Raw genomic sequence first — 260,000 nt, 5'->3', positions numbered from 1 at the left:
CTCATTAGCAGATCACTGCTGAATGAATGACTAAAGCAGAGGTGTCTGTTTTGTTTTGGTATTTTCGTGAACTCCGATCAGTGCAGCGGGTCGCGCCGTCGCCCGCGCTGTGACGTCACCGCGCAGCCGCAGTGCGGCAGGGGCCCGGCAGGGGGCGCCAGAGAGCCGCGGCGCCGCAGCTGCTGGAGATGGAACAGGATGTGCTGCCAACGCGCAGAGCCTGGAAGCGCTTGTCCGACACATCTGTGTCTGTGTCTGCTGCAGGAGCGGCGGGGAGGTGTGCTATAAACAGGAAGGGCAGGTACAGGTCGTATTTTCACTGGTGCTGCTCGTCTCTCCCCTCTCCCTCTCTCCCTCTCTCTCTCGGTCGGGAGGTCAGAGGTCGCGGCGCAGGGCTGGGCCAGGTAATGGTCAGACTGCCTCCTCTTCCCAGGAACCTTCCCGTCTTGCTCTGCGGGTCAGCTCAGCTGGGTTTTCCTCCACACGTGCCCGCTGGACACCGAGCGCTCGCGGGGGGCAGGGCAGTAGTCGGACCAGCCTGCTGCTGTTCCGCGGAGGGAGGGCGCTGTGTGCTGTTCCGGGACTCGCACTCCCTCCCTCCGCTGCGCTGAGTACAGAGGTGACCTTGACTGAAGGTCACTGGGAGAGAGGCTGATCTCTGCTTTCTCTCCTCCTCCCCTCTCACTGCATCTCCGTTCTCACCCCCTCTTTCCACCCCTCTTCCCGTCTCTCACCCCCTCTCCCCCTCTCTCCCTCTCTGTCACCCCCTCTCCCCCTCTCTCTCTCTATCACCCAGTCTCCCCCCCTCTCTCTCTCTCTCACCCCCTCTCTCTCCCTCTCTATCACCCCCTCTCCCCCTCTCTCCCTCTCTATCACCCAGTCTCCCCTTCTCTCACTCTCTCCCTCTCTCTCACCCCCTCTCTCTCCCACTCTCTCACTCTCTCTCTCCTCTCTGTAGCAGCACCTACTGCAGCTCCTCTGACTGTCTCAGCTCAGGAGCTCATTGGACTCAGCATCCCAGTCGACAGTTTCTTGAAAGAAATCAGCTTCACCATCATGTCCTGGCAGCTCATTCTACTCAGTCAGTCAGTATATTTTATTTCCTCCAGACTAAAGAGACTCAGTTCCTCCAGCCTGTCAGTGTGGGACCCTCCCTCCAGACTAAAGAGACTCAGTTCCTCCAGCCTGTCAGTGTGGGACCCTCCCTCCAGACTAAAGAGACTCAGTTCCTCCAGCCTGTCAGTGTTAATTCCCTTCATCCCTGGAATGGGTCTGATTCCTGTTCTCTGGACTGACTCAGAAATGTTTTTTTCCATAACATGTTGATCACAGTTGTACACAATATTCTAAGCAAGACGTTAGTAGTGTGCTATATAATTCTAAGACAAGATCTCAGTTAAATTCTGCACTTTTCACTCTGTATCCTGAGCTTCTGTGTGCCTGTGAAACTGCTCTTCTAGCTCAGTTTGTATTTTGAGTTTTACTACCTGCATGTTATTCTTTCAAACATGCTGACTGTAACACATACACACTGACACACTCTCACAGACACAGACTCTGTGACACACACTCGCCCTCACGCACACGCAGAGCCAGCGGGCAGGGTGTCAGGCCCAGCGCACGTGCGGAGGGCTCAGATGGGTGCTGTCACATGACCGGCCGCAGCCACTCGCTCGGCTTCCTGTCCGTCCTCTTCCCAGATACACACAGCAGCAACTGGGATAGTCCAGCAGTAACAGCAGCAGTACTATTAACAGCAGCAGCAGTATTAGCGGTATAAGTACTGGGGTGAGGGGGGCTCCCTACACTCCTGTGACCTTTGAAACTGACCTCGCCGTGAGCAACACTGGTCACCCAGTCTCACCGCCTCACTCTGGCCCAGCCTCCAGCGAACAGTCTGCCCCTCATGCTCTCGACGCTGTCAACAGCGGTAACAGCACAGCAGCACTGGCAGTGTTCTTACTCTTTTATTGCTGATAATTATCAAGCAATCACAACTATGACAATTATGCTGTTAATTAATCAACCAGACCAGAATTTGATTATTACTGGGGGCAGGGGTGTGACAGAGACCGGAGACACCGGCCCCCCAGGAACTCCGGAGTCCAGAGTGTCAGAAACACGCGACGTCAGGGATATCCGGCTGGCAGCGCTGCCCACAGCCTCTCCTCTCCTCGCTGTGACCAGCTCTGACCTGCTGGTGAGGGACAGGCTCGAGTGGGTGTGGCTCCGTGCGGGACACGCCCACACTGGGGGGCGGTGCTGTATCGGACACGCCCACTAGACTCTTGTGCAGGTCCGGCGGGTTCCGGGTCGGGCAGCGGACCTGACTGAGGGCGGTTCTGGTACAGCGTGATACCGGTACCGACCCCGCTGGGCCTGTAGCAGCAGGAAGCTCTGCCCCCTCAGTGAGGTGCAGTCAGGCAGCCTGCGATCACGAACCCGCGGAGTCTGAGCACAGGCTGGAGGAGACCCAGTCCCTCCAGGACCAGGAGACACTGTTTTATAGCGCCTTTCTATAATGTTTCTTTATTAGCCCTATACAATTTCTTGCATTAGGAATTTGTCTTTTCGCATACCCCAGCTTTTCTCCATGAGACACAGACAGGGAGAGAAGCTGGGGGTCAGAGCGCAGGGTCAGCCATTGTACAGCACCCCCGGAGCAGCTGGGGTTAAGGGCCTTGCTCAGGGGCCCAACAGAGTAGGATTCCTCTGCCAGCTGTGGGATTTGAACCGGCAGCCTTCCAGGCACAGGCGCAGATCCTGAGCCCCAGAGCCGCCGCTCACGCCTCACCCCCAGGAGAGGGCAGCACGTCCGCTCCCCCCGTCAGGAACTGCCCCGGGCGAGTTGGACGGGGGCGTTATTAGTCCTAGAGAGTTCTTACAGGTGAGCTGGCCGGGTTTGTGAATGCGAAGGTCTGTGTCCGCCGGGAGCTGGCTCGGTCCGGCTGCGGTATCGATCACTTGACCGGCACGCCGCTGGCTGGAAACACGGCGTCAGACCTCACGCGCTCCGGCGGCGCCGCAGTGGTTAAAGCGGCTCGTGCGTCAGCGGGGGAGGGGGGCGCGCTGGCTCGAGCCGGCCCGGTGCTGGCGAGGGGAGGGGAGCCGCACGCGCAGTGCTCGCAGTAGTGAGCGGAGCGGAGCGGCGGGTTGTGTGCAGTCGGTGCAGAGCTCGGGTCCCGACCCCCCGGACCACGCATCCAGGCAGAACCCGCGCCGAACCGCGCCGCCGGCCAGTGTCCGTGGACTCGAGCAGAGGCTCCGGCTCGGGGCTGGAGCGATGCGCCGGTGAGGCGAGGCGCTGGGCTGCGGATTCGCCGGGGACGATGGCGACCTCGGGGCCGGTGAGTGCGCCCGTGCGGGGGGTCGCGGGTGGGGTGTCCGTGTCGCTCGTGTTGACCTCACGCTCGCCGCGAGAGCCGCCGCGGCGCCCTCGTGCCGGCTCGCGGCGCGTGCTGCCGGCGTGGGCCCCGAGCGGCTCGCGCCCGGGCGCAGGGGTCACCCCGCCGGCCGCCGCGGCGACTCGCGCAGTTTCCCCGGTCGTGACGTGTCGCCGCGTCCCCGTGTTTTGAAAGCACTGGACCGCTGGGATGACCCCGCTCGCACCCCCCACCCCCCTCCCGGGCGCCCCGGGCTGCCGAGAGCATCCCTGACCGGCGAGGTGCGATGTGAGCCGAGCTGGTCCGGTCCGGTCCGGTCCGGAGGTGGGGGTACCAGCGCAGCTCAGGCCGGTACTGGGGTTAATGAGTAACCGCTGGCCGGCGGACTCCGCGCTGTGGGGTTCAGAGCTCAGTGTACTGTGTCGGGTCAAATTCCTTGCGTGAGTTTCTTTTTTCCACGCCAGCGGAGCGCCGTGCCTATAAATACCGCAGCCCCGCTCCGCAAATAGCTGGCCGGAGTGCTGCAGAGCGGCGCTATTTTAGGACGTAGTGACACATCCCGTTCCCTCTGCAGCTCTGGAGGGGGACTGCGCCTGTCCTGTCCCCCCGTCTGACGTCTGACCTCTGACCTGCAGCCCAGTCTGACACGTGACCTGCTCCCCACCACCTGTGTGTCTGACCTTCTGACCTGCCCTCCACCTGTCTCTGTGACCTCTGACCTGCCCCCCTACCACTCTCTCTCCGACAGTGTCTCTGTACCTCTCTCTCTGACAGTGACTACGTTACTACGTTACTATGTGTGTAATGTGCGTGTACCATACGTGTGTACAGTATGTTAATGTGTACAGTGTGCATGTTACTGCGTGTGTGTACAGTATGTGTTAATATGCGTGTGTGTACAGTATATTACTGCGTGTGTGTACAGTATGTGTTAATATGCATGTGTGTACAGTATATTACTGTGTGTGTGTACAGTGTGTGTGTGTGTGTGTGAGCATCTCTCCAGGCTCCAGTGAAGACGCTGACCTTTGGAAAGTGCCTCTCTGAGAGCTCAAGCGTGTGTGTGTCGGACGACCCTCTCCCACTGACCTGCCCGCAGGGGCACCCCCATTCCATCTGCATTTTGGGGGACCCTGCAGTGGTCTAGGGGAGGAGACAGCAGGGAATGGAGAAGGGAGTTTATCACAGTCTGCATGCTGTCCCCTGGCCTGCGCTGTCCTGTCCCCTGGCCTGTGCCGTGTCCTGTCCCCTGGCCTGCGCCGTCTCCTGTCCCCTGGTCTGCGCTGTGCTGTCCCCTGGCCTGCGCCGTCTCCTGTCCCCTGGCCTGCGCCGTCTCCTGTCCCCTGGCCTGCGCCGTGCTGTCCCCTGGCCTGCGCCGTGTCGTGTCCCCTGGCCTGCGCCGTCTCCTGTCCCCTGGCCTGCGCTGTGCTGTCCCCTGGCCTGCGCCGTCTCCTGTCCCCTGGCCTGCGCCGTGTCGTGTCCCCTGGCCTGCGCCGTTTCCTGTCCCCTGGCCTGCGCTGTCCCCCCAGGACTCTCCCCGCGAGTCCTGCAGTGGGGGGGAGAAGGGTGAGATTTTGTCTGACTGTGTCTCAAGGGAGTGTGGGAACAAACGGTTCTAAACAACAAGAGCCCATCAGGCCTGTCGAGCTCGTTTGGTCATGTCTGCGCAGGTCTGTCTCTGTGACAAAATGAGAGAACTGAGCTGAACTGAAGCTCTGAGCAGGCTGTCAGATTCTACTGCAGGATGAGCCCAGCTTCGGTCTTAGGTCACACTGTACCCCTACAGTCCAGTCTGGGTCACACTGTACCCCTACAGTCCGGAGATCAATGTCCACTGTGTGGGTGTTGGGGGTGCCTGTGAGTGTGTCTGCCAGGCTCTGTGAGGCGCTGGGCTCTGCTGATGTTTCTCTCTCTCTCTCTCTCATCCCCCCCCCCCCCCCCCAGGTCTGCTGATGGACAGAGATCGCTGAGAGAGAGACGCACACACACCGCCACACACGCAGGTACCCCCGGCTCAGCTCTGTTCCCATGTACGGACCTGTTTTCCCAGGAAGGTGCTGGAATGCCCTGAACACAGTTTAGATTGTCTGGAGTGTGGAACGTGTCATTTAACTCCAATCCAGTAATGCGTTTTAAATATAACCTCTGCGTGCGCGCTGGAAGCTTTAAAACAATCTCTTTCCCCCCCCAACCACCCTCCCTCACGTTTTTTTCCACTCAACCGCAAAATAAACAGTAAACGATTTTCAGGCTTCACGTGACCGCCCGCTCTCCATTTCCCAATCACAAATCACCTCACTTCCGCCAACGCCCCTTTCCCCCTTCCCTATCTGCCCCCTTATGAATATTCATCACAGAGTGCCTTCTTGCCCAATCAGCGCCGGCCCCTTTATTAATATTGATTAGGCGCCTGCGCTCTTGTGACCGCTGGATGCCTTGCTGCCGCCGGGCAGCCAATCACGTCCCGGCTCTAAGCTGCGGTCCCTCATGAATATTCAAGAGCCGGCGAGCCGCCGTGCTGGTGAGGTTGCACGGACGTATGGCGGCCTGGCGGCCGGGATTCTGCGTTGGAGCCGAGTGAGAGGAGAAACGCCGGGTCGAGCCGAGGAAGGGGGCTTTGAGTTTACGAGGGAGGTGCGTGTCCGTGAGCTGTGGTGAAGGCGCCGGCGGGTGAGCGGTGCCGCGATGCAGACCTCGGGTCTCGCGTGTCTCGCGTGTCTGTGGAGGGGGTTCGCTCTCGGTGCGGGCGTGGCGTGGGCCGGGACAGGAAGTGCGACAGCGGCACGGTGAGGACTCTGTGCTCCCTCTGCCTCTCTCCTGTCTCTCTTAACCCCTCTCCCCTCTCCCCTGTCTCCCTCTGTCCTCTCTCCTGTCTGCCTCTGTCCTCTCCCCTCTCTCCTGTCTCTCTTAATTCTCCCTCCTCTCTCCTGTCTCTTCTCTCTCTCCCTCTCCTTGCTCCCTCCCTCCCCCTCTCTCCTGGCAGTGCTTGGTGAGCGGGCTGGTGGAAGTGATTGACCAGGTCGATCGGTCAGCCTTCTGCCCCCCTGTGCGCCCGTTGGTCTTGAGCCAAGGGGTTGATCCGCCTCTTCCGCGGTGTCCCCGGTGCCCCCTGTGTCCGCAGTGCCCCCTGTGTCTGTGCCCCCTGTGTCTGCGCTATCTGCAGTGCCCTCTGTGCCCCCTGTGCCCCCTGTGTCCGCGGTGCCCTCTGTGCCCCCTGTGTCCGCGGTGTCCCCGGTGCCCCCTGTGTCCGCAGTGCCCCCTGTGTCTGTGGTATCTGCAGTGCCCCCTGTGTCTGTGCCCCCTGTGCCCCCTGTGTCCGCGGTGCCCCCTGTGTCCGCGGTGCCCTCTGTGCCCCCTGTGTCCGCGGTGCCCCCTGTGTCCGCGGTGCCCTCTGTGCCCCCTGTGTCTGCGGTGCCCCCTGTGTCTGTGCTATCTGCAGTGCCCCCTGTGTCCGCGGTGCCCCCTGTGTCCGCGGTGCCCTCTGTGCCCCCTGTGTCCACGGTGCCCCCTGTGTCTGCGCTATCTGCAGTGCCCTCTGTGCCCCCTGTGTCCGCGGTGCCCCCTGTGCCCCCTGTGTCTGCGGTGCCCCCTGTGTCTGTGCTATCTGCAGTGCCCCCTGTGTCCGCGGTGCCCCCTGTGTCCGCGGTGCCCTCTGTGCCCCCTGTGTCCGCGGTGCCCCCTGTGTCCGCGGTGCCCTCTGTGCCCCCTGTGTCCACGGTGCCCCCTGTGTCTGCGCTATCTGCAGTGCCCTCTGTGCCCTCTGTGCCCCCTGTGTCCGCGGTGCCCTCTGTGCCCCCTGTGTCCGCAGTGCCCCCTGTGTCCTCGGTGCCCTCTGTGCCCCCTGTGTCTGCGGTGCCCCCTGTGTCTGCGCTATCTGCAGTGCCCCCTGTGTCCGCGGTGCCCCCTGTGCCCCCTGTGTCCGCGGTGCCCCCTGTGCCCCCTGTGTCTTCGGTGCTCCCTGTGTCTGTGGCATCTGCAGTGCCCCCTGTGTCCGCAGTGCCCCCTGTGCCCCCTGTGTCTGCGGTGCTCCCTGTGTCTGTGGCATCTGCAGTGCCCCCTGTGTCCGCGGTGTCCCCTGTGTCCGCAGTGCCCCCTGTGCCCCCTGTGTCCATGGTGCCCCCTGTGTCCGCGGTGCCCCCTGTGCCCTCTGACCCTGCCCCTCTCCCTGTCTCCGCAGTCATGGCGTCCCGGGACGGCCAGTCTGAGCTCTACATCAAGGCGGAGCCCTCCAGCCCGGAGGCGGGCGGCCGGCACAGCCCGGGGGGGTCCTCGGACTCCAGCCACAGCGGGGGGGGCGAGGGCGGCGCCGGGCGCTACTCCCCCCCGCCCTACACCCCGCCCCTGCGCTGCCACTTCAAGGACGAGGGCGGCGGCGCGGAGGAGGGCCCGGTCTCTGGGGGGCGCTGCAAGTACGGGCTGAGCACGCTGCCCAAGCGCCTGTGCCTGGTGTGCGGAGACGTGGCCTCGGGGTATCACTACGGCGTGGCCTCGTGCGAGGCGTGCAAGGCCTTCTTCAAGAGGACCATTCAGGGTGAGCGAGGGAGCGGGGCTCTCGGGCTGATCGATCAATACTCCGGTCCTGAGCTCTGAGACTGGTCAGATACTGATCAATACTCCAGTCCTGAGCTCTGAGTCTGATCGATCAGTTCTCCAGTCCTGAGCTCTGAGAATGGTCAGATACTGATCAATACTCTGGTCCAGAGCTCTGAGACTGATCAGATACTGATCAATACTCCAGTCCTGAGCTCTGAGTCTGATCGATCAGTTCTCCAGTCCTGAGCTCTGAGACTGGTCAGATACTGATCAATACTCTGGTCCAGAGCTCTGAGACTGATCAGATACTGATCAATACTCCAGTCCTGAGCTCTGAGTCTGATTGATCAATACTCCAGTCCAGTGCTCTGATACTGTTATGCTGATATACTGATACTCTACCTATGTGTCTCTCCTGTGGTACTGATCTGATACTGGTCTGGTACTGGTTCACTGATGCTCTGCCCATGTGTCTCTCCTGTGGTACTGGTCTGGTACTGGTGCACTGATGCTCTGCCCATGTGTCTCTCCTGTAGTACTGGTCTGGTACTGGTCTGGTACTGGTGCACTGATGCTCTGCCCATGTGTCTCTCCTGTGGTACTGGTCTGGTACTGGTGCACTGATGCTCTGCCCATGTGTCTCTCCTGTGGTACTGGTCTGGTACTGGTCTGGTACTGGTGCACTGATGCTCTGCTCTGCTCTCTCCCTCAGGCAATATCGAGTACAGCTGTCCGGCCTCTAACGAGTGTGAGATAACGAAGCGCCGGCGCAAAGCCTGTCAGGCCTGTCGCTTCACCAAGTGCCTGAGAGTGGGCATGCTGAAGGAGGGTGAGCACTCTCTCTCACTCTCTCACTCTCTCACTCCTTCACTCTGAGAGTGGGCATGCTGAAGGAGGGTGAGCACTCTCTCTCACTCTCTCACTCTGAAAGTGAGCACTCTCTCACCCTCTGTCTTCCTGGCTCTCAGGGGTGCGCCTGGACCGGGTTCGAGGTGGCAGACAGAAGTACAAGCGCCGACCGGAGGTGGAGAGTGCCTCCTACCAGAGTGCCCCCAGCCTGCCCCTGAGGAAGGAGGGTGAGTGGGTGAGGGCGGGGTGGGGCAGCGGTGGGGCGGCCTGGGGCAGACGGCTGACTCTCCCCTGTGCCCCCAGGCTCCTCCAACATCATCGTGTCCCACCTGCTGGCGGCCGAGCCGGAGAAGCTGTTCGCCATGCCTGACCCCCTGCAGGAGGACCCCTGCCTGCGCACGCTGTCCACACTGTGTGACCTGGCCGACCGCGAGCTCGTGGTCATCATCAGCTGGGCCAAGCACATCCCCGGTACTGACCCCTCCCTCTCTCAGTGTAGAGTCCAGTCAGTGTGTCTGTATGAACCCCTCTCTCTCTCAGTGCAGTGTTCATGTACTGGAGTGTCCAGTCAGTGTGTGTGTATTAACCCCTCTCTCTCTCAGTGCAGTGTTAATGTACTGGAGTGTCCAGTCAGTGTGTCTGTATTAACCCCTCTCTCTCTCAGTGCAGTGTTAATGTACTGGAGTGTCCAGTCAGTGTGTGTGTATTAACCCCTCTCTCTCTCAGTGCAGTGTTCATGTACTGGAGTGTCCAGTCAGTGTGTCTGCATGAACCCCTCTCTCTCTCAGTGCGGTGTTAATGTACTGGAGTGTCCAGTCAGTGTGTGTGTATGAACCCCTCTCTCTCTCAGTGCAGTGTTAATGTACTGGAGTGTCCAGTCAGTGTGTCTGTATGAACCCCTCTCTCTCTCAGGGCAGTGTTAATGTACTGGAGTGTCCAGTCAGTGTGTGTGTATTAACCCCTCTCTCTCTCAGTGCAGTGTTAATGTACTGGAGTGTCCAGTCAGTGTGCCTGTATTAACCCCTCTCTCTCTCAGTGCAGTGTTAATGTACTGGAGTGTCCAGTCAGTGTGTGTGTATTAACCCCTCTCTCTCTCAGTGCAGTGTTCATGTACTGGAGTGTCCAGTCAGTGTGTCTGTATGAACCCCTCTCTCTCTCAGTGCGGTGTTAATGTACTGGAGTGTCCAGTCAGTGTGTATGTATGAACCCCTCTCTCTCTCAGTGCAGTGTTCATGTACTGGAGTGTCCAGTCAGTGTGTGTATTAACCCCCCTCTCTCTCAGTGCAGTGTTAATGTACTGGAGTGTCCAGTCAGTGTGTCTGTATGAACCCCTCTCTCTCTCAGTGCAGTGTTCATGTACTGGAGTGTCCAGTCAGTGTGTCTGTATGAACCCCCCTCTCTCTCAGTGCAGTGTTAATGTACTGGAGTGTCCAGTCAGTGTGTCTGTATGAACCCCTCTCTCTCTCAGTGCAGTGTTCATGTACTGGAGTGTCCAGTCAGTGTGTCTGTATTAACCCCTCTCTCTCAGTGCAGTGTTAATGTACTGGAGTGTCCAGTCAGTGTGTCTGTATGAACCCCTCTCTCTCTCAGGGCAGTGTTAATGTACTGGAGTGTCCAGTCAGTGTGTCTGTATGAACCCCTCTCTCTCTCAGTGCAGTGTTCATGTACTGGAGTGTCCAGTCAGTGTGTCTGTATTAACCCCTCTCTCTCAGTGCAGTGTTAATGTACTGGAGTGTCCAGTCAGTGTGTCTGTATGAACCCCTCTCTCTCAGTGCAGTGTTCATGTACTGGAGTGTCCAGTCAGTGTGTCTGTATGAACCCCTCTCTCTCAGTGCAGTGTTCATGTACTGGAGTGTCCAGTCAGTGTGTCTGTATGAACCCCTCTCTCTCAGTGCAGTGTTAATGTACTGGAGTGTCCAGTCAGTGTGTCTGTATTAACCCCTCTCTCTCTCAGTGCAGTGTTCATGTACTGGAGTGTCCAGTCAGTGTGTCTGTATGAACCCCTCTCTCTCTCTCTCTCAGGGTTCCTGTCTCTCTCTCTGGCGGATCAGATGTCGGTTCTGCAGTCGGTGTGGCTGGAGGTCCTGGTCCTGGGTGTGGCGTACCGCTCGCTGGGCTGCGAGGATGAGGTGGTGTTCGCCGAGGACTTCGTGCTGGACGAGGAGCTGTCCCGCCAGGCCGGGCTGACCGAGCTCAGCGCCGCCGTCTCCCAGCTGGCCCGGCGGTACCGGGCCCTGCAGCTGGACCGCGAGGAGTTCGTCATGCTGAAGGCCCTCGCGCTCACCAACTCCGGTAAGCGAGCGCCGGGCCGGCGGGCGGGCGGGCGGCGGGCGAGCCAGCGCCCCCCCCTCCTCACGCCACCCCTCCCTCTCGCCCCAGACTCCGTCTACATCGAGGACGTGGACGCGGTCGAGAAGCTGCGGGACCTGCTGCACCAGGCGCTGGTGGACTACGAGTCGTCGCGGCGGCCCGAGGACCAGCGGCGGGCGGGGCGCCTGCTGCTCACGCTGCCCCTCGTGCGCCAGACCGCCGCCCGTGCCCTCAGCGCCTTCTACAGCATCAAGAGCCAGGGCAGCGTGACCATGCACAAACTCTTCCTGGAGATGCTGGAGGCCATGATGGACTCGCCCTGACCCTGCGGGGGGCGGGGCCAGAGGGGGAGGGGAAAGGCAAGGGGCGGGGCTAGGCGAGCGGATAAGGTGAGGGGCGGGGACGGGGTGGGGGGGGTGTAGATAAGGTGAGGGGCAAGGGGTGGGGCCAGACAAGTGGGGGTGGGGCTAGATGGCCAGGTGGGAGGGGCAAGGGGTGGGGCCACGTGAGAGGATAAGATGGAGGGTGGGACCAGAGGAAGGAAGATGAGGTGAGGGGCGGGGCCAGGTGAGTGGGTGAGGTTGGGGGTGGGGCCAGAGGGCCAGGGGGTGGGGCCAGGTGGGAGGATAAGGTGGAGGGTGGGACCAGAGGAAGGAAGATGAGGTGAGGGGTGGGGCCAGGTGAGACGCTAAGGAGAGGAGGATTGTAAGGAGAGAGGGTGGGGCGCAGGGGTTGGGGGAGGGGGGAGTTGGAGAGGAAGGAAGCAGTAGGAGATCGGGGCTTTTCCCCAGAGGCAGTCAGGGGACCGAAAGTGCAAACCTCCCGAAACCCCCCCACACCCGCCGGCTCTACCGCTGCCTCCTTCTCTCTCTGCACAACAGCCAGAAGGAAGAGGCGAGCCCCTCGAGGAGAGAGACCTGGGGGGAACCCCCCCCCCCCCAAAATGAGAGACAAAGCCATACTGGACCCTTAACCCCAGTGTCACCCTTCACTGAGGCAGCAGGATTCTTTGAGGAAGACTGACCTGTGACCCCGAATGTGTGGGAGAACAAGGCCATAGGATATTCTTCAGGGAAGAGGCTGTTCCAGAGGAACGTCCGCAGACAGACAGACACGTACTCACACTTAGAGACGGAGAGACAGGCACATCCTGACAGAGACAGAGAAATCCTGATGGAGACGGAGACAGACAGACTGGCACATGCTCACTCAGATTCAGAGAGACAGACAGGCACATCCTCACAGACCCAGACAGACAGACAGACAGACAGACGGACAGGCACATCCTCACACTCAGATTCAGAGGGACAGAGTGGGGTTCAGCGCCGACGCCCAGACTTTGCACGCTGTGGCTCAAGGAGCAGGACAGGACAGGGCAGTCCAGCGGCTCCTGCAGCTGTCCGAGCCATCGCACGGACGTGTGGGGAGTGGTACTGGCCTACTGAGCGCGAGAGGGGCTTCACTGCTCATCACAGCTCTCCGCCAGCAGGCCTGGGCACCAGGCAAGGAATTCCAGCTTTAACAAAGATTGTTTTTCCAGAAGCAAAATAATGTATCTTTTTATATATACTGGGATAGGGAGAGTAGAGTAATTTATCGTGTAGGAATACGGTGTATTTGTGTCTAAGTGTGTGTGTGTGTGTGTTTTCTTCAGGACGGTTGTGTCTCTGCAGCGGTGTATAATGTATAATAGTGTATAATGAGCCAGTGCTTCAGGAAGTTCCCATGGGCAGATTTAAGAATTATTTTTTTTTTTGCTGTTTATTTTTTTTAAAATTGTTTAGAATGCAAAACCTCTAGATTCCTTTTAAAACACACGAGGAAGAGTCCGGACAGCTGCCCGAGAGCGCCCCCTGCAGTTCAGGGTGGAGGCAGCGCTGGGCTCCAGATCGGGGGGGGGACAGCCCAGCCGGTGGGATTCCTGAAGCCATCGGGACAGCAGCCGGAAAGGTGCGCTGTGCTGCTGGTCGCACCCCCCCGCCGCCCTTTGTGTAAAGACGGCGGGTCCCTTGTCCCAGCCTGGCCCCCCGCAGGAGCCCGGGTTCGTGCTGGGGAGAGGCTTTTGTGTTTCTTTTCCCCCCCAGTGTTTTCCAGAGCAATAATTTCCTTTGTCCTGCCGGCCTCGTCGCTGTGGGTTCAGGGTCCGGGACGCTTGGCCGGGCCGGGACAGCCCGCAGCAGAGTGGGGCAGGGTGTACTGAACCGGGAAGATCACCCTGAATTCGTCACGGGTTTGCGGTCTCGTCTCTGTCTAGCGTGTGCGTGTGCGCGTGTGCGTGTTACAAGAGCAATAACTCCTCTATACGTCACTGGTTTTACCTGATATCAATCAATATGAGCAGTAGTAATAACGACGATTCTAATCCAGAGGGAAGCAGGGAAGAAGAAATTCAATAATTACTGTATGATGGGAGAGAAATGTATTTAAGAGATGAAATCTATTTTTATTCCCAACGACCTTTCCCCTGGGGTCAGGTGTGTTCCTGTGCTCCTCTGTATTTCTTTTTATAATAAAGCCACACGAGCTCACCGCTCCTCTGGTCTGGCGCGTTCTTGTGTGACGCGGCTCGCAACGGCAGGTGGAACTGACCCTGTGTCCACACACACCTGTCTACTGTACCTGTCTCTGTCCATACACACCCGTCTACTGTACCAGTCTCTGTCCACACACACCTGTCTACTGTACCAGTCTCTGTCCACATACCTGTCCCCTGTACCAGTCTGTCCACACACCTATCTCTATCCACACACACCTGTCTACTGGACCTGTCTCTGTCCACACATCTATCTCTGTCCACACACACCTATCTACTGTACCGGTCTCTGTCCACACACACACACCTGTCTACTGTACCGGTCTCTGTCCACACACACACACACCTGTCTACCGTACCGGTCTGTGTCCACACACCTGTTCCCTGCCCTTATCACACGTACCGCTGACGTACCTGTCCAGGTACGGGGGTCGAGCCCTGGTCAAGAAAGAGTGGAAAAAGACACAGAGAAGCTGGTAGTCGAGTTTAACTTTTATTTTTTCTGTTTCACAGACTCGACATGTTTGTAGAACAAGGAGTCTGTCTCAGTCCCACACTGGACAAAAAAACTGAAATTGAATTTAAATCACAGCAAGACAGAGGAAAATAAATACAGTTTACAGCACAGCGGCTGACATCGGCGCCCCTGTGTCTGGAGCGAGTTCATTCACTGGAGGGGTCAAGGGTCAGTCTGGACCAGTGTCAGGGGTTTGTTCAGCAACCCCAGCGGGCGGCTCCTGTCCTAAATCAGTTCATCAGTGAACTGACCAAGTCTGCCTTTGCAGATCATATAAGAGCTGCTGGACCGCGGCCACTGTGTGACCTTTACTCCTGCAGACTGGACAAGAACCACCAGCGAGATGTCAGTGCAGTGTGACCCCCAACCCTTACCCCACTGGACACCCCAGTGCAGTCTAACCCCCAACCCTTACCCCACTGGACACCCCAGTGCAGTCTAACCCCCAACCCTTACCCCACTGGACACCCCAGTGCAGTGTGACCCCCAGCACTGACCCCACTGGACACCCCAGGGCAGTGTGACCCCCCCAACCCTTACCCCACTGGACACCCCAGTGCAGTGTGACCCCAGCCCTGACCCCACTGGACACCCCAGTGCAGTGTGACCCCCAGCGCTGACCCCACTGGACACCCCAGGGCAGTGTGACCCCCAGCACTGACCCCACTGGACACCCCAGGGCAGTGTAACACAGTGAAGAACTGGTTCAGACACAGGGGCAGGGCTCATGTCGGTAGTTGTGAACAGACATATTCTCTCTAACTCTCATCCTCACTCAGTAGCATGTTGGGGACCCCCTTGGTAATGGGGAACTGGTGTCCCGACTCTGGACACTGCAGGCTGCCCTCCATCACCTCCACCTGAGAGAGAGAGAGAGGTGGGGGTTACCCCTGGAAAACCAAGTTCTTTACAGCTTCCAAGATACATCTTTGGAGAGTGAGAGGCAGGTGTGCAGGGGAGAGTGAGAGGGGAGAGTGAGAGGCAGGTGTGCAGGGGAGAGTGAGAGGAGAGAGTGAGAGGCAGGTGTGCAGGGGAGAGTGAGAGGGGAGAGTGAGAGACAGGTGTGCAGGGGAGAGTGAGAGGGGAGAGTGAGAGGCAGGTGTGCAGGGGAGAGTGAGAGGGGAGAGTGAGAGACAGGTGTGCAGGGGAGAGTGAGAGACAGGTGTGCAGGGGAGAGTGAGAGGGGAGAGTGAGAGGCAGGTGTGCAGGGGAGAGTGAGAGGGAGGTGTGCAGGGGAGAGTGAGAGGAGAGAGTGAGAAGCAGGTGTGCAGGGGAGAGTGAGAGGGGAGAGTGAGAGACAGGTGTGCAGGGGAGAGTGAGAGACAGGTGTGCAGGGGAGAGTGAGAGGGGAGAGTGAGAGACAGGTGTGCAGGGGAGAGTGAGAGACAGGTGTGCAGGGGAGAGTGAGAGGCAGGTGTGCAGGGGAGAGTGAGAGACAGGTGTGCAGGGGAGAGTGAGAGGAGAGAGTGAGAGACAGGTGTGCAGGGGAGAGTGAGAGGAGAGAGTGAGAGGCAGGTGTGCAGGGGAGAGTGAGAGGAGAGAGTGAGAGGCAGGTGTGCAGGGGAGAGTGAGAGGGGAGAGTGAGAGACAGGTGTGCAGGGGAGAGTGAGAGGCAGGTGTGCAGGGGAGAGTGAGAGGAGAGAGTGAGAGACAGGTGTGCAGGGGAGAGTGAGAGGAGAGAGTGAGAGGCAGGTGTGCAGGGGAGAGTGAGAGGGGAGAGTGAGAGACAGGTGTGCAGGGGAGAGTGAGAGGCAGGTGTGCGCGCAGTACACGCTCACCTCCAGCAGCACGCGGTGGACCCTGCGCAGGAACTCCTCGTCCTTCGCGTGCTCAGGGGACAGCTCGTTAGGAAGGTCATTCAGGTGTCCCAGCTGGAGAGAGAGAAAGGAGGAGGGTCACAGCCTGGCTGCGGCCCCAGCGGTCACTCCGAGAGAGGACAGCTGACTCACGCTGTCGGCCGCCTGCACCAGGACCCCCCACTCCAGCTTGGGAATCATCCGGGACAGGAACTCCGGGTTAAACTCCACCTCACTGACCTGCACCTCCGTGGCCTGAGCAGGGAGACAGAGAGACAGAGAGACTCGTTACTCAGACAGCACTGCTAGAGCACCACAACTCAGACTCAAGCACATCACAGCACAATACACACAACACACAACCAGCCTCAGGACAGCACTGCTAGAGCACCACAACTCAGACTCCACCACATCACAGCACAGATCAAACAGCAATATCTCAAATATCCCAAATCTACACAGCTAATCCCAGAGTTCCCACACCTGCCAGAATCACAACAGCTCCCAATCCTACTGGGAGAGGGAGGAGGGAACTCAGTGGAACTGGCAGCCCAGTGTGTGATCTCCTGTCCCAGCCTGAGGAACAGTGAGCCTGTCTCCCAGTAATGCTCCAGATGTTTATATGTGAATATTTTATGACTGTGTCTTTATTGTAAATGTCTGTAGATTGTTGTTTTATGTTAATTTTATTGTCATTTGCTCTGGCAACACCGGTTGTGCTCACCGGTCATGCCAATAAAGCACCTGGAACTGGACTGAATCGATACACAGAGAGGCCCGTTCGGACAGACAGAGAGACGCGCATGGAGGCAGATTTTGTCGTACACTTTACACTTTTAACAGCGCGGCGGTCGCTATATTGTCAGTCTTTGTTAAGGACTGTTAAAAGGTACAGTCGTTTAGTTTGGGCGCCAACGGTCGTAGTTATTTTCAACTTCTTTAACTGAAAAACACCCCCCCTGGTATCGGTCCGTAATGAACTGTCCTCGCATGAATACATGCGCCCTAATGAGCAGGGCGTAATTAACAGCCTTACTTTAATCAGCAGCGGGTAGCCCTTGGTGACCCCCTTCACGTGCGAGGTCAGCATGTTGTGCGTGATGAGCTTCATCCCGAGACGGGGGCCGACACGCAGCGAGACACGCTGGAGGAACCGTGGGAGGCACACGCGCGGGATCAGCGTCCTGGTGTCGCTGTGGAAAAACTCACGCCGAGTCGAGAGGCCCACCCGGTGGTGTTTGTGGTGGAAGCATGGACCGGAAGAAAAAAAAAAAGCATGGACCGGAAGAAGCGGGAGCTGGTACAGCAGTAAAATACGTCCCCCAGGACGCACACTGGCGGAACAACTGGTTCCGCCACAGAATGCGGAATCGAACGGACCCACGTTTCGCCCGTACCGTTCACACGGCGTTGTTTTTCTTGACGACAACACCAGCAGCTCGTCACTATGTTCAAGAATCATCCGGGGGATTTCTAAAGAGCCCTTACGGAGTGTGGTAAATACATTCCCGCTTCTCCATAGGGAACAAGTAAAGGTTTATTCCACGCTGGGAGCAAAGGAAAAGCGGCACAGCGTTTCGGCGCACCTGAGTATGAAAGCCCCTTTCTGTCGGGGAGTAAAAACAACGCGCTATGGCGTCTCGCAATTGTGACTTTGTGTCTCAGAACTGCGACTTTATATCTCGCAGTTGCGACTTTTTATCTCACATTGGCGACTTCGAAATAGCCCACATTTCATTGTCTGTCCTTCTGTTATTGTACCGGATTCGGGTTCTAGGGCTTGTGCCCCTCGCCGCTCCCGCCCTAGTTCGTGCCTCAGTTGAGTTGAGTTTTTAAGTGGCAATTCTGAGATAGACCTTCACCTGTTCCTTCTCATCCCGACCCAGCCTCTTACAGGAACTGCTCCTCCCTCCGCCCGTTCCTGGCTGCTGTTGAATAGATTCTCGAACAATGGTGCGCTTGGGTTTCAGTGACAGAGGAACTGGAAGGTTCCGTCAGGAGGCTGGGCTCTGACCCGACCTCTGGTTCAGTAACGGGGACAGGGGAGTGACCACCAGCATCAGAGACCGGGGCGGCAGCTTGCGTGTGGACAGCGCGTCTGTAAATACCGGCTGCGGGAGAGAATCTGCCAGTCGGGGTGACGTGTCCCCACTAGTCAAGAACAGAGAAACAGGAGAGGAGCCCCTCAGCCTGTCTGCTAACTGGTCCCCGGCCCTCATCCGGCTGACTCCTGAAAGACGTTGGGGGTGTCCCGTGGCACACACCTGTCCGTCTATGGACACGGCGGCTTGTTCCACACTCCCGCCACCCTCTGTGTACAGAAGGGCCTCCCGCTCCCAGGCTTGAAAGCACTGCCCTGCTCTGCTTGGTGGGCCGCAGTTGAGCTGCAGTTAACTGACAAGGACGAGTCGGCCCAGACGTGTGCAGGGGGACCGGTCAGCCCAGATTAACCCCAGACCCGCCAGGCGGTGTGTTAGAAAACACCGCCGGTGTAGCTGGACACCACCAGCCTGGCGGTGAAACGCGCGCCCGTGTGTTTGAGGTGGGGGGGGCCCACTGGCCCACAAAGAGAAGCTCTGGGGCACCGCGTCTCTCCCCGCTGGGCCGGCGGCTCCAGTTTCACTTCCTCCTTCCTCCTCGGTCACCACGGCAACGCCCATCCGGGGCCGGTTATTTTTCTCCTTCCAGGAAAGCGGGTCGTCACATCACCACGGGGAGGCGGGGCTTACGACACGGTCGCCGGGGCAACCGGCTCCGGGAGTCCCTCCGCACCTGGGGGGGGGGGGGACCTGGTTTGCGAGGCAGCGCAGGTGGGGAGCGGCGTCAGCAGGCGCAGGCTGCAAAGGGACAAGAAACAGGTTTATTCCAGGCGGAGAAGGGAAGAGGGAAAACGCAGCGTTCCCCTCACGCCTGAAGAAGGCGTCACAGCCGAAACGTTGTGTTTTGTCTCCTTTCCGCCTGGAATAGACCCGTTTCTTGTTCGTATGATTGTGAAGCTGTTTTTGGACGGACTTGCAGAGTTTTGTTTGCAGGCCGTTAATGGTGCTTTTTTTTAGATGTAAGGATTTTGATATTTAAAGGTAATGTTTAATAGAAAAATTGGAAAAAGAGCATTTATGTAATAGTTCATTTATTAGTCATTCGGGGTGAACTTCACCGTCATAACTCAAAGTGCTCTAATAATACTCCCCTTTCTAGTACTTTTGAGGTGGAGTTGAAACACTATTTAAATGCCATAGAAGATGTGAAGAACGCTAAAGCAAGGGACACATTTGATTTTACAGCTGCTCGGGTTTTTTTTCCCCCTTGTTCCTGTTTCTGATCCCCTGGTTGGATTTGTAAATTCTTTATACGTTTAATACAATTTTTTTAAAAACAATTCCAGGTGTGTGAGGAGACTGTGGGGGGGGGGGGACATAAAGGCCGAGAGCGGCGGACTGGGGCTGGCGTGGGCGTGACAGCGGCTGCCTGTCGCCTTGCACACCGGTCTGACCGAGAGGCCCGACGCCCCGGGTCCTGTTGTGGGTACAAACAGGCGCAGTGTGTACATCACACGGGCCTGCCGCTCCCCCCAGCGGCAGCTCCCGAGAGGCCTGATGCAACTCTCGCACACCTGGTGGGGGTGGGCTCCTGCTGCTGCTGCCGCTGCTGCCTGCCGGCACTGGGCTCCTCCTTCCGCCATGTTGGCTCCGGCGGTGGAGTACGGCCGGGCGCTGAAAGACGGGCGGAGCCGAAATGGCCGCCGGTTTCCAGTTCGCAGTTCCCTAGCGCCGCGTCCCCGAGGTGAAGGGTGGAGTTTGTCCCGTCGCCAGGGGTGGACGCAGTGTCTTCGCTAGCGAGTAGTTTCTCCTTCTTGTTGTCTTTCTGCTCCTCCCGCCTCCTCAGAGCCCAGATCCGCCGTCGCTATATATATAGACGCGCACCTGCGGTGGCCACATGATTCTCGCGTCGCTAGCCCGAGGAACGCTGCTCCTGCCCGCACGACGCTTCCACGCCTCTGCCGTCGCGAACATGCCCATCAAGGTAAGAGCCGGCCCGGGCGGGACACGCACGGCCCCCCGCTCGGCGCCTGCAGGAGTTTGAGACCGGGGCTGCCGGCGGTGCGGGTCTCGGTGGGCGGGGGGGGGACTGCGGCGGTATCGGGGGCGAGACTTCGCCAGATTTCTCCGGAGTCCCGACAGCTGACGGCTCCGGGACGAGAGGGGCGACGCCGAGCGCACGGCTCCGTCACGGTCCGCCCGAGCCTTCTTCATCACGGCCGTGCTAATTAATAAGTCATAACGACTTATTAATTAATAAGTCATAACGCGCTGGGTGCTCGTTCCTCGCGTGACGCAGCGCGCCGCTTACACAACCCCCCCCCGCCCACGGCGTCAGATTTCAACACGCAAAAAGAAGAAACTGATTTCTAAACGCAATTGTTCTCGCGCCCCCCGGCTACTGGCATCCGGCTCTGCGTTCCTGTTTCATCACGCGTGGAAATGTTTCCTCATCTCGGAAACCCTTCATTTACTGGACGCGGCCGTCTCCTTCCTCCTCTCTCCGGTTACTGGTCCCGCCGTGTGTCCCCTCCTCTTCCTTCCCCTCCTCTGCCCACAGGACGTCTAGCTCAGGGGCGCACCCCTCGCTCCGGGTGGGCGGCTTGTTCCCGACACCCACCGCCCTCAGTGTAAAGGTGGCGTCGGTGCGCCCCAGTCCTGCCGCTCTGTGTCCATCTCCTCACCCCCTCCTCTCTCCCAGGTAGGAGACAAGCTGCCCGCAGTGGAGGTGCACGAGGGAGACCCGGGGTCGAAGGTCGCGATGGACCAGCTGTTCAAGGGGAAGAAGGGCGTCCTGTTCGCTGTGCCAGGGGCGTTCACCCCCGGCTGCTCCAAGGTACGGGCCCAGGGCCCCCTCCTCTCTCTCTCTTCAATTCAATTCAAGGCGCTTTACTGGCATGACCAATGAGTACAATCCGTGTTGCCAAAGCAAAAGGAATACAATCTACAGACATTTACAATAAAGACACGGTCATAAAATATTTACAAATAGACATATGGAGCATTATTGAGAGACAGGCTCACTGTCTGTTCCTCAGGCTGGGACAGGAGATCACACACTGTATTATTATTATTGAGAGACAGGCTCACTGTCTGTTCCTCAGGCTGGGACAGGAGATCACACACTGTATTATTATTATTGAGAGACAGGCTCACTGTCTGTTCCTCAGGCTGGGACAGGAGATCACACACTGTAGTATTATTATTGAGAGACAGGCTCACTGTCTGTTCCTCGGGCTGGGACAGGAGATCACACACTGTATTATTATTATTGAGAGACAGGCCCACTGTCTGTTCCTCAGGCTGGGACAGGAGATCACACACTGTATTATTATTATTGAGAGACAGGCTCACTGCCTGTTCCTCGGGCTGGGACAGGAGCTCACACACTGTATTATTTTTATTGAGAGACAGGCTCACTGTCTGTTCCTCGGGCTGGGACAGGAGATCACACACTGTAGTATTATTATTGAGAGACAGGCTCACTGTCTGTTCCTCGGGCTGGGACAGGAGCTCACACACTGTATTATTATTATTGAGAGACAGGCTCACTGTCTGTTCCTCAGGCTGGGACAGGAGCTCACACACTGTATTATTATTATAGAGAGACAGGCTCACTGTCTGTTCCTCAGGCTGGGACAGGAGCTCACACACTGTATTATTATTATTGAGAGACAGGCTCACTGTCTGTTCCTCAGGCTGGGACAGGAGATCACACACTGTAGTATTATTATTGAGAGACAGGCTCACTGTCTGTTCCTCAGGCTGGGACAGGAGATCACACACTGTATTATTATTATTGAGAGACGGGCTCACTGTCTGTTCCTCAGGCTGGGACAGGAGATCACACACTGTAGTATTATTATTGAGAGACGGGCTCACTGTCTGTTCCTCAGGCTGGGACAGGAGATCACACACTGTATTATTATTATTGAGAGACAGGCTCACTGTCTGTTCCTCAGGCTGGGACAGGAGATCACACACTGTATTATTATTATTGAGAGACAGGCTCACTGTCTGTTCCTCAGGCTGGGACAGGAGATCACACACTGTATTATTATTATTGAGAGACAGGCTCACTGTCTGTTCCTCAGGCTGGGACAGGAGATCACACACTGTATTATTATTATTGAGAGACAGGCTCACTGTCTGTTCCTCAGGCTGGGACAGGAGCTCACACACTGTATTATTATTATTGAGAGACGGGCTCACTGTCTGTTCCTCAGGCTGGGACAGGAGCTCACACACTGTATTATTATTATTGAGAGACGGGCTCGCTGTCTGTTCCTCAGGCTGGGACAGGAGATCACACACTGTATTATTATTATTGAGAGACAGGCTCGCTGTCTGTTCCTCAGGCTAGGACAGGAGATCGCACACTGTATTATTATTATTGAGAGACAGGCTCGCTGTCTGTTCCTCAGGCTGGGACAGGAGATCACACACTGTATTATTATTATTGAGAGACAGGCTCGCTGTCTGTTTCTCAGGCTGGGACAGGAGCTCACACACTGTATTATTATTATTGAGAGACAGGCTCGCTGTCTGTTCCTCAGGCTGGGACAGGAGATCACACACTGTATTATTATTATTGAGAGACAGGCTCGCTGTCTGTTCCTCAGGCTGGGACAGGAGATCACACACTGTATTATTATTATTGAGAGACAGGCTCGCTGTCTGTTCCTCAGGCTGGGACAGGAGATCACACACTGTATTATTATTATTGAGAGACAGGCTCACTGTCTGTTCCTCAGGCTGGGACAGGAGATCACACACTGTATTATTATTATTGAGAGACAGGCTCACTGTCTGTTCCTCAGGCTGGGACAGGAGATCACACACTGTATTATTATTATTAAGAGACAGGCTCACTGTCTGTTCCTCAGGCTGGGACAGGAGATCTCACACTGTATTATTATTATTGAGAGACAGGCTCACTGTCTGTTCCTCAGGCTGGGACAGGAGGTCACACACTGTATTATTATTGAGAGACAGGCTCACTGTTCCTCAGGCTGGGACAGGAGATCACACACTGTATTATTATTATTGAGAGATGGGCTCACTGTCTGTTCCTCAGGCTGGGACAGGAGATCACACACTGTATTATTATTATTGAGAGACGGGCTCACCGTCTGTTCCTCAGGCTGGGACAGGAGGTCACACACTGTATTATTATTATTGAGAGACAGGCTCACTCTCTGTTCCTCAGGCTGGGACAGGAGATCACACACTGTATTATTATTATTGAGAGACAGGCTCACTGTCTGTTCCTCAGGCTGGGACAGGAGCTCACACACTGTATTATTAGTATTGAGAGACAGGCTCACTGTCTGTTCCTCAGGCTGGGACAGGAGATCACACACTGTATTATTATTATTGAGAGACGGGCTCACTGTCTGTGCCTCAGGCTGGGACAGGAGGTCACACACTGTATTATTATTATTGAGATAGGCTCACTGTCTGTTCCTCAGGCTGGGACAGGAGATCACACACTGTATTAATATTATTGAGAGACAGGCTCACTGTCTGTTCCTCAGGCTGGGACAGGAGATCACACACTGTATTATTAGTATTGAGAGACAGGCTCACTGTCTGTTCCTCAGGCTGGGACAGGAGCTCACACACTGTATTATTATTATTGAGAGACAGGCTCACTGTCTGTTCCTCAGGCTGGGACAGGAGATCACACACTGTATTATTATTATTGAGAGACAGGCTCACTGTCTGTTCCTCAGGCTGGGACAGGAGATCACACACTGTATTATTATTATTGAGAGACAGGCTCACTGTTTGCTGCTATTTATCTTGGTTAGATATTCGGCTAGTGTGTATTGTCTGTTTGGGGTTCTGTAGGTAGGTTTCTACAGATCTCCATGTGCAGAGTTTCTGTGGGGTGTTTGTCCCATTGAGTGTACTCCTGGTCTGTGAGGGGACCCCACACTTCACTGCTGTACAGGGCAGTGGGTTGGATTACACTCTGAAATATCTGGAGCCAGATCCTTGCTGGTGGGTTGGTGTTGAAGAGCCTCCTCCTTATTCCCCTCTCCCCCTCCCTGCAGACTCACCTGCCCGGCTTCGTACAGCAGGCGGACCAGCTGCGCGCCCGGGGCATCCAGGAGGTGGCGTGTGTGTCTGTGAACGACGCCTTCGTGATGGAGGCCTGGGGCCGGGAGCACAGCGCCCAGGGCAAGGTGGGGGGGGGTACTGTCGCTGGGGCGAGGGGCGGGGAGGGGGGTACTGTCGCTGGAGTTTCTCGCGCTGACCCGCGGCTGTCTGTCCCCGCAGGTGCGGATGCTGGCTGACCCCACAGGCGCCTTCACCAGGGTGAGCAGCAGGGGGCGACGGCGGGGGGGAGGGGCAGGAATGGGGGTATTTCGGCATCTGTGAAGTACTGATCTCTGCGCTGCTGGTTCTCTCTCTCAGGCGGTGGACCTGGTTCTGGACACTGAGCACTTCCTGGAGGTTCTGGGCAACCCGCGGTCCAAGAGGTGGGTCTGGGCTGGTCTGGGGGGCGCTCTGCGAGTCATTGACCAGTCCCCAGGGGCTCTCACTGCTCTGTCCCTCTGCTGACCACTCCACTGGGGTAGAGGGCAGCCTGTGGTGGCCTCTGCTGACCGGTTGGTGAGATGCCCTGGGTGAAGTGTGTGGGAGTGGGCACTGGACACAGCTGGACAGCAGGCGGGTCTGTGTCCACTCGGGGAGCAGGGTGTTGAAGTGGTCACTCTCTGCAGTGTGTGTGTTTGTCTGTGTGTGAGAGACGCTCTGTGTGTTTCCCCGCAGGTACGTCATGCTGGTGGAGGACGGTGTTGTGCGGAAACTCAGTGTTGAGCCAGACGGCACCGGACTCACCTGCAGTCTGGCCTCCAACGTCCTGTCGGAGCTGCTGTGAGCCGGCCGGGGCCGTGGGCGTGGGCCAGCCAGGACCGGACTGGACCTCAGGCTCCCCAGTGCCCGGGGGCTGCTGGACTGCCTGGCTGCAGCCTGCCGACACCATCGCTCTCTCCAGGGGGTCAGGGTCTCTGCCCCTGCCTGTGTGTATCCTCTGTAGTGTTTCCCAAGCTCAATAAAGCGCCTGAGTCTGGTGTTTGTGCCCGTGGGGGTCGTGATGTTCCCAGCGGCAGCTCGGGGGCCTGTCCTTCCCGTTTCCCATTAGAGCTCCCTAGCAACGCCACCCCTGGGGCAGTTGCTAGGAAACTAACCCATCCAAGAGCAGGCAGGGGAAACATCTCCCTCTCTCTCCTGCAAGAAGCATCTGCAATCAAGGTCGGGGGGGGGGGGGGGGTTGTTCCACACTCCCACAACTCTTTGGGTAAAACCCTTCCTTTTGTTAGCAGTCTTCACACAGCATGAGTGATGGTTGGGCGTCGGTATAAGTTTATGCTGATGCTCAGTGGGGTGACTGGGAGCCTGTGAGGCTTTTACCTCGAGCAAGTCCTGCTGAAAGGTCTGTCATTTTGCTGCAACAGAGACAAAGACGCAGCCCCATCTCAGTTAACATCTCAGGCTCTTTCCTCTTTTCAACATGTTTCCCCAGTCCTTCCTTTTCCAGTTCTTACCCACAGGCCCCGGGAGATGTAAGGGCTGTGGCAACGTACTGTTTTCGGTCTCTTTTATGAAGAAGGTAATGCTACTGCGCTCTTTTTAATAATGGAAGTTACCTCCTGTACCCCAGGGGGTAAGAACTTGGAGAGGGACAGAACAGACAGCTGCTCCTCGTCCAGAAAGCGTGAGGTTAGAGGAGTGTCCCAGCCGCAGCAGGAGAAGGAGGTGAACTGGTTGAGTCTTGTTCAGATAATCTGATGGGAGTATTCACAGAATAAATTCCAGAATAAACTGGAACACAACCCCCCCCCCCCCAGGGGGCTTCTGCTAAGGCTAGGGGCAATTGCACCTCACATGCAGGAAAGGAAACACACTACTTTACACGAAGGGTGGTGGGAGAGTGGAACAGGCTCACCAGACATGACATTGAAGCCGATGCCAGAAACCCCTGGATGAGATCCTGAACAGCCTGGAGGCCACAAGGCTGTTCCACACTCCCACCACTCTCTGTGTAAAGTGTAGACCCTCAAGTTTTATAGATGGGTTACAGCTTCTTCCTTGTGCTGAGTGAAACTGCGCCCCCCCCCCGCCCTGCACTCCGGGGGGGGGGGGGGGCGACGTCGTGCCCTTCTGCTTCAGTCCGTGTCCCGGTGCTGTCAACCCGAGCCCCTCCACCGCCTGAACCTGGGCTTGGACCAGAACTGGGCCCAACGCCAAGGAAAGGGGGGCAGGGCAGGGGGGATGGTGGAGACCCAGGAGTGTGAAACGGACCCCCCCCCAGAGAGACGCCAGCAGCCTGCCTCCCGAGGGCACGGTTACACTTTAAAATATTTTATTTATTTTTTTAATCTGGTCTGGGGGATCAATGTACAGGTCATTCGTCCATTCGAAGCTGTGGTCACATGAGAGCACACCGCCACTCGGCCCCCCCCCCACCCGAACGCGCTGGACACGGGCGCCTCTCCCTGCCCGGCCGGGGAGGGGGGGGGGGGGTCATGGCACATGGACTCGCGCGCAGAGGGAAGGGGCCGAGCAGCGCAGAGCAGCACATTCACACACGCACACACACGCACGCACGCACGCGCGCGGAGGGGACAGTGGGGGCTGGACACTGGCCACTCCCGGATCAGAGACGAGCACCCGCCAGCAGCTCCCACACCACGGCCGGCCAGCAGGGCGGCGCCTCTGCAGTCCCCCTGGGGGGCAGGAGACCCGCCCTGTGCAGCAGGGTTCTCCTTCCCCCTCACTCCTGGCTGTCCTCGGTGCGCCACTTTAAGAAGTCCTCCTTCCGCGCGTCCGGCTTGATCTGGTTCCGCATGCCGCCCAGCAGGTTGGAGGTCGCCTCCGTGGCGACGATGAGAGGGCGGACCACCGTGGGCGGGATCTGCCGCAGGACCCCGCCCACCGCCCCCGGCAGCCCCTTCTGCTCGTGACCCCGCGACGCCATGACGCAGATGGTCTGCGCGGTGTCTATCACCCCCTGCAGGGAGAGAGGAGTGAATACAGGCCTGCAGCAGCCGGAGACAGGGACAGACAGAGAGGCAGGGAGACAGGGACAGACAGAGAGACAGGCAGGAGAGAGAGAGACAGGCGGGAGAGAGAGAGAGAGACAGGCAGACAGGCGGGACAGACAGACAGACAGGCGGGAGAGAGACAGAAAAAGAGAGACAGGGGAGAGAGAAATGGACAGACAGGCGGGAGAGAGACAGAGAAAAAGACAGAGAGACGGGAGAGAGAAACGGACAGACAGGTGGGAGAGAGAGAGACAGGCGGGAGAGAGAGAGACAGGCAGACAGGCGGGAGAGAGAGAAACGGATAGGTGGGAGAGAGAGAGAGAAAAAGACAGACAGGGGAGAGAGAAACGGACAGACAGGTGGGAGAGGGAGAGAGACAGGCGGGAAAGAGAGAGAGACAGGCAGACAGGCAGAACAGACAGACAGGCGGGAGAGAGAGAAACGGATAGACAGGTGGGAGAGAGACAGAGAGAAAAAGACAGAGACGGGGAGAAACGGACAGACAGGTGGGAGAGAGACAGACCAGGGCCGGACTGCGGTGCTCGTAGCCCCGAGGCACTTTCACTCCGAAACGGGGTCAACGCAAACATGACGCACTTTAAACTGTTCTAAAGCTAAACCACGTGACTGATGGAGCGAGTCCAGCGGCTAGCACTTCTACACTCCCAGTTTCTAGAACAGCCGCTGGAAAGCGCATGGTTATCGATCTGGAGGCCCTGGAGTCCATCGCAAGAATGCTGTTTCAGCGTGTTTTTCGTGAGTCACTAGTGTTTCCCTCCTTCGTGGGCCCTAAGAAGTTCATAGGCCCTAGGCGCTGTGCCTGCAGTGCCTCCTGGGAAATCCGGCACTGACAGAGAGAGAAAGGGGGACATGGAGAGAGAGACAGAGAGAGAGGAACAGGGCAGAGAGAGGGACAGAGAGAGAGGGACAGGGCAGAGAGGGGGTCAGGGACAGGAAGCAGCCCTGCCGGCCAGCAGTCTTACCTCGCGGACAGTGTCGTAGGCCTTGGCAACGCCCTCACGCAGGTCAGCAGGCTGGGCCGGCCGGCGGTGGGCATGGCGCCGGTCCGACAGGGCCCGACACAGAGGCGGCGCGGGGGACAGGATGTCGTACACGGTCTCCGCTGTGGCCTGGGGAGAGAGACATGCCTGTCGTTTCTGCGCGGGCAGGCTGGGCGGGGCAGGGCAGGCTGGGGGTGGCACAGTGGGGGGCGGGGCTCTTGGTAAGTGGGTCAGGGTGGGTGTGGCACAATGGAGGGTGGCGCTCTGGGTGGGGGTGTGGCACAGTGGAGGGCAGGGTTATGGGCGGGGCAGGGTGGGGGTGACAGTGGAGGACAGAGCTCTGGGCAGAGAATGGCGGGGCTCTGGGCAGGGCGGAGCAGGGTGGGTGTGGCATAGTGGAGGGCAGGGCTCTGGATGGGCGGGGCGGGGCAGAGTGGGTGTGGCGCAGTGGAGGGCGGGGCTCTGGGCAGGGCGGAGCAGAGTGGGTGTGGCGCAGTGGAGGGCGGGGCTCTGGGCGGGACGGGGCAGAGTGGGTGTGGCGCAGTGGAGGGCAGGGCTCTGGGCGGGACGGGGCAGAGTGGGTGTGGCGCAGTGGAGGGCGGGGCTCTGGGCAGGGCGGAGCAGAGTGGGTGTGGCGCAGTGGAGGGCGGGGCTCTGGGTGGGCGTACCTGAATGGCCTGCACCAGCCTGTTGCTCAGCTCCAGCGCGGCGGAGGCCGTGGAGGTGCCGAAGGAGGCCGCCCCCCGCTGGAGGCCGCGGATAATGCGCCCGTCCCGGCGGTACTGCTCTATGGGCATCCAGAAGAGGTCCCGCACCCCGTGGACTGCAGGCACAGCGAGAGGAGGAGAGGGCGTCAGGCGGGCCGGGCCGCAGCGGGCCGGGCCGGAACGCGGCCACCGAGGTCACTTCCTGTACTCACACAGCTGCACCACCGAGTGCATGGGTCCCACTCCTCCCAGAATCCCCGGCAGCTGGTTCTTGCGGATGTCCGTCAGCCACTCATTAATGGCGTAATTAATCACCTTCTCCACCCCCAGCAGCCTGAGGGCCAGAGAGAGAGGGGGGGTTGTCAGAGGGGAGAGAGACACACAGGGGGGCAGGAGAGGAGAGAGACACACAGGGGGGCAGGGTGAGGCGTCTACACTGACCCGTGTCGGCAGCACAGTCTCTTCAGTTTCAGCTCAGAGCAGTTGAGCTGGGCTAAACCGATCAGGATCCCCGCAAACGTGCCCTGAGAGAGACAGACAGGCCCTGAGTCACACAGACAGGCAGACAGACAGGCCGACAGACAGGCCGACAGACAGGCCCTGAGACACACAGACAGGCAGACAGGCAGGCCGACAGACAGGCCCTGAGACACACAGACAGGCAGACAGACAGGCCCTGAGACACACAGACAGGCAGACAGACGCCCTGAGACACACAGACAGAGACACAGGCCCTGAGACACACAGACAGGCAGACAGACAGGCCCCGAGACACACGGACAGAGAGACTGGCAGACAGACAGGCCCTGAGTCACACAGACAGAGAGACATACCCTGTGACACACGGACAGAGAGACAGGCCCTGGTATACACGGACAGAGAGACAGGCCCTGAGTCACACAGACAGGCTGTCCTGTCTCTCTGCTCACCTGCTCTATGCTGACATGCTTCCCATGATAATCCAGCCAGATGGGGACCTCGGAGGTGAACCGGAACTCCCTGCAGAGAGACACAGGGGTCATGAGCACGGACACGACCGGCCCCCTGCCCCTGCCCCAGGACTGCCCCCCTGACCGGCCGCAGGCTCCGCCCACCTGAAGTAGATGGGCTGGTCGGCGGAGGATGACCCCGTGGAGGCGGAGCTGTGGTCACTTGAGGTCGTCTCCATGGACACGGTCAGGTCCGGCCCCAAGCACGGGCCCTGACTCTGGCCTGGGTCTGTCTCCAGGTCTGGCTCTGCCTTCGCTGGACACAGGGACAGTGAGAGAGGGAGAGAGTGTGAGAGGGAGAGGCACACCGTGAGGCAGAAAGACAGTAAGACAGACACAGAGACAGTGAGACAGGAGACAGAAAGTGAGTGAGAGATTGAGACAGTGAGACAGGAGACACAGAGAGATTCAGTGAGACAGGCAGGCAACACCGAAGCTGCTTTACCCAGGACACCCCTCAAACGAGCACACCAGCTTTCAGACGCACAATATCGTGGTACCCCAAATCACTCAGGTGTGTTGAAACACACAGGTGTGTGACGGCCACAGGTGCTCACCCTCGGTCGCCGTGTCGACGGGCAGGTAGGGGTTGATGCCGGCGGCCAGGCTGCTGAAGAAGTCCTTCAGGAAGAACAGGGCATCCTGGGAGACAGGAGGAGTGGGCTCAGTCCGGAGGGCAGCTGTGCGCTGCAGCTGCGGTTGCTGCGAGTTGTGTTGAGCTGTGCAGGGGTGCGTGTTGTTGTGCGGTGCTGTGTACTGTTGCGCAGTGTGTTACTGCGTGTTGCTACACACAGAGCTGTGCAGTGGTGTTGCACATTGTGTGCTCTTGTGCAGTGTTGTGTTGTGCAGTGCAGTGTGTTGTGCGGTGCTGTGTACTGTTGGCAGTGTGTTGTGCGGTGTGTCTGACCTGGTCGATGTTCAGTCGCAGGGGCATCAGGCTGACACGCAGACAGCACTCAGGACCGCCGACCCCTGACTCCGGACACAGCTGGACAGCCTTGACCATCAGCTGAGACAGAGACACCACTGCTGTCAAAGTACCTACACAACACACAGCACAACACACACCACACAACACACTGAGCACAGGCTCAGTGACCACAGCCTGGACACGTACCCTGGACACAGGCAGACCTGGCTGCCAAGAGAGGACAGGCTCAGTGACCACAGCCTGGACACAGACACTGGACACAGGCAGACCACTCCGTCCAGAGAGGACAGGCTCAGTGAGAACAGCCTGGACACACACACTGGACACAGGCAGACCTGGCTGTCCAGAGAGGACAGGCTCAGTGAGCACAGCCTGGACACACACACTGGACACAGGCAGACCTGGCTGTCCAGAGAGGACAGGCTCAGTGAGCACAGCCTGGACACACACACTGGACACAGGCAGACCTGGCTGTCCAGAGAGGAAAGGCTCAGTGAGAAGAAGGAGACAGCTCCTCCTCACCATGTTGGAGTGGGCTCTGCGGGGCATGCTCTCACTGCTGTACAGGTACAGGAACTTGTTGATCTGGGAGGAGGCCAGCCTGTCCCGAACCTCCAGCTCCTGGACCACAAACACCTGCCGGGACAGCGGCCGCTCGCCCCCTTCCCCCTCCCCAGCCCAGCCTGGGGGGGGCGCTGCCGCGCGCGAGTACGACTCGTGCTGGAAGCTGACCTGGGAGAGAGAAGGGTACAACACAGACAGACACTCAGGCAGGCAGGCAGGCCCTGGACAACAGGCACACAGACAGATACTCAGACACGCCCTGGACAACAGTCAGGCAGGCAGACAAGACTGACACAGGCCCTGTACAGCAGGCAGACAGACAGGTCCTATACACAGGCAGACAGACAGGCGGACAGGCCCTGTAAGCAGGCAGACAGACAGGCGGACAGGCCCTATACAAAAGGCGGACAGACAGGCAGGCAGGCAGACAGACAGACAGGAGGACAGGCCCTGTCCAGCAGGCAGACAGACAGGTCCTATACACAGGCAGACAGACAGGAGGACAGGCCCTGTACAGCAGGCAGACAGACAGGCGGACAGGCCCTATACAGCAGGCAGACAGCCAGGTCCTATACACAGGCAGACAGACAGGAGGACAGGCCCTGTACAGCAGGCAGACAGACAGGCAGACAGACAGACAGACAGGCAGACAGACAGGCCCTGTACAGCAGACAGACAGGCAGGCAGACAGGCGGATAGGCCCTGTACAGCAGGCAGACAGGCCGTATACAACAGGCAGACAGACAGGCAGGTGGACCTTGCTGAGCTGGATCAGCTGTACAGCAGGCAGACAGGCAGACAGGCCCTATAGAACAGGCGGATAGGCCCTGTACAGCAGGCAGACAGGCCGTATACAACAGGCAGACAGACAGGCAGGTGGACCTTGCTGAGCTGGATCAGCTGTACAGCAGGCAGACAGGCAGACAGGCCCTATAGAACAGGCAGACAGGCCCTGTACAGCAGGCAGACAGGCCGTATACAACAGGCAGACAGACAGGCAGGTGGACCTTGCTGAGCTGGATCAGCTGTACAGCAGGCAGACAGGCAGACAGGCCCTATAGAACAGGCAGACAGGCCCTGTACAACAGGCGGACAGGCCGTATACAATTGGCGGACAGGCGGACCTTGCTGAGCTGGATCTCCATCAGCAGGCTGTGGGATCGCCCGCTGCCCCCCTGCCAGCGCCACGAGTTCTGGGGCCGAGCCGGGCCCGAGCGAGAGGGGGAGGCCCGGGCACCTGGCGTGGCAGACCGGCCCCTGGCGGAGAGAGAGAGAGAGAGAGAGAGAGAGAGAGAGAGAGAGACAGGTATCAGACATCTGTAAATATCTGTAAATGTTGTCTTAATTGCGTCTTCTTTGGCAACACTGATTGAGTCATTGGTAATTCCAATAAAGCACCTTGAATTGAACTGACAGGAGGAGAGAAGGAGAGAGACGGGAGGAGAGAGGCAGGGTGAGAAGGAGACAGGAGGAGAGGAGAGAGAGACAGGAGGAGAGAGGAGAGGAGGGAGAGAGAGAGAAAAAGACAGAAAGGCCAGATTTGTGAACCGCCTGTCAGTTAAACCTGGGCCCTGGCAGGTTCTGTCCCGAGCCGGACCGGCGCAGACAGGTACCGGGAACGACCCGGCGCCGGTACCTGAGCGGGTGGCCGCTGTGGGCGGCGCCCGGCCGCCTCCCGAAGTCCCGCCCGCCGTACAGGTGCCAGACCACCGACACCTCGCGCAGCACCAGGCGCGTCTCGGGCACCGGGAACCGGGCCGGCGCCCGCAGCGCGTCGCTGCTGCTCCGCGGCCGGGAGAAGTGCCCGTCCCGCACGCGGATCTGCCCGGGGCACAACACCGTCACCACCGGCTCGCCGTCCCGGGGCTGCAGGGAGGGAGGGGGGCAGGTTGTTACTGATGCGCACACACTCACGCCCCCCCGGCCCCCGGCCCCCGGCCCCCGGCCCCCCCCCAGCACCCCCAAACTCACAGGGATGCCCATCCCCGGCGCCTCCAGGATGCAGAAGTCGTCGTTGTCCGTGGAGTTCTCCGAGCCCGCCTCCGACAGCGTCTCACTGGCTGCAGCCACCCGTCCGTCAGCCGCCGGCTCCTCCCCCTCCGCCCCCGGGGGGCGGGGCTTCGGCGCCTCCCCAGGGAACAGGTAGACGGACACAGGGGAGCTGCGGCGCGCTGCCACAGGCGAGCCTGCAGGGGGCGGCAGACACACCACAGGCTTGGCAGGGCAGTGACACACGTCTTCGTCAGGCCCTGCAGTGAACACACCAGCGCCTCCCTCCGCAGCACCTGGAGTGGTTTTCTTGATATAATGGGGTTCCATGTACCCCGACACCTGACAGCTCCGCTTCTCCTAGAGAACTCTGTGGCCTGTGAGGTTCCCGATGGGTCGGACAGGCAGTGGGGTCGTCACTGCCCGCCGTGCGGACACTGCTGTGGTGCTCCGAGCAAGAGCCCTCACCCCAGTGCGCGTACTGCACTCATAGCGCACGCACGCACGCACGCACGCACGCACGCACGCACGCACGCACGCACGCACAAACACACACGTACTGCACTTATAGCACACAGCACACACACACCGCGCACGCAAGCGCGCACACACAGCGCGCACGCAAGCACACGCACGTACGCGCACACACAAACACACACACACAGCGCGCACGCAAGCGCACACACACACACACACACACACACACACACACACACACACAGCGCGCACGCAAGCGCACACACACACACAAAAGCACAGCAGGCAGCTGTCAGGACACTCAGGCCTGAGCCCCTCCTTCCCCTCACCTGCTCCCGCCTCCTCGTCCTGTTCGCTCTTTTCGGTGTCAATCAGGGCGTCGGTCAGGTCACACTGGTTGATCTCCGCGGTCTCGGCAGGAAGGCAGGGAGGGAGGGAGGCGGGACTTTCCGACAGCTGCGGAAGACAGAGGGGGCAGCCAGTGACCCCCAGGGGTACAGAGTTACTGCCGGTCACTCCTGTCAGTGTGTCCCCCATCTGTCTCCCAGTCCCTGTCCTCGTACCGGCAGCTTCTGCCCAGCGATCTCGGTCGGGGGGTGGGGTTGTGGAGGTGGGTGCAGGTCGCCGTGGGAGACCAGGTACTGCAGCAGGTTGACCAGGGTGGCGCAGGAGTCAGCGCAGGTGTGGAGGTGGACGACATTGTTGGAGCAGCGCAGCTCAAACAGGGGCTGAGTCTGAGACAGAGACGCAGAGAGTCAGAGAGACAGAGACAGGCAAGACTGAGACAGAAACAGACAGAGATTTCTTACTCTGACCCACAACAGACTGACAGTCAGAGAGACGGAGCCTCTCACCAGCTTGCTGTCCTCGCTGGCTCTCCAGGTGGTGATGGCCAGCTCCAGGAGGTCAATGTCCAGAACACAGACATAGTCTAGAGGGACAGAGGACGAGGGGAGAGTACTGTTAATGTCCATATGGCCTGCAGCAGTCTGAGGCACACACCAAGCAGGAGACAGGAGCACCCACCCCTGCGCAGGTCCACCGTGTCGCTATCACACCTGTCGGACAGGTAGAGGGCAGAGTCGTCCAGTATGAACCTGAGAGAGAGAGACGGGCAGAGACAGGGTTAGAGTAATGACTCCCAGTCCAGGTTTTACAGTGCTGTCATGGAGCGGATCAGACTGCTGCACACTGGGAGTCTGACTGACAGCACTGTCACACCTGGAGCGGATCAGACTGCTGCGCACTGGGAGTCTGACTGACAGCACTGTCACACCTGGAGCGGATCAGACTGCTGCGCACTGGGAGTCTGACTGACAGCACTGTCACACCTGGAGCGGATCAGACTGCTGCGCACTGGGAGTCTGACAGCACTGTCACACCTGGAGCGGATCAGACTGCTGTGCACTGGGAGTCTGACTGACAGCACTGTCACATCTGGAGTGGATCAGACTGCTGCGCACTGGGAGTCTGACAGCACTGTCACACCTGGAGCGGATCAGACTGCTGCGCACTGGGAGTCTGACTGACAGCACTGTCACACCTGGAGCGGATCAGACTGCTGCGCACTGGGAGTCTGACTGACAGCACTGTCACACCTGGAGCGGATCAAACTGCTGCGCACTGGGAGTCTGACTGACAGCACTGTCACACCTGGAGCGGATCAGACTGCTGCGCACTGGGAGTCTGACTGACAGCACTGTCACACCTGGAGCGGATCAGACTGCTGCGCACTGGGAGTCTGACTGACAGCACTGTCACACCTGGAGCAGATCAGACTGCTGCGCACTGGGAGTCTGACAGCACTGTCACACCTGGAGCGGATCAGACTGCTGCGCACTGGGAGTCTGACAGCACTGTCACACCTGGAGCGGATCAGGCTGCTGCACACTGGGAGTCTGACAGCACTGTCACACCTGGAGCGGATCAGACTGCTGCGCACTGGGAGTCTGACTGACAGCACTGTCACACCTGGAGCGGATCAGACTGCTGTGCCTTACCGGAGGTGGAAGGTCGCCGTGTCCACGATGATGTTGCTGGACAGGGAGAAGGACTCGGCGGTGAACAGCATGCGGACCGGGAGGTAGAGGGGTCTGCAAGAGCAAGAGGAAACGCGTTTCTTCAAAGCGTTCGCGCGGAGCATGTGCCTGCAGACGTGTTCCACAATGTATTTATTGTTCTGTGGTTATTATTTATGATGTGTGCAATGTACCGTCTACACTGGGTGGTGCTGTCTGCGGTACTGTGTGTGTCCAGAGAGATCAGGGCAAATGGAGGAGGGGCTGAGAAACGTGCTGGGAATCCAGACAGGCTCACCTGTAGTCCACAGCGCAGCTCAGCAAGTGTGTGTGCAGCACGGTGATGACCGCAGGGGGCGTGTACCCCAGGATCGGCTCGTCGATCACGTCCAGGAAGTCGACCAGCTGCCGACCAGACAGAGGGGGGGGGGGGGGGGTCAGTCGTGCCCGCCGGCCAGCACCAAGGGTGGGCAGGCAGGGGGGGGGGGCGGTAACTCACCTGCTCGTGCCAGCTCTGATAGGACGGGGACATACGATGCCGCAACGTGGCCCCCTGCAGGCCGAGAGCAACCAGGAACTCCTGGGGGGAGAAACGAGAAACACAAAGCGAGTACTTCCTGGGTCAGAGGTCACACAGCAGGACAGACACAACTGCACGCAGACGGACTCCGCGCCGCACAGACCTTCACTCCCCTCGCCGGGTCCAGCGTGATCTTGATGGCGGTGGACAGCATCTGCCTCCTGCTCTCCCTGTCCGCCACGCTGGACACCCCCGCCTCCGAGGGGTAGATGGTAGGCTCCAGGTGATCCGGGGGGGTGAACCCGGGCATTTCCAGCCGCTCCGGGAGGGGGGAGTCCGGTACCATCGCTGCACAGGACAGGGGGAGATCGGCACAGCTGAAAGATCCACTCCTCTCCCCCCACACCCCCCCACTGAGCGGCTCCCCCTCTCTCCTACCGTGGTGGTACAGCTCCACCTTCTGGCTCTCCAGGCACAGGAAGTTGAGGAAGGGATCTCCCCGGTGCTGCGTCACGCTAAATATCTTCCCTCCTTCCACGTCCAGCACCAGCTCCCCGTGACACTGTTCCACCTTCTGGCCGGTCTCCCCCTGAAAGAGAGAGACACGTGGGCTGAGCCTGCAGTCTGACAGGCAGGCAGGTAGGCAGGAGAGGGTGTGACCTCACCTTGCTGTCGGCCATACAGGTGAGCCGCCCCCGGCCGATGTGAATGGTCAGGGAGAGCAGGCTGTGGGTGGGGCCCAGCAGAAGCCCCGCCCCCCGGTGCCTCAGGGTCTCCTCAGCGGAGATGAACTGAGGCTCCTCCTCGTCTGAGTCCGAGTCTGGGGACACACAGCAACAACACGTCGCTAATGCACAGCCGGATAGCTGAAGCACAGATCACTGAGACCAGCACAGATCACTGAGACCAGCACAGCCTGACAGCTGGAGCACAGATCACTGAGACCAGCACAGCCTGACAGCTGGAGCACAGATCACTGAGACCAGCACAGCCGGACTGCAGGAGCATAGATCACCGAGACCAGCGCAGCCGGACAGCAGGAGCAGAGATCACTGAGACCAGCACAGATATCTGTGACCAGCACAGATATCTGTGACCAGCACAGCCACAGCTGGACCACAGATCACTAAGACCAGCACAGCCGGACTGCAGGAGCATAGATCACCGAGACCAGCGCAGCCGGACAGCAGGAGCACAGATCACTGAGACCAGCACAGATCACTGAGACCAGCACAGCCACAGCTGGACCACATATCACTAAGACCAGCACAGATCACTGAGACAGCCGGACAGCAGGAGCACACACAGCCCTAGATAAGCACTAGATTAGCAGATAGGCAGGGCTCACCCAGCCTGAAGGCAGACTTGCACATGCGGAACTGGTCTCGGGGCCCCGGCTGCCTTCGAGGAGCAGCGCTGGGGGGGACCGGGGGCCCAGGGAGGTCCGGAGAGGGGGGCTCCCACATCAACAGGTCATTGTTGATCCTGGAGGGAAAAGGAGGCAGGATATCATCAGCAGCTGGACAAGCAGTGACAGTTCTGCTTGTACAGGCTCGGTAAGCGACAATACAGCTGTACTAGCAGTGACGGTACCAGCTGTACAGGCTCTGGCAGTGAAGATACAGCTATACTAGCAGCAACAGTACCGACAGTACAGACTCTGGCAATGAAGATACAGCTATACTATGACAGTACCGGTTATACAGACTCTGGTAGGCCTCCTTGCTGGGCAGGAGCACTGTGGCCAGAGGCAGGGTGACCTCCAGCACATACTGGGACTGGGAGACACACTGGGACTGGAAGGCCAACATCTCCTCTTGATCTGCTGGGATCACCATCTGAGAGAGAGAGAAGAGAGGCTTGTCTCAGTCAGACAGGGACAGAAGTGGGGGACCAGGCCTAGAGAGAGAGAGAATAACCGTTCCTGACCTCCTCGGTCTCAAACATGGTCCTGTTGGAGGAGAAAGGCGAGCTCTCTCTTTGCCTCAGCTCGCAGGGGCTCTCCACAGAGCCCAGATCCCCCTCCAGACTGTGCTCCACACCCGCCTCCCACGGCCCAGAGCTCGGCTCCGGCGAGCTCAGCCTCACGACGACGCTGCGGGAGAGGGGGAGAGAGAGTGGCTCAGCAACTGACAGGCAGCACAGTCCTGACCGGGTGAAGAACACGGAGACAGACACTGACCTGGGGACGCCATCTTGTCTGTTACCCTGGGGGTCAGAGGCCTTCTGGACTCTGATACAGGGGAACGATCCCCCCTCCCCGTCCTCATACACACCTGAGAGACGGGGGGCAGGGAGAGTGAGGTCAGAAGAGAGATGATCATTTCAAAATCACCATTTACTATTTTTTATTTTCAGTATAACTTGAATTATTAGAATTACATAAAACAAGTGATGAACGCACGTGACACGTGACTAAGCGGGGGTTGTATTTTGAAGAATCTTTGCAGCCCCCCCATGCCGGAGCAACTCTCCCCATGCCGGAGTGACTCTCCCCACGCCGGAGCGACTCTCCCCACGCCGGAGTGACTATCCCCATGCTGGAGCGACTCTCCCAGCTATCCCCACACCGGAGTGACTATCCCCACGCCGGAGCGACTATCCCCACACTGGAGTGACTATCCCCACGCCGGAGTGACTATCCCCACGCCGGAGTGACTCTCCCAGCTATCCCCACACCGGAGTGACTATCCCCACGCCAGAGCGACTATCCCCACGCCAGAGTGACTCTCCCAGCTATCCCCACACCGGAGTGACTATCCCCACACCGGAGTGACTATCCCCATGCCAGAGCGACTATCCCCATGCCAGAGCGACTCTCCCAGCTATCCCCACACCGGAGTGACTATCCCCATGCCGGAGCGACTATCCCCATGCTGGAGCGACTCTCCCAGCTATCCCCACACCGGAGTGACTATCCCCACGCCGGAGCGACTATCCCAGCTACCCCCACGCCGGAGCGACTATCCCCACGCCGGAGCGACTCTCCCAGCTATCCCCACGCCGGAGCGACTCTCCCAGCTATCCCCACGCCGGAGTGACTATCCCCACGCCGGAGCGACTCTCCCAGCTATCCCCACGCCGAAGCGACTCTCCCAGCTATCCCCACGCCAGAGCGACTCTCCCAGCTATTCCCACGCCGGAGTGACTCTCCCCACGCCGAAGCGACTCTCCCAGCTATCCCCACGCCGGAGTGACTATCCCCACGCCAGAGCGACTCTCCCAGCTATCCCCAAGCCGGAGCGACTCTCCAAGCTATCCCCACACCGGAGTGACTATCCCCATGCTGGAGCGACTCTCCCAGCTATCCCCACACCGGAGTGACTATCCCCACGCCAGAGCGACTATCCCCATGCCAGAGTGACTCTCCCAGCTATCCCCACACCGGAGTGACTATCCCCACACCGGAGTGACTATCCCCATGCCAGAGCGACTATCCCCATGCTGGAGCGACTCTCCCAGCTATCCCCACACCGGAGTGACTATCCCCACGCCGGAGCGACTATCCCCATGCTGGAGCGACTCTCCCAGCTATCCCCACACCGGAGTGACTATCCCCACGCCGGAGCGACTATCCCAGCTATCCCCACGCCGGAGCGACTATCCCCACACCGGAGCGACTCTCCCAGCTATCCCCACGCTGGAGCGACTCTCCCAGCTATCCCCACGCCGGAGTGACTATCCCCACGCCGGAGCGACTCTCCCAGCTATCCCCACGCCGGAGCGACTCTCCCAGCTATCCCCACGCCGAAGCGACTCTCCCAGCTATCCTCACACCGAAGCGACTCTCCCAGCTATCCCCACGCCGGAGCGACTCTCCCCACGCCGAAGCGACTCTCCCAGCTATCCCCACGCCGGAGTGACTATCCCCACGCCGGAGCGACTCTCCCAGCTATCCCCACGCCGGAGCGACTCTCCCAGCTATCCCCACTCCGGAGTGTATCGCGGTATGCCGTACCCTTAAACGTGCTACTCCACTCAAGCCCCTACCACTCCTCACCGTGCAGGTCAGAGAACTGGGCCTCCATGCTCCAGGGTGGGGTAGCTCTAGCCCGGTCTGGGCTGCTCTGGCTCCGGAGCTCCAGCTCCCTCAGCTCCAGGCGCAGGCTGTCCTTCCGGACCTCCTTCCGGGTCGGGGGGCGGCGCTCGGGTCCAGTGCGCAGGTCCGGCACTGGGAAGCGGAGCCTCAAAACCGCCAGCGGGGAGAGGAGGGTGACGGAGGAGTGGAGCTCACTGCACTGCGGCTGGTCAGGCTGACGCACAGAGGAGAGGCAGAGGGTGAGAGTCAGAGAGAGAGGCAGAGAGACCAGAGGCAGAAAGAGAGGCAGAGGGTGCAAGAGTCAGAGAGAGGCAGAAAGACCAGAGGCAGAGAGAGGCAGAGGGTGAGAGTCAGAGAGAGAGGCAGGAAGACCAGAGGCAGAGAGAGGCGCAGAAGGAAAAGAGAAATAGCTAGAGCCAGAGGCAGAGTACGATACAGGCAGGTACAGATCGGGGGCACAGAGGTAGAGAGAGGCAGAGAAGACCTAGGTAGAGCGAGAGGGAGAGACAGACGCAGGAAGTGGACGAGAAACAACACAAACAGGGTCAGAGAGAGGAGGGGCTAGGGAGACAGGCCGAGGACACTGCACAGGACGTCTACCTGTGCGTGCGACTGTGCCTCTGCACTCAGGGCTCGGAAGATGAGGTCCAGCCGGGTCAGCAGGTCCAGGTCCAGTTCTGCGGTGAACTCCCCGAGCTCCACACGCACTGTGCTCTCACTGCGCACGAGTTTCTGCCGGACCGCTCCCTGCACAGCACCAGAGAGCAACGTCACAGCTGAACACACAAACTGGACACCTCAGGGCAGTTTAACCCCCAGGACTGACCCCAGTGGACAGCTTTAACCTCAACATCACACCAGCACCCCCAGGACTGACTCCACTGGACACCTCAGTGCAGTGTGACCCCCAGCACTGACCCCACTGGACACCTCAGTGCAGTGTGACCCCCAGTGCTGACCCCGCTGGACACCTCAGGGCAGTGTGACCCCCAGCACTGACCCCACTGGACACCTCAGTGCAGTGTGACCCCCAGTGCTGATCGCTTCAGACACAGGAACAGTGCTGATGTCCAGCTCTCCTGGCGTTACAGTCTGTTTTCGGGATCCAGCAGGCTGTGGGGCTGGGGGCTCAGGACAGGTGCAGCAGGAAAGGGAGAGCTCATGGGAGCGCGACAGGTACCCTGCGGGACGTGCTCTCGCTCAGCCGGTAATGGATCTGGGCGCAGGGCTTGGCCGTCTGACCGAACGTGAAGGCACTGGAATTCTGGAACAGCAGGACCTGAGGACACGGACAGAGGGACAGTAAGTCCATCTGAGTCACCAGGAAGCAAACCAACATCTTCGGTCCATCTGGGGCAAATGATCCCAAACTGGGCTTGAAGGAGCCAGTAATGCCCAACACCCCGCGCACATGCACACCAGCAGCATGGCGACCTGCTCTCCGTTCTTCGCCCTTCTGCGTCGGGCTGGCTCCCGCTAGTGTAACGACGGCCTCAGGCCACGCCTGTACTCGTCTGTCAGTCAGCGCCAGCGGCCGTGGCTACACGATCAGGCGGGAAGCCCTGATCCACCTGTGTGCCACCTGTGCGCCACAGGTGGATCAGACTGCTTGAGGCCAGACCTGGTGGCGCTCTGGCTCTGGCTGTAAGAACTGTTTGCTCCCGGCCTTCGTGGGCTCTCAGGCGCCCTAGCGCCCTGTCTGGGGCTTCGCCGTGGATTCTCGACCCTTCCTCCGCTCCGATCCCGTCTCTTGGACTTGCCCTTTGCTCCCTGCTACACTGCGTTCTGCCCGGCCTGGGAACGCTGCCTGCTGCGGCGGCGGATCAGGACGATGTCTTGGCTTTTGCCACCCTTGCCTGCGCCACGCAGCCCTTGGGTTCACCTCGCGGCCCACAGACCGCTGCTGAACTCCTTCAGAGACGCTTTATACCCAACGGGAGCCTGAACCTCATCCTAACCCCCCCGCGGAAGCTCCATTGAAAAGATCGGCCGCTTGGGCCTCACGGAGCGCAGCGGGACTGGAGCCCGGGGCCCCTCCTCCATTCCCCATTCTCCCCTGGGCTGTTGGGGTGCTCAGGGTGCTCGGTACCTCAGTGTACTGGGGCTCCCCTGGGCTCTCGGGATCCCGCAGACACTCCAGCAGCTCCAGTCTGCTGAAGGAGAGGTCAGAGGTCATCTCGCGGGCGCGGCGCCCCGAGCTCTTCCATTCACAGGTGACCTGAACGGCCGAGCCAGTGAGCCTGCGAGGGACAGAGAACAGGTGACCAGTCCGGGAGAATTCCTCATCCTTGTACAGGGCCTCTCGACCCAAAGGATCTCCAAGCACCCAGTGTAGAGAAGGAGAACCACTTCACTAACCCTGTATGTGCAGGTGTGTACAGTCAGTGCAGGTGTGTGCAGGTGTGTAGAGTACAGTGTGTACAGGTGTGTGCAGGTGTGTACAGGCAGTACCTGAGGTGGGAGTGTGGGCAGGCCTTGGCGAAGCTCTCTCTCAGCGGGGTGAAGCACAGTGTGTACAGTACAGTGTGTGCAGGTGTGTACAGGTGTGTACAGGCAATACCTGAGGTGGGAGTGTGGGCAGGCCTTGGCGAAGCTCTCTCTCAGCGGGGTGAAGCACAGTGTGTACAGTACAGTGTGTACAGGTGTGTGCAGGTGTGTACAGGTGTGTACAGGCAATACCTGAGGTGGGAGTGTGGGTAGGCCTTGGGGACGCTCTCTCTCAGCGGGGTGAAGCACAGTGTGTACAGTACAGTGTGTACAGGCAATACCTGAGGTGGGAGTGTGAGTAGGCCTTGGGGACGCTCTCTCTCAGCGGGGTGAAGCACAGTGTGTACAGTACAGTGTGTACAGGTGTGTGCAGGTGTGTACAGGTGTGTACAGGCAATACCTGAGGTGGGAGTGTGGGTAGGCCTTGGGGACGCTCTCTCTCAGCGGGGTGAAGCACAGTGTGTACAGTACAGTGTGTACAGGCAATACCTGAGGTGGGAGTGTGGGTAGGCCTTGGGGACGCTCTCTCTCAGCAGGGTGAAGCACAGTGTGTACAGTACAGTGTGTACAGTACAGTGTGTACAGGCAATACCTGAGGTGGGAGTGTGAGTAGGCCTTGGGGACGCTCTCTCAGCAGGGTGAAGCACAGTGTGTACAGTACAGTGTGTACAGGTGTGTGCAGGTGTGTACAGGTGTGTACAGGCAGTACCTGAGGTGGGAGTGTGGGCAGGCCTTGGCGAAGCTCTCTCTCAGCGGGGTGAAGTCTCTGCCGCTGAACATGGCATCCTTGAAGAAGCCCAGCTCCTGGAAGAACACGCGCGACACCTCGGCCAGGGACGGCTCCCCCTGCTGGCCCGCGGGGGAGGGCTCCTGCTCCAGCAGGGTGAGGGTGAGCCCCCCCAGGGAGAGGCGGAGCAGGGCGTCCGTTTTCAGAGGCTCCGCTGGGGGGCGCTGCGAGAGCCGGCCTGCAGGCAGAGAGGGGGGCTCAGTCGCTGGGCAGACACCACAAGCTACACGGCTCCAGTGGCTTTTCATCGAGAGAGACACACCTGAGAGCCTGGGACCGGCCTGCAGGCTGGACAGTGCTCCGGGGACAGGGTAGCGCCGGGGACTGGTCACCATCAGCTGGGAATCGCACACGCAGGCGGACAGAGAGAAGCGGTCAGTCAGGACCAGCACAAGCCCCACACAGTGCTGCCCCCCAGAGGCCCAGAGTGACTCCCACAGACGCAGGCGGCGGCGGCACAGAGAGAGGTGCTCACCCCCACGGCCAGCGCGCTGAGCTGGCTGTGCACGGAGGAGTCCATCCCGCTGTCCGACAGCTCGCTGGCCGAGCGCAGGGACGCCACACTGCTGCTCATCCCCACGCCCATGGAGTAGAACATCTCTGAAACACACAGCATGGCCCAGATCAACACACTGCGGCGTCACACAGCAGCCCCAGATCAACACACTGCGGCTTCACACAGCAGCCCCAGATCAACACACTGCGGCGTCACACAGCATAGCCCAGATCAACACACTGCGGCGTCACACAGCATGGCCCAGATCAACACACTGCGGCGTCACACAGGCCCCAGATCAACACACTGCGGCGTCACACAGCATGGCCCAGATCAACACACTGCGGCGTCACACAGCATGGCCCAGATCAACACACTGCGGCGTCACACAGCAGCCCCAGATCAACACACTGCGGCGTCACACAGCATAGCCCAGATCAACACACTGCGGCGTCACACAGCATGGCCCAGATCAACACACTGCGGCGTCACACAGCATGGCCCAGATCAACACACTGCGGCGTCACACAGCATGGCCCCAGATCAACACACTGCGGATTCACACAGCAGCCCCAGATCAACACACTGCGGATTCACACAGCAGCCCCAGATCAACACACTGCGGATTCACACAGCAGCCCCAGATCAACACACTGCGGCGTCACACAGCATAGCCCAGATCAACACACTGCGGCGTCACACAGCATAGCCCAGATCAACACACTGCGGCGTCACACAGCATGGCCCAGATTAACACACTGCGGCGTCACACAGCAGCCCCAGATCAACACACTGCGGCGTCACACAGCATGGCCCAGATCAACACGCTGCGGCGTCACACAGCAGCCCCAGATCAACACACTGCGGCGTCACACAGCATAGCCCAGATCAACACACTGCGGCGTCACACAGCATGGCCCAGATCAACACACTGCGGCGTCACACAGGCCCCAGATCAACACACTGCGGCGTCACACAGCATGGCCCAGATCAACACACTGCGGCGTCACACAGCAGCCCCAGATCAACACACTGCGGCGTCACACAGCATAGCCCAGATCAACACACTGCGGCGTCACACAGCATGGCCCAGATCAACACACTGCGGCGTCACACAGCATGGCCCAGATTAACACACTGCGGCGTCACACAGCATGGCCCCAGATCAACACACTGCGGATTCACACAGCAGCCCCAGATCAACACACTGCGGCGTCACACAGCAGCCCCAGATCAACACACTGCGGCGTCACACAGGCCCCAGATCAACACACTGCGGCGTCACACAGCAGCCCCAGATCAACACACTGCGGCGTCACACAGGCCCCAGATCAACACACTGCGGCGTCACACAGCATGGCCCAGATCAACACACTGCGGCGTCACACAGCATGGCCCAGATCAACACACTGCGGCTTCACACAGCAGCCCAAGATCAACACACTGCGGCGTCACACAGCATAGCCCAGATTAACACACTGCGGCGTCACACAGCATGGCCCCAGATCAACACACTGCGGATTCACACAGCAGCCCCAGATCAACACACTGCGGCGTCACACAGCAGCCCCAGATCAACACACTGCGGCGTCACACAGCAGCCCCAGATCAACACACTGCAGCGTCACACAGCAGCCCCAGATCAACACACTGCAGCGTCACACAGCATGGCCCAGATTAACACACTGCGGATTCACACAGCAGCCCCAGATCAACACACTGCGGATTCACACAGGCCCCAGATCAACACACTGCAGATTCACACAGGCCCCAGATCAACACACTGCGGATTCACACAGCAGCCCCAGATCAACACACTGCGGCGTCACACAGCATAGCCCAGATTAACACACTGCGGCGTCACACAGGACCCAGATTAACACACTGCGGCATCACACAGCATAGCCCCAGATCAACACACTGCGGATTCACACAGGCCCCAGATCAACACACTGCGGATTCACACAGGCCCCAGATCAACACACTGCGGATTCACACAGGCCCCAGGCTAACACACTGCGGCGTCACACAGCATAGTCCCAGATTAACACACTGCGGATTCACACAGGCCCCAGATTCACACACTGTGGCGTCAGAGTGTCACGCCGAGTCTGACCTGTGTTGTCCAGGCTGCCGAGGAAGCCCTGCTGCTCCTCCTCCTCGCTGGCCTGGCCCCTGTCGGCAGTCTCGGCGCTCAGCTGCCTGCTCAGGTCCTCCTCGATCAGCCGCAGGTCCTCAGAGCCCAGGGGGCGACTGCACCCCCCATCGGCCGCCCTGCTGGGCTCTTCCACAGCACAGAGAGAGAGCCGATGTCAGCACACATCGCACAGGGGAGAGAGAGAGTGTGCGTGTGCGGTACAGGTGTCCCGAGGGGAGGGAGGGTGAGGAGGTTAGTAGAGACGTGCGCACCTGTACCTGTCTCAACGCAGAGCACAGACAGCAGGTCCGACAGGTGAGCGATCTGGCCTGGGGACAGCAGCAGGTGGACACAGCCCATCTTTCCATCCAGCTCCAGCTGACAGAGACAACAGAGAGAGGAGTCAGAGTGCCTCTCTCTCCCCGGGCCAGAGACGTCACTGATCCCATATTCTCCAGAGTCAGAGTCAGGGAGAGAGGATGGTGTACACTGGTTCAGACTGGCTTCGCAGTGAATGCCAGTTCACCTGGTGCTATCAGTACCTTGGGCCCAGGCAGGGCACTGTTCTGTTTGATCTTCACACTGGTCTCCATGACGCCAGAGCACATCCCAATCAGCTGGGGGCGCTGTGGGCCAGACTCGCGATCGCCTGTGGCCAGGGAATCCCCCTCACTGTCGCTGCCTGGGGGGACCTCAGCCTGCAGGAGAGACACGAATGGCATCGCCTGAGCACCTGTGCTACCTGTAAACCAGGTGTGTTACCTGTGCTCAGGTGAGTGAGGCGTGTGGTTTCCTCTGAGCCAGAGAGCGTGCTGGGCTGGGAGTGTTACCTGTGCTCAGGTGAGTGAGGTGGGAGTGTTAGCTGTGCTCAGGTGAGTGAGGCGTGTGGTTTCCTCTGAGCCAGAGAGCGTGCTGGGCTGGGAGTGTTAGCTGTGCTCAGGTGAGTGAAGCGTATGGTTTCCTCTGAGCCAGAGAGCGTGCTGGGCTGGGAGTGTTACCTGTGCTCAGGTGAGTGAGGCGTGTGGTTTCCTCTGAGCCAGAGAGAGTGCTGGGCTGGGAGTGTTAGCTGTGCTCAGGTGAGTAAGGCGTGTGGTTTCCTCTGAGCCAGAGAGAGTGCTGGGCTGGGAGTGATACCTGTGCTCAGGTGAGTGAGGTGGGAGTGTTAGCTGTGCTCAGGTGAGTGAGGCGTGTGGTTTCCTCTGAGCCAGAGAGCGTGCTGGGCTGGGAGTGTTAGCTGTGCTCAGGTGAGTGAGGCGTGTGGTTTCCTCTGAGCCAGAGAGCGTGCTGGGCTGGGAGTGTTAGCTGTGCTCAGGTGAGTGAGGTGGGAGTGTTAGCTGTGCTCAGGTGAGTGAGGCGTGTGGTTTCCTCTGAGCCAGAGAGCGTGCTGGGCTGGGAGTGTTACCTGTGCTCAGGTGAGTGAGGTGGGAGTGTTAGCTGCTGTGCTCAGGTGAGTGAGGCGTGTGGTTTCCTCTGAGCCAGAGAGCGTGCTGGGCTGGGAGTGTTAGCTGTGCTCAGGTGAGTGAGGCGTGTGGTTTCCTCTGAGCCAGAGTTCGTGCTGGGCTGGGAGTGTTAGCTGTGCTCAGGTGAGTGAGGCGTGTGGTTTCCTCTGAGCCAGAGAGCGTGCTGGGCTGGGAGTGTTAGCTGTGCTCAGGTGAGTGAAGCGTGTGGTTTCCTCTGAGCCAGAGAGCGTGCTGGGCTGGGAGTGTTACCTGTGCTCAGGTGAGTGAGGCGTGTGGTTTCCTCTGAGCCAGAGAGCGTGCTGGGCTGGGAGTGTTAGCTGTGCTCAGGTGAGTGAGGTGGGAGTGTTAGCTGTGCTCAGGTGAGTGAGGCGTGTGGTTTCCTCTGAGCCAGAGTTCGTGCTGGGCTGGGAGTGTTAGCTGTGCTCAGGTGAGTGAGGCGTGTGGTTTCCTCTGAGCCAGAGAGCGTGCTGGGCTGGGAGTGTTAGCTGTGCTCAGGTGAGTGAGGCGTGTGGTTTCCTCTGAGCCAGAGAGCGTGCTGGGCTGGGAGTGTTAGCTGTGCTCAGGTGAGTGAGGCGTGTGGTTTCGTGCTGGGCTGGGAGTGTTACCTGTGAGCCCCCAGTAGCCTCGTACAGCAGCTGCACGGCGCTGAGCTGCAGGATCTTGTGCAGGACAGCAGGGGGCTGGTGGATGTCAACAGGCAGCGCCTGGCTGGAGTCCCTCACCGCCTCGTCACAGTAGTCCAGCCTGGCACACAAGACGGGCGGGGCTTCAGTGTCTCGGGAAGCCTTCCGTGTCATGTGGGGGCAGTAACACCGGCGTCCAGGTGGCCGCAGCTCCTTACCGTTTGACGTGCACCTCCAAAGCCACTCCGGTGTCGGAGTCCAGGGGCTGGTGCTCCACTCGGACGATGGTGTCCAGGAAGGTGACTCGGATACGGCGCAGCACTGCAGCACAGCGAGGGTTAATCACGCGCGGTCCAGTCCGACGGCTCTGACCTGCTGCGCACACGGCTGCTCCCAGCCTGCCTGCGGCCCCGAGCAGCTGTCACTCACACACACTTACCCGTCTCGATCGTCTGCGCAAACATCTCCAGACCCTCCAGTGGAGCGGGCGGCTCCTCGGACGCCTCAGGCGGGTCCTTCAGGCACTCCTGAGCCAGCTGCATGCTGGAGGTCATACAGGAGGACCAGCCCTGCGAGTCCCAGGTGGTACCTGTAGAGGGCAGCACAGACAGCATTCCCAGTGCGAAACACTGGCTGGTACTTCCAACAGGGGACCGGACCCTGGGGTCCAGCACTGGACAAGACTACAGAGGTCTGGATTCACTGGACTGATGGACACTAACAGTACAGATGTTTACTGGACAGGACCAATGCACAAAAGACTGATCTAGACTGAGTGGTATTGACTAGATTGGGCATTAAAGCACACCGCTGTGCATGGGTTTGTCCAGAACAGGGTCAACTGCTCTACAGCAGTCAATGGTGTGTGATGGGCTGTAGAGGTCTACATGAAAGGGTTCTGGTTCTGGAGAGTGCGGATCGACAGCAGTGCAAGACGGTACTCACTGGTTCTGTACTTGGGTCGGCAGGTCAGCTGCAGCCCCTGGATCTCCACGGTGCAGTGGTCAGTGACCAGAGCGGCCCAGGGGATCGTCACGGCGATGCTGGACACAAAGCCGTCAACCAGCTCCAGAGGAGCACCCACCGACTCCAGCAGCTCATTGACGGACTGGAGAGAGGAGCAGAGAGGGGAGAGGAGAGGTGGGAGAAACAGGTGAGAGAGGAGGAGAGAGGGGAGAAACAGGGGAGGAGGGAGAGAGAGGAGGAGAGAGGGGAGGGGAGAGGTGGGAGAAACAGGGGAGAAACAGGGGAGAGAGGGGAGAGAGGGGAGAAACAGGGGAGAGGAGAGGAGAGAGAGGAGAAACAGGGGAGAGAGGGGAGAAACAGGGGAGGAGGGAGAGAGAGGAGAGAGGGGAGGGGAAAGAGGGGTAGAGAGGGGAGAAACAGGGGAGGAGGGAGAGAGAGGAGGAGAGAGGGGAGGGGAGAGGTGGGAGAAACAGGGGAGAGAGGAGGAGAGAGGGGAGAAACAGGGGAGAGAGGGGAGAAACAGGGGAGGAGGGAGAGAGAGGAGAGAGGGGAGGGGAAAGAGGGGTAGAGAGGGGAGAAACAGGGGAGGAGGGAGAGAGAGGAGGAGAGAGGGGAGGGGAGAGGTGGGAGAAACAGGGGAGAGAGGAGGAGAAAGGGGAGAAACAGGGGAGGAGGGAGAGAGAGGAGAGGGGAGGGGAAAGAGGGGTAGAGAGGGGAGAAACAGGGGAGGAGGGAGAGAGAGGAGGAGAGAGGGGAGGGGAGAGGTGGGAGAAACAGGGGAGAAACAGGGGAGAGAGGGGAGAGAGGGGAGAAACAGGGGAGAGGAGAGGAGAGAGGGGAGAAACGGGAGAGAGGGGAGAAACAGGGGAGGAGGGAGAGAGAGGAGAGAGGGGAGGGGAAAGAGGGGTAGAGAGGGGAGAAACAGGGGAGGAGGGAGAGAGAGGAGGAGAGAGGGGAGGGGAGAGGTGGGAGAAACAGGGGAGAGAGGAGGAGAGAGGGGAGAAACAGGGGAGAGAGGGGAGAAACAGGGGAGGAGGGAGAGAGGAGAGAGGGGAGGGGAAAGAGGGGTAGAGAGGGGAGAAACAGGGGAGGAGGGAGAGAGAGGAGGAGAGAGGGGAGGGGAGAGGTGGGAGAAACAGGGGAGAGAGGAGGAGAAAGGGGAGAAACAGGGGAGGAGGGAGAGAGAGGAGAGGGGAGGGGAAAGAGGGGTAGAGAGGGGAGAAACAGGGGAGGAGGGAGAGAGAGGAGGAGAGAGGGGAGAGGAGAGGTGGGAGAAACAGGGGAGAGAGGGGTAGAGAGGGGAGAAACAGGGGAGGGAGGGGAGAGAGGAGCAGAGGTGGGAGAAACAGGGGAGGAAGGGGGAGAGGGGGGAGAGAGGGGTAGAGAGGGGAGAAACAGGTGAGGGAGGGGAGAGAGGAGCAGAGGTGGGAGAAACAGGGGAGGAAGGGGGAGAGGGGGGAGAGAGGGGTAGAGAGGGGTAGAGAGGGGAGAGGAGACAGAATCAGTATGATATGACGATGGGGGGGGGGGTGAAGTGCTCAGTTTACTGCACAGATCCTCCAGGACAAAGATCTGGAGCAGTGAAGGTGACGAAATCTACTGACTCATCCCGACACCAGAGCTTGAACTGGGAGATTCTCCAAACTCTCCCAGCTTCCCACTGGCGCAAACCCCCCCCAGCTGACTCCTGGTGCTGGTGGCGACAGCGACACGGCTACTGACAATAACAACAATAATATTAATAACAACGACGATGACGGCCGCAGACAACACCAGTGCCGACAGGCCGGGCCGGTCCTGGCGCGGTTCGGGCGGGCTCACCCAGACGTCCAGGGTGATGTCTCGGATGACCCCGCTGCCGTTGTACAGGTCCAGGCTGAGCTGGTCCAGAGTCAGGCGCTCCTGCAGGAAGTGGCCGAGGTAGTGCTGCAGGAGGTACCGGCAGGCCCGCTTCTTGAGCGAGCCGGACCAGGGCAGCAGCCAGCGGGACATGGGGCTGGCGGAACGGGGGGCAGGGCGCGGAGCTCGGCTCGGTCCGGCTCCCCGGGACCCGCATAACAGGGAAGCGGGGCAGAGGTGACAGACCGACACCGACGGACGGGGCTGTTAACCGTGAGACGTGTCCGTCAGCCCCGGAGCTTCGACGGAATAGTCCGGGAAAATGAAGAGCAGGCCAAGTCCGGATTCAGTTCCGTTTCCCGTTTCTTTCCGGCGGTTCGGATTCTTGCGTCCGCTGCGTCGCTCGCAGATTGTTTATTGTTTTCAACTCCGCGAACGGGCGCTGCGTCATGACGTCAGAGGGGTGCAGGCGGCGAGGTCGCGGGGAGACGGGAAACGCGGGACGCCATGTTGAGAAGGTCGGTTTTGCGACCAGGGAAGAATAATGATAAAAAAAACTTTATGTATCGCCTTTAAAGGTGGCTTCTCAAGGCGCTTTACAGAATGACAACAACAATAAATAAGAATACACAAGATAAAACACAATTACAACACACAGAGGAGACCGTGGATGGTGGTACTAAGTAAAGCAGAGAGGTGAAGAATGGAGCCAGTTCAGTAAAGGCTCTTCTAAAGAAGGTGTTGAGTCTGGACTTGAAGGAGTTTAGAGAAAGTGACTCTCTGATGTCCTTGGGCAGAGAGTTCCAGAGCCTGGGGGCGCAGCAGGAGAAGGCCCTGTCACCCCTAGAGTGTAGAGAGGCTTGGGGGACAGTAAGGAGACCAGAATTAGAAGAGTGAAGGGTTGCGAGGTGGATTTTCATGAGCATGAGGATTTTAAAGTCCACACGGAATTTGACCGGAAGCCAGTGCAAGGACTCTAGGACAGGAGTAATGTGATCGCTTGCACTGGACCTGGTCAGGATTCTGGCTGCCGAATTGTGGACAGACTGCAGTGTGTTCAATGCGGATTTAGATACCCCAGCGAGTAGAGCCTTACAGTAGTCAATTCGAGAGAACACAAAATGTGTCGATCAGCTTTTCAGCCACAGTTAGTGATAAAGTTCGACTGGTATGGAAACCCCAAACAGCGGTTGAAGCAGAGGGCCAGACAGCACCAGTCTGTCTCGAGAGCCCTGTGAATATTGGCATCTTTCTACATGCCCTAAAATTCACTCACACGGCCCTTTTCCTTCAGTCTTCGGTCAAGACTGAAGGTGCTCAGTTCCTTTAAACCACAGCCAGTCAAGCCTGGCCCTTCAAGGCAAGCTCGACCAGACACTTCACACGGTTATCAAAGAGGTCCGCAGCACCTGCTTCACGAGTCTAATTACTGACAGGAGGTCTGTTGTCCTGCAGAGGTACGGACTGGAATGACCAAGCTGGCGGGCCCTGCTCTGAACCGCCTTCCCGAGATGTTTTCAGGGCAGAATCTGATCTCGTCGGTCTCTTCTTCCTCTGTGGTGTCATTCCCCCTTCACAGCACACAGAACCCCCATGACCCCCCTACAGCAGGACTCAGACACCACCTCTAAATCACCAGTTTCTAAAGATTAGGAGCAACGTTACCATGATGAAGTACGGAGAGACCTGGGCCACTTCTGTTAATTGAACAGATCACTTGCTCAATGAATCCGTATCACACCGGAATAACCACTGTTCACAAACAGGTGACCTAGAAGAGCACCAGGGGACGGGGCTGGAGACCCCCGATTCGGGGTGACTTGTAAAACTAACTGGACTGACTCCACACTACCGAGAGACTCACTCAAACACCATCAGATATCCAGCTCTGCTGTGTTTGCTTCTCATCTGTCCTCGCAGGATCCTCTGCTGCCCTCAGCTGGTGTTCCTGCCGCTCTACAGCGCAAGGATTCTGCACACTTGTGCGCACTGCACTTTTCACCTTTGTGCAAATGTACAACTGGACACTTCAGACGTTCACCTCAGATAAAATCACCAGCAAACAGCCTCTGCTTTCCATTTCTCAGTTTCTTTTATTTCTGTTCAAGATGTGCACTTATAAAATCACACTATTAAAGCCAAAACGCAGGAAACTCAGAGCGCCAGGTCAGCCGGGGGAGACTGGCTGTTTAATAGCGGTAACGGTGAGTATCTACAGACAGGCGGGGGCAGGCCTGTATTGAAGCTTCTGCTGAGGTCACAGGTTCACAGTCAACAGTTCTGTTTAGGGAAGGTTTTTTTAAAAAACGAAAAGGTAATATAAAAACAACAGGACGTAGTTCCATTTCTTCATGCTGTGGCGTCACGACCACAGTCATCATTTACAACACCCTTCTCCTCTTCATTTCATGAAAGCAGCTGGAGGGATCTTGTCTTGAGCCTGGAGAGAGAGAGAGCGTGAGTCAGAGAGAGAGGAGGCACGCAGGGGTCAGGCGGAGGGGGAGAGAGAGAGAGAGAGGAGGCATGAAGGGGTCTGGGAGAGAGAGAGAGAGAGGAGGCATGAAGGGGTCTGGGAGAGAGAGAGAGGAGGCATGAAGGGGTCTGGGAGAGAGAGAGAGGCACGCAGGGTTTAGAGAGAGAGGGTCGCAGGAGTCAGGGAGAGAGAGAGGAGGTAAAATGGAGACCCAGAAGCTGTGGACTCTTATTTCAGCACAGTGAGAGACAGACTCACTTTCAGCTGTGTGAAGATGTGTGCGGCTCTGTTGAAGTCCCACTCGTTGTCCTGTAGACACCTGGAACAGACACACAGTCAGAGCTTTATTCATCGGGAGGAGCACACCACGTCACACTGCGTGTCCTGCTGCAGATACGCACTTCTGAGACCACTCCAGGTTCATGCCAGACTGCAGGGAGAAGGCGTTCAGCATCTCCTGCTGGGCAGCAGACAGCGTGGGCACCGGGCTGCTGGAGGGCGTGGGCGCCGGTGTGGCAAACGCCTTGCGGATTTCTTCCGTCGTGGCGTTCCTTACGAAGAGCTGGTCGTTCACTATGCAGAGCCTGCAGAGAGAGAGAGAGAGAGAGAGAGAGAGAGAGAGTCACTCTGCACAGCCTGGACAAGAGGGGCAACCATGAACTCTCTCGATCAGCACAGAGAGGGAGGGAACTCACCCCGCGTTCCCTGCAGGTACTGCAATGAATGCTCTGGAGAAGGCTCTGACAGAGTCTCTGGACTTTCCATCCACTGAGAGAGGCCGAAGGAGAGAGAAACAGGGTCACTACAGCCTGCAGCGTCTTTGACTGCTCTGTCAGTGTCAGTGGAGTCTGATGAATAACTAATCCAACTCCCAGACCAGTCCAGCCTGCAGAGTCTCAGACTGCTCTGTCAGTCAGTGGAGTCTGATTATAATCCCAGTGAAGAACTAATCTAGCTCCCAGTCCAGTCCAGCCTGCAGTGTGTCAGACTGCTCTGTCAGTGTCAGTGGAGTCTGATGAATAACTAATCCAACTCCCAGACCAGTCCAGCCTGCAGAGTCTCAGACTGCTCTGTCAGTGTCAGTGAGTCTGATTATAATCCCAGTGAAGAACTAATCCAGCTCCCAGTCTAGCCAGTCCAGTCCAGCCTGCAGTGTGTCAGACTGCTCTGTCAGTGTCAGTGGAGTCTGATTATTATTTACATTAGTAACAAACGAAGCCTGCAGACTCCCGACTGCTCTACCCTCCCTCGTTCAGTGAAACAAGTGAATCGAACACACACCTTCTTTAAACACCCCGCTGACTGTGAAGGACAGCAATGTGTTCTGTAAAAGAAGAGAAGAGGTAAACAGTTTAATAGTTAACCTTCGGAGGCAGGATGCTGGCAGAAAGAGAGAAGTGGGTGATTCTCTGGGGGGGCGACAGGGGGTCTGCTCACCGTGTAGGTGTTGACGTCCACCACGAAGCAGTTGATGTCATGCTGTGTCTTGGGGAGCTCATTCAGGAAAGCCACCACGTTTAACCTTGTGTGCTTCAGCAGGCGGAACCGCATGGCTAGGGGGAGAGGGGCAGGGGGGACTGATTAAGCAGCGCACACTCAAATAAGGGCCTGGTGCCTCCTGGGTCAGAGCACATCAGCACTGTACTGCCCTGATGCACGGTAACACGCTGTTCCCCGCCCATAAACACTCACTCCGAACCCACAGTTTTTAGTTCTTACTGTCTGCTGTAAAACTGCAAAATGTTTTCAAGAAATCTCACTACCATTTACTGTGTTTTTTCTTATGTGGGGATTTACATTTCTAACAATACATGTTCCTTTTTTTAATTTAAACTTCCATGTGTGCATGTAGGAACACACTGTCTTTCACAATAATGACCTTCATGCTGATCACGCAAAAGACCAGTTTAAAAACCGGTCTCTGAGTACAGCAACTTATTCTAAAAGAACATCCAGGGGCAGTCCTGACGCAGCCCTGCTCTGGGGTGAGGGGTGAGGGGTGAAAGGTGAAAGGGTACTCACTGGGGTCCTTCAACCTCTTGATGTTGCGGCTGTCCTTCAGGTAGTCGCCCAGACTGCTCCTGCAACACGAGCACACACACACTCACACCACACACAACCCTTCTGGGAGGCAGACAGTCATTTTAAAGCAGTGGTTCCCCATGCAGGTCCACACACCTGCGGGCTTGTGCTCCAGCCGAGCCCTCAGTTACACAGTCAAACCCTTCACTGACTTAATAATAATAACAACAGGACTGGGAACCACTTGTAAAGCAAGCTGCCCCTCTCCTGGGGCAGAACAGTACTGAACTGGGAAGGCTCTGGAGTTCTCAGCTAGTTCCCTCTGCCTGCCTGCTGCTCCTTGCTTCCTTTAGCACATTCTGTCCGTTTTCTGACACCTCTGCCGCCAGCCCACTGTGCCTGCTGCAGGAGACACCCCGCAGTGGGCTCAAGAGGGCTCGCACGCAGGCGGGTGGGTGTCTGGAACAGGGTTAAACCCCGGGATCATCAGGTAACTGATCAGTTACTACAAGTTAGACAAGCTGGTTTTACATGTTTGTAACCTTGCTTAAGTTCTTATATCTGTGATTCTACGAGTCTTGCTTAAAAATGAAATGTTTTGCCTGCAAGACTTCAGCAAGGCCTTGTCCACAGCACACTAGCGCCTCCCTGTGACTAGCTGGGGAGCCCCTTATCCTCCCTGAGGCCTGAGCGCTGCTCTCCACAGGGTCTTTGCCCTCAGTGCACTAGCGCCCCCTGCAGGGCTGGCAGCGGGACATGCAGCTGTACCTGGAAGGGTTCTGGGAGGAGTTCGGGATGCTGATGGAGAACGAGGCCCCGTCGTGATAGGCATCCAGGAGGGGCTGTCTGTCGGCTGTGTCATACACACTGTAGTACCTGGGGGAGAGAGGACTCTTGTTATTACACACTATAGCAGGTGGGAGAGAGGAGGAACTCTCTGAAACACCCCAGAGGAAACACAGACTCTCCCTGCCCTGCCCAAGCTATCGGAACACAAGGTCCACTGCACACAGCATGGACACGGCATGCAAGCACACCACCACACACAGCGCCGCTGGTACACTTACTGCTGCAGGAAATGCAGGATCAGACACTTGACTTCATCCGAACCGAAGTAACTGCCCTGAGGGGGGAGAGAGCAAGGAGGACAGGTGAGAGAGGAGAGCCGCGTCCCCAGCACACGTCAGACAGGTGAGAGAGGAGAGCCGCGTCCCCAGCACACGTCAGACAGGTGAGAGAGGAGAGCCGCGTCCCCAGCACACGTCAGACCGGTGAGAGAGGAGAGCCGCGTCCCCAGCACACGTCAGACAGGTGAGAGAGGAGAGCCGCGTCCCCAGCACACGTCAGACCGGTGAGAGAGGAGAGCCGCGTCCCCAGCACACGTCAGACAGGTGAGAGAGGAGAGCCGCGTCCCCAGCACACGTCAGACAGGTGAGAGAGGAGAGCCGCGTCCCCAGCACACGTCAGACAGGTGAGAGAGGAGAGCCGCGTCCCCAGCACACGTCAGACAGGTGAGAGAGGAGAGCCGCGTCTCCAGCACACGTCAGACAGGTGAGAGAGGAGAGCCGCGTCCCCAGCACACGTCAGACAGGTGAGAGAGGAGAGCCGCGTCCCCAGCACACGTCAGACAGGTGAGAGAGGAGAGCCGCGTCCCCAGCACACGTCAGACAGGTGAGAGAGGAGAGCCGCGTCCCCAGCACACGTCAGACAGGTGAGAGAGGAGAGCCGCGTCCCCAGCACACGTCAGACAGGTGAGAGAGGAGAGCCGCGTCCCCAGCACACGTCAGACAGGTGAGAGAGGAGAGCTGTGTCCCCAGGTATGCCGATATCGAGACATGGTGTCCAATATTGGATTCCCGCAGGTTACCTTGCAGGGTGGTAGCGTGGTGGGGGCCTCCACATCGAAGGCGATGGGGCGGGGCAGGAGATGGCCATCCTGGGAAGACAGAGGGACAGAGAGACAGGGGAGAGGAAATAGGGACACGGGGTGGAAGAGAGGAAGGAAGAGGAACACTGTGAGTAAGAAATATCCACTCGCTCCCCCGACAGCCTAGCAGAGGGCTTCAAGAAAAGCCAGACGCAGATCTGGATGTGTGCTGTTGTGATCCGTCCCTGACGGCGGCGCTGAGGCCCGCTCCAGCTAGCGATCGGACAAGAGCCCTAGGGTGAAGCCTGGAGAGACTCCGGGCGCTCGCCAGTGTCCGAAGGGATTCCGCACACACAGCTATGGCTGGCCAGCCCTCTGCCGTCACTAACTACCGAACGCAAAGACAGACAAAGTGGGTCTTACCAGCTTCAGCAGCCTGGGGAACCTCTCCCTGACAGCGCTGTCAAACATTCAAGAGAAGAGAAGAGAACAGTGTAAAGCACTTGCTCTCGGCGCAACACCCACAGAAGCCCGATGCCTCCGTACGTCCACCCCCCCTCTCCCTCCCCCGCCCAGGCCCGCTGCCCCACGGCCACGCCCGGTCGTCGGCCCGGGGCTCGTCTCTGACCGCCTGCATGGGCGAGCAGTCACCAACTCCCCGCCTTCCTGGAGGGGGCGCCCCCGCGGCCCAGCTGGCAGGAGTGGTGTACAAAGCGGACGGGGGGCTAGGGGGGGAGAAGGGCTGGGGCCGTGGGAACTTACCTCGGGCTGCGCCCACTGCTGCCGGGGGCTGTGTTAGTTTGTGGTGGTGGAACAGGCACTCTCAGCACAAAGACCAGCTGCCTCGCTGCACACGCGGCCCCCCGTATGACCTGCCCCGGTTATCTCCATCTGCGCCTGCAGTACAGCCCCCAGCGCGTGTGGGACCTGCCCTGTCAGGATCGGCCCGGCCCCACGCGCCGGGGGACTGAATCACCCGCCGATCGGAACAGCACAGGTCTCACACTCCACCCAACCCCCCCCACCCGCGATCTACTTACCCAGCTCCTACTCACCTTCCCCACACGCAGAAACACACCACACAGAGAGGGGCAGGGGAGGGGCGGGGCTCACACAACGACAGGGCGCTACCGTTATCGGGGGTCACGGTTATCAGGGCCTCTAGACCCGTGATTCTCCAGACAACCAACTTCCCTTGGCTACAGCAGAGGGTGGCAGCCACTGGCTCTCCACTGCTGGACTGCACAATGCAAATTCAGGGCCAGATGGCCCAGTGGATCAGGTCCAGTCCTGTCAGACCAGGAGGACAGCTGGGCCGGTGGTTCAGGTCCAGTCCTGTCAGACCAGGAGGACAGCTGGTCCGGTGTTCAGGTCCGGTCTTGTTAGACCAGGAGGACAGCTGGTCCGGTGGTTCAGGTCCGGTCTTGTTAGACCAGGAGGTACCCAGCAGGGTCCCCCAGCTCTGCCCGAGTAAAGGACTGAACCCCCTTGTGCTATGTCCTTCTGATTAGACGTCCAGCTGAGACTCTACAGCAGCTGATCCCCCTCCAGGCTCTGTATTTGACTCGTACTGCTACTTAAGGCCTGACTGCTGGGAGAGCTGCAAGCCCTGGGGACTTCACAGTGGCCAGAGAGGAAAATCACTGGGCTAGACAAGAGCCGTAGGCTGAGCAAGGAACACTGGTCAGCTGGGTCTAATGGAGGGGTCAGAAGAAACAATGTCAGAGAACAGGAAGCCGGGTGGGTGACCTGTTCTGATCTCAGACACGTGCAGTCACACACACGCCACAGTGGCAGCAGGCCGAGCAGGCAGAGCCAGACAGCTGGGTCGTTAACAGGACAGCGTGATCTGCGGCGAGGCCCACAGAGCGAAGGTGTGTGATGAGAGACAGGGGCATAGCTGGTGGAATGAAGTCTTCTAGACACAGGACAAAACACAGGTAGAGTTTACAGACAGCATGCAAGAGAAGGCTGTGGAGTTTTGCAGGTAGGATAAGGGAGAGGGTGGAGCCTTACAGACAGCACACAGGAAAGGGCAGAGCTCTACAGACTGCAGTCAAGAAAGGGGCGGAGCTTCAAAGAAACCGCCTACATGAGAGGGGCGGGGCTTTACAGAGACACACTGGAGGGGCAGAGCTTTACAGGAAGGCCCAATGGAGAGGGGCGGGGCTTTTAAAAAAGATGACTTCTACAAAGACAGAGGCAGGAGGACAGAGAAAAGGCAACCACAGCTCACATCTCACACAGTGCAAGAAGTATGATACCCCTCTGTCCGGACAGAGAGGAGGGGAGCTCTTCTGCAGATGGAGAATAGGGGAAGAGGGCACAGGTGGCCGAAAGGGAGAGGCAAAAGAGGAGTAGGGTCCCACAGACTGGCGAGCGCTGCACCCTCTGAGCACCGGCAGGCCGTGCCCCATCTGTCACCCCGGCTGACTGCCCGACCGCACCTCCAGGACAAGGGCAGCGCACTCTTGTCGGGAGCTGACTCAGCGACAGTTTGGAAAGGAAGCTCCTGCAAAGTCAGGCTTGAGTTCGTTCGGCTGTCTTAATAGAAAGTAGGATGTGTGTATGCTCATCCTACCAACTGGAGGTTTTTCACCCAGAGGGAAAAACTGTGCCCCTTTACGGTTGGCACTGAGCTTCGCCGCCTGCTTCCTTCCTGCTTCAAGGCGAAACGTTTCCGACACGGGGGACCCAGCGGGACCCAGCCTGGCTCTGGGGGAGACGGCAGGCTACAGAAAAGCGCTGGCGCGCATGAGGGGCGCCCGCGATTGCGACGCCCGCCGGGATCGCCCGACAGCCGGGCGGGCTGGTCCGAGCCGCCGCAGGCGAGGCGAGCTGGAGACGGACGTGGGCGCTGCTCCCTGGGGCCTCCCGCCCTGCTCTCTGGACCCCGGGGGGGGTGGGGCGCACTGGCGGCCAGCTGCACGGCTGTGCCTGTCTTAGGTCGTCCCAGAGGCTCCGACTCGAGGAGGGATCTTACCCGTCACTGGCTAACCAGCCTTCGTCACTGGCCAATCGCACCGCAGGACTCCAGGGAGAGGGCAGGGAGGGGCCTTTCCCGCTCTGCTCCAGAAACACCGCTCGTTCCAAGAGGTCAAAGGAAAAAAAACAGTTTCCCGGAAGTGGAAACGGCACTCCGGGTGCAGGAGCCCAGCTGTTCCTCACTGCGCACGCAGTCTCCCGGCGCGGCGCGGGGGCGGGGGCGGGGCGGGGCTCGGCCTGGCGGCGCTGCGGAGGGCACGGCGCTCACACTGCGGCCCTGAACACCGACACTGCCGCTGAGCAAGGAGCCAGGACCAGCTGGGGGAGACGGACTCGGACAGGGACGCGGAACTGCCACAGGCAAGCACACTCTCACACACACGGGGGCCGCCGACAGCACGTGGTGCTTTAGGACTCTGAAGATTCGGGGTTCAGTCTTCATCGCGATGCTCCCTGCTGTGCGGGGTGTCAGCAGGAGGCCTGTTACTCTCTCCTTGGTGATGCAGACTTCGCCAGCCACAGGCCCCCTGTCTAAGGACCCAAGTCTTGGAGTTCACAGACCCCACAGGCCCCAGGTCCCCTGTATCATTCAGTTCAGGGACCCCACAGGCCCCAGTTCCCCACTGTGACTGGGGTTACAGGCCCCAGGTCCCCTCTGTGACTGGGGTTACAGGCCCAAGGTCCCCACTATGACTGGGGTTACAGGCCCCACAGGCTCCAGGTCCCCACTATGACTGGGGTTACAGGCCCCAGGTCCCCACTGTGACTGGGGTTACAGGCCCCACAGGCCCCAGGTCCCCACTGTGACTGGGGTTACAGGCCCCAGGTCCCCACTGTGACTGGGGTTACAGGCCCCACAGGCCCAAGGTCCCCACTATGACTGGGGTTACAGGCCCCACAGGCCCCAGTTCCCCACTGTGACTGGGGTTACAGGCCCCACAGGCCCCAGTTCCCCACTGTGACTGGGGTTACAGGCCCAAGGTCCCCACTATGACTGGGGTTACAGGCCCCACAGGCTCCAGGTCCCCTCTGTGACTGGGGCTACAGGCCCCAGGTCCCCTCTGTGACTGGGGCTACAGGCTCCCTAGCTCAGAGGCCAAGCAGGAGCCCCCCAGCAGCCCTGGACTGCCCGTCCACGCGCTCCCCTCGGCCAGGGCCCTGTCTCTGTGCGAGCCGCGCGCTGCATCAGGGTTGAGTCTCTCAGACCTGGAGCAACTCAGAGCCAAACAGTAAAAGAACAAGACAGCAGCCCCCTGCCGCCTGGTCTCCATGGGCACAGTCGCCAGGACGCCGCCACAGCTGTGCCTGCAGCACTGCGCAGGACCCTACGCGCTCCTGAGGGCGGGGTCAGAGCCCTGCCGATCAAGACGGACGGCCATGCAGCCTGTAGTCACAGCAGAGCCCCGTGGGAGCTCCCTGCGGGTCTGGGCCAGCCCGTCGCCTGGCCTCCTCTCCTCCCCCGTTCTCCCCAGGTCGGGGTGTCTGTGGGCCAGTGGGCACAGAACAGCACCGGTTCTGGCCAGCTGGTGTCCCCCCCGCACGAACCCCACCCCCCCCGCCCCGCCCCCGCCCCCGCCCCCGCCCCCGCCCCTGCCCCTGCCCCTGCCCTGCGGCGCACTGACCTGATGTAGGTGGACTGGTCCTTGAAGTGGTTGCACAGGGGGTTGCGGTCCAGCCACAGCTCCTCCAGCTTGAACCCCTTGATCTTGTCCAGCTCGCGCTCCGTCTTCAGCTGCGGGGCACACAGGCACACAGGCACGCACGCGCGCACACACACACGCGCGCGCACACACAAGGAGTTAGGGCAGAATCCAGCGGCTCAGGCGCGGCGCAGCCTCGCGGCTAGGCGCCGTGGCGAGGAGCGGAGCGGAGGGGGGGCTCACCTCGTTGTGCGACAGGTTGAGGATCTTCAGCGTGGGCACCCTGCCCACCAGCTCGGCCATGTCGTCCAGCTTGTACAGCCTGTTGTTACTCAGATTGAGGGAGACGAGCTGGGAGAGAGAGACGAGGACGCGGCGTCGTTAGCTGGTCTCGCCATCCGCACTCTTTCCCGAGCGGCGCGCCACTCCCCGATGGCAGCACGCACGGGGAAGAGCGCTCTGTCTCTCGGGACCGGCTGTGGGTGAACTGGGAGAGCTGTGGCCTGCGATCAGGCTGCTCGGTGACGGGGGGGGGGCTGTGCGTGCGAGCGGCCGGGCTCGGCGCCGGGACACGCTGGTTTTTAACGAGTCCGCAGCGCAGGAGCCCTCATGCGGACGACACGTCCTGCCTTGGGAATTCCAAGACGCCCAGTCCCTCAGGCTCTGCAGCTGTGCCGGTTACGAAGCAGCCCTCCCTCCCTCCCTCTCCCCCTCTCCCCCTCTCCCCCCGGGCTGGGCGCGGTCACGCGCCTGCTGCTATCGGTTACCTCTGGAATGTTCTCCTCGATGATCTTGTTGACAGCCTGCATGCAGTTCTTCCTGTTCAGGATGACCTCGATGTTGTGGGACAGCAGGTCTGAGAGAGAGGAAGTTGTGAGTATCTTGCAGAGACGCACGACGACCTGACCGGAACGCAGCTCTGACACAGCGCTGGGTGTGCAGTACGTACCTGGGTCTGTCCGGATGCTGTTCAAGTCAAGCGCTTGCTGGGGTGCATCGAAACGTTTGCTCATGCATTGCTGAAAAAGGACAGAAATACTCTCAGTCTACACTGAGCCCTCACTGTGTGTGTGCAGGTTAGCACATAGTCTGTCTGTCTCCCATCCCCCAGCCCATTCACCCACCCAACAGTCCCTGTCTCCTGGCCCTGTCCACCAGTCACACCAGCCCTGCCCACCAGCCTGACTCCCAGCTCGAGCCCCACCCACCAGTCACACCAGCCCTGCTCACCAGCCTGTCTCTCCCAGCCCAAGCTCCACCCACCCGTCCCCTGGCCCCGTCCACCAGCCTGTCTCTCCCAGCCCGAGCCCCGCCCACCCGTCCCCATCTCCTGGCCCCTGCCCACCGGTCACACCAGCCTGCCCCCCAGGCCTGGCTCTCAGGGTGCCAGCGCGCCTCACCTTCATGTGCTCCAGGTCCTCGGTCTTGAGCTCGCTCTGGATGCTGGGGGGGGCGGGGAGGGGTTCATGATGACGGAGACCTGTAAGCAGCAGTCAGACAGCGGCTGAGTCAGCGGGGGGCCCGGCAGTCTCTCCAAGAGCCGGGGCTGCGGACAGCACCTACCTTGTACCCGTCGGTGTCCGTGATCTTGCGCGACACCTTGGACAGGGCGTTGGCCGTGGTAGCGTCCTCTATATAGAACATGGCTTTGTTGCCCTCGCAGTGGTACTGAGGAGAGAGGGGGGGCAGTGAGTTGGGGGGGGTCTCAGGCAGCTGTGCCAGGAGTTAGGGCCCGATTCCTGGAACTAGGAGAAAACACTGGCGATTCCTGACAGTGTCTCCTTCTACACACCTCATCACCTAACCCTAACTCCACCCTACGGAAATACCAGGACACCGGCCAGTGCAGAACTCCTGACAGCTCCCTCCCACGTTCGGAAGTAGCCGGACTCGAGTCTGGCAGCAAAGGTCATTATCTAAGCTGACCAAGGGGGCGAGAGGGACTGTGGCCAGCTGGTCACCCTTCCTCTGCACAGTGACACAGAGGCTGCAGGTGAGGTGTGACAGGATGTTTGCAGCGAGCTGTGACGAGACACACGTGACTCTCACTCCTGGCACCCCCACACTGGGCAGGCACTCTCGGCACCGTCACCTACCTGCACTGGGGTGAAGGGCACCGTGCACAAGTTCTGCAGGGCTGTGATGAGCCAGGTCTTCTCGTACTTCTTTCCATACGGGATCTGGAGAAGAAGGCAGAGGGATCTGAAGCTCTGCCCTCTGTGCCCCCCCAGTGAGGGACTGAGCCCCGTGGGGGTGTGGGACAGGGGTACTCACAGTCAGGTCTCTGAGCCACAGGGCCTGTGGGGGTGTGGGACAGGGGTACTCACAGTCAGGTCTCTGAGCCACAGGGCCTGTGGGGGTGTGGGGGTGTGGGACAGGGGTACTCACAGTCAGGTCTCTGTGGGGGTCTGGGACAGGGGTACTCAGAGTCAGGTCTCTGTGGGGGTGTGGAGTACTCACTGTCAGGTCTCTGAGCTACAGGGCCTGTGGGGGTGTGGGAGTGTGGGAGTGTGGGGGTCTGGGACAGGGGTACGCACAGTCAGGTCTCTGTGGGGGTCTGGGACAGGGGTACGCACAGTCAGGTCTCTGTGGGGGTCTGGGACAGGGGTACGCACAGTCAGGTCTCTGTGGGGGTGTGGAGTACTCACTGTCAGGTCTCTGAGCTACAGGGCCTGTGGGGGTGTGGAGTACTCAGAGTCAGGTCTCTGTGGGGGTGTGAGGTACTCACAGTCAGGTCTCTGTGGGGGTGTGGGGTACTCACAGTCAGGTCTCTGTGGGGGTGTGGGGTACTCACAGTCAGGTCTCTGTGGGGGTGTGGGGTACTCACAGTCATTTTGAACCAGCTCTTGCGGGGAGGGCCCCCTCGACCGGGCCGGTACGCCCCTGCGTTCCCGCCGCCCCTGTCGCGATCGTAGCGTTCGTCTCCACGTCGGTTGGGCCGCCCGCCGTAGGGGTTGCTGGAGAGACACAGCGACAGCGTCAGACGCCGTTCCTGGTCCACACGCGAGGCCGAGACCGCCCGGGTCGAGCTGGGGCGGCTCTGCCCGCTGCCCCTCAGCGGACAGGAAGACACTCACTATCTCCTGGCCGCGGCGCCGGCGCTGTCCTGCGAGCTGTCGTTCATGGCCACGTCCCCGTCGTCGTCCTCCAGGCGCGCCCGGGGCCCCAGGCCGGAGGCCCCCCCGCGGTGCCGCGGCCGCGCGAGCTGGTCCATGTGCATGCGGCCGCGGAACGGCCCCCGGCCCTTCTTGGTGCGGAACGTGGGGCCCCCGACTCGGTCGTCGTGCTCTGGAGGGCGGGAAGGGGAGAGCGTCAGCGAGCCCAGACAACCACAGGCCTGTTCCCCACACGGCCTCACTGACACACCTCCTGGAGTCCCAGGGGACTTCCAGAGCCTGGAGGGCAGGGAAGGGGAGAGCGCCAGCGACAACAGACAACCACAGAGAACCAAAGGCCTGTTCCCCACACGGCCTCACTGACACACCTCCTGGAGTCCCAGGGGACTTCCAGAGCCTGGAGGGGACTGGCACCCTGGGCACTCCAGTCCAGTGCCGGTCTCTATCACACAGAACCAGTGCTCTGGGGGCACTCCAGTCCAGTCCACTCCAGTCCCAGTCTCTATCACACAGAACCAGTGCTCTGGGGGCAGTACAGTCCAGTCCAGTGCTGGTCTCTATCACACAGGACCAGTGCTCTGGGGGCAGTACAGTCCAGTCCAGGTCTCTATCACACAGGACCAGTGCTCTGGGGGCACTCCAGTCCAGTGCAGGTCTCTATCACACAGGACCAGTGCTCTGGGGGCACTCCAGTCCAGTCCCAGTCCCACTCCCTATCACACAGAACCAGTGCTCTGGGGGCAGTACAGTCCAGTCCAGTGCTGGTCTCTATCACACAGGACCAGTGCTCTGGGGGCAGTACAGTCCAGTCCAGTGCTGGTCTCTATCACACAGGACCAGTGCTCTGGGGGCAGTACAGTCCAGTCCAGTGCTGGTCTCTATCACACAGGACCAGTGCTCTGGGGGCACTCCAGTTCAGTGCAGGTCTCTATCACACAGGACCAGTGCTCTGGGGGCACTCCAGTCCAGTCCCAGTCCCACTCCCTATCACACAGGACCAGTGCTCTGGGGGCAGTACAGTCCAGTCCAGTGCAGGTCTCTATCACACAGGACCAGTGCTCTGGGGGCACTCCAGTCCAGTCCCAGTCCCACTCCCTATCACACAGGACCAGTGCTCTGGGGTGCACGATTCTAAGGCTGTGAATCCGAGTGGTTTTACTGTATGAAAATGTTCTAAAGCAGGGAGTGTGCTTCACACTCACACACAGACTTCACACAGACCTTCGGCTTGTTGACTTCACACTGCTGCAGCTTCTGTCTCTTTGAAATCGCGCTGTCCATGGACACTGTGATACACTGTCACTGGATTAGCCCCGAGCGTCTGCACATTCTGGGAGCAGGATAACTAACTGATGTGCTACAGTATCAGTGAATCAAAAGATCTCTTTATTGGCCAAGTAAGTGTTCACTTACAAGGAATTTGACTTGGTGAGTTGCTCATACACTGTATACATACAAACACACCACTTATACACAGACACATAAAACACGACATACATTTCAGAAATTAAAGAAAAAACATATATTGCACTTCAAGAAGGTGTCGGAACTCTCCCTACGTGATAATCCCACACATATATACCTGTAAATGATAAATAAACTGTCCATAATAAATATCCACATACAGATAACATTATTATTGCACATAATACTGTGGTTGTAAACTAAATAATCAATATTCAATTTTGATTACCCAGTTTAAGTAATGTCCAGTGGTCAATGGAGGTGATTAATGAGAGTCACTGCCCGAGGAAAAGGCTGTTTTTGTGTCTTGGGCTCCTGGTGCCACCTGACCTAATCTTTCCCTGATGGGAGACATGGAGAGACAGGACGGCCAGGGTGAGAGGAGTCGGCAGCGATCCCGAGCGCTGGAGCCTGTGATCCTCTCGGCAGCGCGCAGGACCGGAGGGGCGACCACAGGGCAGCTACAGGGTAACAACAGCTGGAGCGGGGTCCCCTCTGCCCCGGGCCAGCGGGGGAGAACGACCTGCTCTTCCCAGCCCGTCTCCTGGTCTCAGTGTCGGTGTCACGGCTGCGAGGCGAGGACGGGGATGAAGACAGACGCACGCACAGGCGACCTGCGACGCTGGCCCTCCCGCTGAAAGCGCGTTACGGCACCGGACCGGACCGGAGCCGCGATCCGCGAAAAGACGAGAACACACCCGCACCGCGCGTCACGAAGGGCGCCTTCCTGAGATCTCGGCGGCCTGCAATCCGCCCTCGCCTCCCCAGCTGGAGGACGCAGGTCTCCATTTTGGCTGAGCTGGACAGGGAGAAGCTCCATCACTTACCGCTGTAGTACCGGCCCTCGTCCGCCATCGCCATGCTCCCCACGCACTCCACGCAAGAAAGCTCCCACGATCGCTCCCGGGAAGACTCGCACGGCCCGATAAGACTACCCTGCTGTGCTCATGCAATAATCCAGCCGACGAGCTACTGTAAAAACGTCCTGATCGGCGTTTCTTTTCTCTACCCGCACAACTGCGATCGCCTGGCTTTGGCGACACAAGCTGAGAGATCAACACTGCGCTTGTGCAATACGTCTCCGCCGCCCCGAGCCCGCAGAACTACAAGGGATCAGCTTCCGGTGACGCACTTCCTGTGTGTACAGACGCCCGGCTCCCTATATGGTAGCGAGCGGGGGTCCAGGGAGCTGGCGTCGCATAGCTGAGGTATAAAACACTTTTCAGACCCGAGGGGGCTCTGCGCAGTGATAAAAAAACACACAAGAACCCAGGGCGTCCGTGCGCAATCAGATGCCATCTCTCATGACTGCGAAGCTCTCCAGCTTCGCCAGCTGACACTGGCTGGCCACCAGTAAACCTTGTGTTGGGAATAATTAGCTTCGGGGAATTTGATGTCACTCGGACAAGACACGAGTGACAGAGGCACAGGGGGAGGAATCATCCAAGTGAAACCGAAGCCCAGGATGGCGCATGATCTGGCCGAGAGGAAGCCCACAAGCCCGGGGGGTCCGGAGGACCGGGGCAGACACCGCGCTGCCTGAGGAACCAAGAACCGAGCCCGAGCACTCCGTCACTTCCGGGACCGCCAGCAGCACCAGGAGCAAGGAGCTCAACAATACTAGTGGAACTGTACTGGGACTGGAGCTCCCAGTGGAACTGTACTGGGACTGGAGCCCCCAGTGTAACAGGACTGTCCTACTGGACCAGAGCCCCTAGTGTACCAGACTGTCCTACTGGACTGGGACCGGAGCCCCTAGTGTACCAGACTGTCCTACTGGACTGGGACTGGCGCCCCAGTATAACTATACTCCCAGTGTAACAGGACTGTCCTGCTGGACTGGAGCCCCCAGTGTAACAGGACTGTCCTACTGGACCAGAGCCCCTAGTGTACCAGACTGTCCTACTGGACTGGGACCGGAACCCCTAGTGTACCAGACTGTCCTACTGGACTGGGACTGGAGCCCCAGTGTAACTATACTCCCAGTGTAACAGGACTGTCCTACTGGACTGGGACTGGAGCCCCAGTGTGATCTGACCTGTACCCCTTATCTAATTAGATGCACGTGTTTCACATGAGTAGCAAGGAGCTCAGTTTCACGTGGGCGCTCGGACACGAGCGAGACGGCCCACGCGTGTCCCCGCTTCAATCCAGCCAAAACCAAATCGCCACCGGGCGCCCGGGGGAGGACTTATCGTGGGGTTTGTTAGCGGAGCGCTTTTCCTCAGTGGGGGTGCAGAGGGTTTCACGCCAGCGCGAAGGAGTGAGCCCCGATTCTGGACCCGGCTCCAGTGGCCGTGGGCCTCTCTGACAAACGCGAGTGGGGCGATACAGGTCCGAAGCTAACCGAGCACGAGTCACTCCTCACGCGTGTACCTGTCTCCGCGTCCCTGCGCCTCACCACCGCGAAGTCTTCGTACCACTTGGGAAAGAACGCCATCGTCGTCGCCGTCGCCAATGACTTCTTAAAATTCTTTATGTACTTATTTATTATTATTATTATTATAATGGTCGTTAATTAACAAGGTGATTCCAGGCTCCAGAGAGCGACCGTTACACCCGGCGCGAGCCTCGCCCGCGCCAACTTCAGACAGCCGGGCGGGGGGGTCACGTGACAGGGGGGCGGGGCCCCCTGGAGGTGGAGTCCGGGATACTGCGCATGTCCGTTTGAGGCGACGCTGCTCCTCGCTGGATGCTTCGTAGAGGGGGAGGGGGAGGGGGGGGGGCAATGACGTCAGCTTCTCTCCCCTTCCTGGTGAGCCTGCCGCTCCCATCGCGGTTCGGAGGGGACTGGTCATGAAAGGCGCTATATAAAATACAGAGCCTTAATGCAGAAACAGCTGGTATAAATCAGGCCAGTTCATTCAATTGATTGAATTAAGTGGCCAGCAGCCATATCACTCTGCAACTCCCAGCTGGCTACCTCACTGGAGCTCAGCAGTGCGAGCCTGGTCATGTGGAAGACCGAGCCAAATGGTCAAGACAGTGACGATGTTCGCACCCAAGACCACTGTCGACCACTGTCTTAGGTGCAAACTAAAGCCTGTGATTCCTCACACCCATTCAACCAGAGAGAGATGAAACAGACTGCAGGATGCCAAATGGCTTCTTCCTGTCCTGTGTGTTTGACCTCTGACACTGCCCCTTTCCCTGTGTGCTCCTTTGATGTGTTAAAGTCTCGCCTACTTTTAATGTATAAAAGGAAAGTAGAACTTCAGTCCAGTGAGCATGTCTTGAGTGCTAGGGGAAACCCTTCCTCAGCTGATCGTATTGAAGATCTCCCAACCTGAGTGAAGACTGAGTTTTCTTCGACAGTCAGTACCTGGAGGGGAGACTCCTGGGAAAGACTGAGGCTGCTGCTGGAAGAGGTGTTAGTGGGGCCAGCAGGGGGCGCTCACCCTGCGGTCCATATGGGTCCTAATGCCCCACTATAGTGACGGGGGACACTATATTGTAAACAGGCGCCGTCCTTCGGATGAGACGTAAAACCGAGGTCCTGACTCTCTGTGGTCATTAAAAATCCCGGGGTGTTTCTCGAGAAGAGTAGGGGTGTCACCCCAGTGTCCTGGCCCAATTTCCCCCCTGGCCTTGACCCCTCATGGCCTCCTAATAACCCCCCTCTCTGAACTGGCTCCATCCCTCTGCTCTCCTCCCCACTGAGAGCTGGGGTGTGGGGAGCGGACTGGCGCCTCATCCAGGTGGGGCTGCACACTGGGTGTGGAGGGGATCCCCATTAACTGTAAAGCACTCGGAGTGGAGTGTCCAGAAAAGCGCTCTATAAGTGTAAGCAATTATTATTATAATTATTATTATTAAGTAGTTAAGGTTGCTGGCTCACCATTTCCAGCAGTGTGTTCCCTGGGGGTCTCAGGAGTTTGTCCCCCCGAGCGCTTCAGCCAGTCAGCCCCCTGACCTCGTCGTTGTCTCAGACGCAAACAAGGTGTTACTAAAGGTCACTCACAGTCCCTTCCCTCCAGGTCCAGCTCTGCAGACACCCCTGCAGCTGCGCAGAAGCGTGACAGTTGTGTTAATTAGTTAATTAGACCAGCTGTGGCTGGGAGCTCAGGGGCAGAGCCTGACACTCTGAACATGAAGCAAACAACACAGTTCAAGGAGCCTTTATTTCTGTGACAGACTGATGATAATCGCTACTGCCACAGACAACAGAGCTGTCCAGTCCAGACATGGAGGGTCAGTGTGTCCAGAACAGAGCTGTCCAGTCCTGGAGGGTCAGTGTGTCTAGAACAGAGCTGTCCAGTCCAGTCCTGGAGGGTCAGTGTGTCTAGAACAGGGCTGTCCAGTTCAGTCCTGGGGGTCAGTATGTCCAGGACAGTGAAAGCTGCACATTCCCTGATGAATGAGGCCGAATATGGAGGCTTTCCCCGAAGGGGAATTCCAGCTCCTGGAAGAGCAGGGAGCCCCCGTTCCTCCCTGAAATACTGCTGCCAAAACCCATCCCTCTCGACACAAAAACAGCTCCAATATTTCTACACAATCCAATCACGTCCGAACCCTCTGTCGTTCCGGAGATTCCCAGGGGGTCAGAATCCGAGGAATATCGTCTGCAGATTCCCATATGGAGAGCTTCCCAGTCCCACCACATCATCCCCATGGAGGCCGGATGTGAAGAGGGAACGTGCGGTGACCTCTGACCCTGTGCATGGTGGGCCAGCACGGTTGCTATGGGTTACAGTCTGGGGCTCTGTTGGTGTTACCGGGTCCAGTATTGGCAGGCTCTGTGTGGGCTGGCCGTGTGGTCAGGTGTGCCCTTGTCTGGGTCTGGGTCCAGTACCGTCGTCAGCGGTCCGGGGAGGAACAGGACTCGGCTCTGGGGCAGTCCTGAAATCCTGGTCCGATTCGGCGCTGTGGGCTGGCTCCGAGCTGCTGCCCGGGCCGGAGCCGGTTCGTGATCGCTCCAGGGCCCAGCCCACGATGGAGGTGAGGTGGGCCAGGCCGATGAGGTACCCGTCCTCGCGGCTGCCCTCCGTCCAGGGCACGTCGTGCTGCAGCGCCAGGCTGGGCGGCGCGGGCGTGGTCTTCCCAAAGTCAATCATCCACACGTTGGCCCGGCCGGAGAGGTCGTGGACAAACAGGAGGGAGCTGCCGATCAGCTGGGGGAGAGAGGGGTCAGAGGTTAGGGGTCAGGGACAGACAGGAGGGAGCTGCCGATCAGCTGGGGGAGAGAGGGGTCAGAGGTCAGGGGTCAGGGACACACAGGAGGGAGCTGCCGATCAGCTGGGGGAGAGAGGGGTCAGAGGTCAGGGGTCAGGGACACACAGGGGGGAGCTGCCAATCAGCTGGGGGAGAGAGGGGTCAGAGGTCAGGGGTCAGGGACAAACGGGGGAGCTGCCGATCAGCTGGGGGAGAGAGGGGTCAGAGGTCAGGGGTCAGGGACAGACAGGAGGGAGCTGCCGATCAGCTGGGGGAGAGAGGGGTCAGAGGTCAGGGGTCAGGGACAAACAGAGGGGAGCTGCCGATCAGCTGGGGGAGAGAGGGGTCAGAGGTCAGGGGTCAGGGACAGACAGGAGGGAGCTGCCGATCAGCTGGGGGAGAGAGGGCTCAGAGGTCAGGGGTCAGGGACAGACAGGAGGGAGCTGCCGATCAGCTGGGGGAGAGAGGGCTCAGAGGTCAGGGGTCAGGGACAGACAGGAGGGAGCTGCCGATCAGCTGGGGGAGAGAGGGCTCAGAGGTCAGGGGTCAGGGACAGACAGGAGGGAGTCCAATGCCTGTGTCCAGGCTCTCCAGGGCCTCCTGACGGACACACTGACTGACCTCGTGGGTGTGGAAGAAGACCGAGTCCGGGAGAGCAGAGCGGAGATCGTTCAGCCTGGAGAGGTAGGCTTCCTGCGGGCAGAGCAGAGAGAGAGAGTCGACACTGCGGACACAGCGAGACAGAGAGGGACAGAGGGACAGAGGGACAGAGGGCCGGAGACTGACCAGGACAGGCGTCTGGCCCCTGGTGAAGGCGAGAATAGCCTCTGTGATCTGCTCAGGGGTTCGAGTCTTCTGAAAATCCCTCAGGACCTTCCCGGCCTCCATCTGAGAGAGAGGGAGTGGGAGTCACGCAGGACAGTGGTGACCTCCAGACACCCCCGTCCAGCCTGGTGTGTGTGTGTGTGTGTGTGTGTGTGTGTGTGTGACCTGTGACCCGTGACCCGTGACCTGTGACCTGTGACCTGTGGTCAGCGTGTCGGGGTCAGTGACCTGTGGTCAGCGTGTCGGGGTCAGTGACCTGTGGTCAGCGCGCCAGGGTCGGTGGTCAGCGTGTCGGGGTCAGTGACCTGTGGTCAGCGCGTCGGGGTCGGTGACCTGTGGTCAGCGTGCCAGGGTCGGTGGTCAGCGTGTCGGGGTCAGTGACCTGTGGTCAGCGCGCCAGGGTCGGTGGTCAGCGTGTCGGGGTCAGTGACCTGTGGTCAGCGCGTCGGGGTCGGTGACCTGTGGTCAGCGTGCCAGGGTCGGTGGTCAGCGTGTCGGGGTCAGTGACCTGTGGTCAGTATGTTGGGGTCAGTGACCTGTGGTCAGCGCGTCGGGGTCGGTGGTCAGTATGTTGAAGTCAGTGACCTGTGGTCAGCGCGCCGGGGTCACTCACAGTGATGCCCTCTATGCGGAAGCCCAGCGTTGCCGTGGAGCTGATCGTCTCCCTCCACTGCATGTAGCGCGGCTTGGTCACGGCCTGCTGGGCGTGCTCATCCGCCGTGGGAGCTGCTGGGTCTACTTTCACCATCTTCTGGTACATATCCCTCCGCAGGCAGGGCTTCAGGCGCGCTTTGGTCAGCTCCTCCTCCAGATAGGTCCTGCGAGAGGGCATCATTGATCACTGTATCAATGATCACTGTCATTATTACTCATCACTGTATCACTAATCTCTCATCACCGCCACCGATCGCGGATCCCCGCCACCTATCACTGTATCATTGATCACTGTATCACTGATCACCGCCATCGATCAGTGTATCATTGATCACTGTATCACTGATCACCGCCATCGATCAGTGTATCATTGATCACTGTATCTCTGATCCCTCATCACCTCCATCGATCACTGTATTATTGATCACTGTATCATGGATCACTTATCACTGCCATCGATCATGGATCACTGTGTTATTGATCACTGATCCCCACCATCGATTACTGCACGTCGACCACTGTATCATTGATCACTGATCACTATCATCAATCACTCATGTGACATTGATCACAGTGTCACTGATCACATATAAGCATCATCAATCACTGATCACCATGTCATCGATCATTGATCCCTGTGTCATCAAATAATGATCATCATGTCGTTGATCACTCATCACCTTATCATCAATCGCTCATCACTGATCACTGTATCACTAACATTATTATTCATCACTGATCACTGTATTATTGATCATTATCACCAATCACTGATCACTGTATCATCTCTTACTTGTCCACAGATACTCCGGCTCCCAGAATGTGCAGACGCTCAGGGCTGATCCAGTGACAGTGTATCACAGTGTCCATGGACAGCGCTGTTTCAGAGAGACAGGAGCTGCAGCAGTGTGAAGTCAACAAGCCGAAGGCCCGTGTGCTGGACTGAAGGCCTGTGTGAAGCCTGTGCGTGACTGTTTTCTGTATTTTCATACAGTAAACACACTCGAATTCACAGCCTTAGAAACAGCTCTGTAACATGACGCGACTACATGGTGTTTTAGAAAACCCAGCCACTGTCACAGCCTCCTAGTTGGCTTCATGATGCCCCTACCTGACGCCCATCTTGCAGTCCATGATGACGGGGCTGTCCAGCCCGCTCAGCAGGTCCTCCAGGCGCAGGTAGGCCTGGCCCCCCCTGGTGGTGGGGCCGTGGTACTGCGGGACGAAGGGGCGCAGCACGTCGGACATCAGGCTCTGCAGGCAGGCGCCCTCCGTCACACTGAAGCGCTTCAACACCTCCCCCCCCCCGCTGGGACGGAAGTTACCTGCAGCAGAGGGGAGGGGGAGATAGAGAGTCCTGAGACAGAGTCCTGAGAGAGACCTGAGACAGAGTCCAGAGAGAGTCTCAAGACAGAGACCTGAGAGAGTCTCAAGACAGAGACCTGAGAGAGTCCAGAGAGAGTCCAGAGAGAGTCTCGAGACAGAGTCCTGAGACAGACCTGAGAGAGACCTGAGAGAGACCTGAGAGAGAGTCCAGAGAGAGTCTCAAGACAGAGAGCTGAGACAGAGTCCAGAGAGAGACCTGAGACAGTCCTGAGACAGAGTCCAGAGAGAGTCCAGAGAGAGAGACCTGAGACAGAGACCTGAGAGAGTCCTGAGACAGAGTCCTGAGAGAGTCTCCAGACAGTCCTGAGACAGAGACCTGAGACAGTCGCCTCAGAGAGAGTCCCGAGACAGAGGCCTGAGCCATGACAGACGGTGAAGGGTTCTGCGGAGAGGGATGGAGGGGGGTGGGAGAGAGAGTCCTGACCTTCGTGGCCGGCCAGCTGCACCCAGGAGTTCTGCCTGCGCAGAGACCACTGCATCATGGTGAAGAAGGTCTTCAGGGAGCGACACTGGGGGGGACAGAGACAGCGGGGGCTCAGCTCACACGACCTCAGCATCATCTTGTCAATGATGTAGCTCAGAGCTCAGCTGGGATGGAAGCCAGGGTGCGCTACACCAGGGCCCCAGGGACACAGCCAGGTAAGAGCGCAGGACTGCGCAGGACAGTGCAGCAGAACAGGATCGCAGCCACGCAGGCGGCCCGAGTGTGTGACCGCACAGAGAGACTGCAGGAGGAAGAGAGAGGAGCAGAGGGGGTGAAAGAGGAAAGAAGAGTGAAGGAGAGGAGGGAGAGAGAGTGAGAGGAGGGAGAGGAGGAGAGAGTGAGAGGTGGGAGAGAGAGTGAGAGGAGGGAGAGACAGAAGGAGAGGTGGAGAGGAGGAGAGGGTGAGAGGAGAGACAGAAGGGGAGGAGAGGGTGAGAGGAGGAAGAGACAGGAGAGGTGGAGAGGAGGAGAGAGAAGGAGAGGAGAGAGAGAGGAGGAGAGGGTGAGAGGAGAGACAGAAGGAGAGGAGAGAGAGGAGGAGAGGGTGGAAGAGGAAGAAGAGGAGGAGGGAGAAACAGAAGGAAGAGGAGGAGCATCTTCAGAGCACATGGGCCTGGTTAGCGCTGGCGCTGCCCGTCTGTAGCACAGACACCATGCAAATCAGAGCCGGCACTTATTCAAATCGAACCCACATCCACTGGTGACAGCATCAAGGATTCCTTTCACACCAATGCAAATCCTGCCCCTGTCCAGAGACACGAGCACACACAACACACACACGGAATACACACAGACACATGACACAGCACACACCGCCACCGGACACAGGAACGCGTTTCTGTTGCCAACGTGAAGCGCGAGAGAGCAGGAGAGAGATAAGGAAGAGCTGATGCACACACACCCCTCCAGCTCACTGCGCACACCCAGTGTGCACGGACCCGGCCAGTCTGGTCATACTTGGGGCTCCCAGCTGGAGCTCCACTCTGCTCTGTGTCCCCCAGAGTGGGAGAACGGACCCCTTGGTCTCTGTCCCCCTGCTGTGCGAGACCCTGATGTCGATGCATCGCTCTGTGAGATAAGGGCCAGCAGCTCTCACAGCTCAGCCCGGCCGACCGCAAGCTTCCTGTTTCACAGTTCTTCTCTCTCCTGCCAGAGTCACCCTGGCCGGGCCTCTCCGTGCTCTCCTTCCCTCCCTCCCACAGGACTGCGCCACACTCCGAGAATCCTGGTGATTCTCATGGGGGGAGAGAGGCACGAGCACACGGGATCACGCACGAGCACAGGGGACCATGCACGAGCACACGGGACCACGCACGAGCACAGGGGAACACGCACGAGCACAGGGGAACACGCACGAGCACAGGGGAACACGCACGAGCACAGGGGAACATGCACGAGCACAGGGGAAAACGCACGAGCACACGGGACCACGCACGAGCACAGGGGAACACGCACGAGCACAGGGGAACACGCACGAGCACACGGGACCACACACGAGCACAGGGGAACACGCACGAGCACAGGGGAACACGCACGAGCACACGGGAACACGCACGAGCACACGGGAACACGCACGAGCACACGGGAACACGCACGAGCACTGGGGAACACACACGAGCACACGGGAACACGCACGAGCACTGGGGAACACGCACGAGCACACGGGAACACGCACGAGCACACGGGACCACACACGAGCACAGGGGAACACGCACGAGCACACGGGAACACGCACGAGCACACGGGACCACGCACGAGCACAGGGGAACACGCACGAGCACACGGGACCACGCACGAGCACACGGGACCACGCACGAGCACACGGGACCACGCACGAGCACAGGGGAACACACACGAGCACAGGGGAACACGCACGAGCACACGGGACCACACACGAGCACACGGGAACACCAGTCATCTCTCACTCACCTTGCGCAGCACCTTCCTCTTGGCAGCCCCCTCCTCATCCTCACTGAAGACCTCGTCGCTCTCCGCGGAGGAGCAGTTGAAGGAGGAAGAGGAGGAGGCGGACGAGTGCTGCAGCGTCCGGGTCAGAGCTCCCAGCCTGTCCCCCTCGCTCCCCCGCTCTCTCCTGCCCCGGCCTCTCCGCTGGCTCCAGGCCCTCTCGGGCGCCCCAGCCTTCTCCCTCTCTCCCCCTCCTCCTAACCCCTTCCACCTCTTCTCCGTCCCCCTCTCCCCAGCCCCCTCTCTCTCACTCCTCTCCTCGCTCCCTCTCTCCTCCCTCTCTCCAACTCCCTCTTCCCCCTCTGGCCCTCTCTCCTCCCCCAAACTCCCTCTCTCCTCCCCCAATCCTGATCTCTCTGTCCCTTCTTCCTCTCTCCCCGCCCCCCCTGCCCCTCGCCCCGCCCCCTCTGCCCCTCGCCCCGCCCCATCTATGTCTACCCACGCCCCCCCTGCCCCTCGTCCCGCCCCCTCTCTCTCTCCCTCCTGCTGGCCCTCGTTCCCGCCGTTCCGCTCTCTTCCCAGCTCCCTGTTTGGCTCTGGACCCCACTGCTGCTCCGTGGTTCTAAATCCCGAGGACAAGGGGGGTCCAAGTTCTGAGTCTGACCCGGATTCCTGCTCCAAGGAAACAGCAGGAATTTTCTTCCGCAGGGAAGCCCGTCTGGACTGCAGGGTTGGCTCCGGGAGAGGTGTCCCCGCCCTCGGACCAGAACTGCCCTCGCTCCCCGTCTCCCATGACCCCTGGGGGACAGGGGTCAAAGGTGAAGTGTCCATGTGCCTCAGAAAAGGGTGGCAATCAGACAAACCAGACCTGGGGGGCAGAGGGGGAGGGGGTTACTGAGGGTCACCCTGCCAGTACATGATACTGCAATAAAGATCACATCTCCCCAACAGGTCTGAGGATGAGGATGGTGTGTTGATGTGAAGATACAGAGGAGCTGGACTGAGTGTCTCTACAGTTACTCTACAGATCTGAGGATGAGGATGATGTGTTGATGTGAAGATACAGAGGAGCTGGACTGAGTGTCTCTACAGTTACTCTACAGATCTGAGGATGAGGATGGTGTGTTGATGTGAAGATACAGAGGACCTGGACTGAGTGTCTCTACAGTTACTCTACAGATCTGAGGATGAGGATGGTGTGTTGATGTGAAGATACAGAGGAGCTGGACTGAGTGTCTCTACAGTTACTCTACAGATCTGAGGATGAGGATGGTGTGTTGATGTGAAGATACAGAGGAGCTGGCCTGAGTGTCTCTACAGTTACTCTACAGATCTGAGGATGAGGATGGTGTGTTGATGTGAAGATACAGAGGAGCTGGACTGAGTGTCTCTACAGTTACTCTACAGGTCTGAGGATGAGGATGATAAGCTCACAGTTGCTCTCGAGGAAAGCAGGATCAGATGACAGGAGAAAAGGAGAAAGAGGGATAGAGAGAGGGGAGAGAGGCAGAGGGGGAGAGAGAGACGCAGATATCGTCAGCAGGAAGGAGCGGGACAGCGCGTTACGAACTCCGGCCGACAGTGATGTCTGAGAAGAAACTCACCTGCGTGGTAGCGCGGTAAACAACACCAGCCCGGCAGCTCACTGGGCTCTGCGCGGCTCCGTGCGGCCCCAGCGTCCGGCAGCGATGAGCTCCCCGCCTGCCCCGCCAGCGGACTCGGACCTGCGGCCGGGGGAGGGAGTCCGGTCAGCGCGGCGAGCCCGTCCGCCGCCCTCTCAGCGCGGAAACAGCACCTGCCCGTTCCGGCCGGCCGGCGGTGTGTCCGCATCGACGCGCAACACCCCGCCTCCTGTTTTGCATTCGCGGCGCAAACGTTTCCTCCCGGCGGCGGGCGGCCGTGGGCTTGAGCCCCAGCCCTCCCGGCGTGGAGCTCCAGCGCCCCCTGGCGGAGGCGAAGAGGCGGTACCGGTGCGAGCTTCGCAGCAGCGCCCAGAGGCTCCGAGTCCCGGACCGCAGCGCAGACAGGGACGGGAGTCGGCGGATGATACACGGGCGGGGGAGCAGTGGGATTTCCACTCGCCGGCGCTGCGAGGAGCAGCGTCCTCCCCGGCGGTCGCTCTGCAGGCCGAGTGTCATCAGATGCGCGGAAACGGCTCCGCAGCGTCTCCATGAGCCCGGGCGCCCGGCCGTCGGACCCTTCATCGCCGCTGCAGAGCCGAGGGAGGGCCGGGGTCACGGGGTCACGGCCAAAACAGAGTTTAAACCAGCGCGGTGGAGACTCGGCCGGCGAGGCGTCGCCTACAGGCGGTCGGGGATCTATCAATCTGATTGGCAGGGCTCTCGAACCCTGGGCCCTGGGCCTCCAACACAGACCACAGAAACAGAACCCATCCGGCTTTAAATATTTATTAAAAGCTAAAACAGCGTCAGTTGAACAAGAGCAGACAACACAGAGATGTGAAAGGAATGTGCCGCGGGGTCAGGGGTCAGGGGTCAGGGGTCAGTGCAGACACTCAGGGCTGTTAGGAGTGACCAGACCCAGTTAACTGCAAACAGAACTGAGCACCCAGAGATGAACGTGATACAACCATCACAGTGGAACCAGTAATAAATTCTCCCCACAGCCCTGGGGACTGGGAATGTAATTAGTCATTCAGGTGGTGATTACCAAAACACAGGGTGGCCTCGTGCCAGCTGTAATCCCTGGGATGACATCACTTCCCCTCTGGCCGAGGTGATGACATCACTTCCCCTCCGGCCGCTCAGTCAGAGTAGCCAACATGCCCAGGTACACCGAGGGTTAATTTGCCAGGAATGCACACAGAAGCTGCTCACTGCAGACTCACACCCCCAGGATGGCCAACCCAGACACCTGCTGTTTCCTCTAGAACAGTATTCCATTCTAAACACACCTGATCTAACATGACTCTTCCTATATCTCCCTCTCCTACTGGACTGGAGCCCCCAGTGTAACAGGAGTGTCCTACTGGACTGGAGCCCCCAGTGTAACAGACTGTCCTACTGGACCGGAGCCCCCAGTGTAACAGACTGTCCTACTGGACTGGAGCCCCCAGTGTAACAGGACTGACCTACTGGACTGGAGCCCCCAGTGTAACAGACTGTCCTACTGGACCGGAGCCCCCAGTGTAACAGACTGTCCTACTGGACCGGAGCCCCCAGTGTAACAGGACTGTCCTACTGGACCGGAGCCCCCAGTGTAACAGACTGTCCTACTGGACCGGAGCTCCCAGTGTAACAGGACTGTCCTACTGGACCGGAGCCCCCAGTGTACCAGGACTGTCCTACTGGACCAGAGCCCCCAGTGTACCAGGACTGTCCTACTGGACCGGAGCCCCAGTGTACCAGGACTGTCCTACTGGACTGGAGTCCCAGTGTACCAGGACTGTCCTACTGGACTGGAGTCCCAGTGTAACAGACTGTCCTACTGGACTGGAGCCCCCAGTGTAACAGACTGTCCTACTGGACTGGATCCCCAGTGTAACAGACTGTCCTACTGGACTGGAGCCCCCAGTGTAACAGGACTGTCCTACTGGACTGGATCCCCAGTGTAACAGGACTGTCCTACTGGACTGGAGCCCCCAGTGTAACAGGACTGTCCTACTGGACTGGAGCCCCCAGTGTAACAGACTGTCCTACTGGACCGGAGCTCCCAGTGTAACAGGACTGTCCTACTGGACTGGAGCCCCCAGTGTAACAGACTGTCCTACTGGACTGGAGCCCCCAGTGTAACAGGACTGTCCTACTGGACCGGAGCCCCCAGTGTAACAGACTGTCCTACTGGACCGGAGCTCCCAGTGTAACAGACTGTCCTACTGGACTGGATCCCCAGTGTAACAGGACTGTCCTAGTGGACTGGAGCCCCCAGTGTAACAGGACTGTCCTACTGGACTGGAGCCCCAGTGTAACAGACTGTCCTACTGGACTGGAGCCCCAGTGTATCCTGAGGGGTATGTTGGCGTATATCGGGGTGTGTGTCCAGCTGGGACAGGGTACGCAGGGGTGTGCTCAGGAGCTATTGCAGGCCCCGTGTCGCTGGCGCAGTGTGATCTCGGGTGCTGGGGGTCCCTGCTCCTCGGGCTCCTCCTCCGACACACTGCTGTCCAGGGTCTCCGGCACCTCTAGCATCACTGCAGGATCCTCAGAGGATGACTCCAGCTCTGAGGAGAGAGAGACAGAGGGGGGAGAGAGAGACAGAGGAGAGAGAGACAGAGACAGAGGGGGGGGAGAGAGAGACAGAGGAGAGAGAGACAGAGACAGAGGAGAGAGAGAGAGAGAGAGACAGAGGAGAGAGAGAGAGAGAGAGACAGAGGAGAGAGAGACAGAGACAGAGGAGAGAGAGAGAGAGACAGAGGAGAGAGAGACAGAGACAGAGGGGGGGGAGAGACAGAGGAGAGAGAGACAGAGACAGAGGAGAGAGAGACAGAGACAGAGGAGAGAGAGAGAGAGACAGAGGAGAGAGAGACAGAGACAGAGGGGGGGGAGAGACAGAGGGGGGAGAGAGAGACAGAGGGGGGAGAGAGAGAGGAGAGAGAGACAGAGACAGAGGGGGGAGAGAGAGAGGAGAGAGAGACAGAGACAGAGGGGGGAGAGAGAGACAGAGGGGGGAGAGAGAGAGACAGAGAGAGGAGAGAGAGAGAGAGACAGAGACAGAGGAGAGAGAGAGAGACAGAGGGGGGAGAGAGAGAGAGACAGAGGGTGGAGAGAGAGAGAGACAGAGGGTGGAGAGAGAGACAGAGGGGGGAGAGAGAGAGAGACAGAGGAGAGAGAGAGAGAGAGCGAGAGACAGAGGGGGGAGAAAGAGGGAAGAGGAGGCATGTTTAGGCAATAAGAAGATTAAGAAGGTCTCTCCTCCCTCCTTCACTCGCAGCCCCCAGGCTGTCTGGACAGCTGAGGCCCTGCTGCCGAGAGCAGACCGAAGTGTCCCTGGAGCTGAGGGCAAGACACGCCTCACAGCTGGACCCACGCACGCTCGCGGTCCGACACACTTGCGGTCCGACACACTCGCGGTCTGACATAAGCACTTTATTAGTCTTCACTCTGCAGAAACCAGAGCTGGTCCTCAGCTGCCTGCCTGCCTGTCTGCTCCTACTCTGTCTCTCCTGTAAAACACACACCATGAGTGTCGTACCCTCAGGACACACAATGATCAGGGCTGTCCAGTCCAGTCCTGGAGGGTCAGGGTGTCTAGAACAGGGCTGTCCGGTCCAGTCCTGGAGGGTCAGTGTGTCTAGAACAGGGCTGTCCGGTCCAGTCCTGGAGGGTCAGTGTGTCTAGAACAGGGCTGTCCAGTCCTGGAGGGTCAGCGTGTCTAGAACAGGGCTGTCCAGTCCAGTCCTGGAGGGTCAGTGTGTCTAGAACAGGGCTGTCCAGTCCTGGAGGGTCAGTGAGTCTAGAACAGGGCTGTCCAGTCCTGGTTCAGGAGGTGTGTCCAGTGTCCCACCTGAGTAGTGCTGCTGCAGGTCAGGGTGTCCACTCAGGGAACCGATGGTCTCCAGAGCCTCTTCCCTCACAGCGTCCAGCTCATCTGCGCACCACAAAGACAGTGTGAGCCCCTGGTCAGCCCCTCGTTCTCCCCCCTACAGGCCACTCCCACACTGACCTTTCGTCCGCGCAGGCTCTGAGCCGGTCAGCCCCGAGGGTCCTTCCCCAGCGTCCGCGCTGGCGCTGGCGCCGCTTGCTGCGTGCGTGACCTGGGCTGAGAGACGGACACGATTCCATCACAACGATGTCACGCCCCACGGAGGGTGGCTGCGTGCGGGACCTGAATCACGCAGCGGGTGGTCCGGTCTGTTCCTGCTGCCGAGTGCGCTGCAGGCACACGCTGGCTCTAGTGTGCTGCGTGTAGAGTCTGCGGCGTGTCGGCCCCGTGTGGCGTGTCGGCTGCAGCGTGTCGGCTCTGTGTGGCGTGTCGGCTGCAGCGTGTCGGCTCTGTGTGGCGTGAGAGGATGTAGCATGTCAGCTCTGTGTGGCGTGTCGGATGTAGCGTGTTGGCTCTGTGTGGCGTGTCGGATGTAGCGTGTCGGCTCTGTGTGGCGTGTCGGATGTAGCGTGTCAGCTCTGTGTGGCGTGTCGGATGTAGCGTGTCAGCTCTGTGTGGCATGATGGATGTAGCGTGTCAGCTCTGTGTGGCATGTCAAATGTAGCGTGTCGGCCCTGTGTGGCGTGACGGATGTAGCGTGTTTACTCTGTGCGCTGGGGGCTTTCATACGTCGCCGGACCTCCTCTCTCCTCTGCTGGAGTCTCACTTGATCCCCCATCGAGACCTGGGCAGAGAGACAGCGAGCGCGGTCAGAGCAGACAGACAGGACAGCACTGTGTGCACGGGACAGGAACGTGTTGGAAAAGAGGGGACAGCAGAGGAACGTCCAGCACTGTGAGGGACAGGAGGCAGGTAGGGGTCAGAGCAGGACAGTGTAGGACACTAGGGGACAGGAGCGTAGCGTGCGGGAGACTGACCTGCACCCTGATCTGGTCTCGGGGCCACAGCCCGCCCCAGATGAACTGCAGGTAGCTGAAGAGCACGATGACGCTGAGGAAGGCAAAGTTACTGGCCACCCCGATCACCGCTGAGGTCACTGGGAAATTATACAGCAGGTACCTACCGGGAGAGAGAACACAGCGTCGCTCAGACACCCCCCGAGACACTCGAACATCACCCACACCCCTTTGCAGCCGGACACACCCCCAGGCCCGCAGGCCCCGCCCCCCGCGCGTACCGGATGCCGGTGAAGTGGGCGTGGATCCGCAGCTGTGCGGAGTAGATCTGGATACGGCGAGTCTGGATCTCGAGCAGCGCGCCCACGGTCGGGACGTACTGGAGTGGGGGAGGGGAGGGAGAGACACCGGTGCAATTTAATAACCTAGACTGACCGACCCAGTGACACACAGAGACACAGTGACACAGAGACACAGACCCAGTGACACACACAGACACAGACCCAGTGACACACAGAGACCCAGTGACACACAGAGACACAGACCCAGTGACACACAGAGACACAGAGACTCACAGAGACCCACAGAGACCCAGTGACACACAGAGACACACAGAGACCCAGTGACACACAGAGACACAGAGACTCACAGAGACACAGACCCAGTGACACACAGAGACACACAGACCCAGTGACACACAGAGACCCAGTGACACAGTGACCCAGAGACCCAGAGACCCAGAGACCATTACCGAGTTCTCCCTGTAGTCACTGTATAGCTCCACCTCCAATAATTGTTTCTGCTCCACCATGCCGGACAGCAGAAGGGGAGAGAAGAAGAGAGTGGCCAGGGTCTCCAGTAGACTTGACCGGTAGTGCAGCATGGCCTGCTGGGACACAGGAGGACTCAGCCTGCAGGAGGGCAAAACTGCAATCACACAGACACATGGAGCTCACACACTCACAGCACAGAGCGCTCGATATGCAGGGCACAGAGCTCACACACACACAGTACAGAGTGCACATGCACAGAGCACACAGCACAGAGCTCACACACTCACACACAGTAGAGTGCACGTGCACAGAGCTCACACACACACACAGTAGAGTGCACATGCACAGAGCTCACACACACACACAGTAGAGTGCACATGCACAGAGCTCACACACACACACAGCACAGCGTACATGCACAGGGCACACAGCACAGAGCTCACACACACACAGTACAGAGTGCACATGCACAGAGCACACAGCACAGCACTCACACACACAGCACAGCGTACATGCACAGAGCTCTCACACACACACACACACACACACACACACACACACACACACACACGTGCAGACGGGAAGACAGGGAGCAGTGGGTCACTCACGGAGCGGGACACGGAGGCGATGACCTGGCCGCCCCGCGTGTAGCAGGACAGCTGCACCAGGAACATGCCCAGCTGCTGGTTGCTCTGGGACTCGGGCAGCTCCAGCTCCAGGGAGATGCGGTAGGGCTGCCCGTAGATCATCACCTGCGGCCGGGAGAGGGGAGAGGGGTGAGGGGGCACGCTGCGGGGGGCGCGGGGCACGGCGCAGGAGAGGGGGGTACCTTGTCTCGGCCGTTCTTCAGCAGGGAGACGTTGGCGAAGGGGAAGGAGCAGAGGGTCGCGTCTAGAGAATCGCAGTCTGTCCTGAGAGCGAGAGACAGAGCGGTGAGCAGCTGCCAGGCAGGTGCGTTCAGTTCTGCGGGCAGGCCTGTCCACCCGGCGCGCAGGGACGTACCTGTCCACCCGGCGCGCAGGGACGTACCTGTCCACCCGGCATGCAGGGACGTACCTGTCCACCCGGCATACAGGGACGTACCTGTCCACCTAGCGCACCTGGAGGTACCTGTCCACCCGGCGCATCTGGACGTACCTGTCCACCCGGCGTTCAGGGACGTACCTGTCCACCCCGTGCACCTGGACGTACCTGTCCACCCGGCGCACCTGGACGTACCTGTCCACCCGGCGCGCAGGGACGTACCTGTCCACCCGGCGCGCAGGGACGTACCTGTCCACACGGCGAGGGCCGTACCTGTCCACCCGGCGCACCTGGACGTACCTGTCCACCCGGCGAGGGCCGTACCTGTACACGTAGTGGACGGGCGTGGCGAAGCTGACGGTGGGCATGTAGGAGTAGTAGAAGCTGCCGTACAGGAAGATGGCCACCCAGAGCAGCAGCACCAGCACGCACAGCAGGATGGCGGCCTGGAGCAGCGTGCGGCGCGCCCGCAGCAGGGACACCGCCGCCCACTCCTGCAGCCACAGCAGCGCCGGGGCCGTGCCCGCGCCCATCCTCACCACAGACTCGCGCTGCGGCCCAGAGAGACACAGGCGTCACCAACACCGCAGAGAAGAGCACAGAGCTACGCTGCTGGTCAGCCTACAGAAGACAGCAGTACAGCTGACCAACACAGGGAGAACATGCAGACTCCACACGAAAGGAGCTTGTACGCTGTGTAACACCCCGAGGCTGCCCCCTGAGAACCCCAGATCTGTCCCCATGGATGCCTATCAATAGTATCTGCCCCCAACTAGGGCAGCAGAGCCCAGAAAGGCCAGTCTGCCCAGCTACAGCCCCCCCGAGATCAGGGGCAGGACCAGCCAGCACTCACCAAGCACGGGGAGCAGGCCGAGGGCCCTCCTGGACACCGGCGAGCGGTCAGGCACCACGCAGCTGAGGCGAGCGGTCAGGGGTTGCTCCTTCCTGTCCGGGGCTGCCGGGGGAGGAAGAGGGACAGCCCAGGTCACCGACAGGCCGCAGGAACACCAGCTCGGCAGCCCCTCCAGCGGGGGACACCTCGCACACGTACGCCAACCGGAGCACGCGGGCCCAGAGCAGGAGGCCCGCCTCTACACCGAGAGTGGTGGGAGTGTGGACCCAGCCGATTCTCCGGCTTCTTGCGGGACGCTGAGACGGGTTCGCCCTGCGACACTGATCCGAAGGAGACAGCCGCCCCCCCCGCCCCACTCCGCCCCACCCCCTGCAGGCTGAAAGGCACCTCTGTAGCCCCCAGCCCTGACATCACACCCCAGATTCCACAGGCTGACCCGGGCCGTGGAAAATCCAGCGAATTCGACACAGCCGGGCCGGTCAGAACCCTCCCTCAGTCACGGACGGGTCAGCTGCTCCGGGCCCGGAGAGGCACACAGCGGAGTCTTTCAGCGCCGGGAAATCGCAATGAGATGCTGGGAGCTGGGAGACAGGGAGCTGGGAGCTGGGAGCTGGGAGACAGGGAGGAGGGGGGGGGGGCTCCTCACTGATCCAGCCCAGCGTCCAGTGGGAAAGACGCCACGCTCCCGGACACACAGCGCCCCAGCGAACCCCACTTTCAGAGTCACGGGACAAGGAGCCGCTGCTGTCTGTCGGCTCCTCACGCTGTGTCTGACCAGCTCTACCAGAGCGGGGATCCTTCTGTGTGGAGTTCACACGTTTCACGAAGTGCTCCCCGCGCCGCTGACCTGCTGTCCAGGTTACCCTGTGTCCCTACGGGTGTCCCGTCCTCCGGCCTGGAGGGGACAGACCTCGCCGACACAAACGCCATGTCACAACACGGTGCTCCAGCCCGGCTGACTGACGAGCAAGCGACTAGCGGTCCCTCACGACAGCAGAGCAGACGGGCGCCGGGCGCGGTGCTCAACACGCTACAGTGCGACACCGCCTGAGCAGGCTCGCCTCTCCGGACGGATACTTTCTGCTGCATCACTAAACTGAATGAGCCAACTCACTGCGAGGGAGAGCGCAGCTGCCTGACCCTCGGCGAAGACACCCGAAACAAGCTCCTACCTCTCGGCTCTCCCGCTGCTGCCAGTCCCTGCGCAGTTTCTCACACCGGAGAACTTCTCCACAACACCTCCCCTCGCCGCCTGCCTGCCTGCCTGTGTCTCCCTCTGCAGGGACACCCTCCCCTCCCCTCCCTCCTTCCGGGTGCGCGGCTACGGCGGCTGCGGCAGGACACACCGCCCCCAGCGCCCCGCGGAGCCGAGCCGAGCCCCGCCCGGCGTCACAATGACCCTCCGCTCACACGTTCACATTCACGTCACCGGCAGGAGACACACGGAGCGGCTACAGCGCAAAGGCGTGTGTCGGTCAGCTGGTGAAGGGATTGCTTGCGTTTCAAAGGACCTTAAAGTATTTCGCATGGAGTGAGTCATCTCACAGTGATCATTCTGCCCCAGCAGCCCCACCTGGGAGACGCACAGTGATCATTCTACCCCAGCAGCCCCACCTGGGAGATGCACAGTGATCATTCTGCCCCAGCAGCCCCACCTGGGAGACGCACAGTGATCATTCTGCCCCAGCAGCCCCACCTGGGAGACGCACAGTGATCATTCTGCCCCAGCAACCCCACCTGGGAGACACACAGTGATCATTCTGCACCTGTAACCCCACCCGGGAAGACGCGCAGTGATCATTCTGCCCCAGCAGCCCCACCTGGGAGACGCGCAGTGATCATTCTGCCCCAGCAGCCCCACCTGGGAAACGCACAGTGATCATTCTGCCCCAGCAGCCCCACCTGGGAGACACTCTCTGACCACTGCAGTTCTCTGCGGTTATACTACTCTCCAGCTGTGCTCCTGCAGATCTGTACTGAGGGCTGGACAGGAATGAGACAGACTCAGACTCCAGGCCCCAAGTCAGCACAGACCTTCAGAATACCTCCTGAATTATTCATACTCAGCCGCATCTGTTTGAGAATGAATGAGCGCTAATTCTCAGGAGAATGAGTGTTTCAGCCATACACGCTGCAAAGCTGATCTTCTGAAACTCTGAGGGTCAGTGGTGTTTGTCTGAGAGTCCACTCACACACACTGACACAGAGACACACCCACTCTCTCACACACACACACACACACACACACACTGACACTGACACTGACACAGACACTCACTCACTCTCACACACACACACTGACACACAGACACACTCACTCACTCTCACACACACACACTGACACAGACACTCACTCACTCACTCACTCTCACACACACACACTGACACACAGACACTCACTCACTCACTCTCACACACACACACTGACACACAGACACACTCACACTCACACTCACACACTCACACTCACACACACTGACACAGACACACGCAGGACCGCTGGTAGCTCGGGCTCTGTGTGCTCTGCAGGGCCTGACACAGACGTTCACACCATGGGCAAAAGAGCCACTGAGTTCTGCATTGGGTTTATTACACAGGGACAGGGCTCAAAAATAATAATAATAATCACCATGACTCTCTCCTCTCCACTCTTCCTCCATCCCTCCATCGCCCTGTCGTCTGCCTTCCTTCCTGAGCCTGTCCCTCTCCTCTTCCTCCCTCGGGGGCAGCCCTGCTCCAGGGACACGGAGACATCTGTCTGCTGTGAAAGACAAGGAGGCAGAGAGAGAGAGACTGCAGCAGTTTCCGTGGCAACGGTATCCGACCGGCGATTGGAGGCAGGGGTGGGAGTTGCCAGGCAACAGTGAGGCAGCAAGGCTCCGTTCTCCGTGACACACAAAGAGAAAGAGAACCCCCCCCACACACACACACAGTGAGACCCTCTCCCCCTTCCAGGTCAGTGTTCACCCCCCAACACTCTCTGTACCCCCTCTCTGAGTGCAGGAGGCGCATCTTTACTCAAAGAACGGCGGGAGAGTGGAACATGCTGCCCGGCCATGTGGTTGTACCCGACACCCCAGCTCCTCTCACCACACGGCTGCATGAGATCCTCAGATCAATTAGTTTCTAATTACCAAACGAGCTGAACGTTTGTGACCAGGAATTCTTCTCCTGTCCCCTCCACCCTCCTCTTTCCTGTTCCATTTCTTCCCTCCCAGCTCTCCTTTCCGAACCCATCCTGCTATCCTCCTGTTTCCCTGTGCTCCCCAGTAATCCGGTTATTCCAGTCAGAGCTGCAGTTCTCCCACCCCCCCCTCCCCCCCTCCAGCTGGCTGGCCAATGGTACGGCCCAGGCTGCAGATTGCTATGGCACACCCCCCCCCCAGTCCGGCAGATACCACTGACAGCAGCGGGGGGAGGGCAGTGCAGTGGGGAAGGTTTGCTCTGCGCTGTGCGGAGCTCCAGTGATCCAGACGGGAACATCCTGACCGGAGGCAGGGCGTGGTCCAGCTCTAGGGATCCGAACGCCCCCCCCTCCCGGAGCCGAGGACAGAGACAGGGAGCGAGAAGGAGCGTCCAGGAGAGAGGAGAGAGGAGAGAGGAGAGGAAGACAAGGGCAGGTCCCCCGGCGCAGAGGAAGACAGCCAGAGAGACAGGCGGAGAGGAGAAGGACAAAGCCAGGCCTGTACAAGCCATCGCACCCGAGCCCCTGGACACAGGTCTGGTCAGATCTGCCCGTCGCCTGTCTGTCATCTGCCTGTCCATCACCTGCCTGTCTGTCCTTTATCTGTCCGTCCATCACCTGCCTGTCTGTCTGTCATCTGTCTGTCATCACCTCCCTGTCTGTCTGTCATCTGTCTGTCATCACCTGCCTGTCGGTCTGTCATCTGTCTGTAATCACCTGCCTGTCTGTCCATTATCTGTCCGTCCATCACCTGCCTGCCTGTCTGTCCATTATCTGTCCGTCCATCACCTGCCTGTCTGTCAGGCTCTGTGCCCCCCTGTGTTTCTGTCTGGGGATCACCTTGCTCAGAGAGAGCCTAGACAGCGGAGCTGGCGCCCGTCTGCTCCGCTCTGCGGCAGTGTCAGTGTTCAGTGCCCATGCACAAGTGTGTGTGTGTTTGTGTGTTCAGTGTGTCTATAAACAGATGTATGTCTGTATACAGGTGTGTGTATGTGTAAAAAGGTGTTTGCACCATAGCTTCTGTAAACATTCATGTGCGTATATACAGGTGTGTATATATACAGATGTGTGTACAGTGTGTATGTGTCATTGTCTGTGATAAAGTTCCCTGCACTCCAGAGAGCAGTGTGTGTATACAGGTGTGTATATGTATACAAGTGTCTATGTGTATAGACTGGCGTGTGTATACAGATGTAGACAGGTGTGTGTGTATATATACAGGTGTATGTATATAGATGGGTGTGCGTGTGTATACAGGTGTATGTGTATAGACAGGTGTGTGTGTGTGTGTGTGTGTGTGTGTGTACAGGTGCGTGTATGCAGGTTTATGTACTTAGACAGGTGTGTGTATATATACAGGTGTGTATGTGTATAGACAGATGTGTGTACTGTATATAGACAGGTGTGCATGTGTAGAGACAGATTTATGTACTGTAGACAAGTGTGCGTGTGTATACAGGTGTATGTGTATAGGTGTGTGTATGCAGGTTTATGTATAGAGACAGGTGTGTGGACAGCAGTGTTTCTCTGCACTCTGCTCTGATGTTCCTCACTGTCAGTAAATGTCAGCAACATGAGAAAGAGCTCTATCCAGACTGTTCAGCAGTTCAGCTGCTAATTTTCTCAGGTCAAAAACATCTCATCCAGCCATGTCCTGAATGAGGTCAGGGTATTAGCTTAGGCAACATAGCTGGGCAGCTTGTTCCAGACTCCCACCACCCTTTGTGTAAACAAGGGCCTCCTGACCTGTGTCTCTCCCGGGAGCCAGACGGGAGGCACTCAACTCTCCCCCAGCCTCTCCGACTCTCCCTCTCAGACTCCTGCCTCTGCCTGCAGCTCTGCGGTGAGCTTTTCTGGGTCAGGAGGCATTTAGCAGCTGGGAACACAGAGCCATTATTGGAAGAGAGGTCCCTGGAGACAGGAGATTGCAGAAACAGGAGAGAGAAGGAGGGAGATTATCAGAGGCACATCTCCGTAACTCCCTCTCTCCTCCTCTCCGGCAAGGAGCTATGGGAGTGCTGGTCAGGCATGCACCGAGTCCAATTGAAATTCCGAGAGCCTTGCTGGCATGACAGATGAATTACACATGTAATCTGCGGACGAGCAGATGATTACCACGTGTACGGGCATCTGCAGTACAAACGTGTCTTCTCTCCCCCCTCCCACCTCAGGATGAAGGGAGACACCCCCCTCAACAGCACCATGAGTATCGGTCAGGCCCGCAAGCTGGTGGAGCAGCTGAAGATCGAGGCCAGCATGTGCCGGATCAAGGTCAGTGCAGAGCAGCACAGAGCCGTACCTGCCTGTATCTCAAACCACTGACCCCCTGGACACCCCAGGGCAGTGTGACCCCCAGCGCTGACCCCACTGGACACCCCAGTGCAGTGTGACCCCCAGCGCCGACCCAACTGGACACCCCAGTGCAGTGCGACCCCCAGCGCCGACCCAACTGGACACCCCAGTGCAGTGCGACCCCCAGGACTGACCCAACTGGACACCCCAGTGCAGTGTGACCCCCAGCGCTGACCCCACTGGCCACCCCAGTGCAGTGTGACCTCCAGGACTGACCCCCCTGGACACCCCAGTGCAGTGTGACCCCCAGCGCTGACTCCCCTGGACACCCCAGTGCAGTGTGACCCCCAGCGCTGACCCAACTGGACACCCCAGTGCAGTGCGACCCCCAGGACTGACCCAACTGGAAACCCCAATGCAGTGTGACCCCCAGCGCTGACCCCACTGGACACCCCAGTGCAGTGTAACCTCCAGGACTGACCTCCCTGGCCACCCCAGTGCAGTGTGACCCCCAGCACTGACCCCACTGGACATCCCAGTGCAGTGTGACCCCCAGCGCTGACCCCCCTGGACACCCCAGTGCAGTGAGACCCCCAGCGCTGACCCCACTGGACACCCCAGTGCAGTGTGACCCCCAGCACTGACCCCCCTGGACACCCCCGTGAGTGGGTATTGACAAAGCCAGTGTGAGAGGCTGGTCAGAGCTGCGCGGTCAAGCGTGGTCAAGCGTGCGGTCAGCAGGATGTGCCTCTCTCTCCGCTCCGCGCAGGTCTCGAAGGCGGCGGCTGACCTCATGGCCTACTGCGACGCCCACGCCTGTGAGGACCCCCTGATCACCCCCGTGCCCACCTCCGAGAACCCCTTCCGGGAGAAGAAGTTCTTCTGCGCCCTGCTGTGATCGGAGGCGGCGGGGGAGGGGGGGTGAGGTGGGGTTTGGGGGGGGGAGGACACACGTGCGCGCTCACGTTACGGCCAGGACACACACGCGCGGCCCAGGGAGGGAGGCAGGGGCGCTCCTGACTGACTTGGCCCCCGGGGAGGGGGCTGAGCCCTTCGGCCAGGGGCTCGATTCAGGCGGCCTCGGCACGTCGGGGACAAGCCCTCCAGCCGGCAGCCGGTGGGGGTAGGGGGGTAGGAATCAGGGCAACAGGCCTGCCACAGGGGCATCCGTGGGGAGCCCCCAATGCCCCCCCCCACAGAGGGATAGTCATGCCCTAAATCCAAATATCACTGACGAGTACAAATTCTGTAGAAATTCAAATTCCGAAAGTGGGACCTCCCCAGTTTGGGGCGCTGGGGTGTGGTGAACATGCAGTTCCCTGCAAAGACGCCCCCCCCACACAGAGAACTCGTCCCCTTTTCCTGTAACCAGGACGTTGAAGGGCCGGTTGGGAAGGGACAGTCCGACCCACTCCCCCCACGTTCCGTAGGCCGTACCGATCGGATCCCGCCTCCCGCTCCCGGCCGCCGCTGCACGTCTGTGTGCACCTGCAGCCCCGGCTGGATGGTGATTTCTGGACGTCTTTAATCTCTGCGGAACGTTGCCAAGAGCCTTGCTGTGCTCCTGTATGATCCTGCCAGAACGTGAAGCCAGGGCTCGAACTGAGGCAGCGAGTACAGCAGCGCGGGGCTGCAGGACAGCAGGTCTGCCCGGCCTGTCTGAGAGGGCACTCGCGTGGGGACAGGAGAGAGAGAGAGAGAGAGAAGGAGAGAGAAGGGAGGAGAGACCAAGGAGGGAGGAGAGAGGAGGGACACAGGAGAGGAGAGAGACAGGGGAGAGAGAAGGGAGGAGAGACCAAGGAGACAGGAGAGAGGAGGGACACAGGAGAGGAGAGAGACAGGGGAGAGAGAAGGGAGGAGAGACCAAGGAGGGAGGAGAGAGGAGGGACACGGGAGAGGAGAGAGAGGAGAGAGAAGGGAGGAGAGGAGAGTGGAAGGAGGAGAGAGGAGAACAGAGAGAGACGGGAGAGAGAAGAGACACAGGAGAGAGAGAAGGGAGGAGAGACAGGAGAGAGTCGGGAAGAGAGGAGAGAGAAGAGAGACAGGAGAGAGAGGGCCGGGGAGCAGGACAGAAGAAGCCGAGAGGAGGGCAGGAGGGGGGAAGCTCTCCCCAGGCCGGGTGGGGTCCGTGTGTGTACCCCAGAGAGGGGGCTGTTACCAGTCCACAATAAACACCCCTGTTGCCACTCGCCCAGCTCCCTGTCTGATTTCTGGCCCACAGCCTCACAGCTGCGGCCGCCCCTGGCTGACAGCACCGCCGACCTGCAGGGGGCGCTGCTCCGCACGGAGTCATCTTGGCCAGGAGGTGAAGAAAACACATCAACGCGCTTTGTGGTGGTTTTAAAAAAAAAAACTAAAAATCTTTTGGTCTTTATTGACACAGTGACAGGAGTGAAGGAAACAGAGCCGTGGAGCTCCAATGCCCATGAAACATGATCGGGACCACACCCAGGAACGTTACAGCCACGCCCACATCACATGACACTCCCCCCCACCGTGAGCAACATTCAGAAGACACGAGAGCCACACCCATCTGGCATGACCACGCCCCCTGTTAGCAGCACACCCAGACATAGCCACGCCCACACAACATGACCACACCCAGAAACGTGACGGCCACACCCACGTGACACGGCCACACCCGCTGCCAGTCACATGAACCGGCTACTGAGCGCCTGGCCCACACGTCAGCGCGACCTCCTGCTCCCCGCGCAGCTCGGCTGACGGCCACACCACGGTCCTATGAGAACTCACTCACTCCGACCTCGGTGACAAGCCAGTCTCGAGGGGCAGCTATGCTCGGAGTGAGGGGCTCCAGCCGGGACACACTTCCTGGGGGTGTGAGGGGATTGTTTGGGGTACCAGTGTAGGAGCGTTACTGCTCGGCCCTGGGAGAGCAGGAGGTCAGAGGAACGCGAGGACAGGGAATAAAACCATGTGACGTCACTATACGTCAACAGACCAGTGCGATTCAGTGAAGCTGATAGAGGAACAACAGTGAAGCAACAGACACTCACACTCATACGCACACTCACACGCACACTCACACACAGGTTTGGGATAGGGAATGGTCAATCCTTGATTGATCCCTGTACTACCAAGGCTTCCCAATTTCGATTTCCGGAAGCCTGGAATTCTTTTCCCTTGAAGTCCACTTTAGAACAGCTTGATCATGCTCTCCCGGGACTTTCCAACACCAATCCATTTCACTGTGGGACAGAGAGAGACACAGGGGGACAGTCAGAGATACAGAGAGACACACACAGAGGGACAGTCAGAGATACACACACACACAGGGACAGAGACACAGGGGGACAGTCACAGATACAGACACAGAGAGACAGAAAAAGAGACAGAGACGGGGGGTCAGACTTGCCTGGCACCTGCAGGTAGTTCTCCACAAAGCGGACGTACGCCTGCGCTTGGGGGGGTAGGTCCCCAAAACTGCGCACACCCTCTGTGCTGCACTCCCAGCCTGGCAGAGTCTCGTACTGCACTGACACCTGGCTCAGAGTGTCCAGGTTAGCTGGAGAGAGAGAGAGAGAGAGAGAGAGAGAGAGAGAGAGAGAAGGGTTCACATACACAGACTGGACACAGGAGAGAGGATAGAGAGCAGAGCTCCTACACACAGACTGGGCACAGGACACAGGAGAGAGAGCAGAGCTCCTACACACAGACTGGACACAGGAGAGAGGAGAGAGAGAGCAGAGCTCCTACACACAGACTGGACACAGGAGAGAGAGAGCAGAGCTCCTACACACAGACTGGACACAGGAGAGAGAGAGCAGAGCTCCTACACACAGACTGGGCACAGGACACAGGAGAGAGAGTAGAGCTCCTACACACAGACTGGGCACAGGAGAGAGAGAGAGAGAGCAGAGCTCCTACACTCAGACTGGGCACAGGAGAGAGAGAGAGAGAGAGAGAGAGCAGAGCTCCTACACTCAGACTGGACACAGGAGAGAGAGAGAGAGCAGAGCTCCTACACACAGACTGGGCACAGGACACAGGAGAGAGAGCAGAGCTCCTACACACAGACTGGACACAGGAGAGAGAGAGCAGAGCTCCTACACACAGATTGGACACAGTAGAGAGAGAGAGAGCAGAGCTCCTACACACAGACTGGACACAGGAGAGAGAGAGAGAGAGAGCAGAGCTCCTACACACAGACTGGACACAGGAGAGAGAGAGAGAGAGAGCAGAGCTCCTACACACAGACTGGACACAGGAGAGAGAGAGAGCAGAGCTCCTACAGCAGTAGAGCTGGTCACTCTGACAGGAAACGGCAGGGGGCACTCACCAGGGAAGCTGGGAATCCTCTGCCCGTTGACTGTGTAGGCCACGCCCACTTTGATCTCCTTCAGCGTGTCCAGGATGTCCAGCTTGGTCAGAGCGAGGCTGCAGGGAGGGAGAGGCAGAGACACAGGACTCAGAGGACAGGCTGGACTCGGGCCAGCAAGAGAGACACACAAGCACACGCCCAGAGACTGTCTCTCGCGCACACACACGCACAGATAGAGACTCTTACGCAGTGAAACCGTTGATCATGTGAGCGTACTGCACCAGAACCAGGTCCAGCCAGCCACAGCGGCGCGGCCGGCCCGTCGTCACGCCGAACTCCCGGCCCCGCGCCTGCAGGAGGGCGCCGATCTCCTGCAACAGCAGAACCACAGGCAGCCGGGTCAGAACCGGACCGCACAGCCATGAGCGCACACACACTCATCACAACAGTCACACAAGAGGATTCGAACCCGGGACCCCAGAGCTGTGAGGCAGCCAAATCGCACACACTGAGATAGATCCACAGAGACGCCCTCTCACTGGGCTTTACTGCGCTGGACTGTGCTTTTACCCTGATCTCACTGGGCTCTACTGTGCTGGACTGTGCTTTTACCCTGATCTCACTGGGCTCTACTGCGCTGTACTGTGCTTTTACCCTGATCTCACTGGGCTCTACTGCGCTGTACTGTGCTTTTACCCTGATCTCACTGGGCTCTACTGCGCTGGACTGTGCTTTTACCCTGATCTCACTGGGCTCTACTGTGCTGGACTGTGCTTTTACCCTGATCTCACTGGGCTCTACTGCGCTGTACTGTGCTTTTACCCTGATCTCACTGGGCTCTACTGCGCTGGACTGCGCTTTTACCCTGATCTCACTGGGCTCTACTGCGCTGGACTGTGCTTTTACCCTGATCTCACTGGGCTCTACTGCGCTGGACTGTGCTTTTACCCTGATCTCACTGGGCTCTACTGCGCTGGACTGTGCTTTTACCCTGATCTCACTGGGCTCTACTGCGCTGCCCTGTGCTTTTACCCTGATCTCACTGGGCTTTACTGCGCTGGACTGTGCTTTTACCCTGATCTTACTGGGCTCTACTGCGCTGGACGGTGCTTTTACCCTGATCTTACTGGGCTCTACTGTGCTGTACTGTGCTTTTACCCTGATCTCACTGGGCTCTACTGTGCTTTTACCCTGATCTCACTGGGCTCTACTGTGCTGTACTGTGCTTTTACCCTGATCTCACTGGGCTGTACTGCGCTGTACTGTGCTTTTACCCTGATCTCACTGGGCTCTACTGCGCTGGACTGTGCTTTTACCCTGATCTCACTGGGCTCTACTGCGCTGTCCTGTGCTTTTACCCTGATCTCACTGGGCTCTACTGCGCTTTTACCCTGATCTCACTGGGCTCTACTGCGCTGTACTGTGCTTTTACCCTGATCTCACTGGGCTCTACTGCGCTGGACTGTGCTTTTACCCTGATCTTACTGGGCTCTACTGCGCTGGACGGTGCTTTTACCCTGATCTCACTGGGCTCTACTGCGCTGGACTGTGCTTTTACCCTGATCTCACTGGGCTCTACTGCGCTGTACTGTGTTTTTACCCTGATCTCACTGGGCTCTACTGCGCTGGACTGTGCTTTTACCCTGATCTCACTGGGCTCTACTGCGCTGCCCTGTGCTTTTGCGTGCTTGCACACACGCGCACACGCACACGCACACAGACGTACGTTGTCCTGCTCGGTGGGGAAGGCGCCCACGCCCACGCGGGTGGTGTAGGCCTTCACCACGCCGTACACGCGGCCCATGTGACGCGGGGGCACGCCCAGCCCGGTGCACACGCCGCCCACCGTGCAGTTGGAGGACGTCACGAAGGGGTAGGTGCCTGCGAGGGGGGGGAGAGAGGGGGGTGAGTGAGACCGCCCAGACACGCGCGCCGCGCCCCCCGCGCCCCGGACCCCCTGCCCTCCTCACCGAAGTCGATGTCCAGCAGGGCCGCGTTGGCGCCCTCCACCAGGATCTTCTTGGGCGGCCCCTGCAGCGCCGTGTGCATGAAGTACACCCCGTCCGTCACCAGGGGGCGCAGCCTCTCCGCATAGCCCTGCCCGAGAGACAGCAGCAGAGACGGGTGACAACCAGCTCACAGGTCTGCTCTGCTCCGGGACAGATCCCACTGGCTCCCGGGCCTAGAGCACCGGTCGGACCAGAACTGACCTTCAGCTGCTCCAGCTCCGATTCCACGTCCAGACTGAGGGTTGGGTACATCTCCTGGAACTGTCCCGCCAGCGCTCGGAACCTGGCAACAGCAGCGCAGTTAACCAGACGTCCCAACACTGGGGGCGCCGGTCCCAGTCCAGTAGGACAGTCCTGTTACACTGGGGGCTCCAGTCCAGTAGGACAGTCTGTTACACTGGCGGCACCGGTCCAGTAGGACAGTCTGTTACACTGGGGGCTCCAGTCCAGTAGGACAGTCCTGTTACACTGGCGGCACCGGTCCAGTAGGACAGTCCTGTTACACTGGCGGCACCGGTCCAGTAGGACAGTCCTGTTACACCGGGGGCGCCAGTCCAGTAGGACAGTCCTGTTACACCGGGGGCGCCAGTCCAGTAGGACAGTCCCGTTACACTGGGGGCTCCAGTCCAGCAGGACAGTCCCGTTACACTGGGGGCTCCAGTCCAGCAGGACAGTCCCGTTACACTGGGGGCTCCAGTCCACTAGGACAGTCCCGTTACACTGGGGGCTCCAGTCCACTAGGACAGTCCCGTTACACTGGGGGCTCCAGTCCACTAGGACAGTCCCGTTACACTGGGGGCTCCAGTCCACTAGGACAGTCCCGTTACACTGGGGGCTCCAGTCCACTAGGACAGTCCCGTTACACTGGGGGCTCCAGTCCACTAGGACAGTCCTGTTACACCGTGGGCTCCAGTCCACTAGGACAGTCCTGTTACACCGGGGGCTCCAGTCCACTAGGACAGCAGGAGGAGATACTGACTTGCAGGAGAAGGCGCTGAAGTCAGAGATGAGGTCACACACTCGCAGGCCGCTGCGCGCCGCCTTGGACGAGTACGCTGGACCAATTCCCTTCTTCGTCGTCCCTAAACTGAGACAGCGAGGGGACAGCGGTCAGGCAGGGGGCCAGTGGGACAGGAGAGAGGGAGAGACAGGACAGCGGTCAGGCAGGGGGCCAGTGGGACAGGAGAGAGGGAGACAGGACAGCGGTCAGACGGGGAGTGTGGCACAGGCAGAACGATGTGCAGAGGCTGAGTGGACAGACAGGACAGTCAAACGATAAGACTCACTTTTTCCCGGCCTGCTGCTGCCTCTGCTGCTCCTGGATCCCGTCCGCAGCCTGGTGAAAATCAAACACTGAGACACGAGAGGGGGGTTAGAGACAGCGTGCCGTGCTGCCGGCCAGGAAACACAGACACAGACGGGGCCTCACCGATGTGCGCGCGGTCCGAGATCTTCAGTCTCTCCTCCCAGCCCTGCAGTCCTGCCCGGGACAGAGGAACAGACAGCGCTGTGATGAGGAACCCCCGAAACCACAGAAATCAGGCCCCTCCTCCTTCCCAGCATTCCCTCCGCCTCACCTTTCCCCTTCTTCAGGTTCTTCTCCGCCTCCTCAAACAGGCCTGGCAGGTGAATGACCACTCCGTTACCTGGAGAGAGAGGGGAGAGAACAGGTGAGTGTCCACTCCGTTACCTGGGGAGAGAGGGGAGAGAACAGGTGAGTGTCCACTCCGTTACCTGGGGAGAGAGGGGAGAGAACAGGTGAGTGTCCACTCCGTTACCTGGAGAGAGAGGGGAGAGAACAGGTGAGTGTCCACTCCGTTACCTGGGGAGAGAGGGGAGAGAACAGGTGAGTGTCCACTCTGTTACCTGGAGAGAGAGGGGAGGGGACAGGTGAGTGTCCACTCCGTTACCTGGGGAGAGGACAGATGAGTGTCCACTCCGTTACCTGGGGAGAGCGGGGAGAGAACAGGTGAGTGTCCACTCCGTTACCTGGGGAGAGGACAGGTGAGTGTCCACTCCGTTACCTGGGGAGAGAGGGGAGAGAACAGGTGAGTGTCCACTCTGTTACCTGGAGAGAGAGGGGAGAGGACAGGTGAGTGACCACACTGTTATCTGGAGAGAGAGGGGAAAGGACAGGTGAGTGACCACACTGTTATCTGGAGAGGGAGGGGAGAGGACAGGTGAGTGACCGCACTGTTATCTGGAGAGGACAGGTGAGTGACCACACTGTTATCTGGAGAGGACAGGTGAGTGACCACACTGTTATCTGGAGAGGACAGGTGAGTGACCACACTGTTCTCTGGAGACAGTCAGACACAGAGGAGAATCAGCAGTCTTAAGGGGTTTCAGGGAGAGAGAGAGAGACTGAGAGACGCAGTGTGCTTCAGGGAGAGAGAGGAAGACTGAGAGACGCAGTGTCCATCAGGGAGAGAGGAGAGGAAGACTGAGACACAGCGTGCTTCAGGGAGAGAGCTCGTGCCGAGACCCACCGATGAAGGAGATGGCGTTCCTGTTGAGCACCCCACTGGGCAGCAGGTGGAAGTCGTACTCCACGCCGTCCACGACCACAGTGTGCCCGGCGTTGTTGCCTCCCTGTGGCAGACACGCGCATGAGTGGGGCGCTCTCTCACCCCGGAGTCCCCCCTGACACACCGCTCTCTCACACGGGCCGAGCCCCCTAGCGGACAGGCCGGGACACTGCCGGACACTTACGACCCGCTCTGCAGAGCCAAGCGCGGTTACACAAGAGACTCCACTCCTGACTTCAGCAAAAACACTGACACATGGTCAGACATCTGGGCACCCGTGTGGCGTTTTCACTGGTTCAGCGGGAGGGATTATTTCACGTGCACACGTACAGGAAATACCTCCTTCCAAAACGAGTTCATTTCTAACAATGTGGCTCGTTCAGACGCCTTTGTGGGTTGACTCTGCACGTATGGACTTTTAAATCAAAGGGTTTAAAACTTTATTTTCAAACTCCCCCCAGCGGCGCCGTTGCCTGGGCGACCCGAGCCCCCTTTGGCTGTACCCCCAGGGGACTCGAACCCGCAGGCCTCCGGAGCCACTAACTGCTACCGACACCGGCTCCGGCTCTGCGGGACGCTGTCAGGCTGAAGCCCCCCATAAGATCCCTCCTGGGGGCGCCAGCTGGCTGGCAGCGCTACCCGTCCCCCCCGGCCCGCCGCACGACGCTACCTGACACCGGCACACGATGTCGGCGTCCATGGCCAGGAGATCGACCACCTTCCCCTTCCCCTCGTCGCCCCACTGCGCGCCGAGCACCACCGTCACTTGGTTCCGGGGCTCGGCGGGGACGCGGGCCCGCTTGGCGTCCGGCTCGCCGTTCAGGGAGGCCTGCTCCCGGCCATTGGTCACCACTCCGTCCGCCGCCATGCTGTCTGTGTTCTGCCGCCCCGCCCCCTGACCCGGAAGGAAAAGCGCAGAAATTCGCGGCAGGAACCGGAAACGGGTCGTCGGTGGGGTTTTTTTTTAATCGCAGCAACATACAACACATACAAGTGCGCATAGCATCAATAATATCGTCAGGGCTACATACAGTAATACTGTACAAAATAGATTCAAGAAGGTAAACAAAAATAAGCTTGCATGTTCTTACATTTAGAAATAGTGTGGAGATATCCCCTTGTGTCTCTTTTCAGGTGTTCAAACATGGATCTCTTCCCAGACCATTTCACTTCAGGTATATTGCATCAATAAACATATATACAATTCACACAATAATGCATATAACGTCGTCAGGGGTAAGTAAAGCTAATGGATTTTACAAAACAAAGATGAATGGAGGTCATTGAAGATCAGGTCCGCACAGCTGTCGTGTCCCTGCCCTCAGAAACAGCCTGGAGAGGCGCCCTGGTGTCTCAGGTGTCGAGCTCTTCTCTTCCCAGGCCACCTGTGACCCAGGCAGGAGCACCGCAAACCGCTGGCAGTTACACACCCCTGCCTCTGGGGGGCTCCCCCCCAGTTAACACCTGTGTCTGCAGGCTGTCACTCAGCTGCCTTCTCTGGTCCAGGCTAACGGTCTCCTCTTGGACTTCAGGTCCTGCTGCTGCTTTAGAGACCTGCTGACCACTGACCCCCAGGACTGGACAGCCCTGTTCTGGACACACTGACCCTCCAGGACTGGACAGCCCTGTTCTACACACACTGACCCTCCAGGACTGGACTGGACAGCCCTGTTCTAGACACACTGACCCTCCAGGACTGGACTGGACAGCTCTGTTCTAGACACACTGACCCTCCAGGACTGGACTGGACAGCTCTGTTCTAGACTCACTGACCCTCCAGGACTGGACAGACCTGTTCTAGACTCACAGAGTACAGGCAGATGTTGGCTGGGGCCACAGTAGAGCTGGTCACTCTGACAGGAAACAGGTTCGCAAAGACTCATGGGACAGCAGATAGGTTTATTTTATTAAAGAACGACAGACCTCCAATCCCGAACTCCGAGCCCTCACACACACCTTCAGAAAGAACCCCAAACCAATCTGATAAATCGAGAACCAGACAACACAGGGGGTCAGGTCAGGTCACAGCGAGAAGATCGTCCTGATCTCCCCCACCCCCCTCTGACAGAAGACCCTTCTTTACGCAGAGGGTGGTGGGAGTGTGGAACCAGCCGCACTGCCGAAGCTTGTCAGGAAACGCTCGGTAGAGATCCTGGGATCAATGAGCTACTGACTTCCATCCTGGGCCAGATGTGCCGGAAAACCTCTCTGGTCTGGGGACTGTCTGATGTCACTGGGTCAGGGGTCACCCCGTCCCGCAGAACCCCGAATGAGCAGGAGCGATTATGTCTAAAGTCTCTGCACGCTTTATCTGCAGTTTGTCTCCTGTGTCCTGGGAGACAGGAGAGCTGGTCAGGGCAGGTGTGCACCTGCTCGGCATCACCAGCAGAGGGCGTTCTGCTCCTGTGATTCCTCTGCGGTCTCCCCCACAAGCTGCTGGAGTCTCGCCGGGTGTCACCTTCCTCCCCCTCTTCCTTGGCCCCCCTCACTACCCCTCGGCCAGCCGCTTCTGCGGGGAGAGACAGGGAGGAGACTGGTGAATCTGGGCTCTGTCCACGATCCAAGACCAGTCTGATCCGCTCTGTGAGTGACGGTGAATTAGGGAGGACAGAAATACGGTTCTTGCAGGCTCAAGGCAATGTCAGGGATGCAGCATTGAGACAGAGTGACAGCTCTGAAGAGTGAGTCTCCGGTACCTGCCTGACTACAACACCACACCTGAGAGCTCTCTCTCTGCTTCCCTGCTGAACTCACCAGGATCTCCTCCAGCTCATCAACATCAGCCTTGTCCTGCAAAACCCTGAAAAACAAAAGAGAAGGACAGTGAACAACCCTTCCTGACTGCAGGTCACAGCCTGGTCAGACTTTACTGCACCAACCAGACTCCCAGTGCGCAGCAGTCTGATCCGCTCCAGGTGTGACAGTGCTGTCAGACTCCCAGTGCGCAGCAGTCTGATCCGCTCCAGGTGTGACAGTGCTGTCAGTCAGACTCCCAGTGCGCAGCAGTCTGATCCGCTCCAGGTGTGACAGTGCTGTCAGTCAGACTCCCAGTGCGCAGCAGTCTGATCCACTCCAGGTGTGACAGTGCTGTCAGACTCCCAGTGCGCAGCAGTCTGATCCGCTCCAGGTGTGACAGTGCTGTCAGTCAGACTCCCAGTGCGCAGCAGTCTGATCCGCTCCAGGTGTGACAGTGCTGTCAGACTCCCAGTGCGCAGCAGTCTGATCCACTCCAGGTGTGACAGTGCTGTCAGACTCCCAGTGCGCAGCAGTCTGATCCGCTCCAGGTGTGACAGTGCTGTCAGTCAGACTCCCAGTGCGCAGCAGTCTGATCCGCTCCAGGTGTGACAGTGCTGTCAGACTCCCAGTGCGCAGCAGTCTGATCCGTTCCAGGTGTGACAGTGCTGTCAGACTCCCAGTGCGCAGCAGTCTGATCCGCTCCAGGTGTGACAGTGCTGTCAGACTCCCAGTGCGCAGCAGTCTGATCCGCTCCAGGTGTGACAGTGCTGTCAGACTCCCAGTGCGCAGCAGTCTGATCCGCTCCAGGTGTGACAGTGCTGTCAGACTCCCAGTGCGCAGCAGTCTGATCCGCTCCAGGTGTGACAGTGCTGTCAGTCAGACTCCCAGTGCGCAGCAGTCTGATCCGCTCCAGGTGTGACAGTGCTGTCAGACTCCCAGTGCGCAGCAGTCTGATCCGTTCCAGGTGTGACAGTGCTGTCAGTCAGACTCCCAGTGCGCAGCAGTCTGATCCGCTCCAGGTTTTACCAATTAAGGTATCAATAACAAAACCACTGGTAAATGTAAACATTACTAAGGAATTAAATGCAATTGCTCTTATCTGTCACTGTGTAGGCCTGTGGGAAGTCTCTGGGTTTGATAGAAACAGCAGCGAGCTTGATTTGCTGTGGGAGGGGACAAGAGCAGAGTTCCGCCAATCATCGCTCGGGTAACGGTCAGGATCCGTTCCTGACAGCCAATCAGAGCAGAGTGGCGCCAGAGCCAGCCAATCAGAGCACAGTCACGGAAGTTTTTTTTTTCCTCCGTTCAAGCTCTAAGGCGCGCAGATACCGTGCTCGCTCACTCACCTGTCCAGACTCTCGTTAATGTTCCGGATGTTCGCCGTCACGGTCCGGGTCACTCCGCTCAGACGGGACAGGGTGTCGCAGAGGACCTGCACCTCGGGCAGGCCGACGGGGGCCTGGGTCAGGAGCCCCGAACCGCGCCGGCCTGCCGACCTCCGAGACAGCCCCGCATCAGAATCCGCCATCGCTCGCTACACCGCCTCGGACACCCTGATCATGTGATCATGATCTCACGTGACATGGGTGGGCGTTGGTGGGCGGCTCCATTCCACTCTACAACTAAAGAGGGGGGGGGGGGATTCTGATTCCGAGTCTGTTTCCCAAACGTCTGGACATCCAGTGGATATGATTAAATGATCTGTCGTGCTGCCATAGCCCTCTAGAATGTATCCGACTTGCTGTCGTTGTTTTGGTATATAGTTAGACCCCACATGCGGGTCCTCCAGCGAAACCCACTCCCCCCCGCAGTGTCCGAGATGAGTCTGGCCGGTGCTCAAACTTCGCCTGAGACGAGTCCCCGCTGCGCTCCTGGGCTGCTGGAGACGGGCTGGTCCTCCGGCTGGAGCCGTCAGCGCGGTCGGAGAGGTCCGGCGACGCGATGCCATAAGATTTCAGCCTGGTCCGTTTCTGCTGAGCATGTTGCACCTGGTTGTCCAGCTATCCGCGCGTGTGTGAAGGGGGGTTACCCCGTTATTCTGCTGCCCCGGCGGAAGAGAACGGGGTGACAAGCCCCTCGATGCGCTTGAGCTCTGAACCCCGAACCGGCCGTGTGCGTGTGAGACCAGAGTGGCTCCCGGACTCGTGACCGACACCGAACCCCGGCCCGCCCGCCCGCCGAGACGCTGTGAGCGTTGTGACCCCTCGGCCTCTCGAAACGACTCCGGCGCTTCCCGTGTCCCCGACCCCCGCAGCCTGGTCCCGGGCGGCCCGCCGGCCATGCCGAAGCGCAGCTGCCCCTGGTCCGAGAGCGCCCCCCCGCAGCGGAAGACGCGGGTGACGGAGCGGGTGGCGTGCGGGGAGGCGGGCAGGAGCGCTGTGTTCGGTGAGTGTGCGCCTGCGCTGAGCGAGCCCACCCCCCGGCACACCTGTCTGACTGTCCGGAGTGACCAGTACTCTCTCCTCTCTCCTCTCCGTCTCTGTCTCTCCTGTCTCTCTCTCGTCTCAGAGCGGACCAGGGCCCTGCTGTTTTCGGGGGCCCGCTCCCTGACCACACCCAGCCCAGCACCCCCCACCCCTCTCCCGCCCCCCTTCCAGGGGTCAGTCAGGGGTCAGCTGCGCCTGGGACCCCGAGGGGAGCTGCTGAGGACCCCCCCTCCGTCAGCAGGGCCCCCAGGTCAGAGCGAGAGAAAGCCGTGGTGTCACCTCGTCTTGGGCCGGAGGGGGGCGGATCATCTCCTACTGACGCCCTCTGTCCTGTGCCCCCCCAGACAGCACGGCCCCCCGGTGTGCCCTGTGTCTGCGGACCCAGCTCTCCGATGCCAGCTGTGCCCGCTGCGAGAGGCCAGTGTGTGGGCAGTGCCAGCGGCGCTGCTCCCTGTGCCAGTGGGTCTACTGCTTCACCTGCTGCGTGCCCAGGTCAGTGCTGGGGAGCCTGACCCCCTGTCTCCCTCGGGCATCAACACACACAGCAGGACAGGAGACACAGTGAGAGAGAGGAGCTCACAGAGAGTCCCTCAGGCATAAACACAACGGGACAGGAGACACAGTGAGAGAGAGGAGCTCACAGAGAGTCCCTCAGGCATAAACACAACGGGACAGGAGACACAGTGAGAGAGAGGAGCTCACAGAGAATCCCTCAGTAACAAACACACAGGACAGGAGACACAGTGAGAGAGAGGAGAACACAGAGAGACCCTCAGAAGTAAACCCACACAACCGGACAGGAGACACAGAGTCTCTCAGTCATAAATCCACAATGGGACAGGAGACACAGCGAGAAAGAGGAGCTCACAGAGAATCCCTCAGTCTTAAACACACAACAGGACAGGAGGCACAGTGAGGGAGAGGAGAACACAGAGGGACCCTCAGTGGTAAACCCACCCTTATTTTGTCTTGCTGCTGTCCCCCCCACAGTTACGAAGGCCATGAGGAGACGCTGGTCTGTGCTGACTGCGCCCCGCGGTGATTCTGCCCCCCTGTGGCGGCTTGAGGAACTGCGGGTCCACCGGAGCGCACTGTGGCGCCAGAACCCCTCCGGCCGAGCTCTCGCTAGATTGAACCCTGGCTTTAATGAACCGTCACTCTAACTGGGGTTTAAGAGCTGAAACCGGAATCTGTGTACTACTGGAATGGTCTGCTGAGGCTAGCGATGTAGAGCACGAAGTAAATTTGGCAGCTCCTCTCTCCCTGCACTGTACGTCTTTAAAAGTTATTTTTGTTGGTAAAACTGCAACCTGTGTGACGTTCTTGTGTAGCAAACCTGAATAAAGCTGATTTTTCACACACCCGTGTCGACCATACAGTGAGCCCTGCTCTGAGCTCGGTCTGACAGCACTGTCACACCTGGAGCGGATCAGACTGCTGCGCACTGGGAGTCTGACTGACAGCACTGTCACACCTGGAGCGGATCAGGCTGCTGCGCACTGGGAGTCTGACTGACAGCACTGTCACACCTGGAGCGGATCAGACTGCTGCGCACTGTCACACCTGGAGCGGATCAGGCTGCTGCGCACTGGGAGTCTGACAGCACTGTCACACCTGGAGCGGATCAGACTGCTGCGCACTGGGAGTCTGACTGACAGCACTGTCACACCTGGAGCGGATCAGACTGCTGCGCACTGGGAGTCTGACTGACAGCACTATCACACCTGGAGCGGATCAGACTGCTGCGCACTGGGAGTCTGACTGACAGCACTGTCACACCTGGAGCGGATCAGACTGCTGCGTACTGGGAGCCTGACTGCCTGTAGGAGTGGTACCAGTACTTGCTTGTTCTCTCGGGAGCTCCGGGGAAACACGGAAGAGATCGGACTGGTGGATACCAGCGACTCTGATGGACTGATACGGGTCAGGACAGGGGCAGACCCAGATGGTCCAAGAGAAGAATTTGCGCAGGAGATATGAAATTCGGGTTCGGGTTGAGACAGGGGCGTCTTCTGGCCTCTGTCATCAACCTCTGCAGCCAATTACCCAATCAAGCCCGTTATCGTCCGAGACCCCAGCAGGCTGTTTCTCTCCAGGAGCCGCTGGGTTAAGACGCCAGGCTGGCCCAGCTGTGGGGCTCGGGGCTCAGGAGAGGAGCCCCACCAGCAGCCCTGTGAAAATCAGGCGCGTGCAAATTCTCTCTCTCCATCTCGCTTTTTTTAATCTGTCGTTTCTGGGAACGAGAGGTGACATAGAAAACCAATATAAACAGCTATGATACAGAACTGTACAAGCACCCCCCTGAAGGAGCTCCACATTCCCTTTACCCCTCGAACCCGGGGCCCTGCAGAGCTGCAGCCTGAGAGTTAAACTCGCTCATGAAAAGTTGTGGCTGAAGCCGGCAGCTCTAGTCCCAGGTATAATTCACACAAACCCTGCAGAACCGGGCCGGCTCTCCAGGGACCGAGGTCCTCCGCAGCTCCACGGATTCCCAATGCAGCTTTCCCAGATTCCTTGCGAGATCGGGCCAGTTCTGCAGGGCCCGGAGTCCACAGCCCAACAGATTCAGATTCCTGTTTAACCTGTAAGAACAGATCTCCACTCTCCACTCCTGTTTCCCCTCAGGCTTTTCACTGCTTATTTCAAATATATTTCAACAGCTAAACAATTTAACAATTAAAAACAGACATGGCGGACACAGCTCTCTGCTAAAAACACCAGCTCCCTCAGTACTGCGGTGCTGCGATTCCTCCCCCCACCACCAGGTGGGAGCAGTTAGGTCTCTCCCCAACCTGGGTGACGCAGATAAGGATCAGGCTCCTCTGATCTGATTGTTCTGATACCGAGAAGCTTGATCAATTAATCAGCCGTCGAACCACTGCACAGAGCTCACTGATTTCACTGCACAGCTGCCTGCAGCGCTGCACAGAGCTCACTGATTTCACTGCACAGCTGCCTGCAGCGCTGCACAGAGCTCACTGATTTCACTGCAGAGCTGCCTGCAGCGCTGCACAGAGCTCACTGATTTCACTGCAGAGCTGCCTGCAGCGCTGCACAGAGCTCACTGATTTCACTGCAGAGCTGCCTGCAGCGCTGCACAGAGCTCACTGATTTCACTGCACAGCTGCCTGCAGCGCTGCACAGAGCTCACTGATTTCACTGCACAGCTGCCTGCAGCGCTGCACAGAGCTCACTGATTTCACTGCACAGCTGCCTGCAGCGCTGCACAGAGCTCACTGATTTCACTGCACAGCTGCCTGCAGCGCTGGACAGAGCTCACTGATTTCACTGCACAGCTGCCTGCAGCGCTGCACAGAGCTCACTGATTTCACTGCACAGCTGCCTGCAGCGCTGCACAGAGCTCACTGATTTCACTGCACAGCTGCCTGCAGCGCTGGACAGAGCTCACTGATTTCACTGCACAGCTGCCTGCAGCGCTGGACAGAGCTCACTGATTTCACTGCACAGCTGCCTGCAGCGCTGGACAGAGCTCACTGATTTCACTGCACAGCTGCCTGCAGCGCTGCACAGAGCTCACTGATTTCACTGCACAGCTGCCTGCAGCACTGCACAGAGCTCACTGATTTCACTGCACAGCTGCCTGCAGCGCTGCACAGAGCTCACTGATTTCACTGCAGAGCTGCCTGCAGCGCTGCACAGAGCTCACTGATTTCACTGCACAGCTGCCTGCAGCGCTGCACAGAGCTCACTGATTTCACTGCACAGTGGTCACATCTGACCTCGCAAACACACTGAGCAAACACCTGCTCACGCACGCGTGCGCTCCAGGGCGCCGGCGGCGAACGTCGAGCCCGGCGAGGCTCTGGACAGACGAGCCAGTGGCTTATTAAAAACATGACCCCCTGCTGCTGGGGCTCGGTCCAGTGAGCTCCACAGCTTCACGCTGGGCGACGGGCGGCGGTCTCCCTCTCTCCCCGCTGGGCTCTCAGGCACAGCCGCGCCGCGATCGAACACTTCTTTAAAAGAGCCGTCCGTCCCTCCTCTCCTCTTCCTGACGCGGAGCTAACTTCTACCCTCCTGCTACACAACAGCACCCCACGAGGTTCACGGTAACAAAACCGACCAATCAGAAAAAGACACCTAGGTAGAGTCCCAGGAGAGGGCGGAGCTCCAGGGGGGCGGCCCCGCCCCCTAGCCCAGCGAGGGGGGCTCGGAGTCCGTCCGGCTGCGCTTGAGTGGCAGGTCCTGGTTGTGCGCCTTGCGGATGTGGCGGTACAGGTCGCCGGACTGCGTGTAGCTGCGGTAGCAGTAGCGGCACTCGTAGGGCCGCTCGCGCGTGTGCACGATGGCGTGGCGCCGCAGCGTGTAGGCGCAGGAGAAGGTCTTGCCGCAGGTGGCGCAGGTGGGCACGTCCTCCACGTAGGGGCCCAGGGGGTCCTGGAAGTCGTGGAAGTAGATCTGGTCCGGCGGCGCGTGGAGGGGCGCCAGGTGGGAGGTGGAGGAGGAGGAGGAGGAGGAAGAGGGCGCCAGCAGGCCGGGGAAGGACGGGGGGCCGCCGGGGGCCCCGGGCCCCGAGGTCGGGGAGGGAGGGGAGACGAGCGCCGGGTGGAAGGCCAGGGCCTCGGCGTGGGCGTGGGCGTGGGCGTGGGGCAGGTGGGCATGCAGGAGGTGGTGGGAGGGCAGGAAGGGGGGGTTACCCATGTGCATGGCCAGGACCTCTTCCTCCTCCTCCCCCGCCCCCAGCCCCTCCACGTACTCCTCCTCCTCCGCCTCTGCGCGGCCCCTCCTCTGGAAGATCCCCTCCATCTCCTCCAGCTCCTCGTCCGAGATGACGATGGCCTCCACCTTCACCTTGGCGGGGTCGGCCTCCAGCCCGGCGGCCCCCCGCCCCTCCTCTTCCTCCTCCCCCCCTGCCCGCTCCCTGCCGTCGCCCCCTGCTGGCCGGAGGCCGGGACTGTGCCGCTGCGGGGAGGGCGAGAGCTCGGGCCCGGGCGGGGCCTGCTGGCTGTGGGCGTCGGCCGGGCCGGGGCAGCGCTGGGCATGCTGGGGCGGGGGCGCCGGGCCGCTGGGCTGGGCCAGGACGGGCTCCTCCGCGCCGGGGGAGGGGTACGGGGGCAGGCCGAAGTGGGGGGGCAGCTGGTGGGGTGCGGGGAAAAGCTCCGTGGAGCTGCAGGGGCTGCCCAGCGCCGACTCGCCCTGACTCCCCGGCCGGGCCTGGGTCCCGGAACCGGAACCGGACTCGGGGTCCATCCCGGGCTGCGTGGTGTCCGCCACGTCCGAGCTGGAGCCCCCGAGCTGGAGTGGCGGGGCGTCGGGGGCCGGGGGCAGGACCTGGGGGGCCGGAGGGGACCGGGGGGCTTCAGGCTTCGTCTCGGGGTCGGCGTCGGGGTACGGGAAGGACGTCGGGGGCGGGGGCGCCCCGTCCTCGGCCCGCGTGCTGTCGGCCTCGGCCAGGCCGCGGCCCTGCAGGCGGCGCTTGCAGACGCGCACGATGTCGTTCATGTGCAGGTACGAGGCGGCGGCCAGCACGTCCTCGGGCGGCGGGTGGGCGGCCAGCCGCAGGGTGCCCTCGTACATGAAGTCCAGCAGCAGCCCGAAGGCAGCGGGCGTGACGATCTCGCCATTGATGCCCACGCTGGCGGCCTCGCGCTTGCCCAGCGGCTGCTCGGCGTAGAACATGTGGAAGAAGGGGCTGCAGGCGGCCAGCACCGCGCGGTGCGCCAGGAAGCGGCAGGAGCCCACCTGCACCGTGCAGTCGCACAGGAAGCCCTGCTGCCGCTGCTCGCGCAGGCTGCGCAGGAGCTGCCGGCTGTGCTGCGGGAACTCCATGCCTGCGGCGCCCCCTGTCTGTGGCTGTGGCTCACTGCGGCGCACCTGTCTGTGGCCCTGAGCTGTGGCGCCCCCTGTCTGTGGCTGTGGCTCACTGCGGCGCCCCTGTCTGTGGCCCTGAGCTGCGGCGCCCCCTGTCTGTGGCCCTGAGCTGCGGCACCCCCTGTCTGTTGCCCTGAGAGCACTGTCACTCCACGTAGCTCAGAGGTTCGGCAGCGTCTCTCTTCTCTTCACTCAAACCAGGAGCCACAGGGACTCTGAATAAGTGCTGCAGCTTCAGAGTTCTCCCATAATCCTTCTGTGCAACTGGTGCAGTTTCAGTGTTCTCCCATAATCCTTCTGTGCAACTGGTGCAGTTTCAGTGTTCTCCCATAATCCCCCTGTGCAACTGGTGCAGTTTCAGTGTTGTCCCATGATGCCTTTCTCCAATTGGTGCAGTTTCAGTGTTGTCCCATGATGCCTCTCTCTCAGTGGAGCAGGCAGGGTGACGGTTCTCCCATGATGCCCCTTGCCTTCAGTGTGGCTGGCGGACGCCCTGGGACAGCACTGCAGAGGTCAGAGGTCAGAGGTCGCCGCCCTGCTCTCGCTGTCCAGCCGTCTCCAGAGGCTCACAGACCTGCAGGAGAGAAACATTCCCGTCCCGTTACTCCCCCTGCTGAGCACACCGCCGCCGGACCACCTCCACTGGACCGGGACTGACCAGAGGGTCCACCTCACACCTCCTGACCAGAGGGACCACCTCACACCTCCACTGGACCGGGACTGACCAGAGGGTCCACCTCACACCTCCTGACCAGAGGGACCACCTCACACCTCCACTGGACCGGGACTGACCAGAGGGACCACCTCACACCTCCTGACCAGAGGGACCACCTCACACCTCCACTGGACTGGGACTGACCAGAGGGACCACCTCACACCTCCTGACCAGAGGGACCACCTCACACCTCCACTGGACCGGGACTGACCAGAGGGTCCACCTCACACCTCCTGACCAGAGGGACCACCTCACACCTCCACTGGACCGGGACTGACCAGAGGGACCACCTCACACCTCCACTGGACCGGGACTGACCAGAGGGACCACTTCACACCTCCTGACCAGAGGGACCACCTCGCACCTCCACTGGACCGGGACTGACCAGAGGGACCACCTCACACCTCCTGACCAGAGGGACCACCTCACACCTCCACTGGACCGGGACTGACCAGAGGGACCACCTCCACTGGACCGGTACTGACCGGGTATGGGGGTTCAGGGTGACTGCAGGGAGAGGAGAGGGGTATGGGGGTGCAGAGAGGAGAGAACAGGGGTGCAGTGAGAGACAGTGAAGGGGTGATCTCTCCCGTCTGTTCTCCACGACCCTCGACCCCCCAAACGTACCGACGATTTCTGCCCACCCCCAGAACCTAGAAAGACCACCCTGCGGTACCCCGCGATCTCCCCGTCCTCAGCTGCAGACAGCGCTGGGCGGCGTGACTGATCAGTCCCGGGCGGCTGTGCTTCTGCAGCAGACGGGCAAACTCCTGCCCTTAGATCGCCGTCCAAACCGGCCCTGGTGCTCCCGGCCCCCCCCAGCCACTCTCCCGCACTCCGGCGGCGGCTCCAGCAACACAACACCCGCCCGGCTCCCGCACACGGCCTCCCTCTCCCGCAAGTCCCCACAGGCGCCCCTTCAGAGGAGACGCCTAAACCGCCCGGCCTCCGTCCCCCTGTCGGCTCTCACGCCGGCCGGCCGGCCGCACGGACCGATCGTCCTCCCCGACCATAACCCGCAAATGAAAAGGCTCACCGACGGCGAGAACCGCAGGACACCGCTGACCGCGTCAAGTGCTGCTCTCTGTTCCGGGCTCGGCGCGGTAAGCCCCGCCCCCGCCACTCTTCCCCCGAAGCACTCCGCGCGTTCCGATTGGCCCAGAGGCAGGCGGATGTAACGTCGTGGTTGGCTAGATCCGGCTGTCGCTCAAGTCCCCACCCACCCTGTCCCGTCGCCGGGGGAGGTGGGAATTGTAGTTTTTCGGGAGTGCTTCCTGCTCTCTTTCCCGACGCCGGCTAGCCAGCCAGCACACCCTGCTGTACGTTTACGTTTGGAGAATTTTTCCCTCTTTAAGAATCCTATCATGCGCACCAGGCGTTCGATCACGTTGGAGCACTAGTGGGTATTTCCACACTAAGAGGTGTCCAACCTAAAAGAGCTTTGTAGTTCACGAATGCGTTCTTGTGGGGGGGTTATAGTAGGTCGCGGAGCGCTGTCGATTCGTGTTTAGTCTCGAAGTAGACAAGGTCAAATAAACTCATTTTTTTATTAAAATCCCTCACGATTGTGAATGCCTTTATAAGCAGGGGTGTTTACAAGAAATTATTGGATTTTGTTTTGGTCTGTTTAGTCCCCGGTGAACATGTGACTCAGCAGCCGTCGCTATTAGCGCTGTGACTTGCATTTTAAGACAGGACACTGTCTCTTAAAGCCCAGTAGAATTAAGTACCTAACTGCCAGCCAAAGTAAAATCAGACGTGAGGTCCGACTTGTAACCCAGCGCTCTTGAGTTATTAACTGCACTCAGGGACGGCAGAGGCGACTGGTTCGGCTTTCACCTCCTCTGGTCTTGCAGGAGCGAAGCCCGACGACGCCCGAGCACACCCGAAGGCTGCCGACTCCCAGGCCCAGGCGTGAGTAATCGAGCCTCAGGAAACCGGCCCGGGTCCAGAAGTGTTATTAAGAGTTAAAACACGCGGACTGAGGGTCGGCGAGCACAGTGCTTGCAGACAAGATGAGCGTGTTCTGAGGGAGGTGCTGAAAGAGTACCATACATCTGCCCATCTTCGAACCTCTTCAGGATCGTGGGGGAGCTGGAGCCTATCCCAGCAAGCACTGGGTGCAAGGCGGGGTACATCCTGGATGGGACGCCAGTCCGTCCACAGGGCACACACACACACACACACACTCACTCACTCACTCACTCACTCACTCACTCCAGGGCCAGTGCTCCCAGAAGCCCATTAACCCACCAGCATGTCTTTGGACTGCGGGTTTAAACCCACGCAAACCGGGGGAGAACATGCAAACTCCACACAGACAGCCCTCCAGGCCCCTGACGGAGACGAGAATCTCCCCCTGGTGTCGCCCCTGCTTGTTCCAGGCCGCCCGCTCCCGGTGTGAAGCAGTGTGTCCTGTCTGGGGTGGCCCAGGTTCGAGGGAGGGGAAGACGGCAGAGGAGGATGGACGGAGGGCGGAGAGGAGGAGGAGGAGGAAGGGGAGGAAGGCACCGATGCCGCAGATCAGAGCAGGTGAGAGGAGCTCAGGTGCGTGGCTCTCCTGCAGTCTGGGGGCGCGATCAAGCCCCCTGCCCACTGCTCCCTGCCCACTGCTCCCTGCTCCCTGCTCCCTGCCCCCTGCCCCCTGCCCCCTGCCCCCGGCCCTCTGCCCTCTGCCCTCTGCCCCCTGCCCCCTGTCCTCTGCCCTCTGCCCTCTGCCCCCTGTCCCCATCTCCTAGCCCCTCTGGCCAGCTGGCTCCTGTGACTGGGCCTCAGTTCTCTGCCGGTCCTGGTCCTGGTCCAGCTCACTTGTCTAACCCCCCCCTCCACTGCAGGACCCAGACGTCCGCCTGTCCAAGGCGCTGTCCTTCGCTCTGCGCCACGGGGCGTCCCAGCTGGGCCTGGACATGAGCTCAGGTGAGAGGGTTTACAGAGGTTTAAAATCTTCAGTTAATAAATTAGAGTTCAAACGGGACGGATCAGTGTTTGGCTCAGCGCTGGAAACCCCCGGCGCCCTCACCCGACCTCTGACCTCTCGTTCCAGACGGGTTCGTGTCGGTGGCGGAGCTGCTGTCACGCCCCCAGTTCCGCGCGTACTCATTGGCCGACGTGAGGAGGGTGGTGGAGACCAATGACAAGCAGCGCTTCAGGCTCCGCCCACGCCCGGGGGACGGGCGGCTGGAGATCCGGGCCAATCAGGGGCACTCGGTGCAGGTGGGCGGGGCTCCAGCCGGCAGCTGCAGAGACTTAACCTCTTCCTGGCGGACGATCAGATCCCAGGAGGAGGGAGTAAAAACCGCCAGGAATCGTCGCTCATCCCTGTCTCTCTGCCCCTCTTGCCCAGGTGGACGACCTGGAGTTGATCCCGGTTGTCCCCGGCTCGGACAACGTGCCCTCCTGTGCTGTCCACGGGACGTACCTGCGCCACTGGGAGTCCATTCGAACCCGGGGCCTGAGCAGGATGTCCCGGACCCACATCCACCTGAGCCCGGGGCTGCCCGGGGAGGAGGGCGTCGTCAGCGGTCAGTTCTCGTGCTCGAGCCGACCCCCACGCCCTGCCCGCCGCAGGCTGACCGGCCTCGCTGTCCCCTCCTGCAGGTATGCGCGGGGACTGCAGCCTGGCCATCTTCATCGACGTTTCCAGGGCTCTGCAGGGTAAGGCTGAGGAGCCCGGCCCCCGAGTGCCGCGTCCAGCCTGTGAACTGACCCCTCCGCCTGTGACCCTTCCACAGACGGCATCCCTTTCTTCTGGTCGGACAACGGGGTGATCCTGACACCGGGAGACTCGGAGGGCAGACTGGCGCCCCGATACTTCGCCCGGGCCCTGAGGCTCACGGAGCCCCGTGAGTAACACGCAGAAACCCCGAAAGGTCAGACAGGGCCGCCCCAGGAGGAGAGCAGCCGGCGTCTGGCCCCCCCACTACAGTTGTAGGCATGTTCTGCGGCGTTCAGTCTGGGGAAAAGTGCAGATGTAACACCATGTCCCGTCTCAGAACGTCTCAAGAACTGTGGGGACAGGTGGCCCCCCCTAGGGTGACCAGCAGGGGGCGCTCTTATGCAGGCTTGCCTCTAACCACACCCTTCTCCCCTCCTCACTTCCTGTCTGGCAGGGAGGGAACTTCCTCTGGAACAGAGAGGGGGCGTGGCCGGGAGCAGCTGACCACGCCCACACCACAGTGAAGCACGGGGGGCGGGGGCTGGCAATGTTGCCGTGGAGATGGCCCGGCGTGGGAGGAGCCTGGTGGAGAGAGCCCACAGTAACTGTGATGAGCTTCACGCAGACGCACTGGGCCCACTGCGCTGTGTGTCGCTGTCTTAATTAATACCTCAATTAAAAGCACATCTGTGTATCACACTGCTAGACCTCATCAGACATTCCTGTGTCCATGAGACTATATGTCCAGTAAGAGTCTGTACCCCAGGGGTGTCTGTACAGTGTGTCCAGTAAGAGTCTATACCCAAGGGGTGTCTGTACGTAGTGTCCAATATGAGTCTGTACCCCAGGAGTGTCTGTACAGTGTGTCCAGTAAGAGTCTGTACCCCAGGGGTGTCTGTACAGCGTGTCCAGTAAGAGTCTGTACCCCAGGGGTGTCTGTACAGTGTGTCCAGTAAGAGTCTATACCCAAGGGGTGTCTGTACGTAGTGTCCAATATGAGTCTGTACCACAGGGGTGTCTGTACAGCGTGTCCAGTAAGAGTCTGTACCCCAGGGGTGTCTGTACAGTGTGTGTATTAAGAGTCTGGACCCCAGGGGTGTCTCTATAGTGTCCAGTAAGAGTCTGTACCCCAGGGGTGTCTCTATAGTGTCCAGTAAGAGTCTGGACCTCAGGGGTGTCTACAGTAATTCCAGTTTCTTTATGTTTGATAGTATGCAGTTTTGGATGTAAGAAAATCACAACACCAGTAAGTATCTTGTTATATTCTCAATTGTTAATAATTCATACAAGATCTTAGAAATGACAATATGAAATGTTAGGAGTAACAGTTATTAAACACTCGGGGTTAAATACAGGCGTCAGAATATCCCTCCCCGCCAATCCAGTGTCCACAGGGGGTTATAGACCACCGATCTCCAATCAGCACTGACACACATCGTACCCCTGGAAAAGGAGCCAATCACAGGCTGGCAGGTCAGAGGTCATAGGTCACATGAGAGCGTGACAGGGTCACTGGACAAGGGGACGGTGGGGCAGTGCCTGGCAACTCATGGGGGGAGACGGGTACAGAGAGTGAGACACAGGAGGGACACCCAGCAGGAGAGTGAGAGACACACGGGAGGGACAGACAGGGGGAGAGTGAGACAGGGAGTGTGAGATCAGACAGACAGCGGATGGCAGTATGGGGGTCCCCGGGGTGCTCAGAGGGCCTCGTGTCCCCCAGTCAGCTTGTGGAACAGCTCCTCGTTCAGGGAGTCGCTCTGCTCCTTGGTCCGTGTGGACATGAAGATGTAGCCGCCGATGTACTCGTGCACGATCTTGCAGTCCGCCGTCACACAGCTGAATGCCACGTTGATGTTGCCCTCGAACTCTATCGCCACCTGCAGGAGGGGGGGAGAGAGAATCAGAAGGTTTGAAATTCACAGTTTTAATACTCTTCTCCATTTCTCACTCCAGTGCCGTCTAGCTCTTGTCTAACCAGCGTCTGTGTGTCACCTTTTGGCCTCGTACCCCTCCTGCCCCTCTCTGGGCACACAGCCCCCCAGCTGCCCCCAGTGCCCCCTCTCTGGGCACACACCTGCCCCTCCTGCCCCCTGGGCCCCCTCTCTGGGCACACAGCCTCCCTCCTGCCCACCTGCGCCCCGTCTCTGGGCACACAGCCCCCCGCGCCCCACCTGCCGGATGTCCCAGTTGACATTCCACTGGCGCATGTTGTTGTAGCGCCAGGTCTTCACCACGTCGCCCACAGCCAGGTCGATGCGGATCAGCCGGTTGTTGGCGATGCCCAGCACCTCGTCTTTACGACACCCCTTAAACCTGAGGGCAGGAGGGGGATGAGAGGGAGAGGAGGACAGAAGACAGGGGGAGTTAGAGGAGAGACAGGAAGGGAGTACAGTGTAAGATTATATAGGTGTGGAGGGCTGTAGGACTGTGATTTTACATGGCAGCCAATGTCAGCATGTACCCACACTGTGCACTGTAGCGCCCTCTTACCTCACCACGAAGTACGACACGCCGAAGTCGGGCAGTGACTGCCAGATCTGGATGAACTTCATGGTGGCTTCCAGCAGAGACAGCTGGGCCACGTTCTGGTGAGCCTCCAGAATGCGAGGGGTTAACTGGAGTGAGAGAGGGAGAGGGAGAGTGTATCTGTGTATCTGTGTCAGTTTGCAGTGTCAGGGTCAATATCAGTATATCTGTGTATCAGTGATTAGGGTGTCAGCGTCTCAGTGTCAGTGATAATCATGTCAGTGTCTCAGTGTCTCAGTGTGTCAGTGATCAGCGTGTCAGTGATAATCGTGTCAGTGTCTCAGTGTCTTAGTGTGTCAATGATAATCGTGTCAGTGTGTCAGTGATCAGTGTGTCAGCGTGTCAGTGATCAGCGTGTCAGTGATCAGTGTGTCAGTGATCAGTGTGTCAGTGGTCAGTGTCTCAGTGTGTCAGTGATCAGTGTGTCAGTGATCAGTGTGTCAGTGTGTCAGTGTGTCAGTGTCTCAGTGTGTCAGTGATCAGTGTGTCAGTGTGTCAGTGATCAGTGTGTCATTGGTCAGTGTCTCAGTGTGTCAGTGATCAGTGTGTCAGGATCAGTGTGTCAGTGTCTCAGTGTCTCAGTGTGTCAGTGTGTCAGTGTGTCAGGATCAGTACCACTGTTCCACTCTCAGGACAGTACCTGCTTGGTCTTGTATTTCTTCTGGTACCGCGGGGAGACCAGACTCTGGGTGTTGATGGTCTCGTCAGTGGCGGAGGGCTGTGGCCCCGGGTTCGAGCGCTGCATGGCCAGGAAGGCCTGGATGTTGGCCACCTCGCTGGCATAGGTGCTGTCCGCCATAGTCTTGCCCTTGGAGGCCAGTCGACAGGCACCCATCCACTGGGAGTACTGCTTCTCCTGAGCACACCCAGAGACACCAGGGCCATTAGAGAGAGGAGACAGAGGGGAGAGAGAGGGGAGACAGGCACCCCTCCACTGGCAGTACTGCTTCTCCTGAGCACCAGTCCTCCTGAGGACAGGCTGTGCTCCCACTGCCAGCAGGGAGAAATAGAGACAGAGATGCACTTCCTACTGCACTGTGACAGATACTCTGGGATTAGAGAAGCATTCTTCCTTAAATTCGGAAATCTAGTCCCAGAGTTCCCACACCTGCTAGAATCACAACGGGTCCCAAGCCCAGTGTGTGACCTCCTGTCAGAGTCTGAGGAACAGTGAGCCTGTCTCCCGATAATGCTCCATCTGTCTACAGTATATGTCAATATTTTATAATATGTCTTTGTTGTAAATGTCTGTATTATGTCTGTAGATTTTATATTACTTTTATTTTTTGTTTTGTTTCATGTAAATTTCATTATTTTATTTGCTTTGGCAACACTGATTGTACCCATCGGTCATGCTAATAAAGCACCTTGAATTGAATTGAGAGAGGGAGAGGAGAGACAGAGGGGAGACGGGCACCCCTGCTGCTTCTCCTGAGCAAACCCAGAGACACCAGGGCCATTAGAGAGAGAGGGAGAGGAGAGACAGAGGGGAGAGAGGGGAGAGGAGCAGGAGAGAGAGGAAATAGAAAGAGGAGAGTGAAAGAGAGCAGGAGCAGAGCTCAGGGAGAGCGGTACAGTGTGGTCAGGCTGCTGTCTCACATTCTCACAGCGCAGGTAGACCTCGTTCATGCCCTCAGGTGCTGGGATCAGCAGCTTGATACAGAACTTCTGTCCAGCCACGTTGACATCAGGGGCCACCTCACACCCTGGACACACAGTATTAGGGCAAGGATTAGGGTTATCATCACACTGAGACACCATCAACATCGCACAACGAGGACACACCGTGACATCATCACACCGAGACACCATCAACATCGCACACTGAAGAAACACCGTGACATCATCACTCCGAGACACCATCAACCTCTCACCCCGAGGACACACCATGACATCATCACACCGAGACACCATCAACCTCTCACCCCGAGGGCACACCGTGACATCATCACACCGAGACACCATCAACCTCTCACCCTGAGGGCACACCGTGACATCATCATACCGAGACACCATCAACCTCTCACCCTGAGGGCACACCGTGACATCATCATACCGAGACACCATCAACCTCTTACCCTGAGGGCCCACCGTGACATCATCACACTGAGACAGACACCCCTGGACCCTGGGTGAATATATTGTTCGGATGGTCTGTCTGCCTGCTGCAGGAGGCTGTGTGCTCTTTACCTTTGAGGTTCATCTGCTGGATGGGCTCCCCGAATCCCTCTTCCTGGCTCTTGTAGTAGGAGATGTTGGTGTCCTTGAACACGAACCAGTACTGCTTGTAGCCCTTCAGGGTCAGACGCTTGGGCCTGGGGGGATCACAGGGTCAGCGTACCGCAGCGCTGCCAGGGCAGGGCAGGGTGGAGCAGGGCAGGGTGGGGCGGGGCGGGGGGGGCGCCTGCTTACCGGAAGATCTTCAGGTAGGCCTTCAGCTCCGGCACAGCCATCATGCTCTCCTGGTGGGAGAAAGAGGAGCATGAGCCTGCAGCCCCGAGAGCCACGATATCGGAACACCCCAACACCCCCATCAGTGCCCCAGTACTCCCCTCTCCAGGTGCAGGGGTGCAGACAGCGGGGTACAGTGATACCGGGGGTACAGTATTCCATTCCAGACAGAGGGGTACAGTGATATGGTGGGATACAGTGATACAGCGGGGTGCAGTGATATGGTGGGGTACAGTGATACAGAGGGGTGCAGTGATGTAGTGGGGTACAGTACCCCAGACAGAGGGGTGCAGTGATGCAGTGGGGTACAGTGATACAGAGGGGTGCAGTGATGCAGTGGGGTACAGTACTCCAGACAGAGGGGTGCAGTGATGCAGTGGGGTGCAGTACTCCAGACAGAGGGGTGCAGTGATGCAGTGGGGTGCAGTACTCCAGACAGAGGGGTGCAGTAATGCAGTGGGGTGCAGTACTCCAGACAGAGGGGTGCAGTGATGCAGTGGGGTACAGTGATACAGAGGGGTGCAGTGATGTAGTGGGGTACAGTACTCCAGACAGAGGGGTGCAGTGATGCAGTGGGGTACAGTACTCCAGACAGAGGGGTGCAGTACTCCAGACAGAGGGGTGCAGTGATGCAGTGGGGTACAGTACTCCAGACAGAGGGGTGCAGTACTCCAGACAGAGGGGTGCAGTGATGCAGTGGGGTACAGTACTCCAGACAGAGGGGTGCTCTCTCACCAGCATGTCGATGCTGGTGGTCTCTCCCTCCATCTTGACCTCCAGGGACTGCAGGGCCGAGTCCAGGTCATCCATGGCCGGCGAGGTGGCGCCGAGGCTGGGCTCCGTCTGGGACAGCTTGTTCACGTGGTACTGAGGGAGATCAGGGAGGGGCAGGAGGGTCACCGCACGCTGGACACTGGACACTGGACACCGGACTGCAGGGAGCGCGCGAGAGGCCCAGTCCTACCTGCAGGGCGGCGAACAGCATCATCTCCTCCTCGGTGCAGTCGATCTCCTCCAGCAGAATGGCCCAGCGGGCCTGTTCATACAGCTGCGTGATCCTCACTGCATCGTACTGAGAGCAGAGCAGCGTGCAGTTAACACCACACACACACACAGAGACAGAGACAGAGACAGAGCGTCTGGGCTCAAGGACACAGGAGCTGCAGAGTCTGAACAGGCAGACAGACAGAGGGACACGCAGACGCACAGAGAGACGGACCTTGGGCTCCAGGTCGAAGAAGCTGTAGTATTTGAAGCGCAGGAGCAGACGGTCATTCTCCTGGATCCCCTGCTGCATCAGAGAGCGTGACGAGTCCAGCCACCTGCAGGGGCGACAGGGAGACAGGCCCTCAATCCACAGACTCGGAAACAGACGCTTGCGCAGAGAGACAGCAGTCTTTGCAGAAAGACAGGCCCACGAATAAGGAGACACGCAGATAACAGACAGACAGAAATACACAGGGCACACAGGTAACCACGCTGCACCCCTCTGCACTGTGTGAATGGTATGTCCCACCTGCCATTGATCTGGGCTTTGTCTATGACGTTGGCGGGCCGGTACATCTTGGCCATGGCCTCGGGGGTGGGTGCAGGCCGACTGACCGACAACATCTTGTAAACAGCTTCCGTCTCGGGCGAGTCAGCAAAGTGAGCAGGCATCCCATTGTAGAACGAGGACACTGAGCCTGGCACAGACACAGCCCTGGTTATACAGACTGGTACTGGTACTGAGCCTGGCACAGACACAGCGCTGGTTATACAGACTGGTACTGAGCCTGGCACAGACACAGCCCTGGTTATACAGACTGGTACTGAGCCTGGCACAGACACAGTGCTGGTTATACAGACTGGTACTGAGCCTGGCACAGACACAGCCCTGGTTATACAGACTGGTACTGAGCCTGGCACAGACACAGCCCTGGTTATACAGACTGGTACTGAGCCTGGCACAGACACAGTGCTGGTTATACAGACTGGTACTGGTACTGAGCCTGGCACAGACACAGCCCTGGTTATACAGACTGGTACTGAGCCTGGCACAGACACAGTGCTGGTTATACAGACTGGTACTGGTATTGAGCCTGGCACAGACACAGCCCTGGTTATACAGACTGGTACTGGTACTGAGCCTGGCACAGACACAGCGCTGGTTATACAGACTGGTACTGGTACTGAGCCTGGCACAGACACAGTGCTGGTTATACAGACTGGTACTGGTACTGAGCCTGGCACAGACACAGCCCTGGTTATACAGACTGGTACTGGTACTGAGCCTGGCACAGACACAGTGCTGGTTATACAGACTGGTACTGGTACTGAGCCTGGCACAGACACAGCGCTGGTTATACAGACTGGTACAGTAGAAAAGAGAGTGGTGTTTAGCAAAGAGACAAGGAGGGAGACAGAGTGAGACGTGGGGTGCTGGTACCTGCGGGCATCTGCACCCCTGTCAGGTCGTACGGCTCCTCTGCCCCCTCACCCTTCTCCTTCTTCCTCTTCTTCTCCTCCGGGGGGCGCAGGAAAGACAGCTCCTCAGGATGGCGGAGGTCTGGGACAGACAGACAGGTTTGAGTGGTGTGTTTTCAACAGGCTTCTTACAGACAGAGAACAAGAGACAGAAACACAGAGTCAAAGATACAGAGAGTCAGAGAGAGTTAGAGACACAGAGAGTCAGAGACACAGTGAGTCAGAGACACAGTGAGTCAGAGACACAGAGAGTCAGAGAGAGTTAGAGACACAGAGAGTCAGAGACACAGTGAGTCAGAGACACAGGGACACAGAGACACAGAGAGTCAGAGACACAGAGATTCAGAGACAGAGAGAGTTAGAGACACAGAGACAGAGAGACAGAGAGAGTCAGCGATACAGAGACACAGAGTCAGAGATACAGAGAGAGTCAGAGACACAGAGAGTCAGATACACAGAGAGAGTCAGAGACACAGAGAGAGTCAGAGACACAGGGACACATGGACATAGAGAGAGTCAGAGAGACACAGGACACAGAGATACAGAGAGTCAGAGACACAGGGACACAGAGATACAGAGAGTCAGATACACAGAGAGAGTCAGAGACACAGAGAGAGTCGGAGAGAGTCAGAGACACAGGGACACATGGACACAGAGAGAGTCAGAGAGACACAGGACACAGAGATACAGAGAGTCAGAGACACAGGGACACAGAGATACAGAGAGTCAGATACACAGAGTCAGAGACACAGGGACACAGGGACACAGGGACACAGGGACACAGGGACACAGGGACAGAGACACAGAGAGAGTTAGAGATACAGAGACAGAGAGAGACAGTCAGAGACACAGGGACACAGAGAGTCAGATACACAGAGAGAGTCGGAGAGAGTCAGAGACACAGGGACACAGAGAGTCAGATACACAGAGAGAGTCGGAGAGAGTCAGAGACACAGGGACACAGAGAGTCAGATACACAGAGAGAGTCGGAGAGAGTCAGAGACACAGGGACACAGAGAGCCAGGAGCAGAGACAGGGAGAGGGCGGGAGACAGACGGGCCTCACTCAGGATCCGGCACACGCCCGCCACAGCCCTGAAGGTGGGCCCGGAGAAGCAGGCCTTGACCCGGACAGTGCAGGCGTTGGGCAGGAGCAGCCGGACCGGCTTGTGCTGGGGGCTGAAGGACAGCCGGGCGTCCGCCTGCACCCCGTACTTGTCCAGCGTCCAGTTCGTCTTCAGCAGCCACTGTTTCTTCTGCTCCCACCAAAGGGCGTAGTCTGACCAGTTCCTCTTCATCTCTGGACAGGGAGAGGAGAGAGGGGACAGGAGACGGGGAGAGGAGAGAGGGGACAGGAGACGGGAGACAGAGGAGAGGGGTTAATTGGCCACGTGTGTGTGTGTCTGGGAGCGTTGAGGAAGCAGTCATGGACAGGCTCTCACGTGTCTTATCGACGATCTTCAGGATGACCCCCCCGATGTGCAGGTCACTGGTCACACTGATGCTGAGTGGGGGGGCGTCGGGGCCCAGGTCCTCCACAGACACAGACAGGTCCCAGGCTGCCATGACGACCAGGGAGTCTGAGAGAGAGAGGATTCAAGACACTGGACACAGGCAGACCTGGCTGTCCAGAGAGGACAGGCTCAGTGACCACAGCCTGGACACAGACACTGGACACAGGCAGACCTGGCTGCCCAGAGAGGACAGGCTGTCCTCCCACTGCCAGCGGGGAGAAATAGAGACAGAGGTGCACTTCCTACTGCACTGTGACAGATACTCTGGGATAAGAGAAACATTCTTCCCCAAATCTACACAGCTAATCCCAGAGTTCCCACACCTGCCAGAATCACAACAGGTCCCAATCCTACTGGGAGAGGGAGGAGGGAACTCAGTGGAACTGGCAGCCCAGTGTGTGATCTCCTGTCCCAGCCTGAGGAACAGTGAGCCTGTCTCCCAGTAATGCTCCAGATGTTTATATGTGAATATTTTATGACTGTGTCTTTATTGTAAATGTCTGTAGATTGTTGTTTTATGTTAATTTTATTGTCATTTGCTCTGGCAACACCGGTTGTGCTCACCGGTCATGCCAATAAAGCACCTGGAACTGAGTTGAACAGAGAGGAGAGAGGTGGGAGAGGCAGGAAGAGAAACTGTTTCTGATTTGGCAGCACTAATCTGCTGGTCATGCTGCGTGAGCTGGAAGGGGAGAGGGGAGTGTGTGCAATATTTCCTGTGCTGCCAGCAGCCTCAGTGACAGGCTGACAGGCCGACCCTATCGCACTGACACACACACACTGACAGGCCGGCCCTATCGCACTGACACACACACACACTGACAGGCTGACAGGCCGGCCCTATCGCACTGACCAGCACTTCCTGCGTGACTCACTGACTGACAGCTGCCCTGGGACACACCCACACCCACTCCCACTCCCATCAGCCTTCACTCAGCGGTCAACTTCCTCATGGGCAGCCCCAGCGCGCACACACTCACTGACACACTGATGCACTGATACACACAGTCTCTCTCTGACTGTCCCAGACTCCAGCAGACCTGAGACAGCAGTCAGAGGCCACCTGCTGTCTGAACCATCATTTCTGCTGGGATAGACTCCCAGTGTCCCCACACTGACACTAACATACCGGGCATCTGCCACAGAAACCCACCCTGCTCACTCACTGCTGAGCATCTCTCTGACTAGCCAGCTCACTCATCACTGACCGAGAGCTAACTCATCCCTCACCATCTCCACTGACCGAGAGCTAACTCATCCCTGACCATCTCCACTGACCTGAGAGCTAACTCATCCCTCACCATCTCCACTGACCTGAGACCTAACTCATCCCTCACCATCTCCACTGACCTGAGACCTAACTCATCCCTCACCATCTCCACTGACCTGAGACCTAACTCATCCCTGACCATCTCCACTGACCGAGAGCTAACTCATCCCTGACCGAGAGCTAACTCATCCCTGACCAGCTCCACTGACCTGAGACCTAACTCATCCCTGACCATCTCCACTGACCGAGAGCTAACTCATCCCTGACCTGAGACCTAACTCATCCCTGACCATCTCCACTGACCTGAGACCTAACTCATCCCTGACCATCTCCACTGACCTGAGACCTAACTCATCCCTGACCATCTCCACTGACCTGAGAGCTAACTCATCCCTCACCATCTCCACTGACCTGAGACCTAACTCATCCCTGACCATCTCCACTGACCGAGAGCTAACTCATCCCTGACCGAGAGCTAACTCATCCCTGACCAGCTCCACTGACCTGAGACCTAACTCATCCCTGACCATCTCCACTGACCGAGAGCTAACTCATCCCTGACCTGAGACCTAACTCATCCCTGACCATCTCCACTGACCTGAGACCTAACTCATCCCTGACCATCTCCACTGACCGAGAGCTAACTCATCCCTGACCATCTCCACTGACCTGAGAGCTAACTCAAGCAGTTAGAGACACAGGGAGAAAGACAGAGACAGTCAGAGAGACAGACAGCAGACAGAGAGTGAGACAGAGCGACAGGGACAGGCAGAGAGACAGAGGCAGACACACAGAGAGACAGAGACAGACGGGAGACAGACAGACAGGTGGATGAACTGCGATGTGAACGCAGAAGCAAGCAGGATGACAGGGTGCTCTGTGACCGAGCCGCAGCTGACAGTACTCCAGCCCCGACCCCACTGCCCCAGCCCAGAGCTCGCTGTGTCACTGGAGCAGGAGCGATCCCACCCCACGCCAGCCACCCCAGGCACCCCAGCTACCCCAACTACCCCAGCCACCCCAGCTACCCCAGTTACAACAGCTACCCCAGCTACAAAAGCTACCCTAGCCACCTCAACTACCCCAGCCATATCAGCCACCCCAGCTACCCCAGCTACAACAGCTACCCTAGCCACCCCAGCTACCCCAGCTACCCTAGCCACCTCAACTACCCCAGCCATATCAGCCACCCCAGCTACCCCAGCTACAACAGCTACCCTAGCCACCTCAACTACCCCAGCTACCCTAGCCACCTCAACTACCCCAGCCATATCAGCCACCCCAGCTACCCCAGCTACAACAGCTACCCTAGCCACCCCAGCTACCCTAGCCACCTCAACTACCCCAGCCATATCAGCCACCCCAGCTACCCCAGCTACAACAGCTACCCTAGCCACCTCAACTACTCCAGCCATATCAGCCACCCCAGCTACCCCAGCTACAACAGCTACCCTAGCCACCTCAACTACCCCAGCCATATCAGCCACCCCAGCTACCCCAGCTACAACAGCTACCCTAGCCACCTCAACTACCCCAGCCGGCCCAGTGATCAGCGGGCACCGATCGGTGCAGGAGCTGGGCACGCCAGCGTGAACTGCAGAGTCACGCCGAGCGAGCTCTGCCCCCCCCGTCCCCCCACCCGCTGCGCAGAGCTCGCACCCTGCTGCTCTCTCGCTGGGCGAGCGGCAGAGCGCCAGGCCTCGCCCGCGGGCCCCAGATCGGCAGCAGAGCGCCCCAGGGGTCACCCAGCCCTCCCCCTCCCCCCGCTGCGCCGCGCCCAGGGCTGTGGGCCCTGTGGACCCCCGGTACAGCCGCGCCCTCAGCCCCCCCCCGGCTCACCGTGGCGGTCTCTGCGTTCCGGCGGGTCGAACCGTTGCTCGTTGCTCTCGGGGCGATCAGGACAGGAAGGCAACGTCGTTTCCTCGCTTGGTGGCTCTTCCTCTCACCCTCCCCTCTGCTCGCTCGCTCGCTCCGAGACTGCGCCTCGAGTTCCTGCGTGCTCAACCCCCCCCCCCTCTCTCTCTCGCTCCGAGACTGCGCCTCGAGTTCCTGCGTGCTCACCCCCTCTCTCTCTCTCTCGCTCTGAGACTGCGCCTCGAGTTCCTGCGTGCTCACCCCCTCTCTCTCTCTCTCTTGCTCCGAGACTGCGCCTCGTGCTCCTGCGTGCTCACCTCCTCTCTCTCTCGCTCACTCTGAGACTGCGCCTCGAGTTCCTGCGTGCGCACCCCCCCCTCTCTGTGGTCAGGCGGTTGTGCACAGCGAGTCACAGAGATGGTGGTAGAACATGAGCTGTTCCTCTTTTATCAGCTTCCCCCCCACGGCCCAGAGGGAGTGTGTCACTGCGTCATCCTGCGCTTCTTAAGGTGACCGTTAGACCAGGAGGACAGCGGGTCTGGTGGTTCAGGTCCAGTGCTGTTAGACCAGGAGGACAGCCGGTCTGGTGGTTCAGGTCCAGTGCTGTTAGACCAGGAGGACAGCAGGTCTGGTGGTTCAGGTCCAGTGCTGTTAGACCAGGAGGACAGCAGGTCTGGTGATTCAGGTCCAGTGCTGTTAGACCAGGAGGACAGCGGGTCTGGTGGTTCAGGTCCAGTGCTGTTAGACCAGGAGGACAGCGGGTCTGGTGATTCAGGTCCAGTGCTGTTAGACCAGGAGGACAGCGGGTCTGGTGGTTCAGGTCCAGTGCTGTTAGACCGGGAGGACAGCCGGTCTGGTGGTTCAGGTCCAGTGCTGTTAGACCGGGAGGACAGCGGGTCTGGTGGTTCAGGTCCAGTGCTGTTAGACCAGGAGGACAGCCGGTCTGGTGGTTCAGGTCTAGTCCTGTTAGACCAGGAGGACAGCGGGTCTGGTGGTTCAGGTCCAGTGCTGTTAGACCAGGAGGACAGCGGGTCTGGTGGTTCAGGTCCAGTCTTGTTAGACCGGGAGGACAGCCGGTCTGGTGGTTCAGGTCCAGTGCTGTTAGACCAGGAGGACAGCGGGTCTGGTGGTTCAGGTCCAGTGCTGTTAGACCAGGAGGACAGCCAGTCTGGTGGTTCAGGTCTAGTCCTGTTAGACCAGGAGGACAGCGGGTCTGGTGGTTCAGGTCCAGTCCTGTTAGACCAGGAGGACAGCAGGTCTGGTGGTTCAGGTCCAGTGCTGTTAGACCAGGAGGACAGCCAGTCTGGTGGTTCAGGTCCAGTGCTGTTAGACTAGGAGGACAGCTGGCCCAGTGGTTCAGGTCCAGTCTTGTTAGACCAGGAGGACAGCGGGTCTGGTGGTTCAGGTCCAGTGCTGTTAGACCAGGAGGACAGCCAGTCTGGTGGTTCAGGTCCTGTCCTGTTAGACCAGGAGGACAGCGGGTCTGGTGGTTCAGGTCCAGTGCTGTTAGACCAGGAGGACAGCGGGTCTGGTGGTTCAGGTCCGGTCCTGTTAGACCAGGAGGACAGCCGGTCTGGTGGTTCAGGTCCGGTCCTGTTAGACCAGGAGGACAGCGGGTCTGGTGGTTCAGGTCCAGTGCTGTTAGACCAGGAGGACAGCGGGTCTGGTGGTTCAGGTCCAGTGCTGTTAGACCAGGAGGACAGCCGGTCTGGTGGTTCAGGTCCAGTGCTGTTAGACCAGGAGGACAGCCGGTCTGGTGGTTCAGGTCCAGTGCTGTTAGACCAGGAGGACAGCTGGTCTGGTGGTTCAGGTCCAGTCCTGTTAGACCAGGAGGAGAGCTGGCCCAGTGGTTCAGGTCTAGTCTTGTTAGACCAGGAGGACAGCGGGTCTGGTGGTTCAGGTCCAGTGCTGTTAGACCAGGAGGACAGCGGGTCTGGTGGTTCAGGTCCAGTGCTGTTAGACCAGGAGGACAGCCGGTCTGGTGGTTCAGGTCCAGTCTTGTTAGACCAGGAGGACAGCCGGTCTGGTGGTTCAGGTCCAGTGCTGTTAGACCAGGAGGACAGCGGGTCTGGTGGTTCAGGTCCAGTGCTGTTAGACCAGGAGGACAGCCGGTCTGGTGGTTCATGTCCAGTCCTGTTAGACCAGGAGGACAGCCGGTCTGGTGGTTCAGGTCCAGTGCTGTTAGACCAGGAGGACAGCCGGTCTGGTGGTTCAGGTCCAGTGCTGTTAGACCAGGAGGACAGCGGGTCTGGTGGTTCAGGTCCAGTGCTGTTAGATCAGGAGGACAGCCGGTCTGGTGGTTCAGGTCCAGTCCTGTTAGACCAGGAGGACAGCCGGTCTGGTGGTTCAGGTCCAGTGCTGTTAGACTAGGAGGAGAGCTGGCCCGGTGGTTCAGGTCCAGTCCTGTTAGACCAGGAGGACAGCCGGTCTGGTGGTTCAGGTCCAGTGCTGTTAGACCAGGAGGACAGCGGGTCTGGTGGTTCAGGTCCAGTGCTGTTAGACTAGGAGGAGAGCTGGCCCGGTGGTTCAGGTCCAGTGCTGTTAGACCAGGAGGACAGCCGGTCTGGTGGTTCAGGTCCAGTCCTGTTAGACCAGGAGGACAGTGGGTCTGGTGGTTCAGGTCCAGTGCTGTTAGACCAGGAGGACAGCGGGTCTGGTGGTTCAGGTCCGGTGCTGTTAGACAGGGAGCATAGCTGGTCCGGTGGTTCAGGTCCAGTGCTGTTAGACCAGGAGGACAGCGGGTCTGGTGGTTCAGGTCCAGTGCTGTTAGACCAGGAGGACAGCGGGTCTGGTGGTTCAGGTCCGGTCCTGTTAGACCAGGAGGACAGCGGGTCTGGTGGTTCAGGTCCGGTGCTGTTAGACAGGGAGCATAGCTGGTCCGGTGGTTCAGGTCCGGTCCTTGGCTTTTCGGCCTCAGATCTCAGGAGCTCCTGGCCGTCTCGGGGATCAGGATCTCTCCCGGTCCTGGAGCGAACATCCCGTCCCACCTCGGTAGCGTCTTATTACAGAATCAGTACAGAAGACAACTATCCATTTCCTTACCGTGTCGTCTTCCCATTCCTGCTCCCGGGGCAGCCGGAGTCTATCCCAGCAAGCAACGGGTGCAAGGCAGGCTACGCCCTGGGCGGGACACCAGTCCATCATGGGACACACACACACACACTGACACACACGCTCACACCAGGGCCCGTTTTCCCAGTTAACCCACCAGCATGTCTTCGGACTGTAGGAAGAAACCCATGCAAACTCCACACAGACAGCACCCCCCAGGGACCCGAACCCTGGACCCCAGCGCTGGGAGGTAGCAACGCGGACTTCAGCACCACTGCACCGCCCAGCGCTGCCGGAGCAGGTCACAGGTCAGAGGTCGGAGAGCTGTGGTGGGGCTTCTACAGCAGCTGTGCAGTCAGAGGAGTGTGCTGGCTGTCTGACAAAGTGTATTTTTAGCCGTCCCCTCACACGAGTGTGACGGAACAGCAGCTGTCAGGCAGCCCGTGATGAAGCTCGAGTCCAGGGGCAGGCCGGAGGCAGGGAGATCATCTCACCCAGGCAGAGGGGCAGGAGCTCCGCCCGCTGGTCACAGGTCGCCTTTACAGCAAAGCAACGATTATTCTCCTGCAGGGGCCGGCCTTCTTGTCAATCAAGAGCGGGTTGACGAGTGAATCGCTGCAGCGCCCTCTGTTGGCGACACTAGTGCTGTTCACGTTTCTGCACAGGACAAGTGTACAGACGCTCTCTCCAGCAAGATTAGTGCCTTCACCTTGACTCTTCCGCTCCGATGATCTCAGATTCACCCCTCAGAGACTGACCCACCCACACGTACACCCACCACCCCTCCCAGACTGACCCACCCACACGTACACACACCCCTTAGAGACTGACCCACACACACACGTACACACACCCCTCACAGACTGACCCACCCACACGTACACCCACCACCCCTCCCAGACTGACCCACCCTCACGTACACACACCCCCTCACAGACTGACCCACACACACGTACACACACCCCTCCACACGTACACACCCCCCTCACAGACTGACCCACCCTCACGTACACACACCCCTCCACACGTACACACACCCCTCACAGACTGCCCCACACACACGTACACCCACCACCCCTCCCAGACTGACCCACCCACACATACACACACCCCTCAGAGACTGACCCACACACACACGTACACCCACCACCCCTCCCACACTGACCCACCCACACGTACACATACCCCTCACAGACTGACCCACACACACGTACACACACCCCTCCACACGTACACACCCCCCTCACAGACTGACCCACACACACACGTACACCCACCACCCCTCCCAGACTGACCCACCCACACACACCCCTCACAGACTGACCCACACACACACATACACACACCCCTCCACACGTACACACACCCCTCCCAGACTGACCCACCCACACGTACACACACCCCTCCACATGTACACACACCCCTCACAGACTGACCCACACACACGTACACACCCCCCTCACAGACTGACCCACACACAGATACACACACCCCACACACACACGTACACACACCCCTCCACACGTACACACACCCCTCACAGACTGACCCACACACACGTACACATACCCCTCAGAGACTGACCCACCCACACGTACACACACCCCTCACAGACTGACCCACACACACGTACACACACCCCTCTACACGTACACACACCCCTCACAGACTGACCCACACACACACGTACACACACCCCTCCACACGTACACACACCCCTCACAGACTGACCCACACACACGTACACATACCCCTCAGAGACTGACCCACCCACACGTACACACACCCCTCACAGACTGACCCACACACACGTACACACACCCCTCTACACGTACACACACCCCTCACAGACTGACCCACACACACACGTACACACACCCCTCCACACGTACACACACCCCTCACAGACTGACCCACACACACGTACACATACCCCTCAGAGACTGACCCACACACACACGTACACACACCCCTCACAGACTGACCCACACACACGTACACACACCCCTCTACACGTACACACACCCCTCACAGACTGACCCACACACACACGTACACCCACCACCCCTCCCAGACTGACCCACCCACACGTACACACACCCCTCAGAGACTGACCCACACACACACGTACACCCACCACCCCTCCCAGACTGACCCACCCACACATACACACACCCCTCACAGACTGACCCACACACACACATACACCCACCACCCCTCCCACACTGACCCACCCACACGTACACATACCCCTCACAGACTGACCCACCCACACATACACACACCACCCCTCCCAGACTGACCCACACACACGTACACACCCCCCTCACAGACTGACCCACACACACACGTACACCCACCACCCATCCCAGACTGACCCACCCACACATACACACACCCCTCACAGACTGACCCACACACACACGTACACACACCCCTCAGAGACTGACCCACACACACCAGTCAGGAAGAAAACACAGTAACAAAGAGAGTCTCTCATCAGCGTGATTCTTATTATTTCAGAATCGGACAGCAACAGAGCAGACAAGGAAACGAAGACCTCCCCCACCCCCGACAACAACAGCAACACTCCAGCCCAGGGCAGAGACCCATAAATACTAGTCTTATAAAAATGAACAGAACAAAACCGCTTATGAAACAGCTGACCGACCCCTCACCCCCACCTGCAGCACAGGGGCAGCAGGGTTCAGGGGTGACTGACTGCGTGAGGCGCTGGGGTGATGGTCTGTGGGAGGGTGCTGGAGCAGGGGGGGGCCTGTCCCCGGCCTGGGGAGCCCCAGTGAGGCAGGAGAGCTGGTCAGTGCTAGGATGCAGAGGTCAGTAGGGATGAACACGCCAGAACCCCGCCCCTCTCCAGGGACACAGCTGGACACTCCAGACTTGACCAGGACTCCAGCATCCCCAGTCTCAGCAGATGGAGGACTTCAGGGTGACCCTTCAGACCTGCAGGACAGTGCCCCCCCACCAAGACCAGGCCTTCCCCCCTCCCCCGGGTCTGTTATTGTGTGTGAATTCTCCCATCATGCCCCCCTTCCCCCCCCACCCCCCCTCCTTCCTTCTTCTGTCTCCAGTGGATCACCGGATCGCGATCAAGCCCACGTCAATCAGCTTCTGGATCTTCTGAGCAATCACCGGATTCTTCAGGTGGCTGTGCGGGGAGAGAGAGAGAGGTTGAGAGAAAGTGTGAGAGAGAGAGGGCGAGAGCCCCAGCCTGTCTCTCAGGGCGTGCGTGTAACTGCTCTACGCGTGCGTCTGTGTGTGTAGGTGCTCTATTTGTGCCAGCGTCAGTGCTTGTGCGTGCATGTGTGCACCAGTGTCAGTGTGTGTACGTGCGTGCACCAGTGTCAGTGCAAGTGTGTAGGTGCTCTATGTGTGCCAGTGTCAGTGTGTGCGTGTGCGCGTGTCTGCACCAGTGTCAGTGCGTACGTGTAGGTGCTGTACGTGTGCCGGTGCGAGACCATGTGAGCACCAGTGTCAGTGCGTGCGTGTAGGTGCTGTACGTGTGCCGGTGTGAGACCGCGTGTGCACCAGTGTCAGCGTGTGTGTGCGCATGTGCATGCGTGCGTGCCAAAGTCCGGGGCTCGTACTCGCTCAGCGCCTGCGGGTCCTTCTGCATCTGCTCCAGGATCAGCCTCATGGCCGGGTCGCTCATGATCTGCTGGACCTCGGGGTCGGCCATGGCCCTGCGCTTGACCTCCTCCGGGCTGTCATTCCGCACGGACTGGCTGATCAAACAGCGCTGGATCCCTTCCGCCGCCTCCTGCAGGGCGACAGGAGAGGGACAGGGTGAGATAACAGGACAGGCAGACGGGGGACAGGAGGACAGAGGGGACAGGAACGGCTGCTGTCACGTGTGGTCAGCACCAGGCGGTACCTTAGAGTTGGAGTCCAGCTCCAGGGCTTTCTGGTAGAAGTCCATGGCTTTGGTGAAATCCTTCATAGCCTCCAGGGCAGCAGCCTTCCGAGTGTAACCTTTAACTACACACAGAGGGAGAGTGTATCACCTTTAACTACACACAGAGGGAGAGAGTGTAGTAACATTTTATTTTACTTTTATTATTTTTTGTTTTGTTTCATGTGAATTTCATTATTTTATTTGCTTTGGCAACACTGATTGTACGCATCGGTCATGCTAATAAAGCACCTTGAGTTGAACTGAATTGAAAATTGAGAGAGGGAGTGTATTCACCCTTAACTACACACAGAGGGAGAGAGCGAGTATGATAATGGCTTGTACGGATCGAGAGGGGGGAAACGATACACGAATCATCGTAGGCAGATACTTCCTGTCTGAAGGGGGTGATTAACGTAGGCCCGTGCACAGAGCCAAACTGGTGATCATCCAAGACGGCTAAGGACCTGCACGCAGACCGACAGTCCGGACTGGGCATCCTGGGTCTGTACTTACTGAAGGAGGGGTCCAGTCTGATGCACTCCTCGCAGTCCTGAGAGAGAGGGGAGAGAGAGTGAGTGACCGGACACAGCGCCGGGGGGGGGGAGAGAGAAGGACAGGGGGTGTCTGTACCTTGAGGGCCAGCTGGAACTCCAGCAGCTTGGTGCAGCAGGCCGCTCGGTTGCTGTACAGTTTGGCGTCGCTGGGGTTGCGCCTGATGGCCTCGGTGTAGTGCTTCATGGCCAGGGGATAGTCGCCTGGACAGGGGGAGACTCTGTGACTGCTTACCCCACTGCAGCCCTGCCCCAGTCCAGCCCTCTCTACTCCTGCCCCAGTCCAGTCCTGCCCTGCCCCAGTCCAGCCCTCTCTACTCCTGCCCCAGTCCAGTCCTGCCCTGCCCCAGTCCAGCCCTCTCTACTCCTGCCCCAGTCCAGTCCTGCCCTGCCCCAGTCCAGCCCTCTCTACTCCTGCCCCAGTCCAGTCCTGCCATACCCCAGTCCAGCTCTCTACTCCTGCCCCAGTCCAGTCCAGCCCTCTACTCCTGCCCCAGTCCAGCCTGGACAGCCCGGGCTCTAACCCAGTCCAGCCTGGACAGCCCGGGCTCTAACCCAGTCCAGCCCTGCCCCAGTCCAGCCCTCTCTACTCCTGCCCAAGTCCAGTCCTGCCCTGCCCCAGTCCAGCCCTCTCTACTCCTGCCCCAGTCCAGTCCTGCCCTGCCCCAGTCCAGCTCTCTACTCCTGCCCCAGTCCAGTCCAGCCCTCTACTCCTGCCCCAGTCCAGCCCTCTCTACTCCTGCCCCAGTCCAGTCCTGCCCTGCCCCAGTCCAGCCCTCTCTACTCCTGCCCCAGTCCAGTCCTGCCCTACCCCAGTCCAGCTCTCTACTCCTGCCCCAGTCCAGTCCAGTCCAGCCCTCTACTCCTGCCCCAGTCCAGCCCTCTCTACTCCTGCCCCAGTCCAGTCCTGCCCTGCCCCAGTCCAGCCTGGACAGCCCGGGCTCTAACCCAGTCCAGCCCTGCCCCAGTCCAGGTCCAGTCCAGCCCTCTCTACTCCTGCCTAGTCCAGTCCTGCCCTGCCCCAGTCCAGCCCTCTCTACTCCTGCCCCAGTCCAGTCCTGCCCTGCCCCAGTCCAGCCTGGACAGCCCGGGCTCTAACCCAGTCCAGCCCTGCCCTAGTCCAGGTCCAGTCCAGCCCTCTCTACTCCTGCCTAGTCCAGTCCTGCCCTGCCCCAGTCCAGCCCTCTCTACTCCTGCCCCAGTCCAGCCTGGACAGCCCGGGCTCTAACCCAGTCCAGCCCTGCCCTGCCCTAGTCCAGGTCCAGTCCAGCCCCTCACCCTTCTGAAAGGCCTCGTTCCCCTTGTTCTTCTCCTCCAGAGCCAGGTCTGGGTTGATGTAGGCCAGCTTCTCCTGCTCCTTCAGGATCTTCTCCGCCTGCGGAGCGAGAGAGGAGTGAGGAGAGGAGAGGGGAAACGTCTGTAAACGTTGTGTTGATTGTGTCTGGTTTGGCAACACTGCAGTTCACTGGTGACACACAACACAGCTGTATGATTCTGAGGAAGAGGAGAGGGGCGAGAGAGGAGAGGGGCGAGAGGGGGTTTTACTGGCCGGAGCCAGAGAGCCGACTCACCTGCTGGCACTTCTTCAGCACCTCTGGAGTGCGGTGCTCCGTCAGGCTCTTGTTGTAGAACTGGATCGCCTCCTTGTACTTCTCCTCCTTGTAGAAGGAGTTCCCAATCCGCGCATAGGCCCTGCCGGGAGAGACCACCCCGTCACCCTGTCACCCCCACAGCCACAGCCACACGCCCACATCTCCCAGGGCACCTCTGCTGGGGCTCACACTGCACTGGGGTGTCCAGTGGGGTCGGGGCTGGGGGTCACACTGCACCGGGGTGTCCAGTGGGGTCGGGGCTGGGGGCTCACACTGCACCGGGGTGTCCAGTGGGGTCGGGGCTGGGGGTCACACTGCACCGGGGTGTCCAGTGGGGTCGGGGCTGGGGGTCACACTGCACCGGGGTGTCCAGTGGGGTCGGGGCTGGGGGCTCACACTGCACCGGGGTGTCCAGTGGGGTCGGGCCTGGGGGCTCACACTGCACCGGGGTGTCCAGTGGGGTCACGCTGCCCTGGGGTGTCCAGTGCTGGGGGTTCGAGAGAGCCTTACTTGGCGATGGTCCTGTAGTCCTCCCTGTGCTCCCTGCCCACCTCGATGGCCTTCTCACACAGCTCCCTACAGCGGCCGAAGTCTCCCTTCTCGAAGAACACGGCTGAGAGAGAGGACAGGGCGGCCATTACAGGAGCTCCCAGCCCGGCACCAGCATGACACAGAGACTGGGGTGAGGAGCACAACCAGTACAACCAGTTCACAGCACAGGCATGCGCTGAGAGCAATAACATGCCAGCTGTTCAGTACGACGGCGCAGGTACCTGCCTGGTTGGACAGGTGTTCAGTACGACAGCGCAGGTACCTGCCTGGTTGGACAGGTGTTCAGTACGACGGCGCAGGTACCTGCCTGGTTGGACAGGTGTTCAGTACGACGGCGCAGGTACCTGCCTGGTTGGACAGGTGTTCAGTACGACGGCGCAGGTACCTGCCTGGTTGGACAGGTGTTCAGTACGACAGTGCAGGTACCTGCTTGGTTGGACAGGTGTTCAGTACGACGGCGCAGGTACCTGCTTGGTTGGACAGGTAAGTCATGTTAGTGGGGTCAGCCTCCAGTGCTGCTTCATAGTGTTTCAGAGCCAAGTCAAAATCCTTCTTCTTATAGGCCTCATTCCCCAGCTCCTTCTCTCGCAGAGCCTGGAGAGACAGACAGGCCCTCAGCACACACAGACACACCCCCCCTGGAGAGACAGACAGGCCCTCAGCACACACAGACACACCCCCCCTGGAGAGACAGACAGGCCCTCAGCACACACAGACACACACCCCCTGGAGAGACAGACAGGCCCTCAGCACACACAGACACCCCCCCTGGAGAGACAGACAGGCCCTCAGCACACTGTCACTCTCACACACACATACACACCCTGGAGAGACACTCAGCACACTGTCACTCTCGCACACACACCCCCCCCCCGAGAGACAGACAGGCCCTCAGCACACAAGAGAGTACCTGTCTCTTGTTCTCAGGCAGGTCCTCTTCTTGGGGCTTGGCCGGCTCGGGCTCTTTCTTGGGGGGCGGCGGTGGGGCAGGGGTGTCCTCCTCGTCCTCCTCTGCGCCCGCCAGGTCGATGCCGAGCAGCACGCTGAGCGTGGTCATGACCCGCGGGTCCTGCAGCTTCCTGAGGGCACACACAGGGTACGCGCTCAGAGAGGAGCAGGGGAACAGCCTGTTCATGGGTTTTCTGCAGGAGCTTCACACTGTACCGGTGGACACTCACTGTCCAGCTCAGCGCTCCACACTGTACCAGCGGTCACTCACTGTCCAGCTCAGTGTCAGCGGTCACTCAGTGTCCAGCTCAGCGCTCCGCACTGCACCAGCGGTCACTCACTGTCCAGCTCAGCGCTCCACACTGCACCAGCGGTCACTCACTGTCCAGCTCAGTGTCAACGGTCACTCAGTGTCCAGCTCAGTGCTCCACACTGCACCAGCGGTCACTCACTGTCCAGCTCAGTGTCAGCGGTCACTCAGTGTCCAGCTCAGCACTCCACACTACACCGGCGGTCACTCACTTGCCCAGCTCGGCTGGCCGGCTCTTGAGCTGCTCCAGGAGCTCCCGGTAGCTGGGGTCAGCCAGCAGGGCGCGGGTGCGAGGATCGCTCTCCAGCTTCTGGTACAGGTTAGGCACAGCGAAAGGATTGGCCATCTTCTTCTCTGAGGGCGGGAGAGGGAGGGGGACCAGGGTCAGTACTGACAGAGGCCATGCCCCCCCCCCCCCCAGGCTCTCTCCCAGCGTACCTGCTACCCACGACCCCCCACGCCCCCCCCAGGCTCTCTCCCAGCGTACCTACTACCCACGCCCCCCCACGCCCCCCCCAGGCTCTCTCCCAGCGTACCTGCTACCCACGCCCCCCCACAGCTCTCTCCCAGCGTACCTGCTAGCCGGGCCTCCATGTTCTGTAGCCCCTCCTTCAGCTGCTGATTGGTCGGCTCATACTTCAGCCCCTCCTGATAGGTCAGTTTGGCCTCCTCGAACCGTCCCAGGAACTCCAGAGCAGCCGCCTTCCGCGAATAACCCTGCAGGGGCAGATGGGCGGTGGGGGGGGGGGCGGGGTTACCGTGCGTTACTACAGAAACCGCGGCACTGGCGGGAGCTGCCCTGCTCCAGCGCCGACCAGCGCCAGAGAAACCCAACAGCACACCCCCTGCGCTGGAGACCCCGCACTGGCGACCAGTCCCGGTCCAGGGGCAAGCCTAGCGGCCTAGCGGGTTCTGCAGGGCCCGTCGCCTATGTTCTGGAGTCGCTACCTCCACGCGGCCCAGTCTGCTCACCCCGCTGGGCCCCGCTGGCCCCAGGCTCCTGTGCACCGCGGTCTGGGGGCCCCCAGTCTCGGGGTTCACCCCCAGACCATGTTACACCTCGCCCTGAAGTCTTCATCTCTCTCTCTCCCCCTCTCCCCCCCCCCGGTGTCCCCGTCACGTCTCCCTGCGCACTGTCCTGCTGTCGCGTCTCCCTGCGCACTGTCCTGCTGTCTCGCGGGACCCCCAGGGGCGCCTAGAACAGTAATACTGGTCTGTCTGAATGAATGAAGTCGTGAACTGGCCCAGGAGCCCCACCGAGACACACACGCACACACCTTGCCCCAGTCCGGCTTGACCTCGATGGTCCTGCAGCCGTCCTGCAGGGCGCTCTGGTAGTCGCCCTTCTTGGCGTGAGCGGCCGAGCGGTTGCTGTACAGGACGTGGTTCCTGGGGTCGAGGGTCAGGGCCTCGCTGTAGCAGCGCACTGCCTCCTCCACGTCCCCGGCGCTCAGGGCCTTGTTGCCTCGATCCTTCAGCTCTGCCACCTGGGGGCAGGGAGAGGGGGGCAGGGAGGGAGATATTATTTTATTTGATCATTATTTTTATTTGCTTCGGCAACACTGATTGTACCCATCGGTCATGCTTATAAAGCACCTTGAGTTGAAACTGAATTGACAGGACAGACAGCAAGAGAGAGGAACAGGGAGAGGGGGAGAGCGAGAGGAACGAGAGGGACAGAGAGGGGGCGTTGGGGACCGGGAGAGGGACAGGACGGACAGGAACAGAAGGCTATGTCAATCCACGAGCAGGACTCTTCACACACAGACACCTACTCCACACTACAAAGTGTCACCGGCCACAGACCCGGATCAGGGAGAGCAACACATTGGCCAGCGAGGAGGGGGCAAGACAGGACTGGTCAGCAGAAGGGGGGGTTAGCGGGTCAGCAGGACAAGATCTCCCTGACCGGGACCGCTGCAGCCCCGCAGACTGCGACTAAACCTGCTGACAGGACCGATCACCGCCCGCGACCTCGGCCTGTTCCAGACCCCCACCACCCTCCGTGTACAGCGGCGCCTCCCGTCCAGCCCGGAGACCGGAGAGCCTCTCGCAGAGACGGTTCTGGAAAGAGGCCGGGAGCTGGGGGGCTCCCACCCGCGAGGGAAACGGTCACGGACTCCACGCAGCGCATCGCTCCCCCTCCATTCCCGAGACCCCCCACCCAGACGAACGAGGGAATTCGGGGTCACGCCCGACACGCTGCACCCCAAATCCAGCCCCCACCCGGGGACAGAGAAACCCACCAGAATCAACATCTAAATCAAACCCTGCCCCCGGAAACAGCTCCACACTGCGCTCAACAGCCTGTGGAGGGGCCCCTCCTCTCGCCAGCGGACTCGGGGCTCCCCGCCGCCGCAGTGACCCCGGTTTCGGCACCGCGGGGCGGGGGGGGGGGGGGGGGGTCCCCCGAGCCAGCACGCCCCCAGACTGCCTCAGGCAGCGGGGCTCACCGCTCCAGCGACCCGGCGCGCTGCCATCACACGGCTCTTTCAGACGGCGGCCTTTTCGGACATAGAAATAACAGAAAGGCGCCGGGCCGCTGGCGCACTCACCTTCTCCATCGCGCAACCATGAGGTTCCAGAAGCTACTGCGAACTGACAGCCTACCCGCCCCGCCCTCGCCCTCCTATCATTGGCGCAGGGGAGGCGGGGAGACCGCCCGTGCCGCCATCCCATGGGCTGCCCTGCCCGTCACTCCGCAGACACTGGCGCTGCGGATTGGCTGTCGCCCACGTCCTGTCCCGCCTTACTTTGCCGACGCCGGGCCGGTGCGCTCCCCGCTCCCGAGTGGAGGGCGAGGGCCGTCCGTCAACTCAGGAGGGGACGTGATTGGGTCCTGCTGGAGCGGAAAGGGTTGTGATTGGCCGGGCGGGGAGACCCCCCCCCCCCCTCCCACCTTCTGCTACGCACGGCTATTGGGAGGGGCCAGCTTGGAAGTTTCTCGACCTATCAGCTGCCAGGGTTCTAGAAAATTCGCACTTTAAAAGGGCGGCCTCGGAGAAACCTCGCTTCTGATTGGAGGAGGGGGGGAGCAAGGCACGGTGGAAGTAACCGTGCTTCTCATTGGCTGTCAAGCCTCGGCGACGGGAGGGCGTGTCTCAACGGAGGAAAGATCGGGAATTAACCGGGAAATGTCCGTCCTGCTGTTATAACCTTTAACAATGCGTGTTGTTTACTAAAACCCGCAGGTTTCAGGAGATTGGCTCTGTTGTGGCTCGTACTCCACGACCATCCTATCCGTTTCTCAGGGCAGTGGCGTGTGGTTTAGTGAACGCAGGACTAGAAATCGAGAGAGGGAATTATTTTGGATAGTGAAATGTGATAATAAAAACATCCGGGAAATGATGGCTGAGAGCATATACCCCTTAGATCTGGAAGAACGTGGGTTTTGATGATGCACATGACGAGTCTCTTGTAAGACCACGATCTGAATACCTTGCCAAAAACTAAACACACTCATTTTAAAATTCTTCACAGACACCTATCCTTCTCTGCGAAGGAAATTCCTCAGAAAAAGTTTGACTGTTTGACTATTTTCTGTGAGTGTGAAATTGGAACAACTGAAGTCCCATGTCCTCGTACACCAGCTTTCTGGCGTTCTGGTTGTTTCTGGTTAAAATGTAAAAACATTTGTATACATTTAACTTACGATGATATTGTGTTTAGTGTTCTAAGTAAAAATAAAGACGTTTGTGTGAATTTACATTGTGTAAGTGTAGAGCGCTTTAAACTTCTGTATCCTCTAAAGAATTTATACATTCAGGTAACGTGTATTTATAACAGGTATTCTGAAAATACCCTTGGGAATCTGGTTTGCACAAACCTGCCTGCATACAAGCTGGTTATTTTATGAGACATCTAAAGCAAGAACTCTAGCTGAGTTGTTATTCTCCGGATTTATTTGATGTTGTTGTTGTTGATTGCTTATGTGATGTTATGTTGTAGGAAGTGGGAGCACAGCCTGTCCTCTCTGGACAGCCAGGTCTGTCTGTGTCCAGGCTGTGGTCAATGAGCCTGTCCTCTCTGGGCAGCCAGGTCTGCCTGTGTCCAGTGTCTGTGTCCAGGCTGTGGTCACTGAGACTGTCCTCTCTGGGCAGCCAGGTCTGCCTGTGTCCAGTTTCTATGGCCAGGCTGTGGCCATTGAGCCTCACCCACATCTCTGACATCTACAGCGGGACTACAATTCCCAGGAAGCTTTGCGGCGCCACCAGCTCCGCGAGCTGACCTTGCGCGACTCTGCTCCTGTTTGAACTCGGTGCGCACGAGAGGCGGGCTGGTCTGAGCAAAGCGAAACCGAATCCCCGGACCCAGGAGCGCCTGTCTGTCAGAACCGAGCGCCGCTCCGAGAATGGCGTTTCAAATTTCATCCCTGGCCGCCCGGATCAAGCTCCCCGCACTTTCTCTGTCTGTCCCGTCCCGCAGCCGCATCTGGAGTTGGGGGCTCGGTTCCGAGCTGAAACGGGGCTCGGGTTTCGCCGGAATGCGCGCCGAGCCGAGCCGCCGTCTGACTGCAGGGAGGCTGCCAGCGCTGGGTAGACAGGACAGTCAGACCGGTCGAACCCGGACCGGCGGCGCGTGGCTGGTGTGCCGGGTCTCGGCTCGGTTCGGTGCGGCGCTCGGTGCCGCGGGTCTCGCCTCTCTGCACACAGGACGGGTCTGCGCCATGGCGGCGCGCGGCGGCGACACCATCGATCTGGACTCGCCGGACGGCGACTGGGAACGAGTCAAAGGTGAGAGTGCGGGTCCGTCCGGAACCAGGGTCCACTGTAGATCAGGGCTGTGTGAGCAGGGGGTCTATGGAGTTAATCACACTGCTGCGCACTGGGAGTCTGACAGCACTGTCACACCTGGAGCGGATCAGACTGCTGCGCACTGGGAGTCTGACTGACAGCACTGTCACACCTGGAGCGGATCAGACTGCTGCGCACTGGGAGTCTGACTGACAGCACTGTCACACCTGGAGCGGATCAGACTGCTGCGCACTGGGAGTCTCACTGACAGCACTGTCACACCTGGAGCGGATCAGACTGCTGCGCACTGGGAGTCTGACAGCACTGTCACACCTGGAGCGGATCAGACTGCTGCGCACTGGGAGTCTGACTGACAGCACTGTCACACCTGGAGCGGATCAGACTGCTGCGCACTGGGAGTCTGACTGACAGCACTGTCACACCTGGAGCGGATCAGACTGCTGCGCACTGGGAGTCTCACTGACAGCACTGTCACACCTGGAGCGGATCACACTGCTGCGCACTGGGAGTCTGACTGACAGCACTGTCACACCTGGAGCGGATCAGACTGCTGCGCACTGGGAGTCTGACAGCAATGTCACACCTGGAGCGGATCAGACTGCTGCGCACTGGGAGTCTGACAGCAATGTCACACCTGGAGCGGATCAGACTGCTGCGCACTGGGAGTCTGACAGCACTGTCACACCTGGAGCGGATCAGACTGCTGCGCACTGGGAGTCTGACTGACAGCACTGTCACACCTGGAGCGGATCAGACTGCTGCGCACTGGGAGTCTGACAGCACTGTCACACCTGGAGCGGATCACACTGCTGCGCACTGGGAGTCTGACTGACAGCACTGTCACACCTGGAGCGGATCAGACTGCTGCACACTGGGAGTCTGACTGACAGCACTGTCACACCTGGAGCGGATCAGACTGCTGCGCACTGGGAGTCTGACAGCACTGTCACACCTGGAGCGGATCAGACTGCTGCGCACTGGGAGTCTGACTGACAGCACTGTCACACCTGGAGCGGATCAGACTGCTGCGCACTGGGAGTCTGACAGCACTGTCACACCTGGAGCGGATCAGACTGCTGCGCACTGGGAGTCTGACTGACAGCACTGTCACACCTGGAGCGGATCAGACTGCTGCGCACTGGGAGTCTGACTGACAGCACTGTCACACCTGGAGCGGATCAGACTGCTGCACACTGGGAGTCTGACTGACAGCACTGTCACACCTGGAACGGATCAGACTGCTGCGCACTGGGAGTCTGACAGCACTGTCACACCTGGAGCGGATCAAACTGCTGCGCACTGGGAGTCTGACAGCACTGTCACACCTGGAGGGGATCAGACAGATCTCCTGTCCCTTCAGCTGTGACTGAGTGTCTCTCTCTCTGTCCAGAGCTCCTGGGCTCTCTCAGCCGGGAGCAGAGGCGCAAGCTCTATCGCACCCCTGACTTCCTGTCCCTGGAGGAGATCCGCACCTGGAAACCCACAGGTACGCCCAGCCTCACGAGCACCCCCTCCTCTGTACCCCAGGTCTGTCTGCTGTACCCCAGTACTGCCACTAATGTCATCTGTAACCTAATACAACCTCCTGCGCCCCAGTATTGTCTGCTATACACCAGTGTTCTGTACCCCTCAATGCCTCTTGTACCCCATTAATATCATCAGTCTCCCACAACATAATACTCTCTTGTGTACCCCAGTACTGTGCTCTGTACCCCAGTACTGCCTCTTGTACCCCACTAATGTCATCTGTAACCTAATACAACCTCCTGCACCCCAGTATTGTCTGCTGTACACCAGTGTTCTGTACCCCTTAATGCCTCTTGTACCCCATTAATATCATCAGTCTCCCACAACATAATACTCTCTTGTGTACCCCAGTACTGTGGTCTTACAGCTTCTTGTACCCCACTACTGTCTTCAGTGGCCCAATACAGCCTCCTGTACCCCTCGATTGTCTGCTATATCCCAGTACTGCCTCTGTGCTGTCCTGGCAATATGATCAGCTTTCGGGGTTCCCCATTGTTTGCAGGACAACCCGCGGGTGAGGTGCATTTCAAGAGCAACGAGAGCCTGAACCCCAAGATCTCCCTGTTTCGGGGAGACATCACCAAGCTGGAGGTGGACGCGGTGGTCAACGCGGGTAAGTGCCCTGTCCAGCTGGAGGGGGCGCCTGTCGGTGTGACCCCCCAGCTGGACCGGCAGGGTCTGTCTGTCGGCGACGCTCGCCGGTTCTGACTGGGTCTGCTGGATGTGTGCTAGTTCGTGCTCCAGGGTCCTGGGTTCGATTCCTGGACTGCTGCTCCTTCAGTGTAGAGACTGCAGGCTGTGTGTGTCCTGCGATGGGCCGCTGTCCTGTCCAGGCTGTGTGTGTGTCCTGCGATGGGCCGCTGTCCTGTCCAGGCTGTGTCTGTGTCCTGCGATGGACCGCTGTCCTGTCCAGGGTGTGTGTGTGTGTTCTGCGATGGACTGCTGTCCTGTCCAGTGTGTGTGTTTGTGTGTGTCCTGCGATAGACCGCTGTCCTGTCCAGGCTGTGTGTGTGTGTGTGTGTGTGTGTGTGTGTGTGTGTGTGTGTGTGTGTGTGTGTGTCCTGCGATGGACCGCTGTCCTGTCCAGGCTGTGTGTGTGTCCTGCGATAGACCGCTGTCCTGTCCAGGGTGTGTTTGTGTGTGTCCTGCGATGGACCGCTGTCCTGTTCAGGGTGTGTGTGTGTTCTGTGATGGACTGTTGTCCTGTCCAGGGTGTGTGTGTCCTGCCTTGTGCTCAGTGCCTTCCAGATGAACTCTGGGCTGCCTGATTCTGACCAGGGAAAAGAGAAACCATTCTTTCTGCTAAGAGATGGAGGGAGTAGTTCTCTGCTAAGAAGATCCAGCCGTGGTAGAGCTGCAGTTCCGACTTCCAGACACAAGAGGGCAGCAGAGACCACGCAGAGCAGGGGGTGGCTCGATGTTGGCTCCTAAACTGATTGCAATTGTTCAGTTCGCCAGAGCAATTTAACAGCCTTCCTCCAAGCTGATTACGTAGAGTGACATGTAACAGTAGCATGCAGTCAAAAATGTCATGTTTTAAATGTAAATATTTATGTATGCGAAGGTGATCGTAGTTTAACATGAGGTCTGCAGTCCGCCGGTACCGTTAAACTCGGTTCACTCTTCTGACGGCCGCTGGTAGTACTGGGTACAGCCACAGGGCGGCAGCAGTGCTGAACGCTTCCGTAACACAGGGGGACAGAGCTCCAGAAGACACAGTCCCCCCTGAATACTCACCTGGAGTCTGGACAGCACTGATACTGAACACGCTGACCCACACTGCCCGTGTCCAGTTTGGACAGCACTGATACTGAACACACACTGACCCACACTGCCCGTGTTCAGAGCCTGGACAGCACTGATACTGAACACACACTGACCAAACTGCCCGTGTCCAGAGTCTGGACAGCACTGATACTGAACACACTGTCCCACACTGCCTGTGTCCAGAGTCTGGACAGCACTGATACCGAACACACTGACAGGACAGTCTCTCTTTCGGTATTTCTATCCATTTTGTATTCATGAGCTGTCTGATCTGGGGCGAGTGCTGACCAGACACCGAGAAATTACTTTGGGAAAGATGTACACAGTCGTGCGCCTATAATTGATTAATTTATTTATCTATTGAGTTGTTTGATACCTGGGGGTCTCTCAGTGTGATCTCTCCTCACTGACACAGGAACCTCCATCCAAGGACTGAGAGGAGACAGCGTGGGCTAATGGTGAGAGCTGAGGCACTGGGAGAGAGAGAGGGAGGCAGTGTGGGCTAGTGGTGAGAGCTGAGGCACTGGGAGAGAGAGAGAGAGGGAGGCAGTGGGAGAGAGAGGGGGAGGCAGTGTGGGCTAGTGGTTAGAGCTGAGGCACTGGGAGAGAGAGAGGGAGGCAGTGTGGGCTAGTGGTTAGAGCTGAGCCACTGGGAGAGAGAGGGGGAGGCAGTGTGGGCTAGTGGTGAGAGCTGAGGCACTGGGAGAGAGAGAGGGAGGCAGTGGGAGAGAGAGGGGGAGGCAGTGTGGGCTAGTGGTTAGAGCTGAGGCACTGGGAGAGAGGGGGGGAGGCAGTGTGGGCTAGTGGTGAGAGCTGAGGCACTGGGAGAGAGAGAGGGAGGCAGTGGGAGAGAGAGGGGGAGGCAGTGTGGGCTAGTGGTGAGAGCTGAGGCACTGGGAGAGAGAGGGAGGCAGTGTGGGCTAGTGGTTAGAGCTGAGGCACTGGGAGAGAGAGAGAGAGGGAGGCAGTGTGGGCTAGTGGCTAGAGCTGAGGCACTGGGAGAGGGGGGGGAGGCAGTGTGGGCTAGTGGTGAGAGCTGAGGCACTGGGAGAGAGAGAGGGAGGCAGTGTGGGCTAGTGGCTAGAGCTGAGGCACTGGGAGAGAGAGAGAGGGGGAGGCAGTGTGGGCTAGTGGTGAGAGCTGAGGCACTGGGAGAGAGAGAGAGGGGGAGGCAGTGTGGGCTAGTGGTGAGAGCTGAGGCACTGGGAGAGAGAGAGGGAGGCAGTGTGGGCTAGTGGCTAGAGCTGAGGCACTGGGAGAGAGAGAGAGAGGGAGGCAGTGTGGGCTAGTGGTGAGAGCTGAGGCACTGGGAGAGAGAGAGAGAGAGGGAGGCAGTGTGGGCTAGTGGCTAGAGCTGAGGCACTGGGAGAGAGAGAGAGGGGGAGGCAGTGTGGGCTAGTGGTGAGAGCTGAGGCACTGGGAGGGGGGGGAGGCAGTGTGGGCTAGTGGTGAGAGCTGAGGCACTGGGAGAGAGAGAGGGAGGCAGTGTGGGCTAGTGGTGAGAGCTGAGGCACTGGGAGAGAGAGAGGGAGGCAGTGTGGGCTAGTGGCTAGAGCTGAGGCACTGGGAGAGAGAGAGAGAGGGAGGCAGTGTGGGCTAGTGGTGAGAGCTGAGGCACTGGGAGAGAGAGAGAGAGGGAGGCAGTGTGGGCTAGTGGCTAGAGCTGAGGCACTGGGAGAGAGAGAGAGGGGGAGGCAGTGTGGGCTAGTGGTGAGAGCTGAGGCACTGGGAGGGGGGGGAGGCAGTGTGGGCTAGTGGTGAGAGCTGAGGCACTGGGAGAGAGAGAGGGAGGCAGTGTGGGCTAGTGGCTAGAGCTGAGGCACTGGGAGAGAGAGAGAGAGGGAGGCAGTGTGGGCTAGTGGTGAGAGCTGAGGCACTGGGAGAGAGAGAGAGAGAGGGAGGCAGTGTGGGCTAGTGGCTAGAGCTGAGGCACTGGGAGAGAGAGAGAGGGGGAGGCAGTGTGGGCTAGTGGTGAGAGCTGAGGCACTGGGAGGGGGGGAGGCAGTGTGGGCTAGTGGTGAGAGCTGAGGCACTGGGAGAGAGAGAGGGAGGCAGTGTGGGCTAGTGGTGAGAGCTGAGGCACTGGGAGAGAGAGGGGGAGGCAGTGTTGATCTGCTCAGTGTCTCCTGTCCATTTCCTAGTGTGCTCTCTGCTAATCGGGTCCTCCCTCTGCCTGCTGCTTCGACTCAGCTTTATTCAATTAGCTGCACCAACCAATTAAATAGCACATTAATGAGGCACAGCGTGTGTGTGTGTGTGTGTGTGTGTGTGTGTGTTTATTAGAGTGTGAGGTGTGTGTGTGCTGGGGGTTCCAGCAGAGCGAGCAGGAGCGACAGAGAGAGAAGAGAACAGAGGCAGAGAGGCAGAGAGTGTTTCATACAAACAGGAGGAGAGAGAGGGAGAGAGCACTGGAGAACTGCACAGAGGCAGAGAGAGTTTGCCACAAACAGGAGGAGAGAGAGGGAGGCTGTGGGGTTGAGGGGCAGGGAGAGGGAGAGAGAGGGAGGCTGTGGGGCTGAGGGGCAGGGAGAGAGAGAGGGAGGCTGTGGGGCTGAGGGGCAGGGAGAGAGAGGGAGGTTGGGCTGTTGAGCTGTTGACACAGCCCACTGCACTGTCTGATTGCCTTCACACAGGGAGAGAGAGAGGGAGAGTGCAGGAACACAGGGAGAGAGAGAGAGAGGTAGAGAGAGGGCAGGGACACAGGGAGAGAGAGAGAGTGTGCAGGGACACAGGGAGAGAGAGTGCAGGGAGAGAGAGACAGGCACAGACCTGACTATCACACAGGGAGAGAGAGATAGACAGGCACAGACCTGACTATCACACAGGGAGAGAGAGTATGTCAATATTGTATAATATGTCTTTGTTGTAAATGTCTGTAATATGTCTGTAGATTTTATTTTACTTCTATTTTTGTTTTGTTTCATGTAAATATCATTACTTTCATTTGCTTTGGCAACACTGATTGTACCCATCGGTCATGCTAATAAAGCACCTTGAATTGAATTGAATTGAAATTGAGAGGGGGAGAGAGAGAGAGAGAGGGGGAGAGAGAGAGTGCAGGGACACAGGGGAACACATCTGAGACACCTGTCAGAACAAGAGGCACAGACCTGTCTATCACACAGGGAGACAGAGACAGGCACAGACCTGTCTATCACACAGGGAGAGAGAGACAGGCACAGACCTGTCTATCACACAGGGAGAGAGAGACCAGCACAGACCTATCACACAGGGAGAGAGAGACAGGCACAGACCTGACTACCACACAGGGAGAGAGAGACAGGCAAAGACCTGACTACCACACAGGGAGAGAGAGACAGGCAGTCAGAGACCTGACTGTCACACAGGGAGAGAGAGACAGGCACAGACCTGTCTATCACACAGGGAGAGAGAGACAGGCAGTCAGAGACCTGACTATCACACAGGGAGAGAGAGAGACAGGCAGTCAGAGACCTGACTGTCACACAGGGAGAGAGAGAGAGACAGGGACAGACCTGTCTATCACACAGGGAGAGACAGAAAAACACAGACCTGTCTATCAAACAGGGAGAGAGAGAGAGACAAGCAGTCAGAGACCTGTCTATCACACAGGGAGAGAGAGAGAGAGACCAGCACAGACCTATCACACAGTGAGGGAGAGAGACAGGCACAGACCTGACTACCACACAGGGAGAGAGAGAGAGATAGACAGGCAGTCAGAGACCTGACTATCACACAGGGAGAGAGAGTGACAGGCAGTCAGAGACCTGTCTATCACACAGGGAGAGAGAGACAGACAGAGACCTGACTATCACACAGGGAGAGAGAGACAGGCAGTCAGAGACCTGTCTATCACACAGGGAGAGAGAGACCAGCACAGACCTGACTACCACACAGGGAGAGAGAGACAGGCAGTCAGAGACCTGTCTATCTCACAGGGAGAGAGAAACCAGCACAGACCTGACTACCACAGGGAGAGAGAGACAGGCAGTCAGAGACCTGACTATCACACAGGGAGAGAGAGAGAGAGAGAGAGAGAGAGAGACAGGGACAGACCTGTCTATCACACAGGGAGAGACAGAAAAACACAGACCTGTCTATCACACAGGGAGAGAGAGACAAGCAGTCAGAGACCTGTCTATCACACAGGGAGAGAGAGACCAGCACAGACCTGTCTATCACACAGGGAGAGAGAGACAGACACAGACCTGTCTATCACACAGAGAGAGAGACAGACAGAGACCTGTTTATCACACAGGGAGAGAGAGACAGGCAGTCAGAGACCTGTCTATCACACAGAGAGAGAGAGAGACAGACACAGACCTCTCTATCACACAGGGAGAGAGAGACAGGCAGGTCTCAGGGCTCTTGGAGTTTCAGGCAGGAGCCAAGTGCACCTCTGTTGACCTGTGTTTGGATTATTCTTCATTCGAGAGTGATGCCAGGACACCAGTAATTCTGTCTCCCCTCCTCCTCCTCCTCCTCCCACTGTCCCTGACCTCTCCTCCCTTCCTGACCCCTCCCTCTGTCTCGCCACACCTCCTCCAGAAAGAATCACACAGCGGCCCGCGGGTCAGAACACCTCTTTTTAATTGTGTAGAAAAACAGAGCAGACCAAATGAGCAAAAGCAAACAAAACCTGCAGACAAAGAGTCTGTTGTCTTTCCTCGCTGCCGGAGAGGGGGAGGGGGAGGAGGAGGTCACACCCAGGCGCTCCAGGGTGTAGGTGCTGTGTATCCAGGACCCTCCTCCAGCTGGGCAGTGCCTGGTCTCGAACCCTGATCCCCTGGGGCTGCTGGTCACCCCTGCTGCGCCGAGGGCTTGCTGAGCGCAGGGGCGACGATGAGGAGGGACGAAGAGTGCTGAGGAGCGCGGTGGTGAGGGCAGGGATACCTCCCAGAGACTGGGCCCTGAACACAGCGCTGCACCCTGAACCCCGCACTGCGCCCTGCTCACTGAACAGCACACTGCACTCTGAACACTGCACCCTGCACTGCTGTGTCCACTGTACTCCCCCAGCCCTGCCCCCGTCTCTGTGACACCCCCACCCCCACCGCCTCCTGCGCCGAGTGTGCTGGGGGGTCAGAGGGCACGGTCCCGCCCGGGAAGCAGAGGACAGACCTACGAAACGAAAACCTGAAAACGATGTCGCCCGAAAAGACCCGGTAGAACGTTCCGTCTTCCGGCCGGACGGACGGGCGGGCGGCGCCCCCTAGCGGAGGGAGGTCCACAGTGCTGGCGGTTCGGAGGTTCCCTGACGGGGCTGCGGCCGGGGGCGAGGGGGGGGGGAGCAGTCCGGCGCCCGCGCGCATCACGTGTAGGAGTAGTCTATGTCGGGGATGCCGCCCTCGCGGTAGCCGCGCTTGGTGCCGTAGCCCACGGTGTGGTGCGTGCTCTTGTACAGGCTGGTGCCGTTGGAGGGGAAGATGGTGTGGATGACGAAGTCCTCCCCCAGGGGCTTGGGGCGCAGCGGCTGCCGGCTGCCCAGGGGGGTCATCTGGAAGCCGGGCCCGCGGATCTCCAGGATGGAGTTGTCCTTCTTGGTGCCCGCCTCGGCGTAGTCGTCGGCGGGCTTGCGCGGGCCACCGGCGGCGGCGGCGGCGGCGGCGCTGCTGCCGCGGCTGTAGCTCTGCTCGCGGGCGAACAGGTAGCCCGAGCGGTGCCCGTACCAGCAGAAGATGCCGAAGATGAGCGCCAGGGACACCAGCGCCGTGGCGCCCCCGATGATGCCCGCCAGGGGCAGCGCGGCCAGCTGGTCCCCCCCGCCGCCGCCGCCCGGCTCCCCGTCCGGGTCGGCGCCGGGCGGGCCAGGCTCGGCCGTCTCGGCCTTGGCGCAGACGGGGGTCTCGTCCGGCGCGGGCGGGCCGCCGCCGCCGCCGCCCCCCCTGGCCGCGCCGCCCCCGCCCAGCGGCACCATGCAGATGATGTAGCTGGAGCGGGGCTCGAGGGGCGTGAGGAAGTACTCGCGCCGGTCGCCCTGCACCAGCGTCTCGGTGATGGAGCCCACCGCCGGGCTCTGGCCCAGCCGCAGCCAGCTGAGCCGGAACGAGGCCACCGGCGCCGCCGCCCGCCAGCTCACGTGGATGGTGTCGGGGGTCAGCGGCTTGACCCGCAGCACCAGTGACTTGCCCCCGGCCGCCCCGGCGCTGGGGGGGCCGTCCAGCCCGGCGTCCGGGAGGCGCAGGCCGGGGCGCTTGGACCTGAGGGTGAACAGGGACCCCTGGGAAGGGGGCGGGGTGGTGGCGGCGGTGGCGGCGGAGCCTGCCTGCCCCCGGCCCCCGGCCTCGCCGCACTCGTCCATCTCCGCGGCGACGTCCTTGAGCGCCATGCCGCGCAGCCGCTCGGGCGCCTGGCAGGTGAGCCCGCGCACGCTGACGGCGGCACCGCGGGCCCGCACCCAGTCGCGCAGCCAGAGCAGGTGGCAGCCGCAGTGCCAGGGGTTGCCGCGCAGGAGCAGCTGCGCCAGCCCGTCCAGGTCGCGGAAGAGCCCGCGGGGCAGCGTGGTCAGGTTGTTGCTGGACAGGTCGAGCCGCTGCAGCCGGCGCATGCCGTCCAGGGCGCCGCGCGGCACGTGGCCGATGGCGTTGTCCTGCAGGTAGAGGCGCTGCAGGTGGGCGCTGGGCAGGTTGAGGGGCGGCGCCAGCAGCGAGTTGCGCACCAGCGAGAGCTCCGTCAGGTTGCCCAGCCGGCTGAAGGTGTCGTCGGCGATGCGCTGGTTGGCCAGCAGGTTGCCGTCCAGCACCAGGCGGCGCAGGCTGGGCAGGCCGCGGAAGGCGTGCGTGGGGATGGTGGAGATGCGGTTGTCGTCCAGCCGCAGCTCCTCCAGCGCGGCCGGCAGCCCCGAGGGGATGCTGCTCAGGTGGTTGCGCGAGAGGAAGAGCAGCCGCAGGCGCGGGCTGTCGGCGAAGGCGTCGTCCTCGATGCTCACCGTGGACACCGAGTTGTCGTCCAGGTGCAGCTTCTCCAGCAGGGGCAGCCGGGCCAGCGAGCTGCGCGGGAGGCTGCGGATGTTGTTGTCCTGCAGGTGCAGCTCGCGCAGGGAGGGCGGCAGGTGCAGGGGGAACTCGTCCAGCTCGTTCTCGTACAGGTAGATGACCCGCACGGCGGACAGCGCCTCCAGCGCGGGCGGGATGCCCTCGCTGCGGATGTGGTTGTTCTGCAGGTACAGCACCGTGGCGTCGCTGGGGATGCCCGCGGGGATGGCGCTCAGCCCGCGGTCGTTGCAGTAGATGAAACCGTCGTCGCAGCGGCAGGCCGAGGGGCAGGGCTCGGCGCCCTCGGCCTGGGCGGCGGCGGCGGCGGCGGCCGCGGCGAACTCCAGGGCCTCGGCCAGCAGCGTGAGGCAGAGCAGGAGCAGGAAGAGCCAGTCGCGCAGCTCCGCTATGCCCTCGGGGGCCATGGCGACGCAGAGGTAGCCCCGCCCCTGCGCCTCACCCCGCCCCCGATTGCCTTATAGGGTGAGGGGAGGGCCTAGGGAAGGACGCTCCCACTTCCTGGCAGCTGTGTTCTCCCGGGCCAATCAGAGGGCTCTGGTGCGAGGGCTGCTGTGACACGCCCCCTTTCCTCACACCCTCTGCAGAGGAAGAGAGAGAGAGAGAGAGAGAGGGGAGTTAAGACACACAGATGAGGCTGCGAGGTGGGAGGGAGGAAGAGATTACTGTAGCAGTAATTGAGAGGCCGCTACAGTAGATTAACAGTGCGCTGACCGAGAGGGTGTGTGGGGCTAATAAGCCCCACTCTGAGCCCCGAGACAGGCACTGGGCGAGAAGGAGCCAAGAGCCCTGGCTGAGACACAGACTATACCAGCTGCCCAGAGAAGACGTGCCGCGAGCTCAGAGTTTCTCCTCTCTAACGCTCACATTCTCACTCGCCCCACGTGCAGCCCGTGAACTGGTTTGTCTTCCTGGGGACCCAGGGTGCACAGAGGTACCTCTGGGGCTCACAGCCAGCGTTGAGGGTCGCCACTGTGGTCGCTCGCTCTGTGCAGGTTGTTGTCGCTCTTGTTTCGGATCCATCGGAGTGAATCGGAGAGGCGGTGCATTAGCCGGGTCTGTCAGACACTACTGAGCGATGTTCGCACGGCCGCCAGACGTCCCAGCGTGGGTTCTGAGCCGGGGGCGCAGACTGCACCCCCTCGCCTCTCCTCTGAGAGGTTTGAAAAGTTCCAGAGTGGAAGTTGCCTGTGAACTGTGATGGTGATCCGCCCTGTTTTACGAACCGCGTCTGTAAGCAGATAAGGGCTGAGGGTTTGGAAGAGGCAGAGTGTGTGTGAGTGTGTGTGATTGAAGGGCTCAGCGATGAGTCTGTCAGGCAGGAGGATTATTCGGGTCTCTCCTTCCAAGCGGAAAGGGAGGGAGGGAGAGAGAGGGAGGATTAGAGAGCATATGGAAATGTGATCGTCGGGATTAAGCAGGTGTTAGAGATAAGACCACACACTCGCACAACAATCTCTGACACACGGCAATGTCACACACAAACTGCAGTCTCTGAAACTCACACAATCTCTCACCCAGCAATCTCTCAAATACAACAATCTCTCAAGCACACACAACAGTCTCACACAGCATCTCTCAAACACACCCAACAGTCTCACACACAATCACATGAAGTAAGATCACACACAGAGAAATCTCAGTACTCAACCCCCACAGGGCAGTCACGCAGTAATCGCTGAAACGCACACACACACACACACACACACTCTTACAGTGGTAATCCGGCTTCCAGAAACACCTGCACACACACACACCTCAGTCCTTGTACTGGCCAGTCAGTCACAGCTCACTGCACAGCCCTCTGCCCCGTCTCTCCCCCTCCACACCGACACGCATAGAGCCCACAGCGGAGCATACCGCTCTCCCAGGGCCGGCCACAGGGGCGGCGCTCTTGTGCAGCCAGTCTGCCACACCCTGACCTTGCCTACTTCTCACTGGACACACATTACCCACAGCGGAGCACAGCGCTCTCCCTGAAGGACAGGCCAGGGTTAACGGCGCAGGTCCGGGCCCGAGCGGGGCCAGCCTGTTCTAGAGCAGAAAGACCGTGGACAGGCGAGGGTAAACGGCGCGGGGCCAGCCTGTTCCAGAGCAGAAAGACCGCGGACAGGCCAGGGTTAACGGCGCAGGTCCGGGCCCTGCACGCTCTCCTGCAGCTGTGTATGGAAAGCAGCTCCATTTGCAGACGCCTTCCATGCAAAACTAACTAACCCAGCTGGAAACGCCAATACTGGAGCTGCAGGCCAGCGGGTCATCATTTACATCCAGCGCCATGACACGAGCAGAGAGAGGGAGGGGGACAGAGGGGGAGAGAGAGGAGGAAAGAGGGAGAGGGGGAACAGGCAGAGGGCGAGAGAGCAGGAGTCGGGGAGAGGGGGAACAGTCGGAGGGCGAGAGAGCAGGAGTCTGGGAGAGCAGGAACAGTCGGAGGTCGAGAGAGCAGGAGTCTGGGAGAGGGAACAGTCGGAGGGGGAGAGAGCAGGAGTCAGGGAGAGGGGGAACAGTCGGAGGTCGAGAGAGCAGGAGTCTGGGAGAGGGGGAACAGTCGGAGGGGGAGAGAGCAGGAGTCAGGGAGAGGGGGAACAGTCGGAGGGCGAGAGAGCAGGAGTCTGGGAGAGCAGGAACAGTCGGAGGGTGAGAGAGCAGGAGTCTGGGAGAGGGGGAACAGTCGGAGGGGGAGAGAGCAGGAGTCAGGGAGAGGGGGAACAGTCGGAGGGCGAGAGAGCAGGAGTCTGGGAGAGCAGGAACAGTCGGAGGGTGAGAGAGCAGGAGTCTGGGAGAGGGGGAACAGTCGGAGGGGGAGAGAGCAGGAGTCAGGGAGAGGGGGAACAGTCGGAGGGCGAGAGAGCAGGAGTCTGGGAGAGGGGGAACAGTCGGAGGGGGAGAGAGCAGGAGTCAGGGAGAGGGGGAACAGTCGGAGGGCGAGAGAGCAGGAGTCAGGGAGAGGGGGAACAGTCGGAGGTCGAGAGAGCAGGAACAGTCGGAGGGGGAGAGAGCAGGAGTCTGGGAGAGGGAACAGTTGGAGGGCGAGAGAGCAGGAACAGTCAGAGGGCGAGAGAGCAGGAACAGTCGGAGGGTGAGAGAGCAGGAGTCGGAGAGGGGGAACAGTCGGAGGGGGAGAGAGCAGGAGTCGGAGAGGGGGAACAGTCGGAGGGGGAGAGAGCAGGAGTCAGGGATAACACAGAATTCATCAGTGACCCAGGGCGGCAGCACGCAGGTTAACGACGGTGTTAAATCTGCATGGAGATATTCCTGTCTATAACGAATTTAGAAACGTAATTAGCAAGCCCTCTTCTGAAGCCTATCCAGGTCTGTTCTTTTTCTTTACAAACTGAGATAAATCCCTGGTTATGTCACCTCATAGAGGCTTCCGAATCCCAATGGCTTTCGGCTCGCCTCCTGTCCGGTTTTAACGGTATCCGTCATCAATCCGGACGTGTCCGTAACGAGTCTAGGTGGTGACCCCCTCCGCCGGCCAGCGCTGAGGACCAGAGTCCCGCGGAGGACGCATTCATTAGGAAATGGATCGATCAATAACATCTGCCCGGCCGCTGCCGGTGCCCCACTCTCCGGTCTCCTGGCTCTTCCGGGAGCTGGGAGTGATGGACATGCTGGGTTTTGGAGTGGCGTTGAGGCTCAGCCCCTGTGTCCTCAGAAGCGGATCGGATGGCAGTTTAGCAGTTGTACATCTATTCGGGGGTCCTGTGAATCCAGAGGTTCTGAGACCGGTGTTGCCGAGTCGGGCACCAGTAATCCAGTCCAGTACGGTCCTGTCCTGGGGTCCACTGGTCTGCTAATGAGCCGGTCAATTAACGAGCAGCAGACAAGGAGTCTCAGCGGTGTACACCAGGCGGTGGAGCAAGTCCAGGGCTCTAGAAACAAGATGGCGTCCGGATCTCAGCGGGGTCGCCCGGCTGTCAACAAGACTCTTTGGGTTTTTGGGGGATCTGTGGAGCTGCCGGTCAGGGGCCATTATCCGATGCCAAGTAGATGGTCAGGAGTAATGAGCTCAAGTTGCAGCTGTTATTTTGTCTAGCAAAGCGTGCATGTGGTATAGAGTTTCCTCATGAACGTATCATGTACAATATTTTGTCAGTTTGACAGGACAGGGAGCAGTGCTGCCTGCTCCTCGTAGGAAAGGGACACTGTCCCTTCTCGCCTCACTCCAGAAACCTTCAGAAACCTTCCCGGTTCATCACCGATCTAACTGTGCAGTGCTGATGAGCATAATCTTATCATCCCGTGCGCTAAGGCCGTTAGTTTCTGATCTAACTGCGGGACAAGATGGCTCATCGCTGTCCGGTTAATCAAAGTGGCCAATCTTAAAACCCGACTTCCCAGTTCTACTGGGGTAAAGGGGAGAGAGGGGACGAGCAGGGCGCCATGGAGTGTGGAGAGAGGAGCCAACAGGCTCAAGTCTTGATTAAACGCCGAGATTAGTCAACTGGACCTGGTGGTGCGTGCGTGCGTGCGTGCGTGCGTGCGTGCGTGCGTGCGTGTAGTTACTGTACCAGGCTGGACTCTAAACTTGTAGGGCATGGGCGTTCATCAATTAAAATGTTAATTATATTAGAAATATTATCGATATATTTCTACAGTTGGGTGTTTCCTGCGGAAAACCTGCTCCTAACGCTTATAATAACCCTGGGGGGGGGGAGAGAGAGAGAGAGAGAGGAACTGTTTTAGGGAGGAACTTTAAGAGGAAGAAACTCTAAAAAGTAAACAAAAAAGAAACGTGAAGAAACCGAGTCCCTGAGAGGCTCGGGTCTCCTGGCAGAAAGGACGGACCTGCGAGGGCAGTGTGGCCGAAGCCTGCTGTTGTGTTGTTGTGTTGTTGTGTTCCGGTTTCTGACGGATTGATTTTTCCCTGCTGTACGGGGCTTTATCTCCGCCGGGGCAGATGGCTGTCACAATCTGTGACGGATTGACCCGAATTAAGCTTTAAGGCGCTAACGCGCCAGCTGTCGGCCGCCTGAATCCGCGACTCACGGCGTCGCACCAGGCGCCTCGGCCTTCAGACGACTTCAACACAACCTCAAACCTCACAGAGCGGGGTGAGGCGTGGGCAGGCGGGGCGCGTTTCGAGGAGAAATCAGTTAGACCCGGGTCTAGACCCAGTGAGGAGAAAGGTTTGAAGGTGGCAGGGTTACACGTCTCTGCCGGTGCCGGTGCTCCCAGTCTGTCCCAGTCCCGCCACTGGGCTGCGGCTGTGAACCGGCTGAGGAGCAGGCGGGGAGCCGGGTTTTTTCCACGCGTGGCTCCGGCTCGGGAAACCGCGCGGACGTGTCCCGGCCGGGGGGGGCCGCAGCTCATCGCCCCCGCCCCCCCCCGGCGCGAGCCGCTGAATCCCGGGCTCTGGAATGTCGCCCCCCGGATCAGGGGATTGAAATGGAGTGAAATCGGGCCGGATATCGTCCCTGTGAAGTGTTTTTGGGGGTGGAGTTGGAAGGAGGCCGATTATTCGCCGTTTCTCGCGTGTCTGACCCCGTTTCCTTCAGCTCGGTGTTCCGCCGCTGTGTTAACCCCCTGTCTGCTCTCGCACACGCCGCGGTGGTGTCTTCTGTCCCAGTCTTCCTCTTTGTCCCTCAGCACACTGCACCTGTCTCTCTCTCTCACACACACACACAGTCATCCTGTCTCTCTCTCTCACACACACACACAGTCATCCTGTCTCTCTCTCTCTCACACACTCATAGTCATCCTGTCTCTCTCTCTCTCACAAACACAGTCATCCTGTCTCTCTCTCTCACACACACACAGTCATCCTGTCTCTCTCTCACAAACACAGTCATCCTGTCTCTCTCTCTCACACACACACAGTCATCCTGTCTCTCTCTCACACACACACAGTCATCCTGTCTCTCTCTCTCACACACACACAGTCATCCTGTCTCTCTCTCACAAACACAGTCATCCTGTCTCTCTCTCTCACACACACACAGTCATCCTGTCTCTCTCTCTCTCACACTCACAGTCATCCTGTCTCTCTCTCACACACACACAGTCATCCTGTCTCTCTCTCACACACACACAGTGAACCTGTCTCTCTCTCTCACACACAGACAGCGATCCTGTCTCTCTCTCTCACACACAGTCATCCTGTCTCTCTCTCACACACACACAGTCATCCTGTCTCTCTCTCACAAACACAGTGATCCTGTCTCTCTCTCACACACACACACAGCGATCCTGTCTCTCTCTCTCTCACACACACACTCACAGTGATCCCGTCTCTCTCTCACACACACACAGTCATCCTGTCTCTCCCTCTCTCTCTCACACACACACACACAGCGATCCTGTCTCTCTCTCTCACACACACTCAGTCATCCTGTCTCTCTCTCTCACACACACAGTCATCCTGTCTCTCTCTCTCTCTCTCACACAGTAATCCTTTCTCTCTCTCTCTCTCTCACACACACAGTGGTCCTGTCTCTCTCTCTCGCCTGTGTCCAGTGTCTGTGTCCAGGCTGTGGTCACTGAGCCTGTCCTCTCTGGACAGACAGGTCTGCCTGTGTCCAGTGTCTGTGTCCAGGCTGTGGTCACTGAGCCTGTCCTCTCTTGGCAGCCAGGTCTGCCTGTGTCCAGGGTGTGTGTCCAGGCTGTGGTCACTGAGCCTGTCCTCTCTGGGCAGCCAGGTCTGCCTGTGTCCAGTGTCTGTGGCCAGGCTGTGGTCACTGAGCCTGTCCACTCTGGGCAGCCAGGTCTGCCTGTGTCCAGTGTGTGTGACCAGGCTGTGGTCACTGAGCCTGTCCTCTCTGGACAGCCAGGTCTGCCTGTGTCCAGTGTGTGTGGCCAGGCTGTGGTCAGTGAGCCTGTCCTGTCTTGAAGCTGGTTGTTGTTAACGTGAGTGATCACGAGGAGACGCAGGAAAAGCTCCTTCTCCCTCCCTCCGATCTCCTTGTCCCCCTCTGTCCCCCTCTGTGTTCCCACTCCCTCCCTCCCTCTCTCCTCCCACCCGGCTTGTGAGCTCATCAGCAGTCACGCCAGCGGCCACCTGCTGTCCTGCTGTCTGCAGAGGAGAGGCAGAGAGAAGTCGCTGCGTGACTCAGCTCTGAGGTGTCCGAGCCCAGCCCACACAACACCAGGTGTCGCCAATTAGGTAGCTCGTTAAGCGGTGTGGCTCGTTAGCAAGGCTGTTTTAATACCCTCCCCCACCAAGAGGGGCGCGAGGCAGAAAACGAAGACAGAGCCCAGGTGCCAACTCCTCCTCCGACCCACAAGTCAACGAACTGATGAGCAGCTGCTCGATCAGCAGGAAGTGACGCGGGGGAACGGTTTCAGCGTTGCGCCGCAGCACCTCAGCCAAAAGCGCCCCACGGGGAAACAGGCTCCGAGCTGGGGGGGCAGCCCAGTCGGGGTGGAGCTCAGAGGTCGCCCTGCAGCGCATGACCTTACCTTGGCGTCGATCCTGGCCGCGTTCCCGCCCGGCTGGCCTGACCACGAGCGCGCGATGAAGTCTGGGGTCCGCGCCGGTGAGTGTCAGGCCCGGCTCCGGTCCACTCCACCCCGAGCCTCTGGAACAGGCATGCTGGTTAGTGTGACCGGGCTGGGGAGCGTGGCGCCGCGGCTCCGACAGCTCTGCACGGCCAGGCACGTCCCGGGGGGCGTTTGGAGACACTCCGCGCCTTCATCGGCCTGCTGGGACCCTCGGGAGACTAGGGCCTGCTGGCCCAGGCGTCTGCAGCGGCGTGTCCGCCCGCCGGACGCTGTCCGGTCTCCTCCTCCCAAGCCCCCGTCCTAGAGCCTGTGTTTCTGCTCTGCAAATCCCGGTCCCACGCTGAAATATTCCCAGGCGCAGTTCGGAGCGCTTAATTCCCTCTTCCAGAAGCTGTTCCAGCTCCTATTCCGCGTCACTCCCAGTCCCAGCGTCCATTTTCCCCGTGGAAATCTGTTATCCTGGCTGTGCGAATCAGGCCGTCCCGGTGTCCAGGGAGGGAGGGATCTGCTTTCCCAAGGGAATTCTCTGAGAAAGAGGAGAGGGAGACAGGTACACAGACAGCATGAGTCGGGCCTGCAGGAGGAGAGAGAGACAGGTACACAGACAGCATGAGTCGGGCCTGCAGGAGGAGAGAGAGACAGGTACACAGACAGCATGAGTCGGGCCTGCAGGAGGAGAGGGAGACAGGTACACAGACAGCATGAGTCGGGCCTGCAGGAGGAGAGGGAGACAGGTACACAGACAGCATGAGTCGGGCCTGCAGGAGGAGAGAGAGACAGGTACACAGACAGCATGAGTCGGGCCTGCAGGAGGAGAGAGAGACAGGTACACAGACAGCATGAGTCGGGCCTGCAGGAGGAGAGAGAGACAGGTACACAGACAGCATGAGTCGGGCCTGCAGGAGGAGAGGGAGACAGGTACACAGACAGCATGAGTCGGGCCTGCAGGAGGAGAGGGAGACAGGTACACAGACAGCATGAGTCGGGCCTGCAGGAGAAGAGAGAGAGATTGTGTGAGGAAGTGTGTGAGAGGGCGAGGGGGCATGACAGACAGCAGCCCCGCCCTCGTACGGCACGCACACGCCACAGACAGCAGCCCCGCCCTCGTACGGCACGCACACGCCACAGACAGCAGCCCCGCCCTCGTACGGCACACGCACACGCCACAGACAGCAGCCCCGCCCTCGTACAGCACACGCACACGCCACAGACAGCAGCCCCGCCCTCGTGTGGCACACGCACACGCCACAGACAGCAGCCCCGCCCTCGTACGGCACACGCACACGCCACAGACAGCAGCCCCGCCCTCGTGCAGCACACGCACACGCCACAGACAGCAGCCCCGCCCTCGTACGACACACGCACACGCCACAGACAGCAGCCCCGCCCTCGTACGGCACACGCACACGCCACAGACAGCAGCCCCGCCCTCGTACGGCACACGCACGCCACAGACAGCAGCCCCGCCCTCGTACGGCACACGCACACGCCACAGACAGCAGCCCCGCCCTCGTGCGGCACATGCACACGCCACAGACAGCAGCCCCGCCCTCGTGCGGCACACGCACACGCCACAGACAGCAGCCCCGCCCTCGTGCGGCACACGCACACGCCACAGACAGCAGCCCCGCCCTCGTACAGCACGCACACGCCACAGACAGCAGCCCCGCCCTCGTGCGGCACGCACACGCCACAGACAGCAGCCCCGCCCTCGTACGGCACGCACACGCCACAGACAGCAGCCCCGCCCTCGTGCGGCACGCACACGCCACAGACAGCGGAAGAGCCGCTATGCACTTGCTCCTGAGATGCTCTGGGCCCTGAACGCCACCCAGTATTCCACACCCTGAACATTGTCCAGTACTCCAGACCAGTGGGGTGCACTGGGGGAGGCAGGGGCAGGAGAAACAGAGAGAGAGAGAGTTGGGGGGGTGAGACCAGCATGTGTGTGTGTCCCTATGTGTGTGTGGGAGTGTGCCTGTGTGTGTGTGTCCCCATGTGTGTGTGTGTGTGTCCCTGCGTGTGTGTGTCCCTGTGTGTGTATGTGTCCCTGCGTGTGTGCAAGCATGTCTGTGTGTGTCCCCCTGTGTGTGTGCAAGCGTGCCTGTGTGTGTGTGTGTGTGTGTGTGTGTATATACAAGCATGCCTGTGTGTGTGTCCCTGCGTGTGTGTGTAAGCGTGCCTGTCCCTGTGTGTGTGCAAGCTTGCCTGTGTGTGTGTGCGTGCAAGAGTGCCTGTGTGTGTGTACAAGCTTGCCTGTCCCTGTGTGTGTGTGCAAGCTTGCCTGTGTGTGTCCCTGTGTGTATGTGCAAGCTTGCCTGTGTGTGTGTCCCTGCGTTGTCAGCAGAGAGGGGAATGGTCTCAGCTCCTACAGATGGCAAGCCCTGTTTTCTGTCGTGTCAGTTCTGGTTCTAGTGAGACGCGTGAGTGCGCGTGCGCGTGTGCGTGTGCGTGTGAGGGCACGTGCACGCGCGGCAGTGCCGGTGATGAACTGCTTAGCCACACAGCACACGTCCGAGCACATTTCTGCCTTTTCAGTTTCTCATTTAGGAGGCGAGATAAGGGGGCAGATGGAGGAGAGGCAAGCGAGGGAAGAGGAGGAGGAAGAGGAGAAGGGCAGCACACGGGGGGGGGGGGGGTTCCTCGTATCCAAGGAGATTTATGAGACGATGGGAATCTAATTTGGAGGCTAAAGCTGCTGTCAGGCTAAGAGTCTGAAAATCACTGACGCCTGAGGGCACGCTGACTGACTGGCACACTGACTGCCTGACTGGCACGCTGACTGACTGACACACTGAGTGACTGGCACACTGTCTGACTGGCACACTGAATTACACACTGACTGCCTGACTGGCATACTGACTGGCACACTGAGTGACTGAAACACTGAATTACACACTGACTGCCTGACTGGCATACTGACTGGCACACTGTCTGACTGGCACACTGAATTACACACTGACTGCCTGACTGGCATACTGACTGGCACACTGTCTGACTGGCACACTGAATTACACACTGACTGCCTGACTGGCATACTGACTGGCACACTGAGTGACTGAAACACTGAATTACACACTGACTGCCTGACTGGCATACTGAGTGACTGAAACACTGAATTACACACTGACTGTCTGACTGGCACGCTGTCTGACTGGCACACTGAGTGACTGAAACACTGAATTACACACTGACTGTCTGACTGGCATACTGACTGGCACACTGACTGTCTGACTGGCACACTGACTGCCTGGCACACTGAGTGACACACTGACTGGTACACTGACTGTCTGGCACACTGACTGCCTGGCACACTGAGTGACACACTGACTGACTGACTGACTGGCATACTGACTGGCACACTGAGTGACTGACTGGTACATTGACTACCTGGCACACTGAGTGACACACTGACTGGCACACTGACTGTCTGGCACTCTGACTGACTGCCTGCCTGCTCGGCACACTGACTCTCTGCCTGGCACAGTCAGGGAGGGGGAGGAGGGGTGGGTGCGAGGCGGTGACTGGGGGGGTGTGATGAGAGGTTACAAGCGTTCTGGGACTCAAAATCAACAGCAGGCACTAAAGGCTGAGGATGTGCAGTTTTATAGCGCTGTGTTTATTAGCTCATTCTATTATTAAACGAACACTTTCCCAGCCTCTCCCTGCACCAACACCCCGTCTCCTTCCCCCTTCTCCTCTCTGATCTCCGATTCAGAATCAACAAGCTGTACTGGCACAGCGACTGACACTGCTGCCAAAGCAGATACAATCAACACAACACTTACAGTACAAACATATTATTGGATAATTACACACATAAGATCATGTGCTGTGCTGTCAGCTCCACCGAGGTCCCTCCTCCCTCTCCCGGTAGGATGGGGCAGGTGTGGGAACTCTGGGATTAGCTGTGTAAATTTGGGGAAGAATGCTTCTCTGATCCCAGAGTATCTGTCACAGTGCAGTGGGAAGTGCACCTCTGTCTCTGTTTCTCCCCGCTGGCAGTGGGAGCACAGCCTGTCCTCTCTGGACAGCCAGGTCTGCCTGTGTCCAGGCTGTGGTCACTGAGCCTGTCCTCTCTGGACAGACAGGTCTGCCTGTGTCCAGTGTGTGTGTCCAGGCTGTGGTCACTGAGTCTTTCCTCTCTGGACAGACAGGTCTGCCTGTGTCCAGTGTGTGTGACCAGGCTGTGGTCACTGAGCCTGTCCTCTCTGGGCAGCCAGGTCTGCCTGTGTCCAGTGTGTGTGTCCAGGCTGTGGTCGCTGAGCCTGTCCTCTCTGGCCAGCCAGGTCTGCCTGTGTCCAGTGTCTGTGTCCAGGCTGTGGTCACTGAGCCTGTCCTCTCTGGACAGACAGGTCTGCCTGTGTCCAGTGTGTGTGACCAGGCTGTGGTCACTGAGCCTGTCCTCTCTGGGCAGACAGGTCTGCCTGTGTCCAGTGTGTGTGTCCAGGCTGTGGTCGCTGAGCCTGTCCTCTCTGGCCAGCCAGGTCTGCCTGTGTCCAGTGTCTGTGTCCAGGCTGTGGTCACTGAGCCTGAAGTTTGTCAGGGTCTGTTGCTGTTTGCTGTTTCTTATCCTGTTCAGATAATCAGCTTGCTGTGTTTGTGTGTGTCCCAGTGGGTGAGCAGTGCTGTTCAGTGTGTTTATATGTGTGTGTGTCCCAGTGGGTGAGGCAGTGTTGTTTAGTGTGTGTTGTGTGTGTGTCCCAGTGGGTGAGGCAGTGCTGTTCAGTGTGTTTATATGTGTGTCCCAGTGGGTGAAGCAGTGTTTTTCAGTGTGTGTTGTGTGTGTGTCCCAGTGGGTGAGCAGTGTTGTTCAGTGTGTTTATATGCGTGTGTCCCAGTGGGTGAAGCAGTGTTGTTTAGTGTGTGTTGTGTGTGTGTCCCAGTGGGTGAGGCAGTGCTGTTCAGTGTGTTTATATGTGTGTGTGTCCCAGTGGGTGAGCAGTGCTGTTCAGTGTGTGTTGTGTGTGTGTCCCAGTGGGTGAGCAGTGTTGTTCAGTGTGTGTTGTGTGTGTGTCCCAGTGGGTGAGCAGTGCTGTTCAGTGTGTGTTGTGTGTGTGTCCCAGTGGGTGAGGCAGTGCTGTTCAGTGTGTGTTGTGTGTGTGTCCCAGTGGGTGAGCAGTGCTGTTCAGTGTGTTTATATGTGTGTGTCCCAGTGGGTGAGGCAGTGTTGTTCAGTGTGTGTTGTGTGTGTGTCCCAGTGGGTGAGGCAGTGTTGTTCAGTGTGTTTATGTGTGTGTCCCAGTGGGTGAGGCAGTGTTGTTCAGTGTGTTTATGTGTGTGTCCCAGTGGGTGAGCAGTGCTGTTCAGTGTGTTTATGCGTGTCCCAGTGGGTGAGGCAGTGCTGTTCAGTGTGTGTTGTGTGTGTGTCCCAGTGGGTGAGCAGTGTTGTTCAGTGTGTGTTTATGTGTGTCCCAGTGGGTGAGGCAGTGTTGTTCAGTGTGTTTATGTGTGTCCCAGTGGGTAAGGCAGTGTTGTTCAGTGTGTATTGTGTGTGTTGTCCCAGTGTCTGAGGCAGTGTTGTTCAGTGTTTATGTGTGTCTGTCCCACTGGGTGAGGCAGTGTTGTTCAGTGTGTGCTGTGTGTGTTGTCCCAGTGTCTGAGGCAGTGTTGTTCAGTGTGTTTATACGTGTCTGTCCCAGTGGGTGAAGCAGTGTTGTTCAGTGTGTGTTGTGTGTGTGTCCCAGTGGGTGAAGCAGTGCTGTTCAGTGTGTGTTGTGTGTGTGTCCCAGTGGGTGAAGCAGTGCTGTTCAGTGTGTGTTGTGTGTGTGTCCCAGTGGGTGAAGCAGTGCTGTTCAGTGTGTGTTGTGTGTGTGTCCCAGTGGGTGAAGCAGTGCTGTTCAGTGTGTGTTGTGTGTGTGTCCCAGTGGGTGAAGCAGTGCTGTTCAGTGTGTGTTGTGTGTGTGTCCCAGTGGGTGAGCAGTGCTGTTCAGTGTGTGTTGTGTGTGTGTCCCAGTGGGTGAAGCAGTGCTGTTCAGTGTGTGTTGTGTGTGTGTCCCAGTGGGTGAGGCAGTGTTGTTCAGTGTGTTTATATGTGTGTGTGTCCCAGTGGGTGAGGCAGTGTTGTTCAGTGTGTTTATATGTGTGTGTCCCAGTGGGTGAGGCAGTGTTGTTCAGTGTGTTTATATGTGTGTGTGTCCCAGTGGGTGAGGCAGTGTTGTTCAGTGTGTTTATATGTGTGTGTCCCAGTGGGTGAGGCAGTGTTGTTTAGTGTGTGTTGTGTGTGTGTCCCAGTGGGTGAGCAGTGCTGTTCAGTGTGTTTATATGTCTGTGTGTCCCAGTGGGTGAGGCAGTGTTGTTCAGTGTGTGTTGTGTGTGTGTCCCAGTGGGTGAGCAGTGTTGTTCAGTGTGTGTTGTGTGTGTGTCCCAGTGGGTGAAGCAGTGCTGTTCAGTGTGTGTTGTGTGTGTGTCCCAGTGGGTGAAGCAGTGCTGTTCAGTGTGTGTTGTGTGTGTGTCCCAGTGGGTGAAGCAGTGCTGTTCAGTGTGTGTTGTGTGTGTGTCCCAGTGGGTGAGCAGTGCTGTTCAGTGTGTGTTGTGTGTGTGTCCCAGTGGGTGAAGCAGTGCTGTTCAGTGTGTGTTGTGTGTGTGTCCCAGTGGGTGAGGCAGTGTTGTTCAGTGTGTTTATATGTGTGTGTGTCCCAGTGGGTGAGGCAGTGTTGTTCAGTGTGTTTATATGTGTGTGTCCCAGTGGGTGAGGCAGTGTTGTTCAGTGTGTTTATATGTGTGTGTGTCCCAGTGGGTGAGGCAGTGTTGTTCAGTGTGTTTATATGTGTGTGTCCCAGTGGGTGAGGCAGTGTTGTTTAGTGTGTGTTGTGTGTGTGTCCCAGTGGGTGAGCAGTGCTGTTCAGTGTGTTTATATGTCTGTGTGTCCCAGTGGGTGAGGCAGTGTTGTTCAGTGTGTGTTGTGTGTGTGTCCCAGTGGGTGAGCAGTGTTGTTCAGTGTGTGTTGTGTGTGTGTCCCAGTGGGTGAGCAGTGTTATTCAGTGTGTTTATATGCGTGTGTCCCAGTGGGTGAGGCAGTGTTGTTCAGTGTGTGTTGTGTGTGTGTCCCAGTGGGTGAGGCAGTGCTGTTCAGTGTGTGTTGTGTGTGTGTCCCAGTGTCTGAGGCAGTGTTGTTCAGTGTGTTTATATGTGTGTGTCCCAGTGGGTGAGCAGTGTTGTTCAGTGTGTGTTGTGTGTGTGTCCCAGTGGGTGAGGCAGTGTTGTTCAGTGTGTTTATGTGTGTGTCCCAGTGGGTGAGCAGTGCTGTTCAGTGTGTTTATGTGTGTCCCAGTGGGTGAGGCAGTGTTGTTCAGTGTGTGTTGTGTGTGTGTCCCAGTGGGTGAGCAGTGCTGTTCAGTGTGTTTATGTGTGTCCCAGTGGGTGAGGCAGTGCTGTTCAGTGTGTGTTGTGTGTGTTGTCCCAGTGTCTGAGGCAGTGTTGTGTGTCCTGTGCTGTGGCTGTGCTGTCCTGGTTGTCCAGGCCGGCTGGTGTCAGTGAGCCTCAGGACCAGCTGGCTCAGGGGGCTCTTCTCTGGGCTCAGCAGGGCCTTGAGGTGGTACGAATTCTGGTCTCTGTTTCTCAGGTGTAACCAGTATTTGATTGCTCTCTTCTGTATAGTGATCAGAAATGGGCACTGATATCTCACCGTCTCTCCCTCTCTCTCTCCTCTCCATGCTGCACCAGTGTGCACTAGATGCCCAGTGGCAGCCCAAGATAGCAATTTAATTTACCTCTCCTGCCTCTCTCTGTCACTGTGAGCACTGGGGTGTGCAGACGGGAAAGAGAGGAGCAGGAGAAATGCACAGCTTGGGAGAGACAGGGAGAGGCAGAGAGAGACAGGGACAGTGAGAGTATGAGTCTATAACAGACTGTGTACAGGAGAGTCTATAACAGACTGTGAAAAGTGTCTATAATGTATGTGATGCAATGTAGAATGTGCAGTATATTGCATCTATAAAGTAGTGTGTATGTACAGACCTGGCCTATACAGGCCACTACAGTGGTGTCTGCGTGTTCACACTTGTGTCCGTCTGTCAGTCTGCAGCCCACGGCAATCCGATATCAATTAGGAGCGGTAATTAGCGAGAAAACAGTAACTGTCAACAGTGACTCTCTCCAGGAGGTTAAACACACCAAACTCAGCACAGATACTCTGAGCGATGTGACCAGACTGACAACTCTGACAACACAGCTGCTATTCACAGGGACAGAGGGAGAGGCAGAGAGAGAGGAGAGAGAGAGGATGAGGAGGGAGAGAGAGAGAGAGAGAGACAAGAAAGGTAGAAAGAGGAGAGAGGGAGACAAGAGGGGGAGAGAGAGGGGGACAGGAGAGGATGAGGAGTGAGAGGGAGAGAGTGGAGGAAGAGGAGGGTGGGACGAATGAGAAAGATGAAGCCGGGGGAGAGAGATGGAGAGAGAGACCCTTTTAAATATTCATTTCTTTGACGGAGCACTAATTAACAGCACAGGGTACATTATTAGTTGATTAAATTTTTTACTGGCAGTTTAATCGCTGTGTCCGCAGCTCACTGGAGAGCCCAGCGCCATCCCTGCGTTTATTAAACCTGTCACTGCTGAGTTATAGTGTCCTCAGAGAGCCAGTGTACATGCTGTTACTGTACACAGACTGTACACTCATTACACACACCCTGCTACTGTACACACACACTGTACACACTCATTACACACACACACTGCTACTGTACACACACACTGTACACTCATTACACACACCCTGCTACTGTACAAACACACTGTACACACTCATTACACACACCCTGCTACTGTACACACACATCACACACACTGGTACTGTAAACATATTGAACACACTCATTACACACACCCTGCTACTGTACACACACACTGTACACTCATTACACACACCCTGCTACTGTACAAACACACTGTACACACTTATTACACACACACACACTGCTACTGTACACACACTGTACACTCATTACACACACCCTGCTACTGTACACACACACTGTACACACTCATCACACACACTGGTACTGTAAACATATTGAACACACTCATTACACACACCCTGCTACTGTACACACACACTGTACACTCATTACACACACACACTGCTACTGTACACACACACTGTACACTCATCACACACTGTACACACTCATTACACACACCCTGCTACTGTACACACACACTGTACACTCATCACACACTGTACACACTCATTACACACACACTGGTACTGTAAACATATTGAACACACATTACACACACCCTGCTACTGTACACACACCCTGCTACTGTACAAACACACTGTACACACTCATTACACACACACTGCTACTGTACACACACTGTACACTCATTACACACACCCTGCTACTGTACACACACTGTACACACTGATCACACTAATTACACACACTGTACACACTCATTACACACACACACTGGTACTGTACACACACTATGGCACTGTATATTATATCACTGTAACCCACAGGATAAGAACAGTCACTCACTGGATTACAACAGTTACTGTATTATATCACTGTAAATCACTGGATTAGAGCAGTAACTGTATTATAATACTGTAAACCACTGGATTAGAACAATTACTCACTGTATTACAGCACTGTAACCCACTGAGTAAGAAGTTACTCAGTGTATCATAACACTGTAATTGTAACTGTAACACCTTGTAATTCACTGGCTTTTAATTTTCACATGGACACAGGCTGACAGGTAATAATATCTCAGTTGGAGAACGGTGTGCAGCCTGACTCTGTCAAAGCGCAGTCAATCAGTGCAAACATGATCATTTACGATTTAATTAACATTAACGACTAAAATAGCTGCATTCATGATGTGCCTGTGTGTCTATGACAACGTCTGCCGTTTCCTGGTGGAGTTCTTTCTCTGTGTCTCTCTCCCTTCCCTGTCCCTCTCTCCTCCTGCTCCCTATACCTCTCCTCCCTCACATCCCTCCCTCCCTCGCTCGCTCTCCATCCCTCGTTCACTAAGTGAACAGTGACCTCCGCACTCGCCTCCCTCTGGGACAATGTGGTACTGACCTGAAGCAGGCCAGATGACAGATTCAAGAGGAAATGGATCATACCATTGTCAGGGGTGGGGTGGGTGCACTTTAGTTTACTGTGGCATAGAGTAGTATAGTGCAGTGTAGTGTAGAGTAGTGTGGTGCAGTGTAGTACAGTGTACAGTAGTGTGGTGCAGTGTAGTGTGGTGTGGTACAGTGTACAGTAATGTAGAGTAGTGTAGTGCAGTGTACGGTAGTGTAGTACAGTGTACAGTAGTGTGGTGCAGTGTAGTGCAGTGTAGTACAGTGTATAGTAGTGTGGTGCACTGTACAGTAGTGTGGTGCAGTGTAGTACAATGTAGTGTAGTGCAGTGTACAGTGGTGTAGTGCAGTGTACAGTAGTGTGGTGCAGTTTACGGTAGTGTAGTGCAGTGTAGTACAATGTAGTGTAGTGCAGTGTACAGTGGTGTAGTGTAGTACAGTGTACAGTAGTGTAGTGTAGTGCAGTGTACAGTAGTGTGGTGCAGTGTAGTGCAGTGTACAGTAGTGTAGTGTAGTGCAGCGTACAGTAGTGTGATGCAGTGTAGTACAGTGTACAGTAGTGTAGTGTACAGTAGTGTAGTGTAGTGCAGTGTACAGTAGTGTGGTGCAGTGTAGTGCAGTGTACAGTAGTGTAGTGTAGTGCAGTGTACAGTAGTGTGATGCAGTGTAGTACAGTGTAGTGCAGTGTACAGTAGTGTAGTGTAGTGTACAGTAGTGTAGTGTAGTGCAGTGCAGTGCAGTGTGTTGGCACAGCCCCTCGGCCCTGCTGTGCGCCAGCTGCCAGAGACAGGGAAGGGCCAGTGGGTGTCGGTGTGAGGCTCCTCTCTCTGTGACCTGTTTGTCCTCCTCTCTTCTCTGTTCTTCTCTCTCTTCCTCCTCTCTCCCTTGTTCCCTCCTCTTCCATCCTCCTTTCTCCTTTCAATCTTCAGTCTGTCTCTCCCCCTGCTGCTGGCTGAGACCTCGCTCTCCTGCTGCTGCTGTAGTCACCCCTCTCCTCTCTGCCTGTCTCTCCTCTCTCTCTCTCTCTCTGGCTCGGGCGGGTTGGCTGTCCAGTTACAGGGTGAAGTGACACATGGAATCAGAATGAGAGAGGGAGAGAGGGAGAGGAGGAGGAGAGAGGACAGGCTGTGCTGTTCCCTCCCTCCTGCTCTGTCCCAGCAAGATGGTGGGGGGGCAGAAATGTAGAAATGATTTTCTCTCAGTGTCTCTCTCCTGTCACTGGCCTCTCCCTCCTCGCTCTGTCTCTGCTCTCGGCCCCTGGCAGCTCAGGCAGTTTCTCTCTGCAGCTGTGAACACGGAACATGTCACCGAGGAACTCACTCGCACACGCGCGCACGCACACAGTCGGCACAGACTGGGACAGTAACAGCCACAGTCCACACAGCAACACTGACCTCCCAGTATTCACGAATGCTTTCAACAATCAGTGTGTTAGTGTGTCAGTGTGTCTCTCAGTCAGTGTGTCTCTCAGTGTGTCAGTCAGTCTGGATCTCAGCCAGACGTCAGTGTGCCTGTCTGTGTGTCAGTGTGTATCTCAGTCAGTGTGTATCTCAGTGTGTCTCTCAGTCAGTGTGTCTCTCAGTCAGTGTGTCAGTCTGGATCTCAGTCAGACTCAGCCGGGTGTCAGTGTGTCTCTCAGTCAGTGTGTATCTCAGTGTGTCTCTCAGTCAGTGTGTCAGTGTGTCTCTCAGTGTGTCTCTCAGTCAGTGTGTCAGTGTTTCTCTCAGTCAGTGTGTCAGTCAGTCTGGATCTCAGTCAGACTCAGCCGGGTGTCAGTGTGCCTGTCTGTGTGTCAGTCAGTGTGTCTCTCAGTCAGTGTGTCAGTGTTTCTCTCAGTCAGTGTGTCTCTCAGTCTGGATCTCAGCCAGACTCAGCCGGGTGTCAGTGTGCCTGTCTGTGTGTCAGTGTGTATCTCAGTCAGTGTGTATCTCAGTGTGTCTCTCAGTCAGTGTGTCTCTCAGTCAGTGTGTCAGTCTGGATCTCAGTCAGACTCAGCCGGGTGTCAGTGTGTCTCTCAGTCAGTGTGTATCTCAGTGTGTCTCTCAGTCAGTGTGTCTCTCAGTCAGTGTGTCAGTGTGTCTCTCAGTGTGTCTCTCAGTCAGTGTGTCAGTGTTTCTCTCAGTCAGTGTGTCAGTCAGTCTGGATCTCAGCCAGACTCAGCCTGGTGTCAGTGTGCCTGTCTGTGTGTCAGTCAGTGTGTCTGTCTGTCTCTCAGTCAGTGTGTCAGTCAGTCTGGATCTCAGTCAGACTCAGCCGGGTGTCAGTGTGCCTGTCTGTGTGTCAGTCAGTGTGTCTCTCAGTCAGTGTGTCAGTCAGTCTGGATCTCAGTCAGACTCAGCCGGGTGTCAGTGTGCCTGTCTGTGTGTCAGTCAGTGTGTCTCTCAGTCAGTGTGTCTCTCAGTCAGTGTGTCAGTGTGTCTCTCAGTGTGTCTCTCAGTCAGTGTGTCAGTGTGTCTCTCAGTCAGTGTGTCAGTCTGGATCTCAGTCAGACTCAGCCGGGTGTCAGTGTGCCTGTCTGTGTGTCAGTCAGTGTGTCTCTCAGTCAGTGTGTCTCTCAGTCAGTGTGTCAGTGTGTCTCTCAGTCAGTCTGGATCTCAGTCAGACTCAGCCGGGTGTCAGTGTGCCTGTCTGTGTGTCAGTCAGTGTGTCTCTCAGTCAGTGTGTCAGTGTGTCTCTCAGTCAGTGTGTCTCTCAGTCAGTGTGTATCTCAGTGTGTCTCTCAGTCAGTGTGTCAGTGTGTCTCTCAGTCAGTGTGTCAGTCTGGATCTCAGTCAGACTCAGCCGGGTGTCAGTGTGCCTGTCTGTGTGTCAGTGTGTATCTCAGTCAGTGTGTATCTCAGTGTGTCTCTCAGTCAGTGTGTCAGTGTGTCTCTCAGTCAGTGTGTCAGTCTGGATCTCAGTCAGACTCAGCCGGGTGTCAGTGTGTCTCTCAGTCAGTGTGTATCTCAGTGTGTCTCTCAGTCAGTGTGTCTCTCAGTCAGTGTGTCAGTGTGTCTCTCAGTGTGTCTCTCAGTCAGTGTGTCAGTGTTTCTCTCAGTCAGTGTGTCAGTCAGTCTGGATCTCAGCCAGACTCAGCCGGGTGTCAGTGTGCCTGTCTGTGTGTCAGTCAGTGTGTCTCTCAGTCAGTGTGTCAGTGTGTCTCTCAGTCAGTGTGTCAGTCAGTCTGGATCTCAGTCAGTCTGGATCTCAGTCAGACTCAGCCGGGTGTCAGTGTGCCTGTCTGTGTGTCAGTCAGTGTGTCTCTCAGTCAGTGTGTCAGTGTGTCTCTCAGTCAGTGTGTCAGTCAGTCTGGATCTCAGTCAGACTCAGCCGGGTGTCAGTGTGCCTGTCTGTGTGTCAGTCAGTGTGTCTCTCAGTCAGTGTGTCAGTGTGTCTCTCAGTCAGTGTGTCAGTCAGTCTGGATCTCAGTCAGTGTGTCAGTCAGTCTGGATCTCAGTCAGACTCAGCCGGGTATCAGTGTGCCTGTCTGTGTGTCAGTCAGTGTGTCTCTCAGTCAGTGTGTCTCTCAGTCAGTGTGTCAGTCAGTCAGTGTGTCAGTCAGTCTGGATCTCAGTCAGACTCAGCCGGGTGTCAGTGTGCCTGTCTGTGTGTCAGTGTGTATCTCAGTCAGTGTGTATCTCAGTGTGTCTCTCAGTCAGTGTGTCTCTCAGTCAGTGTGTCAGTCTGGATCTCAGTCAGACTCAGCCGGGTGTCAGTGTGTCTCTCAGTCAGTGTGTATCTCAGTGTGTCTCTCAGTCAGTGTGTCTCTCAGTCAGTGTGTCAGTGTGTCTCTCAGTGTGTCTCTCAGTCAGTGTGTCAGTGTTTCTCTCAGTCAGTGTGTCAGTCAGTCTGGATCTCAGTCAGACTCAGCCGGGTGTCAGTGTGCCTGTCTGTGTGTCAGTCAGTGTGTCTCTCAGTCAGTGTGTCAGTGTGTCTCTCAGTCAGTGTGTCTCTCAGTCTGGATCTCAGTCAGACTCAGCCGGGTGTCAGTGTGCCTGTCTGTGTGTCAGTCAGGTATCACTTGTGCAGTCTGGGCTGTGAAACAGAGAGACTGTGTGCGCGATGTGCATGCGCGATGCCTCTGGTCGGACAGAGGAGCCGGCAGGACGCCCTCTTACTCCGGGATCACTTCCCTATCGATCTGTGGTCACGCTGCTCTTATTAATATTCTCCTGCAACTCTGCATCAACATTCGTTACAATTTCTCCCACTAATCGCTTTATTCCCGTCGGTGGAAATCAGCAGCTGAGCCTCTCTTCATTGCAAACAAGAGGCTAACAAACTCATGAAGGAGTTAATTAAACTGCCTCACCGAGAGAGCGGACAGGCAGAGCCAGGAGAAAGTGCTGCTCGGTGACATGCAACATGTTTACAGCTGAGAGACACTTCCCCAGAGAGAGGAGAGAGATGGAGGGAGGACAGAGAGGGGAGACAGAGGAGAGAGGAGAAATGGAGAACAGGGGAGAGGAGAGACAGGCAGAGAGGGATGACTACAGCAACAGCAGGAGAGAGCCAGGAGCCAGGAGCAGGGGGAGAGACAGAGTGAAGTTTGAAAGGAGAAAGGAGGATGGAAGAGGAGGAGGAGGGAGGAGAGAGGCGCTAGGCCTCGCAGGGCGTCGACACCTCGGACTTGGGCCTTCCCCTGGCACGGACGGGGCGCCCACCACCCTGTTCTCCCAGCTAACAAGGCGTGCTAACGAGCTGTCGCCCCATCCCGCGCGCACACACCTGCACCCTCAGCGAGAGCGCGGCAGAGCCGTGGGCGTGTGCGCATCGACACGCGTGCCGGCAAACATACGTGTGCACAGGCTGACACCAAGTCACCCACTGGCACCAGGACAGGATTGGCACAGAGAGGGCGAGAGCAACACACACACACACACACACACCAGGACAGGACTGGCACAGAGAGGGCGACACACTGCTGAATTCACAGTGATACACACACATTAACACACACTGTTGAATTCACAGCGATACACACACATTAACACACACTGCTGAATTCACAGCGATACACACACATTAACACACACTGCTGAATGCCCACCAATATACACTAACATGTCCAGACATGCAGACACTGATACACCCACTAACCCAGACAAAAAACACAGATGTGCACTAACACACACTAACACTAACAGACACTGGTGCACACAGACGCAGTAGCATTAACACTGGTGCACACCAACACAACAAAATAAACACAATGTTCACAAACACTGGTGCACACTTACATAAACACAATAACAAACGCTGGCACAGAGAGACACACCAACACTCACTAACATTAACACAAGCACAATAACAAAAACTGAGGTGCTCACTGACACACTAAAAGACAATAATACTCACAAACAATGCTGCACACACTAATACAAAAATGTTCACAATCACTGGTGCACACAGACACGCTAACACGCACACAATAATGCCCACAAATATTGGCGCACACAGACACACGAACACAATGATGCTCACAAATATTGGTGCATACAGACACCCTAACACAAACACAATAATGCCCACAAATATTGGCGCACACAGACACACTATAACAATAATGCCCACAAATATTGGCGCACACAGACACACGAACACAATGATGCTCACAAATATTGGCGCACACAGACACACTAACACAAACACAGTAATGTTCACAAATATTGATGCATACAGACACACTAACACAAACACAATAATGCTCACAAATATTGGCGCACACAGACACACTAACACAAACACAGTAATGCTCACAAATACTGATGCACACAGACACACTAACACAAACACAGTAATGCTCACAAATATTGGCGCACACAAACACAGTAATGCTCACAAATACTGATGCACACAGACACACTAACACAAACACAGTAATGCTCACAAATATTGGCGCACACAGACACACTAACACAATGATGCTCACAAATACTGATGCACACAGACACACTAGCAATGCCCATGAACAGTCAACACAACAGCACAGACACACACACCTGTTCACTCGCTCATTAGCATGTGCCTGTGTCCCCGGCACGCGGCGGGACAGGTGGGTCCAGCGGGCTGCGGCCGCGCGCGAGGGAGAGGGAGAGGGAGGGACCGAGCGCGAGCCGCCGCAGCTGGGGCTCCGCTGCCGGAACACGGGGGGGACAAGACCAACCAGGCGACACACACACACACAGACACACGCGTGATACAACCACAGCGGCCGCCGTGCGGCTCCCGAGCCCGTATTCCCGTGTTCTGTACACGCGTGGACATTTACCTGCCGCTAGCGCTCCGCTCCACCGTCCTCACTGCCACGGCCGCTCGTGGGCTTCAGCCTCTGCTCTGGACACACGCGGGACCGGACACGAGCGGCTCTTCCAGTGATATATCGGGGGGGGGGAAATCGCCCGCGAGGACTCGGGCTGCCTCTTCCCGGTTTCCCGGTTTCTGTAAATCCCAGCGCTGGCGCGAGCGGCGTTTCTCCGTGACCGAGCCCCGGTTTCCGGAGACTGTCCCCCAGAAAAAAAATCAAAACAAATATTTCGTGCACAGCCTCTGTCTACAAGACAGCCTCTCTTCGCCGGTCCTGTCGGCTTCGCTTCGCCCCGTATCCTCCTCCTCCTCCTCCTCCCCCGGAATCGGACCGGAGACGGGTCTCCCCCTCTCTCCCCCAGATGTGGGGGTCCTGGGTGCCGCTCGGGGCGCGCGGGCAGTGGGGGTGAAGGGAGAGACGCGGACTGCGCACCGCTTTTCCTCCGAGCGGGGAGATGGCAGACTGTCGAGAAGACTCGTCTTTTCAGTCAAGCCTGCGGAGGGAGGGAGGGAGAGAGAGAGGGGGAGAGGGAGGAGAGTGAGCATCGTTTTTATCGCCGCCAGCTGCCGGTGTCTCAGTGTGTGCGTGGACCGGCGCGCGTCCCTCGTGACGCGGCCCCACGCACCGCCCTGACCCGTGAGATTTCCGGGGCTCGTGTCTTAGGGGCGGAACCCTTCGAAGGGACCGAGTCTCTGTGGTCTTGACCCGTAGCCTGCACCCCAGTACGCGGTCAGGACTGGAAACGGAGGGGCTACTGCACACAGAGAGCAGCGGGTGTCTGGAACAGACAGCACAGCCCTGTTCTCAAGTCCCCAAATACCATGGATCGGTCAGATCTGTTTCCTTTCACCCTGATCTCACTGCGCTGTACTGTGCTTTTACCCCGATCTCACTGGGCTTTACTGCGCTGTACTGTGCTTTTACCCCGATCTCACTGGGCTCTACTGCGCTGTACTGTGCTTTTACCCTGATCTCACTGGGCTCTACTGCGCTGTACTGTGCTTTTACCCTGATCTCATGACTGCGGACACACATTGGCTCAGAGTGACCACTGTTGGTGTCCGTGATGTCCAGGCACTACAGACAGCCACTGCCTGTGTGTCAGCAGTCAGTATGCCCTGTGGTCAGGGTGTGTGTGGTAGCACACAGCAGCCGTGAAGCTGTCCCTCGGTCAGTGGTCAGTGTCCCTGTGCTGCACAGGGCTCAGTGCTGACCACACAGCTGCCCGAACAGGCCTGTGACTGTGCAGGCACACACACAGGCACACACGCGCACACGCGCACACGCGCACACACGCACACACGCACACGCACGCACACACACACACACACACACACACACCAGGGGCCTGAACTCCCTGGGGCTGCAGCCCTGTCTGCCTCAGCAACTCCACTGCACCTCTGGGAGCTCCAGGCGCCAAGAGAGGTAGGGGCAGTGAGCGGAGGGCTAGGCCCTACTGGGAGCAGAGGAGGGGTGGAGCGAGCGGTCACTGCAGTCTCCGGTGTCCAGTGACAGCACCTCTTCCCCTGCGGCCTGCGCCCCTCCGGTACTAATTAGTTAACGATGTACGATGACACTCATGGCCGTCAGTACGGGAACTGCCCCCTCTCACAGGCGCTGCGTCTCCTTCCCGGCTCTGATACTCCCTGAGCAAAGCTCCTCTCTCCCCTCCGATCGCTCCTGCTCCCTTCCCACTCCCCTCCGATCGCTCCTGCTCCCTTCCCACTCCCCTCTCTCCCCTCCGATCGCTCCTGCTCCCTTCCCACTCCCCTCCGATCGCTCCTGCTCCCTTCCCACTCCCCTCTCTCCCCTCCGATCGCTCCTGCTCCCTTCCTACTCCCCTCTCTCCCCTCCGATCGCTCCTGCTCCCTTCCCACTCCCCTCCGATCGCTCCTGCTCCCTTCCCACTCCCCTCCGATCGCTCCTGCTCCCTTCCTACTCGCCTCTCTCCCCTCCGATCGCTCCTGCTCCCTTCCCACTCCCCTCCGATCGCTCCTGCTCCCTTCCCACTCCCCTCCGATCGCTCCTGCTCCCTTCCTACTCGCCTCTCTCCCCTCCGATCGCTCCTGCTCCCTTCCCACTCTCCAGCCTGGGACACAGTCTCCTCTCTGTCATCCATCCCTGCCTGGCCCTCGAACCCGCGTGCTCTCCCCTCGCAGGCCTCTCCCAGCCCCCCTCCCCTCCTTGCCCCGTCTCTTGTGCTGTTTCCCAGACAGATTCCCAAGCCTACCTGCCTGGCTCACCCGGGAGACTAAGAGGACTCTCTTCTGCGTCCGTCGCTGGCTGCACTGTGATCAGCGCTCGTTATCCTTCTCTCTCTCCCTCTCTCCCTCCCTCTCTCTCTCCCTCCCTCTCTCCCTCCCTCTCTCTCTCCCTCCCTCCCTCTCTCCCTCCCTCTCCCTTCCTATCTCCCTCCCTTTCCCTCTCTCTCTCCCTCCCTCTCCCCCTCCATCTCTCTCTCCATCTTTCCCTTCCTCTCTCCTTCCCTTTTCCTCCCTCCCTCCCTCCCTCTCTCTCTGGCTGGGTTAAAGTCAGATGTCACTCACACTGCCCCCCCCCACCTCTCTCTCCCTCTGCCAGCTCCTCTTCCAGTTAGAAACTCCTGCCCACCTCCCCCTTTCACTCCATCCTCATTCTCCTCCTGCTGCACCCCCCTCTCTCCTCTCTCAGTGCTGGTTTTCAGGGCTGAGTGACTGATTGACTGTTTCTCAGTTTCCTGGCCTCTCACTGCTTCTCTCCAGTTCTGTGTGGGAGTGACTGTAATCCCCCATCCTGACCTCTCTCTCAGTGTAGAGTCCAGTCAGGGTGTCTGTGTTAACCCCTGTCTCTCTCAGTGCAGTGTTCATGTACTGGAGTGTCCAGTCAGTGTGTGTGTATTAACCCCTCTCTCTCTCACTGCAGTGTTAATGTACTGGAGTGTCCAGTCAGGGTGTCTGTGTTAACCCCTCTCTCTCTCAGTGCAGTGTTAATGTACTGGAGTGTCCAGTCAGTGTGTCTGTATTAACCCCTCTCTCTCTCTCAGTGCAGTGTTAATGTACTGGAGTGTCCAGTCAGTGTGTGTGTATTAACCCCTCTCTCTCTCAGTGCAGTGTTAATGTACTGGAGTGCCCAGTCAGGGTGTCTGTGTTAACCCCTCTCTCTCTCAGTGCAGTGTTAATGTACTGGAGTGTCCAGTCAGTGTGTCTGTATTAACCCCTCTCTCTCTCAGTGTGGTGTTAATGTACTGGAGTGTCCAGTCAGTGTGTGTGAGAGTCCTTTTCCTTTAATTCATATGTACACATGCACAAACACACATACCAGAGTGTAACACACACACGTCCCTGGTCACTCTCCCTCTCTCTGTCTCTGCTCTCTCTCTCTGCCCCTGCTTGCTCTCTCTGTCATCTCATCATCTCATTCAATTCTCAGCTCAACCAAGGGTTCAGTTGTGCAGCAGACAGGAAATGGCTGACACAGGGGTCACAGAGTGATTTAACTCTGTCTTCCCTTCTGTCTTTTCAGCCAACAAGACGCTGCTGGGAGGCGGTGGAGGTGAGTGTCTGTGTGTCTCCCCCTGCCTGGCCCTTCGCTGGACCCTCTCTGGCCATGAAGCACTAATCTGTCTCTACCTGTGTCAGCACTAATTCGGCTCCAGTAGGATTGTGGGTGTGTCTGTGTGCTCCAATAGGAGTTTGGGCATGTCTCTGTGCTCCAATGGGAGTTTGGGTGTGTCTGTGTGCACCAATGGGAGTGTGGGCGTGTCTGTGTGCTCCAATGGGAGTGTGGGTGTGTCCACGTGCACCAATAGGAGTGTGGGCGTCTCTGTGTACTGCAATAGGAGTGTGGGCGTGTCTGTGAGCTCCAATAGGAGTGTGGGCGTGTCTGTGTGCACCAATAGGAGTGTGGGCGTGTCTGTGTGCACCAATAGGAGTGTGGGCGTGTCTGTGTGCACCCATAGGAGTGTGGGTGTGTCTGTGTGCTCCAATAGTAATGGAAGAGCTCCTAGCTCCATTATATGTGTATTCCTATTTTGCTGCCAATGTTTGGTCGCAGTCAGAATGATGTTTGAGACGGCGGGTGGCCTCTTGTAGATCTGAAAGCGCCCGGACTGTGTTCTCAGGCCTGCTGCAGCTGGCGCAGACTGGGAGTCAGTGGGAGAGAGACCCCACAAAGGCAGAACACAAGCCTGTGTGTGCATGTGTGTGTGTGTTGGAGAGATTTACGGCATTCGGAGTGAGCTGAACAGTTAGGTAAATAACCAGCGCAGTCCCTCTCTCTGCTGACTCGGGGGGGTGTTAAGTGGCCGGCCGTCTCTTAATCAATACAGTGATAAATCTGTAAGACCGATTCAAACTCATCAGCACTGCCCCCTCCACACCCCTCCCCTCCCCACTGCGTGTCTCCCTCTCTCTCCCGGCTTTCTTTTCAAATCCAAAGAGCTTGATGATAACTGTTGAATATTACAGTGTTGCCAAAGCAATAACTTTTAACAAAAACATTTACAAACTCGTCCCCCCCTCTCTTTCTCTCTCTCTGTCCCTCTGTCCCTGTGTTCTCCTGCTCCATGTCCCTGTAATTAACAGCTCATGCTATTTCATTTAACTCTTCCACACTCCGAGTCTCTGTCTCTCTCCCTTGTCAATTCACCTGCTACTTCTAATTAGTCTCGGAGTTCGTTAGAAGAGTCGTCAACAACTGCTCCTGTAGGAGAACCAGGGCTGGCAATTATTGACGTGGAGGTGGGAGGGTTGTCATGGAGGGGCCACTGTTAGGAGAGAGGAGATGAGAGGACAGAGAGAGGAGATGAGAGAGGAGAGTGAGAGGGGGTGGTGCAGGGGCGAGGGAGGGTCTCCAAGAGCAGGTTCAGAGGTGGACACTGGAATGAAAGACACGGACAGATTCTCAGGGTGAAACAGTGCTTCGCTTGTGTCCTTGTTTTTGCAACGGCTGGTCTGTTTGCCTTTAACGCACTAATGCCTGCTAATTGGACTGAAATTAATTAGCTCTGCTCCTAACAAGGGACTCATTACCTAGGAAACAGATGCACTGTGTTGATATGATAGCACTGTCTCCTCAGCCTGAGTGATACCCACTGCGCCAGTGTGTCTGAGAGACTGGTGCCCGCTCATCCAACTGGCCAGGCCCACACCAGTGTCCACCATACTGCTGACCAGCTCCTCCTGTTACTGACTAGTTGCTGAGGGGTGTCCACTGTGTCAGTGACCAGGCCCACACCAGTGTCCACCATACTGCTGACCAGCTCCTCCTGTTACTGACTGGTCGCTGAGGGGTGTCCACTGTGTCAGTGACCAGGCCCACACCAGTGTCCACCCCATTAGTGACAAGTCACTGAGCACCTCCTCCTGTTACAAGCTCTTCCATGACTGACTGGTCACGGACTGATCTCCTTACTGATGACCACTGACCAGTCACCGGTTGAGCCCCGACGCCCTGACCAGTCACAGATTGACGCCCACTGTGTCTTGACCAATCACAGACGTCAGCCTCCTTCCTGCTGACCACAGACTGGCACCCCAAGATTTTCAAAGCTGGGACCCCAGCAGGTCCATGTGATGTGAGCTCTGCTGTACCTGTTTGTTTATGTGAACCTTCTCATCTCTACCCGATCACAACATCTCTGTGCCCTCGTTGAGACAAAGCCAATTAACACCTGCTAATAAGGTGCCGGTGTCTCTCTTGCTCTCCGTCTGTATTTATAAACGTGAGGTGAGTGTAATGAGACAGGAAGCACGTAGCCCACAAGGCTCTGGTCCCCAGGTCCCTGACGAGCTGGGGATGGAAATGAGATCTGTCTCTCTCCCACTTTCCTGCCTGCTGCCTGTAGGAGCTCGTCCATCCTCAGACCAGCTCCAGTTCTCGCCTACATCGGCTGAGACATGGGCAGGCCCAGTGACGCGGTCCACTCCAGGTCTGACAGCGTTGCCAGTCTGACTGCGGCTAGCGTTCCAGTCCACTCCAGATTTTAGAATGTCGCCATTTAGATTTCCAGTGCACAGCAGTCCAATCCAGCCCTGACTTTACAGCCTTGCGTACTAGACTCCCAGTCTGATCCGCTCCAGGTGTGACAGTGCTGTCAGTCAGACTCCCAGTGCGCAGCAGTCTGATCCACTCCAGGTGTGACAGTGCTGTCAGTCAGACTCCCAGTGCGCAGCAGTCTGATCCGCTCCAGGTGTGACAGTGCTGTCAGTCAGACTCCCAGTGCGCAGCAGCCTGATCCGCTCCAGGTGTGACAGTGCTGTCAGTCAGACTCCCAGTGCGCAGTAGTCTGATCCGCTCCAGGTGTGACAGTGCTGTCAGTCAGACTCCCAGTGCGCAGCAGTCTGATCCGCCCCAGGTGTGACAGTGCTGTCAGTCAGACTCCCAGTGCGCAGCAGTCTGATCCGCTCCAGGTGTGACAGTGCTGTCAGTCAGACTCCCAGTGCAATCAGAGGCAGACCCTACTGTACCTGACCATACAAAGGCGAACACCCACTGTACCTGACCAATCAGAGGCAGATGCCCATTGTACTGGACCAATCAGAGCCGGGCACACACTGTACCTGACCAATCAGAGGCAGATTCCCATTGTACTGGACCAATCAGAGCCGGGCACCCCCATTGTCTCTGGTCAAAGACCAGTGTAGCGTGCTATCGGTCAGCAGGCTGTAATCACCTCTTCATCTCAGACTCCCAAGTGCTCTACCGGCCCTCATGTGCACTGTGTGGTCAGACGCACTGTGATCATGAATCAGTCAGCCTTTTTTACTCTTAAATGACCACTGTGGTCACTTTCTGTCCCTCGGACAAGAGGCTACAGTGTTCTGGCCTGTGTGTGTCTCTAGCTGACCGCGGTGGTCACTCGCTGGCCTGTGTGTGTCTGTGGCTGGTCTGAAGCCTCACTGCCTCTCTCTCCCCCTCAGTGGACGGCACTATCCACCGCAGAGCAGGGCCTCTGCTGAAGAAGGAGTGTTCCACGCTGGGGGGGTGCGAGACTGGACAGGCAAAACTGACCGGTGCATACGGACTGCCCGCCAAGTGTGAGTACAGCCGTGTGCGTGTGTGTGTCTCTGTGGGGGGGGACTGGAGCAGGAAGCAGGCTTCAGACACAGCTGCATGGAGCCAGAGCTGGGGTCACACGCACTCCGACACCTTTCTACTGCTTTTACCCCTGTCTCCCCCCTCTCTCTCCTCCAGCCCCTGTCTCTCTCTCTCCTCCGGCCCCTGTCTCTCTCTCTCTCCAGCCCCTGTCTCTCTCTCTCTCCTCCAGCCCCTGTCTCTCTTTCTCTCTCTCTCCTCCAGCCCCTGTCTCTCTCTCTCTCTCCTCCAGCCCCTGTCTCTCTCTCTCTCTCCTCTGGCCCCTGTCTCTCTCTCTCTCTCCTCCAGCCCGTCTCTCTCCTCCAGCCCCTGTCTCTCTCTCTCTCTCCTCCAGCCCGTCTCTCTCCTCCAGCCCCTGTCTCTCTCTCTCTCTCTCCCTCCTCTGGCCCCTGTCTCTCTCTCTCTCCTACGGCCCCTGTCTCTCTCTCTCTCTCCTCCAGCCCCTGTCTCTCTCTCTCCCTCCTCCAGCCCCTGTCTCTCTCCTCCAGCCCCTGTCTCTCTCTCTCTCTCCTCCAGCCCCTGTGTGTCCCTCTGTCCCTGCTCCCTCTGGGATTAGATTTGTCAATTTAGGGAAGAAAGTTTGTCTGATCCCGGAATATGTGTCACAGTCTCTCTCCCCCTCCCTCCCCGGCTGCACAGTGGGCAGTAATTATGCAGTCAGATAGTGTTTACAGAAGGAAGCGCAGTTTAATTTATTCCCACACTTAGCAGTAATTCCCGACTCTAATTTATTGCCCGTCTCCGTGCGCGGAGCGATCCTGCGGGCTGATCCGGGGGTGGAGGGTCTGGCTCAGGTCCGCTGTTTATCCCGCAGCTCTGCCTGGCTCTCCGGGCTCCTGCTGCGCTGGCGCGGACTTTTCAAACACGCTTGCTGTTTCTCAGCTCTCTTCCCAGTACAAACATAATGAGTGTTTACTGCAACCCTGATCACTTATTAACTGGGACTATAATCAGACTCACTGACACTGACAGAGCAGTCTGAGACACTGCAGGCTGGACTGGGAGCTGGATTAGTTCTTCACTGGGATTATAATCAGACTCCACTGACACTGACAGAGCAGTCTGAGACTCTGCAGGCTGGACTGGACTGGCTGGACTGGGAGCTGGATTAGTTCTTCACTGGGATTATAATCAGACTCACTGACACTGACAGAGCAGTCTGAGACTCTGCAGGCTGGACTGGACTGGCTGGACTGGGAGCTGGATTAGTTCTTCACTGGGATTATAATCAGACTCCACTGACACTGACAGAGCAGTCTGAGACACTGCAGGCTGGACTGGACTGGCTGGACTGGGAGCTGGATTAGTTCTTCACTGGGATTATAATCAGACTCACTGACACTGACAGAGCAGTCTGAGACTCTGCAGGCTGGACTGGACTGGCTGGACTGGGAGCTGGATTAGTTCTTCACTGGGATTATAATCAGACTCCACTGACTGACAGAGCAGTCTGAGACACTGCAGGCTGGACTGGACTGGCTGGACTGGGAGCTGGATTAGTTCTTCACTGGGATTATAATCAGACTCCACTGACACTGACAGAGCAGTCTGAGACTCTGCAGGCTGGACTGGACTGGCTGGACTGGGAGCTGGATTAGTTCTTCACTGGGATTATAATCAGACTCACTGACACTGACAGAGCAGTCTGAGACTCTGCAGGCTGGACTGGACTGGCTGGACTGGGAGCTGGATTAGTTCTTCACTGGGATTATAATCAGACTCCACTGACACTGACAGAGCAGTCTGAGACACTGCAGGCTGGACTGGACTGGCTGGACTGGGAGCTGGATTAGTTCTTCACTGGGATTATAATCAGACTCACTGACACTGACAGAGCAGTCTGAGACTCTGCAGGCTGGACTGGACTGGCTGGACTGGGAGCTGGATTAGTTCTTCACTGGGATTATAATCAGACTCCACTGACACTGACAGAGCAGTCTGAGACACTGCAGGCTGGACTGGACTGGCTGGACTGGGAGCTGGATTAGTTCTTCACTGGGATTATAATCAGACTCACTGACACTGACAGAGCAGTCTGAGACTCTGCAGGCTGGACTGGACTGGCTGGACTGGGAGCTGGATTAGTTCTTCACTGGGATTATAATCAGACTCCACTGACTGACAGAGCAGTCTGAGACACTGCAGGCTGGACTGGACTGGCTGGACTGGGAGCTGGATTAGTTCTTCACTGGGATTATAATCAGACTCACTGACACTGACAGCAGTCTGAGGCACTGCAGGCTGGACTGGACTGGCTGGACTGGGAGCTGGATTAGTTCTTCACTGGAATTATAATCAGACTCCACTGACACTGACAGAGCAGTCTGAGACACTGCAGGCTGGACTGGACTAGCTGGACTGGGAGCTGGATTAGTTCTTCACTGGGATTATAATCAGACTCCACTGACTGACAGAGCAGTCTGAGACTCTCCAGGCTGGACTGGGAGCTGGATTAGTTATTAACTGGGATTGTAATCAGTTTGGGTGGCTGGAGAGGAGAATAACGCACTGCGCTGCATCGCCCTGGACGACGGCGTGTCCCAGCCGAGCACCACCAGGCCCGCGGGGCTGCGGAGGAGAGGAGAGGAGAGAGAGAGGAGAGGAGAGAGGAGAGGAGAGGAGAGAGGTAAACAGGCCGCACATGAGCCCTCTCCTCCGCGGCGCAAACACCCCGACTGCCCTCCCCTGGGGGCCAATTAGCGCAGGATCAAAACACCCCTGCCTCCCGCCGGCCCTGGAGAGGGGCTCCCCACTGCGCGACGGCTCGGGCAGGGGCTCGACGTGCTCCCAGCCACTACCGCCAGGCGGCCCCGCGGCCCCCCGCGACCCCCCGCGGCCCCCCGCGGCCGGGACCTCAGGGGCGGAGCGGCTGAAGGGGCTGATGGGAGTCTGGAGCCCTTTTCCCTGGGGTCCTTCAGGAATCGGGCCGGACCAGGTGCTCAGGTCCGAGTCGGGCAGGGCTGGGTATCGGTGGCTCAGAGCGCTGTGTCCCCCAGAGCAAGAGGCTGGACCCCCGTGTCCTCTGTCCCTCTGCTGAGAATTCAGGTTAATCCTGACAGCATCAGTACAGTCCCAGCCCTCCCTGTGTCCCCCAGAGCGAGAAGCTGGACCCCCCATGTCCTCTGTCCCTCTGCTGAGACGTCAGGTTAATCCTGACAGCATCAGTACAGTCCCAGCCCTCCCTGTGTCCCCCAGAGCGAGAAGCTGGACCCCCCATGTCCTCTGTCCCTCTGCTCTGTCCGTGGGGTGTGTGTCCAGTTGCTGTCCCTGCTAGTGAGTGTTTGGTGTCCGTGCGGACCAGGCAGGTCAGTTGTCTGACTCCCAGCACAGGATGCAGTCATACAGTCCCATCAGTCCAGACACGGCCACTCTGAGCTCTGACAGCACACGCACTGGGGGGAGGGGCTGTGTTACTGGGGGATGTCAGAGCGCCAGGAGTCTGGGGGGGTGAGCTGCAGAATGAGAGCAGAGGGGATTGGGGGCCTGGGGTGGTGGTCGGGGGCAGTTGCTGACGTGCAGTGGGGCGGCTGACCCACAATGCACTGCTGTCAGTTGGCATCACGTCTCGCGCTCGCGCACACGACACCCGGGACAGTGCGACACCCCCGGGCGGAGAGAGAGAGAGAGCAGGGGTCGAGACGAGAGAAATCCAACACCCTCCCCCCCGTCTCCTGCTCCCCTCTCGGAATATTCCCATCTCTCCCCCCTCCCCCAGTGTCCTGCTCCCCTCTCTTTCTCAAGAGGGCAGAATACAGGCCACAAACGAGAGGAGGCTCCCTCCTTTCTGCCCATCCAGGTCGTCAGGCTCCGATCTCACTGGAGATCTTCACCCTTCTGGTCGGGCAGCTTGTTCCACACACCCGCCACCCTTGGTGTACAGGTGCACTCGTTCTGCTGTATCCCCGGGTGCTGCCCCCCCCCCCTCCTGTCCCTGCCCCGGGTCTCTCCGCCACGGTCTGACCTCTGCCGAGCTCCTCTCCTCTCCCCCTCCCTCCTCTCTCCGGGCTGATTAATGCTCTCGGTGACGGAGAGCAGCAACTAAAACAAACAGCTCGCCGATCGATGCTCGTAAACAGCGCCGGAGCAGCTGTAAATAACCGCGACCGGCACCTTCCTCAGCCGCGCGCGGGCCCTGCCACGGGGGGGGGCGGCTGGCGAGGGCAAAAGGAGAGGACTGGGGGTAAGAGGAGGAGGAGGAGGGGGGGGGGGCAAAAGCTGTGGAACACAAAGAGGGCGTGGACAGGGGGCACAGGGAGGGGGAGGGAGGCAGCGTGGAGTCGAGGGAGAGAGAGGGAGGCAGTGTGGAGTCGAGAGAGAGAGAGAGGGAGGCAGTGTGGAGTCGAGAGAGTGGGAGGGAGAGGGAGGCAGTGTGGAGTCGAGAGAGAGAGAGGGAGGCAGCGTGGAGTCGAGGGAGAGAGAGGGAGGCAGTGTGGAGTCGAGGGAGAGGGAGGCAGTGTGGAGTCGAGAGAGAGAGAGGGAGGCAGTGTGGAGTCGAGAGAGAGAGAGGGAGGCAGTGTGGAGTCGAGAGAGTGGGAGGGAGAGGGAGGCAGTGTGGAGTCGAGAGAGAGAGAGGGAGGCAGCATGGAGTCGAGGGAGAGAGAGGGAGGCAGTGTGGAGTCGAGAGAGAGGGAGGCAGTGTGGAGTCGAGAGAGAGAGAGGGAGGCAGTGTGGAGTCGAGAGAGAGAGAGAGGGAGGCAGTGTGGAGTCGAGAGAGAGAGGGAGGGAGGCAGTGTGGAGTCGAGAGAGAGAGAGGCAGTGTGGAGTCGAGAGAGAGAGAGGGAGGCAGTGTGGAGTCGAGAGAGAGAGAGAGGGAGGCAGTGTGGAGTCGAGAGAGAGAGAGGCAGTGTGGAGTCGAGAGAGAGAGAGGGAGGCAGTGTGGAGTCGAGAGAGAGAGAGAGAGGGAGGCAGTGTGGAGTCGAGAGAGAGAGAGGGTGGCATTGTGGAGTCGAGAGAGAGAGAGAGGGAGGCAGTGTGGAGTCGAGAGAGAGAGAGGCAGTGTGGAGTCGAGAGAGAGAGAGGGAGGCAGTGTGGAGTCGAGAGAGAGAGAGAGGGAGGCAGTGTGGAGTCGAGAGAGAGAGGGAGGGAGGCAGTGTGGAGTCGAGAGAGAGAGAGGGAGAGGGAGGCAGTGTGGAGTCGAGAGAGAGAGAGAGGGAGGCAGTGTGGAGTCGAGAGAGAGAGAGGGAGGCAGCGTGGAGTCGAGAGAGAGAGAGAGGGAGGCAGTGTGGAGTCGAGAGAGAGAGGGAGGGAGGCAGTGTGGAGTCGAGAGAGTGGGAGGGAGAGGGAGGCAGTGTGGAGTCGAGAGAGAGAGAGGGAGGCAGCGTGGAGTCGAGGGAGAGAGAGGGAGGGAGGCAGTGTGGAGTCGAGAGAGTGGGAGGGAGAGGGAGGCAGTGTGGAGTCGAGAGAGAGAGGGAGGGAGGCAGTGTGGAGTCGAGAGAGTGGGAGGGAGAGGGAGGCAGTGTGGAGTCGAGAGAGAGAGAGGGAGGCAGCGTGGAGTCGAGGGAGAGAGAGGGAGGGAGGCAGTGTGGAGTCGAGAGAGTGGGAGGGAGAGGGAGGCAGTGTGGAGTCGAGGGAGAGAGAGAGGGAGGCAGTGTGGAGTCGAGAGAGAGGGAGGCAGTGTGGAGTCGGGAGGCTGGAGCTGAGAGGGAGGCAGTGTGGAGTCGAGAGGCTGGAGCTGAGAGAGAGGGAGGCAGCACAGGAGAGGGCAAGAGGTGGAAGAGTTACCATGTGTATCAAACGGAACTCATTGAGAGTGACCTGGGTTGCCGGGGGGAGATATTTATTGTGACGACGCTGCACTTGGTGGTGTTTCAAGCTCAGTGCTGATTAAGAGATCGATGACAATAAAATATCGGGCCCCTCAGACAAAGATAAGAGCAGCTCAGCAGCGATGGGCCCGCAGGTGAGGATACCCAGAGCAGACAGGAATAAAACCGGTCCATCTCGCTCTGACTGGTCTCTCTCGTGTCCTCCTTTTCAGATGTCATCCACACAGTGGGGCCCATCGTCCAGACGGGGTCTGTGGGGGACAGAGAGAGACAGGCTCTGCGCAACTGCTACTGGAGCTGCCTGGAGACAGCTCGCGCTCAGCAGCTGAGGACTGTGGTGAGGGAGGGAGAGGGGGACAGGGCAGGGGACAGAGAGGGGACAGGGAGAGGGAGTGGGACAGGGAGAGGGGGACAGGGCAGGGGACAGAGAGGGGACAGGGAGAGGGAGTGGGACAGGGAGAGGGGGACAGGGCAGGAGACAGAGGGGACAGGGAGTGGGACAGAGAGGAGGGGGACAGTGCAGGGGACAGAGAGGGGACAGGGAGAGGGAGTGGGACAGAGAGGAGGGGGACAGTGCAGGTGAGAGAGGGAGAGGAGACAGAGGGTCGGGAGAGTGGGGGGGGGACAGGGAGGAGAGGAGGGAGAAGGGGAGAGAGATGGGGGGAGCAGGAGGACAGCGGAGAGAGGAGAACAATGCTCTCTTGTTTTGTCTTTCAGGCGTTCCCCTGCATCTCTACTGGCGTGTACGGTGAGTGACAACAGCACTGTCCACTGTCCACTGTCCACTGCCCACTGTCCACTGTCCACTCTCACTGACTGCTGACCCAGGCACAGTCACTGGACACTGAACACAGAGGCAGCTCACACCCTCTCTCCTGTCCACACACATTGACAAATAACCACTGACCCAGGTCAGCTCGCCTGAACTCCCTTCTGTCCAGTTTGTAACCACTTCTTCCAGCACAGGGTCACCTGGGAGCCGGAGCTGGGGTACATCCAGTCCACCTCAGACACCTGCACCAGGGGCAGTGTTCCCAGAAGCCAATTTACCCAGCAGCATGTCTTCAGCCTGTGGCAGGAGACTGCAGCACCTGCAGGAACCCCACACCCACACAGGGACAGCATGCAGACTCCACACAGACAGAGCCCCAGGTCTGGGACTGACCCCAGAGCCCTGGGGCTGTGGGTGGAGCCACTGTGCCGCTGCCTCAGCACAATACAGACACTGATACAGTGGTGTCGACCCCCCCAGGGGCCCACGCTGGACAGGGGGTGTCCAGGAGGTCAGGACTGTTCAAGCCCAGAGCCTGGGGCCGGAGTCTATCCCAGCAAGCAGCAGGCACAAGGCAGGGAACATCCCGGACAGGACACCAGTGCGTCACAGCGCACAACAGACACACACACTCACACCCCAGCCGATTCTCCCACAAGCTTGTTAACCCAGCGCACCGGCGCGTCTCCGTACTGTGAGAGGACACCAGGAAACCAGAGCACCCGCAGGACACCCACGCAACAGGGGAGAACATGCAAACTCCACACAGATAGCACCCCAGCTCCAGAATCGAACCCAGGGCCCCGGCGCTGCGCAACTGCAGTGCCGACCACTGAGCCCCCCCGCCGCCCCCCCTGTTTAAACTTCAGTTCACGACGCAACTCAGAGCAATAATGAGGTGACTTATGGAACCCCTGCAGGGTACCCCCCCAGTGAGGCGGCGGATGTGGCCCTGAGGACAGTCAGGGAATACCTGGACACTCACGGATCACAGGTAGGAGCACACCTGTCTCCCTCGAGGCGGTGTGGATATATCAGTCATCCCAGGACAGAGCGGGCGCCCACAGGGTCCAATTAAAACCAAGCTCTGCGAAGCGTGCGCGCTGACTCAACGTCCCCACGGAAACACCCGCTCCCTACCCCTGGTGCGACACCTATTCCCTTCCCTTCTGCACAACAACAAGCCTTGTTGTCAAAAACACCACCAGCTGCAGCCGCAGGCAGGGCTGGGGTGACAACAGCACACCTGAGGGAGAGACAGAGGGAAAGAGACAGCAGGCAAGGAGAGTTAGAGTCAGGGAGAGTGCAGAGGCACACTTTAAAAAACCAGTCTAAAAGGCTTTTTAGACTCGGTGGACAGCGGGTCTGGTGGGTCAGGTCCGGTCCTGTTAGACCAGGAGGACAGCCAGTCCGGTGGTTCAGGTCCAGTCCTGTTAGACCAGGAGGACAGCTGGTCCGGTGGTTCAGGTCCGGTCCTGTCAGACTGGGAGGACAGCTGGTCTGGTGGTTCAGGTCCGGTCCTGTTAGAAGGAAGTAGATTTGTTTGGCTTATTGAAGGTGTGGAGGAAGAATCTGACTGTTGTTCTCTCTCTCTCCACCCCCTGCTCGCGCTCCATCGTACTCCTCTCACCTTCCTCCTCTCTACGTTTCCCTCTCCCCTCTCTCTGTCATCCCTCTCCCGGTGTGCAACACCCTCGTTACTCCACAGACGTGTGAAATGGCTAATTAAACAGTCTCAATTAAAGATTCCTCGTTAAAGATCTCATTTTCCACACGACGGGCAGCTCCCTCGACCTGCTCCCTCGCTCACGAGACAGAGCGGGAGAGGCAGGGAGAGACGAGTCTGCTGGTCTAACCTCCCTCCCTCCTGCCAGCTGGAGCGCATCGTCTTCTGTGTCTTCCTCAAGTCTGACGAGGACATCTACCTGGAGAAACTGCCCCTGTACTTTCCTGAAGGTCAGGACAGCCCAGCTCCTCTGTATCTTCACATCAACACACCATCCTCATCCTCAGATCTGTAGAGTAACTGTAGAGACACTCGGTCCAGCTCCTCTGTATCTTCACATCAACACACCATCCTCATCCTCAGATCTGTAGAGTAACTGTAGAGACACTCAGTCCAGCTCCTCTGTATCTTCACATCAACACTCCCTCCTCATCCTCAGATCTGTAGAGTAACTGTAGAGACACTCAGCCCAGCTCCTCTGTATCTTCACATCAACACACCATCCTCATCCTCAGATCTGTAGAGTAACTGTAGAGACACTCAGTCCAGCTCCTCTGTATCTTCACATCAACACACCATCCTCATCCTCAGACCTGTAGAGTTACTGTAGAGACACCCAGTCCAGCTCCTCTGTATCTTCACATCAACACTCCCTCCTCATCCTCAGATCTGTAGAGTAACTGTAGAGACACTCAGTCCAGCTCCTCTGTATCTTCACATCAACACACCCTCCTCATCCTCAGACCTGTAGAGTAACTGTAGAGACACTCAGTCCAGCTCCTCTGTATCTTCACATCAACACACCCTCCTCATCCTCAGACCTGTAGAGTAACTGTAGAGACACTCAGTCCAGCTCCTCTGTATCTTCACATCAACACACCATCCTCATCCTCAGACCTGTAGAGTAACTGTAGAGACACTCAGTCCAGCTCCTCTGTATCTTCACATCAACACTCCCTCCTCATCCTCAGACCTGTAGAGTAACTGTAGAGAGACTCAGTCCAGCTCCTCTGTATCTTCACATCAACACTCCCTCCTCATCCTCAGACCTGTAGAGTAACTGTAGAGACACTCAGTCCAGCTCCTTTGTATCTTCACATCAACACTCCCTCCTCATCCTCAGACCTGTAGAGTAACTGTAGAGACACTCAGTCCAGCTCCTCTGTATCTTCACATTAACACACCATCCTCATCCTCAGATCTGTAGAGTAACTGTAGAGACACTCAGTCCAGCTCCTCTGTATCTTCACATTAACACTCCATCCTCGTCGATAAGACGAGAGTCACTGTGCACCCTAAGGAAACAGCAGCGTGTTCAGCAGCAGCTGTTACCCACAATCCCTTTGTCTGTCTCCTCTGCCAGCAGGCTGACCCGTCAGAGACGTGCTGAGAGAGGTAACTGCATGGTGTGCAAGCCTACTGGTCCCGGACTGTCCCCTACACTGTCCCCTAGAGACACCCCCCACACCCACTGTCCCACTGTCCTCTAGAGACCCCCCACACCCACAGTCTCCTAGAGAGACCCCCCACACCCATTGTCCCCTAGAGACACCCCCCACACCCAATGTCCCACTGTCCTCTAGAGACCCCCCACACCCACAGTCCCCTAGAGGGACCCCACGCTCAGCAGAGACCCTCCGGCTGCAGCTCTCTGACGCGCTCGCAGTCCAGCTGACGAAGACGATGAAGACGATGATTACGGTGGGGGTGTGGTTGTTCTTTGCAGGTCCGAAGGTGCAGAGCAAACTGTGAGAGCGTCCCGGCGCAGACTCCGGACCCCCGCCCCGTCCCCCTCGGCCCCTCTGGCCTGTCTGCAGTGCTCGCTCGTGCAGCGCCCCCTGCTGGCCGCCGCCGCCGCCGTCACGCCCGGATCCCCGCGCTCAATAAAGGCTTCAACACCAGAGCTCTGCGTCCCGCCTCTTCATCCTGCTGGACAGGCGCCCCTCCGTGCCAGCCTGCTGCCGCCACCAGGACAGCCGGTCCGGCGGGTCAGGTCCGGTCCTGTCAGAGCAGGAGGACAGCGGGTCTGGTGGTTCAGGTCCGGTCCTGTTAGACCAGGAGGACAGCGGGTCTGGTGGTTCAGGTCTGGTCCTGTTAGACCAGGAGGACAGCTGGTCCGGTGGTTCAGGTCCAGTCCTGTTAGAGACATCAGAAGCAGGTCCTGCTGTCAGAGACCCTGGTGCTGTAGCTCACTGACCCCCAATACAATATCTAGGAGCAGATTTGAAGTAGTGAGATATGAAAGGCACTATACAGTATGGTACCTTGTCTTTCCGATGTTGGCTCTCAGCCAGCCTGCTGCTCTGAGGATCTGCTCCCTGTGCTCTGAGAGACTTCAGCCTGGGTCCATCCGGCTGACCAGACTGGACCACGCATTTATTTGAGCAGGAATAGACACCCTCACCCCCCATTAGAAACCCCACCAGCTCCTCTGCTTGGCTCTTCCCTGCTGCCGAAGGACAAGGAAAGAGAAAGAGAATTCTGGTCTCATTTAAACCAGCTTTCATTTGTTCTGTAATGGAATTGGGGGGGGAGTAAAACGCCCTTCTTAAATTAAACAGCCTTTTTACCAGAGTACAGGACGCCCCAGGCAACACCAGATCAATCTCCTGATTTACTGCCTGAGAGCCTGTCAGCGCGGGAGAGACAGTGAGGAAGAGAGTGGGAGAGAGTGCCTAGAACAACACAGGAGTCAGGGTTATTCCGGACTGGAGTCAGGGTTATTACAGGCTGGAGTCAGGATTATTCCGGACTGGAGTCAGGGTTATTACAGGCTGGAGTCAGGGTTATTCCAGACTGGAGTCAGGGTTATTACAGTATGGAGTCAGGGTTATTCCAGACTGGAGTCAGGGTTATTACAGTCTGGAGTCAGGGTTATTCCGGACTGGAGTCAGGGTTATTACAGGCTGGAGTCAGGGTTATTCCAAACTGGAGTCAGGGTTATTACAGTCTGGAGTCAGGGTTATTCCAGACTGGAGTCAGGGTTATTACAGTCTGGAGTCAGGGTTATTCCGGACTGGAGTCAGGGTTATTCCGGACTGGAGTCAGGGTTATTCTGGACAGGAGTCAGGGTAATTCCGGACAGGAGTCAGGGTTATTCCAGGAGGGAACTATCTGGGCAGGAGTACTGGAGCAGGTGCCTGTGAGCAACTGTCTGTGCCTGTGTGTGTCTGTGTGTGTACTGCAATAATGTCCCAATGTGGAACAAATCCCCCTGATTCATGTCCAGATGTTCTGTGCTGTATTATTAAAAGGCTCTGTGCAGCTGTGTGTGTGTTTGTGCTGGGAGGGGAGGTCTGCTTTTTTCTGAGTGAGTGAGCTGCCAAGAGCTGCCACCCAGCAATACACACACACACACACACACAGAAACGCACTCAGCAGACAGCTGGGCGATGCAGTATTTAGCACCCTGCCCACCCTGCCCACCCTGCCAGCGCTGGCACAGGGCCACACCAGTTGGGGCCCCCGTTCCGCGGCAAGGTGACCCCCCCCTTGTCACAGCGATCGTGGCACACGGGCAGTGTCACAGGGCAGCGGGCTGTCCACTGACCGGTCCAGCAGGTCCGGGTCCGGCAATGTGTTTCAGAACCACAGGACAGCGGACTGTCCACTGACCAGCCCCCTGCCCTCTCTCAGAGGGGTGAGAACTGCCCCAGGCCCTGCCCTCTCTCTCAGAGGGGTGAGAACTGCCCCAGGCCCTGCCCTCTCTCTCAGATTCTCCTCTTCCACTGATGCATTAAGAGGCTGTGGGTGCTGCCGGGGGGATAATGAATTATATTCTTAATGGAGGGCCGATCGATATCGGGAGGAAATAAATCAGGATTTTAGTGAGACCGGCGGAGTGTTTAATACACTGCACGCAGAGAGAGACTGTCCTGATGGAGAGAGAGGAGGGACTGCTGGCTTCTCCACCAAGACTGTACCCCAGCGGTGTCTGTACAGTGTGTCCTGTCCAGTAAGAGTCCGGACCCCAGGGGTGTCTGTACAGCGTGTCCAGTAAGAGTCTGGACCCCAACGGTGTCTCTAGTGTGTCCAGTAAGAGTCTATACCCCAGGGGTGTCTGTACAGCATGTCCAGTAAGAGTCCGTACCCCAGGGGTGTCTGTACAGCATGTCCAGTAAAAGTCCGTACCCCAGGGGTGTCTGTACAGCGTGTCCAGTAAGAGTCTGGACCCCAGGGGTGTCTGTACAGTGTGTGCAATATGAGTCTGGACCCCAGGGGTGTCTGTACTGTGTGTCCAGTAAGAGTCTGTACCCCAGGGGTGTCTGTACAGCATGTCCAGTGAGAGTCTGTACCCCAGGGGTGCCTGTACAGCGTGTGCAATATGAGTCTGTACCCCAGGGGTGTCGATATGAGATAAAGAATCTATTCTCCAGGGGAGTCAGTGTCTCTGTACAGTCCATGTATTAAATTTTCATGGAGCTGGGGGGGAGGCAGGTTTGAAAGGCTGACAGGCAGAGTGAATAATTAAACATCAGCGACAGGGACAGAGAGGCAGAAAGAGTGAGGTGGAGAGAGAAATAGAGAGATCAGGGAAGAAAGGGAGAGAAAAGAGTTAGAACAGCAGAAAGCGAATAAAGCTGCAGCCCAGTGTGTGAGCTCCTGTCCCAGCCTGAGGAACAGACAGTGAGCCTGTCTCTCAATAATAATAATACAGTGTGTGACCTCCTGTCCCAGCCTGAGGAACAGTGAGCCTGTCTCTCAATAATAATAATACAGTGTGTGAGCTCCTGTCCCAGCCTGAGGAACAGACAGTGAGCCTGTCTCTCAATAATAATAATACAGTGTGAGCTCCTGTCCCAGCCTGAGGAACAGACAGTGAGCCCGTCTCTCAATAATAATAATACAGTGTGTGATCTCCTGCCCCAGCCTGAGGAACAGACAGTGAGCCTGTCTCTCAATAATAATAATACAGTGTGTGATCTCCTGTCCCAGCCTGAGGAACAGACAGTGAGCCTGTCTCTCAATAATAATAATACAGTGTGTGATCTCCTGTCCCAGCCTGAGGAACAGACAGTGAGCCTGTCTCTCAATAATAATAATACAGTGTGTGAGCTCCTGTCCCAGCCTGAGGAACAGACAGTGAGCCTGTCTCTCAATAATAATAATACAGTGTGTGATCTCCTGTCCCAGCCTGAGGAACAGACAGTGAGCCTGTCTCTCAATAATAATAATACAGTGTGTGATCTCCTGTCCCAGCCTGAGGAACAGACAGCGAGCCTGTCTCTCAATAATAATAATACAGTGTGTGAGCTCCTGTCCCAGCCTGAGAAACAGACAGTGAGCCTGTCTCTCAATAATAATAATACAGTGTGCGATCTCCTGTCCCAGCCTGAGGAACAGACAGTGAGCCTGTCTCTCAATAATAATAATACAGTGTGCGATCTCCTGTCCTAGCCTGAGGAACAGACAGCGAGCCTGTCTCTCAATAATAATAATACAGTGTGTGATCTCCTGTCCCAGCCTGAGGAACAGACAGCGAGCCCGTCTCTCAATAATAATAATACAGTGTGTGATCTCCTGTCCCAGCCTGAGGAACAGACAGCGAGCCCGTCTCTCAATAATAATAATACAGTGTGTGATCTCCTGTCCCAGCCTGAGGAACAGACAGCGAGCCCGTCTTTCAATAATAATAATACAGTGTGTGAGCTCCTGTCCCAGCCTGAGGAACAGACAGTGAGCCCGTCTCTCAATAATAATAATACAGTGTGTGAGCTCCTGTCCCAGCCTGAGGAACAGACAGTGAGCCTGTCTCTCAATAATATTAATACAGTGTGTGAGCTCCTGTCCCAGCCTGAGGAACAGACAGTGAGCCTGTCTCTCAATAATAATAATACAGTGTGTGAGCTCCTGTCCCAGCCTGAGGAACAGACAGTGAGCCCGTCTCTCAATAATAATAATACAGTGTGTGAGCTCCTGTCCCAGCCTGAGGAACAGACAGTGAGCCCGTCTCTCAATAATAATAATACAGTGTGTGATCTCCTGTCCCAGCCTGAGGAACAGACAGTGAGCCTGTCTCTCAATAATAATAATACAGTGTGTGATCTCCTGTCCCAGCCTGAGGAACAGACAGCGAGCCTGTCTCTCAATAATAATAATACAGTGTGTGATCTCCTGTCCCAGCCTGAGGAACAGACAGTGAGCCTGTGTTTGTGTCTGTGCTCTGAGATGGCCTGGTATCCAATCTAGGGTGTACCCCGCCTTGTGCTTAGTGTGACAGTGTGTGTTGGTGTGTGGCTGTTGTCTCAGGTCTGCTGGAGTCTGGGACAGACAGGAGCTGAGAGACCCCCCACACAGAGGCTGAACACAAGCACACGTGTGTGTCTTCACCTTTGCCAGAGAGCCCGTCTGTGTGTGTGTGTGTGTGTGTGTTTACACCCACCTGCCACAGTATGTGTCTGATCCCCTCTGTCTCCTTCCCATCAGAGTGTTATTGCATCTGAGAGCCGCTTGAAAACAATCAGTCCGTTTCAATGACGCCGCGGTCCCCTGACGAGCGATCCTTCCGGCAGCCGCAGCGCCTTGCTGCCATCTCCTGGCCACAGCCAGTACTGCAGCTTCCGCCCGACGTTCGGTTTCAGCGAAACACCACACTGCCCTCCGGCGGTCACAAGTAGAAATGCTTCACATTTCCCCGACCGCTACAGTCCTGCCCATTAGTCCCGAGTTGCATATCAACAGGTGTTCATGATAGATAGATACTTTATTGATCCAGTGAGGGAAATTGCAGTGCAATTCATCGCCAGCTTTAACTTCTGTTTGAACTGGCTGAGGCCTGTGAACTCTTCCGCTTGTCGTCAGCGGGTTCGCGCCCTGGGGAGCTGCAGGAAACAACACACATGCAGAGCAGTCCAGGCCTTGTTCTTTTTCTCTAACAACGTGCATTTCTGTGGTGCCTGGAGAGAACTCCGGGTGAGCAGCTCGGCTGGGGCGCTTTCGGCTAGAGGCGTCAGCTGGGGCCCCCTCTGTGACCCCCAGTACTGAGCCTTTCCCCGGTGTCTGGGTCTACATACTGTTCCAGTTCCTCTGCCGGCCCGGGGCCAGATCAGATCTCGCGATCTCGCGAATCCCCAGTCCCGGCGCTCGGATTCCAGTACCCATCCAGACATCCCAGACTCCTGCCGGATCGGGATAAGGAAGCTGCTGGACTTGAAAGTCCAGACACCTCACCAGCACTGTAACTACCTGCCCCCCCCCGTCCCGCAACAGAGACTCCGGGACACCGAGCAGAGGCTGAGGTTAACTGAACAGTTTATTTGTGGTTTGTTTAAGCCGACAATAACAACAACAACAACAACAACAACAATAAAAATAAAATGTTTTCCACAACCCCCACGTCTCTATCAATCAAGTGTTACGGAAAGTGCAATAATTACAGGATACAAAAGCCGGGAGAAATCGCAGGACCGTCCCCGGATCGGCGCTGGGCGCTGGGAGGGGGTGGCGAGGAGAGGGGACAGGAGACGTGCGGCTCCTCTCTCCCGCGGATCGGTAACTTTCTGACAGAAACACGCACACACAAGGCAGGACAGGAGGCACAGCGAGAGAGAGAGGAGCCGTCTGCTCGTCGCCCCAGCTCCAGCTCCAGCTCCAGAACCAGCACCGGCGCGCCGCTCCGGGCCGGGCCGGACAGCGGTCACCTCTACATACTGTTTATTTTACAAAACCTCATCGGCCCTCTGCCTACTGGGGCCTCTTTCTCTCGTCAGCACATGCGAGACGTCCTGTCACACCAGGTCTGCGTGAAGCAGCCCCAGCAGCCCCACTCTCCTTGGGCACAAGCTCGTTAATGCGTACTCACAAGAATGAAATCTGGAAAAATATATATATATAAATGCATATATTGGCATTCTCGACCCACTCTTATCGCCCTTAGTACAGAAGTATTGAAAGGCTATATTTTATTCATTTCCAAACCAGTTACAAAAATAGCGCACCTCATATTAACAAAAAAAATAGGAAAAGTATAAACGATTTGAAAATCTTTAATTCTGTTCTTTTTTTAAAAAAAATTCTGTCAATTTCCAGGGAAGAACTGGAAGGCACTTTGTGTGTGTGTGTATAAGAGTCTGGGTGTGTGATTGTGTTAGAGAAACAGAGAAAGACAGGTTTATGATCAATAAAAGATTTCTATGTACAGAACTAAACAAAACAAAACAAACAAACCTCTTTGAAGACAATAATAATAAAATGACTCATACGCTATTTACAATTAGAGGATGATTTCCCGAACGTTTCCGTCTCAAAGCCTCTGACTCCAGTGTGGCAGAATCTCGTGAGGGAAGGAGGGGGACAGTGGGGGGACGGGACCTCCTCTCCACTGTCCGTCTTGGGGGACCGACTAGGACTGGAGCTGCAGTTCTGACATCCGGCCACAAGGGGGTGCCGGAGAAGGACAGGGGTGCTCTGGCAGGGCAGGGGAGAGTGGCGCTCGGGACGGGGGCGGGACGGGGGCAGGGGGTTATTTCTTGGAGACGGCGAGCTCCACTCTGGGGAAGCGGAACCCGCCCCTGGTCCCGCTGTCGCTGCTGGAGGAGGACGAGATCCGGGACTTCTTGGCGGGCAGGGACACCCCGCCGGCACCCTCCACCCGGGCCTCTCCCTCCTCGCCCAGCGTCACCTCGTAGGAGCCCTTGGACTTGGACCCGAAGCCGCCGAAGGTGCCGAACTTCAGCTTGCCCTTCTTGCCCTTGACCTTGGCGCCCCCGGCCTCGAAGGACAGATCCCCCCCGCCCTCGGCCTCCAGGTGCCCCGTGGGGGAGCTGGGCGAGGGCACGCCCGTGTCGTCGCTGAGCGAGGAGGAGCGGTGCCGCGGCTTCTTCAGCAGATCCAGGGAGGCCGACTTGCCCGCGGGGGACACGCGGATCCCCGCGCCCCCGCCGGCCGAGAGGTCGCCGCTGAGCAGCTCCCCGGAGCTCAGGCTCAGGCCCTTGGAGGCCTTGACCCCGGCGGCCCCGCTGGACACCTCCAGCTCGGGCCCCTGCAGGCTGAGGTCTGCCGCGCTGCCCCCTTTCACCTTGGACTTCCCGAAAAACTTGGGCATCTTGATCTTAGCCTTGCCCCCCGCGCCGCCTCCGCCGGCCTTCACCTCCGGCCCCGTGACCTCCAGACTCGGGGAGCCGAGGTGGCCCCCGATCGAGGGGCCCTGCAGGCTCGCCCCTGCGCCGGCCACCCCTCCGGTGCCCACGTCCACCCCCATCTCCGGTCCCTCGAGCTGGGGCAGAGCGATCCCGAACTTGGGCACTTTCAGCTTCGGGAAGGTGACCTTGGCGTCTCCGAAATCCAGCCCCCCGCCCGATGCCTCCAGGCCTGGGGCGTCGACGCCAACTCCTGCGCCGCCTTTCACGTGCAGTCCTCCACCCGCGCCGCCCGAGATCTTTGGCCCCTTGACGTTCACGTCTGGCGCCCCGAGGTCCAGGCTGGGGCCCTGGATGCCCCCCTGTAGCGGGGGCCCGGAGAGACTGACATCGGCGGAACCGTCAAAGTCCCCGCTGAGTTTGGGGCCCTTCAGCTTGACGTCTAAGTCAGGACCCTCCAGTTTTGGGCTCCCAAATCCAAACCTGGGGAGCTTGAATTTGGACTTCTTCCCCTTGATCTCCGGGGTCTCAAGCTCAAGGTCTCCGCTCTTGATGTCCACACTGGGGCCAGACACATCCACTTTCGGCCCCTTAATGTCACCTTGTATCTTTGGGCCAGAGAGGTTAAAGTCTCCTTCCGGACCCTCCAGTCTAGGGCCTTTGATACCAAATTTGGGCATTTTGATTTTGGGCATTTTGAGTCCTCCTTCGATATCAACATCTGGACCCTCAACATTCACGTCAGGACCCTTGATGCCACCTTCGACCCTCGGGCCCGAAATATCTCCTTTGACTTTGGGACCCTTGAGGCTGACATCCACATCGGGCACGGAGACATCGGGGCCTTCGAAGTTGACCTTTGGTCCAACGATGTCACCTGAGATATCAACGCCGGCTTTGAGAGGCCTCACATCAATTTCAGGACCTTCAATTTTTGGATCTTTGAACCCAAACTTGGGCATTTTGACCTTGGGCATTTTGAAGCCACCTTCTGGTCCTTCAACATCAATATCTCCGCCCTCTATGTTGACATCCGCTTTTGGCGTTTTGATCTTGGGTCCTTTGAGGTTGATGTCAATGTCAGGAGCTGAGATCTTTGGTGCTTTGATGTCCAGAGAGGGCATCTTAAATCCTGGACCCTTGATCTTTCCTTCAGGTCCTTCAATGTCCACATCAGGTCCCCCAAGATTCACTTTGGGACCCTTGATATCTCCAGACATGTCCAGGTCTCCTTTGATCTTGGGTCCTTTGAGGTTGATGTCAATGTCAGGAGCTGAGATCTTTGGTGCTTTGATGTCCAGAGAGGGCATCTTAAATCCTGGACCCTTGATCTTTCCTTCGGGTCCTTCAATGTCCACATCAGGTCCCCCAAGATCTAATTTGGGCCCCTTGATATCTCCAGACATGTCCAGGTCTCCTTTGATCTTGGGTCCTTTGAGGTTGATGTCAATGTCAGGAGCTGAGATCTTTGGTGCTTTGATGTCCAGAGAGGGCATCTTAAATCCTGGACCCTTGATCTTTCCTTCGGGTCCTTCAATGTCCACATCAGGTCCCCCAAGATCTAATTTGGGCCCCTTGATATCTCCAGACATGTCCAGGTCTCCTTTGATCTTGGGTCCTTTGAGGTTGATGTCAATGTCAGGAGCTGAGATCTTTGGTGCTTTGATGTCCAGAGAGGGCATCTTAAATCCTGGACCCTTGATCTTTCCTTCGGGTCCTTCAATGTCCACATCAGGTCCCCCAAGATCTAATTTGGGCCCCTTGATATCTCCAGACATGTCCAGGTCTCCTTTGATCTTGGGTCCTTTGAGGTTGATGTCAATGTCAGGAGCTGAAATCTTTGGTGCTTTGATGTCCAGAGAGGGCATCTTAAATCCTGGACCCTTGATCTTTCCTTCGGGTCCTTCAATGTCCACATCAGGTCCCCCAAGATCTAATTTGGGCCCCTTGATATCTCCAGACATGTCCAGGTCTCCTTTGATCTTGGGTCCTTTGAGGTTGATGTCAATGTCAGGAGCTGAGATCTTTGGTGCTTTGATGTCCAGAGAGGGCATCTTAAATCCTGGACCCTTGATCTTTCCTTCGGGTCCTTCAATGTCCACATCAGGTCCCCCAAGATTCACTTTGGGACCCTTGATATCTCCAGACATGTCCAGGTCTCCTTTGATCTTGGGTCCTTTGAGGTTGATGTCAATGTCAGGAGCTGAGATCTTTGGTGCTTTGATGTCCAGAGACGGCATCTTAAATCCTGGACCCTTGATCTTTCCTTCGGGTCCTACAATGTTCATATCAGATCCCTCAATGTCCAGTCTGGGCCCCTTGATGTCACCAGACACATCTACATCTCCCTTTATTTTTGGGCCCTTAAGATTCAGGTCAATATCTGGACCAGATACCTTGGGGGCTGACATTTTGAATCCTGGCATTTTGAACTTCCCTTTGCCCTTTACTTCAGGGCCTTCCAGATCTACATCAGGTGCATTCACACTCACATCTGGACCACTCAGTTCTGCATCAAGTTTTGGACCCTTGAGGTCCAGGTCGGGGGTTTTCAGTTTGGGCCCTGAGATGTTGAATTTGGGCATCTTGATCTTGGATTTTTTCACCTTGACATCCGGGCCCTCCATGCTGACATCCGGGAGCTCAGCGTCTGGCATCTGGATGTCAGCTTTCAAACTCGGGGAGGACAGGTCCATGTCTGGGGTCTTCAGCCCCCCAGAAACAGAAGCATCACCCTTGATCTTCGGTGACTTGATATCAAACTCAACATCAGGGAAATGCAGTTTTCCGAACAAGGGTTTCTTGACCTTGGGCCCTTTGAGGTTGACATCAGGAGAGCCAATGTCCATATCAAGCTCAGGAGACTTCACATCCACACTCAGGTCAGGTTTCTTTCCCTTTGCCTTCACCTTCGGCATTTTAAATTTGCCTTTCTTCCCCTTGAGGTTGACATCAGGGGCCTCCAGACTGACGTCTCCCTCTGGCAGCTTCACGTCTGCTTTGGGGCTCTTGATGCCCAAACCAAACTTTGGCTTCTTCACTTTGGGCATCTTAATGTTGGCATCAGGGCCCTCTACACTGAAGTCTGGGGACTTGAGGTCAATGTCTGCACCTGGAGCTTTCACATCCAGATCCATTCCTGGGACTCTGATATCCCCTTTAATCTTGGGTCCAGAAACGTCAAGCTCAGCAGAAGGAAGCTCGACCTCTGGCCCCTCCAATTTGGGAGATTTGATTCCGAACTTAGGCCCCTTAAACTTTGGCAACTTAAATTCTGGCCTTTTGATTTCAACATCTGGACCTTCAATATTGACCTCTGGCCCCTTGATGTCACCTGAAAGGTCAAAATCAGGACCCTCAACTTTAGGACCTTTGAAGCCAAATTTGGGCATCTTGAATTTGGGCATCTTGAATCCACCTTCTGGACCCTCAATGTCAACATCTGGACCCTCAAGGCTCACGTCAGGAGCATCAATGTCAACTTTAGGTCCTTTGAGATCTCCCTCGATCTTTGGCCCTTTGAGGTTGAAGTCGGGCATTTTGATGTTGGGGCCTGAAATATGTGGCATCTTGAATTTGGGGCCCTTGATCTTTCCTTCAGGTCCCTCAATGTCAACATCTGGACCTTCAATGTTGACTTCTGGCCCCTTGATGTCACCTGAAAGGTCAACATCAGGACCCTCAACTTTAGGACCTTTGAAGCCAAATTTGGGCATCTTGATTTTGGGCATCTTGAATCCACCTTCAGGTCCCTCAATGTCAACATCTGGACCCTCAAGGCTCACATCAGGAGCATCAATGTCAACTTTAGGTCCTTTGAAGTCTCCCTCGATCTTTGGCCCTCTGAGGTTGAAGTCGGGCATTTTGATGTTGGGGCCTGAAATATGTGGCATCTTGAATTTGGGGCCCTTGATCTTCCCTTCAGGTCCCTCAATGTCAATATCTGGACCCTCAAGGCTCACGTCAGGAGCATCAATGTCAACTTTAGGTCCTTTGAAGTCTCCCTCGATCTTTGGCCCTTTGAGGTTGAAGTCGGGCATTTTGATGTTGGGGCCTGAAATATGTGGCATCTTGAATTTGGGGCCCTTGATTTTGCCTTCAGGTCCCTCAATGTCAACGTCTGGACCCTCAAGGCTCACGTCAGGAGCATCAATGTCAACTTTAGGTCCTTTGAGGTCTCCCTCGATCTTTGGCCCTCTGAGGTTGAAGTCGGGCATTTTGATGTTGGGGCCTGAAATATGTGGCATCTTGAATTTGGGGCCCTTGATCTTCCCTTCAGGTCCCTCAATGTCAACATCTGGACCTTCAATGTTGACTTCTGGCCCCTTGATGTCACCTGAAAGGTCAACATCAGGACCCTCAACTTTAGGTCCTTTGAAGCCAAATTTGGGCATCTTGATTTTGGGCATCTTGAATCCACCTTCAGGTCCCTCAATATCAACATCTGGACCCTCAAGACTCACGTCAGGAGCATCAATGTCAACTTTAGGTCCTTTGAGATCTCCCTCGATCTTTGGCCCTTTGAGGTTGAAGTCAGGCATTTTGATGTTGGGGCCTGAAATATGTGGCATCTTGAATTTGGGGCCCTTGATCTTCCCTTCAGGTCCCTCAATGTCAACGTCTGGACCCTCAAGGCTCACGTCAGGAGCATCAATGTCAACTTTAGGTCCTTTGAGGTCTCCCTCGATCTTTGGCCCTTTGAGGTTGAAGTCGGGCATTTTGATGTTGGGGCCTGAAATATGTGGCATCTTGAATTTGGGGCCCTTGATCTTTCCTTCAGGTCCCTCAATGTCAATATCTGGACCCTCAAGGCTCACGTCAGGAGCATCAATGTCAACTTTAGGTCCTTTGAGATCTCCCTCGATCTTTGGTCCTTTGAGGTTGAAGTCGGGCATTTTGATGTTGGGGCCTGAAATATGTGGCATCTTGAATTTGGGGCCCTTGATCTTTCCTTCAGGTCCCTCAATGTCAACATCTGGACCTTCAATGTTGACTTCTGGCCCCTTGATGTCACCTGAAATGTCAACATCAGGACCCTCAACTTTAGGACCTTTGAAGCCAAATTTGGGCATCTTGATTTTGGGCATCTTGAATCCACCTTCAGGTCCCTCAATGTCAATCTCTGGACCCTCAAGGCTCACGTCAGGAGCATCAATGTCAACTTTAGGTCCTTTGAGGTCTCCCTCGATCTTTGGCCCTTTGAGGTTGAAGTCAGGCATTTTGATGTTGGGGCCTGAAATATGTGGCATCTTGAATTTGGGGCCCTTGATCTTCCCTTCAGGTCCCTCAATGTCAATATCTGGACCTTCAAGGCTCACATCAGGAGCATCCATGTCAACTTTAGGTCCTTTGAGATCTCCCTCGATCTTTGGTCCTTTGAGGTTGAAGTCGGGCATTTTGATGTTGGGGCCTGAAATATGTGGCATCTTGAATTTGGGGCCCTTGATCTTTCCTTCAGGTCCCTCAATGTCAACATCTGGACCTTCAATGTTGACTTCTGGCCCCTTGATGTCACCTGAAAGGTCAACATCAGGACCCTCAACTTTAGGACCTTTGAAGCCAAATTTGGGCATCTTGATTTTGGGCATCTTGAATCCACCTTCTGGACCCTCAATGTCAACATCTGGACCCTCAAGGCTCACGTCAGGAGCATCAATGTCAATTTTTGGTCCTTTGAGGTCTCCCTCGATCTTTGGCCCTTTGAGGTTGAAGTCAGGCATTTTGATGTTGGGGCCTGAAATATGTGGCATCTTGAATTTGGGGCCCTTGATCTTCCCTTCAGGTCCCTCAATGTCAATGTCTGGACCCTCAAGGCTCACGTCAGGAGCATCAATGTCAATTTTTGGTCCTTTGAGGTCTCCCTCGATCTTTGGCCCTTTGAGGTTGAAGTCAGGCATTTTGATGTTGGGGCCTGAAATATGTGGCATCTTGAATTTGGGGCCCTTGATCTTCCCTTCAGGTCCCTCAATGTCAACGTCTGGACCCTCAAGGCTCACGTCAGGAGCATCAATGTCAACTTTAGGTCCTTTGAGGTCTCCCTCGATCTTTGGCCCTCTGAGGTTGAAGTCGGGCATTTTGATGTTGGGGCCTGAAATATGTGGCATCTTGAATTTGGGGCCCTTGATCTTTCCTTCAGGTCCCTCAATGTCAATATCTGGACCCTCAAGGCTCACGTCAGGAGCATCAATGTCAACTTTAGGTCCTTTGAGATCTCCCTCGATCTTTGGCCCTTTGAGGTTGAAGTCGGGCATTTTGATGTTGGGGCCTGAAATATGTGGCATCTTGAATTTGGGGCCCTTGATCTTTCCTTCAGGTCCCTCAATGTCAACATCTGGACCTTCAATGTTGACTTCTGGCCCCTTGATGTCACCTGAAATGTCAACATCAGGACCCTCAACTTTAGGACCTTTGAAGCCAAATTTGGGCATCTTGATTTTGGGCATCTTGAATCCACCTTCAGGTCCCTCAATGTCAATCTCTGGACCCTCAAGGCTCACGTCAGGAGCATCAATGTCAACTTTAGGTCCTTTGAGGTCTCCCTCGATCTTTGGCCCTTTGAGGTTGAAGTCAGGCATTTTGATGTTGGGGCCTGAAATATGTGGCATCTTGAATTTGGGGCCCTTGATCTTCCCTTCAGGTCCCTCAATGTCAATATCTGGACCTTCAAGGCTCACATCAGGAGCATCCATGTCAACTTTAGGTCCTTTGAGATCTCCCTCGATCTTTGGTCCTTTGAGGTTGAAGTCGGGCATTTTGATGTTGGGGCCTGAAATATGTGGCATCTTGAATTTGGGGCCCTTGATCTTCCCTTCAGGTCCCTCAATGTCAATGTCTGGACCCTCAAGGCTCACGTCAGGAGCATCAATGTCAATTTTTGGTCCTTTGAGGTCTCCCTCGATCTTTGGCCCTTTGAGGTTGAAGTCAGGCATTTTGATGTTGGGGCCTGAAATATGTGGCATCTTGAATTTGGGGCCCTTGATCTTCCCTTCAGGTCCCTCAATGTCAATGTCTGGACCCTCAAGGCTCACGTCAGGAGCATCAATGTCAATTTTTGGTCCTTTGAGGTCTCCCTCGATCTTTGGCCCTTTGAGGTTGAAGTCAGGCATTTTGATGTTGGGGCCTGAAATATGTGGCATCTTGAATTTGGGGCCCTTGATCTTCCCTTCAGGTCCCTCAATGTCAATGTCTGGACCCTCAAGGCTCACGTCAGGAGCATCAATGTCAACTTTAGGTCCTTTGAGGTCTCCCTCGATCTTTGGCCCTTTGAGGTTGAAGTCGGGCATTTTGATGTTGGGGCCTGAAATATGTGGCATCTTGAATTTGGGGCCCTTGATCTTTCCTTCAGGTCCCTCAATGTCAACGTCTGGACCCTCAAGGCTCACGTCAGGAGCATCAATGTCAACTTTAGGTCCTTTGAGGTCTCCCTCGATCTTTGGCCCTTTGAGATTGAAGTCTGGCATTTTGATGTTGGGGCCTGAAATATGTGGCATCTTGAATTTGGGACCCTTGATCTTTCCTTCAGGTCCCTCAATGTCAACATCTGGACCTTCAATGTTGACCTCTGGCCCCTTGATATCACCTGAAATGTCAGGACCCTCAACCTTAGGACCTTTGAAGCCAAATTTGGGCATCTTGATTTTGGGCATCTTGAATCCACCTTCTGGGCCCTCAATGTCAACATCTGGACCTTCAAGGCTCACGTCAGGAGCATCAATATCGACTTTTGGTCCTTTGATGTCTCCCTCTATCTTTGGGCCTTTCAGGTTGAAGTCCACATCTGGCATCGATATCTTGGGCCCTGTGATTGATGGCATCTTGAATTTGGGGCCTTTGATCTTTCCTTCAGGTCCTTCAATGTCCACATCAGGACCTTCTACATCAATCTTCGGTCCTTTGATGCCTCCTTCTATCTTAGGTCCCTTGATGTCAATGTCAGCTTTGGGTAGGTTGATATCAACATCTGGACCTTCAACATGAGGACCTTTGAATCCAAACTTGGGCATTTTGAATTTTGGCATTTTGAATCCACCTTCTGGACCTTTGACGTCAATATCTGGTGCCTCTAACTTTATGTCAGGTCCTTCAATGTCAACATTTGGTGCTTTGATGTCACCCTTAATCTTTGGAACATCCACTTCACCTTTGACTTTAGGTCCTTTCAGGTTGAAGTCCACATCTGGCATTGAGATCTTGGGCCCTGAGACTGATGGCATCTTGAATTTGGGGCCTTTGATCTTTCCTTCAGGTCCTTCAATGTCCACATCAGGACCTTCTACATCAAACTTTGGTGCTTTGATGTTTCCTTCTATCTTAGGTCCCTTGATGTCAATGTCAGCTTTGGGTAGGTTGATATCAGCATCTGGACCCTCAACCTTTGGGCCCTTGAAGCCAAATTTGGGCATCTTGAATTTTGGCATCTTGAATCCACCTTCTGGGCTTTTCACTTCCAAATCAGGGCCCTCAATGTCAGGTTTTGTTACTTTGAAGTCTCCTTCTATCTTGGGAAGCTCAGCATCACCTTTTACTTTTGGCCCCTTGAGGCTAAAATCTACATCGGGCATTGAGATGTGTGGTGATGGTAACTTCATTGTAGGCATTTTGAATTTGGGACTCTTCAGCTTGCCATCTGGGCCCTCAATTTCCAGATCAGGACCTTCAATATCTACTTTGGGACCCTTAATATCACCTTCTATCTTTGGACTGGAAATGGCAAGTTCTCCTTTAGGTAGGTTTACATCTAGATCAGGACCCTCAACCTTAGGTCCTTTGAGTCCAAACCTTGGCATTTTGAATTTTGGCATTTTAAACCCTCCTTCAGGTGCTTCAATATCAACGTCTGGACCCTCAATGCTCACATCTGGGCCTTTTATGTCAACTTTTGGTGCTTTGATGTCACCCTCTATCTTTGGACTAGAAATATCACCTTTAATTTTAGGTCCTTTCAGGTTGAAGTCAACATCAGGCATTTTGATGTTGGGGCCTGAAATATGAGGCATCTTGAATTTGGGGCCCTTGATCTTTCCTTCTGGACCCTCAATGTCAACATCTGGACCCTCAAGGCTCACGTCAGGAGCATCAATGTCAACTTTAGGTCCTTTGAGGTCTCCCTCGATCTTTGGCCCTTTGAGGTTGAAGTCGGGCATTTTGATGTTGGGGCCTGAAATATGTGGCATCTTGAATTTGGGGCCCTTGATCTTTCCTTCAGGTCCCTCAATGTCAACATCTGGACCTTCAATGTTGACTTCTGGCCCCTTGATGTCACCTGAAAGGTCAACATCAGGACCCTCAACTTTAGGACCTTTGAAGCCAAATTTGGGCATCTTGATTTTGGGCATCTTGAATCCACCTTCAGGTCCCTCAATGTCAACATCTGGACCCTCAAGGCTCACGTCAGGAGCATCAATGTCAACTTTAGGTCCTTTGAGGTCTCCCTCGATCTTTGGCCCTTTGAGGTTGAAGTCGGGCATTTTGATGTTGGGGCCTGAAATATGTGGCATCTTGAATTTGGGGCCCTTGATCTTTCCTTCAGGTCCCTCAATGTCAACATCTGGACCCTCAAGGCTCACGTCAGGAGCATCAATGTCAACTTTAGGTCCTTTGAGATCTCCCTCGATCTTTGGTCCTTTGAGGTTGAAGTCGGGCATTTTGATGTTGGGGCCTGAAATATGTGGCATCTTGAATTTGGGGCCCTTGATCTTTCCTTCAGGTCCCTCAATGTCAACATCTGGACCTTCAATGTTGACTTCTGGCCCCTTGATGTCACCTGAAAGGTCAACATCAGGACCCTCAACTTTAGGACCTTTGAAGCCAAATTTGGGCATCTTGATTTTGGGCATCTTGAATCCACCTTCAGGTCCCTCAATGTCAACATCTGGACCCTCAAGGCTCACGTCAGGAGCATCAATGTCAACTTTAGGTCCTTTGAGGTCTCCCTCGATCTTTGGCCCTTTGAGGTTGAAGTCGGGCATTTTGATGTTGGGGCCTGAAATATGTGGCATCTTGAATTTGGGGCCCTTGATCTTCCCTTCAGGTCCCTCAATGTCAACATCTGGACCTTCAATGTTGACTTCTGGCCCCTTGATGTCACCTGAAAGGTCAACATCAGGACCCTCAACTTCAGGACCTTTGAAGCCAAATTTGGGCATCTTGATTTTGGGCATCTTGAATCCACCTTCAGGTCCCTCAATGTCAACATCTGGACCCTCAAGGCTCACGTCAGGAGCATCAATGTCAACTTTAGGTCCTTTGAGGTCTCCCTCGATCTTTGGCCCTTTGAGGTTGAAGTCGGGCATTTTGATGTTGGGGCCTGAAATATGTGGCATCTTGAATTTGGGGCCCTTGATCTTTCCTTCAGGTCCCTCAATGTCAACGTCTGGACCCTCAAGACTCACGTCAGGAGCATCAATGTCAACTTTAGGTCCTTTGAAGTCTCCCTCGATCTTTGGCCCTTTGAGGTTGAAGTCGGGCATTTTGATGTTGGGGCCTGAAATATGTGGCATCTTGAATTTGGGGCCCTTGATCTTTCCTTCAGGTCCCTCAATGTCAACATCTGGACCTTCAATGTTGACCTCTGGCCCCTTGATGTCACCTGAAAGGTCAACATCAGGACCCTCAACTTTAGGACCTTTGAAACCAAATTTGGGCATCTTAAATTTGGGCATCTTGAAGCCACCTTCTGGACCTTCAATGTCAACATCTGGACCCTCAATGTCCACTTTTGGAGCTTTTATGTCGCCTTCAATCTTTGGCCCTTTAATGTCCACTTTCGGAGCTTTAATGTCTCCCTCAATCTTTGGCCCTGATACATCCAAGTCTCCCTTCAGCTTTGGTCCTTTCAGGTTGAAGTCCACATCTGGCATTGAGAGCTTTGGTCCCGAGATTGATGGCATCTTGAATTTGGGGCCTTTGATCTTCCCTTCAGGTCCTTCAATGTCCAAATCAGGAACGTCTACATCAATCTTCGGTCCTTTAATATCTCCCTCAATCTTAGGTCCCTTGATGTCAATGTCAGCTTTGGGTAGGTTGACATCAATATCTGGACCTTCAACTTTGGGACCTTTGAACCCAAACGATGGCATTTTAATCTTGGGCATCTTGAAGCCACCTTCAGGTCCTTCAATGTCAACATCTGGAGCCTCAATGTCAACTTTTGGCCCTTTGATGTCCACTTTTGGTGCTTTGATGTCTCCCTCAATCTTTGGCCCTTTGATGTCCACTTTCGGAGCTTTAATGTCTCCCTCAATCTTTGGCCCTGATACATCCAAGTCTCCCTTCAGCTTTGGTCCTTTCAGGTTGAAGTCCACATCTGGCATTGAGATCTTTGGCCCTGAGATAGATGGCATCTTGAATTTGGAGCCTTTAATCTTTCCTTCAGGACCTTGAATGTCTACATTGGGACCTTCCACATCAATCTTGGGTCCTCTGATGTCTCCCTCAATCTTAGGACCTTTGATGTCAATGTCACCTTTGGGAAGATTGACATCAACATCGGGACCCTCAACCTTGGCACCTTTGAACCCGAATTTGGGCATCTTGAATTTTGGCATCTTAAATCCACCTTCTGTTCCTTCAATGTCAACATCTGGACCCTCAATGTCCACTTTCGGAGCTTTAATGTCTCCCTCAATCTTTGGCCCTTTGATGTCCACTTTCGGAGCTTTAATGTCTCCTTCAATCTTTGGCCCTGATACATCCAAGTCTCCCTTCACCTTTGGTCCTTTCAGGTTGAAGTCCACATCTGGCATTGAGATCTTTGGTCCTGAGATTGATGGCATCTTGAATTTGGGGCCTTTGATCTTCCCTTCAGGTCCTTCAATGTCCAAATCAGGAACGTCTACATCAATCTTCGGTCCTTTAATGTCTCCCTCAATCTTAGGTCCCTTGATGTCAATGTCAGCTTTGGGTAGGTTGACATCAATATCGGGAAGCTCAATGTTTGGACCTTTCAATCCAAATGATGGCATTTTAATCTTGGGCATCTTGAAGCCACCTTCTGGTCCTTCAATGTCAACATCTGGAGCTTCAATGTCAACTTTTGGTGCTTTGATGTCCACTTTCGGTGCTTTGATGTCTCCCTCAATCTTAGGTCCCTTGATGTCAATATCGGCTTTGGGTAGGTTGATGTCAACATCAGGACCTTCAACTTTGGGACCTTTGAACCCAAATTTGGGCATCTTGAATTTTGGCATCTTAAATCCACCTTCTGTTCCTTCAATGTCAACATCTGGACCCTCAATGTCCACTTTTGGAGCTTTAATGTCACCTTCAATCTTTGGTCCTTTGATGTCCAAAGCTGGTGCTTTGAGGTCTCCTTCTATCTTAGGTCCCTTGATGTCAATGTCGGCTTTGGGTAGGTTGACATCAACATCAGGACCTTCAACTTTGGGACCTTTGAACCCAAATTTGGGCATCTTGAATTTTGGCATCTTAAATCCACCTTCTGTTCCTTCAATGTCAACATCTGGACCCTCAATTTCCACTTTCGGAGCTTTAATATCACCTTCAATCTTTGGCCCTGATACATCCAAGTCTCCCTTCACCTTTGGTCCTTTCAGGTTGAAGTCCACATCTGGCATTGACATCTTTGGTCCTGAGATTGATGGCATCTTGAATTTGGGGCCTTTGATCTTCCCTTCAGGTCCTTCAATGTCCAAATCAGGAACGTCTACATCAATCTTCGGTCCTTTAATGTCTCCCTCAATCTTAGGTCCCTTGATGTCAATGTCGGCTTTGGGTAGGTTGATGTCCACATCAGGACCTTCAACTTTGGGACTCTTGAAACCAAACGATGGCATTTTAATCTTGGGCATCTTGAAGCCACCTTCAGGTCCTTCAATGTCAACATCTGGAGCTTCAATATCCACTTTTGGTGCTTTAATGTCCACTTTTGGTGCCTTAATGTCACCCTCAATCTTAGGTCCCTTGATGTCAATGTCAGCTTTGGGTAGGTTGATGTCAACATCAGGACCTTCAACTTTGGGACCTTTGAACCCAAATGATGGCATTTTAATCTTGGGCATCTTGAAGCCACCTTCTGGTCCTTCAATGTCAACATCTGGAGCTTTAATGTCCATGTCAGGGACTTTAATGTCCACTTTCGGAGCTTTAATGTCTCCTTCAATCTTTGGCTCTGATACATCCAAGTCTCCCTTCACCTTTGGTCCTTTCAGGTTGAAGTCCACATCTGGCATTGAGATCTTTGGTCCTGAGATTGATGGCATCTTGAATTTGGGGCCTTTGATCTTCCCTTCAGGTCCTTCAATCTCCAAATCAGGAACTTCTACATCAATGTTCGGTCCTTTAATGTCTCCCTCAATCTTAGGTCCCTTGATGTCGGCTTTGGGTAGGTTGATGTCCACATCAGGACCTTCAACTTTGGGACCTTTGAACCCAAATGATGGCATTTTAATCTTGGGCATCTTGAAGCCACCTTCAGGTCCTTCAATGTCAACATCTGGAGCTTCAATGTCAACTTTCGGTGCTTTAATGTCCACTTTCGGTGCTTTAATGTCTCCCTCAATCTTTGGCCCTTTTATGTCCACTTTTGGTGCCTTAATGTCACCCTCAATCTTAGGTCCCTTGATGTCAATGTCGGCTTTGGGTAGGTTGATGTCCACATCAGGACCTTCAACTTTGGGACCCTTGAAACCAAACGATGGCATTTTAATCTTGGGCATCTTGAAGCCACCTTCTGGTCCTTCAATGTCAACATCTGGAGCTTCAATGTCCACTTTCGGAGCTTTAATGTCTCCTTCAATCTTTGGCCCTGATACATCCAAGTCTCCCTTCACCTTTGGTCCTTTCAGGTTGAAGTCCACATCTGGCATTGAGATCTTTGGTCCTGAGAGTGATGGCATCTTGAATTTGGAGCCTTTAATCTTCCCTTCAGGCCCTTCAATGTCCAAATCAGGAACGTCTACATCAATCTTCGGTCCTTTAATATCTCCCTCAATCTTAGGTCCCTTGATGTCAATGTCGGCTTTGGGTAGGTTGATGTCCACATCAGGACCTTCAACTTTCGGACCTTTGAACCCAAATGATGGCATTTTAATCTTGGGCATCTTGAAGCCACCTTCAGGTCCTTCAATGTCAACATCTGGAGCTTCAATGTCAACTTTTGGTGCTTTAATGTCCACTTTCGGTGCTTTAATGTCTCCCTCAATCTTTGGCCCTTTGATGTCCACTTTTGGTGCCTTAATGTCACCCTCAATCTTAGGTCCCTTGATGTCAATGTCGGCTTTGGGTAGGTTGACGTCAACATCAGGACCCTCAACTTTGGGACCTTTGAAACCAAATGATGGCATTTTAATCTTGGGCATCTTGAAGCCACCTCCTGCTCCTTCAATGTCAACATCTGGAGATTTAATGTCAACTTTCGGTGCTTTAATGTCCCCTTTCGGTGCTTTGATGTCTCCCTCAATCTTAGGTCCCTTGATGTCCACTTTCGGTGCTTTGATGTCTCCCTCAATCTTAGGTCCCTTGATGTCAATGTCGGCTTTGGGTAGGTTGATGTCAACATCAGGACCTTCAACTTTGGGACCTTTGAACCCAAATGATGGCATTTTAATCTTGGGCATCTTGAAGCCACCTTCAGGTCCTTCAATGTCAACATCTGGAGCTTCAATGTCAACTTTTGGCCCTTTGATGTCCACTTTCGGTGCTTTCATGTCTCCCTCAATCTTGAGTCCCTTGATGTCCACTTTCGGTGCTTTCATGTCTCCCTCAATCTTGGGTCCCTTGATGTCCACTTTCGGTGCTTTGATGTCTCCCTCAATCTTAGGTCCCTTGATGTCAATGTCAGCTTTGGGTAGGTTGATGTCAACATCAGGACCTTCAACTTTGGGACCTTTGAACCCAAATGATGGCATTTTAATCTTGGGCATCTTGAAGCCACCTTCAGGTCCTTCAATGTCAACATCTGGAGCTTTAATGTCCATGTCAGGCACTTTAATGTCCACTTTTGGTGCTTTGATGTCTCCTTCAATCTTTGGCCCTTTGATGTCCACTTTCGGTGCTTTGATGTCTCCCTCAATCATGGGTCCCTTGATGTCCACTTTCGGTGCTTTGATGTCTCCCTCAATCTTAGGTCCCTTGATGTCAATGTCGGCTTTGGGTAGGTTGATGTCAACATCAGGACCTTCAACTTTGGGACCTTTGAACCCAAATGATGGCATTTTAATCTTGGGCATCTTGAAGCCACCTTCAGGTCCTTCAATGTCAACATCTGGAGCCTCAATGTCAACTTTTGGCCCTTTGATGTCCACTTTCGGTGCTTTCATGTCTCCCTCAATCTTTGGCCCTTTGATGTCCACTTTCGGTGCTTTGATGTCTCCCTCAATCTTTGGCCCTTTGATGTCCACTTTTGGTGCCTTAATGTCACCCTCAATCTTAGGTCCCTTGATGTCAATGTCGGCTTTGGGTAGGTTGATGTCAACATCAGGACCTTCAACTTTGGGACCTTTGAACCCAAATGATGGCATTTTAATCTTGGGCATCTTGAAGCCACCTTCAGGTCCTTCAATGTCAACATCTGGAGCTTCAATGTCAACTTTTGGCCCTTTGATGTCCACTTTCGGTGCTTTCATGTCTCCCTCAATCTTGGGTCCCTTGATGTCCACTTTCGGTGCTTTCATGTCTCCCTCAATCTTGGGTCCCTTGATGTCCACTTTCGGTGCTTTGATGTCTCCCTCAATCTTAGGTCCCTTGATGTCAATGTCGGCTTTGGGTAGGTTGATGTCAACATCATGACCTTCAACTTTGGGACCTTTGAACCCAAATGATGGCATTTTAATCTTGGGCATCTTGAAGCCACCTTCTGGTCCTTCAATGTCAACATCTGGAGCCTCAATGTCAACTTTTGGCCCTTTGATGTCCACTTTTGGTGCTTTGATGTCTCCCTCAATCTTTGGCCCTTTGATGTCCACTTTCGGTGCTTTGATGTCTCCCTCAATCTTGGGTCCCTTGATGTCCACTTTCGGTGCTTTGATGTCTCCCTCAATCTTAGGTCCCTTGATGTCGGCTTTGGGTAGGTTGATGTCAACATCAGGACCTTCAACTTTGGGACCTTTGAACCCAAATGATGGCATTTTAATCTTGGGCATCTTGAAGCCACCTTCAGGTCCTTCAATGTCAACATCTGGAGCTTTAATGTCCATGTCAGGCACTTTAATGTCCACTTTTGGTGCTTTGATGTCTCCTTCAATCTTTGGCCCTTTGATGTCCACTTTCGGTGCTTTGATGTCTCCCTCAATCTTGGGTCCCTTGATGTCCACTTTCGGTGCTTTGATGTCTCCCTCAATCTTAGGTCCCTTGATGTCGGCTTTGGGTAGGTTGATGTCAACATCAGGACCTTCAACTTTGGGGCCTTTGAACCCAAATGATGGCATTTTAATCTTGGGCATCTTGAAGCCACCTTCTGGTCCTTCAATGTCAACATCTGGAGCCTCAATGTCAACTTTTGGCCCTTTGATGTCCACTTTCGGTGCTTTCATGTCTCCCTCAATCTTGGGTCCCTTGATGTCCACTTTCGGTGCTTTGATGTCTCCCTCAATCTTAGGTCCCTTGATGTCAATGTCGGCTTTGGGTAGGTTGATGTCAACATCAGAACCTTCAACTTTGGGACCTTTGAACCCAAATGATGGCATTTTAATCTTGGGCATCTTGAAGCCACCTTCAGGTCCTTCAATGTCAACATCTGGAGCTTCAATGTCAACTTTTGGCCCTTTGATGTCCACTTTCGGTGCTTTCATGTCTCCCTCAATCTTGGGTCCCTTGATGTCCACTTTCGGTGCTTTCATGTCTCCCTCAATCTTGGGTCCCTTGATGTCCACTTTCGGTGCTTTGATGTCTCCCTCAATCTTAGGTCCCTTGATGTCAATGTCGGCTTTGGGTAGGTTGATGTCAACATCAGGACCTTCAACTTTGGGACCTTTGAACCCAAATGATGGCATTTTAATCTTGGGCATCTTGAAGCCACCTTCAGGTCCTTCAATGTCAACATCTGGAGCTTCAATGTCAACTTTTGGCCCTTTGATGTCCACTTTTGGTGCTTTCATGTCTCCCTCAATCTTGGGTCCCTTGATGTCCACTTTCGGTGCTTTCATGTCTCCCTCAATCTTGGGTCCCTTGATGTCCACTTTCGGTGCTTTGATGTCTCCCTCAATCTTAGGTCCCTTGATGTCAATGTCGGCTTTGGGTAGGTTGATGTCCACATCAGGACCTTCAACTTTGGGACCTTTGAACCCAAATGATGGCATTTTAATCTTGGGCATCTTGAAGCCACCTTCAGGTCCTTCAATGTCAACATCTGGAGCTTTAATGTCCATGTCAGGCACTTTAATGTCCACTTTTGGTGCTTTGATGTCTCCTTCAATCTTTGGCCCTTTGATGTCCACTTTCGGTGCTTTGATGTCTCCCTCAATCTTGGGTCCCTTGATGTCCACTTTCGGTGCTTTGATGTCTCCCTCAATCTTAGGTCCCTTGATGTCGGCTTTGGGTAGGTTGATGTCAACATCAGGACCTTCAACTTTGGGACCTTTGAACCCAAATGATGGCATTTTAATCTTGGGCATCTTGAAGCCACCTTCTGGTCCTTCAATGTCAACATCTGGAGCCTCAATGTCAACTTTTGGCCCTTTGATGTCTCCTTCAATCTTTGGCCCTTTGATGTCCACTTTCGGTGCTTTGATGTCTCCCTCAATCTTGGGTCCCTTGATATCCACTTTTGGTGCTTTGATGTCTCCCTCAATCTTAGGTCCCTTGATGTCAATGTCGGCTTTGGGTAGGTTGATGTCAACATCAGGACCTTCAACTTTGGGACCTTTGAACCCAAATGATGGCATTTTAATCTTGGGCATCTTGAAGCCACCTTCAGGTCCTTCAATGTCAACATCTGGAGCTTCAATGTCAACTTTTGGCCCTTTGATGTCCACTTTCGGTGCTTTGATGTCTCCCTCAATCTTGGGTCCCTTGATGTCCACTTTTGGTGCTTTGATGTCTCCCTCAATCTTGGGTCCCTTGATGTCCACTTTCGGTGCTTTGATGTCTCCCTCAATCTTAGGTCCCTTGATGTCGGCTTTGGGTAGGTTGATGTCCACATCAGGACCCTCAACTTTGGGACCTTTGAACCCAAATGATGGCATTTTAATCTTGGGCATCTTGAAGCCACCTTCAGGTCCTTCAATGTCAACATCTGGAGCTTTAACATCCAGGTCAGGCCCTTTGATGTCCACTTTTGGTGCTTTGATGTCTCCCTCAATCTTTGGCCCTTTGATGTCCACTTTCGGTGCTTTGATGTCTCCCTCAATCTTGGGTCCCTTGATGTCCACTTTTGGTGCTTTGATGTCTCCCTCAATCTTAGGTCCCTTGATGTCCACTTTTGGTGCTTTGATGTCTCCCTCAATCTTAGGTCCCTTGATGTCAATGTCGGTTTTGGGTAGGTTGATGTCAACATCAGGACCTTCAACTTTGGGACCTTTGAACCCAAATGATGGCATTTTAATCTTGGGCATCTTGAAGCCACCTTCAGGTCCTTCAATGTCAACATCTGGAGCTTTAATGTCCATGTCAGGCACTTTAATGTCCACTTTTGGTGCTTTCATGTCTCCCTCAATCTTAGGTCCCTTGATGTCTGCTTTCGGTGCTTTGATGTCTCCCTCAATCTTTGGCCCTTTGATGTCAATATCAGGCTTCGGTAGCCTCACCTCTGGGCCTTTAATAGTGGGACCTTTGATACCAAATGAGGGCAGCCTGATTCCTCCTTCAGGTCCTTTGATGTCAACATCTGGAGCTTCAATGTTCATTCCTTGAGTTTTGATGTCTAATTTTGGTGCCTTGATGTCACCCTCAGTCTTGGGAAGAGAGACCTCCATGTCTCCTCTCACCTTGGTCCCTCTCAGGTTGATATCTATACCAGGAACCGAGACCCTTGGAGCAGAGATAGTTGGCTTCTTGCCGTCAACATCTGCAACCGTGATGTCCCCTTGGATCTCCGGAGTGGAGATACCGGCTTTGGGAAGTCCTTCACCCACGTGGCGACCTTTGACTGTAGGCCCGGAGATGCTGAAGCCAGGCACCTCCACCTTCCCACCAAGGCTGAGCTCTGGGCCTTTGACGTCCACTCCAGGGATATTGGCATCACCTGATATCTTTGGACCAGACAAGCCACCTCTGATGCCCGGCCCTTTCAGTTTAACGTCCACGTCTGGCATGGAGACCTGGGGTGCCGAGACATCCAGAGAGGAGGTAGAGACGGCTCCTCCAGACACCTCACTCTTGATGCCAACTTTAGGGGCCTTGAGGTCTCCTTCCAGTCGGGGGCCGGAGATGCTGATTCCTGCGGTTTTTGACGTGGAGACATCCACAGAGGGCACGCCAGGGCCAGCGACGTCGACCTTCACTCCGGCAGCTTTCAGGCCGGCCTCGAGTCCCGTCCCGGACACCTCCGCGCCAGATCCCGAGACCCGCGCGCCACTGATGCCCACTCCCGAGACCCTGACATCCCCACTCTGAGCGGCGCCCGCGATCCTGGGGTCCCCCGAAGCTCCCGGGAGAGTGACGTCCACCCGGCCCCCACAGAATCTGGACGAGGGCACCTCAACTTCCCTGCCGCCGATCCGATAGGTCTCCGTTATGATCATCTTGCCCCCCGGTACGCGGACGCTGCCGTCTCCTGCCGCGACGCCGGAGACGCCAGAGACGCCTTCGGCTTTCACCCCGGACAGGCCGAACCCAGGAACCTTGAAGTGGATCGTCTTTTCGTTGGCGTCTCCGGCCGGGCCGCCACTCCCCGCTTCGGAAGTCACGGCCGTCGTCGTCGTCGTCGTCGTCGTGCGGAGACCCCCGGCCCAGCGCACCTCCGAGGCGCTGGCTGTCCCTCCCTCCCTGGAGCCTTCTGCGCCACGGCCCCCGAAGCTTATGTGCGGCACCCGGATCTGCGAGGAGTGGACGTCCTCCGGGCGGGGCGCCTTGACCTTGAACTCGGGGCTGGCGAGGTCGCCGGCGCGGGCGCCGCCGCCCGGCAGGTCCACGGTGTAGGTGGTGACGCGCCGGGTGAAGGTGGTGGTGATGGTGCTGCCGTCGCTGCCGGTGCTGCTGTGCTGCTCCGTGTGCACGTCCGCCCCCTCCGCCAGGTCCTCCGACCTCAGCCGCGGCTTGATCTTCTTCGCGTAGATGCGCCTGTACTCCTCATCGTCGCCGCTCTGAGTGGGGGGGGGGGGGAGGAGGAGGGGGAGAACAAAGGAGGGAAATGTGAGAGGGACAGAGGGGGGGAGAACAGAGGGGGGCAAGAGAAGACAGAGGGGGAAACATGGTTAGGACCTGCAGTTCAGACCAGAGCTGGGGTGACAAGCCCGGGTCTCTGCCACAGTGGGGGTGCAGGATCGACTGAGAGGCCCCCTCTCGTCTCTCTAGCCTCTCCGACGGTCCCGTCCAGCACCCACCCCTCGCCGGCCCTAGACGCGCTCGCCACCTCGGGGGGGGGCGAAGATCGGGAGGGGCTAACGGGCGGCGCCGACGGGAACCGGGTTTCTGGGGACCCCAGGGGAACGTCTTGGCCCCAGCTGCTGGGGAGCTGCTGGCACGCTCGGGGAGGAGGCCGGGACACAGAGGCCGGGAACAGGGAAGGGAGGGGCCGAGGCGCCGGTACGGAGGTCTAACTTCCTGCCTGGGGGTGGCCGCGGCTGCTCATCGAAGGCGGTGGCGGCGGGACGCCGGAGGGGTAACTCACCAGGACGATGTCAGGACTGGACCCCCCCCAGTGGCCTCCGCCCTCCCAGGAGAGGGTGCCCCCGGGGGAGCGGCAGGGGGACTTGTCTCCGCCGCGGTTCTGCAGCTTCAGCCCCACCTTGTGGCGGTTGAGGGTCTTGAGCAGCTCGGCCGTCTCCTCCGAGCTCATGTTGTCGAAGTAGATGGTGGCGCCCACGATTTGGTCACCTGCAGGGGGAACGGGGGCGCAGGTTAACACAAGTGACACAGGAGACCCCGACCTCTGTCATGCTTTTCTTTTTGGGGGGGGGGGGCAGAGAGGCCTACCTTGGTGCACCTTGCCCGTGCGGGCAGCCGGGGACTCCGTCTTGACCTCCTTGACGAAGATCTCGCCCTGGGTGGTCTGCTCGATGGTCAGGCCGTGCTTGTCGGGGCCCATCCACTGCGGGAACAGCACCTCCCTCGGCTCCTCGCTGTCTGACATCTGCAGCACACGGAGTGGACACGGTGACACGGAGTGGACACAGGGACACACGGAGTGGATAGTTACACACACAGTGGACACGGTGATAACACGGTGACACGGAGTGGACACAGGGACACACGGAGTGGACACGGTGACACGGAGTGGACACAGGGACATGGAGTGGACACGGTGACACACGGAGTGGACACAGGGACACACGGAGTGGATAGTTACACACACAGTGGACACGGTGATACAGAGTGGACAGTGGCACACAGAGTGGACACAGTGATACAGTGAATAAACACAATATCTCTATCACATACTTTTAATCTCCTTTTTCTTCTCTGGGCTCTTGCAAAAACTGCAGCTCAATGTCTCTGGTGCGGTCTCAGCCTCGGATCAGTTCCCAGCACTGTGGACACAGACAGACACAGCTGTCAGCAGAGTACCGGGCGGAGCAGCAATGCTGGGTGCACTACACTTCACTTCACTTCAGTTTACTGTCACGTGCACAAGTGCAATGAAATGCTTATTTGCATGTATGCCCCAATACAAAGACATTAAAGGCATCACTAAAAACATAAACAGAACAACAACAACAACAACAACAACAAGTTAAATAACAGACACCTTCATAAAAAAAAGTCAGTGTGAGCCGATGGTGGGGGTAGAGCTGTCATCAGACAGCCTGTGGGAAGAACTGTCTCTGAGTCTGGAAGCACAACACACCAGCAACGCTGTAGGCTCACCACAGCACAGCACAACACACCAGCAACACTGTAGGCTCACCACAGCACAGCACAACACACCAGCGATGCTGAAGGCTCACCACAGCACAGCACAACAGTGTGGAGCTGCTTTGTGTCACCCAGGTGGGGCAGCAGGTGCAGAATGGCCTCTGTGTCTTGCTCAGGCGGGCCTACACGTCTCCGAGGGGAGAAATCTGTCCCCTCCTCTACGAAGAGCACCTTGAGATCCTTTGTGACAAGAAGCACCGCGCAGAAGTCATTATTATCACTACACCACGAGCAGGCTTCTCCTTCAGATGTGACTCTACCGCCGCCATCGGGGAGACGCGGTTCTGCTTTCAACCACCAGGTGGCGCCACCACTGCGGCAGCACAGGCGTTAGCCCCCCCCCCCCCCCGCCCCTGCAGCCCTGAGGGACAGCAGGATCGCATTACCACTCTCCTTCCTGCTGCTCTTCTCTTTTCTTCTCTCTGTTTGTTGTTGTGTAAAACTAGCAACAGCGAGCGGCCGCGCCTGGCCCTGGGGCCCCAGCAGCAGGAGCGGCCCCGCCCTGCGCCCCGCGCCCCTCCCCGGGCTGTCAGCGCGGAGGGGGGGGAGCACCGGGCCGCGGCCCCCCACCCCCTGCCTGACCGGTTGTCCAGCGGCCAGCGGGCGGCGGGCGGGTCTCCCGGAGGAGACCTCCGCAGCTCCCGGCGCATTCCTGACCCACTCTCCTCCTCCTCCTCGGCAGCAGCGGTGGAGGAAGGGCAAACAGCACAGTGCTAACCTTGCGGGGTTTCTCTTGCTATGGCGCCGATTCCGGGAGACAGGCAGAAAGAGAGAGAGAGAGAGAGAGAGAGGCAAGGACAGTGAGACAGGCAGAGAGAGAGAGACAGGCAGAGAGAGAGAGAGACAGGCAAGGACAGTGAGACAGGCAGAGAGAGAGAGAGAGAGAGACAGGCAAGGACAGTGAGACAGGCAGAGAGAGAGAGAGGCAAGGACAGTGAGACAGGCAGAGAGAGAGAGAGAGAGAGAGAGAGAGAGAGAGAGACAGGCAAGGACAGTGAGACAGGCAGAGAGAGAGAGAGAGAGAGAGACAGGCAAGGACAGTGAGACAGGCAGAGAGAGACAGGCAGAGAGAGAGAGACAGGCAAGGACAGTGAGACAGGCAGAGAGAGAGAGAGACAGGCAGAGAGAGAGAGAGAGAGAGAGGCAAGGACAGTGAGACAGGCAGATAGAGAGAGAGAGAGACAGGCTGGATCGGTAGGTGTTTGACCCTCCCTGTGCTCTCCCTGGCCATCAACCCATGTTCCTCTGCTCAGAAGCCGGCTCCTCCGGGCGAGCTCTTGGCACAGAGTCGCCCAGCCGGGGGCGGGGAAGGGCCGAGAGAGAGAGACCGGCTGGGTGACCCTGAGACTGGACTCAAGGGCGGACAGTGAGAGGGGGATTCAGGGGGGGTATGGGACAGACAGTGAGGTAGGGGCTCAGAGAGACGCCGAGGGCTTTCTGCCACATGACAGTACCTGTACATCCGTGTGCACACCTGTGCATACTGCCTGCCTGTCCAACAGATGCATTATTGCTTCCCAATATCCCCGCTCTGCATGACCCCCCAGACTGCCACACAGGCGCCCACTGTGTCCACATGCGAGTGTGAGTGTGCGTGCGCGTGTGTTTGAGTGTGTGCAAGTGTGCATTGACGTGTGTTTGAGTGTGTGCGAGTGTGCGTGCGCGTGTTTCAGTGTGTGAGTGTGCGTGCACGTGTGTTTAAGTGTGCGCAAGTGTGCATTCACGTGTGTTTGAGTGTGTGCGAGTGTGCGTGCGTGTGTTTCAGTGTGAGTGTGCGTGCGCGTGTGTTTGAGTGTGTGAGTGTGCGTGCGCGTGTGTTTCAGTGTGCGTGCACAAGCGCGTGTGTTTGAGTGTCCGTGCGCATGATCTCGACAGTCAAGAGGCTAGCTGCTTGCCGCGCCCCGCTGCCCGATTGGCTGCCTCCCAGCCACGCCCGCTGGCTCCAGACCGCCCTGCCACACCCCACCGGACAGACGCCAACTCATCCCCTCTCCCAGCCCGGGCAGCGCAGGGCCTGACTCAGAGGCTCAGGTGGGAAGCTGCTGCTTTATCCCACCGCCCAGCGAGAACCCCGGGGGAACGGCGCAGTGGCGCAGTGGCGCGGTTTTACTGCCGCGCTGTTCCTGCCCCGCGTGCGTCCGTGCCCGCCCGATAACGCCGCCGGAACAGGATGCAACTCGGCTCCCCCCCCCCGAGCGCGCCACAGCTCATGCCAACGTGTGAGTGTACACGGGTATTTTTGGATGGGTCGCCGTGACAACCCATGCGTTCTGGACTGCTCGTAACCACAACAGGAAAGGCGGAAGTGATGCCGCTCAGCTCGTTGGCTTCGGAGAGTCCCGTCTGCTGGAGCCACACCCAGAGGGGAGACTAATCCAGCTCAGCCTGGGGCGGACATGTCGGCCCTTCACTCTCATGTAGATCAGTCAAACAGACTCCCAGTGCGCAGCAGTCTGATCCGCTCCAGGTGTGACAGTGCTGTCAGACTCCCAGTGCGCAGCAGTCTGATCCGCTCCAGGTGTGACAGTGCTGTCAGTCAGACTCCCAGTGCGCAGCAGTCTGATCCACTCCAGGTGTGACAGTGCTGTCAGTCAGACTCCCAGTGTGCAGCAGTCTGATCCGCTCCAGGTGTGACAGTGCTGTCAGTCAGACTCCCAGTGCGCAGCAGTCTGATCCGCTCCAGATGTGACAGTGCTGTCAGTCAGACTCCCAGTGCGCAGCAGTCTGATCCGCTCCAGGTGTGACAGTGCTGTCAGTCAGACTCCCAGTGCGCAGCAGTCTGATCCGCTCCAGGTGTGACAGTGCTGTCAGTCAGACTCCCAGTGCGCAGCAGTCTGATCCACTCCAGGTTTTACGTCATATTCAGACTAGCTCCCCATTGCACAGCAGTCAGATCCACTCCGGGATTTCACAACTGCAGGAGGCTCTTGTACAGAAGCAACACCAGGCAGGCGCAGGAGGTTTCAGTCTGATGTGACCGGAAGCCAGCCTCTCTGTGACGAGACAACGCCTCGGGGCCAGCCTGAACCTCGGCACAGCCGCCTCCTGTAAGAGCAGTGAATTCTCATTCCCGCGACCCCCCCTGCCTGAGGAGAGAGGGGTGTCTGTACAGCGCGTTTACTGGCTGGTTAAAGTCAAGTTAATAGAGTGAATTACAGAGATAGTGCACAGGTGGGCCAGAACACTGTAAAGATGCCCATTAAATCCGCCTCTCTGAACTGTTAATATTGCAGATGACTGATACACAGTCCCTGCAGTTACCAGATCTGATTACTAAGTGTTCCCAGACCAGGAGGAACCTAAGACCCTCATCCTCAGATCTGTAGAGTAACTGTAGAGACACTCAGTCCAGCTCCTCTGTATCTTCACATTAACACTCCCTCCTCATCCTCAGATCTGTAGAGTTACTGTAGAGACACTCAGTCCAGCTCCTCTGTATCTTCACATCAACACACCATCCTCATCCTCAGATCTGTAGAGTAACTGTAGAGACACTCAGTCCAGCTCCTCTGTATCTTCACATTAACACTCCCTCCTCATCCTCAGATCTGTAGAGTTACTGTAGAGACACTCAGTCCAGCTCCTCTGTATCTTCACATCAACACATCATCCTCATCCTCAGATCTGTAGAGTAACTGTAGAGACACTCAGTCCAGCTCCTCTGTATCTTCACATCAACACTCCCTCCTCATCCTCAGACCTGAAGAGTTACTGTAGAGACACTCCGTCCAGTCAGTGATTGTAAGAAGGATTATAAGATTAGACATCGTCTCGAATTCGTATAGGAGAGGAGGAGAGAATATGTCTGGTAACATGTAAGCAGAGATGAGAGAAGGAGACACACAGGAGGAAGGGAAGGGCTCCCTCTCTCTCCATCGCTCTCAGTGATTCCTGTGGTCCGTGGCTCAGCTCGTTAGAGCCTGTTCGTTAATTAGCCCGTCTGCATTTCACAGCAGGGGCAGGAGTTGAATGGATGAATTAATAAGGCTGACTAAGATTTTGTCTTTTTTTGGTTTTAGTGAGCCTGTTGAGTGTCTGTTTGCTGTCATGTGTCTTTAATGTAAACCCAAGTGAGATCAGGGTAAAAGCACAGTACAGCGCAGTAGAGCCCAGTGAGATCAGGGTAAAAGCACAGTACAGCGCAGTAGAGCCCAGTGAGATCAGGGTAAAAGCACAGTACAGCGCAGTAGAGCCCAGTGAGATCAGGGTAAAAGCACAGCACAGTACACAGTACAGTGAATCACAAAGGAGGGGCAGGATGAGGAAAGCTGAGCTGTGTGAACTCTGCACAATGCTTTCTTAATTTACTGAGCTTTCCCAGTCTGCTGTGTGTGTGTTGTAATCTCTGAGCAATCAAACATCTGAGGCATGAGCTGTTTGTGAGCAGGGCAGGTGACACTGTCAGTAAAACACATTCCAGCTTCTGCCTATTGCCCAGAGCACATCTGATATCACCCTCTTCAAGCAGGCTTGCACAACCTGCAGACGCTGGTCTCCCTTCTGTGTGCATTTAAAACTGAGGGACTCTCTGTGAGCTCCTTTCTCTGCCTGTGCCTCCTGTCCTGTTGTGTGTGTTTATTACTGAGGGACTCTCTGTGAGCTCCTTTCTCTGCCTGTGCCTCCTGTCCTGTTGTGTGTGTTTATTACTGAGGGACTCTCTGTGACCTCCTCTCTCTCCCTGTGCCTCCTGTCCTGTTGTGTGTGTTTATTACTGAGGGACTCTCTGTGACCTCCTCTCTCTCCCTGTGCCTCCTGTCCTGTTGTGTGTGTTTATTACTGAGGGACTCTCTGTGACCTCCTCTCTCTCCCTGTGCCTCCTGTCCTGTTGTGTGTGTTTATTACTGAGGGACTCTCTGTGACCTCCTCTCTCTCCCTGTGCCTCCTGTCCTGTTGTGTGTGTTTATTACTGAGGGACTCTCTGTGACCTCCTCTCTCTCCCTGTGCCTCCAGTCCTGTTGTGTGTTCATATCTATATTGTACACACTGAAGACCGAGATAACAAAGGCATTTCCTATATGGTTTTCCATATTAGCATCTGCAGCTCTAGAAAAACCCACTTGGATGAAAACACACCGACCTGTCAGTCGCAATTAAGTGTCCAGACACCGCAAATTAAGAGTCATCAGCATCAGGGCTCTGCTGGTCCTGCAGCAGCAGCACCCACACAGGATGGCTATTGAGCCGAGTTTCGCTCACAGAGAACATGAAAGTGAAAGAAAGATCAGTGGCTATTATATTACATTGATCACGATATTATCTCTATTAAAAGGGGCAACTCTTCAGCACAGGATTGGAAAATGATTTCATGAGAATCACACACAAATACCGCAGTAATCGTGAGGGGTGTTGCACAGAGCAAACTCTTGGAGGTCTGTGCTAATTAGACTTGATCATGGTAGTTACAGGACGGGACGCGGTGTTCCTCCACTGCAGTGCTGGACTATTGGCTGTGATTACCCATTAGTGCTTCATTAGTAATGAAACAGGAATTTGGCTGTGGGTTAGTAGAGTGTCCTACACCCTGAGCAAGATGGAGGCACCTTCTTCGACACGCCTACTGGGCCTGGGTTAAGCGATCAGAACACGGGGCCACAGCACTGGGCCACAGGACTGCAGGAGCCACAGTGCTGGGCCACAAGACTGCAGGGGCCACAGGACCGCAGGGGCCACAGCGCTGGGCCACAGGACCGCAGGGGCCACAGCGCTGGGCCACAGGACCGCAGGGGCCGGAGAGCTTGGCTGTCAATCTCCACACTCTCTCATATTCTCTCTCTCCAGTTCCCTCTGCAGTCCAGGGGAGAGAGAGCTGCTCTCTGCCTCAGTAACCGTTTCCTCCCCCTCCTCACGCTGGGAGCTCTGGGTGGGGCGGGGCGCTCCCAGGGCAGCCCTAGTTCTCACGGACGTGACAGATTCCTGGCAGCGAGCGCAGGAGTCAGTGTCGGGGGGGGGGGGGAGACCCCGCCCTGAGCTCTGTTTCCTGAGGAATGCAGCAGAGCTCAGGAACGCACAAGACGGAGGGAAGGAAAACAAGGAGGAATGAAAATAAAAGACGTCATGGTCCCAGAACTGGGATACAGGGCGAGAAAGACACTCCTGCACCAGGGCAGGCTGTGAAACTGGGATCTGTGTGGTTACCAGTACTGCTGGTCTCTGTCAGATCTGTAGAGTAACTGTAGAGACACTCAGTCCAGCTCCTCTGTATCTTCACATCAACACTCCCTCCTCATCCTCAGATCTGTAGAGTAACTGTAGAGACACTCAGCCCAGCTCCTCTGTATCTTCACATCAACACTCCCTCCTCATCCTCAGATCTGTAGAGTAACTGTAGAGACACTCAGGCCAGCTCCTCTGTATCTTCACATCAACACATCATCCTCATCCTCAGATCTGTAGAGTAACTGTAGAGACACTCAGTCCAGCTCCTCTGTATCTTCACATCAACACACCATCCTCATCCTCAGACCTGTAGAGTAACTGTAGAGACACTCAGCCCAGCTCCTCTGTATCTTCACATTAACACACCATCCTCATCCTCAGATCTGTAGAGTAACTGTAGAGACACTCAGCCCAGCTCCTCTGTATCTTCACATCAACACACCATCCTCATCCTCAGACCTGTAGAGTAACTGTAGAGACACTCAGTCCAGCTCCTCTGTATCTTCACATCAACACACCATCCTCATCCTCAGATCTGTAGAGTAACTGTAGAGACACTCAGCCCAGCTCCTCTGTATCTTCACATCAACACACCATCCTCATCCTCAGATCTGTAGAGTAACTGTAGAGACACTCAGTCCAGCTCCTCTGTATCTTCACATCAACACACCATCCTCATCCTCAGATCTGTAGAGTAACTGTAGAGACACTCGGTCCAGCTCCTCTGTATCTTCCTCAGATCCTCATCCTCAGATCTGTAGAGTTACTGTAGAGACACTCAGTCCAGCTCCTCTGTATCTTCACATCAACACACCCTCCTCATCCTCAGATCAGTAGAGTAACTGTAGAGACACTCAGTCCAGCTCCTCTGTATCTTCACATTAACACACCATCCTCATCCTCAGATCTGTAGAGTAACTGTAGAGACACTCAGTCCAGCTCCTCTGTGTCTGTGTCAGCCAGATTAATAATGATCTTCATCACTGAAAAACACTACTATGTGGAGATGAAAACAGATGACCAGCTGCTCTTGGTCTTCACAATCCTCCCCCTGTTGTTAAAACAATTGAATTTTCATCTGACTGACGCTTTCACCCCAAGAGTGTTACAGGGGTGACGGTTTCCTCCGTCTCGACCGTGGGGTTTGCACTCCGGTTTCACTGCGAGCTCACCGCGCAGGGCCATACTGCCATGCCGCCACCGCCCCAGGTCACGCGCCCAGCCGTGTGACAGCCCCCCCAGACACCGAAAACAGGTCGGCCCATAATGGAGAGCCTTGTGCTCATGGGACGCCCGATCACAAGACGGCCGGTCACACGCGCGCGCACACACACACACCTCAGCCATGGGTCAGGCAGTTTCACGATGCCTTTGGGTTCAGATGAGAACGATTCAGACGGTGGGGACTGGCCTCCCCAGAGAAGAACCGGGACAGAACCAGCAGATTTCTGATGCTGCAACAACTGCAATGGCAGCTGTGGTCATACTGACCGTACTGACAGTAGTACAAGCATACAAGCATAAGCAGCAGTAGTATCAACACTAGCAGCAGCAGTATTAATACCAGCAGGGTCAGTAACAATACTAGCAGCAGTAGTGTCAATACTGGCAGCAGCAGTATTAATACCAGAAGGGGCAGTAACAATACTTGCAGTGCGAGTAACAACACTAGCAGCAGTATTAATACCAGGAGGGCCAGTAACAATACTAGCAGCAGTAGTGTCAATACTGGCAGCAGCAGTATTAATACCAGGAGGGCCAGTAACAATACTAGCAGCAGTAGTGTCAATACTGGCAGCAGTATTAATACCAGAAGGGGCAGTAACAATACTAGCAGTGCGAGTAACAACACTAGCAGCAGTATTAATACCAGCAGGGCCAGTAATAATACTAGCAGCAGTAGTGTCAACACTGGCAGCAGCAGTATGGATTCGAGCAGCCCCGGTCCTGCAGGGCCCCTGTCCGTCACCAGCCTGGCAGGAGAGGGAGGGACGCTCTGGAGTCCAGCCAGCCACAGGGCTCGGGTCCACACCTGGGACACGCTGCACATGCGCACACTCACTCACACTCATGCACACACACAAGCACAACAACACACACTCACACTCACGCACATTCACGCACACTCACACGCGTGCACACACACTCACACGCGTGCACACACACTCACGCACAAGCACGCATGCATGCATACTCACAAGCACATACGCGCACGCATTCACGCACACGCACAACCACACACACTCACACTAGCACGCACGCACTCACGCACTCACGCACTCACGCACTCACGCGCGCCCATGCACAACCACAACCACACACACTCACACTCACACTCACAAGCACACACGTGCGCAGGCACACTCACGCACACTCACGCGCGTGCCGGGGCTGTCAGGCTGATTTGCATTGCTGTTTGCAAACCGGTGGCTCCAGGAGTCTGTGGGGCAACTTCATTTGCCTGATCAGTAGCACCGCCGCAGCTGTGCAGAACCGAGGGCAGATCTCTTCCCGAATGGCCATGCCCTCCCCCAGGTCCCCCAGGTCCAATCAGGGCCGGGCTCCCAGAACAACAGCCTGCTATCTCGCGCGCCCCAAAAGCACACAGGCCGTTATCAGGGTGCGCTGTTTGCTGTGGCTCAGGAGACAATAGAGCCTGGTGGCCAGATACAGAGAGACGGGGCGCCGCCTGGACTCAGGATTCAGACGCAAAACAGCTCCCTGGCAACACCTGAGTCCACACCTGCGGCCCTTCACAGCCACCCAGCGCCTCCAGGGAGAGTCTGCACCCAGGGGTGTCTGTACAGAGGGTCCAGTAAGAGTCTGCACCCAGGCGTGTCTATACAGAGCCTACCCCAGGGGTGTCTGTACACAGTGTCCAGTAAGAGTCTGTACCCCAGGGGTGTCAGTACAGGGAGTACTACACTGTATATGAAACACTGCTGGCTCTGTTCCCGGTCCCTGCCAGCTAGTTTCAGATCCTCCTGCTCCCTGCGGTTCTCAGTTCCTGTTTTTCCCGCAGACAGACACACGCCACACTGACCAAGCCCCGGATCCAGCCCAGACCCCCCCCCCCCAACTCTCTCCACCTCTCCTGTGCAGATGAGCTAGCCCCCCTCCCGGATCATGTTACTGGACCACCGCTGTTGAACAACGTGTTCGAAAGAGTCTTCAGAGCTCCTCTACGGACTCCTCCACACGAATCGGGAGAAATCACACTCGACCTGCAAGGAGGGAAGCATTCTGTTCTAGTTTGTTCTTGTGCGTCCGGACTGTGAGTAACTCTTGTATTGTATGTATTGTACCATTATTATATAATTCGTTACACTGTGGCTGTGTTGTGTGTGTTAAGCTGCTGTTGCACTGCAATTTCCCTCACGGGATCAATAAAGTATCTATCTATCTATTTCATCAGCACACCGCAGCATCGCAGTCAATTGGGTGGAAACAGACCACCGTGCAACGCCAACAGGCTTCCCCCCGGGGACACTTCCTGTCCCACCAATGGGGGCCTCCAATCCTGGTTCTGTCCTGGAGCGCCGGTCCAGTCATTTTGGGAAAAACTGGGAACACGTGTGACTAAAGTGCTTCACTCAGATTGCTCCAGTAACACTTCCAGCTTTTACCCTGATCTCACTGGGCTCAACTGCGCTGTACTGTGCTTTTACCCTGATCTCACTGGGCTTCACTGCGCTGTACTGTGCTTTTACCCTGATCTCACTGGGCTCTACTGCGCTGTACTGTGCTTTTACCCTGATCTTACTGAGCTCTACTGCGCTGTACTGTGCTTTTACCCTGATCTCACTGGGCTCTACTGCACTGTACTGTGCTTTTACCCTGTATTCACTGGGCGTTACTGCGCTGTATTGTGCTTTTACCCTGATCTCACTGAGCTCTACTGCGCTGTACTGTGCTTTTACCCTGATCTCACTGGGCTCTACTGCGCTGTACTGTGCTTTTACCCTGATCTCACTGGGCTCTGCTGCGCTGTACTGTGCTTTTACCCTGATCTCACTGAGCTCTACGGTGCTGTACTGTGCTTTTACCCTGATCTCACTGGGCTCTACCGTGCTGTACTGTGCTTTTACCCTGATCTCACTGAGCTCTACCGCGCTGTACTGTGCTTTTACTCTGATCTCACTGGGCTCTACTGCGCTGTACTGTGCTTTTACCCTGATCTCACTGAGCTCTACTGCGCTGTACTGTGCTTTAACCCTGATCTCACTGGGCTCTGCTGCGCTGTACTGTGCTTTTACCCTGATCTCACTGAGCTCTACTGCGCTGTACTGTGCTTTTACCCTGATCTCACTGAGCTCTACCGCGCTGTACTGTGCTTTTACCCTGATCTCACTGGGCTCTACAACCAGTGTTGAACGTTCAAGGACAGCAGTGTGAGCCCATTCACAAACCACTGAGCTCTTCCTCCTGCACAGGTCCAGACAGATGCCAGGAAGAATGGGGAGGTGTCTGCGCTGTTTGTAAAGAGCCATCCTCACCCATGACAGCATGGGTTCAAGTCAGAGCCTGCCCTGCCCCGAGCTCCTAAACTCTGTAAAGTAACGACTTGCTCTTAATTACCCCCCTGAGCTACGCTGCTGAGAGAGCCGGCACAGGCTAGACGAGAAGGTTTTAGGAGTAACGTCAGCGATCGAGCCACAGAGCACACTGAGGGGGGAGGAGGAGGAAGAGGAGGACAGGGAAAAGAAGCAACAGAGGAAGAGGAAGGAACAGAGGACGAGGAGGGGGAGGAAGATGAGGCAGAGGAGGAGAGGGAAGAGGAGCCATACAGCAAGAAGGAGAAGATGGAGGAGGGAGAGAAGGAGGCAGCCGAGGTGAATGCCGATGAGCACAGACGCAGGGCCTGACGCAGACACGCTCTGCTGCCACAAGGCCTCGCTGTGCCGAGAGCATGGACAGCGTGCTCTGCTGTCGTCTCCACCCCCTCCCCCTGCTGCAGGGCTCCATTTCCCAGTGTCATTTCAAACCCCCCCCCATCACAGCAGTGCTCAAAATAGACAGGGCCGCTACCAGGGCTGGGCGCGGAGAACGGAGAGGCAGGTGTGTACACAGCTCGCCCACAACACACACCTCACCTGTCTGCCCAGGAAACACCAGAACAACAGGACTAGGGTCCCAGACAAGAGAAGGTCACGCACTTGTTCCATACTCCTACTGCCCTTTGTGTAAAGAGGTGCTCCCTGTTCTGTTTCAGAGTGCTTGCACACAGGCCATACAATAATCACAGTCAGACCCAGCACATAGGCCATACAATAATCACAACTACCCCAGCACACAGGCCACACAATAATCACAACTACCCCAGCACACAGGCCACACAATCCCAGTCAGACCCAGCACACGGGTTACTTGCTCAGGGATGGCTTGTATGACAAGCTTGTGGACTACAACAACAACACTGCGAGCAGAGGAGTCAGTCAGACCAGTTACTGCACTGACAGACAGGGAGACAAACAGGGGAACGGACAGACGACAACAGTTCTGGGCTCCCAGAGCAGGCGGGGGGCGGGGAGAGAGTCCCTGCCGGGGGGCCCCAGGACCGGCTGGACAGGTCTCTGAGCAGAGCGCTGGCCACAGGCCGTGTGGCTGAGTGACCGGGGGCCTGGGCAGCACTGACCCCAGAGGGGAAACTCGAAGGCCGACAGAGCCAGGAGAGGAGCGATCCCAGGCGGACTCCACCCATCCCCGCTGTCTCTCTCTCTCTCTCGCAGGCTGGGGCGGCTCCGGCAATCTGACTGCAAGGTCTGTCTTTCACAACGTCTCATTCCTCCCTGCTGAGACACTTCTCCGCGTGGAACAAGAGCAGACAGGAGCAGGGAGACCGCAGGCGGCACGCTCTGAGACAGGGAGACAGACCACCGACTGGACACGGGCACTGGACACAGGCAGACCTGGCTGTCCAGAGAGGACAGGCTGTGCTCCCACTGCCAGTGGGGAGAAATAGAGACAGAGGTGCACTTCCCACTGCACTGCGACAGATACTCTGGGATTAGAGAAGCATTCTTCCCCAAATTTACACAGCTAATCCCAGAGTTCCCACACCTGCCAGAATCACAACGGGTCCCCATCCTACTGGGAGAGGGAGGAGGGAACTCCAATCCGAATGCTGTTGTCCTGAACATTTGTAAAGGTTTACTAATTCTTAATGCTTTTCTAACACTTAAAGCCCCTCTGAAGCTTCTGAACTTGAGCGAGAGGAGTACGAGTCGGTCTCCTTGAGCACAGGTGTGCAAGCCAGGAGACTGACCAAAGCTGAACACAGTGAGAGGAGGGGAGGGTTTCATCTCCTGCCCTATCGGAGGAAGAGCTGAAGGAACTCCAGCCCGCAGGCACAGCCAGGCTCCTCCCGAGACACCAGTGCTGGAGCAGAGCGCTGTCTATACACGGGCGTGAAAACGCAGATGACAATCTCAGAGGAGTTTGTGCGCTGGATTTTTCAAACTACGGGCTTGGCTGAGTGAGAGTTTAGCCCACAGAATCAACCCCACTGGACACCCTAGTGCAGTGTGACCCCCAGAACTGACCCCACTGGACACCCCAGTGCAGAGCCAGGTTTCAGATAAGTGGAAGGCGACAGTATTTCTCTCTGCTGCAATATCTGTTGCAGTTTGCAGAACCCTCTGGAATGTGTGGAATCTTACTTTCAGATTTGTATTTGTCTTGAAGTGAATCACGTCTTGTTACAGTACATTTCACACTGAGCACTAGTGTGACAAACTCAGCACAGGGGCTGGAAGACTCTCGCTCGCGGACCGTCATTTAGCGAATACTTCGCAAATCATTTCTGCAGCCTATGTATGCAAACGGAGGGAGACAGGGAGGGTGTCTGACAGACACATCACAGACGAGCTGGAACAGACGCTCCGTTCTCTCCTTTTCTTCTCAAGAGCACGGCTCGCTGATTGGACAGCGGAGGGCAGTGTGTGTGTGCGTGTTGGGGGGGGGGGGTGGCGTTAATGGGGTTGTAAATAGTCAGTTCTGCCAGGGATCCCTTATATAGCCCTGCTACAGAGAACAATTCCCTCTGACCTCTGACCTCTGACCGGCCCCTCCCTGTGTGCCCCCTGCCTACTGCAGAAACTCACACGCACGCAGACCGCTTCCCTCCCTCTCTCTCTCACACACAGATATAAACACCCTGGCCCCGTCACAGCTCTGCCATTCCTCACAAGTCTACTGCGTTCCAGGCATTCTGCTGCTGGCTGGCTGGCGGACCAGCACACGACGAGAGGGACAGAGCCGCAATCAGAGACTGGCTGGCGAACTACAGCACGATCAGCAGCTGCTGCAGTAAAGTCTCCTACAGCAGGAGCTGGGCCTCATCAGAAGGACGAGGAGAGTAAGGAGGGGGGGGAGAGAGGGGACGAGCGCTGCCAAGGACGGGTGTCTCTGCTGCTGCTGCTGCTGCTGCTGCAGGGTTTTGGACAGCAGGACCTGGGTCCGACGTCTCACCAGAGAGACAGAGGACAAGGGGGTCAGGTTTCTCACTCTGGGGGACGCAGGGAGTGAAAGGCAGAGCTGGGGCTCCAACTGGGAACGCAGAGTAAGAAAAGACTGGACCCGACCCACCGGACCGGCTGTCCTCCTGGTCTAACAGGATTGGACCCGACCCACCGGACCGGCTGTCCTCCTGGTCTTACATGACCGGACCCGACCCGCCAGCCCGGCTGTCCTCCTGGTCTAACAGGACCGGACCCGACCCGCCGGCCCGGCTGGGCTCCTGCTGCAGGGCGTTGCCCGTGAGCGTGACCACCCGGCCGCTGGCACAGACACGCCCTTGTTTCACGTTCCGGTTTTCCACGCGGAACCAGGCCTGATGACTCAGCCTGCGGGGGGGGGGGGCAGCGGGGTGTTTGGGCTTTGCCTGCGCTTCCTGACCCCCCCGAACACCCGGCCTGCTGTCGAGGAGCTCCCCTCTGTCCGCCAGCCCCCCGTCTCTCCGTTTGCCCGGGGGGAGGGCAGTCTCGGGGACCCCGCAGGAGGGAGGGGTGCAGAGCAGAGCAGAGCAGATCGGACTGGAGCCCCAGAACAGTGAACCGCAGCAGAAAACAACACCGACGAAAATAAATCAGTCAGCTACCCCAGCTACCAGCCCCAGCTACCCCAGATACCACAGCTACCAGCCCCAGCGCCTCAGCTAGCCCAGCTAGCCCAGCACGCGGGGGACCTGCCCAGCTTGCTGCACCCCCAGGCGTAGGAAACAGGAGAGGAAGTGTGCAGCCCCACGGCTTCCTGCTCACACTGCCGAGCGCCAGGCCTCGGTGCCCATGTGCACAAACACACACACAGACCCCCACACACACACACCCTCAGAGATTCACACACACACGCTGCTCAAGTGGATTGTGGGCCCAGGCACACACACATCACCACCAGACTGATGTCCTGGGGTGAGGGTGGGTGTCAGAATCTGGGGGGTTGTCAGGCGCCCCTCTGCACCAAAAGAAAAAAGCTTCTTTATGTAAAGAAGAGCCACCTGTCCTGACTGGAGGAGCTCATCCAGCTGTGCCCTGGCAGAAACCAGGGTATCGGCGTCAACAACAGGGCTGGGCAGCTCGATCCACACCCCCGCCACCCTCTGTGTAAAGGGCCACCTGTCCTGACTGGAGGAGCTCATCCAGCTGTGCCCTGGCAGAAACCAGGGTATCGGCGTCAACAACAGGGCTGGGCAGCTCGATCAACACCCCCGCCACCCTCTGTGTAAAGGGCCACCTGTCCTGACTGGAGGAGCTCATCCAGCTGTGCCCTGGCAGAAACCAGGGTATCGGCGTCAACAACAGGGCTGGGCAGCTCGATCAACACCCCCGCCACCCTCTGTGTAAAGGGCCACCTGTCCTGACTGGAGGAGCTCATCCAGCTGTGCCCTGACAGAAACCAGGGTATCGGCTTCAACAACAGGGCTGGGCAGCTCGATCAACACCCCCGCCACCCTCTGTGTAAAGGGCCACCTGTCCTGACTGGAGGAGCTCATCCAGCTGTGCCCTGACAGAAACCAGGGTATCGGCGTCAACAACAGGGCTGGGCAGCTCGATCAACACCCCCGCCACCCTCTGTGTAAAGGGTCACCTGTCCTGACTGGAGGAGCTCATCCAGCTGTGCCCTGGCAGAAACCAGGGTATCGGCTTCAACAACAGGGCTGGGCAGCTCGATCAACACCCCCGCCACCCTCTGTGTAAAGGGCCACCTGTCCTGACTGGAGGAGCTCATCCAGCTGTGCCCTGGCAGAAACCAGGGTATCGGCGTCAACAACAGGGCTGGGCAGCTCGATCCACACCCCCGCCACCCTCTGTGTAAAGGGCCACCTGTCCTGACTGGAGGAGCTCATCCAGCTGTGCCCTGGCAGAAACCAGGGTATCGGCGTCAACAACAGGGCTGGGCAGCTCGATCAACACCCCCGCCACCCTCTGTGTAAAGGGCCACCTGTCCTGACTGGAGGAGCTCATCCAGCTGTGTCCTGACAGAAACCAGGGTATCGGCGTCAACAACAGGGCTGGGCAGCTCGATCAACACCCCCGCCACCCTCTGTGTAAAGGGCCACCTGTCCTGACTGGAGGAGCTCATCCAGCTGTGTCCTGGCAGAAATCAGGGGATCGGCGTCAACAACTTGTTCCACACCCCCACAATCTGCTGCTGGGGGCCACGGCTGCCTTTTGACATCTGCGCAAGGGTACGAGTCAGGAGACCCCCCCCCCATTCAGGACATCACCCCGAGAAATTCAACCCGTGAGCTGGGCCCAGAACCCCCCAGGAAACCGGCAGCCAGCCTCTCAGAGACAAATCCCACAACGCACCGGGGGCCTGGTGAGGAAGAGGAGCAGGAGGAAGCTAGCAGGACGGTTTTCTGTCAGCCCGCGGGGGGGGAGTTGCGCCCGCAGACCGCCCGGAACACGAAACTCTTCCAGCTGGCAACAGCAGCCGGGTCCGCGGGGTCCCCACGCCGTCTCGCGGAAACGACACCCGGGACGCGACAGCGCCGTGAAACGGACGGGCCTCGCACCGGCTGCAGGTCCCGTCGCTCCCAGCCCGTTTTCGCGGTCGTTCCTCGCCTTTCCTCAGAACCTGGTTCCAATTAGTCAGTGTTTCCAAACCGCGACATTCCGTCCCTCCTCCTCCTCCTCCCCGCCCTGGCCGGATTCCCAGGCTGAGCGAGCGAGCGAGCTGGGCGGCTCCACCCAGGCGGAGACACCGCGCAGCTCCGAGAGGAGGAGAGAGGGGAGAGGGGGGGGAGAGGAGCAGGGGCGAGGCGCTTTCCCTGGCGGGTGTGCTCGGGCTCCCTTTCCTCGCAGGGAAACGAGAATTTGAATTAGAAAGCACCAGCAGCGGCGGCGGCGGCTGTGCCTGAGGCGCTGAGCGGGGCGGGGCGGGCAGCCCGTCCCGATTGGGACCCGGGCCGGACTCGAACCCGCGCGGGGTGGGGCCGAGGAATCGCGCCCCACAGGGACATCTCGGGGGTACACACACTCGCCCGTGAGTTTCCCCGCAGCAGCCGGAGGGTCGCCGCCCACGCCCACAACACGACTGCAGCCGGGAGGCGACTGCAGCCGAGAACAGAGCTCGCCAGTGTGGGAGAGCGCGGGCCCGTCTTTCCACGTTGCCACTCCGGAAGACTTGCGCGCTGGGAATACTCGGCCGTGTTCGCGGGGAAAACACGTTCCCGTTTCCCGAGTTCCCGAGCTCCGCTCCCCCGTGAGAGGGGCCTGGATACGGCTCTCGGCATCCAGGCTTTTAATATGTCTGTGTTCGAGAAGCCCAGGCTAGATCCCGCGGTCCCTGGCCTCTCCCACGCCAACTAGGAAAGGTTCCGAAATCCCAGTCACGCGTGCGAATAACGCATTTACACGCCACTCTCTCTGTGGAATGAAAGCCAGGAGATACACAGTGTGCACACACCCTGCCTAGTACCTAGAGAAGCGGTCCAGCGCCCAGACCCCCCAGATACACACTGCAGTGTCCAGACACCCCAAGTCCCCAGATATACAATCGAGCGTCCAGACCCCCCCAGATATACAGTACAGTGTCCAGACACCCCTGTATCCGGATGTGCAATCGAGTGTCCAGACCCCCCAGATGCACAGCACAGTGTGCAGTAACAATGGCACCCAGATACACAGTCATGTGAGCAGACACCCCAAGTCCCCAGATATACAATCGAGCGTCCAGACCCCCCAGATATACAGTCCAGCGTCCAGAACCCCAGTATCTAGATATACAGTCCAGTGTCCAGACACCCTAATCTTCAGATGTGCAGTTCCATGTCCAGGACCCCCAGTACCAGTACAACTCAGTGTCCAGGCACCCCAGTCCCTAGATAAACAGTCCAGTACCCAGACACCCCAGTGTCCAGATATACAGTCCAGTGTCCAGATGTACAGCCAGTGTCCAGTCACCCCAGATGTCCAGTCCAGTGTCCAGACGCCCTCGGGTAACCAGGCGTGGCTGGCCGGACAGGGCGCTGTTGGGCTTCACCAGTACAACAGTATCCATTTGCGCAACAAACTCGACACCCTCGCTAACACGCAAACACGCGCACGTCCCACAGCCCGGACCGTGCAGGGAGGGTCCCCCGCGCCCTGCACCTGGACACGTGGACGACCACTCCCCACGCCACGGCACCCCCGCGAGCTCCCGCGTCACCCCCACTTCACGAGAACTGCCACTCCCATCTGCAGCACGGCCAGCCGACGCATAATAATAATAATAATAATAATAATAATAATAATAATAAAAATAATAATAACGCCGTACCTGTCTCTCAGCACGCCAGTCCTCGCATCCTGCAATCCAGTCTCTCTCCTTCTCGGACGGAATAGTTTGTGGGTGTGGAAGGAGGGGGGAGGGGGGGGTGGACGACCCAAAAGTGTTTTTAAAAAAAGTTTCTGAAAAAAGTTAAATAATTAAAAAAAAAGTTTTCTCGCCTGCGCCGCGCTGGTTCTAACTCCCGAAGCCTGTCCCCCCAGTTTGTCGTTTCCCTCCGTCGGCGCCTGGCTGCGGCGGTCTCGCTGCCCCGTGTGTGATCAGAACTGGTCTCTCGCTCCTCCGGGCTGCGCGCAGGAGACTAGCCGAGCCCGTCGCCTGGGCTGGGCTCTTGTACTGCCCGGCGGAGAGGGGGGGGGGCACAGAGAGAGACAGGGAGAGAGGGAGGGGCCGGCGAGCGAGGAGGAGGAGGGGGGTGGAAGGGAGTGGCCGGTGGGGTTTTTTTTGGATGAGTACAGACAGCGCAGAGAGAGGCTCGGCCGAGCTCGCTCACAGCAGCGGCTTCGGCTGGCGTTGATACTGGGCCGAGGCTCCGGTACCGGTACCGGCGCTGGCTGGAGAACACCGCCACCTCCCGAGGCTCTTGTAAAAATACAAGTTCCCGTGAGCGCCTGAACTTTTCATGCCCGACAAAACAAAACAAAACAAAGTTGAGACGCGACAGGGGTTTTAAAAAAACCAGTCCCGTGCGACTGTTTTTAATTTGCATTTGAACTGGTCGGGTCTGCGCGCTGCTCCTCCTGGGTCCCCCCGGCCGTGGACACGTGTCACCAGCGACGGCGGAAGGAGAAAACGGGGCTCCGGGGGGCGTGCGGAGGCCTCGAGCGGCTCCAGCAGCCCCCGGGGCCGGCAGTCGGTTCGCAGGTCGCGCCGTCAGGCTTTCGGGGCGAGAGGGGGAGAGCACGGGAGACTGGGAGCGCACTGGATTGTGCTGGTAAAAGCTCCACCCAGTTGCCTTGTTGATACAGCATCCCCGCAGATAAAAAAAAACTTCTAACACAGCCCGAGACGCCGCGTGAACGCTAATAACAGGGTTAGAGACGTGACTGTCTCTCCGCATTCCGCGCGCTGTGAAAACACCCCCAGCAGCAAAATAATTACCTCACAGTTTAAATAGACGCCACAGAGCCCTTGTGTGTTTATCACCCAGGCTCAAATTAATTGCTTGTTATGCGTATTAAGTTTGGTGGAGAAAGTGGAGTGTCAACTGCTCTCACTGAGCACTGAGAGATCACAGCAGAGTCACACCGACTGGAGGAGAGACCCAGCTCTCACTGAGAGCTCACAGCAGAGTCACACTGACTGGAGGAGAGACCAGCTCTCACTGAGAGATCACAGCAGAGTCACACTGACTGGAGGAGAGACCAGCTCTCACTGAGCACTGAGAGATCACAGCAGAGTCACACTGACTGGAGGAGAGACCAGCTCTCACTGAGAGATCACAGCAGAGTCACACCGACTGGAGGAGAGACCCAGCTCTCACTGAGAGATCACAGCAGAGTCACACTGACTGGAGGAGAGACCAGCTCTCACTGAGCACTGAGAGCTCACAGCAGAGTCACACGGACTGGAGGAGAGACCCAGCTCTCACTGAGAGATCACAACAGAGTCACACCAACTGGAGGAGAGACCCCATCTCACTGAGAGATCACAACAGAGTCACACTGACTGGAGGAGAGACCCAGCTCTCACTGAGAGATCACAGCAGAGTCACACCGACTGGAGGAGAGACCAGCTCTCACTGAGCACTGAGAGATCACAGTAGAGTCACACTGACTGGAGGAGAGACCCAGCTCTCACTGAGAGATCACAACAGAGTCACACTGACTGGAGGAGAGACCCAGCTCTCACTGAGAGCTCACAGCAGAGTCACACTGACTGGAGGAGAGACCAGCTCTCACTGAGCACTGAGAGATCACAGCAGAGTCACACTGACTGGAGGAGAGACCAGCTCTCACTGAGCACTGAGAGATCACAGCAGAGTCACACTGACTGGAGGAGAGACCCAGCTCTCACTGAGAGATCACAGCAGAGTCACACCGACTGGAGGAGAGACCAGCTCTCACTGAGCACTGAGAGATCACAGCAGAGTCACACCGACTGGAGGAGAGATCCAGCTCTCACCGAGAGATCACAACAGAGTCACACCAACTGGAGGAGAGACCCCATCTCACTGAGAGATCACAGCAGAGTCACACTGACTGGAGGAGAGACCAGCTCTCACTGAGCGATATAGAGGAGGCAGCACAGAAGATGAGCTCCTAATTTCTTTGAGATTTTATTGTTTTCTGGAACTGAACAAATAGTCTAGGAATAAGGCGACATCTAACAAAACTAAAGAAAACTACAGAAGTAAAGAAATAATTTGCCATTGGAAAAAAAATCAACAAAGCAAACATCTAAAAAACTGAAGATCAACTATAAGACACAGCTACACCTGAGGATAAAGGACCTGAGGAAAAACTCCAAAAAGGAAAATCCCCAAGAGACGAAGAGAAACAAACAGAAAAGGAATAATTAAAACAAGGAAATAAGAATAAGAAGACAAGAAAGAAAGAAAGAAAAAGTACACCAAAGGAAACAAGAAGGAAAGGGAAAATAGAAGCAGCATCAGGAGAAGCCAAGAACTCAGCCATCAACACGAGAAACACCTGGTAAGCCCTGTTCTTTCTTCTCCTTTCTTGAAGAGGCCTCTAAAAAATTGAACTGCTTTGCTAGATAAAAGTTTAAAAAGTCTTTAGAAAAAGTTACCTTAAAGTTTAAATTAAACAAAATACCACTCGGGCCCACTACACTCAAAAGGCCAAAGTTGAAGAACCTGTTCCCAAGCAACAGGGGGCTGATTGTATTCAAAACGCCCGAGCCAGGCCGTCTGTTTGCTCTTCTCACCTGGGCCCATTGTATTTAAAAGAGGAAGATGAGTACAGAGCAGAATACAGCCCCACTGGAGCAGCCCTGCCCCCTCAGCACAGTACTCCAGTACCCTGAGGACGTGAAAACCGTTAAGACCAGGAAACAGTACAAAGACTCCTGGATGAAAGAAAACCCAGAGACCCTCATTGCTGACTACTGCCAGGCAGGAGAAAAACACATAAAAACCAACCTGCTCTTTTTTACTGAGCATCCGAATGCCTGGCACACAGCTGTGTGTAAGAATTATACAAACACCACCAGAAGGGGCATCAGCAAAGGCAGGCAAATCTCCATAGGGGGCGACAGCGAGGTAGAAGACACTGTCCTGACTCTCAACACCTACCACAATGGTACAGTGATGATACAGGGCAGTGAGGCCGCTCTGGAGCTTTTCGAGGAAAAGTTCACAGACCTTAAAACACAGGCCGACCTGGAGAAACCTCCCCCAGAAACAGGAGAAAAACCCAGCAGCCTGATGCCCACAGCACCGGAGAGTTCAGCTCCACCTGTTTTAGAGCCCACAAACACAACCTCAGCCACAGAACAGCCCAGCAAGAGTGTAGCCCTCGGCAACACAGAAACACACCACCCGGACACACACAGCCCACACCAACCCCCCTGTGACCACAGCACAGCGCGCCTCCTGAGAGAGAAACTCTCTGCTCTGGAGCTGGACTTCACTGAGTTCAAGGAGCTGATGCTGGGGAGACTCACAGAGGGGCAGACAGCACAACAGCTAAGAGACGAGGTTAACAAACACAAGAATGAATGTAAAACCTCCAACAAACAGCTCAGGGCACAGATGGAGGAGCTGCTGCAGGACAACAGTAAGCTGCAGTCGGAAGTAGCAGAGCTGAGAGAGGAGCTGCAGCTCGCGGAGAGGACAAGCAAGACTCTCAAAGACCAGCTGAGGAAACTCACTACTTCCCACTGCAGCCCGGACTGCAACAGAACAGCCCTGAGGCCCAGAACACACAACACACAACACCCACCCCCAACCCGCAAAGACACACCCACCTCCACACAACCTGACACCCCTACAACCCCCACCACCAACTCCCACTTACCCAGTACCCCCACCGTAGCAAACACCACACCCACTGCACCCGGCACCCCAAATCCCCTCACAACTCCACTGCCCAAAAGCACATCCACCTTGCCGAACACTCAGGGTGACCCACACACACACCCGGCCCCACCCAACTCCTCCACCTCACACACTGCACCCCCCCAAGCAGCCGCCCGCCCGGCAGCACAGCGCCCCTCCAGCAGACTGGACACCAGAGGCAGACGCATGGAAGTAGCCCTTCTCATCGACTCCAACGGGAGGTACATCGATGAGCACAGGCTCTTCCCGGGATTACAAACAGCAAAGCTCTGGTGTCCGACGACAGAGAAGGCCCTGCAGCTGCTGTCCAGGTCGGTACTGGGAGCCCCTCAGCACATCATCATCCACACCGGCACCAACGACCTGAGGACCCAGAGGGAGCAGGTGGCCCAGTCCATCAGGAGAGTGGCAGAGAGGGCCATACAGGAGTTCCCTCGCGCCCGAATTGTCATCTCCACCCTGCTGCCGAGACAGGACGAGCAGCACCACACCATCCAGAGAATCAATGCCGAGATCTCACGGTGCTGCGCCCTGCTCCCAAACGTCTACCTGGCCCATCACTCCACCCTTGGACCACAGCACCTACACGACCATAAACACCTCAAAAAACAGACCATTGGACTCTTCACAAAAACTCTGAAAGACACCACACTGGGCAGACACCCTAACAGCACCCCAGAGAGAAACAGGAGGACTACCAGAGGAACGCCCCAGCACCCATACCCCCAACCCAGACCAGCTCAACCCACAAAGAACAGAACCAGCACCACCCTACAGCCCTCCAACCCAGACCAACGACCTAATAGGATCAGAACCAGCGCCCCACCCCACGCCCCTCACCCAGACCAGCAGCTGAACCGGACCAGAACCACAACCCCTCCCCACCCAGCACAACTACAGAGCCGGACCGAGCCCCTCCTGCACAGCTACGCCGCAGCCCTGGCCAGACCAGCAGTCCCGAGCGGTTTGGAGTTGGGAGAAATCCGGCAGCTCCTGAACCTCATCTGCACCCGGCTTATGAGCTGAACTTCCACCACCCACAGCGACAGACAAAAACCCAGCACAATACTTGTTTCTGTCGATGATGTAAATGTCCAACACAAATTTGATACAGTTCCAGAAAACAATAACAACTTGCAAAGATAATTCAAGCGATAACAATGAGATCTCTAAAGATAAGTATGTGGAACATTCAGGGTCTGGGCTCGTCAGCATTTGGGCTGAAGAGCACTGATCCTGAATTTATCAAGGATGTAAAGGAGACAGACATCATGATCCTACAGGAGACATGGTGTCGGGGAGACTTGGCTACCCACTGTCCCCCAGGCTACAAGGAGATCATGGTGCCCTCGGTCAAAAAACCCCAAATCACCCGGGGCAGAGACTCTGGGGGGATCATTGTGTGGTACAGAGCGGAGCTCAGTCACTCCATACAATTAGTAAAGAAAGAAGAGTCACGAGTTTGGCTTAAAATCAAAAGAAATACCATCTGTACAGAAAACGAGGTTTTCCTGTGTGCTGTCTACATCCCGCCCTCAGAATCCCCCTACTACAGTGAGGGAATTCTCCCCAGTCTCCACACGGAGATCGGTCACTTCCAGGGCCAGGGAAACGTGCTGCTCTATGGTGACCTCAACGCACGAACAGGCACACTGGCAGACTTCACCAGCACACAGGGAAACACTCACATATTCGGACAATCCCCTCTGTACCACACACCGGTCACCTCACACAGGTGCAGCCATGACACTACGGTCAACAGCACCGGGCGCGAGCTGCTGCAGCTCTGTCAAGGGCTGGGCCTGTACATCGTCAACGGCAGGACTAGAGGGGACTCTCTAGGCAGGTTCACCTACAGCTCAGCTCTGGGTAGCAGTGTGGTGGACTACGCCATCACCGACCTGGACCCCTCCTGTATCAGTGCCTTCACTGTCAGGCCACAAACTCCCCTCTCCGACCACAGCCAGATCACACTCTACATGAAGAGAGCACACCAGTACAGAGACACACGGACACAGCCCAGCCAGCTGTACGACCTCAACCAGGCGTACAGATGGGACACAGACAGCCTGGACAGATACCAAACTGCACTGGGCGATGACGAAATTCAGACACTGATGGACACATTCCTAAACACTCCGTATCAAACCAACAAATTAGGCATCAACTTGGCCACACAAAAACTAAATCACCTATTCCACAAACTAGCATCAAAATCTAAGCTAAAAACAACTAAATCAAAAAACTACCAAAAAACAAAAGCAAAAGAAAAGTGGTTTGATACGGAGTGCAAAAACATCAGAAATGCACTACGAAAAGTCTCAAATGAAAAACACAGACAACCACACAACACAGATCTGCGACTCAGGTACTGTGACATGGTAAAACTTTACAAACACACGCTGAAAAAGAAAAGAAACACATACATAGACAAACAACTTGCAGAAATTGAGGAGTCACTAAATCAGAACTGTTTCTGGGAGAAGTGGAACAACTTAAACAAATCAAAACCAGAAGAATTGGCCATCCAAAATGGAACAATCTGGCAAACATACTTTGAAAGTCTGTATGAAAAGCTCCCAAATACAAATCAATCAGACCAAAACACCATTTATGAAAAACTCAAAATTTTGGAATTGGCCATCAAAGACAACCAAAACCCCTTAGACTCCCCAATCACTGAGCAGGAGCTACTGGACAAACTCCAGGCCCTCAGACCACGCAAAGCCTGTGGCCATGATGGTGTCATAAATGAGATGCTGAGACACAGCAGCCCAAAGTTGCAACAAGCCCTGCTCAAACTCCTCAATCTCATCATGACAGCTGGATGTTTCCCCGAGGCCTGGAACCAAGGACTGATCACGCCCATCTATAAGAGTGGAGATAAACTCGATCCCAGCAACTACCGGGGCATCTGTGTGAACAGTAACCTGGGGAAGGTATTCTGCAGTATCCTGAATACACGAATACTGGCCTTCCTTACCGAACAAAATGTCCTGAGTAAAAGTCAGACTGGCTTCTTGCCAGATCACCGCACATCTGATCACATTTACACCCTGCACACACTGATAGACAAACACGTCCACCAAAAACACAAAGGAAAAATTTTTGCCTGCTTTGTCGATTTCAAAAAAGCATTTGACTCGATTTGGCATGAGAGATTGTTTTATAAACTACTCCAAAGCGGCATAGGGGGCAAAGTGTATGACATAATTAAATCAATGTATTCAGAGAGCAAATGTGCAGTGAAAATTGGAAACAAAAGGACTAAATTCTTCACCCAAGGCCGCGGGGTGAGACAGGGCTGCAGCCTGAGCCCAACACTGTTCAATATCTATATCAACGAATTAGCAGGAATGTTGGAGCAGTCTGCAGCTCCTGGTCTCACACTACACGACACAGAAATCAAGTTCCTGCTCTACGCAGATGACCTGGTCCTGCTGTCGCCCACAGAACAGGGGCTGCAGCAGAACCTGGCACTGCTGGAGCAGTACTGTCAGACCTGGGCACTGACAGTCAATCTGGACAAGACCAGAGTTATGGTTTTCCAGAAGAAAGCCAGACCTCAGGGAAACAGGTACAAATTCACACTGAACAACAACACATTGGAGCACACATCCAGCTACACATATCTCGGTCTCACCATCAGCTCTTCCGGGAGTTTTGACCTGGCAGTGAAGGCACTGAGGGAGAAGGCACTCAGGGCTTTCTACGCAATAAGAAAGAGGCTCTTCAACATCAACCCACCAACAAGAATCTGGCTCCAAATACTTGAAAGTGTAATCCAACCCATTGCCCTATACGGCAGTGAAGTGTGGGGTCCCCTCACAGACCAGGATTACACCCAATGGGACAAACACCCCACAGAAACTCTGCACATGGAGATCTGTAGAAACATCCTCCGTGTGCAGAGAAGAACTCCTAACAACGGGTGCAGGGCCGAATTAGGCCAGTACCCACTATTGATAAACATACAGAAAAGAATATTCAAGTATTGGCTACACCTAAAAAACAGTGACCAAAATTCCTACCACCACAAAGCCCTGCTGAGCCAAGAGCTGAGCCCAAAACAGAGCCCCCTGAGCCAGCTGGTCCTGAGGCTCACCGACCTGAGCCACACCGACACTAACCAGCCTCAGGACAGCACTGCTAGAGCACCACAACCCAGACTCAACCACATCACAGCACAGATCAAACAGCAATATCTCACACACTGGGACACACACACACAGACACAACATAAACTGGAATGTTACAGAACCTTAAACAGACAATACACACTAGCTGAATATTTGACCAAAATAAAAAATAACAAACAGAAACAGACCCTGACGAAGTACAGGCTCAGTGACCACAACCTGGCCATAGAAACTGGGCGACACAGGCAGACCTGGCTGTCCAGAGAGGACAGGCTGTGCTCCCACTGCCAGCGGGGAGAAATAGAGACAGAGGTGCACTTCCTACTGCACTGTGACAGATACTCTGGGATTAGAGAAACATTCTTCCCGAAATTCAGAAATCTAATCCCAGAGTTCCCACACCTGCCAGAATCACAACGGGTCCCAATCCTACTGGGAGAGGGAGGAGGGAACTCAGTTGAACTGGCAGCCCAGTATGTGATCTCCTGTCACAGCCTGAGGAACAGTGAGTCTGTCTCCCAATAATGCTCCAGCCGCCTACAGAATATGTCAATATTGTATAATATGTCTTTGTTGTAAATGTCTGTAATATGTCTGTAGATTTTATTTTACTTCTATTTTTGTTTTGTTTCATGTAAATATCATTACTTTCATTTGCTTTGGCAACACTGATTGTACCCATCGGTCATGCTAATAAAGCACCTTGAATTGAATTGAATTGAAAATTGATCACAGCAGAGTCACACTGACTGGAGGAGAGACCAGCTCTCACTGAGCACTGAGAGATCACAGCAGAGTCACACTGACTGGAGGAGAGACCCAGCTCTCACTGAGAGATCACAGCAGAGTCACACCAACTGGAGGAGAGATCCAGCTCTCACTGAGAGATCACAGCAGAGTCACACCAACTGGAGGAGAGATCCAGCTCTCACTGAGAGATCACAGTAGAGTCACACTGACTGGAGGAGAGACCCAGCTCTCACTGAGAGCTCACAGCAGAGTCACACGGACTGGAGGAGAGACCCAGTTCTCACTGAGAGCTCACAGCAGAGTCACACGGACTGGAGGAGAGACCCAGTTCTCACTGAGAGATCACAGCAGGGTCACACTGACTGGAGGAGAGATCCAGCTCTCACCGAGAGATCACAACAGAGTCACACCAACTGGAGGAGAGACCCCATCTCACTGAGAGATCACAGCAGAGTCACACTGACTGGAGGAGAGACCCAGCTCTCACTGAGAGCTCACAGCAGAGTCACACTGACTGGAGGAGAGACCAGCTCTCACTGAGCACTGAGAGATCACAGCAGAGTCACACTGACTGGAGGAGAGACCAGCTCTCACTGAGCACTGAGAGATCACAGCAGAGTCACACTGACTGGAGGAGAGACCCAGCTCTCACTGAGAGATCACAGCAGAGTCACACCGACTGGAGGAGAGACCAGCTCTCACTGAGCACTGAGAGATCACAGCAGAGTCACACTGACTGGAGGAGAGATCCAGCTCTCACCGAGAGATCACAACAGAGTCACACCAACTGGAGGAGAGACCCCATCTCACTGAGAGATCACAGCAGAGTCACACTGACTGGAGGAGAGACCAGCTCTCACTGAGCACTGAGAGATCACAGCAGAGTCACACTGACTGGAGGAGAGACCAGCTCTCACTGAGCACTGAGAGATCACAGCAGAGTCACACTGACTGGAGGAGAGACCCAGCTCTCACTGAGAGATCACAGCAGAGTCACACCAACTGGAGGAGAGATCCAGCTCTCACTGAGAGATCACAGCAGAGTCACACCAACTGGAGGAGAGATCCAGCTCTCACTGAGAGATCACAGTAGAGTCACACTGACTGGAGGAGAGACCCAGCTCTCACTGAGAGCTCACAGCAGAGTCACACGGACTGGAGGAGAGACCCAGTTCTCACTGAGAGCTCACAGCAGAGTCACACGGACTGGAGGAGAGACCCAGTTCTCACTGAGAGATCACAGCAGGGTCACACTGACTGGAGGAGAGATCCAGCTCTCACCGAGAGATCACAACAGAGTCACACCAACTGGAGGAGAGACCCCATCTCACTGAGAGATCACAGCAGAGTCACACTGACTGGAGGAGAGACCCAGCTCTCACTGAGCACTGAGAGATCACAGCAGAGTCACACTGACTGGAGGAGAGACCCAGCTCTCACTGAGAGATCACAGCAGAGTCACACTGACTGGAGGAGAGACCCAGCTCTCACTGAGAGCTCACAGCAGAGTCACACTGACTGGAGGAGAGACCCAGCTCTCACTGAGAGCTCACAGCAGAGTCACACCGACTGGAGGAGAGACCAGCTCTCACTGAGCACTGAGAGATCACAGTAGAGTCACACTGACTGGAGGAGAGACCCAGCTCTCACTGAGCACTGAGAGATCACAGCAGAGTCACACTGACTGGAGGAGAGACCCAGCTCTCACTGAGAGATCACAGCAGAGTCACACCGACTGGAGGAGAGACCCAGCTCTCACTGAGAGATCACAGCAGAGTCACACTGACTGGAGGAGAGACATTGCTAACAGCAGTGCAAGATCACACACGCCCCAGCCCAGCGAGTTGCAGAAGAGAGCTGTACGTTAAGCCCGGGACAAAGAGCTGGTTGAATCATGGCGACAGTCATCGGTCTCCCGTTCCTATCAATTCACAGAATTGGGGCTGTGATGTCTAGAGGCCGACAGAAAACTCCCTCTCTGTGGAATTAAAGATTTGCCCCAAGGATTCCCTGACTGTGAACAGGCCAAGCCTTCCAGTGTGATAAAAATACCCTGACCCTATCCCACTGGGAGAGAGAGGCTCTCGCTGTGTCTCCTGTCCTGTTATGTGTGTTTGTCACTGGGGGATTCTCTATGATCTCCTCTCTCTCACTGTGTCTCCTGTCCTGTTGTGTGTCTTTATTACTGAATGATTCTCTGTGATCTCTCTCACTGTGTCTCCTGTCCTGTTGTGTGTGTTTATTACAGAGGGATTCTCTGCGATCTTCTCTCTCTCACTGCGTCTCCTGTCCTCTCTATTGTGTGACTTAGAGGATTTCTTGAAACTGCAGCCTGGCTGCACAGCCCTGTATGCAACACACACACACACACACAGAGAGTCTTACTCACAGGCAGGTCCCTCCCTGTTTGATCCAGCAAGCAAGGACAGAGCAGAACTAAGCTGAAACAAATGAGCTGAGTCACCGCAGCAGAGCCGGAGGTCTAACACGCCAGGCGGGGCGCCCTGCGGGGTCCCCTGGCGCGCAGCCCCAGGTGCGCAGGAGAGCGTCTTCACCTGCGTGTGAAGTCAATCAGGCTGGTCGTTTTACAGCTCGTTTGGCACCTCGGCAGCTAATCTGTCAGAGAGGCGCTGGGTCTCTTCCAGCTGTTTCCACGAAAGAAGCCAGGACAGCGGCTCCCACAACACGGCTGGGCAGCTTGTTCCACGCCCCCACCACTCTTTGTGTAGAGAAGCGCCGTCACTCCCCTTGTTTGCGTCTGCGGGAGCGCTGTGGAACCTGCGGAGTTGTGCCTGATCCGAGGAGCCAGCAGATCAACAGGAGCTGCTCTGCTGTGTCGCCCCTCTGCGCTCCTGTCTGAGGGGAAGGGCTCAGCAGAGGAAAGGATGCTGGGAGCTGTGGGAATGTGGGACTGGCCTGCTGCCACTGCAGCGGTACCTCTCTAACCCTGAACCGGTTTTCTCCCTCGACTGGTGGACCGCGTCGAACTTTCTCCGTTCAGAAGCCTCGGAGGCCCAGATGAGGCCGACAGCAGGGTGCAGCTTCAGCTGTCAGCAGCAGAAGCTGCAGGGAACTGCTATCAAAGGCAACAGCAGGAGTCGCCTCTTTGCACAAAGGGTGGCGGGTGTCTCTAACAAGCCAGTTCCCCAGCTTCTTTCAGACAAAGGGTCTAGAGGGTACCCCTGGATCAGTTAACTCCTGAGTGGCCAGACATACTTGGCTGGTTGAGCCCAAACAAAGGGGACCCCCCCCCCCACCCTGTTTATATTGTGACGTTCCCACTGTAGGCTTTAACCCGATAGTTTTCCCCCTCGCGCAGGTGAGTGCGGTCGGGCGTGTGGGGGGAGACCGAAATGAATGACTGTGCAGGCGCGGGAGCTGGGTGTGTGTGTCTCTGCAGCACTGCAGCGCTGTCAGCGCGGGAGCTGGGTGTGTTCAGTGTGGTGTGGGCGTGTGTTTACCTGTATGTAAATGGGAGTTCTTGAACAAAGAGTACTCGGCCGGGCGGTAGACTTAACCACGCCATGCCACGGCCCACACCCTCGAGTCTACAGCACACCGCAACAGCTCCAGTCCCACTGGCTGTTTACACACACACAAACACACAGACCTCGACTCGCCCAGCCAGTGCAGCAGACCGCTGGACACTCGTACAGAGCACCTGGTGAATTTACACAGGAGAGAGCAGCCTGGTGAATTCTCACAGGAGAGAGCAGCCTGGTGAATTTACACAAGAGAGAGCAGCCTGGTGAATTTACACAGGAGAGCACCTGGTGAATTTACACAAGAGAGAGCAGCCTGGTGAATTCTCACAGGAGAGAGCAGCCTGGTGAATTTACACAAGAGAGAGCAGCCTGGTGAATTCTCACAGGAGAGAGCAGCCTGGTGAATTTACACAGGAGATAGCAGCCTGGTGAATTCTCACAGGAGAGAGCAGTGCTATAGTCAAGCACAGAAAGATAGGCAGGTCTGCCAGCCAGCATGGAGGACAGGGTGTAGGATAACATGCATGCTAACAGTGTGTGCCTGATGGGTGTGTTCCTGGCTGAGCACAGCATGAGTCAGAGTGGAGAGGAGAGTGCTGTAATCCCAGCACATTACAGCATGGAGGGAGGGAGGGGAGGGAGAATGCGAGGAAGAAGGCAGGGCGTGGGGGTGTCTTGTGACAGCGCACGGGGGGTGGGGGGGAAATCAGAGCGTCCTGAACTAAATCGCAGCAGATGAGTCTGGTAAAGGAAATTCTGGCTCGAAGTCAGCTGAGCTGCTGTTGCAGGAGATCCTCGGCATTCAACCCCGCACACACACATGCATTTACACACACGTACTGGAAAGTGTGGGACTGGCTGGCTCCATTAGTCAGTTACTCACTGCTCCCTTAACTCAGCTTGAAACAGGTTTGATTGGATTAAGTCTCTTTGTTTTTATTTGATAACATCTGTCTTAATTGCAGTTGCTTAGGCCTAGTTAATAGCAGCATGAGCTACAGCTTTAGTTGCAGAAGTAGCACGAGCAGCACTGGTGACTGCACAGCTGGAGCTGCAGCAGCAATAGTGACTGCACAGCTGGAGCTGCAGCAGGAATAGTGACATCACTAGTGACTGCACAGCTGGAGCTGCAGCAGTAACAGCACTATTGACTCCACAGCTGGAGCTGCAGCAGGACTAGTGACTGCACAGCTGGAGCTGCAGCAGGAATAGTGACATCACTAGTGACTGCACAGCTGGAGCTGCAGCAGTAACAGCACTATTGACTCCACAGCTGGAGCTGCAGCAGGAATAGCAGTATTAGCTGCAGTAGTTGAAGCATTAGTCTGGTCGTAGAAAAGATCATATTAGCTGACGAAAACAGAAAAGTCCGATTTTAAACAAATAAGCAGTTCAATCAAGAGGCCAGCGAGGGTGACACCTAGCTGGCACTGGGGTCACCACCCCAGGGGGGCTCGCTGGTGCCCTCAATATATCGTCATAGGTGACTACAGAGCAGCACTTGAGTGCGTACTGGCAGGGAATCTGCTCCAGCTGAAACGCCCCTGCGCACATAGAGCTAGAGGTACCAGGAGCAGCTGCAGTCCCCTCTGTAGCCTGGGCGACAGGCGTAGCAGTATTACTGGTAGTACTGCGGCCAGCAGTAACAGCAGAACCACTGTCTTTGGAGGGAGTTAACCCCTCCGGAGGCCGCCCCCCTCTGACCCCCTCTTCACCCCAGCAGCGGAGAGCAGGACTGGGGTTACGGAAGAGTCTGGCCCCCAGTGCAGCTGCGCCGCGGAGCTCGCTGGCGTGACGTGCGAGTGCAGTTTTACACCGGGTACTTGCAGGAACGTGCGGAGCGCGGCCGGGGGCCTTCAGCACCGACCCATGACTCCTTCTTGCTCGGCCGTGTTCAACCCGGGCCCGCACACAGACAGACACGCACACACGCACACACACGCTCGCTCGCTCGCAAAATGTATATTTAGCTATACGACACCGTAAACACGGCCTGACAGGAAAGAAAGACGAAGGAGGTCTTTAAAGGGGGAAATAAATAGCTTGAAAACTGCAGCGTGGCCTTGCTGCCGGACAAATAATAGGTCCCGCAGTACAAGATCAGTGGAATTAACAAAAAAAAAAAAGCAACAACAGTTTCACCGGTTACTCCACAAACAAACAATCTTAAGCAGTGGGGGATGCTAGCCGGACTCAGGAGCTTGTGACTGGTTTTATTTAGTGTAATTTCTGCTCGGCGGCTGCACAGCACACACAGCACGTCAGCTGTTATTTGGTCTTATTTTGCTTGGTTGCCCGTAGCAACCGGCCTGACGGACGATTCCGGGCCGCGTCACGCACTGACGGGGGCTGTGCGTCGTTGCTCCTAGCAACGGGATCCGTGTATCTCCCCACCACACACCAGCACCAACACACGCACTTTCCTCGGGAAATTACTGTAAATTAGCCACGCTGCCCGTTACACACACCGCGTGGGTAGGGAAAGTCTTGCAGAATAAGCGTGGAGTAAATGACTGATTATACGCAGAAGCATCCCGTCTGCTTAATTTCAGAACGAAACCACGATCTGCCGCTCCTGGACGGTCGTGTTTAGTCGTTCGTCTTCACTCTAACAGTTTTAAAAGTGTTAATTCCTGTTTCCTGGGTTGCGAATCTCTCCGCAGACGATCTGGCCAATTAAACAGAACAATTTAAATCTGCAATTGTTATTATTCATACCTGGACATGTATTGGGAAGCAAAGGTTTTACACAACTACTGCTATCGGTAAGAAGTCCGAAAGCTGGAAAAGTCTATTTAAAAAAAAGACCTAAACCGTAAGAATAGAGAGGCTACCGGCGAGATGAGTGTCCAGCCCGCCCAGCACGTTTGGTCATTAGTAGCTGCCTGATCCAGCTGTGTCTTGAAATGATCCAGGTTATCGGCTTCAACGACATGACCTTGCAGCCTGTTCCACACTCCCACCCCGCTCTGTGTAAAAGTGTAAAAACTCGCCTCCTGTTCTTAGAAAGCAGTAGACAAACAGTGATTTACAGTGAATATTAAATTGCACTGGGGTGTCCAGTGGGGTCAGCGCTGGGGGTCGCACTGCACTGGGGTGTCCAGTGGGGTCAGTGCTGGGGCTCACACTGCACTGGGGTGTCCAGTGGGGTCAGTGCTGGGGGTCACACTGCACTGGGGTGTCCAGTGGGGTCAGCGCTGGGAGTCGCACTGCACTGGGGTGTCCAGTGGGGTCAGCGCTGGGGGTCGCACTGCACTGGGGTGTCCAGTTGGGTCAGCGCTGGGGGTGCTGGTGTGATGTTGGGGTTAAAGCTGTCCAGTGAGGTCAGTGCTGGGGGTGCTGGGGTGTGGGTCTCTCTTCACTCATGTCTGCAGTGGAGGCCCTGGTCTTGCTCAGCACTGGAGAGGCAGGCGAACAGTTAACAGCGCAGGTCTGGGAGATCTGGGACACAGAGCAGACTGAGGGGCTCGTGATGTCTGGGGGAGAGTGTTTGTGTGTGTGTGTGTGTGTGTGTGTGTGTGAGAGAGTGTTTGTGTGTGTGTGTGCCTGAGTGTTTGTGTGTGAGTGTGTGTGTGTGTGCCTGAGTGGTTGTGTATGAGTGTGAGAGTGAGTGTGTGTGTGCCTGAGTGGTTGTGTATGAGTGTGAGAGTGTGTGTGTGTGAGTGTGCCTGAGTGTTTGTGTGTTTGTGTGAGTGTGTGTGTGTGTGCCTGAGTGGTTGTGTGTGAGTGTGAGAGTGTGTGTGTGAGTGTGCCTGAGTGTTTGTGTGTGAGTGTGAGAGTGAGTGTGTGTGTGCCTGAGTGGTTGTGTATGAGTGTGAGAGTGTGTGTGTGCCTGAGTGGTTGTGTGTGTGTCTGAGGACAATGGTGATTCCTCACAGGACGGATAAACACCAGGAAACACAAACGCTCACAGGCCTGGACAGCTCCCCCAGCCCTTATCTCAGCCTCAGAGGCATTCCAGCACACCCCTGGCTGCACCCGGACATGAGGACATTTCTCCCAGGCCCCTCCTCCCGTCCTCTGCAGCCCCGACCCTCGGCCCTGAGGAATTCCTGAGATTAGGCTGGAATTCCAGGATTCCAGTGACGGTGTGGAAGTGACACAGGGATCCCGGGGAGGGGGGAGAGGGGGGTACAAGCGCCATCACACTCATTCACCTCGGCCTCCCCGCTGTACACCCTGCTGCTGCCAGGAGCTTCGTGCCAGTCAGAGTGCCAACCAGCCAGTCAGAGTGCCAGTCAGTCAGAGTGCCAGTTAGCCAGCCAGTCAGAGTGCCAGTCAGTCAGAGTGCCAGTTAGCCAGTCAGAGTGCCAGTCAGTCAGAGTTCCAGTTAGCCAGTCAGAGTGCCAGTCAGTCAGAGTGCCAGTTAGCCAGCCAGTCAGAGTGCCAGTCAGTCAGAGTGCCAGTCAGTCAGAGTGCCAACCAGCCAGTCAGAGTGCCAGTCAGTCAGAGTGCCAGTTAGCCAGCCAGTCAGAGTGCCAGTCAGTCAGAGTGCCAGTTAGCCAGTCAGAGTGCCAGTCAGTCAGAGTTCCAGTTAGCCAGTCAGAGTGCCAGTCAGTCAGAGTGCCAGTTAGCCAGTCAGAGTGCCAGTCAGTCAGAGTTCCAGTTAGCCAGTCAGAGTGCCAGTCAGTCAGAGTGCCAGTTAGCCAGTCAGAGTGCCAGTCAGTCAGAGTGCCAGTCAGTCAGACTGTCAGAGTGCAAAGCTGGGTGTCACTCAGTCAGTGTGCCAGTCACTCAGAGTGCCAGTCAGTCACTGTGTCAGACTGTCAGTGTGTCAGTCACAGTGTCAGATTGTTAACTCTCCAGTGTCAGTCAGGCTCTGTGTCAGTAGGTGACTGTGCCAGACTGTCAGTGTGTCAGACTGTCAGTGTGCCGGACGGCCAAGATAGCCATTCACAGTTCCCCAGTCAGTCCGAACCAGGCCATTGGCATTCATCCGCACTGCCTGTCTCAGAAATCTGCAATCTATGCAGAGGTCAGAAAAACGGAGCAACACTTCTCAGAACAAGCCTGCTCCCTGTGGGGCTCTCTTTCCTCTCCGCTACGGAGCGGTCCCGCCCGTCCCTGGGACGCTCATTCCGAAGGAATTCCTCACAATTCCATCCTGCTCTGTCATTGCGCACAGCCCCCCTGCTGCCTCAGGAAGTGGTACAGGAAACTTGCTCAGCGTCCAGCATCCAGCATCAAGCTCCCAGCAGAGCGGACTCACAGACTCGGCCTCCCCTGGTTTCAGCACAGTGCGGTGAGGAAGATACAGAGGAGCTGGACCGAGTGTCTCTATAGTTACTCTACAGGTCTGAGGATGAGGATGGTGTGTTGATGTGAAGATACCAAGGAGCTGGGATGAGTGTCTCTACAGGTCTGAGGATGAGGAGGGAGTGTTAATGTGAAGATACAGAGGAGCTGGACTGAGTGTCTCTACAGTAACTCTACAGGTCTGAGGATGAGGATGGTGTGTTGATGTGAAGATACAGAGGAGCTGGACTGAGTGTCTCTACAGTTACTCTACAGATCTGAGGATGAGGAGGGAGTGTTGATGTGAAGATACAGAGGAGCTGGGCTGAGTGTCTCTACAGTTACTCTACAGATCTGAGGATGAGGAGGGAGTGTTGATGTGAAGATACAGAGGAGCTGGACTGAGTGTCTCTACAGTTACTCTACAGATCTGAGGATGAGGAGGGAGTGTTAATGTGAAGATACAGAGGAGCTGGACT

General features: G+C 57.0%; 17 protein-coding genes and 1 long non-coding RNA gene across 27 annotated transcripts; 6 read left to right on the top strand and 12 right to left on the bottom strand.

Moving 5' to 3' along the window:
- The first annotated feature begins 3,138 nt into the window (after positions 1-3,138).
- esrra (estrogen-related receptor alpha) lies at positions 3,139-11,475 on the top strand. Of its 3 annotated transcripts, XM_088908966.1 has the most exons (8): positions 3,139-3,347; positions 5,328-5,386; positions 7,561-7,914; positions 8,629-8,745; positions 8,885-8,992; positions 9,069-9,236; positions 10,788-11,057; positions 11,145-11,475. In XM_088908966.1, the coding sequence occupies exons 3-8, from the start codon at positions 7,563-7,565 to the stop codon at positions 11,396-11,398; spliced, it is 1,269 nt and encodes a 422-aa protein (XP_088765092.1). In that variant the 5' UTR covers positions 3,139-3,347; positions 5,328-5,386; positions 7,561-7,562; the 3' UTR covers positions 11,399-11,475. The 3 variants fall into 3 exon arrangements, with proteins under 3 accessions (XP_088765092.1, XP_088765090.1, XP_088765091.1); XM_088908964.1 differs by lacking the exons at positions 3,139-3,347; positions 5,328-5,386 and adding an exon at positions 5,891-6,017; XM_088908965.1 differs by lacking the exons at positions 3,139-3,347; positions 5,328-5,386 and adding an exon at positions 6,060-6,169.
- Positions 11,476-14,088: 2,613 nt separating this feature from the next.
- On the bottom strand, positions 14,089-17,383 carry trmt112 (tRNA methyltransferase activator subunit 11-2). Its single transcript, XM_088908973.1, has 4 exons — positions 16,958-17,383; positions 16,075-16,176; positions 15,904-15,996; positions 14,089-14,985 (listed from the first exon to the last, which is right to left on the bottom strand). The coding sequence occupies exons 1-4, from the start codon at positions 17,381-17,383 to the stop codon at positions 14,884-14,886; spliced, it is 723 nt and encodes a 240-aa protein (XP_088765099.1). The 3' UTR covers positions 14,089-14,883.
- prdx5 (peroxiredoxin 5) lies at positions 17,243-25,042 on the top strand. Its single transcript, XM_088908977.1, has 7 exons — positions 17,243-17,417; positions 19,807-19,944; positions 20,662-20,796; positions 24,020-24,151; positions 24,246-24,284; positions 24,384-24,448; positions 24,741-25,042. Exons 2-7 carry the CDS (start codon positions 19,858-19,860, stop codon positions 24,847-24,849), a joined length of 567 nt encoding a protein of 188 aa, XP_088765103.1. The 5' UTR covers positions 17,243-17,417; positions 19,807-19,857; the 3' UTR covers positions 24,850-25,042.
- A 1,278-nt stretch (positions 25,043-26,320) lies between these two features.
- atg2a (autophagy related 2A) lies at positions 26,321-51,474 on the bottom strand. Of its 2 annotated transcripts, none has more exons than XM_088908950.1 (42): positions 51,029-51,474; positions 49,187-49,349; positions 48,681-48,830; positions 48,460-48,562; positions 48,224-48,362; positions 46,701-46,856; positions 46,437-46,536; positions 46,138-46,305; positions 44,001-44,125; positions 43,788-43,863; positions 43,448-43,703; positions 42,341-42,491; positions 41,432-41,530; positions 40,852-40,998; positions 40,213-40,465; positions 38,395-38,488; positions 38,142-38,307; positions 37,908-38,050; positions 37,561-37,697; positions 36,878-37,032; positions 36,651-36,801; positions 36,376-36,560; positions 36,192-36,272; positions 35,991-36,097; positions 35,675-35,767; positions 34,701-34,771; positions 34,529-34,605; positions 34,238-34,408; positions 34,004-34,130; positions 33,180-33,394; positions 32,845-33,074; positions 32,333-32,465; positions 31,167-31,376; positions 30,621-30,722; positions 30,271-30,355; positions 29,819-29,969; positions 29,654-29,723; positions 29,166-29,248; positions 28,937-29,058; positions 28,686-28,840; positions 28,000-28,146; positions 26,321-26,982 (listed from the first exon to the last, which is right to left on the bottom strand). In XM_088908950.1, exons 1-42 carry the CDS (start codon positions 51,197-51,199, stop codon positions 26,746-26,748), a joined length of 5,955 nt encoding a protein of 1,984 aa, XP_088765076.1. In that variant the 5' UTR covers positions 51,200-51,474; the 3' UTR covers positions 26,321-26,745. The 2 variants fall into 2 exon arrangements, with proteins under 2 accessions (XP_088765076.1, XP_088765075.1); XM_088908949.1 differs by having other exon boundaries at positions 46,431-46,536; positions 51,029-51,471.
- A 1,645-nt stretch (positions 51,475-53,119) lies between these two features.
- Positions 53,120-67,710, bottom strand: LOC148810725 (nuclear RNA export factor 1-like). Its single transcript, XM_088908957.1, is given in 22 exon segments — positions 53,120-53,486; positions 53,778-53,838; positions 53,921-54,103; positions 54,215-54,287; positions 54,801-54,843; positions 54,957-55,072; positions 55,542-55,600; positions 56,310-56,417; positions 56,609-56,664; positions 57,409-57,477; positions 57,832-57,868; positions 62,016-62,125; positions 62,277-62,384; positions 62,801-62,889; positions 62,983-63,052; positions 63,434-63,477; positions 63,480-63,513; positions 63,597-63,701; positions 64,130-64,213; positions 64,861-64,990; positions 65,111-65,321; positions 67,441-67,710. Coding segments are annotated over 22 exon segments (1,863 nt in total). The 5' UTR covers positions 67,475-67,710; the 3' UTR covers positions 53,120-53,447.
- A 3,514-nt stretch (positions 67,711-71,224) lies between these two features.
- LOC148810724 (inositol-trisphosphate 3-kinase B-like) lies at positions 71,225-77,402 on the bottom strand (the record flags this gene model as incomplete). Its single annotated transcript, XM_088909020.1, has 7 exons — positions 71,225-71,724; positions 72,386-72,457; positions 72,551-72,652; positions 73,203-73,407; positions 74,355-74,568; positions 75,054-75,138; positions 77,043-77,402. Coding segments are annotated over 7 exons (1,392 nt in total), but the record flags the coding sequence as incomplete, so codon positions are not given.
- A 2,010-nt stretch (positions 77,403-79,412) lies between these two features.
- On the bottom strand, positions 79,413-87,446 carry bscl2 (BSCL2 lipid droplet biogenesis associated, seipin). Its single transcript, XM_088908967.1, has 12 exons — positions 87,298-87,446; positions 86,126-86,227; positions 85,597-85,823; positions 85,079-85,160; positions 84,858-85,001; positions 84,228-84,362; positions 83,758-83,855; positions 83,498-83,639; positions 83,226-83,304; positions 82,641-82,736; positions 82,482-82,565; positions 79,413-81,198 (listed from the first exon to the last, which is right to left on the bottom strand). Exons 3-12 carry the CDS (start codon positions 85,803-85,805, stop codon positions 81,047-81,049), a joined length of 1,221 nt encoding a protein of 406 aa, XP_088765093.1. The 5' UTR covers positions 85,806-85,823; positions 86,126-86,227; positions 87,298-87,446; the 3' UTR covers positions 79,413-81,046.
- A 2,071-nt stretch (positions 87,447-89,517) lies between these two features.
- Positions 89,518-93,790, top strand: gng3 (guanine nucleotide binding protein (G protein), gamma 3). The gene is made up of 3 exons (XM_088908983.1): positions 89,518-89,844; positions 91,481-91,580; positions 92,371-93,790. The coding sequence occupies exons 2-3, from the start codon at positions 91,482-91,484 to the stop codon at positions 92,497-92,499; spliced, it is 228 nt and encodes a 75-aa protein (XP_088765109.1). The 5' UTR covers positions 89,518-89,844; position 91,481; the 3' UTR covers positions 92,500-93,790.
- Positions 93,791-93,929: 139 nt separating this feature from the next.
- adss2l (adenylosuccinate synthase 2, like) lies at positions 93,930-101,328 on the bottom strand. The gene is made up of 13 exons (XM_088908963.1): positions 101,091-101,328; positions 100,382-100,484; positions 99,470-99,538; positions 99,322-99,372; positions 99,179-99,245; positions 98,872-98,979; positions 98,094-98,175; positions 97,854-97,980; positions 97,610-97,764; positions 96,130-96,254; positions 95,902-95,999; positions 94,978-95,127; positions 93,930-94,810 (listed from the first exon to the last, which is right to left on the bottom strand). The coding sequence occupies exons 1-13, from the start codon at positions 101,286-101,288 to the stop codon at positions 94,758-94,760; spliced, it is 1,386 nt and encodes a 461-aa protein (XP_088765089.1). The 5' UTR covers positions 101,289-101,328; the 3' UTR covers positions 93,930-94,757.
- A 981-nt stretch (positions 101,329-102,309) lies between these two features.
- Positions 102,310-104,696, bottom strand: LOC148810720 (uncharacterized). The gene is made up of 3 exons (XR_016086601.1): positions 104,503-104,696; positions 103,175-103,220; positions 102,310-102,929 (listed from the first exon to the last, which is right to left on the bottom strand). It is a non-coding gene; the product is annotated as an uncharacterized LOC148810720 (long non-coding RNA).
- A 321-nt stretch (positions 104,697-105,017) lies between these two features.
- LOC148810719 (apoptosis regulatory protein Siva-like) lies at positions 105,018-106,941 on the top strand. 2 transcript variants are annotated; one of them, XM_088908979.1, is made up of 4 exons: positions 105,018-105,541; positions 105,665-105,832; positions 105,927-106,074; positions 106,573-106,941. In XM_088908979.1, the coding sequence occupies exons 1-4, from the start codon at positions 105,436-105,438 to the stop codon at positions 106,622-106,624; spliced, it is 474 nt and encodes a 157-aa protein (XP_088765105.1). In that variant the 5' UTR covers positions 105,018-105,435; the 3' UTR covers positions 106,625-106,941. The 2 variants fall into 2 exon arrangements, with proteins under 2 accessions (XP_088765105.1, XP_088765106.1); XM_088908980.1 differs by having other exon boundaries at positions 105,270-105,541; positions 105,665-106,074.
- Positions 106,942-109,621: 2,680 nt separating this feature from the next.
- zbtb3 (zinc finger and BTB domain containing 3) lies at positions 109,622-113,215 on the bottom strand. The gene is made up of 2 exons (XM_088908960.1): positions 113,166-113,215; positions 109,622-111,988 (listed from the first exon to the last, which is right to left on the bottom strand). Exon 2 carries the CDS (start codon positions 111,370-111,372, stop codon positions 109,735-109,737), a length of 1,638 nt encoding a protein of 545 aa, XP_088765086.1. The 5' UTR covers positions 111,373-111,988; positions 113,166-113,215; the 3' UTR covers positions 109,622-109,734.
- Positions 113,216-113,395: 180 nt separating this feature from the next.
- Positions 113,396-116,483, top strand: trpt1 (tRNA phosphotransferase 1). 2 transcript variants are annotated; one of them, XM_088908974.1, is made up of 9 exons: positions 113,396-113,448; positions 113,986-114,043; positions 114,514-114,661; positions 114,964-115,045; positions 115,173-115,342; positions 115,473-115,650; positions 115,727-115,783; positions 115,861-115,971; positions 116,239-116,483. In XM_088908974.1, exons 3-9 carry the CDS (start codon positions 114,593-114,595, stop codon positions 116,286-116,288), a joined length of 717 nt encoding a protein of 238 aa, XP_088765100.1. In that variant the 5' UTR covers positions 113,396-113,448; positions 113,986-114,043; positions 114,514-114,592; the 3' UTR covers positions 116,289-116,483. The 2 variants fall into 2 exon arrangements, with proteins under 2 accessions (XP_088765100.1, XP_088765101.1); XM_088908975.1 differs by having other exon boundaries at positions 113,429-113,528.
- Positions 116,484-117,031: 548 nt separating this feature from the next.
- fermt3b (FERM domain containing kindlin 3b) lies at positions 117,032-128,215 on the bottom strand. 2 transcript variants are annotated; one of them, XM_088908955.1, is made up of 15 exons: positions 127,853-128,215; positions 124,672-124,809; positions 124,296-124,529; positions 123,193-123,312; positions 122,281-122,449; positions 121,984-122,086; positions 121,729-121,836; positions 121,500-121,631; positions 120,726-120,775; positions 120,504-120,628; positions 119,913-120,019; positions 118,954-119,169; positions 118,278-118,402; positions 117,959-118,100; positions 117,032-117,664 (listed from the first exon to the last, which is right to left on the bottom strand). In XM_088908955.1, the coding sequence occupies exons 2-15, from the start codon at positions 124,793-124,795 to the stop codon at positions 117,485-117,487; spliced, it is 1,935 nt and encodes a 644-aa protein (XP_088765081.1). In that variant the 5' UTR covers positions 124,796-124,809; positions 127,853-128,215; the 3' UTR covers positions 117,032-117,484. The 2 variants fall into 2 exon arrangements, with proteins under 2 accessions (XP_088765081.1, XP_088765082.1); XM_088908956.1 differs by having other exon boundaries at positions 124,672-124,849; positions 127,853-127,904.
- Positions 128,216-133,409: 5,194 nt separating this feature from the next.
- On the bottom strand, positions 133,410-141,424 carry stip1 (stress-induced phosphoprotein 1). Its single transcript, XM_088908961.1, has 14 exons — positions 141,343-141,424; positions 140,065-140,274; positions 139,363-139,504; positions 139,000-139,141; positions 138,440-138,608; positions 137,997-138,123; positions 137,488-137,590; positions 136,957-137,077; positions 136,664-136,760; positions 135,465-135,589; positions 135,348-135,384; positions 134,814-134,917; positions 134,527-134,699; positions 133,410-134,087 (listed from the first exon to the last, which is right to left on the bottom strand). Exons 1-14 carry the CDS (start codon positions 141,349-141,351, stop codon positions 134,015-134,017), a joined length of 1,632 nt encoding a protein of 543 aa, XP_088765087.1. The 5' UTR covers positions 141,352-141,424; the 3' UTR covers positions 133,410-134,014.
- Positions 141,425-143,018: 1,594 nt separating this feature from the next.
- On the top strand, positions 143,019-196,179 carry macrod1 (mono-ADP ribosylhydrolase 1). 3 transcript variants are annotated; one of them, XM_088908970.1, is made up of 11 exons: positions 143,019-143,520; positions 144,932-145,027; positions 145,571-145,681; positions 181,082-181,111; positions 184,480-184,596; positions 190,632-190,756; positions 191,137-191,167; positions 192,112-192,185; positions 193,066-193,147; positions 194,281-194,312; positions 194,644-196,179. In XM_088908970.1, exons 1-10 carry the CDS (start codon positions 143,139-143,141, stop codon positions 194,286-194,288), a joined length of 1,056 nt encoding a protein of 351 aa, XP_088765096.1. In that variant the 5' UTR covers positions 143,019-143,138; the 3' UTR covers positions 194,289-194,312; positions 194,644-196,179. The 3 variants fall into 3 exon arrangements, with proteins under 3 accessions (XP_088765096.1, XP_088765098.1, XP_088765095.1); XM_088908972.1 differs by having other exon boundaries at positions 194,284-194,312; positions 194,644-194,820; XM_088908969.1 differs by lacking the exon at positions 194,281-194,312.
- Positions 152,067-154,305, bottom strand: LOC148810714 (leucine-rich repeat transmembrane protein FLRT1-like). Its single transcript, XM_088908953.1, has one exon. It carries the CDS (start codon positions 154,211-154,213, stop codon positions 152,126-152,128), a length of 2,088 nt encoding a protein of 695 aa, XP_088765079.1. The 5' UTR covers positions 154,214-154,305; the 3' UTR covers positions 152,067-152,125.
- Positions 196,180-200,151: 3,972 nt separating the features above from the next.
- Positions 200,152-242,233, bottom strand: ahnak (AHNAK nucleoprotein). Of its 2 annotated transcripts, none has more exons than XM_088908947.1 (5): positions 241,883-242,233; positions 223,490-223,578; positions 223,025-223,181; positions 222,720-222,925; positions 200,152-222,192 (listed from the first exon to the last, which is right to left on the bottom strand). In XM_088908947.1, the coding sequence occupies exons 3-5, from the start codon at positions 223,179-223,181 to the stop codon at positions 201,379-201,381; spliced, it is 21,177 nt and encodes a 7,058-aa protein (XP_088765073.1). In that variant the 5' UTR covers positions 223,490-223,578; positions 241,883-242,233; the 3' UTR covers positions 200,152-201,378. The 2 variants fall into 2 exon arrangements, with proteins under 2 accessions (XP_088765073.1, XP_088765074.1); XM_088908948.1 differs by lacking the exon at positions 241,883-242,233 and adding an exon at positions 223,996-224,014.
- Between the last annotated feature and the right edge of the window lie 17,767 nt (positions 242,234-260,000).

The sequence above is a fragment of the Atractosteus spatula genome, assembly GCF_055471065.1.
Source record: "Atractosteus spatula isolate fAtrSpa1 chromosome 24 unlocalized genomic scaffold, fAtrSpa1.hap1 SUPER_24_unloc_1, whole genome shotgun sequence".
Lineage (NCBI taxonomy): Eukaryota > Metazoa > Chordata > Actinopteri > Semionotiformes > Lepisosteidae > Atractosteus > Atractosteus spatula.
This window is presented reverse-complemented; position numbering and strand designations above follow the sequence as displayed.

Bases quoted from the DNA above. Each gene is read 5' to 3' on its own strand.
- stip1 (XM_088908961.1), bottom strand. The intron at 136,761-136,956 runs GTGAGTCGGCTC...CTCGCTCCGCAG, and splicing joins TGCTGAAGAAGTGCCAGCAG to GCGGAGAAGATCCTGAAGGA. The intron at 135,385-135,464 runs GTACAGACACCC...CCTCTCTCTCAG, and splicing joins AGTTCCAGCTGGCCCTCAAG to GACTGCGAGGAGTGCATCAG.
- atg2a (XM_088908949.1), bottom strand. From the start codon at position 51,199: ATGTCCCGCTGGCTGCTGCCCTGGTCCGGCTCGCTCAAGAAGCGGGCC. The intron at 42,492-43,447 runs GTACTGCCTGTA...TGTCCCTCGCAG, and splicing joins TGCCCACACTCCCACCTCAG to GCTCACTGGCTCGGCCGTTC. The intron at 38,489-40,212 runs GTGAGGAGTGGT...CCCGTCTCTCAG, and splicing joins CCAGTTCTCTGACCTGCACG to GTGTGTATGAGGACGGGGAG.
- gng3 (XM_088908983.1), top strand. From the start codon at position 91,482: ATGAAGGGAGACACCCCCCTCAACAGCACCATGAGTATCGGTCAGGCC. The intron at 91,581-92,370 runs GTCAGTGCAGAG...CGCTCCGCGCAG, and splicing joins CCAGCATGTGCCGGATCAAG to GTCTCGAAGGCGGCGGCTGA.
- esrra (XM_088908966.1), top strand. From the start codon at position 7,563: ATGGCGTCCCGGGACGGCCAGTCTGAGCTCTACATCAAGGCGGAGCCC. The intron at 8,993-9,068 runs GTGAGTGGGTGA...CTGTGCCCCCAG, and splicing joins CCTGCCCCTGAGGAAGGAGG to GCTCCTCCAACATCATCGTG. The intron at 11,058-11,144 runs GTAAGCGAGCGC...CTCTCGCCCCAG, and splicing joins CCTCGCGCTCACCAACTCCG to ACTCCGTCTACATCGAGGAC.
- trpt1 (XM_088908974.1), top strand. From the start codon at position 114,593: ATGGACGGAGGGCGGAGAGGAGGAGGAGGAGGAAGGGGAGGAAGGCAC. The intron at 115,651-115,726 runs GTCAGTTCTCGT...CCCCTCCTGCAG, and splicing joins GGAGGAGGGCGTCGTCAGCG to GTATGCGCGGGGACTGCAGC. The intron at 115,972-116,238 runs GTGAGTAACACG...CCTGTCTGGCAG, and splicing joins CCTGAGGCTCACGGAGCCCC to GGAGGGAACTTCCTCTGGAA.
- fermt3b (XM_088908955.1), bottom strand. From the start codon at position 124,795: ATGGCAGCCTGGGACCTGTCTGTGTCTGTGGAGGACCTGGGCCCCGAC. The intron at 118,101-118,277 runs GTAAGAGGGCGC...TCCTGCCCTCAG, and splicing joins GTGTCGTACTTCGTGGTGAG to GTTTAAGGGGTGTCGTAAAG. The intron at 117,665-117,958 runs GTGGGGCGCGGG...CCCCTCCTGCAG, and splicing joins TCAACTGGGACATCCGGCAG to GTGGCGATAGAGTTCGAGGG.
- LOC148810714 (XM_088908953.1), bottom strand. From the start codon at position 154,213: ATGGCCCCCGAGGGCATAGCGGAGCTGCGCGACTGGCTCTTCCTGCTC.
- macrod1 (XM_088908969.1), top strand. From the start codon at position 143,139: ATGGCGTTTCAAATTTCATCCCTGGCCGCCCGGATCAAGCTCCCCGCA. The intron at 181,112-184,479 runs GTGAGTGTCTGT...TCTCCCCCTCAG, and splicing joins GCTGCTGGGAGGCGGTGGAG to TGGACGGCACTATCCACCGC. The intron at 193,148-194,643 runs GTCAGGACAGCC...TGTTCTTTGCAG, and splicing joins GCCCCTGTACTTTCCTGAAG to GTCCGAAGGTGCAGAGCAAA.
- LOC148810719 (XM_088908980.1), top strand. From the start codon at position 105,436: ATGCCGAAGCGCAGCTGCCCCTGGTCCGAGAGCGCCCCCCCGCAGCGG. The intron at 105,542-105,664 runs GTGAGTGTGCGC...CTCTCGTCTCAG, and splicing joins GGGCAGGAGCGCTGTGTTCG to AGCGGACCAGGGCCCTGCTG.
- prdx5 (XM_088908977.1), top strand. From the start codon at position 19,858: ATGATTCTCGCGTCGCTAGCCCGAGGAACGCTGCTCCTGCCCGCACGA. The intron at 19,945-20,661 runs GTAAGAGCCGGC...CCTCTCTCCCAG, and splicing joins TCGCGAACATGCCCATCAAG to GTAGGAGACAAGCTGCCCGC. The intron at 24,152-24,245 runs GTGGGGGGGGGT...CTGTCCCCGCAG, and splicing joins AGCACAGCGCCCAGGGCAAG to GTGCGGATGCTGGCTGACCC.
- bscl2 (XM_088908967.1), bottom strand. From the start codon at position 85,805: ATGGGCGCGGGCACGGCCCCGGCGCTGCTGTGGCTGCAGGAGTGGGCG. The intron at 84,363-84,857 runs GTGAGTGACCCA...GTGTCCCAGCAG, and splicing joins TCGCCTCCGTGTCCCGCTCC to GCCATGCTGCACTACCGGTC. The intron at 83,856-84,227 runs GTAATGGTCTCT...CCCCCACTCCAG, and splicing joins GTGACTACAGGGAGAACTCG to TACGTCCCGACCGTGGGCGC.
- zbtb3 (XM_088908960.1), bottom strand. From the start codon at position 111,372: ATGGAGTTCCCGCAGCACAGCCGGCAGCTCCTGCGCAGCCTGCGCGAG.
- trmt112 (XM_088908973.1), bottom strand. From the start codon at position 17,383: ATGATTCTTGAACATAGTGACGAGCTGCTGGTGTTGTCGTCAAGAAAA. The intron at 16,177-16,957 runs GTAAGGCTGTTA...CTCCCTGCTCAG, and splicing joins GCTACCCGCTGCTGATTAAA to GCCACGGAGGTGCAGGTCAG. The intron at 15,997-16,074 runs GTGAGTCAGCTG...CTCTCTCTCCAG, and splicing joins TGGTGCAGGCGGCCGACAGC to CTGGGACACCTGAATGACCT.
- ahnak (XM_088908947.1), bottom strand. From the start codon at position 223,181: ATGTCAGACAGCGAGGAGCCGAGGGAGGTGCTGTTCCCGCAGTGGATG. The intron at 222,926-223,024 runs GTAGGCCTCTCT...TTCCCCCTGCAG, and splicing joins CACGGGCAAGGTGCACCAAG to GTGACCAAATCGTGGGCGCC. The intron at 222,193-222,719 runs GTGAGTTACCCC...CCCCCCACTCAG, and splicing joins CCAGTCCTGACATCGTCCTG to AGCGGCGACGATGAGGAGTA.
- adss2l (XM_088908963.1), bottom strand. From the start codon at position 101,288: ATGGCGGCGGACGGAGTGGTGACCAATGGCCGGGAGCAGGCCTCCCTG. The intron at 99,246-99,321 runs GTGAGGCCCCGT...CTCGTGTCTCAG, and splicing joins CTCGGACCGCGCGCACATCG to TGTTTGATTTTCACCAGGCT. The intron at 98,980-99,178 runs GTGAGTCTTATC...TCGCTGTCTCAG, and splicing joins CAGCAGCAGGCCGGGAAAAA to TTTAGGGACGACGAAGAAGG.